The 283,516-nt window shown below is 58.4% G+C and overlaps 1 protein-coding gene across 4 annotated transcripts; it reads right to left on the bottom strand.

The window, feature by feature from the left end:
* Positions 1-529: 529 nt before the first annotated feature.
* Positions 530-225,440, bottom strand: CNTN4 (contactin 4; the record flags this gene model as incomplete). 4 transcript variants are annotated; one of them, XM_084246781.1, is made up of 22 exons in its annotated part: positions 530-630; positions 3,064-3,232; positions 7,208-7,320; positions 7,667-7,853; positions 8,263-8,375; positions 9,837-10,071; positions 10,868-10,938; positions 12,093-12,242; positions 12,635-12,793; positions 15,771-15,888; positions 18,670-18,845; positions 48,469-48,596; positions 80,167-80,317; positions 86,897-87,026; positions 88,875-89,011; positions 95,625-95,809; positions 97,789-97,891; positions 103,474-103,671; positions 121,731-121,826; positions 153,390-153,565; positions 159,942-160,068; positions 225,386-225,440. In XM_084246781.1, 22 exons carry the CDS (start codon positions 225,438-225,440, stop codon positions 530-532), a joined length of 3,078 nt encoding a protein of 1,025 aa, XP_084102907.1. The 4 variants fall into 4 exon arrangements, with proteins under 4 accessions (XP_084102907.1, XP_084102906.1, XP_084102909.1 ...); XM_084246780.1 differs by having other exon boundaries at positions 15,771-15,891; XM_084246783.1 differs by lacking the exons at positions 9,837-10,071; positions 10,868-10,938.
* Positions 225,441-283,516: the final 58,076 nt, after the last annotated feature.

Below are 283,516 nucleotides of genomic sequence, written 5' to 3' on the forward strand. Positions count from 1 at the left end.
CACGGCTCACAGGCGCTGGGCCAGCGCCCGCTCCGTCCAGAGCGTCCCGCACCGGCCATGTCTTCCGCTGCCCGCCCCAGTAACTCAGCACGCTGCCCGCCTCGGCCTGGTGCCCGTCCACCTCTGTCCTTACAGGAGACATCTCCAGCAGCGATTGTGGGGTGGCTGCCCATAGCATTGTACAGCAGAGGAGAAAATGAATATCTACATTTCATGTTAACTTTAAAAAATTCTATAAAACACTAAATATATAATAAAAAATATGCATATAAGGACATATGTAAACTGCTTTGGTAACATCGTGTTCCAGATGTCTTCAGTGCATCGCAGAGTCTCCGAAGGGACACCAGACAAAGCTAGGTCTGCTCTGAGGAAGTACTGTGTAGCGCCATTCCTAAAGAAACGAAAAACATTTTTTCCCCAGTAATAAGACGTACCCGAGTGACAGCATCGCTTAGGACTGGGCGTCTCCGAAACCGCCAGCTCGCGTGGCTTACATGACAACAGCAAGTCCTCCCGACGGCGATCGTCACAAGCTGGACCTGGCTGTGAGGGAGATCATGATGGTGCTGATGGCCGACAGCGTGCAGGCGTGGGGGGCGGACGGCCCGGCCCCCCGCGCGTAGGCGTCTGCAAGAGAGCACAGGCCTCAGCAGCCCCCCGGGAACCCGCCCGGCGGGCACCTGGGAGACACCCCCCCCCCAGCACGGAACACCCCCGGGCTCCTGGCGGCCTGAGGACAGACGCTCTGCCAGCGACGCAGAAGCAGAAGTCTCTCCTCCCTGGGAACCCCCTGGCACTGCGTGGGGCCCAGGGCGACGGGACTCGGCATCTTAGGAACACCCAGGGGTCTCGGGCACGGCTGTGACACCATGGGAAGGGGGGCCCTGGGGCCCAGGCGAGGAGGGGAGCTGAGGTCACCCCGCGGCGCACGGCTGAGTTGGCGCCCCAGGTCTAGGTGGGCCCTTTCCTTCCCGATGGACACGCTCCGCCTTGCCCGACGTTTTCCCGCGGGCCTGTGTGTTCACAGCGAGCGGCCACCAGCTGTCGCTTGGGGCTCCTTCCAGACTGGATGATCTTTGATAACAAAATGGAGACTCGCGAGGGGCCTCTCGCCGACGTACACCGCTATCGCCGCCGGGGTGAGGTTTTGAGTGAATGAAGCCGAAGTAGTATGAGGTCAGACGGAACAAAGTGAGGTAAATCCACCCCAAATCAAGCCCCTCCCGCTGGGTGCTGTGGTCTAGGGATTATTTCCACCTCTGCCCGTAAATCGGCTTCCCTTTCAGCAAGAGTTAGAGCCTTTACTCCGGCAAGGCGCGGATCCCGAGCACCAGCACGCCTCCAGCGCGCCCACGCGAGCCCGTCTGGGGCGCGTCACTCCTGAGTTGGGAGCCTGCGGGGCCTGGGCCCCCGGCGCGGTCCTGTCTGCCTGCCTCCCCCGCCAAGGCTGCTGGGGGCGAGGGGCAAGGTGAGGGGCCCAAGGGTGGGCGGACACTCCCCCGGTGTTTTTACAGACACCACGCCCATCCCATGCCGAGGCCTCAGGCGCCAAGAGCTGAGCTTCCGGCTCGCCCTGAGCCTGACTCCTGCGGGGGGCTGCTGAGAACCGGGAAGGAGCTTAGCGGCCACGCTCAGCTGACAACTGGGCCCGCGCGTTCCGGCTCTCTCTGGCTTCCCCAGCTCTGACTGGCACCCGGCACGTGGAGACCTGGAGAGACTCGCCGCGACACTGGGAAGAGATGCCAGTGACAGACACGTGCGTGGGGTGGCTGCTCCTGGCCTGGGCAGGGACGGTGGCAGCCACTCTCCTGGCCCCGTGTTGGATTGCGGGGCACATTCTGACTCTCTCCTTCTGTCCCGGCTTTCTGGGACCTGCCTACCCTTTCTTGTGGCTCCCGGCAGAAGGAAACTGAGACTGGCGGCAAGCTTTCGGGCCTCAGCGGTCTGCTTCAGGCCAAACCTGTTTGGCTGGACGTTTGCCCACGAAGGGCTGGGTAATTTTTGGTGTCCTTGGCCAGCCTCCCTCTCTCTCTCTCAACATGCCAGTTCTGTTTAGTGTCTTTCACACTGAGCGTTGGCTTCCTTTGCCCTTATACGTGCGGGTGGCCACACCTGGTTCAGAACGTGTGCCCCCTTAACAGAATGTTCTCTCTGTTACTACTTGAAAAGTCCCATCTCCACCTTCACTGGAACAGCCAGTTAAATTCAGAGGCCAGATGAGCTCTCACTGGACATCGAATGACCATCTTTTCTTTTTATTGTGGCAAAACACACACAAAGCTCACACCTGAACTGTATCAGGTGTACAAGCCAGCGTTTAAATTGCACCTCGCTCCTGTGCCACCAGCACTGCTGTCTAGTTCCAGACTTTCCCATCACCCTAAATGAAAGCCAGGGCCCAGTAAGCCACAAATCATGCCTCTGGCGAGTCCTGGCCAGTGACTAACCTGATTTCTGCTTCCCCGGGTCTGCCTATCCTGTTTTTTTCCTTCAAGTAAATGACAACTCACAGCCACAAAAAATAACATGCTGTGGAGATGCTTGCAAACAGGACCAGAAAAGCAGGACTGGATGCATGTGCTGAAAAACTAACACTTGCATGCTCTCCGCCCTCTTTGGAAAGAAAGAAGCCGGGGACTGTCAAAGCGCTCTGCGCAGGCGCTGCACACACTCGGAGTAAGCAGCTGGGCCGGCATCCCCAGGCGGACGCTGAGAGGCGCAGCTTCCCGGGCCGCTGTACCCCCGTTTGCAAGAACCCCGCCTGCTCCTCCTGCTGCTCACGCTCTGGCTTTCTCAGCTATCATTCTGGGTTGTCTGCAGTCCCCAGGGGTCTGGGGGGCGGCATATGAGCTTAGTTGATTTTTGAGTGGCAACCCACCGAATCAGTCAAAACCAGCCAAGGTGCGTTTTGCCTAGAGCCCCCGTGAGCAGCTGGGGCTCTGAGGACAGCTGCCTGCCGCCGCCCCGGGCCTTCTTCTGGGCTTCTGCCTGTCCTGCCCTGAGATGGGGCGTGCGGCGAGGTGGCACAGTGAGGGGAGAGGGAGGGGCGGGCATTCTTACTTGATATCTTTGGAATTCGAATTTGCTGGCTGCTGCTTCCATCCCCTCCGTCGCTGAATGGCTTGATCTCGATGATATAGTCCTCATCAAAAGGCAAAGACAGCTCCACCGACGTTCTGTTGGTCTCAATGACAGACGTGCTGCTCTGCCTGCTCCACCTGTACAGGACCTGCCAAGATAGGGCCGGGTCACCTGCGTCCTTGTCAGGCCCCGCCAGGGAGCGAGCCCAGGTCCGTGGCCCTCAGGTGGGTGACATGAGGGCGAGCTGTTGGGCAGAGGGCAGGCCGCAGACGGTCCGTCTTGGCTGCTGGGCCACAGAGAGGCCAATGAGCAAGGGGTGAGGGCTGCAGGGGTCCCTATGCTGCCTGGCCTACATGACCTCTGACCAGGTTGGGAACTGGAGCCTCCCCCAGGACATGGGGAGCTGGAGGACACTCCAGGGTCCACTATGTGACCATGGTCGCCAGGCTGACCACCACACAGGCTCCTAAGTCCCCTGCATATTTTGGGGGAGCAGGGCCCAAGACGGCACAGAGCTGGGCAGCAGCAGGACAAGGGCGCTGCACAGGCAGCCCTAACCTGCAGCCACAGGCGCCTGCAGCGTCCCCCACAGCCCACTAGGCAGGGAAGGTGGGGGTGGGGCTCGGGAGCCTGGTGGGGTCTGGTCCAGGGCTCAGACCCGGGCTGGTGCGAGGGTCGCCTGGAAGGGCCCGTCCCGAGACTCTGATCAGGACGCTGCACGTTCTAACTAGCTCGCGGCCTCGCCACCGTCCAGGGACCCCGCTGTGAGCCCTGGGCGGCCCACCCTGCCCTGGAGCAACCTGGATCGAGGCTGGAGTCGGGAGTCACGCTGCCTTCACAAGCAAAGCAAAAGTCATAAAACTCCCCGAAAATGGGTTAGGCCCCCATTTGTTCCCTGGCATTCCATCACCTTAATTTATGTCTCCCTCACACTAGGCGGAAAACAATTTCCTTAAGGTGGGAAGATTCATAAGCGTCCCCGTCCGCGTCCAGGGTCTCCAGAGCTGCGGCGGTGTCAGGCCGGCCCCTCGCGAACCATCAGCTTCGAATAAATCCTGGGCGCTTGAGGGAGGCCCAGGGCCTGCCACGGCCCCGCGGAGGCCCGGCTGAGGGGAGCAGGGACACAGCTGGCTCGGAGGGATAAATTGCTTCTTGGATTTACCTCTGGTCCTCACCAGAGCTCGGGGGATCCAACACGTTTCAGACCCAAATCCGCAAGAGTCAGCTCCAGGGAGAGCAGCCCCTCCCAGCACTGCTCGCGGCGGCCGGGGCGGAGCTGGGGCTGTAGAAGCTGCACTGACGCCCACTCGGATCAGGGGGCTGACGTCAGACTTCAGGCCTCGCTTGCCTGGCGTGAGGTCCTGGGAGAGGCAGCGAGCGTGGGTGTGGGGAGAGCGGCAGCAAGAGGAACTGCTCACGGCGGGCTTGGGCGCTGGGCCGAGCACGGTGACAGACAGTTGCCGTCCTCACGTCCACCACGAGGGGCCTGAGGCTGAGACGCAGGTCACTGGCCACGGGGCCCGGGGCGCGGCGGGGGAGCCGGCGCTCCCACAGCTAGGACTGACCGGGCCTGTGTGGGCCGCCGCTTCCCTCTCTGGTCTCTGCCTTCACGAGTGCGCGCCAGGGGCTCGCCGAGCGCGTGTCACTTTGACCCCGATGGCGCCACGGCGTTAAGTCTTTGCCGTTTTCTTTCCAGGTCGACGTCAACATTAAAAACACAAGACTGTGCGTGAAAAAAAACGGGTTCTACTGAAAAACTGGAGGAAAAAATGGAGCCACACTGGGCTCCACTCCCAGCGGCAAGGAGCTGCTGCCTCTGTCACAGTTCCACGCATGGCCATGTCCACGCTCTCCACGCGCCCATCTCCCACGCTGGCACGCGCCTGGCGCGGGGCCTCTGCACATCTGCTGACGTGTGGCGCTCTCCCTCAGAGAGCTGCGCTCATGCCTGCTCCTTTCCTCACGGCCCACGCGAGAGGCCACATCCTGAAGAGGCAGCTCTGGCTTCATATCAGGAGCAAGTCTGCTGGTCTGCCCCCGTCCCTCACACGGGCTGTCGCTCCCACGCGGCGCCCCTGGGCAGAGCAGCTCGGAGGCTGCAGGGACCACCGGGGCCATGTTGCTGCCCTCTGGTGCCGGGTCTGGGGCATGCTCTGTCACATGTGCCACTGCGCAAGCAGACCTCGATGTTCTCCCCACAAGGAGAAGTGGGGTGATGGGACTGGGCGGGGGTGGGGGTGCTAGTTAACTCTGTGTTGGAGGGCTGGAGGCCATTTTGCAATGCCCCGACGTTCCCTGTGATGGCATCTCCACAAAGCTGGGACGAGGCCGGCTCTGTGGAGGACGCACGTCAGCTAGACTCTGTGCCAGCTTCTTCCTCTGGCGCGCTGCACCCGTGGCTGCCCCACTGGGGGTTACTGCGAGGCTAAGTGAGCCACCACCCGGGGCTCTTGGTGCACGCAGCCCTTGGCACACGTGCTTGGCACTTGTTGTAGGGGCCAAGTCAGCATCACCCACTTGGGTGCCCTGGGGGCGCGGGGGCCCTGCAGGGGAAGTACACTGGTGGCTGATGCCAGACGCGCTCTCCTTAGCTCGAGGGTCATAAAGTGGCTCGTGGATTTGTAGGGACAGAACATTCTGGGTCTTCGACTTTCCAAAGCCAACTTCTTTCTGACCATGAAGCTCCTTCCCCGTCTCCCCTCTGATGAGGCGCCGTCTGGCCTGGAAGGAGCCACCTGCACTCACAGGCTGAGGGGCTGCGCCTGGGGTTCTCGCTGAGCTAACCATCTTCCTGCGCCCCCCTTGGTGGCTCTCTGCCCCTGGGCTTGATTTCAGCACCAGCTGAGTTAGCCGTTCCCTCACAGACCTCGTGCCCCTTTCTCGGGGCCCCTGGGGCGGTTGGTGGCTCGATGCGCTCGCTCTGTCGACCTGAAGTCGTCATGGGGCCAAGGGGGCCGCTGCAGGGTGGACCTTGGGGCTCCCTCGAAGCCGCATGTCTGTGGTGGCCCCCACACCTGGACCGGGAGGGCCCCAAGGGCAGGCGGCTGACCGCCCACGCTGCACCCCTCAGCAGCAGCAGTCAGCCAATGCCTGCTTCCCACGATGGAGAACCCCTCATCTGCGGGGTACCCACGTTCGCAGGGCCCGGGCAGCTACAAGGCGCACCTGAGCCAGCTTCACCCCACATGGCCTTCCCTGGGGGACAGAGCACGCTCCCTCCCCTACCAGCCCCTTCAGTCCCTGCAGTGGTGCCCGCGCCTCTGGGCTTCTCCAGTTGCTTCAGCCAATGAGCCTTCGTTCCTGCCTTCGTGCCTCACACGTTTTCGGGGTCAGCTTCTCCACGCCTGCAGGGCCCCGGGGTGTGGCCGCCTCTCCCCCACGGCAGACGCGGTCTCTTCCCTCCGACTCTGAGGGGTCTGAGTGGACTGGTGCTCTGCTTGGCCCTCGTGGAGGGCGGCGCCCTGCAGGGAGCCTGCCGGCCCCCATGGCCACGCTGGGAGGAAGCCCAGACCGCCCTGTGCAGGCGTGAGCCACCTGCTAGCCACCCCGACACCCAGGGGCCTGCGGGTCACGCGACCTTGAAGGGGCGCCCCTGCCCCTGTCCAGAGTGCTGACCCAGTTTGGGGCAGGTTCTGAGGCCCCAAACACACAACAGCAGAAGGTGACAGAATACCCGCGACTCTCCAGATCAGGGGCGGCTCTGCAAAGACAGGCTGGCCTGTGGGTCAGGCAAATGGGTTTTCTGAAAAGACCCGTTTCTCATCCTGCATGAACAGCCCCTAAGCGGGGGAGGGACAGACGGGTGAACCATTGACATCAAGTGATGATTGTTGATTGAAAATGTCAAACGACCGAGACAAGCACAAAACAGAGCTGCAGGAGGAGCGTCCAGAAGGGGCTCTTCATGCCCTCTGGAGAGCCCCCTCCCCTCCCCCGGGGCCCGAGTCACTTCTGAGGGACTCAGTCTGGCGGGGAGTCGAGACGGCTCTCCAAGGCCTGGCACACTCTGGAAGGCTTGGGCCCCGGCTCCGGGCTGGGGGAGCAGGTGTGGCGGGGGGGGGGGGGGGACTCTGGCGCCCCCACCCAGCAGCGCCAGGCACCCTGGCAGAAGGGAAGGACCTACTTTGTATCCTCTCACTTGCGACTCGTTAGCCAGGGCCGTCACTTGGTCCCAGGTCAGGATGATCTTAGAGTCTGACGAATTCCACGTGATATTTCCGGGGGGCTGACTTGGCGCTATAAAAAAAAAATTAAGATATACGAAGTCACAGATTATTAAGCCTCGATGGATTCTGAGGAACATCTCCTTACTGGAAGCGGAGAGCAGAAGCAATTTAATGGGCTGCTGCACTAATATGTGTCTTCAAGGTCACTCAGATCTGACGAGATGCAGCGCTGCAAATGGAAAAGATGCAGCTGGCCGCCTAACTCTCAGCGCTAGGGGAGCGGCCCTTCCCGGGGGCAGCATTTCTCTGTCTCCTGGAGCCACGGCTTCTGCACGGGCTCTACAGGGTCACTTAAAGGGCAAGGGCGCAGGTAAATCAGAATCCCCATAATGACAGCAAGTAGTGGGGGGGCTCACGTGGCTTCCGGGTGGTCACGTTGACCGTGGCGCTGGACGGGCCGGGGCCCGCGGAGTTGTAGGCCCTCACGGCCAGGTGGTACAGCGCGCTGCCTTGCAAGTTGGTGATTTTGGTTGATGTCTGATTGCCGAACGTCCGTATCTTTCTAGCGTTTTCTTCCTTGTCCTCATGTCTCCAGTATTTAACCTGGGAAACGACAAGGAGCGCTAGGAAATCACGGCCCTCGGGGGGATTTCCAGCATCTCCAGGGGACAGATCTTCACGACGCGCTCGCTGGCCGGGCCAGTTTTGCACAGGCAGAGCCTGGGGCCGGGCCCGCTCTAGCCTGCGCGCTCTCGTCCATGTGGGGAGCGAGGAACCGCCCGGCGGCCTCCCCTTTGCTTTAAGGCCGAGCAACTGTGCACGTCGGGTGTCAGTCATCCTACAGGTGCCTTGGACCTGCACCTGTCTTTGCAAGGCCTCCCGGGGGTGCGGGGAAGGGTGGGCTCCCCGAGGAACACCAGCTCCCTCCACACGGCCGGAAGCTGGCCCGGAACACGCCCGTCCAAGTGGAATGGAGGTCCGTTCCCCACCCTGGCCTCGGAGCGGGGCTCACCTCGTAGCCCTGTATCCGGCCTCTGCTCTTCTCCATGGGGGACGCCCAGAAAACCTCGATGTCGGTGGCAGACAGGCTTCTGGCGAAGATGCTGGCTGGTGGCTTGGTGGGCTCTGCGGGCGAGAGCAGAAGAGCTGTCCCCAGGGGCTTCCCGGCACCCCTCACCAGGCGCAGGATCGCCGCAGTGACGAAGACCCAACGCCTCGTTACAGAGCAGCCCTGGGCTGGGGGATGGGGGGGCAAGACCTGCCCGCAGCCTGGTTCAAGCCGGGCAGGTGGAGGGAGCGGCCCGGACTGCCTGGGCTTAAGCACCAAGTTTGCATCACCAGTGAGGCCCCATTCTCAGGGGGAGGCGGGCCAGGAGTCAGCTGCCCCGCCAGCTCAGGAGCGCCCCCTGCAGGCCTCTCGCGCCGCGCAAGCCTGGCCGACAGCGAGGGCCCCCCCAGTGCAAACCAAGACTCTGCCCCATGGAGTGTGGCCGGAGCCGGGCAGTGTTTGTGCATCTCAACATCTTCCTCAACATCTTCCTCCCCGCAGCCTCTCTGAGGAAACGCCGGCTGTGCCAAGAGCACGGCCGCTCACGGCAAGCTGGGTTTGGTCTGATAGGTGTGTTTCCCCCCACGGCTGCAGTGGACACAAAACCACAACATTGCTTTACAGGCTGACCAGAAACACTCACACGGGGTCAGCCGGTGCACCCCCTCCGGCAGGACACCCCGCCCGGGAACCTGGACAGGGCAGCCTCGGCGGCGCCCAGCCTGCCCACCTGTGCCGCGCCGGCGGACTCATGATCTATGGAGGGTCTGTGGGTTGTCCCCACTGAGACGCTAGTGACACCAAAATGAGGAGCACAGGGCTGTCCCCCCAGAACGCGCCTCAGGGAGGATGCAAGACTGACACTCCCCAGGAGCAAGCCAGGGAGTGGGGGCCCCGCAGGGCGCCAGGGCCCAGGGCAGCGAGCTCACCACTCGGCCGGCCTGTGAGGGGACAGGAGGCCTGGGGTCCTCACATTCAGCAGGCATGTGCTGGGCGGGGGGCTGCGGAGCGGGATGGGGAGGGACAGGGTCCTGGGGTGTGGCTCTGCATTGCTCCACTGTGACAGGGAGCAGGCAGGTTTGCGGGGTCTGGGGTGCCCCTCTCCCTGCTCTGTAACACGACTCTGCACCCAGCTGGCTCAGCTGGCCACACCGTTTGCACAGCCTGAGAGGACGAGGGGTTCCAGGCTCCCAGGGAGTGGGGAGCCCTTCGCGCAAGGACACTGGGGCAGGGAGCCTTCGCATTGCTTCACGACTCTCAGCACCAGAGACTGAGTGCAAGGCTAAGCCTGGGCTACACACGCAGCGGGGCTGGGGGGATGTGACTTGCATTTTCACATCCACTGAAAGGAATGAAACGAAATAGAACTTGCTGGAAGCAGGCACAGCCTCTGCACAGGGAGGAAGGTCTTCCACGCCGCTGGAGAGCTTGGCCTCTGCGATGGGGTAGAGACCGGCTCGAGGGGTCGCTGCCCTCTCAGGAGACAGCATGCGGGTCTGGGCTCCGCCGGGGCGGACCCGGGCTCCGGGGGCGCTTACCTTCGTCTGCAGAGTAGATGACAGTGACGGGGCTGAAGGGGCCCTCCCCCTTGTTGTTGTAGACGCCCACCTTCACCTCGAAGGGGGAGAAGGGGCGCACGCTCTCGTTCCTGAACACGTATCTGCAGGCATCGGCTGAGGCCAGCACCGTCAGCATCCAGGTGGTCTGGCCGTAGGGCCGGAAGGCCACCACATAGCCGAAGCCCCTCCCGTTCTGCAGCTCCTCGGGGACCGTCTGGGGGGGGGGGGAGGGGGCTTCAGAAACCGCATCGAGCTGTGAGCGCCCTCCCAGCCCCGCCCAGCAGCCTTTCTGCTTCACTTAGCCCCCCTCTTATTCTGGGTTTTGTCAAGCCTTAAACTTGGGGCGAGCCCCCAGACATTCACGAGCAACAGGAGCAGGTGCAGGAAAACTCCCTGGCCGTGGGGGAGGGGGCTGGCTCCCTGGGGTCAGCCTCACCCAGGGCGCTGGTCCTGGCTATGAGGACATGGGACAGTGGGCCTAAGAACCAGCATTTCCGGCAAGCACCACGTGCCAGGACCTTCTCCAGGGCCAGAGAGACACAAGGTCTCGTGGAAGAAGTAAGACCGGGTCCCTCCCAGCACCTCCCGGAAGCCGGCTGGGGGAGGGGCTGCCGGCCCCGCCGGGGGAGAATCCCGCCATCTAGAATCCTTCAGAAACACCCGGAGCCCTTGCTAACATGCCCCCCTCCTCTCAAAATCAATTTAAAAAAAAAATGGCCAGCGGCCTTCCTCCAGGTTGTTTAAAAGGTATCTCATATCAGACTCCAGCGGCAAGTCAGTTGCCAGGGAATCGAGCTGGGCCACAGGACCTACTGCTGGCCATGCTGGATTGGACTAGAGCGCCATCGTGGTGGGCAGCCTCACCCTCCCCTGCCAGCCACGCGCCGAGAGAGGGGTCCCTGCAGGCCTGGGGATTTAGCTGCTTAAAACCAAGAGGAAGCTTCCAGGCCTGCTTGATATGGAGGACGTGGCCTAGAAGGACACCAGCCCTTTCGTCCTGTGACCATTACCTCCCAGGTGATGACCAGCTCGGACTTGCTGCCTCCCCCACCGCTGACGTTGGCGGGCGTGACCTCAGGCACTGCGCAGGAGACAACACAGGCGCGTTGGGGGGTGAAGTCGACCAGCCCGGGAGGGCTGCCTGGACGAGGGGCTGCACATCTTAATTGTCTGAGATCAGAGCCGTGTGGTCGGGGCCCAAGGCTCGGCTCTGGGAAGTGAGCCCCACCGAGAACTGGCAGCTGGCGCCCCGTCCCCCGCCCCGGGGTCCCCCGCCCCGTGGCTCAGTTTCGTCCCTGGAGGCCTGTCTGGGCCGGACCAGGAAAGGACAAGAGGGCCCTGATCTGGGAGGCCTCCATCAGCCATGCGTGGGACCCGCAGAGGCAGGGACCAGCTGGAAGGAGGCATGGGGGGGGGGGCAGCACGTGGCAGACAGGCGGGCATGGAGCAGTGCAGAGGCTGCCCTGGGGGCGAGCGTGCCGAGGCAGGGTGGCCCCGGGGAGCCCTGGCTCATGGTCCTTAGCCGCTTGCATGCCCAGTTTTCTCTGTGGAAGGAGGGGCAGTGAGCCGGCTTCCCACCTGCGGCCCCTGGGAGGGCCCCTGAGCTTACAGCTGGGGACAGCGTGGGACGGGCCGCCATCACGTCTATGAGCAGCGCCTCCCGCCGTGTGTGGCTGGGCGAGACGTGTGTCTGGGTTGGATGCGGGGAAATAGGTGAGGGCGGGTTTTGTCTAAGAGGAGAGTCGGGGTCCCCATGTGCTCCGGGACCTGCTCTTCCTCCCACAGCTGCACGGCTCCTTGCAGCTGGTCTGTGCCCCCCGCTTCCCACGGGAGAGGCCCTGGCTCGTCAGGTGCGCCCACGGATGGGCCCGAGCGAATGGCAGGACCCAGGAGCTCAGTTTCTGGGGAGGGAGGAGCCCGAGAGCTCTCGCTAGGGGTTCTGAGGAGCTGTTTCCAATTTGCATGAGTGATTTCCGTGCCATTCCCGGAAACGGGGCGTGAGCGTTTTCTTTTGCGTCACCCTGATGGGGAAGCGTGGCGACAGCCGGCCACGAGGGAGGGGGCGGCGCTGGGAGGACACGGACTCTCGCTGGACACAGGGCCCGGGAGACCAAGGGCCTCCATGAAGCTGCTGCCGTGGGCTGGCAGCTCCCAGCTGGGTTTCTCAGGCATCGTAACCAAGGGGAGGGAGACGCGGCCGGGCCGGGGGGCGGGGCGCAGGCCGTGGGCACTCACGGGCCTCCTCTGTCCTGCGCTTCTCGGAGGGCCGGCTGGGCTCCCCGATCCCGATCGCGTTGGCGGCCACGACGCGGAACTCGTACTCCACCCAGGGGTTCAGGCCCACCACGGCGGCGGTGAGTGTCCTCCCATCGACGAGCTCCGGGACTGGGAGACACGAGGGGGCCGTTGGCTGGGGTGCGGGGACCCCGCGGAGCGGGTTGCGGGGGGGACATGGTCATCTTCCCGAGAGCCCGGCCAGCCGCCCGCTGGCGACTGAGGTGCCACACCCTGGTGCGTCTGTCTACAACCGAAGCACTTGTGGCCGTGCGCGAAGACAGACATGGCACCGGCACGGCAGACCCATCATTTCCCCGATGTCCCTGCCTGGGCGAGGCAAGAAACAAGCCCACGGAGCTGACCCGCAGGACACTAACATTCACCGTCTGCGGCCGAGACGGGAAGCGGGGCCATGGGGCTGCGCGGAGGAGAACCCCAATGCGGGGCTCGTGACCGGGTCCCTGCCCAGGAGCAGAGCCCGTGAGCCCCCAGCCCTTTACCTGTGCTAACCGCCTGCCAGCCCACGGAGAACGGGGTGCGGGCCTGGATGACGTACAGGGTGACGGGGCTGTGGTTGTCCAGCCCGGGCCTCCAGGACAGCTGGGCGGTGGTGTCTGTGATCTCATCGATGGTCACGGCCTCGGGGGGGCCTGGGGGGCCTGGGTAGATCAGGAGCTTCAGAGGAGGAGCGATGGGCCCAGAGGCGCAGCAGACCACCCCACCACCCCGCCACCCCCGCCCGCACCCCTGCCCAGAGCCCGGTCTTTCCCGGGCCCCCAAATTATGGAGGCGTATGGGACAGGTGCCTTCCCTCTAGGGCTCACGGGAAAACGGAAAAACGAACAGGGAAACAGAATCACAGCAGAGGGTCTGCTAAGGGAGAGTACCCGGCACCATGGGCCCAAATTCATGAACCCAGACATCCCCTGGGTTCCCCGACGGGTCCAGCCCCATGAACTGGGGCTATAGTGAAGACACACGAAGATGAGAATCTTCTGGAAAGTCACTTCTATCACTGATGCTGTGGGTTTTAGCAGAACGGCCTCCAGAACCTCGAGGGGGGAGGCAGCCTGCCGGAGGTGCTGGGCCGGCCCACCCGAGCTCTCCTGGACACTGCGTGTTCTCGGGCTGCCCCGAGAACGGGCCCACAGGGCCAACAAGCTGCAGCCATTTCTTGACTAAGCTGGAGCCAAAGCCACCGTCTGCATTCCCTCGAGTCACAGAGGTATTTTTCTTCTTGTCCTGAAGGTCACTGTCCCTGACCACACACTTCCACCTTGCCATGGACGACACTGCAGGCCATCGGGGGCCTGGGCATCACCATGCAGGAGCAGGGCGGCGGCTGGTGGGGAGCGAGGCACCTGCAGCACCTGCAGCACCTGCAGCACCGCAGGGAGACCAGCCCAGCCCGGGGAGCCAGCACGTCCACAGGAGCTGACGCCCGGGGCAGCTGGGGAGACAAAATGACCCCCATCCTGCCGCTCCACAGCACAGGACAGTCCTGGGGGCTGAGCCTGGATGCCGGGATCTGCCAGCACCAAACTGGGTCAGCTGGGGGCAGTGAGAAAGGCCTGGTGGGGCACCACAAAGGCTCCTGCTGTTCCTGAAGACCATCCGGAGACCCCAGCCAGAGCCCTTTGGGGAGGCCTCAGCCTCTCACTCACAGACGCTGGGTGGGACTGTCACGGCCCCTCCCGCTGGGGGACGGAGTGCCCGGAGGCCTGTGTGCTGGGCTGGCTCATGTCCCTGGCAGTGTCTCGGCCTGCGGCGGAGGTCCCCATGGGGCCAGGCCGCCTCTGGTCTCCAGCCCGGGTGATCTGGAAGATGCCTGTTCTCCCCGGCATTGCCTTTGGGATGGACGCGCCTTCCAGGCCTAACATGTAGCATCGTGAGGAGAAGGCTCCCTCCACACCCCTGGGGCACCGCTGCTGAGATGAGTCTGCGCCCAGTACAGGCAGTGGACAGAGGGAGCTGTGTGGGCCCAGACCACGGTGTCTAGGCTCGATGGGCTGCGCTGGACCAGCGTTTCCTGTCTCTGGGGCAAGTTGGGTTGCCCTTTCAAAATGACCGGACACTGGTCTGTCCCTCAGCACTGCATGCTGCGCTCAGGGGTCCCCAGGGGAGCCTGCCCTGGGCAGCGGAGGGGACGGAGCTTTGATGCTGGTGTGTGGCCTGGGCCGGGCAGCAGCCCCAGCACCACCAGAGGGCTTTCAAGTAAACCGGCAGGCCCCATGGAACCAAGGAGGCCGCGAGCCCGGAGGCTGGCCAGAGGCCAGCACAGCCGCTGCCTGCGTGTCCTCTGTGGACGCCAGCAAGGGCACAGCCGGGTGAGAGAGTGGAGGCTGCTGGCTTAAAATGGCACATTAATTTATTGGCCTTATTAACTGATGAGACTAGATTTTCTTTTAGACTGCGTTTGCAAATTCCTCTTGGTATTTAATGTTATTTTCCGTGAAATGAAGTATACAATATCATTTAAGAACTTCAAGTATTACTGATTTAAATATTTATTAGTCTAATTTATTGGTGTTTAAACTGCTGATCTGAACATTATCCTAATTAAATAGAGGATAAATTTTCAGCAAAAGAATTCTTTTGTCCCCAAGGGGAGCACAGACCAGTGTCGGTGTGTTTTTAAATGGAGATAAACACGCTTCCAGGAGCTGTTCTGTGCAGCTGCACCCGCGGTGAAGGCTGATTTTGGGGGGAAGGGCAGTTCCAGGCCTTCTCCGTGCCATCCCTGACAGGGCTTGGAGGCACTTCAGAAGCAGGGGGCACGAGAGCTGCTTTCCTGTAAGCTCTCAACATCGGCCAAGTCCAACATCCCCCTCCCGAGACACCCCCTCCTACACCCGCCGTCCAGGACCGCCCTGCGCTCCTGGATTGCCCGGGGTCTTATTTTCCTGCCTTCAAAGATCTGCTGGTCACAGCCCCCTAAGCACTGGCCACTCGGGGTCCCGATGAGGGAGACGCAGCCACAGGCGCCTCCGCCGCTTGGCTTTGGCCTCCCTGGGAGGCCGCGTGTGCCGGGCCTGTGCGTGCACGGACACGCTGCTCTAGGCTCTCGTGCAAAAACACCCTCGGCAGCCTGTGCTTTCCGCCTGGGCTGGGGGCCCATGGCCCCAGACTGAGGCCGGCCACGCGGGGTCATTTCTACCCCGACTCTCCATTCTTCACTCCATCCCTGGACTCGGGCGTGTTTCCCTCGAGAGCCGCCCGTCAGGAGCTGAGCAGAGGTGTGAGCTTTATAGCAAAGGGAGCCTGGGGAAAGCGGAGGTTTCACTGGAGCCCCTGCCACCCTCGCCCACGACGGCGCGTCAGGCCGGAGGACACACATGGTGACCCTCAAATCCCGCCGGGTCATTTGCTTTTGTGAACCTGAAGTTATTCGAGAAAGTCCTATCAGCTCCCCCAGCAGCATCGGGGTGCTCGGCCCCCGCAGCCTTTCCAGGATGAGGGGAGGGACCGGGTGGCCCTCGCTGACCAGGAGGAACGTGGGACACCCGCGTGGACTCCCCACCGGGCCAGGGCACAGGGTCCGGCTTCTGCCGGCCTCCCCCATTACTCTGACGCCCTGAGGCCTCGAGAGCCCCGTGGGAGCAGGTGGGACACGCCGCAGGGACGAGCCGGCCGTACCTCGCACGATCAGGGCCGCGGCTGCGGACAGCTGGTCCACGCTGGTCTGCACCGAGCACACGTACTTGCCGGCGTGCTTCAGCTGGATGTTGCGGATCATCAGGTCGCCTGCCGAGTCCTGCTGAGAGGGGACAGGGCGGCTACGGTCACTTCCCAATGAGCCCCGAAATCCACACCCATGGGAGGGGCGCCGTGCCACGGGGTGTCAGGGCCGGGAGGAGATGGCGCCGCCCCCGGGGGAGACGGAGCCCGGTGCGGGCCCAGCGTGGCGGCTGCCGGGCTGCTTTGCGGCATCCGGGGCCTGCTGACCACCCCGGCCTGTGAGGAGACAGGGCCCCCAGGCTCGGGCGCGCTGCACCGGGACCCTCCTGAGCACGGCGAAGCTGCCCATCTCACCGGCACTGGCGACATTACCAGCTTTCTTTGGGCAGCACCCATGTCACAGGCGCTATCTGTAACTCAAGAGGATTTTTTTTTTTTTAACCTGAAAGCGCCTTATGTAACAGGGGGGTTCTCCTCCAGACCGACTCTGCACAGGCGAGCCTGCAGGTGCTCAGTACTAGCACGACAATTGTTGACCTATTTCTCAGAGTTTCTGTGAGGATCATGGAGCTGATACATATGAAAATGTTTGCTAAATGATTACACACTTTACAGACACAAGGACTCACCACCACCACCACCCAAGGCTTCTTTACCCCGGAATTTCGTTGGCAAGGACTCTGCACATAGGTTCAAACAAACACAAAATGTGCCTCACGGGGTATGCAGGGAGAGTGGGAAGCAGCACTGGTTGTAAGGACGTGCCTGCTCTATCTCAGTAATGCATCTTACTCATCACGGGCCTGAAGGCCCACAAAGCTCGCTGCAGCCTGGAGCTCTCAGGGCACAGCAACCTGCTCACGGACCCTGGCGACAGCAGGGTTTCGAGGGCGCTCTCTTTACGTACATATTATGTTCAGACTTGTGTTTTTAAAGTAAAGTGAAACAGGGCCTCCCTGGTGGTGTAAGGGGTTAAGCACCACACTAGGAAGCAATCCACAGCCACCGCAGCACGAGTTTGATCCCTGGCCAGGGAGCTGCCCACATGGCACAGCAGACTCTCCTGTCTCCCCGCTGCTCCCCTCAGCAGTGGGTTTCAGTGGATCTGCCTGTTCTGCTCCCCACTCTGTCTCTTGGGAATCCTCTCACCCCCCATCTCTGGCCTGCCCCCCCAGCTCTTGTATGCATAAATAAATAAATCTTAAGAAAAAATAAAGTGAAACAAAGAAAAACTTCAATCAGGGGTGAGGTCAGGGTCTCACGGGAGACTGCAAGGACCCGCTCTCGCCCCAACAGCATGAACACCTGCATTTACGCTTCTACTGAGGAGCACACACGGCCCTGCTCACCCCACCCCCGCCACGTCCCCGGCTCCCTGTGGTCTGGTCTGTCCCTGCAGTGCACCTGGAGGCCATCGGAGGACCACGGAATCACGACGACAGATCTAGCCAGGCCACTGCCCCAGTCCGCCAGGGGACAGGAGCCGGGCAATGGCCGGACTGCAGAGCAGCACCTGTCACCTCTCCTGTCAAGTCCTGGGTCTACAGAGGCTTCCAGAAAACGTGCCAGCGCCACTAGGGGGTCTGCCCGCACAACGGCACTGACTGGCGGGCACCTGTCATGATGGGTCCCACCTGTCCCGGCCGGCTGGTGCCCGCGCCGCACGGGGCGAGAATGCAGGAGCCAGAGCCGGCGGCTTCAGCGCACAGCAAATGTTCTGCCTTTGCAGACTTAATTGATGAAGTGCCTTATGAAGTTTTTCTCAATTTATATGTTCCTTTATAAAAATCAGCACTGCCCTTCCTTCAACAATGCAACCTTCAAGTTGATCGTCCTCTCGCGGGGGGCATCTGGCTGTGGTCCTTTCTAGATGCCAAGGCGTTTAGTGCCTTCAGGGAGCTCGGGAGGAGATAATCTCCTTACTTGGCCAAGGTGAAGAGGCTCAGCCCCATCAAAGGGCTCCAAAGTGGTTAATATCGGCAGTTCCGTCCACCCTCCCTCGACCAGGGTCTCAAGAGAGAATGGCGAATGGCCCGAGGCAGCCGCTGGGGTCCTGGGCCAGCGCCTCTCCCACGCTCGGGTACGGTCTCCATCACGCACGTCCGGGGGGACAGAGAACACGGTCTGACTCGTGAGAGGCTGAGAAAGGCGTGGGGGGTGCAAGGGCAGCGCTGGCACGGAGCGGTGGCGAGCCGGCCCGCGGACAGCCTCGGGGACGCGAGCCCTTTCCTCACATGGGGGAGATGCGGCGGGGAGCTGGGCCCGGGCAGGGGTGTCCTCTGCCCTGGCTCTGGTCCCAGCCCCCACGGGCAGGGCAGCCAGACTGCGCCAGTGCTGGCGGCGGCGGGGCTGGTGAGGGCGGAGCAAGTTTTTGAAAACGATCACGACAGACTCAAACCGTTTCCAGGTCCACGTGCTCTTCCTCTTCCTGGCGCGCGCTCGCCGAGGGCGTGGGGTCATGGAGAGCGGAGCACCCGGGCTCAAGGAAGAGCCGGCATGGCAGGGGCGCGGGCGTCTAAGAGGAGCACCGGGGCTCCGGCTGCAGCCCTGGCCCCCGGCCTCACGCTCTTCCCTGGGGCCCGTGGAGCTGCGTCCCGGGCAGCTGGGAGGCCAGGGCAGGCCTGGGCTGGGGCGCTGACCTGGAGGGAGGGCGGGGTGAAGGAGGTTGCTCCTGGGGTTTGTTGGTCTGGGGTATGCGCTGCATTAGCTGGTCAGGGTCTCAGCCGTGTCATCACCCGACGACGGCAGGCCCCCCCCCCCCCCGCGTCTCCGGAACTGGGCCCTGGAGGTAGCGCTGGCGTCCCTCCGGGCAGCTCAGCCGCCGCGCCCTCCCGGACGGCTGGGCAGAGACACTTACCCCCCCGACTCTCTCGAAGTGGTCTCCGTCCCTGTCGAAGTCTATGAGGTGGCCGTTGAAGAGCCACGTGAACACGATGTCCAGCGAGTGGTCGTGGGTCACCTGGCAGGGCAGCACGATGCTCTCCCCGACGGTCACGTCCATGCTGGCCGGGGGCACCATCACCCTGGTGGGATCTGGGGAGGAACCGGAAGGCAACCCGTGAGCTTTCCTGACACAAACCCAGAATGCCCGACCCGGCGGAACGAGCGCCCTGCGCCCGCTGACTTCCGCTCGGCAGCTGCCGTCCTCCGGGGTCCTCGGGGAACCGGCTCAGGCCAGAGGGCATTTTAACGAGAGCAGATGAGGCAGCCCTCATGCGAACCGGGGAGGTAGGAACCGTGGGGGCGCCCCGCGGAGGACAGGGGAGGTTCTGGGCCTTCTCTCTAAACTGCGCTCCGCCAGCTCCTCCTCACCCCTTTTCAAGCCGACGCGCCACTGCACCCGAGGGCGAGCCCCCGGAACACCCACGTAACGGGGGCTTCTCGGGCTTTGCTTTTCCCTCGGGAATGCGGTGAATATTAAGTACAGGGAATTTAGAAAATTCAGGCAATTTAATAAACCAAACCAACCAACACGAGCCCTGCTCACTCCTGCCAAGCAGACCAACCCCCACCTTCACGTGGGACGTGTCGCTCCCCAGTCTTTGTGGTTCATGGGTTCTGTTTCGTGTTTTGCATCGTGTAAGTGCGCAGGACTGTCTCCTCCCACTTAACGCTGGGTCAGTGTACACTCTCAGCTGCATGCCTGCAAGCTGCACAGAGTGCTACAATGCTTATACTCTGAACCATTTTGAAACAAGCAGGTATTTTAACAGAACTAATGTATGAATAGAATCACAAATCACCCTGTAAGACACATCTTGTCACAATGACACACGTTTGTTATTAACATCTTGAAAGTCAGGCCTGCTCAGTTGTACTAAGCTCACCCTTACACTACAGTGCCAGCTGGAGGACGGGCGCGCTTAGCTGAGGCAGCATGAGCTCCGCCACTATCTCCACACCCTGCGGTCTCTCAGTTTTCACTGCGTCACAATTTCATACATGGTGTCAGAAAGCACCACGGTGAAAAGCATTTGACTTACATACATATAAAGCTCCTCTAAATGCTTAAAGAATGCAAGTCAACGACGTTCCCGAAGTTTCTCTGTGCTAAACCAAGCCAACCCAAGCAAATGAACCATAACAAAGAAGATAAATCAAGAGCACAGAACCTAATAAAAGGCCACGGATTAATTCCCCCCTCACCCCAGGACGTTTCCGGCTGCGGGCTCTGTCAGCGTTCATTAAGCGAACCCCTGAGATTAAGGCCTCGGCTGGGAAGTCTGAAGCATCTTGTAGGAGTCGTTTGATGGGTCTTGCTTTTGGCAGTTGGCACTAAAACCGCCCCTTAATAGAACACGGGCGACGGTTTTCCACCCTCCATCCCAACCACGGAACACAAACTGCTCAGCCCTTAGTGTCCACCAGTGGACCCCAGCGTCCACCTCGGATTAAGCCCCAGTGCTGGGGTACACTGGGTTGTTCCCCAGAGTAAGAAAAGATGGTGAAAGTGGACAGGCGTGCCATAGCCCTTGCTGGACAAGGGGTGTCCACGACAGGAGCGGACACAGCTGGGGCACACCAGGGTGTTGTGAGTTACAGGGTCCCGTCAGCCCTGCGACGCCCGCTCCGTGGGGTAGACGCCAATGAGTTGAGAGCAAACCTCCTTGGAGTTATCCATAGCAAACCTGTAGCAACAGCCCCGATCTGACTTGGGCTGTCGCTGATCACTTCTGAGTTTCAACTTTCCTCATTTATAAAACAAGAGGAGAAAGGCGCATTCCTGGCTGGAGTCACAGGCCTCTGCGTCCTCTTGCTTGGCGAGATGCTGCCAAATGCTGCCACTGCACAGGGCTGTCCCCGGGTGCCCGCGAGTTACATTCCATTTCTATGGGGCCTCACTAGCTCGCTGGCTTATCCACCAGCAGGCTCTGGTGCCGGGGCCACCCCGGGGGCTGCGGGGCACGGTGGAGCCTGTGCTTCTCCGCTGCGCCAGCCACTCATGCGATTTCAGGTTCTTACCAAGCAGGCCCCACTGTCGCCCCACTCGGGAGCTGGGGGGCTGACGACCAGCATGTGGAAAACACCACACGGTCCACAAGCCCCCCGGGGACAAGGCCAAGGGCCCCGCGCTGGGCGAAGACGGCTCAGTGGGAACTTTCTGCCTGCGATGCTGTGCTGGCCCCGCGCTCACTCACTGACGGGGGCAGCGTGCAGAGCCCGGCTCACGCATCTCCGCTGCCCTCCTCCCGGCGAGTCTGCGTGAGCAGCACACGGGGCGGGTGGCTGGCGACCCCGGGGCCATTCACCAAGGACCAGGGCAGCTCCCCGCATGGAGCCTGTGCCGGGCCAGTGCTGCGCCGGCGGCTGCCGGTTCATTAAGTAAGCGCTCGTCTCCCAGCGCGCTGCGCACCCTGACGCCCAAGAGTCCATGCAAAGCCAGCCATGAGGACACAGGCACACGCATGCACACATGTGTGCACCTGAGCAAGCACACCCACGACACACGCTCGTGCACACACGGCACAGTCTCCCGGGGCTGCAGAGCATTTCACTGGACCCGGAGCTGCTGGGTTTCTCCAGGGTCTGCTTGTGCGGGAATCTGGCTTCTGCACTGAGTTCTCATGCTTGTTCCTTGATTAATTTCCTTAAATTTGAATACAAACACTGTACACAAATAGACAGATGGCTTCCTCCAAACAAAACTGTCTCCCCTCCTTAGGTTTTAATTCATCAAGATCGAGAAGCGCCTATATTTACGACTTCTGTTCTGAAGGCTCGCGCTGCTATTGTTCTGTGCACGGAACTCTCCGGGGCAATTAGAACTCAAGATGTGAAGTGATGTCTGGATTTGGATGTAATTAAATAGTAGCAATAAGCAGGACCAGCAACACCTCTCCCTCCGCTTTCCTGCCTGTGGTGGGTTCACGCGGAGAGAATGATAAATTCAGAACGTCCGAGGATGGAGGCTGCGGAGCTACCTATCAGGCGCTGAACCTCCCAGAGCCAAATCGAGCCATGATTTTACTTCCTGTGCTGTTCCCATCATGTGTGCAGGGGAACCAAGTGCTTTGCTCTAAGGACCGTAACTACCTGTGCGAGTTAGTTACCAAACACGCCACTAATAATCTGGTCAACAATTAGAGGCGTAAACACCACCGCCGATTAATCCCAGTCATTTTAAGTTCTGACTTTCACGGCTCGTGCAAAGACGTCCCGACGTGGGCTTTCGTCTCGCGTAAACCCGAGCGCTGGCTGCACGGGCCGAGGCTGCGTTCTGAGCGGCCGCCGCGGGGCCCACCCCTCCCCTGCAGTCAGGGCTGTCCGGCCTCTGCGCCCAGCATATCTGGTCGTCTCCCGTGAGGCCGGGATCCAGAGCGCCCGCCCTTTATTCCGGTGCGTGCCCTTTCATCAGCCAGTTTCTCAATGGTGACGGTTTGGATGCCGCCTTTTAGCTTTCTGTTTCGTATTATTTCTGCTACGGGGAAACGTCTGTGGGCTTCCTTACAGATTGAGGCTGCTGGAGCTGGCAGGCAGCTGACCTCCAACGACACAGGGGACTGGCCAGAGATGTCTCTGGCCCAAGTGAGATGCCTCCACAAAGACGGCTCCTAAGGGTCACGACAGACATGGTTGGGCACCCGGGGTGAATGCCAGCACTCGCCAGTGAGCCCACATTTCTGTAAAAATGAGCCCAGTGGCGTCTAAGTTATCTTCAGCTGTTGTGCATGAAGCAGCCATCTGAACGGGGTGCCCGCGGCTCGGGAACCACCCTGATCTGATGCCGATGGCTTCGTCTGGGTGCAGAGACAGGACAAAGGCGGAGATCTGCAGAGAGAGTCAGTGGCACTGCCCTGCCGCCCTGTGGGGAGGGGCTGTCCTGAAATCACACGAGTCCCCTCGCCAGCCTCAGGATGCGCTGGGGGTCCCTGCGGACCCCCCATGGGGAAACACTGCTGCAAAGGTCAGCACCCGCTCGCTCCCTCCTCCCGACCTCCTCCTTCCCACGCCCTCGGCTTCCCATCCCCCTCAGCGGGCAGGCACGTCACTGTCATTACTGACTTCACCGTCCGAACCATCCCCATCTCGAGCAGCAGATGAAGCCCCTTCAGGCCCCACGGCTTTGTGACACCTTGTTGTTATTTATTCCGCTTCTTCACTCTCTGGCCCGGGCTGCTCCCGGCTCTCTGACACAGGCGCTGCTGCAGCCCCACGCGCGGCGGCGGCGGCGTGCAGGGAGACCCGGCTCCTGAGCAGAGGAGATGCCTGCCTGCCCGCTGACTCGCTCGTCCCGGTGCTGGGCGTGCCCGTGCAAGCATCACACGCGCCTCACACACGTCAGCACCTGCTCCTGCTTCTCTGTCTTGTCCTCGGAACACTCACTTGCTTAATCAACATTTAGGCTCAGTATGACGCGCTCCCTAACCAAGTCAGCTGTGTCCCCTGCCCACACTCTGCTCACCCTCAGTGACCCCTGGGCCTCTGGGCCCCCAGACCCTGCGCTCTCAGCTCTCTACCCCTCCACGCCCCCTGTGCAGAGGCGGCCAGGGAGGGGGCGGGACGGATGGCGGGACCTAGATTGTTTTAGCATTTTGGGGTGAAGATACTAAAGAACACACCAAAATAATCTCAAAGTGGCTAATTCTGATTCTAGAGCATGCCCCATTTCAAAGGCAAAGTTTTAGGTCACTTCTTAGAAGATGAATACAGGGCAGATGTGACTTTACAGAAATTAAAACACTGAGTTCCCGCATTTCACGTAGGGGTGAAGGGCTGAGTCAGGGCTTTCATGCAGTCTGTGCCCTGTCAGGAAGCAGGCGTTACACACCATCTTGTTACACTTTCGGGGACTCGCTCGTCACTCAGTGGTGGAGCAACAGGTTCCCATCTCTGTTCTCTCTGTGGGGTCCCCACGGTCTGCTCTTACAGCAACGATGACCAGAAACAACACCGCCGTCCCCAGTGTTCTCGCTCCCAGAGTGACTCTTCAGAGGAAACCCGCCCGCCCAGGTGGGGGTGTGGGGCGGGGCGGGGATGGGCCACCACCCGAGCTGGGTCCCGGGGCCTCCGCTGGCCGCCCTTCCCGGCTGTGGCTTCTTCTCCCGGGGGGGGGGGGCGGCTTCCTCCTTGTGTCTGGAAGTTCATCTCATAAAGGGTTTATTCCTCCTCGGGAGGACGCTTTCCTAGAGTGTCTGCAGAGCCCTAAATCAGGTCATGGAGGTGGTCTGGGGTCTGCGGCCCACGGAGCAGCAGGTGGCCAGGTCTGGCCCTTGTCTCCTGGGGCGGCTGTGCTGCGCTCTCTGGCCAGGGGTAAGTTCCTCTGCAGGCTCTGAGTCCGGGCAGAGACTCCCCCGGCTTCTTGACAGGGGGCTGAGGTCAGGGCCCTGACTTCACGCCGCACTGGCGGCTAAAATACCCTGATTGAACAGCACCTTCGAGGCAGCATCTCCGGACACCATCAGGCCCCGGTGGTCTCCCTCTTCGCTCCCGAGTCCCCATCTGGGGTACAATACGATGCCTTCGGATCTCCTTTAGACCCCCACTTCCCCATGTCCTTTCCGGTGGCCAGCTATGCTTGCGCACTGAGAAATTTTTAAAATTTGAAACAATGGTAGGTGGTTTTCTCTCGTGGCTTAGCTTACCTCTCTTTCTGTTAACACAACTAAATTAGGGGGAAAAAATATCACATTGTGCATGAACCCAGGAAGGGAACTGGTTGGAAAAAAAAAATTGTCTTGGCTCCAGATGAGGAAATCCATCCTGTGGAGGTGGCGGGAGGCCACAGCCCTGGCGCAGGGCGTACGCAGGGGCCGCGGACTTGCATCAATTCTCCCCAGGATGCTCGCCGCGCGCGGTGACCCGGCGCTCCGAACAACGCGCATGATGTGACAAATGACCTCGGGGGGAGGCAGAAGGCATGTTCTGACCCCACTCGGCCCGAGAGCAAACTGGAAGCTTCTATAAGGCAATTCACAAAGCAGCCCTGAGCAGAATGCTTACCGCTCTATTTTCAAGGACTGGGGGAGCGCAAAGCCGAGCTGTTTAATAAGCCTGACGGCCACAAATGGAAACTGCCACCGCCAGCCAATCGAGGGTGGCCGGCGGGCGCTTCGGAAGCATGCAGCCGGATGATCATCCAGATGATGAGCCTCGCCTCGCCAAGATGAGCCGCGTGAAGCACCTATTTAATTATGAACTCTGCTCGGCAGCACCGGGGGGCTCCTGGTTGCCTTTCAGGTCTTCAAATTGGCTACAGCTATCAATGTGGAGTTTCTGTTTTGTTCTAAATGAGGAAATTATAATTTGTCTTCAAATCACGGTCACATCGCTTGCTCGCATTTTCACCTGCCCCGAGGGAAAGCAGCCTCCCGGGCTGGGACTTGTGCCACGTTGCAGGAGCAGCTTTCTCGGCCGGGATGTCTTTCCAAATGGAGGGGCTCTTCTGCAGGTGCCGGCACTTCCGCTATGAGTGAGAACACTCCTCAGGCAAAGCAGCCCGCAACCACACAGGTGGCGGGGCTGTGCTCAATCTACCTGCTCACATCTCTGTGTGATGCTTTCTTTATGATTAAAAAAAAAAAAATGACCCAGACAGACTATTGGAAACAACTATTCTCATTGACAAATTAAATAAATTGTATCCTCAAGTCAAGGTATAATGAAGATTACTCTGACTTTTTTTTTCCTATGGTGGAAGGGAAAAAAGGCATGGCAAAGGAGAGAACCACGGCTGTCTTTTAACCATGCAAAAACATGTCCGTCAATTATTAATTAGAATTCTTTCTGTTCGAGAAGAAGGGACTGTAGGCTTGTGTGCTTCAGCTACCATCCATAACTCTCCCTATGAGTCACTGGGCAAAAGAGTCCCAAAGAAATCCCATTAGTGTCAGTGAAATAAAGTAAATTCCATCACAGACAATGCATGAGACTGGCATAATGAGGTCTGTGCTGATGAACGGGATGTATTATGGAGCGCATGGGCATCTGGCTGCATGTACTGATCCAGGAAAGAGAACATTTACCTAAACTACAAAAGGAGTGACATGTGCACCTTGAGACGAGGCCAATGGAGCGCACAGATGACACCCTCCATTGTCAGCACCTCAAAGCAGCCAGCAGTGCCCGGCCAGGGCCGCCCAGGAGCGAGGGTTGCTGCCCGCCGGCAGGTGGTGCTGAAGCCTCAGCCGAGGGAGCGCGCAGCTCCTTTCTATTTATCAGGCTCCTGTCAGCAATTTTCTACATGTTTTCAAATTCCTCAGTGGAAGGACAGCACGTCTTGGGAAAGCAGCAATAATTCTCATGTTCTGAAGCAGTATTTCTTGGTTTGCTTATAGATTTTGCGAAAAGGTCGCCGAGGAGCATACGAGGAAGCTGGAAACTGAGGGAATGGCTGTCTTCGTGGACCTCACCTGCTCCCTCCCACCCTGGCTGCAGGAAGACGGGTGCATAAAGCTTTCTGCAGAGTAAAGCGAAACAAGCCAGCCTGCCCGGCGCCTGGGCGAGCACAGACTGGCCAGTGTGGGGCTGGTCTATATTCGAAGAGAACTTCTTCCTGAATCCCTCTGGGATGGGCAGCGCCCAGCAGCCCTGAGGTCCCTGCTGCTGCTGCCCTCTCCTGTGGGTGCCCAGTGGGGACGAGATCATGAGCTCAGCCGCCCAAGGAGGGTCCTTTTCCAGCAGCATCGTGTGCCCCCGTGAGCCCTCACGCACATCCCCGCCGCTTAATCATCGGTTTCCAAAGCAGAGTTTGTTATTGCTCTTCATCCTGAGGGAAAGTGGCAAAGAGCTGACAAACACACTCTCACAAAGAAGACCCACTTTCTGGGGTAGGTTCGAGGGTCACTGCACATGTGGTCCAATCTTCTCCTCTAGAGTTAGGGAAATTTTACTCTCTATTGAGAGTTGTCGATCCAAAGAGAAAAAAATCAATTGAGGGTCAGAGATGACTAAAACAACTTAATTTAGTTTATTTTCAGGGAGATATTTAAATTTCTCATGCCTTTTAAATTGGGTGCAGGGCACACAAAAATCTAAAGGTACCTCAAGTGACTTAAAGCTCAGCACTAGCCTGGGAAAAGGACTGTGAGGGGCCAGAGAGTGGGAAGCAGGAGACAGAGAAAAGGATGAGAAAAGGACAAGAGACACAAACAGGGAAGGCTGAGATGGGGAGCAGCAGGGTCAGACCGCACAGACCTGCACACTGGGGCCGTCCCTTCCCATCAGAGGCGGCCGCGGCCGGCAGAGCATTTTCAGAAGGTGAAAGGCAATCCTCTGGGGGGCAGCATTTCTTTGAGAGGTTTTTAGGGTTTAAAATAGAAATCCCGTACTGGGCACATTGCACCTTTGTAAATATAGTTAATTAGAGGTCTCCCGCCTCTTGTGGCTTTCACCTGAAGGGGCTTGGGTCTTGACAGTGTGCTACTCTGACCCGTGGGCCTCATTTTCTACATCTTCTCTGACAAACATAAATCAATGCAACTCACCAAATCAACACAAGGAAAGGCAAAAGTTACACGATCATATCAGTGCATGCCAAGAAGGCATTTGACAAGATTCAATATCCATTTATGCTAACAATTCTTAATAAAATGGGGATAGAAGGGACATACCTCAACATAATAAGGTTCATATATAATAAACCCACAGCTAGCGAGGATCCTTCTCAATGCTGTGAGACTGAGAGCTTTTTCTCTATGATCAGGTACACAGCAAGGATTGCTACTGTTGCTACAGTCTTGTTGCTACTGTTCCACATAAAATTGGAAGTCCTAGTTAGAGAAATTAGGTAAGAGAAAGAAATAAAAAGAATCCAAATTGGATTGGAAAAGAAATAGTAAAACTATCACTATTTGCGGATGATGTAATAATACATACAGAGAACCCTGAGACTTCACTAAAAATCTTTTAAAAATCATAAATCAGTATAGCAAAATGGCAGACTACAAAATCAACATACAGAAATGTGTTCCATTCCTATATGCAATTAATGAACTGGAAGGGAAAGAAATCAAGAAAACAAGCCCATTTACAGAAGCATCAAAAAAGTTTTGAATACCTCACAGGGGAGGTACAAGTCCTATTCAATGAAAACTATGACATTGCCAGAAGAAATAGAAAAAGACACATGGAAATGGAAAGAAATTCCATGTTCATGGATTGGAAATGTTAACATTGTTAAAATAGCCATCTTACTCAATGCAATATACTTAGATTCAATAGTTCCTATTCTTCAAAGAAGCAGGGAAAATACCATTGACATTTATATGGAACCCCAAGTTAGCCAAAACAATCTTGACAAAAAGAAGAGGAATTAGCTTATCATGCTCCCAGGCTTTAAACTATGCTATAAGGTTACGGACATCAAAACAGTGTGGTATTGAAATTGAAATAGACATACAGCCCAACGGAATGCAACTGAGAGGCCAGAAATAAACTCACACTGTCATGGGCACTTACTCTATGACAAAGGAGTCAACAATACTGCACACCCCATGGAGATGGATGAGGTCACTTTCGTCTTCGACTTCTGAACATCTGTCCTAGAAGTTTTAATGTGTATGATCTAACAGAAATCGCCAAAATGCATGCCTTGGTGACACTGGCAAAGTCAGAGCTGTAGAATATCTATCAAAGTGCTCAGTAAGGTGTTCACTCAACGTTTCCTCTTGTTGAACAGACCTGGTGCTTCCTTCATATGGGTAAAAGAGAACAAGCAGATTCCCTGTCGGGGCCGTGATCACTGCAGGTACTTGGCACACCTTGGTGCTGGGGCTGACCCTCGAAGGCCACTGTCACCATCACAGAGCATCATCATGGCAACCAGTGTGCCCCGAGGTGGGATCTGTGCTGACACTGCGTCCGCGACCTCGCCAAAGCACAAGCATCCTGGCGGGGAACACACGTCTTCCGTGTGCAGCAGAGATACCGGTACACAGCACAGTCGCTGACACGCAGGTGCTCGACAGCAGTGGAGGAATAAATCACTCTGGGTCTAACTTCACCATTACCACCATTTAATAGACCATGTACCTGACACACCCTAATGGGGCCAGGAATAACCCCTAAGGGCACAGACCTAATGAGGGGGGAGGAGAGGGGTTCTCCAGCCTGGGCGTGGTGGGCTGGGATTTCCACTCCAGCATGACTTCAGCTCACTGCTGGCTTTAAATCTCCGTGGAAGAGGCAAGGCGCTGGGTGGCTGCCAATGCTTAGTTATCAATGAGCTTTGTCCAATTCTCTTTTTATTCTGATCGACTGTGACATGAGCTAGAGCTACTTGGGAGTCAACACATAAGAAGGGGAGGAAAACGGGCATCCAAGGGAGCCCAGCAAGGGGAGATGAGAACAGGAGGAAGGGCCCGGAGCAGCTCCAGGAAGCCCTAGGGACTGTACCGTCAAAGGCCTCTCCAGTAGCAGGGTCTGGGTAACCCGCGGAACGCAGCTCCCTCTGCTGAGGGGAAGGCGAGAGAGTGGATTTACAACACTTGCAGTGTTAAAACCACTCACAAGTGCCCCATACTGGAAACCTGGACCCCTAGATCGGCAGGCAGTTCTGTTTGGAGCTTAACAGTGTGGACATCTGCACCAGGTAAGTTTTAAGTCTAGTTTTACCACTTACTATGTCGTTTCTAGAAAAGCTACTTCATTTCCCAATGCCTCCATTTTCCCAGAGTTAGTGGGAACGACATCGCCCCGTACTCTGAGGATTAAGTGAGTGTGCAGCTCTGAGCATAGGAACTAAAGTCAGCCAGGTAACAGGCGCCCCAGGCCTTCAGCAGCACGACAACCAGCAGGACGCCACCTCTGCATTTCCCTGGAAGCAGTGCCCAGGCCCTGCCAACAGCCAGCAATGCTCTGCCTGGTGCCCGGTTGATATCGGGTAGAAATTCCAAATAAAAGACGCTCTTTGAGATATAAAATAGTCGGGCCATGCAGACTGCACGGAGCACCGCCGCACGCAGCCCACGAGCACCGGGGCAGGGCCCGTGTAGAGCAGCCCCCGACAGATGAGACACGATCAAGACACTGAGCTTCAGAGTCAGAAATGCCCGGAAGCATATTTGTCTCCAGTCTGGTGCTCAAGGCAAGCAGCCCTGGTCATCTGTGCCCTGGCTTCTGGCCCACTCGTTTACTAGCTGGCCGGTCATGGGTAGGCGACTGGAAGTAGAAGTCAGTTAACTTGTTTTTAACTTGTAATAGTTCTGTAGCGGCATATGATCTGATTAGCACACCTAAGTGTTCTGCACGAATTAGTTATCCCATCACCACTCTCATCATTAGTGCCATTATCATCATCACCGTCGGCACAATCCCTGGCATGATAATCACCTTCATTGTCACCCTCAACTGCCATCACTACGGCCACGACCAGCACCATCCCCACCGCCATCAGCACCATCCCCACCACCATCCTCACCGCCATCCCCACCATCAGCACCACCATCCCCATCAGCACCATCCCCACCACCATCCTCACCGCCATCCCCACCATCAGCACCACCATCCCCATCAGCACCATCCCCACCACCATCCTCACCGCCATCCCCACCATCAGCACCACCATCCCCATCAGCACCATCCCCGCTAAAACCACTGTCATAATAATCACCTTCATTTTAGCCCTCATTACCACAACTACTACCACCATCCCCACCACTACCACAGTCCCCACCAGGAACATTAGGCTTCATCTGTGCTTGGTCCATGTGTTGTCACTGCAAGAAATTTACAGAAAAAACAGTTTTCCCTAAACATGCAGAGATCAGGGAGTCAGAGAAAAATGTCTATATACACACACTTCCAGAGAAATCCTGTGGGATTCAACGTCATGACGAAATCTGCCTCAACCTCACAAGGACGCCACAGAGGAAGTAAAATTGACAGCTCCTAAAAGTGATAACCGATGCTCAAAACAATTTGCTGCGAGCGGAGGTATCATCAGGACATTATCTGGTACACGGAGAGCTCTTCGCCAGAGCCGCGTGCACACACCCGGATGAACGGCCAGGTGCTGTCTGCTCACTTGCCAGGGCAACGCACCCAGCGCCCCAGAGAGTCACCCAGTCAGGAGATGATCATCTTGTTTCCACATCCCAGGACCTCCATTAACTCTCTGGCCATCACCAGACACTGTGAAAAATGCTGAAGACAGGACAATATGACCCTGAGCTGAGAAGATTAATAACCGGTGAATAACCAAACCCGCTCCCTGATAGTCGCTATGCTGATTTCTACAGCTATCTTAATGGATTATTTGAGTAGTTTATGGGGCGCAGCCAAAGTGATACTTTACGGAGGGTCGTGGAAGGTCTGAGCTAAGCTTCGCTGGATGCTATCTTTGCCTTTAAAGCACAGAATCTTTTTAAATTTTGTTTTCTCCTCGTCTTCCATTTTTTAATACTTTGGAGACCATGAGGCCTAGAGCTGTTTTGGGGCCGATCAGCACAAATTCCCACAGATGCTGCGAGGTGCTCACGGAGCCTGCCGCCTGGCGCTGTGCGGGTGAGATGGGGCCGGGGGGCACCGAGCTGGCGGCACGCTGCACAGGGAGCGGGTGCTGTCACTTCGCATTAACGGAGCGCCCTCACGCCGTCACGCCGTCACGCCGGGCCTGGCGCTGGACGCAGATCCGGAGTCTCCGCACGTCCGTGGCTGCATGACCCGCACACTCAACCCCGTCTCTCTCAGGAAGGCTGGGTCTCCAGGGCCGGCGGGCAGGAGGCAGCGGCAGGCGGGGCAGGCATGGGTCTGGGGCCCACAGCCCTTTCGGCATCTGGCCGTGTGGAGCTGACCGCAACTTCACACTCCGGGATGATTTCATGAAAACAGAAAGATTAAAAAGCGACACAAATAATCACTCTGATTATGTGTCAGACATAATGGCAGCCCCTTTCCATGAATTATCTCATTTCCTCTTCATAATCGCTGAGTAGGATTCTGGGGACTCGGAAGCGTCTTGAAGCAGCAGTACAGGGATTCACAAACGGCGTCAGCCATGAGGATGGAGAGGATGTAGGGCGGCGGCGAGCAGATGGGCTTGTCTGGAACACCCCACGCGCAGGAGCCTGTGCAGCAGGGCGCTGCGGGGCAGGGAGGCGGCGGCGGCCTTGCTGAGAGTTGGTCACGACCCCAGGTACGCCCTCGTCCGTGCAGCAGGGCGCCAGCCTCCTCACCCAGAGGGCGCTGGGACTTCACTCGCTAGCAGAAGGCACGGGGCCCTCTGGGCCCGCGGGTGCAGGCGCAGTCTCGCGTCTTAGCAGGGGGATGCTGAGATCCCCTGCACCACCTCACGTGCTTTCCCCGACCCCTGCAGCTCTCTGACCCTCCGGGAAGGCGGCGAAATCCCCTCTCTAGGGATTGTGATCAACCCAAAGGGAAAGCCCACAAAATTACAGGGGTGAGGGTTCCCCAAGGAAATGGCTGAGTCACACTGATCTCACGGTCAGTAACCTTCACCCACTGCTCCGTGGCTTCCAGGAGGCCTTTAGTGCCTTGTGCAGAGGTGGGCGGCCGCCAAGGGGCACCATCACCCCAGGAGCTGTTCACAGGAAAGACCGGGCCCCGTGCAAGGACTCGTGTTTTCAGGGAAATGAGAGATGCTGAGCTCACGTGCTGACCAGAAACGACACCACGGTAAGAGCCCTCAGCTCCCACGAGCGCGTTCCAGAAACCGGCACAGGGAGACTGGGAGCAAGAGGTGAACACCTGATGCTCGGGGAGACCCTCTGCCCAGTGTTTGGGGGGCTCTGGGCCCAAGGGTGCCTAGGAGGGGCCACTCCCCCCTGTGCTCGCACACCTGCAGCCCGGCCCCCACCTAAGGGCCCCCGTGCCGCACGGCTGTGGCCAGGATGCCCAGGGCGGGCAGCACAAGCCTTGCTTGTGCCCCCCGACCTTCTCCTGGACGCAGCGGCCCTGACGTGTGCCTGGCAGGGTCAGGCGATGGAAGTTAGCTGGATGGGGCCCGTGGGCATTTCTGGGGGGAATGAGCAGGGACGCAGGCGCTGAGACCCCCAGGGCGGGAGACGCCCAGCAGGACCAGTCCAGCCCCGGGGGAGGAGAGCTCAGGCGCGACAGACCGGCGCCCGCCGTTCCCTAGACGTATGTCTGCAGGAGAAACAGCCACGAACAGCAGCCAGAGGAGAGCAGATCCGGGCCCGGAACACGCGGCCGCGGGAGCAGCGGAGGTGGGAGCACGGCGGCCGAGGCTGCACACGGAGCTGGGGGCGGGGGCCGCACCCGCGCTGTCTCCCTGTAGGGGGCGGGGGGGGCCTCCAGGGAGGCGGGCTTGTCCCCACATCCCGGGAAGCCTCTGCACGACACGCTTCGAGGAAGAACACGGACCCGCCAGGACAGGGAGGCGGGCGGCGCCGGCAGGGGCGGGGGGCGCGGGGGGCGGGGGTGGGCCCTCTGCGCTGGGCCGCGGGTCACATGAACGTCTCTTTTTGTGAAAACCGGCTGAGCTTGGACTTCGACTGCGTGACATGTATCAAATCTAAGCAAACAGAGAGACGGGACACCAAAAAGCCGCGCCGATGAAGAACAGAAGCCGCGCTTGGTTCAATGCTGGGGGCGGCGCCGGCGCAGGCCGTGTGCCCGGGTCCGTCTGGCCTCCGTGCTGACGTCCACGTGCCAGGACGGTGGGCAGCCGCGGGGCACGGTGTGGGTAGCGGCGTGTGAAAGAGCATAACAGTCATTTTCTATAATAAGAAGCCAGAAGCCAGCCCCTAAAATGGAAGAATTGAGAGCGAGCAATTTAAGCATGTTATTTAAAGATACGAAATCAATACAAAACCAGACCAAAAAAAAATCAAGCTGCAAAGCTGAGAGCAGCTGACTTTGGGGAGGAGAAGAGGGGCGGGGGGGGGGCTCTGTTGCCCCCTTGGTCCTCTTGCGCCCTCTCTCTCGTCCTTCACTGCGCCCCCAGGGGTCTGGTACCAGGCAGAGCGTCTCCCTAGCCCGGTGAGGAGGGGCCTCAGCTGCGGGAGCCGAAGGCAGGGTGTCGCGCCCCAACCCCCGCCCAGGTCCCTCCTCTCAAGCCTGGAAGCCGCAGCCTGGCTGGGTGAGGAACGAGGCTTGGTTCAGATCCTGAAGAATGCGCCCCGAGAACCCAGAGGGGGAGCCTGCAGAAACCTCATCTACCTGAATGCCCAGGTCCTCGGTGCCAGGGCCTGCTGGCCAGGCCGGTCGCCGACAGCCCTGGCTCACTCCAGCTTGGATGGCAAACCACGCGACCCGTCACGGCCCACCCCCTGGTGGGCGGCACGGAGTCCACAGTGCCCCCCGCCTCCCATGCCAGCGTGTGTCCCAGCAGGTGCATAAGGGAGACCATCAGGGTGCCCGCCCCCGGCTCCAGCGGGGCGTCTCCCGGCCACCTATGCTGCACGCTGCTCTAACACAAAGGCAATCCCTCCCTGGCGCTTTAGACCTGGTACTGGCAAAAGACAGCTCCTTCGGGTCAGACACAGACAACCGCGGGCACAGCCAGGTGACGCCTTTCGCAGGCTAGTGATTAAAGGGAGCTGATCTCCATCTTTGCGAGCACAGAATGATCCGTGGCGTTACAGGAATGATGGCGATCTGGCGGAGGTTAATCAGATACACGAGAAATCGCATCTGCCCCTTGATAAAGTACAAGTCGTCAGAGATGAGCCGCGGAGCCCAGCTGCCCAGCCCGCACCCCCCAGCAACCAGCCCAGGCAGGCGCATCCGGGCTCGGCAGAGCCAGCGCAGACCAGGACACCCGCAGGCCGGAGCACTGCCTGCCGAGCCCTGATGCGTGGGCTCTGTGATGCGTGCGCCCGGCTAACGGCACAGACGCAGAAGTGGGTCTTCGTGACGGCTGGTGCTGTCCCAGAGGGAAGGGCCTACCCCCTCCGACTTCAGAGCAGCTACAAACATGCGGGGTCCTGGTGCATCTTTAGGGGGCCACAGCAGGGTACTGAGCCAAGCGTTCTGACGCCTCCCCCAGGGAAAAAGGGGGTAGCGCTTTGGGGGGTGAGCAGGGGGAGCAACACAGCACATGACACAGGCTGTCCTTGACTCACCCACTGAACTCGGCGGGGCTGTGAAGCCTTCTGGGGGAATTCTACTTGCCAGGCAGGCAGGGCTCCCCACATGCCAGGGGAGCAGGAGCTCTGGAGGCCAGGCTGGCCCAGGGTCAGGGCTGGCAGCAGGTCTGGGCCTGTCCCTGAAGCCAGCCTGCCACACCCACGCCCAGAAGCCTTCCCTGTGCCCCATCGGTGGCCTCTGTGCTCCCCTGGCCGGTGACTTCTGGATTGCTCGGCTGGCTGTCCCTTTGGGAGACCACCTAGTGAGGTGAGGGCAGAGGCCACAGGGCCTTGGCTGGGGGGTGGAGTCTCCCCTTCTCTCGTTTCCTTTCCAAAAAAGGGGCTGGACCTGAAGGAGCGCTCACGTGGGTGGGCTCATGAATCCACAGCAAGAACAGGGTGAGCCTGAGATCCTGCAAAAGGAGCCGTGTTCCCTGCAGGCACCTACTATGTGCAAGGCATGTGGTCACACAGCCACTCCTGCCCCAGAGAAGCTGGCCGTCTGCGGGGGTGACGTGACGACGGACGCATAAGGACATGGAGCCAAGATGACGTTCGGATGAGGAGCGGGAGCTGGGACTGGGCGGGCGCTGTGACAGCAGCCGGGAGGCGCTGCCTCTGCGGGACAGTGGGGGAAGGTCCTGTGCGCTGAACTCGGAGCCGGCGACAGTGTCCAAGGGTCAGGGCGTGGGGTGGGCGGGAGGAGGAGTGTCGACAGTTGAAGAGGAATGAACCGAGTTCACGATCTCACAAGAGCCAGAGTCCCGTGACCCAAACTCACACCCTCTGTCGTCCACGGCCCCTGGCGAAAACCAAAACGGAATGAAAGAAAAGACGCACATAGATCCTCGGGGAAGGGGTGTGCTCCGCCCGCCAGATGAGAAGCTGGGGCCCAGGCCCCGACGCGGTCAAGGCCGTGAGGGGCCACGCACCCCCGTGCTGAGCTCGAAGGGGTCCACGCAGCTGCCACGTCAGGCCTCCAGAGCAGCATCTGTCCACAGGGCAGGAACAACAGCCCCGGCACGCCCGCCTGGCTCACGAGCGCCGTGAGCATCATCCATCTGACCTCAGCGTCCACATGAGGTGCCGCCGCCTGTGTTCTCGCTGGTACCCGACAGCGTCGGGGCGCAGAGCGCGGTGGGAAGAGCCGGCCTGAGCTCGCTGGGGGAGCAGGTGCACAGGGCGCTGGTTCAGTCACACGACAGGCCACGTGACGCCGTTCCCACTGGCTCTGTCCACCCACATGGCTCCTCTCACGGGGTTATTTTCCTGGCCTTGGTTTGAACAAAATGCTACTTTCTCTGCTCGCTCCTTGTATTTGGATAAAACAGGAGTGGCAGATGGCGCAGAAAGCAGCCCAAGTGGGCACGTCGGAGCGAGCCGACCGCCGCGGTGGTCTGCAAGGCTCGCCGGCACGGAGGAGGCCGAGCAGGGGAGCAGGGGACGGCGGCTGAGAAGCAAAGGCGGGACAGGAGCCGGAGCAGGCGTGAACTCCCGGCACTGCTCTAGCCTCTCTCGATCGCGGGCCTGCAGACTGTCATTGTTTTACTAGACTCCTGCTCAAAAAATCAAAGAGTTACAGACATCCAGGGGAAATGAGGCCTGATCACCGCCGGCTTCCAATTAGCTGGGTGTTAACTCTTCACCAGGAAAACGAACCTGCCTCATCCCTCGCTGACTGGCCCGGATGCGAGTTGCAGGTGGAAACACGCTGGCAATCGGCTGCCGTCCCAAACAGATGATGGCACGGCCCCTGGGGTCCCCCAGCAGCAGGGCGCAGGCCCGCTCCAGAGCGGGGTGGCTCGGGCACCCTCCCCCGGCTTGACGGGTGCTGACTGTGCACCCTCGAGAAGGGGGTCATCGCCTCGGGGGTGGTTTGTGTTGACTCTACATCAAGTGGCCGCAGACACAGGCCAGAGAGAAGCTGAGCAGAAGTGGGGTCCCCCACTCAGCACGGGGCCCCCCGGGGGGAAGACTGCCCCAGGGCCTGCCCTTCCAGCTCCCAGCCCAGTGCACCCGTGGGCTGTCCACACCCCAGAAACCATAAGTATCCTCTGTGCTTCAGGGGTCCCGGCCTGACTCATGCACACAAACACAAAGCGAGTCTCCTGCCCACGGAGGACGTCACACCCGCTCCTTCGTGAGCCCGAGTGCCAGTGCTCACCGGAGACTTCGTGGGTGAAAAACCAGAAACTGGAGGCCTTCGAGCTTCTTTACCGATCACAGACCTTTCCACCTGGAGGAGGCCTTTGCTCTCTCTATGCAGACTCTCCACAGGTGGACTGGAGTCGGGTGAGGGAGACGGCTGAGCACCTCGACCAGTGCCCGGGAGGGGCGGACCCCCAGCCGCCCGCCGTCACGACCGGTAGGAAGGGCGGGCCGCACCTCCTCCGGCCTCCACCACTCACCACCTTCAGGCCCGGCCTCCCGCCCGCTGCTTCACTCTCTTTGTGCTGGAGCTGAACCATAGTCCCCCAGCCTGGCGGGGATCCGTGAGGATGAGTTAGTCGGGGAAAGAGCTATTTCATCTATAATTTATGGCTTTTCCTTTGTGCACAGCGCTTTCCCCAACAGAGCGGCCCACGGATGACTGCAGCTGGAAGCCGGCACCCCAATTTTCTGGAGCTTAAGACCAGCACACAGTTTGTCATTCAAACCCACTAGCCAAATCAGTTAGAGACACTCATGAAAACGAGGACGTGAGTTTACAGCATTTCACGGGATTCTGTGTCACTAACGCACGGCCTCCCAGCGAGCGTGGCGGCTGTCAGGACCCCCGGTCGGTGGCGGCAGAGAGCGGAGTCTTCTTAAAGACAGGACTAATTTGCTTCCTGGCGAGAGGTGACAGCCCACCCCAGTCTGCCTCAGATTTTCGGAGATAATAACTTGTGTTTTCTTGTCCCAATTAACCACTGGCCACCCCCGAGACGCCCACGTCCGTTCCGATAACAGTTTCTACTCCCCCCATAACCGCCGCTGCAGATATGGCGGTGGCAGCAGCCACGGAGCTGCAGAGAGAGGCTGGACCCACCCGGCTCCCAGGCCTCTCCTCAGTGCCCCACCGTGGTCAACGCGCACCCACTTAGTGATTTAAAAACTGGAAATAATTGCCAGCCGGGCCTTTTCCGGGACCCATTGGAGCTTCCCAGGGCCAGTGTGCGGGGAGAGCGGGGTCGCGGGAAGGAAGGAGGCTGCAGAGGATGCGCGGCCTCATCTAAAGCACTCCCGGCCCAGCCGCTCAAGCGTGAGGGTCGCGCCCTCGGTGTGCGCACATCCCCATGCCTGACTCTCCTGCCGCCCAGCCCTCATCCGACGCAAGTCCGGGGAGAGCAGTGAAGCGCCCGGCCCGGCTCTCCTCCTGGACGGAGCCTCCTCACCAGGCCCGTGACGAGGGCCCAAGGGGGAGTGCCCAGGCGGCCGGGCCAGCGTCAGGCAGCCAGAGCCTCCTCATGCGCTCACCCCCAGCCGCGGGCTCGCTCACCTGGCTGACGCTCTGGCAGCGGCTGGAGGGCGTCGAGGTCCATCTTAGGATTGACTAGAATGTAGTCGCTGTTACCGGGCGCTGTGTTAAGAATCTATGCTCATAAGTAGCAGGCAACCTCGCCAACCCCGGGGCGCTGCGGCCGGGAGAAGGGGAAGGACACTCGGGAATGAGAGGGCACAACCTCCGTGCAGGAGGGTGGCGTCCGCCTGGCGTCCTACGGGTCAGCTCACCCCGCCCGGGTCCCTGAGAGCTCAGACGACCGGACGACTGCCGCTGGGGTTGTGCAAGTCTCCTGAGTGGTCGGTCACAGGCAAGTGCTGGGGCGTCTTCCGGGGGCGACATGAAGCCCTCTGGTCCCGAAGCCCCCGGCTCTCAGCACCTGCGGTGTCGCCAAGGCACACCCGCCTGCAGGCCTGCGAAAGGCTGCCCACCTTCCTCAACCACCGGTGACGCCTCCTCTTTGCCCGAACAGCCTCGGTCTCCCCAGCTGCACCTCCTCGCGCTTCCCGCTGGTCTTCTTCAAGCTGATGTCCAATTTTTATGTCCCTCTGAGCAGAAAACCACGGCGCTCCCCGGCTGCATGGGCATCGGTGCTTCCGCAGACCTAGGCCCTGTACGCTGCAGCTCAAGGCTCTCTCTTCTCTTGAAGCAGGGAATGCTGCTGATTCGGGAACGACCCCACAGGAGGTCAAGGCCTGGGGTCACAGCCTGCTCCAACATGACTGTCGTCCGATGTCGGGGCCGAGGGCAGGATTTCATATTTGCTGCTGTTAAAATGAATCTTGTCACAGGGGGTTTGTATAAATGCCTTTTCGCGGTCACTTTGGACACTGAGTCTGTCATTTTAACTCTTCCTGACTGACTGTGGGATCAGAAAATCTACTCAGCAAGTTAATGGTAACATCATGTGTCACTGGCTGGCGAGAAATTTCAGTAAGAAAAGGCTAAGGAAGTGGCAGAGGGAGGGCCAGGTCCCCAGGGTGGTTTTCAGTCCTGGCCAGCCCTGCGGGGCTGCAATGTCTTATCCAAGTTGCCCCTCGGCCCCCCTTGATCTTGCCCACCTGGAGGTCACACGAGACCCTGTGAAAGGGCGAGCAGGAGAAACACGTCTCTACGGACAAAGGCTGCTCTTCACTTCTCGTTAAACACGCCACGCTGGCGGAAAGATCATGAAAAAAAATTACCAAAAAATGTGCACAGCATGATGTTTTGTGATGAGGGTATGTTTTCAGATTTGAAAACGTGAAGAGTTAAACACACACATATCATGCACGTTTAGGTAGAATTCTGGAAGAAAACACTAACTATGTTTCTACGGATCTTTCCGAATTACCTTTTTTCTAGTATTTCTACAAATAACCTGGATTATTACAAACTTTACGAACAGCCCCCACGCCGACGCCAGTGATGCCGCTCGGCTCTCTAAGCTCTTCCCTCGAAGCTGGTGTCATTTGCCCACAGGTGATCGAATCCGCTTTCCTCCCATGGAAGGGAAAACCGCCAAGCCCGGCTCTCAGCGCCCGGCTCCGACTTGCGCCAGGCGTCTCAGTGGCTCCCGGAGCTGCCTGTGCGCCGCGTGGCCGGAGCTTCCCTGCCGTGGCGGCAACCCGAGTGGGGAGGGTCACCGTGACGCTTCCTCGCCTGGCGAACTTAGCCCTCCCCTCCTAAGTGCAGCCCAGGGACCGCCTCCTGCCTTGTCTCCCACTCAGCCCTTCTCACTCCACCCTCCCAGCCCTTCCACCCAGCTCTCGCGTGTAGCTCCATTTCGCCGTCCACCGCACACAACCCCCGCACCCCCCCCCCCCCCCCCCGCAGCCTGAGTCGCCGACATGCCGCCCGCGCTCTGTGCAGGCCCGGCCCGGGCACAGCTCATTCCAGGTCCGGCCTGGAGGTCAGGCTCCCAGACCGGGGAGGCCCAGGGGTGGGCACACGTTAAGAAGCCTGCGGTGAGTCTGAAGCTGGTGGCCCACGGGCCCTGGTGTCCTCGAGGGAGGGAGACGACGGTGGCATCTTCAGAGTCATCCTGGCAACACTGCTGGGCTCAAGACTGAAGTCCCTTTGCCATCCCCGCGCAGACAGCAAGGTGGCCAGACGCTTCACTTACGCTGTGGCAAAGCCCATGGCCGGACGCGCTGGGTCAGGAGGCTGTGGGCCGGGCTGAGCAGTAACTGCGAAGCAAGAAGCAGGTGGCTCTGTGGACTGCCCCCCAGGCAGACGCCCCGTCCTCTGGACTGCTCAGCAGCACCCCTACTTCTGGACGGAGGGTGGGGTGGGTAGCGGATGGTTCATATGGTGCTAGGTGACATTTCTTGCAGCTGGGGAATTTTTCAAAGCAGGTGTTGCTAATCTTCACTTCATAACACCTCTTGCACTTTTGCACACCGATTATAGAATTGCTAGAAGGCCATGCGAAAAAGCCAGGGCGTCGCTACACGTTCTGCTCAAGTTTCCTCTCCCATACGGCCACCTACTCACAGCTCTTCAAAGGGCTGCGGGAGAGACAAGCATTTTCACCTTTTAGAAAGGCACCCAGAGCGCGCAAATCAGAGAGAGATGATGGAAATGTTAATTAACTCTCTTTCATCCTGGTCAGATTCTGCATTTAACCTAAAGGCCTACCGTCTTTTGGGTGTTTTCCTTGCATCTGATTGCCGGTGACAGCCGCAGGAATTCAATTGTGGCCGGTGGGGGGGACTCCTTTGGGAGAGCCACCCCTCCTGCCTCTGTCACAGAAAACAAATGCCAAGAAAGGAAGGTGAGGCGCTCTTGGTTTATTCTGATGCATTTCTTTTCTGGCTCAAGATTTAGAACAGACCAAGCCTCTCTTTTCAGAGCTGGGACCAAGTGCGTCCCCCATGGAAACACCTCGGAAGTACAAGCGGACCAGACTTAAAACACCTCCACACCCCACGCACCCCCCGAGAAGCCCTGTCTGCAAGAACCCTGTCTGCACGACAAGCCATCATTCTCAAGCCACAGGAAGTTCTGACATTTAGGAACCGAAGATAAAAGTACTTCATTTTACTCTCCCCTTTATTTATTACGCCATTAGCCGTTTAAAACCCACTTTGGCTCTGGAAACAATAAAAAAGAAGTCCTACCAGAGCTGAAAACAAACCACGCTGCTCCGCGTGCAGAGCCCGACAGAAACCGCCCCTTCCCTTCGGAGGGGAGAGCTGGATGCAAGATGTGCTGGCGGGGGCTTCCGCGAGCAGCCGCACGCGCACGAGACGGATGTGTGTTTACGCACTCGAAAAATATATAACTTTAATAACGCCGGGGATGTGTGCACAAGTGGTAGCAGAGGTAAGTCAGAGATCTATGCTTTTTAATATCAACTTCCTCCCGAGTAAGGGCTTTATCACATTAATAGCTAAATCATCCTGATTGTGAAACAGCTGAAATGAGACAATTAGTATGGCCAGTGACAGCCTTGAAGAATGAAACATGTAAGGTTTCAGCGCCAGCCAGATGGATATCTTCAATATTCTTCTTATTATCTGCACGTGGTAATAAGTTCAATTAAACAGAGTCAGTACAACATGAGTCTCTGCGAATTGCCGGAAAAGAAATTAATTAGTGCTTCACATTTAATGAAGCCAAAGAGTTATATTCTGTTTGCCCTTTTTGTTTGTTTGTTTGTGTTGTTTATTTTGATTGTGAAGTGCTCATTAGGAAGTAAATCATTTACCTCATTCTACACTAGAGCTTTTTCTTAAAAGGAAGGCATTTGGATTAAACAGGATCACGTATCACTAATGATCAGGTTTGATCTACAGAATCTGAAGGCAAAGTATGAAATCAGATACTGTCTGCGTTTGACTGCCATGTCTGACCGTGTATGAGAATTCTTTTTAAATCGAGATATTATACATATAAAACCGCAAAGAACTTTTCCTAACCAATACTTGTATTCCCACTTCTAGAATGGTCTTTAAAAGTTTTCCATAGATCTGTTTTCCCCTCTGAATAGACATTAAAATTTTATGCGAATGAACGATTACCAAAACAATTAATGTCCTTTCACATGATCTCATCCAAGCTTCCCCCCCCTCATAAATATCTCCAGGTTTACTTGGAGTATGTATTTTTCCGTTTAAACCTCACATGGTATTAGCATCTATTGCTAATTTGATATCATGTTACATGCATCATAGGAAATAATACCACGTGTATTATTCTAGCCTTTGCCTGTGTATTTTCTTGTCATCACCAACAATGACATCGTAAACATCTTTCCAGGTCTACCTCGGAACACATGTAACTTCCTCTCGAGGACATGCCAGGAACGGAGCTGCTGGGCCCCGGAGAGGGCCCTTTTTCTCATCGACTTGCTCTCCAGAGTCTCTTCCCATTTGCATTTCTACTCCTAACGTGTGCACTCCACCTTCCTCACGTTCTCACCCACAGGTTTGTTCGCTGTTTCTCTTCTGCCGTCTTACATGGAAAAAAATCGCGTGGCCTTGTGTTTATATTTGCACTTCCCTGATTGCTGGTGAGGCCAATGCTCATTCACAAGCCTGCTGGGCCGAGCGTCCCCCACCAGGCAGGAATGTGCAGCCCATCTTCAGCCGAGGCCTGCGAGACAAGGCAGAGCGAGCAAGGGAGGCAGCTGCCGGGCCCATCTTCCTCTGGCCAGGGATGGAGAAGGCTGGGCATGGGGCTGGTAGATGGCCGGGCAGGCGATGCTGGCACACAGAGGCTCAGCACCAGCAAAGGCGAGCAGCTTTTTTACAGAGAGACTCGGACAAGTGGGGGTGATCCTGTCCACGCTCAAGCACTGAAGATGCTGTTTGCTCACTCTCCCTGGCCGTCAGCAGGGCTCAAAGCAAAGCCAGGGGAAATAATGGCTCCGCTTCAGCTGGGCCTGGCTGGCACAGCCCCTGCCCTCTTCGGGCCCCACCCAGCCAGCTGCTGCCATGCGCAGTGGGCGGGTCTCTGCCGACCAAACAGGACCCGCTGTTGAAACGTCCCGGTCGCTGTCCTTCCTGCAGGGACTTAGCACAACGAGCACTTAGTGCTTCCAACAGCAAAGTTTCCTTCTTCTAGATGCCTTGGGTCAGATTTTGCACTAATCCTATTAGAAATACCCTTAATTATTGCCTAGAAATAATTGGTTCCAGTGGAAGGCATCCAATTAGGCTGAAATGTATGCTAAGGGCCCTGTGTTAAAAGCTCTGGCCGTGAGTTAGCAGCCACACGTCACTGCTGGTTACTGATACCTGATTTATCCCCAGTCAGCTGTGGGGAAAGCCCTGAATAATTTTACACAAGCGATGCGGCCACTTCCAACTCATTTTCAAAAAAGGTTCCTGTGGAGGCCGTGCCAGCCATGCTCTGCCTGGCGAGGCGGAGTCTCAGGCCCTGCGGCCGCGGAGGACGTGATGCCCACGCTCTGCGGGCCGGTGAGGCCGCCGCCTGCCGTCTCCGTGCGTTTGACAGTCTTTCCTGCCAAGCGTCCATGTCCTCTGATGGGTGGACAGTCACCCTGTGCCTGGCTGTGGGAATCCAGTGGGTGTGGGGCAAGCAGAGGACAGCCTCACGCGCAGCCTTGGGGGACGGGACACAGACATTTTCTGAGAGCAGTAGATGCAGCCTTGGTGAAATTCTGAGAACCTTTTTCTTACCACTGAGATTTAAATCCTGGGCAATGAAAAATAAATTTAAATGAACAGCAGAACCAGAAAGAATCTTTTTAAATCTGGATGAAATCAGGGTAAAATTGCATGGAGGGCAAATTCAAAAGGAAAAAAAGAATTGTAAAAGAACAACCTGCAGCCTCCGATGTGTGCAAGCTAAGTATGGAGCAGTTTTGCAGATTCAGGCTGGTGATGGCAGAAAGTTCCAGAAGTACCAAGTGCCTTGAAAAGCGACAACGGCTGTTTTGAGCGTTAGGATTCTCCTGGGCCTAAGAGCTGGGTAAGATCTGTGGGGAGGCGGAGTCCTGGGAGAGAACCTCCCACCAATTCTGGCTCGTGACCGGACTCGGGCAAGTGTCCAACATCAGCGGGGGCGCGTGAAGCCGGGACCCCTGGCGGGCCGCCTGCCTGGGGAAGGAACAGCAGGGAGAGGGGGCGCTGTCTGTGTTCTCTGCTCTGCACCTGGGGCTTTCCTCTGCACCTTGGGGCTACTAGCAGGCGCGTGCAGGCTCTGGCCTCCAAGAGTGCTCAGCTCCGCAGGCGCCGCCGAAGCCAGCCTGCAGACACGCGGGCTCCTGAAGCTGGACCGATGGCCCTGGACATGAGTGGCAGAGACTTTCAGAAACTTACATATCCTTCTGACGCTTTTCTTTCAAGCGGTGAAGCCTGTGGAAACCAGTCTTGGTCCGTGGGCTCTGCAGAGATGGGTGCCGAGCTAGATCTGGCCCAGGGGCCATGGCTTCCAGCCCCCGGGAAGGCTGCGTGTGCCGGCTGGGTGCTTGAGCACCAAGGGGCGTGCACAAAAGATGTAGGTTTTGAGGACTCGCCCCTCCATTAGTGTGGGCCTGGACAGGCCTGCAAGGACAAGTTTTCTCGAAGTGATGCCTTCAGCTACCCGAGGTCACTCTGGATGCCCTTCTGCACGGTAACTGTGGTGACAGGAGCTGGAGGTGGTCAGAGGGGCCAGGGTGGCGATGGTCTTGCTGAACCCCAGTCAAGATAAGCACCCCAAGTCGCTCTTCCCTAGGATTGCTATTTAAAAGTATCTGTCCTAGAAGCCTGTGCAGCAAAGACACCACATCGTGCCGAACCACATGCGTCCAACCCCGCTGTAGCGATAACGGCGGTCGGTAAGGACTCCGCAGCACGTGGAAGGGCCTGCCCCCCGCCCCCCACCCCGTGCCCAGTGACGTCCACCATCGATAAAGCACATCTTTGTTTAAAGGTCAAATATTATGCCTTCTGCTGGGACTTGGGAGCCTGATTAGAACTGTCCCTGCTTCCCATTAAATCACAGCCAAATCTCAAATAGGCTGTAACTAGCTTAGAAAATAAAAGCCGTAAAATTTAGAAATTCAGATGACGGGATGATCGCCCAGAGCCCCCGGGCTCCCATCGGAGTCCTGCGTGTGGCACCTGCTGGCACGGCCTGGGGCCTTCTCGGCTTCCACGTGCCTGCCAGAGGCTGATGTCAGCCCCGCGCCTGCTGCGGTGGGTTCCCCTCCTTCGCCTCCTGCTCCTGACCCGTGCCTGCCACCATCATCCTCTCTCAGACACGAGGGGGGAGGAAGAGAGTCGGGCTGTGAACGACGCAGTGGTTACAAGAAGGTGAGGGGAGGCGTGTTCCGATGTCCCACCTTCCCGGGGCTCGAATCCCAGACACGGGAGATCAAGAGAGGATGAGAACATTGTAAGGGGGGAGAAACCCCCGACAGGCCCGTCCCTCTGTAGACCTCAAGTGGAAGCAAAACCTGGGGCTCAATCGCAACCACGGGAAGCCGCGCCCTTGCACGGACTGTGTGGGCTGGGCTGTGACGTGCCGTTCGGGCTTGGACATAGGCCACGCAAGGTCACGCCGAGATCACAGCGGCCTTCTTGGCTCCACCACGCATTTCTGGGTTCTGTAAACACGCTTCCCGGAGCCCCGGGGCCCACCTGCATGTCCCGTCAGCGCCCCCCGGCGTCAGCGCCTGCCCCGGGAGGGATGTTCTTGAAAGCACCTTCTGGCGCGGCACAAGTGGCGGGGCCGCTCACTCCCGTGACTGCTGGCACGGATGGGCTCGTACGCCCCACCTGGCTGGAAGGGGGCTGAGGCCAGCGGCCTCTGGAGAGGAGCCTGGCAGGGCGAGGACCAGCAGGCAGCAGCCTCGGGGGCCCTGGCCTTGGCCACCCACCTCGGCCCCCGCCCACCTGCCCAGCTCCGCCCTTCCCCGCCCACCAGCAATTTCAGCTGACAGAGTGCCCGGGTGTGTGGTGTCGGCGGGCACTGGATTCCCCACGAGTCCCAACGTCCTCCTGGAAGCTGCCCTCCACTGCGCCTCTCACTCGACATCTGCCCTCTGCACGCAGGCGGCACACGCAGGCGGCACAGTGCACACTTGACACTTTTTACCAACTTGCTTCCTTACGTAACTACATTTAAAAATAATTTTTATCGTTTCAGTAATGGAAAATTAGTGTTTTCCTGAAAACATGGAGAGAAATGATGACCCAAATAAAATAAAAAGCTTACAGGCTGCCCGAAACGATCTCTGATACCATGCCTGGGGAGTGGCTGCTTGTTTATTCACATTTTGAAGGGCGGGTTTACTGGGAGAAGAGGAAAGAGAAGCGGCGCCCGCAGGGCACGGGGCAGCTTGGGGGGAGCAAGCAGTGACGCCTCCAGTGTCAGGTCACAGCCTCTAGCTCAGCCGGCGCCGTCCGCACACCGCGTGAGCTGGCTGCCGCGTCCGCGTGCACCCCGTGTCTGTAAACCCTGCACGCGAGTCAGGGGAGGGGTGGCTGGAGGGTCTGTGCTGGGCACAAGGGCGCGGGTGGCTGGGAGGGCCTAGACGTGACTCTGTGATCGGAAGCTGACAGACCTCATGCTCTGAGACATTTCCCTGGGGCAGGCTCACCCCTCCCCGCTCCCCGCTAATCATCCTAATGGGTTGGAGGCGGACGCGTCGTCAGTGTTGGTTTTAATAAGGTTTCGAGGCCCGGCGGCGAGTCCATGGAAGTGGAAACAAGGGAGCCAGCACGAACATCTCCTAGGCTCAGGCACCACAGGGAGCACCGAACATGGGGTATCTCAGTCGTGAGGACAACCTCGAGGGGTCCTGCCATCCCCAAGCACAGGTGAGTCACCCCGCCAAGGTCAGGACCCCAGAGTGGGAGTGAGGAGGCTCCGGGCTGACCTCCCCGACTCGAGGCTGCCGGCTCCGACTGTCTTCCCTCTCCATGACAGGGCAAACCTGCAGGGGACCCAGCCGGCTCTCACGGTTCTGAAACCGTGGCCCCTCCTGGCTCCAGGTGGCCCTCGTTTTCCTCCTGCAGCTGAGCTAGTCCGACATTAGCAAAGCTCTCCAGCTAGAACTCGACCTCCTTGTCCTTGGCCTGTGAGACGCAGTGAGCACACGGCCACACTGTGGGCTCCTGCAGCGACCGCGCCACGGGCCGGGACAGCTGCCGTCGGTCTCATCGAAGGACAGGTTTCCTTCTGGCTGCATCTCTCAATGTTCTGTAAAAACGGGGTAGTACTTTTCCAACTTCCAATGACTCCCCAAATGTTAATCAACTTCCAATGACTCCCCAAATGTTCCTTATTTAAGTTAAAATTCAGGCATATTGTCTTCTTGGGTATTTTTATTTGCTTTAGGCTATCTCCTAGGAGGGAGCTACAGATGGCCACGGAGGGTGCTGTGCACGACTGATCTGGGCCTGTCAGGGAGCAGCAGGCCAGGTGTGTGGGAGCCTTCCCTGGCGTGGGAGGGGCTGCGGAGGCCGCGGGCCAGGTTTCCTGGTCCAGGGCCCTTTGCTGTAGCTGCTGACCTTGAGAACTCAGCAGCTGGAGCCTTTCCTAAGTCCAGATCCCTGCCAAGAACCCTTCAACCTGAAATACTACGACTCAGCAAGTGTAAAGTGAGAGAACTGGAAATAAAATGTCATTTAAAATCGCCCCCTTCACAATCCTTCCATCCAGCCCGCCCAGTGACACGCTGCCGGGGCAGACTCGATCACGGGCACGTGAAAGATGAAATGCCAGGCCCGGGTGCAGGCCTTGTATCTGTACAGCTGACAGCGCTGGCGGGCGGCCCAAGCACAGCCCCGGTCAGCGCCCTTTGTTTCGATAATCTATGCCCACATCTTCAGGAACTGGGGCGGCGCTATTAAAAATTGCTAATGTCATCGTTTCAACAGCATGTGCTAAAAATAGCAGTTGAGTGAGTCTCGGGTTTCTAATTTGTTAGCACATGAATTCCAAATCTATCGAGACTTGAAGGAAATTTAATTAAAGGATTGAAGATAACATTACTTACAATTCTCTAACAGATACAAAGGCTGTGATTCTCCACATTGTATTGGGCGATTCTGAAACGAGATAGCCTTTCCATCACACCCATTACCGACCGTTCTCGAGGAGTTATTAATCATATCATGCTTACCATGATGAATTAATCCAGCGGCGCAGTGACCGCAGCACCTGTTCCTGGCGGAACGCCACCTGCAGCTCACCTGTGGGACACAGGGGGCGCTAGAGAGCGTGCGCGTGACCAGGTGGGCCTTACCTTTCACCACCAAGTTCCCGGTGCTGCTGGCCGTTCCGAAGTGGTTGGTGGCGACGCAGGTGTAGCTGCCAGCGTCTGACTTGGTCACGTTAACGATCCTGAGGCTTCCGTCTTCAGAAATGGTGATTCTGGAATCAAAGCAAATCAGCCAAAACGGGTGAGCTTACCTCAGGCCAATCACGGGGCAGTGCTCACTTCATTATCCTCTTTCGAATTATAAACCACGCATTATCCGGCTGTGGGGTGCTGACCCTGGCCCCAGGCGCAGTCTGGGAAGAGCCCTGTGCCAGCACAGGAGCAGGGGCCGGGACTGGTGGCAGGATCTACTGGCGTGGAGGCTCTCGGGAAGGGCCCCTGCCAGGTCTGGTGACGCGGCTGGTGGGTGGTGTGAGGTGGCAGCTGCACGGAGAGGCTGGGGTCCAAGCTCCAGCTCTGCCCGCCCGGGCAGCGTGTCTGCTCACAACCGGCTTCGCGTTCTGTTCCGGCTTCCTGACGCATAAAGCAGGGTCGGGACAGCGATCGGACAGGCCAAGAGTCAGTATTCGGCAGAGAAGGCGGGGCCCTGCCCGCCCCTGTAGTGCTCTTGGGCATCGGCTCACTCTGGAAAGCTCTGTCCTCCCCAGCAGCCTCTGCACCTCCCGGGGAGCGCACACCCTCCTCTCAACGTACGTTCTTGGGGCAGAGTGAGGAAGTCAGCTCGCTCCGTGCCCTCAGCTGCACTTCCGCCGACCGCCTGGTGCCCACGTGCCCGTGACCGCCAGGGTCCCTGCCCGGCACACGGCGCCGATGGGGCCTGCTCACGCACGTCACTGACACACATAACAGGTGCTCAGTAAGGACCAGCTGATGCCCTATTAGCCACAGAGCAGACGCCACGACAAAAATAGAGGAGCAAGCAAATCCTAATTCCCTCAGTGATCGCAGAAATAGCGTTAAAGGCATTAATCACATCCCTATTTATAAAACGATTAGCTGCAAAGTGTGAAGTGTCGGCGCATGAGAACCCAGGAACTGGGTGACTCTGTGTTTCAGATTTGGGGGCCTCCAGAGGCGAGCCTCGGCACAGGCACGGGGAAAGGCTGTGAACACAGACCGAGGCCTGGCCTCAGGACGCTGGAACCGTGAGTCTGACCACCAAGAGGCTCAAGCTCCAAGGCAGGCCTCTCGCCTGGCCTTGCCCGCGCTTCGGGCCATGTAGCTCTGGCCGTGGGAGGATATTCAGGAGACCTGTCTCCTGTCAGCCGACAGCCCAGGAGCAGGACAGGCTCCAGCCAGAAGCTGTTTGCAAAGAGTTTCTCCTGCGGCCAGAATGTTGGATTTGAGGTGGGGCTAGGCTGGGCCGCCATCCTGCCTGCCGTCTAGAAGAGCTACTTAAAGAGCCAGGTCACCACGAGCTGAGCCCGAGAGCCCGCGAGGCAGGGGCCTGGGGAACGCCTGTGGGCCGGTTCCGCCAGGCCTGAAGCTCCCCGGGAGCCCCGGCTACCCAGCCCATGCTTTCATCCCGGCACCAGCTTCCAGCAACTGGAGTTCAGCTTTCGGAAGTGGAGGGGCCCGTCTCACAGAGCCCACTCTCCGGTCAAGACAGAGTGGGGTGAACGAGACACTCCAGGCCGGCTCTGTGCTCTCCTGTGATGGAGGCCCCATCTGGGGCCCAGGATGGCTGAGGGGGAGCTTCAACACGCTCTGTCACGCCTGTGACGTGCGCTTCTGCAGAGCAAGGTCTCCACAGATGTGCTGCTTTTCACACGCTGTGTGTGCATGAGTGTGTGCATGTGTGCACACGTGAGTAAGTGGCTTTACCGCCAATGCTTGGCCCTGGGGCGGGTGCTGACTTGCTCTGACTCGGGGAACATTAGAGTTGAAATGCGGCTCTGCTTCTTAAGCCTCTCAGTTCAGCTCCTACGTTGTGTTGGGAAAAGGATCTCGGCGCTGGCATTCCCACGCTCCTCTGCCTTGTATGTCATGGGCGCAGCGCCCCAGTCGGGTCTGAGGACAACCTCTGCCTTTGCTGTTTCTCCACGAGTCCAGCTGCCGTCCCACTGCAGCCTCTTTGTTTCAGATGCCGGACGGGCCTGCAGCCATTAGCGTGACCCTGAGCTCCGCGCGCTCCCTGCTGCTCGTGACCAGTGACAGCCAGAGAGAGGGGGTTGGAAATGCAACCCAGCCCTGGCTCAGAGCAGGCGAGCATGGACGCACCTGCAGGCTCTTCTTACATCTTTGACGATAGCAGAGAGAAGCGAAGAGGAAAAAGCAGCAAGCTGCAGCAGCAACGGCGTGACGCGGGGCTTCGTTGTCCCCTCGTGGGAAGAGATGGTCTCGCTCACAGCATGGCGAACCACTCGTCACCAGAGGCGCCGTGGCCCCCGCGGCGGAGGTTTAGCTCCACGGAGGACCAGGAGCACATCTGGAGTCAGGAGATAAACTGGCTCTCTCTCTCTCTCAATACGAAGCTCTGGGCCCCAGCCACCGAAGCGCTGACCTTGTCAGTCCTATAAATCAAAGCCAGTCCGGGGACACCGGACCTTTGAAAATGCTGATCTGTTCTTTTGGGGGGCTGCAGTAACAGAGGACAAAAGTTGCCAACTCCACGCTATTCACTCACCCTGTGGAGAAAGAGCTCTGCTTGGAAGGCTGCTGAGACACCCCCGCCCACCCCCCCAGGGCGAACACCTCCCTTGCAGGGGAGGGGGCCCTTTAACCTGCGTTGACAGTCCCTTCTCCCCCTGGCCTGGGGGGGGGGGGCCCTGGATGAGTGCTGTCTTTCAACCAACAAGCAACGGAAGTTTCACGTTGCTAGGTTTAATTTCAAATCCTCTGTAAGGCTGTTCATGCGGAGGTCACAGCTCACGTAATGTCAGGTGTCACTTGAGAAGCCTCGGTCCACACAGGCGTCAGCTTGCTTTCAAAGAAGAGAGTTCCAGAAAACAGGTTTGAAAGGAGGGGCTGGAACGTCGTGTCCCAGGGCCGGCCCTCCTGGGCACACGCAGCCTCGCGCTCCAGACTGGGCTACTGCAGGCGCCGGATGCTGTTGCCCAGGCAGGCCGGTGTCGGGGGAGCTCTGACCCCGAGACGGGCAGAGCCCCCGGGCCAGGCTTGGTGCAGAGCTGGGCTGACTAGTTTGCTTCATTCTGCACGGACTTTTTTTTTTTTTTAAAGATTTATTTATTTATACAAGAGCTGGGGTACAGGCCAGAGATGCAGGGGGTGAGAGAATCCACCAGAGACAGAGCGGGGAGCAGAACAGGCAGATCCACTGAAATCCACTGCTGAGGGGAGCAGCAGGGAGACAGGAGAGGCCTGCCGTGCCATATGGGTAGTTCCCTGGCCGGCTGAGGAGCAAACCTGCGCTGCAGAGGCTGCGCACAGTTTCATAGTTTGTGTCTTAACCCCTGTGCCACCAGGGAGGCTCTGCACAGAATTTTTTTGAACCCAAATAATTGGAATATTTCATGTGAAAACTTCTTCCTGGCTAATTGTGACCAAGGGGAAGACAGGTCGCTGCTCTGCAGCCCCCAGGCTTGTGGGCACAGCTGCACTGAGTGCCCCGCGAGCTCCGGGGCTCCTGCCCCAGGCCTGGACTGCTCGTTATGCCTGCATCCGCACTTCTCTGGTCTTGGGGGTCACCAGCACCCCCTATCCCAGAGCCCAGCAGCGCAGCAGGGCCTCGGGCTGCCTCTGGGCTTGAGGTCCCATTTCCTCCCGTGGGGGCCTCCCCACCCCAGACAGGCTACCCAGGAGACACAGTGTGGAGCAGGAGGGGCCGACCACCCCGGCCTCAGGCCACGGCTCGGGAAGCTGCAGCTCCCGGCTCCGGAGAGGGTGGCTGAGCCCACAGGCGCGGGGGCGTGTGGGGCGCGGCCGGGGAGGGGGGAACTTGCCGAGTTCCCTCGAGAAGTGCGGTTGCAGGCATAACGAGCAGTCCAGGCCTGGGGCAGGACCCCCGGAGCTCGTGGGGCACCCAGTGCAGTTGTGCCCACATGCCTGGGGGCTGCAGAGCAGCGACCTGTCTTCCCGTTGGTCACAATTAGTCCGAAGGCCAAGAGGACCGAAGGCAGGCCCGCGGGCGAGTCAGCTCCTCCTTCCACCAGCCGAGGCTGCTCCTGGCCGGCTACACTCCTCTCGCCTCTGCCTCTCGCCAACACTCTGGCCGATGGCTTTGTGTCTGTCTTGCTATTGACATTCAGCCAGATGCATGTATTCATTTTTACACTCGGAAAGGGCAAGTTTACTAGGAAAAGGAGGAAGAAAAGGGGAGGCCGGCGCAGATGCCGGTGGGCAGGACACAGCTGAGCCGCGTGTAAAAGCAGCGGCGCCCCGAGACAGACAGTGGCTGCAGCTCGGCGGGGGGCTGAGAGGCCGCGCTCTCTCCCCGCCTGGGGCCGCAGCCCGGCAGCATGAGGAAGCCACCCGCCCAGGAGTGCAGGGGCGAGGAGGAGGCAGAGACCCGTGTGCCCCGCCGGAGAAGCGGCCTGGGCCAAAGGCCGGGAGGCCTGCGGACCCCCAGGGCCGGCGCTGGCCTGGGCCGGCTGGAGCCACGGAGAGCGGCCCCGGCGCGCAGCACACGCAGCGTCACCCGAGGGGAGGAAGGCCTCCTTCTGGTTTGCGCTGGGGCATCGATTTGACCCAAACCAAGAAGAACGTGTGCGTGTTAGCTGTGTCGAGTGAGTGTCCTGGCGTGACTGGGCAGAGGCCTCAGGCTGCCAGGGACACGCTCCCTCGGGCATCTGGGACGTGTTCTGGAGTCAGCATTTGAGGGGCCGGCTCAGGAAGGAGCCGCCGTCCCGTGCAGACCGCAGCGCTCTGCTCGGAGTAGGGCAGGGAGCTGAAGGAACCTGCTTTTTCTTAGAGCTGGAAACCCATCTGCTCCTGCCTCTGGACACGGCACTCCTGGTTCGTGGGGCTTCACTCTGGGCTGAGACTACACCACTGGTCCCCCGGTCCTTGGGCCTTCGCAACCTGAATTCAGCATCTCCTGGTCATCCGGCTTGCGGGTGGGCGGCCTTGGGGTTTCTCAGCCTCCATAACTGGACAAGCTGATATTTTCTAATGATTTATTTATGCACACAAGAGCTGGGGTGCAGGAGGGTGAGAGGACTCACCAGACACAGAGTGGGGAGCAGAACAGGCAGAGCCGCTGAAATCCACTGCTGAGGGGAGCAGCGGGGAGACAGGAGAGGTCTGCTGTGCCCTGTGGAAGCTCCCTGGCCGGGGATGGAACTCACGCTGCAGAGGCTGCCGACAGCTTCACAGTACTGAGACTTAACCCCTTGTGCCACCAGGGAGGCCCCACAGCCGGTTTCTACAATAAATCTTCTCTTATGTATGTTAGCAGTTTCGTTTCTCTGGAGAATCCTGGCTAACACAGCTCTGATGGGTATTTGCCTAAGCGCCCACCTTCCATTTCAAGAGAGATGGAAATTCTTAGCCCGACTGGAGAGAGTGAGTCACCCTGGTTCGAAGAGTCTGCGGTCATGTGTACTTTATATAGTGTCAACTGAGGGCCCGAGAAGCTGGCTTTGCTCCCCGGCTTAAGAAAAAAGGATGTCTGGGATTAGGAATTTAAATGAAAGTCAGAGGCAAGAGGCTGACTCCAGGCCCGGCGCAGGTCAGCCCTCATCGATCCTCCCGGCAGGCTCCGTGGCAGGGACAGACGCCGCTATTGAGCTGACACCCTGGTGACAAAGTTCCCTCGGAGATAATTTACTTTCTGTCGTGAGATTCAAGTTTAATAAACCAGCGGACGACCTGTGTTTCTCGGCTACCTGGAGAGCAAGCTGCGGGGCAGGCCTGTTGCCCTTGTCTGGAGCTCTGCTCAAAAATAACGGAAGCTCAGGTTTGTTTAACTTGCTTGGATCCACGTCTCGCTTCCCGGGAACAACAGTCGTCACAGCTGCACAGACGGCCTGGAAGGAGCTACCTGGCCAGGCCAGATGAGTGAGTACCAAGGAGTTCATTTCTGCGATGCTTTGCGATGCAGGGCCTAGGAGGACGTGGGGGGCTTCCCTTCAGGAGGTAAAACTCTGTAATTCTATTTATTCACAAGGTGGACAAATAACACTGAACACACCGTGTTTTGGGAAAAAGAAATAAAAGGCATATTTTTGTCTTAAATGTGTTCCTTCAATTTAATTTATGCAGGATCTTTCTGTGTCTCCATTAATATAAGATTTAGAATCTCTTTCTTCCGGGCACTTATGACCTGGAGTTAATTTCCACATAAATCTGCGAGGCATTGTGAAGACGAACGTGGCGGGAATAGGAAGGTAAGATCATATTTTATTTTCTACGCTTCTATGTGTTTTCTTCGAGGCGTCCTAGTAAGTACCACACTCTGATCATGAGACGCGCTTGCGGGCCGCAGCGCTCAGGAAGGCTACACAACCCCTCTCAGGACACCGGCCGGGCTGGCGCAGGAGCAGCTTAATAACCAGGAACCACCAAGAACTGCCGTCTTTGGAAGCAAATGGAAAGGAAGGAGACGTGGCAGGAAGGAACCACAGACCAGGAGGAACAGCGGGCGGCACCAGGGGAATACACCAAGCCAACGCTGGGCATGGGAGGGCGGTTATGAAGCACCTACAGCACACTCCTGTGCCCGTGTGCATCTGTGCCCGTGCGCTGGGCATGTGGCGCGGGCAGTCACTGGGCCATGCGGCTCCCGACGGCGTCTCTAAGTGAGGGTTATTGTAATGGCCCCTCCATCCCAGCCGGGGCCCCCTCCATCACACCTGGGCTTCACGCCTGGGGTGGTGCCTAGCAGGCACCTAGAAACGTTCACCACAGCGATCATGTTATTTTCAGGAGCATCATCACAATGAATAGCTGCAATATTTTCCTTAAATGGCTCAAAGTTGAAAAGAAAAGCGATTTCCACTACAGACAGGCCCCAGACCAGGCGCCTGAGCAGAGGCTGACCGTGAGACGAGCGAATAAAGGTGTGCCCGAGGCGCCGCGCTCCAGCCGGTGCGGTCAGGTGCCCAGGGACCGGGCGCCGTGCCACTCCTTTGGTAAAAGCGAGTTATCAGAAGTGTGGGGACACACCAGGGCCAAGCTCACTTTCTCCTCGACGTCCTCGCAAGGGGCGCAGGGAGCTACGCGCTCCTGTGTCGTTTCCTGGCTGTTCTCCCAGCACCGCAGAAGGCCGCGGGGACTGGCAGACGAGCACACCCTACACGTGAGGAAACACTCACGTATTTCAACCAGCCCGCGTCTACAGCCTTCTGGGCCGGAGCCCCGCCACCCCGGGCCAGCGGGTCCTCTTACTGCACTCGCCACCGTCCAGGTTGCCGGGGCAGTTTCCAGTGGCTGCTCCATCCCCCATCCCCGTCGACCCAAAGAATGTCCGGCCAGCAGGACATTCTGCTGCCGGACATTCTTTGCTGCCTCTGGTCACTTCACACAGCGAAGATGCTGGTGACGGGACTCACATTCCCTCTGGCCAGAGACACTGGGACATCACCCAGGAGTGGGACCCTGGTGTCGACCTCCTCTTGGCGGGTGGGTGGCAGGCAGAGATCTCCTTAGGATCTGAAGCAAACTATTACATCCTCAGCCCCAGGGCAACCGTGCCCACTGCACCTGGAAGCTCGCATGCCTCCTAAGCCCCTGCACACCACCGACAGTGAGGACAAACCGCTGGCAGGAGAACACGCCAGATGTCACCGCCGCAGAAATCTACTCATGCAGATGCAGAAGCCACTTGGACTGTTTTCTCTCAGCTCAGCACTTGACCTCCTGAACTTCATAATTCAGGCCTTCTTTGCATGGGAAAAAATTCCACCATCAACCCGAACCCTGGCGGCACTCTGCTTCCCCCACAACAAACACTCAAACAAGTGTCATGTGAAAAATACACACAGGGACCTGGTGGCTGAACTCCACCCCCCCAACCCCTAATGGCAAAGAAAGCGATTTCTTTTCAAGAAACGGTCTTTAGTCTTTTCAGACAAACCATCTAAATAGAACCGTGAAGTCACACAGGTAATAGATCCCAATAAATAATTCCCATGAAGACAGAGCATTTAAGGGATTGATATATGGGGCCTTCCCATCTAATAGCCAAATCTGCAAGAACCTTTTCCCGATTCTAAGGGGAAGCTGATGACAGAATAAGTGAGGAGCTTGGGAAAAGCGCAGGAAGCTCTTATAAGGACGGCGTCCTGGTGGCGGGGCAGAAGTCAGTGATTTAGGTCTGCCAGTGAGCTGCGGATTGGCAGGGGGCGCGGGGAGGGTGGACAGGACACACCACTAGGAACGTGACCTACTTAGAGCAAAGCCCAGGGCGGCGCCGTGGCCTGCTGGCCGGGGTGTGCAGGCGCAGCTCTGCAGCTCTTTCTCCTGTGACGCGCACGCTGCATTTCTTGGAAAATCTTGGTAAATGAGGCTTTTGTGTAAATGTTAAACTCAGAAAAATGGTGAAAGGGATATAGTCATCCTGAGAATACTGATAACCTCAAGTGACAAACCAAACGCGCTACAATTATTTTCAAAGAATTCACAGTGGGGAGTTATTCAAATTGGATCTCTCTGCTCATTAAAAAAAGTAGATTGGCTGATATTTCCCCCAACAAAGCCTGCTTTGTTGCTTTGTCAATACGGCCAATCTCGCAGGTCAAGTGAGGCAGCTTGTTAGACGCTTGCCTTGGGGAGACAAAGGGAAGCAGGTGAGGGGCCTGTTAGACATTTTCTTGGGAGCCCGTGTGTGTGTCTGAGTCGGGTCCATGAGAAAGGGAACAGAACAACTGTTCACATTTATTATTTCCAGCGACATGCGAGAAAACCAGTGTTCACTGCAAGTTCATTTTTTTTTAAAAAAAAGATGACCCGAGTCAGAAGTGCTTGAGAGCGCGTCTCTTGGCAGCGGTCAAGCAGCAGAGGGACCAAAGTTGAAGAGCCCATAAAGCAGCAGGAGGCCTGTATAATTAATCAGCAATCCTGCAAAGTATGCCATGAATCAGGGCGACAATTACACCGCGGCGCTTAGAAAACGGGAAACGGGTTTTTATATCAGCATTCAGGGTGATTTTTTAATCTCTCTCGCGCACAATGGAAGTGCACTTTAGGAAGTGGCCAAGAGAGTTAATGCTTTCATTGCTGCTATTTACAACCTAATTTGCGAGCTTTTACAACCTCTTAATAGTCGCGCTGCAGTTAAGAAAGAAATACCCTGCCAGTTCATGTCCAGAAAGAAAACCTGAAGTTAACTGGGGGAAAAAAAGTTTCCATGGAGGCTAAAATTTGCGCGGAACCATGTTCTTGTTAATGCGATTTAGTCTGAAATTCCCTTTTAAACTTTAAGTTGCTCTTTGGCAGTTTTCCGCTGGGTGCTACAGACAGGACAATCCCAGGCACCCGCTGCTACGGAATCACTTATTCTGAAGATTCTGGAATTCCACCTGCTGTGTCTGTGTTCCGTGTAAAGACGTGCACAGCCCGGAGGACTGTTCGTGAGTGTAATGACCGCGTGCTGGCTTCCTCGCCTGGTCACGTTACGCCACAGAATTAATCCCGGGTCACTCACCAGGGTCTGCTCCTGAGCACAGGGTGCCAAGAAAGACCAGACTTATCTCTGTGCAAAACCCCCCGCCGGGAAGAATCAACTGCCCACCAGAGGGCCTGTGCGCCCCCCAGCGTGCTGACGCGGGCTCCCCCAGGCCGCAGAGTAAGCCCCAGGTCACTGTCGCGTCTGTGGCCTTCCCAGCCACGCATAAGGAAACATCATCCTGCTCGTCTGCTCTGTCCTAGGTCTCAGGTGTCCAGAAGCCCCCCTAGGGGCATTTCCCCCCAGAGGGGGACACACCGCTTTCCTGTGAAGGCCTCCTCAGAGTGGACATGCTGCCTGCTCAGGGTCCACTCCGCCTGAGTGACAGCCGCGTCCTGAGCGCCCACGGGAGGCCCTGTGCCCACGCTCAGACCCCGGGCTCTGCTGCAGCTTGTTCCCGCGCGTGGGCCGGGGCTCAGGGGAGGCAGGGGCTGCTCTCAGTCTATCCAGTCAGTGGACGTCAGCCCAAGACGTTTGCCAGAACAGCTGGGAAAGCGGCACATCTTTTCTACCGGGGTTACTAAAATGCCAGGGGTGCACCGGGGCAGCAGCCGTTCACGCTGGGGACAGTTTGCTGGAGATGGAAACCAAGAGAAACCAAGTCTTTGGGAAAGACCAAGACCTGGAATTTTCAGATCCAAGAACAGTGTCCCTCTGAAGGGGCTGAATACGCTCTAAATCTGGATGCTGGGGATAGAGGAGAAATCTAGGAAATTCACCAAAAATCATTGAGCTGTATTTGTGAAATGGGTAAACGATCCCTCCGCAAGGCTGCTTATAACGCAGCTTACGTTGCGTCTCGGTCATCAGCACCCCAAGAGTGTGGCCAGTCTAGAGGCCAACGCAGAGGACACCCCCGCCCCCGCCGCACAGCTCGGGGGAGCTGAGGAGGCGTCCACTCCCCCAGGTCCTCCTCCCAGGCCACACACTCAGGAATCCAGTCCCGTTCCTAGTCGTGGCGCCAACTGCAGCAGCGATCAGTAGACAGACTGCAAGCATGCTCCTGGGGGTGGGGGTGAGGCTGGAGGTGATGGCGGGGGAGGCCATAGCAGGGCTGAGGTGTCAGGAGAGCTGTTTTGGGGAAGGACAGTGTAAAGACAGTGAGTTTAAAATAACCTTGACTGCATGAGACGCGAGAGCAAGTGTGCGACTTCCCTTCTAGTGGCTGATCGCAGGAAGATGTTTCTGTCTTATGACAGAATTACTCAGAGTTCAAGCTTTGTCATTAGTGTTGTTTCCGCTTTTCAGAAAATTCAGGCCAAATTATTGGGGAAGAGCAAGTGTGAACTGTCAAGCTCATCAACCAGGTTGGGCCAATCCCCCCACACCTGCTGGATTCTTGCCCTGATTGTCTGAGGCCGGCTCCCGGGGTCCCGGCCCCTCGGCCTCTGGTCGGCCTCCACATGCTCCCTCAGAGCCGATGCCCTGGGCTCGCTGCCTGGAGACCCACGCCCCACCCGGCACGGCAGATTCTGACACTCCTCACACTGCTGAGGAGGGAGGGATAAGAGCATATTGTAATCAACTCCCAAGAAGCTTAAAAACGTGATTTTCTGGTGGAGAGAAATATGTCCCTGCCTGTGGATTCCGGGCGAGTTCAGCTGCTGACGAGCCATTTTTGGAGCTGTCGTTGAGATAGCGCAGAAAAACAGCAAATGCAACCTCAGCGTGTTTGTTCCAGCTGATACCATCCGAACCGGCGCCCGAGGCGAGGCCTCTGAGATAAGGCTGCCTTCCGACCCCCCCACGCGAGTGGGCCTGGTTCAAAGACACATGAACTCAGAGGGCGCGCCACTCGGGGACTTCTGTTTTGGGTTGAATCTCATCAAAACCATTATGTTTTGAAACTCCTCCGAAGGAGGTATTTGGTAAAGGAAATGTCAGTTTGAGTTCCTCAGCTGCATCAGCCACCCGGCTAGCACTCCACGCCAAGCGCCCCCTGTCCGCCTGCTGGACAGCGCAGACGGGCTGCTCCCACCCTCACGGAAGGGGCTACTGGCTGCGCTGAACTGGATACGAGAGGAGAGCATGACCTGGGTGGTGGTGGCCGATGGGACCCTGAACGGCACGGGGGGAGAGTCAGGTCTGGTTGGATGGATGGGGGCTGGTGGATGAAGAGTCAGACACTCGCTGCGGCGAGACAAGGCAGGCGGGGAGAAGCTTTGCGCTGGGCTGGACCTGCTGAATCTGAGCCTGCAGGCAGTGGTGCTGCCTAAGGGGGTGCCTGAGCCCCAGCACTCCATTTTGGGACACGAAACAAGTCAGCAGAACCAGAACACTGGGGCGGGGAGGGCCATCATCAACCTGCAGCTCTGGAAACCCAGGAGGACTTCCTGGAGGCTGCTGTCTCTGCAGCCCAGGTGGCACCTGAAGAGGGGAGCAGGAATCCACTGTGAGCCAGCGAGCGAGTCCCAGCGATGGGGGGACGCCATGTGTCGGGTGGAACAGTCGCTGCTCCTGGCGTGAGAAACGCGACGAAACCTCCACTTGTCGTCAATTGGATGCGTAACTAAAGGGAAGTGCTGAGCTCTCTGGACTCTGGTTTCCCCGTGCTGAAGTGAAGCCTGGGACATGTGGGGATTTAAAGAGCTTACAAGCGAGAGTGTTGGAAACCACGGAGTCCAACTTGCATTCGGAAGGTGTTTTTTTAATTTTGGGGCGGACTTATCCGGCGCCTCCCTCAGACTTTGCCTGTTGGGTCAGCCATACCGTCCTAGCCGAGAGCCTGGAAGCAACGCGGACTTGCAGGTGCCAGCACCGAGCTTCGGAATCAGAATCTGCCTTTTAATAAGGTTCCTGGATACTTACTTGCTCCTTAAGTTGAAGGGAACTCCTCACTACACAACAGACTCAGAATTTCAGCTCAAGTCTCTCAAGTCTTAGAGGACAATGAATGGAAGAATCAACACAATTACTCAGCCAATTTGCGGGGAAAACAGAGTTGGAAGTCTGATTTATTCACATGGGATGTTCATGACTAATTGGCGGCCCTATAAATTTGCTAGATCCCAGTCTAATTTTCTCAAGTTTAATCAATCTTGGTGGTGGACGAATTTCTCCAAAGAGGTTGCTGATTATTTGGACGGGGGAAGATGGGAGGCGAACTGCGTTTTCAGACGACACTGAGTCAGGAGGGATGACTGACTCTCCCTCAGCCCAGTGAGGAGGCTCGTTTTGCAGGGCGGAATTAAACTGATGACCACCACCTTCTGGAATGTTGGGATGAGCATTCTACACAGGAGAGCGTCTGAAGGTTCCATCCCACGAATACCGCAAACATGCCTTTATTTCCTGCATTCACAGACGTGTCACAAGAAGCGCGTGTGTCGGGCAACAATCTGGAACGGCGAGGGTGAGCACGGCCGGTGAGGTCTCTGCCTGCGCGGACCAGCCTGCTGTGGAAAAGGGCATTTCTCTGGGGATGGCCGTCCTTGGGTCCACTGACCAGGAAATCTCTGCTCCGGGCCCTCCACTCTTCACGGCACTAGGGGTCAGCAGTAAATCAAACAAAGAACGCCACTGCTCTCCCGGGGTTTGGTTTTTTGGAGGGACACGAAGAAATTAAGCAAATGTGAACCATTTAGTTGAGTAACACGTGCTAAGTATCAGACAGATTTGAACAGGACAGCGGGTGGCTTTTGGTGGGGGGAAGGAGGGAGCTGATGACCAGTTTTCTGTAACTAGTTACAGAGCGCCTCTCTCTCAGGGGTTGACACCTGAGCTAAGATTAATTGGTGACTAGCAGACATCAAAAAAAGAGAAGGGAACAAGTTCTTTGTAGATAGAACATCAAGTGCAAAGGGCCTGAGGGAGTGGCAAGATTTATTTGTTCCACAAGAACAGACACACAGACCGACGGAACCGAATAGAAAACCCAGAAATAAACCCACGGATGTATGGCCCGGACTAATCTTGGACAAAGGAGCAGAGACTACACAATGAAACAAGGACAGTCTGTTCAATAAATGGTGCTGGGAAAACTGTACTGCTACATGCAAAAAATGAAGCTAGATCACTACCTCACACCATGCACAGAAACCAACTCAAAATGGATTAAAGAACTAGACATGAGACCTGAAGCCGTAAAATATACCGAAGGAAAAAAAAGGCGAAACACTTCACGACATGCACCTCAACGACATCTTTACAGACACATCCCCCAAAGCAAAGACAGTGAAGGAAAGGATAAACAGCTGCGACAATATCAAATTAAAGAGCTTCTGCACAGCAAAGAGGCAGTAACCAAAACAAAGAGACACCCCACTGGCTGGGAGAAAATTTTTGCACACAACACGAATGATAAAGGACTGGTCACAAAGAGCTACAAAATGCTGACATGACTCAACAAAAAGAGTAAACAACCCAGACAAAAAATGGGCAGAAGAGCTAAAAAGACACTTCTTCGAGAGGAAATGCAAATGGCCAACAGGTATATGAAAATATGTTCAACATCGGGCCTCCCCGGTGGCGCAGCGGTTGAGCGCCGGGTTGCGAAGCTGCCAGCAGCCTCTGCAGCACCGGTTTGATTCCCGGCTGCTCCCCGGCCACGGGAGGAGGGTCCCGCATGGCGCGCAGACCTCTCCTGCCGCCCGCTGCTCCCCTCAGCAGTGTACTTCGCCCGTCTGCCTGTTCTGCTCCCTGCTCTGGCTCTGGTGAATCCTCTCACCCTCCTGCGCTTCTGACTGTACCCAGTGCTTGTATAAATAAATAAATAATCTTAAAAAAAAAATATGTTCAACATCACTTGTAATCAGGGAAATGCAAATCAAAACCATAATAAGATACCATCTTACACCAGGGAGAACGACACTTATCAAAAAACTAGCAACAACAAATGTTGGCGAGGGTGTGGAGAAAAAGGAACTCTCCTGCACTGTTGGCGGGAGTGCAAACTGGCCCAACCACTATGGAGAGCTGTGTGGAGATTTCTTGACCCACTAAACATAGAGCTTCCATAGGATCCAGCAATTCCACTCCTAGGTATTTACCCAAAGGACACAGAAACATCAGTTCCAAAGAGCACCTGCACCCCTATGTTTATAGCAGCACTGTTTACAATAGCTAAGCTTTGGAAACAGCCCAAATGCCCCAAAATAGATGACTGGATCAAGAAGATGTGGTTCATACACACCATGGAATATTACTCAGCCATCAAAAAAGATACACTCATGCCATTTGCAGCAACATGGATGGCGCTGGAAGGGATCATGCTCAGCGAAATAAGCCAGAAAGAAAAAGAAAAATACCGGACGGTCTCACTTAGAGCAGAAATACAGAGGATCCTTGGATCAGGGTGGGGAGAAAATAATTATAATAAAGTGAAAATCAAAATCAACAGGTAACTATAAACCAGAGACATTCTGGGGGCGAGGGGGGTGAGTAGGATCAAAACGGGTCGGGAGAGCGCAAGGGACTATGGTGGTGGTACACGGGTGAATGAATGGGCGCTGGGGATTTCACAGGGACTATACACTGAGATGAGAAAGCATACATTGTACAAAAATGAAGAATAATGTAAAAAATATATAAAATAAAAAATATAATAATAAAATTTATCTGTTCCAGAAACAGAGGCCAGAGGGAGGGTGGGTGAGTGGGGAGAGAGGAGTCTGGTTTATGTTAAAGTTTGGGCTATAGTGAGAAATTTGGATTTTATTTCTAGACCAATTTGGAGTTAAATAATCATACACATAAATGTAAAATTACATCATAATGGCTGCTATAAAGGAGAATACAGTATTCTGAGAGATTAAACTAAGTGAATTGTGTCTAAGTAAGTGATGTCACAACCGTGATCTGGAGCAAAAGTAGGAGTTAGCCAGGCCCAGCCAGAAAGCAGGACGTACAGGGTCGCGTCCAGTGGGCAGACACACAGACTAGAGGGGCCGTGAGAGACGGATACGAAATTCCAGGTGACAAATTCAGTCTGACTTGGTGCAATGTGACCTTGCTCGTGGGCTACAGGAACAGAGGTATGGCTGCCAGAATGGGGGGGGGGGGGCGGGGATAGCCCTGTCTACGAGGAACCACCAGTGATGTCGTCACCCAGCTGAGTGGTGTCTGGGAGAGGGCCGGAGGCTGGCCGACACGCTGAGCACCGACTAGGGCTCCAAAGCCTCGTCACATGGAAATAGAGATGGGCTTGCGACCCTGGCCTTTGCCTGTGTCCTTTTACTTATTTTTTTATGCACAAGAACTGGGGTACAGGCCAGAAGTGCAGGGGGTGAGAGGAGTCACCAGAGACAGAGTGGGGAGCAGAACAGGTGTAATGACTGAAACACACTGCTGAGGGGGGCAGCGGGCGAGGCAGGAGAGGTCTGCTGCGCCATGTGGGTCAGTTCCCTGGGTGGGCATCGAACTCAGGTCACAGGGATAACAGCCTGACACTAACCCCTTGGCCACCAGGGAGGCCCCCATTGTTCTTCTTGACCACCCAGTATCTGTCCTCCCCTCTGAGTAGCACCCACATTTTCTTTCAGAGATGCCTTTTCCCCACTGATTTGTCCTGGGGGGGGCTGAAGCCAAAGGCTGCTCTTCCTGTGGTCTAGGGCCAGTGCCACGTGGCCACACATGGCCACTCTCAAACAGCAGGACCCCGAACCTGAGCGAGCCTGGAACAACCACTCTCCTTTCACACCCACGGCTTGCAAGGATTTTCTAAGGCCTACGTCGTCTCCTTCCAGCACATTCCTTCTTCACGTGTCAGCACAGCCCAATGACCCACGGCGCCAGATGCGAGCGCTGCTTCCCAACACCACCTCTGTCTGCGGGGGTTACCTGGAGTTGTGTCTGTTAATTGAGCCAAGGAAAGCCGCCACGTTCAGCCTGGGAGCAGAGGGCTGCAGGGCTGTGACGGAGCTGCTGTCTGCAAGCACTCGGAAGATCGTTAAGAGTGTGGGTTTCTCCTGCGCCACACCAGGGAGCCGCTGCAAACTCGGTGATAAAAACTCAGCACGTGAACACACACTTTAATAAATAAGGAGTCCCTCTGGGCACGGCCCTCCACGAGAGGCCGAGTTTCTGTGACTGGAGGTATTTTTAGCAGGAGACAGCCAGACAAGGGAGCTTCACTTAGAAGGAATTCAAGATCAGAGGGGACTGGCGTGAATGATTTTTAAGGCCTAGGGATGCAATGACTTTGGGGGATCAAATGACTCCTTCCTACAACTGCAATGCTCAGATGTTAACTGCTGAGGGCATATTCCCGAAGCTTAAGTGGACTTTGATGAGGAAGGAAGAAGCAATGGGCTTTTCTGGGAAGTGCCACCAAGCGCAGGAACACAAATTCTAAGTGTCAGATGCATGAAGACATCTGGGGCAGGCTTTCTGGACCCACCTCCCTTGTGAGAACGTTCTGCAGGTGACTCTCTGCAGATGGGCGGTGTGACGCCGGGGCCACACCGCAGTCTGGCAAGTTCCCTCTCTGCAGGCCTCATCGGGCATTTAAGGACAGACAGCCTCCGCACCCCAGCCACCACACAGGGCCCCCGGGCAAGACCGGAAGGGGGGCTGCTTCCTAAGAACAGGTGGTGGGTCCTGAGGGGCCTGACCTCCAGCAAGAATTCCAGCCCTTTCACGTCCCTGGCTCCGAGGCCAAGCAAAGCCTCCCCGTGCTGCAGGCTCACAGGTGCGTCATCTGTCACGAGGCTGTCGTCACAGCTGCCGAAAAGCTCCTGTAGAAAACACTGTCCATTGCAGCACAAAACGCCCTCAGAGAGAGTCTGCATGAGCCAGCTGTCCCTGCGCAACAAACACCCCCAACTTCATGCTTCAAACAATCAGCATCTCGGGGGCTCACGAGTCTGGGGGGCGCTCAGCGGTGAAGGGACAGGGCTAACCACGTGAGGCTCGTCCCCCCCAGGGACTTCCCTTTGCCTGTCTGAAGCGCAGCCGGGGAGTTTCAAACACGAGCACCTCACAGCACCGGCACGCGGCCCCGCCCAGCGTCAAAGGGGAGCGTCGGCCCTGCTGCAGGCCTGGGCAAAGGCAGGTGGGAACTTGGGGTGCCCCAGGACTCAGTCCACGCAACCAGCTCATTGACAATGTAAGATGGCGGAGCGCGGCCTTTCTCCAGGAACATTTCTCAGACACCGCCCTGCGGCAGCTCACTCGTGTCCCTCTTGGCCCCAGACACTAGCAAGTTCAAAGTATTACTACGTGTTAAGCTAAATCATTATTATTTTATATTTATTTAATCATTTGTTTGTCTCAGTGTGAATTCTGGGGTATTTATGTGATCCTCTGGCTTATTTTATTCTGCTGGTAACTGAGGAGAGAGCTGACTTTGCATCGCTATGGTTGATCTACGGGTGTTGGTCCGTAGCTCCCTAAAGAAACTGGCCACCCACACCCAGCACCCCAAGGACCCGCCACCGCAGCCCTCGGGGCCCCTCCCCTTGGCCCCCACCCCTCTTCCCCGCTCCGCCAGCCTCCATTCTGCAGCCAGATCCCTGGGGCTCTTTGTGGCCGGCTCCTGTTTTGTCTCTTTGTACCTCACCGGGGTGAAACCATCCGGTATTTGTCTTTCTCTTTCTGACTGGTTTGGCTTCAGCTAAATCATTATTAAGGGAAGCTTTTCTCCTCCTCCCCACGGCCCGCACGCACTGCCTCAATAACGGGGCTCTGGACAGAGACCTCAACGCGCTCGTTGCACGCAGCATCGTAAGCTGCCTCGAGCTCTCCTTCTGCTCTGGAGACTGACAGTGGATCAGCGGAAAATGAATCCTCACATTTATTCATGGCGCGGCCCCCGTCCATGAAGAAACTGCCGACATTGCTAAGGTCTGAAGCGGGACGGGTCGCCCGTCCCCGCCCCCTTCTCTGTGAGCCGGGGGCAGCCGCCCCCCGCCCCCCGCCCCCCGCACCTTTCTCCGGGAATTATCTCCAGCCAATTTCCGCCAGGGAGGCAGCCTTTCTCCACAGGCTCAAAAGGGAAATATTTTAAAATTCAGAACCCACACCTAGGAAGGTGACAGATGTAAAGAAAATTCAGCTGAAAATGAAGTTCTTCATTTCATTTTGGAATATTTGCTTCTAAAGATACCATGAGGCAGATTTCAAAGGGCTTTGAAGACGGAGGGAGTGTTTCACGCCCGTCGGATGGAGCCGGGACACATTACCTCAGCCTCGGCGACGGAATTTGAAATGCTGACTTGAAATATTCCCACTGAAGTTGGACCAAAGTTAAATAGAACTAGAAAGTTATTTAAGCTGCTCTTAACATTTCCTTCTACATTTCCTCTCCACGGACAGCCAACTCTCAGAGGCAGGGAGACAAAGGACGGACAGGTGTTAAAGGTCTTTCGGGGAACTGACCTCTGGAAGGAAGCAAAGCCTTTGGACTGAGCCCAAATTATTTCTGATGAGCTGAAGCTCTCCTTTTGATAACTCAGTCACTCACAATTTGCAGTGGATCTGAAAATAAAGGCTGAGTCCTCCGGGGGAAATGTGGGGCCGCTGGGCATTCTGTCTAACGGCCGAGGAGCGGCTGACGTTCGAGGGGAGGCGGGACGCTCACCCCACACCCTAATCCCAGGGACTGGCCCTCGGGGACTGCCCACAACACACCGAGAGACGGGAGTGTGAAAAGCACCACCAAAAAGCCACACCAACCTGCAGAAAATCCACACCCCACGTGGAGGCCAGAGGACCCCGGTGCCATCGGACTGAAAGACGATCAGGAATGTAATCGTAATTAGATGCAAAGGCTTTTCGCAGGCACGCTGCAGCGATCACGGCCCTCACGGCAAACCACTGCCTTCTGAAAACTTGCTCGGAAATATCACCCAACTCCTTGTTTTTAATATACTTCCCCCCAGAAGCTAATTTCCTTGACCTAGCGGAACGTCAAAGGATTATGTTATTTTCTTAATGTCATGACACTGCTGTAGTTTCCTGTAATGGCATTTAGTCCTGTGCACAAAGGAGCAGCTCACAGAGGACCCACGCGCCCAGACACCGTTCCCCACGGCATGGTCTGGGGAGAGGCGCTGGCAGAGACACTGGGCCCTGACTTCAGGTGACGGCCAGCCGGTCACTCTGATTAGCTGAGTGTCTCTGTCCGCAGGGATGCGGATGCCCAAAGGAGGCTGACCCCTGCTCCCCAGGGGAACACCGTCTCCCTGCTGGATGAGTGGCGTGACCCCGGCTGCGCTGCTCACAGCGCTTCATTGCTTCTGCCAGTGACAGACCTAGGACGGTCACATGAGCCAGTCTGAGTTCCGTGACCTTCTATAGGGCTTCGCTAGGACTTTTTGGAAAACATTTCTCACCCTTTCCTGCGGGAACAGAATACCTGAAGGCTTAAGCTCTGGAGCTGCTGCAGCCCTTTTGGGGCCACGAGGAGGATACTGGCCTGAGAACAGGGTCCCCAGGGTAGAGCAGGGGCGGCAGGTGGTGTCTGTCCCCGTGTGAGGAGGCTGGCGTGCCCTACACCTCGACGGCAGGTGCAAATACCCGCACTCACCTGCTGGCTGCGTCACGCTTGTAAGGAAGATTTACATGTGTTTTAGCCTCCAGTCCTGGGGAACAGACTATCTTTAAGGCTGATTTTTGCTTCTAATCTTGCTCATTATGTGTGACTTTTAAAGTTCAACTCCTAGCTTTGGTGAGCACCTGGCTGTCTCCTCTGCCTACTATATTTAAATGGTCCATTTAACTTTGGAATGTTCGATGAGACTTTCCACGGCAGATCTGCCTTCTTGATTAGTTCTGCTTTAGCCAATATTAAAATGAGGCTGTGCTGCTGGAGAATCAGCCTGCTGTTACCTGCCACATGTACCCTCCAAGTATTCCAGGTGACGCGAGCGGGCCTGGGGTTTAACGCGGCGGTAGGAATGCTTATGGCGGAAAAAAAAAGACTCAGGAACAGAAGCCAAGATTTTTAGATCGAAAGGAAATTGCCCAGAGACAGAAGCTCAGAATTAGTACCAGGGAGAGGATGGAGGCGCTGGGCCGTTCACATGGTACAGCCGCGACTCCGAGCCAGTCCTACGTGCCTGGGGGTGGGAGGCCGGCGCTGTGGGGCCCAGCACTGAGCGGGGGACTTTGCTCCTGTCCCGACACCACCAGGGCTACCCACCAGGGCAGTGGGGGAGGCGGCCAGCCGGCCTGATGACTCGGAGGGCTCCTGTTCTCTGCAGCGCCAACAGGGACCCTCTGAGAACCGAATGAAACCCAAAGGTCGGAGAAAACCTGGTAAATATAGTTGCAGTTTCCTTGCAGCTCCGTATTTGGTGGCAAGACACCTGACACGGTGACAATTTAATAAGTGGACGGGAGAGAGACCAGACACTGTCCCCCTGTAGGAACTGATCTGCAGCCCCGAGGGCTCCAGGGACGATTCTCATCCACAGCGCGGACACGCCCCGCGGGGGAAGGCAGAGACCTGCTCACCCCGGCCGGGTCCTCCTCCTCCTCTCTGGGGACGAGCCAACGCGAGGGCATCAGGCAGCGGGGGGGGGGGGGGGGGCACGCCGGGTGGCGGGGGGGGGGGCATCCAGGTCAGCTCTCTGCATGCAAACCCATCTCCCTGCGGTCAGGCCGGCAGAGCTGGGACTACCTCCCATGCCATCCAGACGGCCCCCATCTTGGGAAGGGTCGTCATACCGCCATGAAGTCACCTTGGGAACGAGGGACTCCCAGGCCCGGCTCACTGTGTTAGGACGCTGAGGGCCCCTCGAAAAGCGCCCATTTCACTTGAAATTACTCGTTGCTCAGGTAATTGGCTCTGATTGGTTTTGATCTGGCGTCTCTGCAGAGTGCTTGGCGCCTGATGCTGCTGATCAATAATATTTGAACAAAGGAGCTGATGAAGTAATGACGCTGCTCATCAAGACATTTCTCCTGGGGCTTCTGAGCTCACACGTCGTCCACCAACAGGCCTGACAGAGCCTGGCCGCCCCTCCTGCCCTGAGGGAACGGTGAGTGGGGGTCGGTGCGCTTACGCCCGGATGTAAGTGGGTGGCGGTGCAGACCTGGGGGTGCTGCAGGGCCACTCAACCAGCGCGTGATGGGGCGACGTCTGGGCAAGGCACTTGGAGTCCACGGCTTGTGTGCCCTGGACAAGATGGACAGGACGCCGGAGGAGGGCCTGGGCAGAAGAGACCCCAGCGCTGGGCGGGGGTGGCGCGGAGGCTGTGGAGAGGAGGGCCCCTCAGACGGCAGTGAGAAAGACTCGCAGGAGCCCACGGTGGGGAGGTCCTCCGTGCGCGTGGGGGCCGCTGGGAGGAGGCCTGGGGATGGACAAAGCCCTGCCCCAAATAAACTGCTGGTAAGAGGTGGAAACAGCTCCCACCTCGGAGCAGGTTGGCGGGACGGGGGCTGGAGGACGTGGAGGCTGCACCTTCCCAGCCGCGTCACCCGCCCCTGCCCTCCTGCCCCTTCTCACCTGAGCCCCGGGGAGGGGAGCGCCCCACCGGGTCTCCTGCGGCCCGGGCAGTCCCATGGGCTGCCTCCCCACGTCGCGGGTCTTCAGCTCCCAGGCTTGTCCCGTCTACAATCAAGGGGCTGGCTGGGACCCCACCGGGACGGCAGCCCCCGGAGCGTCGGGTCAGGCCTGCTCTGACGCAGGCTTGTTTAATGAAGATAACAGATGTCGCCAGCAGCCGGCCGGGAGGGCGGCTTAATTGGACACGTGTTCACAGGCTGTGACCGCGAGGGACCTGCCGACGAGCGCGTCCCCCTAAGAGGCCTTCTCCTTGCCATGACGCCCGGTGACTACGCGCCCCGCGCCCGTCCATGTCAGGGACAGCGGCAATGGCCGGGCTTTCCGTGTGAGCAGCGGTGTCCGGACAGATATTTCCTCGTGAGAGGCGCGCGCCCTCCTCCGCTCCCCCCATCAGGCACCAGGCCGGGCTGGCGGCCAGCTGCGGGGAGAGCGGGGAGAGCAGGGAGCCCGCCGGCAGCGGGGGCGCCTGGCAGCTCGGTGGGGCGGGGTCTGGCCGCAGCGCTCACGCGCACATCTCACGTCACCGGGACGGGGGCAAACTGCCGCCCTCCACGCACGCCCGAGGCAGTCACAGAGGTCGGCGGGTCTCAGGGAAGAGGCGTCCCAGCTGCCACTGCTGAGCCGCTCACGCGCCAGAGTCCAGGGTCCTGGGCCAGACCCCAGGGCTCACCTGAGACACCCCAGGCCGCCCCGTCCTTCAAAGACCGGTGACGTCGGGGACCACGTGAGGTCCAGACCCGCAGAGGTCGCAGCCACAGGGGCGAGCGGGCAGTGGGGGAGGACGGATGAGAGACGGTCTGGCGACACCGCTGCTTTTTTGTTTTCATGGTGACATGGATATGGAGGTACGTCCCATGGCTGGGAAGGCAGCAAAGTGAGAGCAGCGGTGAGTGGGGTCTGGCGCCCACACGGTGGGGTACAGGGGGGAGCTGCCGCGAGAGGGCACAGCGGTCCTCAGCGCTCCTCTAAGGCAGATGTTGCCTTAGAGACGCAGCCTGACTCTGGGAGATAACCCATTTTTTAAAAAGATGACAGAAATTTTGGGCCTCCCCAGTGGTGCAGGGGTTGAGTCTCAGCTCTGTGAAGCTGTCCGCAGCCCCTGCAGCACGAGTTCAATCCCCGGCTGGGAGCACCCACAGGGCGCAGCAGACCCCTCCTGTCTCCCCGCGGCTCCCCTCAGCAGTGTGTTTCAGTCCATCTGCCTGTTCTGCTCCCCGCTCTGTCTCTGGGGAACCCTCTCATCCCCCACACCTCTGGCCCGCACCCCAGCTCATGTATGTATAAATAAATCTTCAAAAAAATAAAAAGATGTCAGAAATCTGGATTAAACAGCAAATTCCAAATTTTAATGGCCGGAAGAAAAAAAATAAGTTAATTAATTAATTAATAAACAAACGAGCATGATGCTGTCTAGATACTGTGCCGACCTGCTGCTGTCCTAAGAGCCCGGCCAGGGTGCTCCTGGCCAGAGGGCGTCGGCCCCTGCGGGAGCCTCTCTGGGTGCTACCTGCACGCCTGCCGCAAGCTCTCCTGCCAGGCAGGGCTGGAGGGTGTGGTCCTGACTCAGGAGACAGGGGTGTGGACACTACGTCTGAGCTGCTACATGTCATCTTACCCGTTTTCCCAAAACCGTGCAATAGAAGAGCGGGATTGGCGAGTCCCACAGGTGGAAAACCAGCTATAGCAGAAGATTCCAGACCATTCCGTGCCCCCCCCCACCCCCCATGGGTTCCCAGGTCCCGGCATGCAGTATGTGAAGACGTGCTTTGAGCAATAGGGAGTGTGGAGGCCCTCGGGGGCCCTGGGGATGGCAACAGGGACTGTCAGCCTCCTGGTCCCAGTGGCCGAGCCGCGCCCAGACCAGGCTCCTACTTCAATCCAGGTGCCTCAGACACTTGCTACAGAAGGTGGACTTCGTCCCTGGGCATCAGAAATGTCCCCTTCTGCTTTACACAGTTTCCTTATGTTTTGCTTTGCTGTGTTTGGATAAGCGGTGAGTGGAGTTCTGTGTTCAAGGAAAACAAAATGCTTGTGAATTTGGGACTAAAGGCCAAATGGTTTCATGGAGAAGCGCAAACGATGAAGTTCTGCCTCCAGCATCCGGGGACGGGACGACGGGTGTGCAGCAGAGGAGCAGGCGCCGCCGGGGCGCCAGGCTGCACGAGGAGTGGGTCTCGTCTCCGAGATTCCACCCCCTGGGTTCGCTCTCCGTTTACTCTGTGCTCCCAGTAATAAAATGGAGACGTCCCCTTTCTCCTCTGATTACTTCAAAATGTTGCTGTTAATATGACATTTAATAAAATTTAATATTTAATAGAATTTAATAAAGCGCAATTTTTGTTGGTGTTTGAGTGTGTGGGGTGGAAACAAAACCAACGAGAAAACAAGCGAGAAACAAAGCAAAGCAAAACAAACGAGATCCGCTGTTGCTGAGGCCATGGTCTTGGCCCTGACTCGGCTCGTCCGCGTGGTGAAGGGGAAGGAAGGTCACTGGAGTGAAATCCAGGATCTCCTGAGCTGTCATTCACTGACCGGATTTTTTCTAACAATGGAAACAATCCCATTATTCTGCAATCACAGTACAGATCTCCTGCTTGCACGCGCACCTATACGGATCATATGCACAAACACAATCGCCAGGCGGTGCGTGGAACTGTCTGTGGCCACTCTAAATGCTACCCGGGATTCTACAAACGTACAATGTAACGCTGGGGATAACATCTGCGCTTTACTAATCAACGTAACTGCAGGATGCCAAGTTAACAAGGACAATACAGAGACAGCTGGCGCGTCCAGCCTCTCCACACCTGAGGGGCCCGGGGACGCCTTCACACCTGGGCGACCCAGATGTGGGTCATTTGCGCTCTTGTTCTACGTGAAGAGGGCTGGTCGCGTTGATTCAGCTGCTCGGCGAGGACGCCTGGCAGGGAGCCCTGGCCCGACGTGCAGCTGACAGTTCGGGCTGTGCGCACGCGATTCGGTCACGGCCCACGCCGCTCGTGGGCTCTCCACGGACCCGCACCTTTGGGCCACACCGAGGTGACATGCTGCCTGCCCTGTCAAAGATTCTCTGTAGCTTGTTTTATGGGGTAAACCTGGGTCTAAATTGGAAACACAAAACTGGTCACAGAAGAGCTGCATCTCGTTTTCCTCTCGAAATTTCTTATAACCAACCTTTGTAACAACTTCGACCACGAGCATCCCTCAAGGACAGGGATCCACACACTGGTTTCGAACAAAGTTCCTCTCCTCCCTCCCCCACACGCAATCCTGGCCCCATCGGGTGTTCTCTGTAATAAGATTCATGTCTAAGCAAAGTTGGGAGACTTAATTCTTGGCGATTCCCAATGCAAACAGCACAGTAAGAGCTCCAAGGTGTGGAGTAACTTACTAGATCGCAGAACACGGCAATGCCAGAGTGCACCCCCGCCCCATGTAAAATACTGTCTCTGCCGTGTGCAGCTTCACTCTGGGGTCAAGTCTCTCCATTAAAAAGACACGACATACCCGGCCTCCCCGCAGCACTGGTTTCTCCAGCTTGCCCTTGACCTCTACATAACCGGTGGGACGTCTGAACAGCCTGAGGCACGTCTGTGAGATCACGTATCTGCTGGAGCAACGGCATCTCGGGCAAGATTTTTCTGAATTCTACTATCCAGCAAAATGACTGTTTTCAATGTTATAAACACGGTGTCCCTGGTTCTCTCCGTCCAGGTAGTGGCACAGGGTGTCCGAGTCTGCTCCGGGCAGGTGCTGCTGCGGTGCGGCCCGGGGAGGGCCTTGTGCTGGGCGGGACACGAGTCGCCCGCAGACCGCGCTTCCTGGGCTGAGCGCGCCAGCCCGCGTTTGCGTAACCACCTCCGCCCCTTTGGAGCAAACCGCTGCCTTTCACCTAGAACCCTTCAGAGCAGATCGCTGCGGGCTCAGCACGCGTGGGAACACCTCGACGCCCATCTCACCTAATTTCCACTACGTCCGCAGCGATGACGGTCCGTAACAGCCCCCGAGCCCACCCTCTGCAGCGCCAACCTTGACTCTATGGAGGTCAAGGTCACGCCAGGAACTTTCTCAGCTCCCTCTCTCGGCAGGTCCATCCTCGCCATCCCCGCGGCCCACGCCGGGAGCACAGGCCCACCCTCCTGTCCCGGCACAGCTCCGCTGGGCCAGCGCCCGCCCCTCCTCCACGTCCTCACCCCTTCCTGGCCAGCCAGTGTCACGTTCCTCCGCCTGCAAGTAAGCCCACGCCCTCCATCCTGGCCACGGATCCGTCCCTCCCGCCGCACAGCGAGCGCCCTCTTGTTACCTGCACCACAGGGTAATGCGGTCCACTCCACAGACCCTCACCCACCCTCATCGCCTCAGTCAGAGGCCTAGGGCCCAAGGTCCAGGCCTTCATCCCTCCGGGAGCTGACTCTGGCCCGCCTGGGAGCCACACCCGCCCTCCAGCGACCGAGAGCTATGACGTCCCCGGCGCCCCCCGCATGGTGCAAACACACCTGTTGGGGTCAACTGCACGCAGCACCCAGTGTCACCGAGTGGACCGGGAGGAGATGCCTATGGGCCCCAGAGCCCCGCAGGCAGCATCGGGTGATGGACATGGCGCTCTCGGTGCACTGGCCACGGGAAGCCAGCACCAACACCCAGAGACTCTGCCTCAGAGACCACAGGCGGTGAGCAAAGTGCCCGGTCAGGGCCCGGCCTGTGGTCTGCTACATTTCCAGCACCGCTCAGGCGGGTGGGGCTCCTGGGGGCTTGTCCCATGAGGATGCATCTTACAGCAGCCTGCGGCGTCGCTGACCGGCTGCGCAGGATGACCCAGAGGCGTGGGGGGCTGAACGGTTTTTGCTGACGAGAGGGATTGAGTCTTTGCTTTGTTTCACATTAGAAGGCTTCCATGATATCATCACGTTGTCTGATGTGGGCAGGATGACAGGAGCACAAGATACTCCTCATCCTGGCGAGAGCAGGAGGCGGCGTCGTGTCCACTGAACACATGCTCATCTCTGATCCTGCGCCCTCACTGGGGCCTCACCAGCCCGCCCCCGCCCCGCCGGTGCCACACGCTGGGTACACAGAGCCCCAACGTGCTCTTGCAGATCATCTGGCAAAGGCGATCAGCGACACCAGGATGGGTATCTACTGGGAGGGACCTAACCAGTCCAGCCAGTGGTGACCGAGACACGAGGACAGAACGACGCGCGGGAGACTACAGAGGAGCGGGCCTGGGCTCCTGCCCGCTGGCACTGCCCGCCGCGCCTGGCAGGCTTCTTCCCGAGAGAGCGGCGTGAGGAGCCCAGGCTGCCGGTGGTCCCCGCCCGCAGGCACAGGCGCCGGCTCCTGTGAGCACGCGGCCACATCACTCAGGGCTAACTGCTCTTAATTACATGCCACTCTGCTGCCAGCACCCCCGTGACCGCTTACCCCGGCTGATGACACAGCTATTGTCTCTGAACAAAGGCACCATGAGGTGGTTCAAGGACTTAATCCGCCTCTTCACCTAGTGGCTCCCAGAGTGCGCAGCCAGCCCCGGAGTCAGCCCCAGCTCCTCCCTGGCAGCCCCGAAGCCACTGCCACAGCCACCATCTAGTCCTGAATGCAGGACCTCCCGGGTCCCCCGGCTGGCCGCATCTGCTTCAGGAGGATGGTCTGGGAGCAGAGCTCTGTTCACTGGTGCTTTCCGGGGTCACAAGGCCCGCGTGCTGCAGCAGTGGAGGCCAAGCTCGTTCTGCTTCCAGCCAGGCTGGAGAGATGCGGCCTGTGGGCCCCAGTCCCGGTGCTGAGGATGGGGCCCGGCAGCCTCGGGTGGGGGTGTGCCCGGTGGTTCTGGGCCTCCCACCTGCCAGGCCTGGGTGACATCCCCTCACGCCCTCTGAGGCCTCCAGGAGGTCGAGACAAAACACAACTGGGCGGAGCCACTAACATTAACATCAACAAATGGGGTAAAAATGGAGCCACAGGCCCCGGGACGCAGATGACAGGAGCCGGAGTAGGAAGCACCCGAGGCCTCTGGAGCCCTGAAGTCCAAGGTTTCCACGAGTGCGTGAGGCACGGGATGTGGGCGCCCGTCACTCGGGCCTGAGGCTCCTGATGGCCCTGAGCCAGGCCACCCCTCCCGCTCACCCTGCGTCGTAGTGCCCGCCTGTGGGGGAACCCCAGGCTCTTCCCAGCTCTGCCTTTTCTGCTCCTGGCCTCCCTGCCCGGCCTCCGGCCCTGCGGCTCGGGTCTAAGCCCTTGGCCCTGCGCTGCCGTCCCTCCCTGGCTGTCCACGGGGGCCGCTGCCCATCACAGGGGCAGCATCCCCTCTATCACACGCCTCATACCTCGGGCGAGGGCTGGCCAGCAGGTGGGCGCTGCCCGTGCGGGGCGGCTCAGGCTCCCTGAGGCCCTGCCCTGGGCGGGGGAGCCGGGGCAGTGCTGCCCTGCCCGGGAGTCCCGGGCTGATGTGAGAACAGCTCGCACTCGGTTTCCAGGACCAGCCAGGTGACGAGGGCCTGGGCGCCAGGAAGCAGCCAGCAGAGGCGTGTAGCCACATCATTATGGAGATGAACGGCCTCCAATTACTGCGAATCCGTAATGGCTCCCCCGGGCAGAGTTCCTAGCAAGGCGCTGTGTGGCTCTGCAGTGGGGGAGCACCCGGGAGCACAGGCCGAAGACAAGGTGGGGGGTGTCACCCCCACCCCCTGCCCCAGCCTCGTGGGCACACACCTGGCTGTGGTGTCCGGTGCCCCCCATGACACGGCAGCTGTGGGGTGCCGGGACGGGGCGTCCCTCTGTGCAGATGCCTCTGGGAGGAGGTGGCTGAGGGCAGGGCCAGGTCCTTCGAGCAGCCGACAGAGCCCTGCCTGACACCCCATCGCGGCCGGTCACCCGCGTCCACCTCTGCCTGGCCCGCGTCCGTCCAACAGCTCCGGGACCCAGGCCTTTATCAGAGATTCTGCTATTTCTGTATTTTGATGTTTTTCTAACAGATCAAGTTCAAGCTCATCTGCCTCAAGTGCCTTCTGCCTAGAAACTAAAAGTAAACAAAATTATCAGCCGCATTCACCGAGGAGGTTTAATTGCTCAATTAGTCCAAATGAGATCCATGCTGGGAAGAGAAGGTGGGGACAGGCCTCCCCTGCGGCCCACGTCCTGGTGTGCGCCAGGCTCCGCTCCGTGGCTACCCTGCCCCGCCCGAGCCGGACCAGCGGCGAGAACCAGCGGCCGCCGAGTGCCCGGGCCCGCCCCCGGCGCAGCACGAAATAAGATGCCGGGAGGTCTCCAGGTGTCCGCACGCTGACACCAGACCAGGGACTCGGGCACTAGCCTTCCTGAGATGAGGTCACCACACGATGCGGCAAGACGGGACCCGTGCCCCGGCTAACGCTAGCCACCGGGAGGCAGCCCAGGAGAGCAGAGTTAGGGCGCGCCGCGTAAGTAAGGCATGGTTCCGTAGCCGGCGTCTCCCCGGCCGCCGCGTCGTCATCTGTGGCTGAAACCCGCAGCGGTGACCGGGCCATGGGCTGGTGTCTCTATGTCCGAGGAGCCTCAGAGATGTTGGTCCCTCCGAGGAGTGGCCGCGGCGACTGTCGGTCTCTCGGTCACAAGCCGGGGCCGTCTCCCCACTTCTCTGTCGCGTCTGCCCTCTCTCCTGCACTTCCGTGGGCGGGTGTGGAGGCGCTGCGTGAACCCCGTTAATCCAGCCAGCGCAGAGAACGGAAGCTGGAGGAGACAGCTGGGCAGAAAGCAGCCGCCGAGGGGCTAGAGATGGACTCTCCACACCGGGGTGCGGCTCCCAGGCGCCCGCAGCGCAGCTGGGAAGCAGCGGCCAGTTGCCGCCACCGCTCAGGACGCGGGGGGCCCTGTCTCTAGGCCCCAGTGCCGAGGAAACGGGGAGCGTGAGCCCCGCCCGGGCAGAGCTTCTCCCACGGCAGCACCACCCTGCCAGGGGTGCCCCCGCTGCTGCGGCTTTCCAGGGTGGGGTGGCCCCAGCAGACCCCGCGCCTCCGGGGATGAGGAGCAGCCCTGCGCAGCCCAGGCCCCGGCCTGTGCTCATCTGCCCCATGCCCAGGCCCCGACCCCTTTGACACGCGTCTCTTCAACTATCGTTTAGACGATATGTTTTCTTTAGATCATTGTGAAGCTGGAACTTTTATTTTTTTTTTTTTTTTTTTTTTTTTTTTTTTTTTTTTTTATATATTTTTTTTTTTAATAGAGGCATGCTTTATTTATTTGTTTGCTGGTTTGTTTGTTTGTTTTGTTTATACATGCACTGGGTACAGTCAGAAGCGCGGGAGGGTGAGAGAATTCACCAGAGCCAGAGCGGGGAGCAGAGCAGGCAGAAGGACCGAAATACACTGCTGAGGGGAGCAGCGGGCGGCAGGAGAGGTCTGCACGCCATGTGGGACCCTCCTCTGGTGGCCGGGGAGCAGCCGGGGATCGAACCGGCGCCGCAGAGGCCGCGCGCAGTTTCACAACCCAGCGCTCAACCGCTGCGCCACCGGGGAGGCCCATAGATCATTGTGAAGCTGGAACTTTTAAAGTGTAGCCTCCCTCTAAGTGACGCAGGTGCCGCGGTCCAGCGACGTCTCCGTGCGCACCGAAAGCACGGCTCGCCCAGGGATTCGGGGGAACGTTACAGTGCAGAAGGAGAGTCTGCACGGGGAGAACCAGGCTCGCGAGCACAGGCCGTCCCCAGCATGAATACACGCCAACCTTGAGAGCACTACACAGAATTTAAAAATTTATGATACGACAGAACCTGGGCGGGGACGTGTATTGTGAATTTAGTATGTGTGTGGCTCCACCGTCTAGAAACCACAGCAGGTTTGTTTGTGAAAACGAGGCAGGACAACATCATCAGCGCAATGGCCTAATTTGCATATGCAAATCCAAAGGTGTACAGGTGTAATGTCAGAGACAAACACATTTTTACAGGCTTCCTCCTTGCATCCTGAGTACTTGACCTTTAGCATCAATTAAAATCAATATGTGTGCAGCTGGTAAATGCTACCTTATTTATGGGTGACAAACAGAGACTGAGGCATCACCACAGTTCTCTAATGATCCCACAGACCACAGAGGGCTGAGGCACACTTATAGGGGTGACAGCCGAGAATAGGTCTCAGAGGCACCTGCCATCTGGTGCCCCAGGACCTGGAGGCCCCAGACCACCTCTGTCTACACCATCAGCAGTGTGCAGTGTGCGTGTGATCGCTGTGCTGGAGAAAATATACAGCAAAGAGTTCAGATGTGGGGGGATCACACGGTTTTGTTTCAAAAAGACATGATTAGAATAGTCAAAGCCATGTTATGTGTAACAGGAGACTTGGAATTAACAGATACTTAGCTTCAAAAAGGGAGAGACTAGCAGGAGACTTAACTGCCAAGGATTTGGCAAAGACATGAAGTGTCACAGCAAAGACTGGGATGTATCTGTTTGTGCAAAGAGCCAGTAGGATAGGGAGAAGCAGGCAGGACTGCAAACACGCTCTCGGCTAAAATGAAGCAACTCTTCCCGCCCTCGCCGGGCAGCTGCCCCCACAGCGCTGCGCCTCAGGCTCTGGAGGCAGGATGACAGAGACCGAGCCTCTGCCCGCTCTTCAAGGCGTCCGTTCCAGGATTAACATTTAGCCCATGAAGAGCGGACCGACGAGCCCCCTCCAGAGCCAGGAGTAACTCACCAACAATCGCTGCCGCTAAGCACAGGCCGGAGCCTCGCCCGACGTACCTTTCATTTTCTCGCAGGACGTCCCTTCCCTTCTTCCAGGTGTAGGCCGGTCGGGGGGACGCTCTGGGCTTACACTCGATGACCACTTCGCCTCCCACTTTGACGAGAGTGACCCTTTTTAAGAGGGTTCTCGAAAAATCTGGGCCTGCAGCTGCAAGAGAATAGAGGAAATAAAACAATCAATTACTCTGGAAGGAAAAAAAAAAATCCCTCCAGATCTTCCTTTCACCTAATTCTTTCTACAGTGTGCTTATTAGTGCCTTAGGCATGGAAGGGAGGAAGTTAATTTTTCTCTGAAGTAAAGGGAGCAGCACCGACAGCCTTGATTTGTTAAAATCTGCGGTGTGATTTGTGAGCGGGTCAGCACGGCGTGTGAGAGCCCAGCGTGGTGAGCCTGTGGCGAGGGGACAGACCCTCATCGCCCGATGGAGACTTTTCTTGTTAACAAAAAGATTCCACGTTCAAATGCACAAACATTTTTAAAATTCAGGGAGACACACGGGGAAGACCCAACAAGGGGATCAGCAGCGGCTCTCTCCGTCCCAAGCCTCTCCCCCACATCCCTGAGCCCCACCTTAAAGAGGGGTCTGCTCAGCAGCCTGCTCCCCGCCCCGTGCCCCTGCCTCTGAGAAAACCGCTCACGAGCTCTACTGATGTGCTGAAAGCTTCACCCAGCTTGACAGCAAAGACGCAGTGGCGTGGAATGTTAAGGGCCTGATTTCTTTCCTGACACAAAAGATCTGTATCCTCAAGGAAAAAGTACTAAAAAACAAACATACAAAAAAAACCTCTCGGGGGAAAAAAAATCTCCATTTCTTATGAGTTAACTTAATTGGCTTAACGTAGTCTAGGCCTCTTGGTGAGGAGGGATTTGGCTCCCGGATTCTGAACGTTACCATATTTAAAGCCCCAAATCCCCAGACTTGGGCCTAATGGAATTTACGACCTCAGACCATGCTGCATGTGGACTTTAAATACCAGCCACAAATTGCCTGAAGGCAGACAGGGAGAGGGAGAGGGAGAGGGAGGGAGAGAGAGAGAGAGCGCGCGTGCATGGCAAGGGTTAATTTCTTGACTGTACCAGAGCCCACATGGGAATGACTGCAAAAAATAAAACCAAGCGTCAGTGGAAGCGAGTTAATTTTTATTAAGTGCTTTTTGGTGGAATACTTCCAGTAATTGCCTAGAACGAAATAAAAACGGGAAGCTCACTTTTTAATGGAGTGATGCAGGCACACAGGCGGCGGGGCTGATGATGTGAAGGTGAAATCAAATAAATGAATCGAGTACACAAGTGATATCTCAATCTGTGTACCTCCGTTCACGAGGGGCCCTCAATCAGACAGTAATTCTATCCTAAGTGCAATTAATAAGCTGAGTGCATGGACAGATGTTTCTGCTGGAATGAGATAAATGCATTCCCAGCGTGATCTGCACAGTCGCATAATAAAATCGCAGCGTTCCACGAGGGAGGAGGCCAGGACAGACCCACTCGGGTTTTGTGTGATGAGAACACTAACAGAACCGACTGTCTGGGTAAACGCGTCAGCAAGATGAAGGGACAAGCTAAATCCCTAACACTAACACTGCACACCACACAACCCTTGTGTGCGTGCATGTGAGAAGACAGCGTGGTGGAAAAGGCTGCGTGGAAACGGCTCAACTATGAAATGAGTGAAAACCACAGGGCCGGGAGAACCATCCAGAAGCACTGCCCAAGGAGAGAGCTGGCGCCAGATGAGGGAAGAGGGAGACCGTGGGGTGCGTGGGGAGCGTGGGTGGGGAGTGCGGTTTTGCTTGGGGCGGGTGCTGAGCTGAGCTAGCGGGTTCTGGGTGTGGTTCCTGCAATTAGTTCCTGCAATTTGGCATAAACCAAGCCGGCTGTTCTGCTGACACCATCCCCAGAGCCCGCCCCGCCTGTGCTTATTTGCAGTGCAAAGAACGTTCACTCTCATCCTAGGGAAACACCTGAATGGACATGTTTGTGTAAGGAAAACCAAGGCTCTGGGAGCTTTTTTAGACAGGGTATTTTGTGAGACAGAGTTACAAATCTGTAGCGCATAAGAAACCCCTCTAAAAACCAGAGCTTTCGACACACATGTATTTTTATCACTTTAGGAAGACATTTTTCATCTGTTCAGGAGGAATCCTGCAGTTGCATCTGAAATGAGTTTACATAAATCAAACTCTGTCCAACATATGGGCGGATCTGTCAAGAAACTATGCCGCTTGTACAGGGCCTGGAACCCACGAGGTGGGCCACACAGGAGCAGACGCTGCCGTCTCGAGCCACCCGCGCGGGGCCTGTGCCTGCGCTCCCGGGGCTGTCCCGGAGGGAGGCGGCTCCTCCTGGATTCCACACCCAGACGCCTCTGCTGACTCCGCTGAGAGTCGCGACCCGCCGCGTCCACCCGCTGTCCTAGCCCTGAGAAGCCTCCCGGCCTCCCTTGCCGCACTTCTAGGGCAGAACCGCCAGCCTGCAGCCATTTCTGAGCCTGGCCCCGAGAGTGGTTTTCCTGACATTCCCCCATTTTGTGACCACCGCTGGAGCCTGTGTCCTCTGCGTCCATGCTGCTTGGAGCACCAGCCTGGGGGCTTGCTGTGCGTGGGACTCCCAGCCAATGAGCCTGTAATAGCTGCCACAGAGTGGCCGGCGCCATCCCCAGGCCGGTGGCAGCAGGACCACTTCAGGGGGCACTCAGTGTGCACTGACGTGGGGCTCCCGGGGTCCTCCACACAGGAGCAATGCTGCAGTCCCAACCACCTGCGCTGGGTGCCTGCGCCTGCACTACCTGGGCTGTCCGGGAGGCAGGCGGCGCCTCCTGGATCATACTCCCAGGGAGACCAGAGAGAGTCCCCCTGGCTAAACCGACGCGCTCCCCACGCCCGCAGCTAGAGGGCGCTGCTCTCTCAGCGTTAGACTGCGGCCACCGTGGGCCTCCGGGGGTGGAAAGGCGGCTTTTTATTATTCATCCATGATCTCTAACACACTAACCTCCCATTAGCCGCAGACGTGCGGGGCTGAGAGCCTCTCTGCGACTTTCAAGGGTTTGTTTTTACTTAACTAGATGACTCTTGGTCACATGTCAAGGGTATTTTAAGTGGCCACAGAAGCCTGGGAAACAAATCTGTGCCCTGGTGTCACTTCTCAGGAGACGGCGAGACGCTGAGTCCTTCCTGGATGCGCAGCGCCAGGCCTCCCTGGGAAGGGCACCTGCTGCAGGACTGGTGAGGAGAGCACCTTCTCTGCCTGCCCAGGCCTTCTCGGCCAGTCTGCAGGAACCGCGCTGGGTCAGCCCGTGGACGGAGGCCAGGAGGTGGGTATTTCAGAAGTTCAGGATGGCAGATTATGTTAACGTTTACCTAGTGTCTTTAGTAAGCCCTAATTCCATAAAACTATGCCTACAGTGCATTGATTCGGGGGGTTCTGCTTCGAAGGAGGTCTTGCTGGCGTCAGATTTGAAAAACCCCAAACTCCCTGGCATGCCGAGCAGAACACTTGGAGGCTGGAGAGGGTGGGCAGGCTCCTCTTTGCAGGCCCATCTTTCCAGGCCGGCTGACTGACGTCAGCCCCTGCCCAGGGAGCCAGGAGCAGGAGCCCTCCACGAAGCCCCGAAGCCCGGGCTCTTTCCCAGCCCAGCCGCGGGCGCCCACGCCTGCTGGGTGCCGTCCAGTTCCCGAGGCTGCTCCCCAGACCCGCCTCCTGCTCCTCCAGGAAGTGAGTGGGCGGTGGAGGTTGTACTTGCAGTCCCAGGCGACCTGCTGAGCTGGAGGGGGCCGCGCTGTGCACAGGTGCTGGGCCCGGGAGCCCGCCTGCCGCCTGCCCCGCCCATGGCTGCTCCCCACGTCACCGGGGACCGGGTGCGGGGAAACACCTTACAGCAGGGGCGCACACAACCTCTCGTGGGAAACACAAACTCTTGATTCTGAAACAGTAACAAGACTCCCCAAGGCTGCCAAACTAGCAGGGAGGGTCCTTCGCCTGCCCCCGGGGCTTCCCAGGTGGGGTTCTGCGCTGTCTCAGGTCTCAGCATCATGGCCTGCGGGGCAGGGGCACTGGCCGCTGGCACAGTGGGGATGTCCGGGTCTGTTAGCGCCGACAGAGCCTGCGGTGCCCACGCTGAATTCGGGACATAGAACTCGCCCTCACCGGCCAGCATCCGGGGCTGACGGGCAGCAGGACGGAGGATCTCCGGTTGTAAAACGGGGCGCCTGCCCTGACAGCGAGTGAGTGTCCTTGCAGTGGGGTGTGGACACTGGCTTGACCATGCCCAACCCAGAAGCAGCTTTTCCTGGGACTGCTGCTGGGCTCCGTGTCAGTCTGGGGGGTCCTGCCAGTCTGGGGGGTCCTCTGGCCCTGGCACGACCCTCAAACACCATTCAGGACCTGAGGGCCCAGTGAGAGAGAGGTGCAGGCGTCAGCCACGACCTGGCTAACTGGGCATGTCTTCAGATGATTGGCTCGCAAATTAGAGGGACATTCAGGCCCATGACAGCTGCCTCTTGGGGCGTCTCGAGTTCCCCTCTGCTGTGGGGTATGACCCCAGCTCCTTGCTGAGCCAAGGACACGCGCCAGGCGTGCTGTGCGGCCAGGCTGGTGAGAGGGCAGGGCCGCCAGCCTTGAGGCGGGCACCCTGGTCTCGGGAATGGGGGGGTCATGCTCCCGACCGCAGATTCAGATCTGGCATCTTCACAAGTCGTCGCCCCTTCTTCCACTGTCGGGGCGGGGGGGGGGGGTTGCCCCGTCTCACCGCTGGTGCAGACACCAGGTCCCTGTCCGGCCGCGTGCGCTGACCCAGGGGAGGCCACGGCCAAGGGCTTCCGTGCCTCGGTGTCACTTTAACTTCGTTTCTCCGCTCAGGTCAGCGCCGGCGGAGTCTACCACGGGTAACACCGCGTCCGCTCTGTGGCCGGGAGTCCAACGGTCCCTGCTTCTTGTCCTACAAACACCGCGACCTGCAGCGCCGGGGTCACGGCGTGGCCGGACGAGCCCCCAGGGCCTCTGCGCCCTCAGAGTCAACTGTCTTCACCCTCATTCTGGCGAGAGGGACGCTGGGGTCACCCGGTGATGTAACCGCTCTGCGTGGCCCCGGCGGCATGAAGCCTCTTCTCCAGGATCCCCTGAAACTGGCCCCGAGTTGGTGTTTCACACCAGGGCGCACTCGCCCGACCCGCTGCTGGTGCTCGACTCAGGAGTGTGGAGACGCATCCAGGCTTCCGCATGTGAGAGCCGCGGACATCCCCTGTGGCCGAGCCTTGTTCAGGCTCCTTCCCGCTGGTCTGGAATATCCCTGGGCCTATTTTGTGTCCAAATAAAAACTATTTCTCAGGGCCCGCTGACCACTGGCCATCAGTGGCCACTCCCACAGTCCCGGAGCCCGGGGACCCCGTCCTGCCTGCACGCTGGATGGTGGTGGGACGACTCGGCCTCCCCCCTGCCCCAGCTCTCGGCTGGCACCCGGGGGCAGCATCGAGAACTGCCCTGGACGGCACAGCTCTGACCGGAAATGAGTCTTGGGCCTTGAGCCCAGAAAGGGTGGGGCAGCTCAGGGGGCTGCGCGAGGAGTCATCACCGGGGAACAACACCCACGACCCCAAAGGGTACCTTAGAGGTGAAATGTTGGCTTCAGGGATGCGGCTCTGAGCCGAGCAGACGATGTTTCTGAAAATGACACTGACTGTTCCTCTGAAAGGGCCGCTCCTGGACGACCGGCCGCATCTCCTTTCCATGGAGAAGGACACACTGTCTCGTGGGCCGTCCCGGGTCCCCCACAGTCCTGGTCTCTCACAAAGCACCTCGTGAAGGCCTGGCGGGCACCCCGCACGCTGGCCCTCTCCGGGTGCACGGGGGCTGTCCGTGCTGTCACCTGATTTCTTTTTGAAATTTTCTTGCTTTCTCCAAGAAATGCCAAAGTCAGACGAAGGTTTCTCCGTGAGCTACACACAAGCTCGTGGCCCAGATTATTTTGTTTTTAATGCCCAAAAGTTTCATCAATCCACTCAGGCGATGTTTTCACTTACTCACTTATCAATTTCCTTTTAAAAACACTCAGCGCCATCACTCAGCACACGCGTGTTCTTGCATTTGCTCGGTGTTTGCAGGGCGTCCGCCATGTCCCGAGACGGGCACCAGGACGTCACAGGGGCTTCCAGTGCAGCGGAGAAAAGGGAATGTGAGGTTGGGAGGGAGGGGACACGTCTCCAGCAGGAGGCGCTCGCTTGGCCAGGGCGCAGCGGGGAGCTGGCCTGGAGAAGGGGAGGAGCGGAGCGGGGGACATGCCGCGGGGCGCTCTCCATGGCCTTTGGAGGGAGAACAGGGGCGCGGAGCTCCGCCCCGGAGGGGCAGGCAGGAAGGGCCCGGCTGAGGACGCTGGCTGAGGACGCTGGTCCTGGCCAGAGTCTGGAAAGCCCAGGGTGCAGGGACGCGCCCCTCTCTGCCAGCTGTTCCCACAGCCTCTCCCGACCCGTGCTGCTCCTCCTTCCATGCTGAAGTCTGCACCAAATCAAAGCCTTTCTTCTGCTTGGCTCGGTTTAGAGGCGTGGTCGGTGCAGGAATACAGATGAGGCGGGCGGCCCCCCGGCAGCCTCACAGGCTCCTCTGGAAAGCCCCCCGCCGCGATGGGTGGAAAGCAGCCTGTCTCTGCCGCAGGGCTCGGGCAGACCGTGCGTGGCAAAGCTCGAGTCAGTGAGCGACCCGAGTGCGCGTCTCCCCCTCCAGCCGCAGACTCACCTATCACGCTGAGCTCCGCGCTGGCCAGGACGACGCCGTGCTGGTTCTCGGCCACGCACTGGTACATGCCGGCGTCCGACAGGTTCACGCTGCTGATGTTGAGGGTCCCGGGCTCCATGCGAACCCTGTCCTGTGACAGAGAAGGGGGCCGGACCCGTGACCTCCCGCCGCCGGGCCCTCCGGGCAGTGCGGCGGTGAGTTAGATCCCCGGGACTTCGCGGGAGGCACATCGCCACCCGATCAGCAATTTACATAACATGATCTATTTATCTGTCAGCCACATTGGTGGCAGGTCAGATGCGAAACTCGAACATCGGCTGGTAAATGGAATTTAAATTGTAGGACTCTCTTGAGTTCTCATTGATTTCAGAGCGAAACCTTTCAGCGGCATGTCCCCGCTGAATAGATGAACTTGAAATTTAAAATGCCTTTTCACTCTGAGTTTGTGCTAACTGCGGGGCAGGGTGGGTGGAGACCTAGCGGATTCACCACTTAGAGCATTGAGCCGCTGGAACTCTGGGCAGGCCGCACTTTGAAGGTTAACAGGCCTGCGGTCTTCTCGGAGGAAACAGAGGCAAATATTTTAATATTCGTTGTGGTTTATAAAAAAGGAACAAATAAGTACCAATAATTAAGGTTCCCTTCCTCCTGTGGTGCACGCGGACCCCCACGCAGACCCTTCTGGTGGGACCATCTGGACAAGCCCCGCTCCCCGTTTGGTCAGCCTGAGGGTGCGGGAGGAGCCTCAGCAATTCTCTTGAGCACCGGGGGGAGCCACTGAAACAGGCGAGCTAAAGGCAAGCAGGTGCTCTGTCTGCCTGGGGGTGAGGGTTAGCGGGCAGCCCCTCAGAAGCTTCATCAGCCCCAGAACTCCAGGCCCTGCAGCCAGCCAGGCGCGGAGGCACCCTTCCTGCCGCTGCCCCGGCCTGCAAGATGGACACGGGATAGCAGGCTCCCGGGACGGACCGGGGCTGGGGGGCCCGCAGGTGGGCACCTGAGTGTCCGGGGCCCTCACCCTCCAGGCCTTTGAGCAGCAGCCTGCTCCGAGCTTTTATTTCAGTAGTTGCATAAGCTAAGATTTGTATGATGTTTCTTTTCAAAAATCCATTTCTGCATCTCTCCAAAGTGCCTGATCACTGCTCTGACGAAGCTCCTTCATTCGCCTCTTGGGCCCCCCAAGCCAGGCTCAGCCCCGTGTCCTTCCTAGAATGGCCTACAGTTGCTCGTCTTCCTCCTGTTGTTGGAACCTTAGTGAAGGCCGCCTCCTCCTCCTGCCCTGGGTCTCGTCCAGAAACACATCTGCTCAGGACCTGGGGCCTGATCCCGGGAGTGCGATACACTAAGCTCTGTCTCAGGGCCGGGGGTCACGGCCCGGGCCTTCCTGCCTCCCCCAGCCGCAGCACCCTGGTCAGCCAGGCATCGTTGGGGCTGCTTTTCCCATGGGGTACCAATAGGTGGGGGGGGGTGGCCTACACCCGAAGACACAGCACCCTGTTTCCAGAGAGGAAACAGGCTCTCTGGAGCCCGGCCAGCCACCACCTGGCATCTGCTCTTCCTGTTTCATCGGCGTGATGAGCCCGCGTGTGAGTGTGTGGCCACGGCGTGTGCGGGGGGCGGGGGGGGGGTGGCTGTGGGGTGGCACCCTTGCTGCGCCGTGAGGGCAGACGTCTCCCGGGAGAGGAGTGTGGGCCAGCCTGCCCCCCATGGGTCTCAGCGCCGACCTGTGTTGCAGACCTTCCACCACATCCCCTGCAAAGCCCAGGTGACCCGGCGGGGAGGCTCCCGCGCAGCCCTGGGCGGGACCAGGCGAGCCCTGGCCTTACACACACCCCGCACTGACCAACGGCCTCGGCCGCCCCTTCCACGGCATTTGGTTGCGTGTTATTTTGGAAACAGCTCACCATCCCATCTCCATGGCAACGAGGCCACATGAAGCGTCACCGTCACCCCGAGCCACAGTGATGGTCGGTCGGCTTACCCGAGCCAGCAGCGGCTCCCCGTTCTTCAGCCAGCGGTACGTGGGCCGCGGCCTCCCGCTCGCTCTGCACTCCCAGAAGACGTCCTCCTCCATGGCCACGCGGACATCGTTTATCACCTGGATCCAATTAGGTGGAGCTGCAGCGGGCCAAGAGCAGAGAGAGGCCACTGTTGGCGTGTGTCAGGCCAGCCGGTCCCCCACGATCTTGGCAGGGGACTTCGGCCAGGCCTGCTCGGGGCTGGGGAGGACGCTGCGGCCTATGGGCGGTGAAGGGCCTGGGTGGGGGCCTGGGGGATTGGCGTCCTCGTCACTGAGGGCAGGATGGATAGGGTGGGCCCTGTGGGACCACCCCGCCTTTGTGTGGCCCCCCTCCCCCTGCAGGGGCTGACCCTGCGCCCGCCACTCCTCCTGGGCCGGGCTTGGTTTCCTGCCGACACAGTCCACTCCCTGATCCCTGCACAGCTTGAGGGGCCATGGGGCACGTTCACAGCCATGGGGCAGGGCGAGGGCAGCTCCCACAGGTGCCTGGGATGCCCATAGGCCCCCCTGGTGGAAGAAGCCCCTGCCGAGCCCCAGCGCAGACAGCAAACGGCCCTGCAGCCTGGCCCCGCCTGCCCGGAGAAGCTGTGGGAGCAGGACACGTCCCCGGTGGACGGCTGAGGCTGCCCAGCCTCGCCCACTGTAGGGCCCCCCACGTGCCGAGGACAGTCCTGGGGCTCCTCTCCCCGCCAAGACGCTCATTACCCTTTTATTTTAAACTGCTGACTTACTCTAAATAGACAGTTACCCACAGAACGTGGCCCTAGAACCTCAAATCCCCGCATAAATGCTACGTTTTTACTAGAACCTTCTCCCTGCCCACCACCCATGGCAGGAGCTGCAGGCCCAAGTCCCATGCGGCCCGCACGGCCCCACCGCCCAGGCCAGGCCACAGCTCCCTGCTCCGGGGAGGCCGTGCTGCCTTGCTTTGTTCTTAATGGAGACAAAGACACTGTCCAGTCTGCGTCCCCAGGAAGTCCCCACACGTATCCGTCCCGGCTGGAGCCCATCTCAGGCTTGGTAGCGGGTGTGAGTGTCGTCTGGAGGAGCTGTCCCTGGGGCCCGGGAGGCCGTCTCCTGTTGGAGCCCCCCAAGGCATGCGGTGCTGAGACAAGGAGACCACGAAGGTCATGGCTAAAAAACGGATCAGCCTGGGCGGGAGGACCGGCGCGTGGACAGATGGGGCTGTTCTTTCTTGAGTCTGCAAAGCTATGTCTGGGGGACAGACTAGATCAGAAAAAGAAACAGACCTGACGGCGCAGAACCTTGGTGGGGAATGTGTGCCCGGACGAGGCCAAAGGCTGAGAGCATCCTCCCTGTCTGGTAACTGCCCGGGGGGGGGGGGGGGGGCGCTGCTTGAAGCAGTGAGCACGAGGTGCACCGGGCACTCGGGACGCTTGAGCACGAACGCGAGGCCTTGCGCCCCTGGCTCCCGCTTAAACTCTATCTTGTGTCTGTCATTTCTTGGTAATTTCCACGGCTCAATCGGATTCCTCTCTCAGCCCTGCTCACCGGAGCTGGTCTCTGGCCGCCTCCCGCGGCGTCGCTGCACAATGGTGCCCGCCACGCGGCCTCCAGGGCAGAGCTGGCAGCGCCGTTTAATTAAAAGATGCTGCTCAATATTCCTCCCTTGCCTCTCGGTGGGCTGATCCGGGAGTCGTCATTCCGAGAGGCGCCGGCGCATCCGTCATGTCATTTAAAAGGAGATGACGTGTGGCGCCGGCCGGGTCGCCCCTCCTCGCTGACCCGTGGCCGGGAACACACCCCACAGGTGGGCAGCCGGCGGAGCCCTCGAGGGTCCCGGCTTCTCCCTTTGCTGCCGGTGAGCGATTTCACGCTTTTCAAAGAGCAAAACCCAGTCTCGCCAGCGCGGGCTGCTGGGCTGACGCATCGCTGCCCGGGGAGGCCGGAGCGGACCTTGGCAAAACGAGGCCCTGCCCCATCCTCCCGCCGCTGAGGCCAGGGAGCTCAGAGGCCCCTTCCACCCTCTGCCCAGGACGGGCGCGGCCGGTGGGGCCGATGGTGGCCATCATGGCACGTTCAACCTGGGGCACAGCGGCCCCCCACAGCATCCACGCAACGAAAGGCAACAAGCCGAGCTGCAGGAATCCGTATGGAATATTAACAGCTCAGCCGACTTTTCAAAGACAGCGAGGGGGGAAATGCAAGGGCAAGTGTGACTTACGAAGCAATGTCAAGTTGAAGTTAAAAAGGAAACATCAAAACCGCGTGCAGAGACAGATTTCAATGCCATGGATTTCCTGTAACACTTGGGTTTTCTTTCAAAACCAGAGGAAGCAGGAAGCGAGACCTTGTGTTCTGAAAAAAAAAAAAAATCCGAAGAAACAAAAAGAAGCTGGTGCAGGAAGGAGGCCTGAGAGGGCCTGGCCTGGCCAGCCCTGGCGAGGTGCTCACTGACCAAACGCTTCCAGAGGCTGCGCTTCCTCTCCCGGCAGGCGAGGCGGTGGCGGCCGAGGGGCGCCCGGCAGCTCCTGAGCAGCCAGGTGCGATCGGCAACGCATGGGTCTTTGCGGGCACCGGCAGGGCCTGTCTTTGCTGTTAAAGTCAAGCCAGTCCAGAGAAGCCTGATTCAAAGCGATGACGCACGTCCCACCAGAAGCGCTGTCTGGTCAGTGGCCCCCAGGAAGGGGGTCCGGATCCACAGCACAGGGGGCCGTGGCGCCACGGAACACGCACGCAGACGGGCGGCTCGGAAGGGAGAGGGCAGCCCTGAGCGGGGCCCGTGCTCCCGGGAATGCACATCACTCCTCGCTTCTTTGGCCGCCTAGTTCCACCCCCTGGATGACACCAGCCCGTCTCCCGCAGCGTGTCGCAGGCCGTGGTGTCTACCTCGTGCCCAGGTTCCCCTGCACCGGCACCCTCCTGTCTCAGCACGGCCCTGGGCAGGCGAGCAGCGGGATCGCTCTGGAAGGGGCTGCATCTCCATTCTCTCCCGTGGACACACGTGGAGCCACTGGCTGCATGGAGCGAAGCACACTCCCGTGCTGGGACACCCGCCCGGCCATTCCTGTTCTTTCAAGGTCTGAAGCAGAAGAACCCCTCACCCAAGGCCACCTCAGTCTTGTCCTCACCCCACTCAGCAGGAGGCTGCATGGCCACGTGGGGACTTGACCCCCGCCGCTGCGAGTCTCCGGGCTCAGGAGCAATCTCCTCGTTGCCGTCTTGTCTTCGGTAAAGGGCCTCGGGGGCCTGGGTTTCCGCCGGCTCTCAGCTGCTCCGGGGGTCCCAGCTCAGGGAGCCGGGAGGCGCAGTCACCAATTTCTCTCTCTCCCCAGAGTCATTCTTTTCTTCATTCCCCCTTTCTGTAAATAAGCCCTTTGCTAACCTTTCTGCGTGTGCCTGCGGCTGAGTCTCAGGTAAGTCCCTTTGTCGTGCACGCTGAGGCCCACGGTCAGGCCACCCGCGCACATCAGGCTGCCGGACACTGTCATCGCACAGCAAGGCCATGGCTGGCCGTAGCTCCCGTCCCCCAAGTTACAGTTTGGGGTGATTATCTCTCTGGGTCTTATTTTCTTATAAAAAGTAAAGGGCTGTCCCCGGCAGGCCCCTGCACCTCACCGTTGCCTAACGGGAGACGCCCTCACGCCTGCTAGCAAGGGCCGCCGACCCCCGGCTTGGGGCAGGCTCTCCTCACGCACCCGCCCAGAGGCCGGTGGGGGCCCGTCTGCGGGGGAGGAGGTGACTGCGCCGGCAGGATGGGGTGGGAAGGCAAGCAACTATCCTGTGAATTAAATCCGTTCGCTCCTTCCCCTCCTTTCTTCAGGATGATGACTTCTCGTCTGCTTTGTGTCGCTGTCTGCAGTGCGGACGCCACGGCACGCAGCCCTGCCCAGAGAGGCAGGAGGGCCTGGGCCTGCTGTGGCTCACCTCAGCTCCCTCTGCCCCTGGAAGCAGCTCCACAGCTGCCCGGGGACCCTGCCCGGCTGCATCAGCCCCCCAAGCCCTCGGCCCACCCTGGCCCCACAGCACAGCCCCCCAGGCCACGCCCCACCAGTGTTTGGCATTTTAATACAACTGCAGGCTGTTTCACCGCCCTCGAGCCGCAGGACCTGCCTGCCCTGGCACCTGCAGTCCAGCTCTGCTCTTACCACGCAGACTTAAATCAGCACAATCTCTGCAGGGATCAGCTTCCTGATCTAGAATGTGGGTCACATCAGGGAGGACATGAGAAGTCTTTTGAATCTAACTCCAAAATACACCCCGAGTCTCTCATTTCCTCTCCTTCCGAGAGTCCCAGCCACCGCCCAGGCCCAGCTGACGCCCTGAGCCGCTCCCTGCGCCACTCTGGCTACCTCCTCACCACAAAGCACCGAGGAATCTTTGAAAAGGAATCAGATGGAGTCACCCCCAGGCTTAACATTCTCCCACGGTGTCCCAATGCACTCAGACAGATTTCCAAACTTGGCTTGTAGGGAAAGCAGAATGCGCAGCCTCCTGCTTTCTCACTGGGCCTGAGGCACCCGCTTCCCAGCCCCAAGTCACACCAATGGAGTCGTCTCTCTGCCCCAGGACCCCCTGGAGGGCCGGCTCCTTTCATGCTTTGGCTTCAGCTCAGAAGTCAATTCCCTGAGCACCAATCTGATGAGCCCTCCCCCAGCTCCTAGATGTTTTCTATCCTAACTTATATTCCTAATTATCTTCTTCATAATTCTGATCACAACATGCAATTTTCTAGCTCATGTGTTTGTGCAGTCGTGTATCTCCTGTCAGCGCCTCGGGAAACACAAGCTCCTTCAGGGCAGGGATTTGTCTTACTGCCCGGGTGCCTGCCGCGTGGTCGGCAAGAAAAAAAAAAATTGTTGAACAAATGAATAATATATTTAAGTCATTTTGGAAAAACTCGCACTTCATACCCTTAAAAATAAACAGACCCAATTTTAGGAAATGTTTTAGGCTAAAAAATGTCCAAAAGGCAGACTGAAACTAGGCCACGCTGGGCAGGGAGGCTTGCGGAGCGCTGGAAGCGGCTCGTCCCAGCCCTGCCGGTCTGGATGCCGCAGCCACGAGCAGCTCACAGGAACCCTCAGAAAGTGGCGGGGCGCAGCACCAAGCAGGGCTCCCCAGCCTGCCGGAGCATGCCCCAAGCCTCTGAAGGGGGCCAGGTGGCCTCAGCGCCAGAAGGACAGTGGCGTGGTGTCCAGGCAGCGCTGGGCACACAGCTGTGGCCGCCGAGGGGCACGCGGGGGTGGGAAGCGTCACACCCACTCCTGGTTACGAAATTCCCAGGCCTTCCCAGCACGCTGAAAACAGGTATTTCCCTTACAAGAAAATCATGAAAGGGCAGATGGCATCATTCATTCGGTCGCGCATCTCAAACAACAGGACCCACTGGCGCGGGATGGGCAAGTGCAGGCAACCAATGAAGAGGGAAGGAAGGTGGCCTGACCCGGCCACTCCCAGGCGGCGCCTCCCTGACTCACGGGACTAACTTAACACTGGTGAGAGAGACGCAGCCCAAGTGCTTGAAAAGGGCGACAGCACCTCACAGGCCAAATCTGCAGCCTTGCGGCTTTCAAACGTGGGGGCTTTTGAATGTGTGCCCCCTCAGATAAGGGGGCAGCTGCCAGAGCGAAGGAGGAAGCAGGGCACGCTGTCTCCCATGGTGGGGCTCGTCCTGTTGCTGTCGAAGGACAGGAGCGTTAAGGGGGTGCAGATGACTCAGACAAGGGCTGCCAGGTCACCATGTGGAGTCCTTTCTAGAACCTTCTGTGCTCTCCCACCAGGCCAGCTCAGATGTGGGGAGTCCGCAGGCTGGGCGTCGCGTGGGGGAGGCCGCTAAGGGCTGGCTGGCGCCGGAAACCTCCACCCGCTTCCAATCGCTCTTCCTAAGTCCCTCTCATGACGATTCAACAAAATCCTTTGGTCGGATCTTAGAACCAAACTGCCCCGCAGAACTGCCGAGAGAAACGACTCTCGTGGCACCGGTTACCCGAGTGACGGGCGTGGAGAGCAGGGCCTGGCTGGCCCCAGAGAAGCGCTCGTGGCACCCACACACGCTACCGTGTGCTTGAACCGCTCGGGGTAACATCAGTCCACGACGCCTCTCTGCAGTGCCCAAGGCTGGTGGGGTTCAGACCAGCTCCAATTCGCGGCACTCAACCTGCTTTCTAAACGCCTGCCCAAGGCAACCTTTCCCAGACTCCCCTTCGCTGCCCTAACGGGGTGTCCGAGGCCGGCGCCACCCTCCCGTGTGCTTGCCGTGTCCGTCGGGTTGGGTGGGGAGGAGTGGCTGCAGCGGGGAGTCTCGGGGTGAGGGGGCTCGTCGAGCTCCACTCTGGCGAGAGCTAAATTCGAACCCCACGCACTTGGAAGCGCCGGCTGCACATCAAATTGCCCCAGAGAGGAGCGTCCCAGCGGAGGACACAGCCCGAGTCAGAGCCCCAACGGGGACGAGCGGACGCCCTGCCCGGCAGGGAAACGGCTCCTGCGTCAGGCTCACAACCGGACAGCGGCCGGGAAACAGCTCCCGCGCGAGCCCGCACCGGGCCACCCCAAACACACGGTCTCATTGCTGCCCTCTGCCTGTCCGCACCCCCGGCCCCCACCCTCGCGCTGCACCCCAGGGGATGCTCTTTCGGCGCAGACCCAGGCCCGACACAGGCTGCGCCCTCCCCAGCCGGGGCGAGCCTCCGGCCTGCGGTTTCACCGCGCAGAAAGGCGCAGGCGGCGGGAAACCGAGGCATGACTCACCGTAAAAGGTCAGCTGGCCCCTCGCCACGTTCCTCCCGCGCAGGTTCTCCGCGACGCACTCGTACAGGCCGGCGTCCTCCTGCTGGAAGTTGGGGATTTCCAGAATCCCGCCGGTCTCCCGAATCCGCGCCTTCCTCGCCATGGCCTTCCCGTCGGCTCTTCTCCAGAGGATAGCCGGCACCGGGCTGACGGCAGCGAGAGCAGGGGGCGCCGATGAGACGGCGGCGCGCCCGAGAACCTTCGCATCCGCCCCCCTCTTGGATCCCAACTCATGCTGCCCGGGCAGGGCGGCCAGGCCTCACCCGCCCGCGCCGTCCCTCACCTCCCTCAGCCCTAAGTGAGGAGACCAGCTTCCGCGTGAGGTGCCGCTGAGACTTTGGGGATTGTTCTGTTTACCTGTTTTTGTATTTAAATACTGTATTTTTTCCCCTAGAGCATTTGTTCTTTCTAAGCCGTAAATGTGAAGGCTGCAATGCCAGCACACAGGCGGCGGGTGAGGACGGCGTCCTGCCGCTCTCCTCCCAAGGAGGTGAAGTGGGCTCGCCCCCCGAGTCTGGGGCGTGGGGGTTCTCTGGTGACTTTGACCCTGGAACCAGGCAGACGTGGTTCTGGTCTGGCTCAGAAGTAAGCAATGGGCAGCTGCTACTTTCTGCCTCTTGGCACATCCCCTCTGTACCCTCATTTGGGGAGCAGTTTGGGGGGAATTGTTACTGAAATAGTGAGGTAAGGGAAGACGCAAACTGGGGGTTCCGATGTGCTCGGAGCCACCCTGCAGCTCGGGGGCCTCTGTCTAGGCTGGCGGGAGCAGCGCGGGGCAGGCTTGAAGACCGCAGCTTCCCAGCAGGGGACACACCTAGTTCCTTACTTGTTTTTCACAAAAACACAGAGAGAAGCAGCTAGACTGAAGACTTGCTCATCTCTGGAAAACCTGACTGGCATTTAAAAAATCAAAGGCATCAACTCGACTCTCCCTGCATTAGGAGAATTTCGGGTCACTAGCCAGACACTAAGGGGAGTGGGGGGGCTCTGTTCCACCCCCCAGGGACCCCTTCCCGGGGGTGTCCGCTGCTAAGGGCGCAGAGATGCGCATCTCCGCAGTTGGCTGTGGCGCTGCAGGCTGGAGGGGCTCAAGCGGGATCTCCTGTGTTCACCCCAAGCTCTTCAAGCGGCCTGAATGGGGTTTAGACCATCTCGCCCCTCCCAAGAGCACACGGCAAGGACTCTGCTCTTTCACCGCAGATTTTTCAAGGCGTCACTTGCAGAGCTCACCAGACAGATCCAGTCTCCTGCCTTCACCTCTCCCCTGGTCGGGCTCCCTACTAGATACACGGTTAAGGGTAACATGGGGCCCCGCCCCAGGCCGGGCAGGGTGTCCGGCCCTTCCGGGCGTCCAAGCTGCCCGACAGCCGGCCTTGAAGGCGCATCAGCTCTGTTGGCACCTGGGGTGCTACGCCCTCTGGGCCCAGCGAGGCCTCTGCAGAGTGTCCAGCGGGGCAGACGCCGCCGCAGGATGAGTCCGACCCGAGACACGGACGCCCGAGAGGCCTCCTGCTAGAGCAGAGAATGTCACGAACGGAAGGGGCATCCTCCCCCCATGGCTGCTGGAAAGCACAAAAGCCGAGGACAGTCAAGGCAGAGGGTGGGAAGGTCAGTCATGGCCTCGGCGACTCTGGGCGGGGTGTGGGGCGGGCAGAGACACACACTTGCCCCGAGCGCCCGTGCCGTGGGTCACGGCGGCCCCAGTGCCGCCTCTGTGCTCGCTGCCCTGGGTGCACCTGCTCCTGAGCGCGAGAGCCAGGGTGGCTCACGGCGGCCGCCCCCGAGGGTCTTCGGGGCCGTCTCACGGCGCTGGCGGGGAGCAAGCGGAGAGGAGAGGCTGGCAATTTAGAGGGCCATTCAGGAAAGGTCTGAAACGCCTCTTGGAGCCAGAACCAGCCCCGGGTTTTCACCCTGCTTGTCCTCTCGGAACGGAGCCGCGTCTCAGGTCACTCGGGTGCGGCCGCACCTGGCGGGCCGCAGCAGTGGACGAGGCACTTTGCCAGCATCGCCCATTCTCCCTTCCCTGTGGCCACAGCAGACGGCCTTGCCCTCCCCCCAACCGGGGGGACCAGGGAGGAGGCCCGGCCCGCGGCTGCCCCCACCGCGAGGCGCGGCCTGAACTTACTTTCCCAGGGCGAAGCACTCCAGCCTGGCCGTGGCGCCCTTGGCCATGGGGACCGTCTCTGGGAAGTGCACTTCTATTTTGGGCTCGTACTCGCCCATCACCCCTGTGGGGAAACAAAGGTCTTTAGTCTCCAGCGTCTTCACGCCCCCGGAACAGGGGGCCCCCTGGAAGCCGCTGTCGGCAGACAGACGCTCCCAGCCTGCCGCGGCCCGTGGGGCCCCACGCCGACCTCGCGCCCCCCCGCTGTCTTCAGGTGGACACGGCGCGGATGAAAATAGAAAGGGCAGAAGTGACTCAGGTGCTGGTTACCCGGAACCCCAACATGCTGTGGAAACATTTACATCCTCAGAGCAGAATCGCCTGCCTTTCTGGGCCTCCTAAGCAAAGGCATTTCTGGGTAACCCGTCCCTGGCCACACTTGAGTTTCCCTCTCGCGGCAACCAGGCCGAGCCCTGAGCTAGAAGGGGCGTCAGCAGGCGGCCGGCCGCTGCATGGAGAGTCCGGGAGCCAGCGGGGGCGACCCCAGAAACTGCGTGCAGGGGGGCCTGAAGGTCGTGGCTCCCACCTTCCCGGCTCCTGGACCTGCCCGTGTGAGATGTCAGGGTAACCCTCAGCCCAGTCCCTGCTCTTAGGACTAAAAGCCAATCCCACAACTGATCCCGATCAATCGACACCTTCTCGGCCCGCCCCCACGGCTCTAGGCGCTTTGATCCGTTGATTCTTACTCAATTTCTGGGTATTTCTTGTGGTCGCTGATTCAACTGTGCCAAGAGGCTGCTTGGAACCATCTAGCTATTAAAAACTAATAACCCCCCATTTGCTCCCTGCTGAGGCTTCCGTAGCAAAGAGGGAAGAGATGGAAGGATTCAGGAGAGAAGGTTCCTAGACCCCAAGGAATGAGGGGGTCGCTCTGCAGGGGGCCCTGCTCGCCTGCAGCTTCAGGGGACCTGAGGGGGGCGAGAGCCCGGCCAGGTGTGCCGGGAGGCGGGTCCCACGGGCAGGCTGGGCCCCTGCTCGCTTCTCCCCTTCCTGCATGGCAGGGATGCTGGATCGGGGTCCCGTGATGGACCCCTCTGGGCCACATGGACACTGGGGGTGGTCTCCACGGCCCTGACGTGGCGGGCTCTTTTCTGCTTCGTGGCTCAGTTCCCGCGCTGCCCGGGGCCTGCCGGCCGCGCAGCTGACACAGGCCTCGCTCCCCGCCACAGCTCGGCCCTGCCACCCGCCACAGTCGGGATCCTCCTGCACGCCCACGGGGCCCTGCTTGCGCCTGACTGCGCCGTGACTCAGCACGCGGGTGTCTTCCTCTCTCCCTCCCTCCAGCCTTGGCACTTGCTGGACGCCAGCCTGGCACGGCGGAGCCCTTGCCCCTGCACCGCGCTGGCCATCCCCCGCCTCCTGCCGCCCTGTGCAGCCACGGACTCCGGCTCGGTTTCAGGCATGTGGGACAAAGTCTCGGGGTGAGGAGCGGGTGGCTGCGAGGACAGGTGTGGCTCATGGCAGGGCCCGCTTCTCCCAGGACAGCCTCACGGCTCCTGCACGGGAAGACCCCGTTCTCGGGCGGGGCTGGTCCTGGGGACACACGGGGCCCTTGCTGGCTTCAGGGCTCAGTGGCGGAGGCAGCAGTGGGACAGACCAAGCTCTGCGTGGGCAGTGGCAGGGGGCACGGCCTGGTGGGTGCCGTCTGAGACCCCTCGCTGTGTGTCCGAGGGCAGCGGCCATTACCCTGGCCCACGCGCCGAGCTGCGCCATTTAATCGGGCTATAGCCGGCAGCGGCTGCAATTTTATGTGACTCTTTCATTTTAACTATTTTGGCTTTATTTTCTACATTGAATTTCAAAAGCTGCTGCCTTGTAAATTTTTTTCGTTGTTGAGAAACAGAAGGCCCATAAAGTAGGAGCGAGGTTTCGAGCCCGTCCTCCAGCCACCTGTGCCCTCGGTGCAGCTGCCCGGGCTCCGGAGCCGAGGGGTCGCGCCAGAACCTTCCCCACTGTCAAACAATTTCAAAAGAAGGGGCGACATAAAGACCTGACTGTGTCCAGCAGGTAGGGGAGAGCCAGGCAGTTGCCACCTGCCGGGACAGCACCACAGCCGCGCTCCCTGCCGCCTGCGACTCCCCACAGAGACGGACCTCGCTCTCGCCCCAGAGACTCCCCAAACCTGGGCTTTAACTGTAGCGGGAGACAACATGGCTCCCGGCTCTGGCCTGAACCCCTGGCCATGTGCTCCGTGGCAGGGTCCTCAGGACAGGGGCAGCGGCACGACACCTCCCCACGAGCTGACCGAGAGACAGCGCTTGAACCAGCCAGCGACGGGGCACGGCGTGGGCAACTCAGACTGAGGGCGTCTGAGGCTTCCTGTAGTAAAGAGGGAAGAGGCCGGAGGCGGCTCCTGCACCGTGTCGCACAGTAGGCGGCTTGCAGGCTGTGACTGCTTATTGCTGAAGGAGTCTATTTCCCAAGGAAAACACGGCTAGCAATTTCCAGGTCGTTTTTTCAAAGTCAGAACCTCTCAAACTTTAAATTCCCCAAAGGGCTTGATTGTTGACTTGGGAAGGGACAGCCGGGCGTCTGCACCTCCAGCAGGCCCTCAGGGACGCGGCGCCGCTGGCCCGGGAAGATGCTGACAGTGGCAGGAGGCGCTGACGCTGCAGCGCGAAGCTGCACCTCCCATCTCCAGGCCTCTCCTGGGGGTGGCCAGCGGGAGCACCCTGGGGATGCCGCCCCACCCTGACATCCCCGACATCTCCGTGCCCCTGAGACGACGTCCCAGTCCTTGTCCTGTTCCAGACGGCGGCGAACAGCGATGCTGTGGTCTGCTGAGAACACGGAACTCACACAGAGCAGCGCGAGGCACGGCTGTGAGGGAGGGACGGCCGCGGTGGCCGAGGAGCCAGGCCCGAGAGCTGTGCCGGGGCAGCCCGCGCCGCAAATGAGCGCTCAGCAGGGACTCGCCACCACAAAATGCAAAACCGTCTTATGTGAAGTTCCCGCGCGTTTCTCAGGAGCAAGTCATTCGATGTCTACCCCACCCATGGGAAACCATTTGGAGAGATCTGACTCACCACACGAATTCCCTGGGCCGAGCAGACCGGCTTGCCCGTTTGAAAAAGGTTTGCTGTGACTGGCCGGAGGGGCCGCTGGAGTCTGTCCAAGCAGCAGGAGCCGGGTCCCCACGGATCCGAGCAGGCGTGGTCCAGGCAGGGACCTTGCGGCGCGGCAGAGGGCGGGAGCCTGTAGGCCGCACATCCTCCCGACGGGCCGAATCACCCCAACACTTCTCCCCGTAGACCCTAAGTGGAGCAGCCTGAGGCTGCCCGCAGAGTCCCCCAGCTGCGGCCTCCCCCGCCCCCACCCCAGAGCCGGCGAGATGCTACCAAATCCTAAGGGGGGCGGCAGCGGAGCGAAAGAGCCGCCTTCCCGGCCATCACACGTCCTGCAAGGAGAGCGTCAGGCCCACGGGCCGCGACGCCCACGGCGTCAGAGAACCAAACACACGTGACTGTGACGGGCCGCACGGAGCTGTGGGGAGAGGCTGGAGTGAGCAGAGCACAGTTTGGGCCTCGACTCCAGGGCTGGGGCGATGCCAGAGAGGGCGAGGGGAGGGCGCCGGTGTCACGCAAGGCTCTGTCCTGCCCGTCCACAACGCGGCGTCAGGCGAAGGCTGTAGGTCCACGTCAAGAGGAGCCTTCGAAACAGTGGATGAGGCTGGTCTGTCCATGAAGGCACATCACGGCGGCAGGCCCTGCGGGGACCTCGCCCGGTGGGGCAGCAGAAGGAAGGGCTCAGAGGACACCCGGCGGCCGGATATGCCACACGGCCACTGTTCTCTGTCCACCCTCGGGTTTCCTGGGGCCCATTCTGAGGGGCATGTGGCCTCTGGAGTCGCTGAGAATCTGCCAGCAGAGGGGCAGGCTCTTGGCCGGGCTTGCGCTGGGCGGCAGTGGTTGTGTGCTGGGCAGTGCCGGCCCTGGGAAGAGCCCTCCGATGCCCAGCAGTCCCATGGCGTGGAGCCTGGTGCTGTCTGGCCGTGCGAATGCTGAGGCTAAGCAACGCTGCCAGAGTTAAGAGCGGGTCCTAGAAGGTGCTGGAAAGACCCTCCACACGGCACATTATAAATCAGCCATTCCACAGCCGAGCAAACCGAGGTCAAAGCCGCGCAGTGTTGGTCCCAGGCTGGGGACTGCAACGCGCGCAGAACCCAGGCGTCTTCCTTAGGACTTTTGGTCCAGGCCCTTGCTCCTCCCGGGTGAGGCCACAGTGAGTAAGACCAAGCTGGCCGGGTGCTCAGCTGCAGGCCCCGGGCCTGCTCCTGTCCTGCCTGGTCGCTTGGAGCCCAGTCACAGGCTCTTGCCCGGGCGAGGGCTGTGCCAGGGGACCTCATGCCCCCAAGTGACAAGTGGGCACGAGCCCAGGGCACAGAGCTGGCCACATCCACCCTCGAGTTTCAGCCTGCCCTGCGGCTCCGGGGCTTGTCCCGAGTGTCTGACCCCCACTCACACACCCAAAACGAGATCGGGGGCATGTTCACCTCCCCGTGGCTGGAGTGAGTGGCCCCACCGGAACTCGGAGGCCTGGCCGACACCAGGGCCCTGGCGCACCCGCCGGACAGGCCTCGTTGTTCCCTCAGCTGCAGGACAGGCCCAGCGACCCTGTCCCGGTGAGTGCTGGACAGGCAGGGTGGCCAAGGGGAGCCACGCACACGTGTGCACGGCGTCGCTCGTGTGGCTGTTGGCCTCCCAGTGGCCGTCCCCATGCCCCCGCTTCGTTCCCTCTGCAGGCACTCAAGGAGGATCCCGTGGGAGCCAGGGCTGAGCCAGGTGCCAGGGACAGCAGCGAGCAGGGCGCGGGCTTCGCAGAGGACGAGTGGACAGAGGAGCCCGGGGCTGTGGTCAGGCCGACTGCAGGGCTCAGGGAGGTCAAATGCACTGCAGGTGGCAGAGGAGCTTGCGCCTTATATGCACCTGTGGGCGTGTCCATGGGGTTTGAGCAGGGACAGGTTCCCAGAGATGGCGACAGCCCGGAAGAGCTGGAAGGACCCGTGAGCTCAGCCAAGCGGAAGCCGGGACAGGGCAAGGACGAGCATTTCAGAAGAGGGAACAAAGCAGAGTCAGGGGCAGGCTCGGGGTCTGGGCAAAGAGGCTTGAGAAAGCCTGCGGGGCTCCCCACACTGCGCGCCACGTCTCGGGTGAAGGTCAAGTTCATATATTTTCTTGAAATAGTCTCAGGAAAGAAAGGGAAATTAAGACTTCTGTCAAGCAAGCCTTGATACTCTGCATTTCACCGAGAGGAACGGTGTCCGGGGTCATAAATACAGAAGTTATTTGGATAATTTAAAAGCTCTCTGGACACTGAACACTAAATTACACGGGGCTGATGAATGAGCTAATTGCCTGACCTTGCTCTCCACTCTGCCTGTGCACACAATCGAAGTGGCAAGGAAACAAGAAATAGAGGCTTTTGTTATTTATGTCCAACTAAACCCACGTTCCACTCACCCACGTCGAGGTTAGCAATTAGATTTCTAATGAGTTTTCCAAAGTGGAGTCATGGGTTTGCTCCTTACACACGTGGAGAAAACAGGGCACCAAACGTACAAAGCATTGAACTTGCCCCGAATTTAATTCAGACGCGACCGCTCCGGCCTGCGCTGACCCAGCACCCCCGGCCCAGCCGAGCACTCACCGTCGGTCCTCAGGACCAGGGGCGTGGGGGGGCCCAGGACCTTGTGGTTGGTCACCGTGTTGGTGACCACACAGGTGTAGTTGCCGACGTCGGACCGCTCCACCTTGGCGATGTACAGGTTCCCGGTCTCCTGCGAGACGAAGCGGCGGTTGTCCTGGGCGCAGGGGTACTCGTTGAAGATCCAGGCGTAGCTCAGCTCTGAAAGCACAAGGGACCGTGGTCACAGGCCCGTCTTGGGCACGGGCCGCACCCACAAGAGAGCTGATCAGAAATCCTCCCTGGGCCCAGGGCCCCACGCCGGCCCGCGGGCACAAGGAGGCCAGGCCAGGCCACACGGTTCTTCCGCCCCAGCCGTCAGCCCGTCTCCAGCCTGGAGGGCCCACTGGTGGCGGGGGCGGGAAGGCCGAGCCCGGAGTGAGGGGACGGGACCCAGCATGTGCCAGCTGTCCCGCAGCGGAGGGTAGCCCAGCGGTGCCCAGTCCTTTAGCTGAGCCAGCCTGGCTCAGAGCATCAGCCGCGCACACGCCCCGGGCCCAGCCCCGCCTCTCCCGCCCCGGCAAGCTCCCGCTCTTGCTCCACGATTTCAGTGACTGGACACTGGAGCCAGTACTCGCTCGGCCTCATGAAGGCAAAGCTGTATTTGCAGAGACTGGCTGAGGAATGCCCCACCCGAGGGAGCGAGGAGGAGGCGAGGCCACAGCCCGGCCACAGCCCAGCCTCTTCAGAACATGGGGATGCCAGGGTGGGGGAGGGGGTAAGTGGCCCCAACTCCAGGCTTCTCGGGAAGCTCTGGCTTTTCTTAAGAGCCAGGTGGACATTTTGTGGACGGACACGTGAGCCCGTGCTTCCCGTTCCGGGGAAGGAACCGGACGCAGAGCGCCGGGATGCTTTGCCGTCTGGACCTCCAGCGGCGAGGACTTGGTGAGCCTGCTTTTAGCCTGTGCAGAGCTGCCCACCAGCCATGGCCCACCAGCCCACCAGCCCACACACCCCGTTGTATCTCGGGAAATTGCTCTGGTGGGGGGCACCCAGCTGCACGGCGCCCAGGGCTGCAGCACGTCGGGGTGAGCAGGCCCCTCTGGCTGTCATCGGGAAGGATCAAGGCCTGGCAGGTCATCGGAGGTGACAGAGAAGTCACCCCCACCTTGGTGAGAGAACACGCATCGCTGTCGGACACCTCAGTGAGGACCCCCCCCACACACGTGCAGGCTCGTCATGGAGGTGGCCCCAGAACCGTCCCGCCTCACAAACCCACGGTTTACGAGGCAAGCAGGGCGGGAGGCGGCGCCCTTCACAGCCTATCGCGTTTCCACAGGCTCACGGCAGAGACGCGATTGTGTTTACATGAGAACAGCTACGCAGTGGCTGCGCCGTAATTACACGCCACCCCACGCTGACGCCAAGAGGGTGCGCGGTGCAAATAAGCGCCAGAGTCCCAGTTACTTCCTCAAGAAACTGAAATGTGGGGAGGGGGAGCCCCCCTTAAGAGCTTGTGAAGCACGACCCCGGATGGCACGTCCCGGAAAGCACAGGGGGTCTAAGGAACGGCACAGCCAGCGGCGACGCGCCCCCACTCGACCCTCCTGTGCGCTCCCGGGAGCCGCGTGGCCTGGGAGCGAGCGCCTAGTGTTCCCCCAGGCGCAGGCGGAACGCCGACTCCGCACGCCCCACCAGCTGCGGGGCTTCCATCCACGTGAGCGTCTCCAGCCACCGCGGAAAGCTAGAGAGCGAGGGGCCAGCGCAGCGCCCCCCACCCGCCACCTCCAAGGAGCGCTGCAGCCAGTGCCACGGCGCCCTCGCGGCTTTCCCAAGGGGCTTTCCACACCAGATGCTCGGCCCTCGAGGCCGGCCCGCCCGGGGGGAGGAAGCTGGCTGGGGCCCAGGGCACCAGGCAGAGAGCGCGAGCCTTGTTCCTGTTCTCGCTGGAGTGAAAGAAAAGGCCAGAACGGAGGAGCCCGGGAGACAATCCACTCTCACGCAGTGTCGTGCTCCAGGAAGGGGCCGGCAGGACAAGGGGGGGGGCAGGCCGGGGCCCAGGCGCCTCTCAGCCATCAAGCTCACGCGTCTTCAAAGCAAGAACAAAACACACTCGGGTAACAGGTGCTGAGCTACGTCACGCTCAGTGAGGGGATTTCGGGTTTTGTGACTCACGTCACTTGTTGCCCGAGGGAGCGGTGTGAGCATCCTGGGGGCGGGCCCCGCCTTTCCCGGACGTGGCCCTCGGAATAGCGACTCCCGTCAGAGACCTTCTCTGCCCCCAGCTGCGCCAAAGTTACAAGGGCGACCCGGGCAGAGACCCGAGCACGGCCTCCGGCCACGGCAGGCGGCGCTGCAGCGTCTCCCGCAGTGGACGTCCACGGCGCAACAGTGACTGCCGAGGCCTCGCCTCCTCGGCATTCCTGCAGCAGATCTGGCCGCGCCACGGCCCCTCCCCACAACACTCGCCACTTTTCTGAAATATGCACAAAACCAAGGGGGGGGTGCCCTGACCTGAGCAGTGACCTCACTCCAAGAACAATCAGCGGGGCAGAGAAGTGGGCAGCTGGATTGGGGTGGGAGGGAGTCACCCTAAACAGCAAACCATCGACATAACGTGGTGGCGAGTTTCCCCAGCTGCATCCACAGGGATCCTTAACTACTGTTCAGACAGTCGAGGCACAAATCTCCCGCCAGCACCCTCCACGGAGGGGCCAAGGGTGGGGACCACGTCGTCCTGCTCGGACCGGGGTGCCCTGGCAGAAACCGCTGGGCTCCGGGGACACCGAGTGGAGCTGCAGCCGAGATGCCACACTGGGGGAAACCTCTAGAAAAGAGACTAATTTCTCTTCACAGCAATGGTCACGGCCTGGATACTGCATGTCCACGTGTCCAGGGCCAGGAGGCAGGGGCACGAGGACGAGGTGCTCACGCAGAGGCCAGCACAGGCCGCACGTGCAGCCGACCCCAGAGCTCCCCAGCAGGTCACTGTCCTCCACCTTCATTTTACAGATGTGGACATGCTGAGCCCAGGCGGGCGAGGGGGACAGGTCAGCCCAGCCCCTTGACGTCCACCCTGCCGGCCAGCAGGCTACTCACCGGGCAGACGACTTCCCGAGAACCGGTGTCTATTTTTATCAGGGTGAAGCATTAATCTGTGGGGTTACATGAAATTCTATCAACAGTGTGAAAAATAAAGCCAAGTAAATAAAACAAAATAGGTTCTCCCGTGCAGCCAGGCGGGGCGACCGGGCCCCACCGTGACATTTCCTCGGGGACGTCCTTGCACTATTTATACGGGTTCGGACTTGACAGGTTTCTTTTGATAAGTTTTCACACACTAATTGCTCTGGAAGTGACAGGCAGCTCCTGTCCCATTGGCAATTTGTAACCACCGAGTAAACAGACACTGGGAAGGCAAGACTTAATGGATTGTGAGGCTCTGAGCCTCCGCTGGGGACACAGAGCAGTCACAGCGGCCAGGCGGAGGGGCTGGCCGTGGGCTCTGACCCGCAGCCCCCAAATCCACAGGAAATGAACAATCAATGTCACCCTCTTCCCGGCCCCTTCCCCAGCGGGCTCCACCTGACAGCAGGGCTTTGTGGCTGTCACTAGCAGAGACGTCGCTGGAGCAATCTCCACGCTTGGGGACATGTTGGACAAGTTCATCCTCTGATCGAAGCCTCTGGAAGGAGGCTCGGAACCTGGCCCCCGTGCTAATTTCTTCCTAGAGTTACATTATCTTTATTACGTTCCCGATGCAATCCCAGGGGTGGCAAAGATGTTGGATTTCAAAGAGACCGCTTTAATCCTCAAAGTCTTCAGTGTGAAAGGAACCTCAGCCCAACCCCTTCCATTTTACAGATCAAGGAACTGAAGTCTAGAAAACAGCATTCGGAGCCGTGTCACACCGGGTGCGCTGCCCGGCGGTCTCCGCGCTGGGGGCTGGCGGCAGCAGGAAGCCCTGTGTCACCCCTGGAACCCGTCTGGAGACAGGACTCTCCACTTTCCTTCCCTGCAGATGGACAGAGAGAACCGGATGGCGGCGAGGGCTCTTCCGGTACTAGAGTCCCGTGATTCTGTACGTGTCACCGAGCCCAGCATCCTAATTTGACAAACGGGGAATGTGGGACGCAGAAAGTTCCAGCAACTGGCTAAGGATCACACAGCATTTTAGTGGCCTGGTCAAGAATGCTAACTTGCGCACATACACACACCTGCTTTCTCTGGAGATGTTTAGATCACCCACAATTTAGAACCTTTCCCTTTCATTAAGATCACAGAAGGACAGGGCCTCCCTGGTGGTGCAAGGCGTTAAGACACAACCGATGAAGCTGTCCGCAGCCTCTGTAGCACGAGCTTGATCCCTGGCCAGGGAGCTACCCACATGGCGCGGCAGACCTCTCCTGTCTCCCCGCTGCTCCCCTCAGCAGTACTTTCGGTCCGTCTGCCTGTTCTGCTTCCCACTCTGGTGAATCCTCTCACTCCCCCACACCTCTGGTCTGTGTCCCAGCTCTTGTATGCATAAATAAATCAATCTTAAAAAAAATTGTGGGTGGAAGTTCAGAATTTTTTTTTTATACGAGAGCCAGGGTTCAGTCCAGAGGCGCAAGAGGGTGAGAGGATTCACGAGACAGAGTGGGGAGCAGAACAGGCAGACTGACGAAATACACTGCTGAGGGGAGCAGCGGGCGCGGCAGGAGAGGTCTGCTCGCCATGTGGGTTGCTCTGAGGCTGGTGGGGATCGAATCAGCACTGCAGAGGCTGCGGACAGCTTCACAGCACCGCGCTCAACCCACTGCGCCATCAGGGAGGCCCAGAAGTTCAGGAATTTAACTAGAAGGCAGTTTGGCACATTTTTGGCCAGTCATCCAGCCACGGCCTCTGGCAGCCACAGAGGACACGGGGAGGCTCGTAGGGGGTCTTGTCCATCCATGCCTGGCCAAGGCAGGCCTGCGCGCTCCTGGGCACTGAGGATGGGGCCTGAACTCCTTTGAGGAGCCATGCCCGACGGCCCGCGCCAGCCCCCACACGTGCGGGAACAGGACAGTTTTTACCCAGAAACGCCTTCCTTTCATTGGCACGTTCGTCCCTCCAGGAGGGGGAGGCGGGCAGAGATTTGGCTTTCAGCGGCATCCCCGCCAGGCAGTCAGGGAGGGAGAGGAATCTGGAACGGCGGGGACCAGGTGCTTCCACAAGCACCCGAGGCCTTTCCCTGAAAAACTTCCCCGCGGTTCTTCTCACGCCCTCATGCAGTTTTGCCGCGTTACAAAATGGAAGGAGCAGCGACTGATTCAAGTTTGCCCGAAGAGCCAAGCGAGAGGCAGACTCCGGGAAGCAGAGGCCAGAGCATGCGGGGAGAGAGGGCCCTTCTGGGAGGCGCTGAGTGGCCAGCTGACCCTCTGGGGGCACCACCCTCTCAGCGCCCACGGGGCAGGGAGCCCCGGCCTTTGCGAGGCCGCCTTTCCCGCTCAGGCAGTGCCGGGAGGGGGCGCCTGTGTCCCGAGCCCCTCAGCCACCACCAGCTTCGCTCTTGCCCTGCCCCAAACGTTTTGGGGTCCCTCATCTCATTTGTTGCCTCTGCCACTTTGGAAACAGCAGAATGGAGGTCAGTTCCGGAGGAGGGTCAGGGAGCGTGAGGCCCAGGGCAGCCCAGGGCAGCCCTCCGGGCTCCACTCGGACCTCGCGAGATTCCTCTCCCCAAGCAGGAACCGCTGCGGCGGCCATGGCGGGCGGCCGGCCGGGGTGGGGATGCGCAGCACCGGGAGCAGCCGAGCCCCAGGCATCGGGACACGCGGGTCACCTGCCCCGCCGCGCGCAAAGGCACTTCCTGGGAACAGGCTGCGGAGTCGCCCCCGACGGCAGCCGCGCGTCTTTCTCACAGCATCACCCAACCTGCCGGGCGGCTCCGAGCAGTTTCTGGGGAGGCAGAGAAAATCGGTATTCACGGTGGGCACGGAAACGCCGTCACGGGATGACGAGGACTTCCGAATAAATGCTAGGAGATGCCAAATAAACGATAATGACTTACATTGCTAGAAGGTTTCGAGCAGGAACAGGCCGGAGTGCGATTTCAGCGGCGTCACCCCGCACCCCCCAGACGCAGCCTCGGCGCCGATGCTGCAGCACCCCAGCAGCCCACCCCGGCCGCCAGCAACACTCGGACAGCGGCTGGAAGGAAACTGCTAGTTAAGATTTTCTCCTTGCCGGGGACTTTCCTTTTCAAGGCCCCGCTCTTTACCCTGTTGTTATGCCCACAGCCGCGCAAGTTTCAGACTAAACCACGACCTTCTAAAGCTAGTTTTGATCAGCCAGCTCGCGGCTCCCGGCCAGCTCACACCCCATCGATCTGAATTAGTTTCAGTGGCACCATTCGGGGGTCAAACAGCGAGGCCCACAGGGAAACACCGCAGCGGCCAGAGGCAGGCGGGCGTCTTAGTTTTAAAATTAATTTTCTTTTAACTTCTGAGCATAAATTCATCTTCAATCAAAGGTGCCAAGAAAATCCTACTCTCGGCCGTTTCCAGGACGCTTTTCCCATCTTTCCTGCATCAGGCCCACACGTCTGGCTGGTGGCCTGTTAAGCACCGGCCTGTCCTCCCCAGAGCAGCTCCTCCTTCCCCGGCCGGTGAAGACAGTGGACACTCGACTGCGCGGGCGGGTCTGCCTCAGGGCAGGGCCTGGCGGGGGCCGACCCCGAGGTTGGCCCCCTCGCCTGCCAGCCTGGCATGCAAGGGCACTTTCCGGTCTCCCCCAGAGCTGCTTCCTCGACCCACGGCGCCCACCCAGGATTCCTCCACCGCTCACCCCCACCAGGGCGTGCGTGAACCCAGCCCGTGTCCTCCTCACGGCCAGTGCAGGTCAGAAGACAACGACTGGATACTCAGAGTTTTTTGGACACCAACTTGAGCCAAGAGTGCCTTTCCTGGGGGTTCAGGGCTGGAGTGCCCCAGCCGCCCCCTCCAAAAGTGAGATCAGGGGGAAGAGGGCAAGAGAGGATCAAGCAGAGCTCGCTGGGACATGGACTCTGCCTCAGTGCCGCCCGGGCACCCAGGTGGGCTCTCTGAAGAGGCAACTCGGAGCGCGGAGCTCTCAGCCCCTCACGTTCCAGAAACGGAGGCCGTGCGGGGGGAGCAGAGGCAGCGCTCACGACGGGTGCGGGGGTGCATCAGGCTGCCCTTGGGGGCTCGGCACAGCACCCCTGGGCTCGCAGGCAGCAGGGAGGGGGACGCTGGCACCTGTGTTGGGGTGCTCTGCTTGGGTGTCCGTGGAGGGCAGGGCTCGACCGGGGCCGGGGCCCTCAGTGTTTCACTAAAGGGGCGGGGAAGGCCTGACTTTGCGTCTCGCCGGATCACTTGTCTCCACGAGAGGGGCAGCCCCGCGGTGAGGCTCGTGCCCTGAGGACGCCCCGATAAGTGGATGCCTTGTGGACAAGAAGCCTTCTCAGCGGGGCTGCGGGGGTTCCCACCCGGCTGCGGCCTCCTGGTGGCACCAGCGACTGTCCAGGGCACTGCCCAGTGCCACACAGTGCCGGGGATACAGTGCCGGGGGTACAGTGCTGGGGGGGCTGGGCACCCACGGGACCCTCCTCTGGGGGCTGCCCCTGCCCGGTGAGCAGGGAGAGGGTGGCTGAGCAGCAGCCTGGGAGGCGTGGTTTTCCAGCTATCTCCATAGACAGTAACATTCTGCAGAATGGATGTTCCTTTGCCCGGGTCAGCGTGTAGCCGTGAAGACTAAGCGTGATAATATATGCCCGAGAAGTCGGGGGACGGCAGAGCCCCTCCAGGCCTCTTAGTGCGACGTGAAACTTGCACACGGGCCAGCTCTCCCCACAGAAAACCCTCCTTTGTGCGGATGGAAATGAAGGTTAATTACCCTCCGCAACGGTGGCAGATAATGCAGAGCGGGTGCCCCTAAGTGAATGTTTGTGAGCATACATCTTGCCCACCTTCGATTTCTGCTTCCCGCCTGTCACGTTAAATTGGCTAAATGTTTGACAGATGCTCAAGAGTTGACACGGCTTATCTTCCTCTCCCAGGCTCCCCTCGACTGGATTGCCAGCATTTCCAGTTGCTATGGCAACTGTAAACATTAAAGATTATTCCAGCACACCAAGGGGATTGAAACACATTCTTAAGTTAAAAGTTCCCTCAGGGGGGGAAAATCGATCTCTGGCAAGACGGAAAACATTATATGATTTAAGTTCCCCCGTTATTGCATTTATTAGAGCTAAATACACAAACCTCTCTCTCAGTTCTGTGTACGTAATGACTTTCCCTCCCCTCTGACTGCCCCCGGGGCTGCGGGGAGTGGGGAAACTCAGCGCTCCCCTGTGGCAGGGGGCAGGGCGGGCAGCGAGGAGACGCCTCAGCCTGGTGTCCCCCCGCGGCGCGGTCCCGCGCGGGTCACCGCGGCCACCAGGGAGCCGGCGCCACGGGTGGCTCAGGAGGACACGAGGACAGGTGGGGGGGCAGTCAGCTGGCGGGCGGCCGGGGCTGCGGGCCAGCTGTGCGCCAGGCCCTGGCGTGCGCTGCGGACTTTCACTGACGGCGAACACCGGAAAACGGGAAGATTTCACCGAGATCCCAGTCATGGCTTCCCAGGAAGACCCCGAGAACAGAGCAGGCCGCACCTGCATTTCTGCAAGACACCCCCAGCCTGGAGGAGGGGGCTGCTGCCTGGAGGGCAGGCGGGTCTTGCCTGACCCCCCTCACTTCAGCCATTTCCATTCAGTCATTCTATTCCAAGGCGACGCAGCCTTCCGCCGGCGGGGCCCCTTCACGCGCTGCATCAAATGTATATTACCCGCCCAGCAAACCCGCCCGCTCGGCACCCCGCGGTCTTCGTGTGCCGCTGGGCACGGCTGACCCGTGTGCCCAGCGGGGCAACCGCCCGCCTCCCACCAGAGACAGCAGAGCTCCAGGCTGCCAGCCACTGGCCTGGTGCGTTGAATTGCCACAAGAGGCCCGAAGCCGCCAACATCGTGCCCTTGCAGTGTCTCTGGTTTTTCCCGCTAAAAAGCAACTGCTGCGACATGTGCCTGCACTGATCGTTGTAACTGCCCTGGGCACAGCTCACCCGGGCTGCTCGCCCCCACCACATCTTCTGAGAACTTGACCATCATTCCAAAATCACGCTCCATGCCCACCGGGGCTAGTTTCCATTCACCCATTCATCAAGCACTCGGAGAGCCCACCGCGCCAGACCCCCACCCCCCCAGGCACTAGGACAGAGCACGAGGCACACAGCAGGGGTGATCCCGGGTGCCCGGGACTCGTGGAATACACCTTGGGGGGGGGTGCCCGGGCTGCACCTGGGCATGGCCATTCTTAGGGTGTAGCTCCCTACCTGGTAATCTCACCCCAATTTCTCACCAGGTATCACCTTCTCCCATTCTCGGGTGTTGCCACAGAGGGAGCCTGACCTCCACGCTGGCCTCAGAACGGACTGTCCTGTGTGCACATGGGTATAATCTCCCAGTCACCCTCCTCCCCAAGCCCCATACCTGGCTTGGGGGTGACGCGGGAAAGGCATTTTGAAGCTTCTGCTAAATTTATCAGAACAAGGTGTCCTCGGTCTCTGGGGATGCCACATGGTGAGGTCGGCCCATGGAAGCAGGCAGGAAACAGACAGGTGCCCCCCACAGCTGGGCGTGAGCACTGCTCGTGTCTAATGGCAATAAATTCTTTTTTTAAGATTTATTTATTTATATAAGCACTGGGTAGTCAGAAGCGCGGGAGGGTGAGAGAATTCACCAGAGCCAGAGCGGGGAGCAGAACAGGCAGAGTGACGAAGTACACTGCTGAGGGGAGCAGCGGGGGGCAGGAGAGGTCTGTGTGCCATGTGGGACCCTCGCCAGTGGCCGGGGATCGAAGCGGCGCTGCAGAGGCTGCAGTCTGCTCATTTTTTGATTGAGCTATGTGGTTAGATCACATAATCAGCTTTGTGTATTTTGGGTATTAGCCCTTTTCAGATGTGTGATGTACAAATAGCTTTTCCCAGTCTGTGGCCTGTCCTTTTGTTTTGTGATTTTTTTTTTTGAGGTACAAAAAGTTTTTAGTTTGATACAGCCCCATTTGTTTTTTTCCCTTGCCAATGGAGTTGGCAAATTCATCTCTGTGGTACATATCCTGTAGTGTATTGCCTATGCTTCCTTGAAGTATTATGGTTTCTGCTCTTATATCCAAACCTTTAATCCTTTTTGAATTAATTTTTGTGTGTGCAGTTAAGGACAGATCTTGTTTCACTTTTTTTTTTTTGCAGGAAGCTGTCCATTTTTCCCAACACCATTTATTTATTTTAAAATATTTATTTGTTTATACATGCAAGAAGTGGGGTATAGGGCAGAGGTATGGAGGGGTGAGAGGACGCCCCAGAGACAGAGCGGGGAGCAGAACAGGCAGACTGGCTGAAATACACTGCTGAGGGGAGCAGTGGGGAGACAGGAGAGGTCTGCCGCGCCATGTGGGTATCTCCCTGGCCAACCGGGGATCAAACCCGCGCTGCAGAGGCTGCGGACAGCTTCACAGGTTGTGTCTTAATCCCTTGCGCCACCAGGGAGGCCCACCCAACACCATTTATTAAAGAGACTTTACTTTCTCCATGGACAAAGGTCATGGTCACGGATCCTCTGTCAAAGATTAACTGTTCATATTTATATGGGTTTACCTCTGAGCTTTCTATTCTATTCCATTGTCCTGTGTTTCTGTTTTGCACAACATCATGCTGTTTTGATTGATGTTGCTTTACAGTATAGTTTACAGACAAGGAGTGTGATATCTCCTTTTTTCTTAGTTTCAGTATTTTTTTTTGCTATTTGGGACCATTTGTGTTCCATACGAATGTTTTAATTGTTCTATTTCCTCGTAAGAAGTCATTGGGATTTTGACAGGTATTGAGCGTATAAATTACTTTAGGTAACATGGCCCTTTTAATTATGTTTATTCTTTCAATCCATGATCATGGGGCATCGTCCCCTTTCTGTGTGTCTTCTTTTAGTTCTTTTAGCAGAATCTCATAATTTTCAGTGTACAGTTCTTCCCCCTCCTTCATTAAGTTTACTCCCAGGTATTTCATTCTTTAGGGTGAGATCATAAATGGGATTAAAAAAATTCTCTTTCTTCTGATACATTGTTTGCAATAGACATTTAACTGAGTTTTGTGTATTCATTTTTTACTCTACTACCACACTGTAGTCATTTCTCACTCACAGCAGTGTTTTGGATTTCCTATGTATCTCACCATGTCGTCTGTGACAGTGACCGTTTCACTTGTCCTTTTCCAATTTTAATTCCTTTTATGTCTTTTTCTTGCTTAACTGCTTTGGGTAGAACCCCCAGAACTATGCTAACAGGAATAGTGACGCTGGACATCTGGTCTTATTCCTCATCTCTACAGAAATGCCTCCAGTTTTTCACCACCGAGCACACTGCTGGTGATGTCAGATATGACCTTTGTTACGTTAAGTTCTATTTATTCCCATGTTGAGAGTTTTTAATCATAAATAGATTTGGATTTTATCAAATGCTTTTAGGCTCCTATTGAGATGATCACGTGGTTTTTGTCTTCCTTTTGGTTGAGCTGGTGGGTGGCGCTGATTGATTTGCATGTGTTGAACCAGCTGTGCATCCCGGGAAGAAGCCTGCTTGATTGTGGGGCATGGTTCTCTTAATATGTTGCTGTGCTTGGTTTGTTGGCATTTTGGCGAGAGTATTTGCATCTATATCCATCAGGGATATTGGTCTATACCTTTTTTTTGGTACTGCTTGTTCAGTTTTGGGATCAGGATGTTACATGGGCCTCATAGAATGTGTTGGGGAGTTTTCCACCCTTTTTGACTTTTTGGGAAGAATCTGAGTCACACAGTTATTAAGTACTCGTTGAAGGCTTAGGAGGATTCTCTGGAGAAGCCATCTGGTCCTGGGCTTTGGTTCTTAGGGAGACTTTTTATTACTGTTCAATTTTACTGTTCAATTGGACTGTTTAAGCTATTTTATCCTGGCTCAGTCTTGGAAGGTTGTATAAATCTAAAAATACGCCCATTTCTTCTAGGTTGCCCCTTCTGTTTGCACAGAAACATTTATATTAGGTTCTTATGATCTTTGTATTTCTGCAGCATCTGCTACAATTTCATCTCTTTCATTTCTGATTGTATTTATTTGGGTTTTCTCTCTTCTCAGTAAGTCTAGCAAAGGGCTTTTGATTCTGTTTAATTTTCCAAAGAACCATCTCTTGGCTTCACTGATCTTTGGACTTTGTTTTCTGTTTATTTATTTCTGCTCTAATTTTTATTATTGCCTTCCTTAAACTGATTTTTAATTTATTTTGCTGTTCTTTTTCTAGATCCTTCAGTTGCACAGTTTGACGGTCTACCTGAGGCCTCTCCTGACGTTTGATGCAGCCTGTATTGCTACTCACGTCCCCAGCAGCCCTGCTCCAGAGCCCACAGCATCTGCAAGCTCGTCTCTTTGTTGTCTTCAGTCTCCAGATATTTTTTAAATTCTTCCATTTCTTCACTGACCAGAGTTAATGGTCAATGAAGCATCTTGTTAATCGCCACAAATTTTGGTTTATCCCAGAATTCTTTTTTTGTGGTTAATTTCAGCTTTTCCCACTGTGTTCTGAGAAGATGCACGCGATGCGGGGGCACCGGGGAACACGAGTGACTGCTGCCCACATGAAGCTGTGCCTTTCAAGCCTTCCCACTAATGCACACGATGCTGAAGAGGGGGTGGACATGCTTTTGAAGGGTCAAGAGGCAGAGTGGCCCACTTCAAACAGACTCATATCACATACTTATTCTGCTTCAGAGTCCCGCTGGGTGATGTATCTGTGATGGCTTTAGCATCAAACATCTAAAACAGCCTCAACTCTGTTAATACATACAATTCTCAGAAAGGAGCGTCAGGTCACGTGGTGGTAAAAGAGCTGAGACAGATGGCGGCAGCCTGGGGGGGTGTGGCTGGGAGACGGACATCGAGGCGTGGCTGGGCCGCGCCAGAGGGCCTCTGGGGCTTGGAGAACCAGCTTGGCCACAGCAGGGTGAGGGGAGAGGGTGAGGAGTGGATGTTAGGGGTGAGCCTCTGGAGGCTACTGGCCAACAAACAGGATTTAGGTCTTTTTCTGAGTGGGACCAGAAGCTTTGGAGAGCTTCAAGCAAGGAAGAAAGATGACCTGATTTATGTCTCAGCTGCACGTCTCATGATGAGAAACAGCTGGAGGGAGGTGGGGGCAGAGGCAGGGGAAGGTGAGGAGACTGTCAGAAAACCCGAGGCGGACCCGGAAGAGGGGCAGAGGAGGTGTAGCAAGGACAGAGCAGCCCGGCCGCGGGGTCACTAGGAGGTCTGGGTGTTGAGCCTGGGGCACTCGGCGCTGTCACCGAGAGGAGGCGACACGGCAAATCAGGAGCCCGGGGTGGGAGGGACGCGGCAGAGGCAGGAAAGGGGTGGAAGACCGTGGCTCAAGCAAAGTCCTTGAGTGAGGTGGGGTCGGGGCAGGACCCCACAGCGGGGCCCAGAGGGGTCCCGTATTTGAGTGGGGCGGCGCACATGCCCGTCCCGCGGACGCCACCTCGCCTGGGCCCCTGTAGGGCCACCAGGCTCCCCTGGCTTCTCTTCGCACGTCCCTGCCCGGCGCCAGCGGCCCCGCCTCCACAGGAACGATGTTCTCCAGCCATAGAGGTGCCTGCGAGCACCTCCCGGCTTTCCCCTGTCCTACGGGAAGAACTAGGTCCGCAGGAGGCCTGACCGCCAGCAGGGGGATGTGGGTGTGGATGCAGCCTCGGGGGCTCCTGTCCCACAGCGGCCCTCACTGGCCTCCATGGCGCCCCGAGGCCACACAACGTCCCTTCGGTAGGAAAAGGTCAGACTCAAAAAAATGAGCCTCCTGTCCTTGTTAAGAGCCAGGGTGGGGTCTGGCTTCTGTGGTTTTTTCTTGTTGTTTGAAGGGAACTGAAATGTTCCCTCTGCGTTCATGTCACACGCTTCTCTGTGAGCCCGTTAATGCCTCAACCTCAATGAGCTTTCGCCACCTCCGAGCAGCCTCTCACTGCAGGGGGAAGGTCGGCCCCTCCTGGAGACTGAGCCTCCTGCGGAGCATGTCCTGGGGCACGGGATGGGCCTCCCCGCGGGGGTGTGGTCAGCGGCCACGCCAGGGGGTGCAGCCGCCTCAGCCCACTCCCTTCCATTCCTATTGTTCGACATTTTCCAGGAGAACCAGCCTCCAAACACGAAGATGAAAACTCTCCTTGGAAAGGACGGGGCAAGTTCCCCAGTCCCAGGCAGCTGCGGGCGCCGAGCCCCTTTCCGGGCTGCGGCTGCGGGACCTGCCATGTGTCCACAGACTGTGGTGAGCAGAGGCTCCTGCGAGGGGGGCCACGCGTGGCGGCTGAGCCGGAGGGATGAAGAACCAGAGCGACCCAAGGCCACAGGCCGGGAGACCCGCCTCACAGCCAGGGGAGGGCTTGCCGCCCCGCGACCCCGTCGCGCTGGACGTGACCCCGCTCCCGAAGCTGGATGCAAACCGAGACCCGCGGCTGTCACCTGGGCCGGCTCCTCTGAGTAAATTGGACGGCGCCCACAGAGTGGCCAGCCTAGGGAGCCCCCTGTGCCGCGCGCGGCCCCTGGCTGGGAGCATGGCTTGCCCCCATTCACGTCACCTTCGCATTCCAAGGCCTTGGAAGTCTGTGCGTCTCCAGGGACGTCTGAGGGACGAGGAGTGGTCCCAGCCCCGCACAGGGTGGAAGGGCCTGGTCTCTGCAGCCGGGATGCCGGCGAGGGCCGCAAGCGAGCCTTTTCCCGCAACCTAGCTCGGCCTCCCCCTCCAGGCGCGGCCCTTGCGTCAACACAGCCCCCCACGGCCCTACCTGCTGGGCAGGACGCCGACTCCAGCATCTCCCCTAACTTCGGGAGAGCTGACCCTTCCAAACCCAGGTCCCAGGACGCAGGGAGGGGTGGAGGGGGAGGGCGCCCAAGGAAAGAAAAAAAAGGTCTGAGGGACGCACCACGCCCTGGCCTCCTGGCCCCGTGAGCGTCCACCTCCCTCCTCCCGGCCCAGGGCCATGGGGGTCCTGCCTGCGGCCCACATGGTGGATTCACAGCAGGTTCCGGGCTCTGTAGCCAGGAGCCCCATGGAGGTGAAATGTCAGCACTGTTGGGGTTCCCTGCACCAGCGGGACGGCGAAGGAGCCGCAAAGCTGCAGAGGTCACCTCGCAGGCGTCGAAGTGGCTGCTTCACCTGGCTCCTGCCCCTGGGGGATTGGGAGGTCTGGCCAGAGCAGCACTGGATCCTGTTCAAGCCCTGGACCTGCGCAGGCAGGTGACCCCACAGTTAGCTAAGTGCACCTGGGCTTTAAAACATCCCTGGGGAAATAGAAGGTTGTCAAAAAGAGCCTGGAACCCCCAAGCGCAGGGCCCGCGTCCCCGGCAGCAGGCACCCGGGAGAGCCGGCTCCCTGCGAGCGCCGCCGACCTCAGGTGAGGCAGTGCCCGCGGTGCCGGGCAGTGAGCGCCTGCTTTGTGCCGCCCGGGAGCCTGCCAGGCTCCCGGGCTGCTCCGGCTCAGGGACAGGCTCTCACGCATTGCCATGCGCCCTGAAAGCGCGGGTCCCACTCTCCACTCAGGGTGAGCGATTTATTCCAGCAGGCAGGGCCATTTATTCCTGCAGTAAGTTGACAAGTGCCCTGTCAAGGGACATGCTGAACCTCAGTATATATGGGCTTTAGAAAAATAAAAATCACTCACCTACAGGCATCTAACATATCTCTGCTCTGACCACCTCTTTGTTCTTGCGTTTTCTGCGCGGGAGCAAGAGCTGCCCTCCCGGCCCCGCGCCCTGCCCTGCACCTGAGACACACCCACAAACATTCAGCTCTGGAAGGCAATGGCGACAGTCTGCAGCAACTAATTAGCAATATGTCTTGACAACACATTTAGCTCCCGCTTCTCAAGACAGTTTCTCCCCAGGCACGGGAAGGAGTAACCTTTCCAAATAACGGGGCTCTCTGCAGGACACCACTCAGGGCCAGGGACACACGTCTTAAATGGAAGTGCAGCCGCAGGTCCCCCCACGGGGCTGGGGTCTTCTTAATGCGATCCGGGGGTCAGCGCGATCTCAGGGTCAGTTTGCTTTTACAGAGAGTGTGGGCAACGGTATGGTTTAAGCGCTTAAGTGCCACTTGGGCCCGACACCTTGTGAATCCATTTGGGGAGCTGCTGGGTTGGTCAGCGTGGCCCTTGGAAGCAGCGCCCTGGTAGTCACCCCTGCCAGGGGCTCTCCCGCTGCCCACGGGCCTTTCTCATTAATAACAGACTGTCCTGCCCCCACAGCGGTGACTCCCAGACCAACTGCTGTTTCTTCTAGGGCGCCGGCCTATTGCCTCGGAGCTGGAAGATGGGGCTGCGGGCACCACGGTCGGAATCGCCGTCCCAGGAAGCTCACCCGCCAGAGCAATCCAGCGCAAGCAGCGGACGGAGGGTCTCTTCCCGGCTCCTCTCGGGTCCAGAACGGTCGGCCAGCTTCCTATGTGTGCCCTAAGAGCCGGGGATCCAGGGCCCTGGCAGTGGAGACTATGCTGACCCAGTTTCAGATCAGGTCGGGTTCCCAGGCCTCGGACAGCACGTCCTCACCGGACTGGACATGGGCCTGGGAGGGCCCGTCCTGACACCCGTTGGGTCCCTGCTGGAAGGACCCCAGAGCCGCCCCTTCCTTCCTGCTGAAAGGCGAGATGCAGAGGGGCGACGTCCAGCGGGTGTCTCTGAGGACAGGGCCAGTCCGGCCGCACAGGCAGCCCCGCCCTGGGACCTCGGCCTCCAGCGCCAATCGCCGTCACGTCCTAGACGCCGGCCCCTTGCCTCAAGCAGAGGAGGACACTGACCCGGCGGACACGGGCGTCCTGGGACTCGCGCTCCACGTGGACAGTGGAAGAGCGGGCGCCACGCCGGGGCCAGAGGAGGGGCGCCGCGCCCGGCAGCACATGCAGCCGCCTCTCAGTCCAAGTGGCAAGGGCCCCGCCTCACCTCAGGGCCCGAACTCTGCTGAGCCGCCGACTCCCAGCCAGGCCCGTCCCAGCCCCACGCACTGCACTGAAGCCGTTATTTGCAGAGGCCGATGAGGCCGAGCTCGGCCTGGCAGGCAGGGACATGGGGTGGACGTCCAGGGCGGCCGCGGCAGGCCTCGGGGAGACCAGGCCACACTGAGGGGTGCCTGCCGCTCTGCCCAGGCGAGGGGAGGGAGCGGGGCCGGGCCTCACGGGGCCAGCTGCACCCGGCTCCCACACGCCCTGGGGGTGGGGCGGCGACGGCACATGGGGCCTCTGCAGCTCCATGAGGGGCTGCCACATCCCGTGTTTCCAACATCTCTGCGGAAGATAACGTAACACAAGGAGCAGGTCACATAATACTTCACTCTCTTAAACCCAAACTCAGCAAGATTTTAAAAATTCTCGGCCCCCTGAGGTCTACACCACACCCCAGTCCTTCCAGAGAGAGAAACACACTGCAGCTGAGAAGGTGCCTGCAGCCGGGAGGGGCTGCCTCTCCTGAATCCTGGGTCTGCGCGGGGAGCCTTCAATGCCACAGCCTGGTCCCTCAGCACGTCCAGCCGCACGGCCGGGGCACGGCCAGTTAATAACAGATGCAGACTCCACGGGGCCTCTTGGGAGGCACATCTGAGGAACATTTGCCCGTTTAAAACTTGTCACATGAATGGAAAGCAAGACGCGTGCTCCAAAGACAAGCAATTTCCTGATTGAACTTGAATTTCAAGCCCAGGCAAATAAAAAGCATTATGGGAAGCCTGATAATAAAATCAGAGGTGTCTGGACGTTTTAATTGTGTCAGTAGCTGCCACGTGTATTAGGTTTCCCACCCCCAGGGCTTGTGAAGACAGAGATACATTCTATTTGGCCGGGACAACGCTGTAAAGATCTGGGGGTCACACTGGGAGCCGAGCGACGGGGAGGGGAGCCGTGGAGACCTCGGTGGGGGTGGGGAGGGGATCTGGGCGTGGCCGCTGGCCCAAATCACAGGGTGGCCGAGCTGGCCCCGGCCAGAGGGAGCCCAGCCCCACGGGCACGACGTGAGGGCTCCGGAAGGTGCCTGGAGTCTGAGGGTCGGCGCCTCCCCGTGCCCAGCCGGCGCAGGTGGGCGGGCGGAAGCTGCTGCCCTGGCCCTCCCCAGACAGCCCCGCCCATGCTGCTCCTGGACACGGTGAGGGGGACTCGGGGAACCCTCCCCAAGATGCCGTCCCCTCAGCTGGAGCCCAGAGGGCGGCGGCGGGTGTTACCTCCGGAGTGGGCCGGCGGGCCGCACAGCAGCACCATCCCCTGGCCTTGGCGGACGGACACGGTGCTCCTCGTCCTCGTCTGGAAGTTTTCAAGATCTAACGAGAGAAACAGAGAAGGGTTGACGATGCGCAGCCCCGCGGTCTGGGAGAGCGCCCGTTCACAGGGCCACCAGCTCAGTCCTGGCGGAGCCATGGCCGTCAGGGGCGCTGAGCCTTCCTGCCCACGTGGCTGCCTGCTCGCTGGTCCTGTGTCTACACTGTCCACTGAGGAGTCGCCTGTCCGGCTGGGAGTCCAGCATCATCACACTAGATGCTGGACCCGACCCTCGGCCACACGGCCTCATTCTTACTGCCCGAGGGCTGATGCAGCTCCTGGCATGCACTGGACAGCAGAGACAGGCCAGTCCCGGAAATAAGGTCCTGCTCGCAGGACGGGTGCAGAGACTGAGGCTGGACGATGGTCAGTGGCCTCCCCGGCCCCATGTTCACATCTCACCTGACGTGACTTGTGTCTGCCGACACGCAAGTCCACCTGCTGGACAGCCCCTCTCTGTCCCCGGTCCTGTTGGGAACAGGTTCCCTTCTCTTGAGGTGTCAGGTCTGCTTAGGGTTAAGATGTTACACCCTCAGGCCACCCCCAGTCCCTATGCAGCCACCCAGGACAGTGAATGAGGTTAGAAATGTGTCCCCCAAGGTGACATGCTGTTACATCCGCTCCCCACGAGGAGGCTTGCCATGTCCCCTCGTTCTTCATCGTGTGAGACATTCAACAGGCTGGCTGCAATCAGATTTGGGGTATTTGGGGCAGGTGTGCGCTGCAGCCAGCACAACCTCTTCTGGAAGCCTGGGACCACGACCTCCTCGCTGGCTGTCTCAGGTGGCCCCAGCACAAAGCTGCGGGTCAAGTGCCAGGACTGCCCCCGTTTTGCAGTCCAGTAAAGAGGCCCATGAGGGTTAAAGGTGACGCATTCCCCACAGCCACAAACGGGTTTCTCAACTCAGGCTTGGTTTGGGGAATAGTTCAGGGTATGAGAAAATATATACATTCCTATCTTGGCATCTTCTTCTGCAACTAGAGTAACTTAAAGCTCCTACATTATTATTTATTTTTTAAAACTTTATTTATGCATACAAGAACTGGGGTACAGTCCAGAGGTGCAGGGGTGATTCACCAGAGACAGAGCAGGGAGCAGAACAGGTGGACCCACTGAAATCCACTGCTGAGGGGAGCAGCGGGGCGACAGGACAGGTCTGCCGCGCCATGTGGGCAGCTCCCTGGCCGGCTGGGGATCAAACTCATGCTGCAGAGGTTGTTGATAGCTTCATTGTGCTGTGCTTAACCCCTTGTGCCACCAGGGAGGCCCCCCACTTTTATTTTAACTCACTAAGTACAAGTGACATTGCACGAGGCAGCAGCTGGCTCAGGACAGATGCACCGAGCCCGAGAGCTCAGAGGCAGGGTCCCAGAGGAGCCGCGGGCGGCTCAGCTCTAGGGATGTGAGTGCTCAGCACAGAGACCTGAGCCACAGTCTGCTGAGATGGACTGGTCACTCAACGAACAGCAGGGAGGCCAGCCGTGATGTTTTCTTCTTTAGGGAAAGGCCCGAGAGGCCTTCAAAGGGATGACACCAGAGAGTTCCAAACTCAGTCTGGCTTGAGTACAGGTCAGCATCACCCCAGAGCAGGGCCGAGGCGGGCTGGGGTGTCATGTCCACACCTCACAGCAGCCGGCCCAGCCGGTGCTCTCTGGACCATCGCGGCCACGGCGGCAGTGGGGAGGGGAGGAAACCAGCGACCCGCAGTCCTTGCTGTCCTCCCTGAGCTCACAGGACTGGTGCCGGTTTCTCCCTTTTTAGTTCGTAAGTCCGTGTGGTTCTGCGAGGTTCGGGTGCTCAGAAAACATCGCATGAAACTGGTATGTGATCAGATATTCAGACTCATTTCTTAGCAGGTAATTAAAACAGGCCCGGGACAGGGGACACGACCCGCAGAGCGACCAAGGGGCAGACGGAGCGGGGCCGAGGTGTCCCCCGGGTGTCTTCACTTCCTCACAGGCCGGTATGGTGCCAATGCCCGGCTTCAAGGAAGGCCTGACGGGCAGCGGCTGGACGAGATGGCAGCGGTGGAGCATGGGCCTTTCCAGGGTGCTGGAGCGCGATGCATGTCCACCGAGGAAGGCTGTCACCTGGGCGCACTGCACCCCACCTTTCCTCTCATTAAAGGCTCCACCAGCCCTGGCAGCACAGAACAAGCCGCAGAGGCTGGGAGAGGACCCTGTCCAGCTGTGGCTGCTCCTCCTGACCCTGACACCAGCCGGGGCGGTTTTCTGATGAAGGGCTACGTGTGGGTGGGTTTGGAGGCCTGTGTGCTCACGGCCAGCCCTCCCAGCAACGTCCCCACGTTAGCTCGTGTGGGGTCATTTGATGGGGTCCTGGGCCTGCAAGAACGCACACGGGCGCTCCCAGCACCTTGGCCTTCCCACCGAAGCCCAAGAGCAGCCGGCTGTGGAGCATACGGGGCGTGCTCCGAGCCAGACAAACCCTGCAGACCTCACCCCTCCCGCTCCAGGCTCAGTGCTCGACTGGCAGACGTTATCGCAGGGCCGAGGCTTCCACCTTGCCAGGGAGCGGCGAGGAGCAAGCTGCCTCTCCCTGCCCACCGCCCTGCAGGGCCTCGGGCTTGCTCGCTGGTCACTGAGGTGGGGAAGAGCATCCAGACTAGCTGTTCACCCCTGCGCGAGAGCAGGTGCTGGCCAGCTCCCCGCCCACTGGAGGGTGTACAGGAACACTCACATCTCGGCGCCGTGGTGTCCCGACCTACTGCCCCTTTGCTGTTCCATGGGGTGGGGAGTTTAAGAAGCAGGTGCGGAGGGTGAAGCTGAACCAGAAGATAATCAGAACCATCTCCAGTGAGAAGCGGGGCTGTGGCATGGAGGGGAAGGAGGCAGGCCGGGGTCGCCCCTGCGGATGTGGCAGGTGGTCACCAGGAGACGGTGGGGACAGTGATATCAGTACCCCCCCCTCCGCGCCCAGGATAACACGCCTCTGCCGTGCTCCTCAGAACAGCTTGTTTTTCTAACTTTGTATATTGTTCATGGACACGTGTTCTGTAGACTAAAAAAAAAAAAATGGTTGTACTTGTTGGTGTTGATTTCATCCATCATCATTAACATCAACTTTTCCCGAAAGCCAGGTGCTCAGGAGCACAGCGCGTGAGGGCAGACGTGTTTTCCTATCATATTGCAAACAACGGTCCTGCATTCTCCCACGGGATGTAATACCAGCATTTTATTTTTAAAGGAGATCAGAAAGTATGCGTCTCTCCTGGAATGGGGTGCTTACGGAGAGCAGAAGTGATTTAGCAGTGAAATTTCTGGGGGCGTGAGTGCGCAAAGGTCTTAAAGCTGCAATCTGTGATAAATAATAAAGAAGTCGAAATATGAGAAAACAATTGGAATGCAGACTGCAGAGTCCACACGGGGAAGAAAACCGCACACGCCCCGCTGGACAGGCCCTCGGAGCGGGGGGAGCCGCTCGCAAAGGCTACTGGGCGTGCTGGCGAGGCCGTCGGAGAAGAGCAGTCAGCAAGACATGGGCTCCTCACGCAGGCGTCGGCGCGCGGGCGAGGGCGGCCCGCGGGGAGCCGTGGAGGAGGGAGATGGCACTTCGGCTTCTCAGGCCAGGGAAGGCTGGCGACAGCCCCGCGTCAGCACTGGCAGAGACCCGGAGAGGGAAGTGGACACGGCGATCCGGGCACGGAACACGGCGCTGCTCACGGCCCGGGGGAGGGCGCGGGGAGCCTGGATCTGCCCATCTGCACGGGGGCTCAGAACACGCCGGGGCCGGCGCCAGTCCCCCGTGTTACTGCTTCCCCCGATTTTGGAAAAAAGCAATCAAAAGACATCAACCCCGGCTTGGGGAAACAGTCAAGCGCCGCCTCTGCTGGGGCTGCGATGTCCACGGCGGTGACGGGGCGCTTTACAAAGAGGAGGTGCCTGCCGACCACAGCTCACTCACCACAATGCCCACACGCCGCCCCTCGGCTCCCCCAGAGTGCGCGGGCCTGGGGGTCACATCTGCCGTTTCTTAGATTGAGACACCCCCTCCCCGAAAATAAATTTACAAGCCGGACGAGAGGCAAGCCGCGTCCCGGACAGCCTCTGCGCGGAGCAAGCAGCAGCACCCGTTAGCAAGACGGGGTGCTGGCTCCGCGCTCGGGACACAGGGGCTGCCCACGCGGGCTGACGGCTCGGTCACGTTCCCACCCGACAGCGCCGTGAGTCACTTACTCTCCTTCGACTCCTGCCACTTCACATCCGTTATCAAGGCAGTAGTTCCTAACTTAGAAGGTTTAAGATCACACACGCCAAGTGCGTCGCGTACCGCCTGGCCCCAGCTCAGTGTACTGGACTGTGAACACCATCACTGTCACTCCTGGACACTGAAGCAAAGTCTCCAAAAATGAGACGGGGCAGAGTGAGAGAGGCCAAGCCCCCAGCCCGCCCCCCCTGGAGGGAGAAGTCCATCTGGGCTGGCAGGACATGCCGCAGGACCCGGGATGTGCCTGATTTTCAAGTCCAGACAGGAGCTGACATGAGCCAGATAACTTATTCTCCGCAGAGCATGTAAAGCCACTTTCCTATGACTCACAGCGAAAACACGCTCACGTGTCCTGGGCTCAGAAACGCTGACGACACCCTCGGAGACAGCCGTGTGCTCCTTCATGTAATGGTGGACAACACCGTCAGCAGCCAGGGAAACCGGTGCTTATCTTTACAAAGCATGCACAAAAACAGTATTTTAACTAGAAATAAAGGGTAAGATATATGACTACTGATTATACACAGGTATGTATTAAGGCTAAAGTTTTAGGGGTTCGCACCACACGGAAACAGGAGCGAGACGATGACATCTAGACGTGCATCAAAGCACAAAGTCCCGACAGATGCGCGTGCCATGCCTTGCTTTCCTTACATCTTATTTTTGTATTGATTTTTTTGGCAAGTAATTTGTGAGTTCCTCTTTTGCCCCAAGTGTGGTGTCTGCCATTTTATCTCCCAACAACTAAGATGAAACAAAGCGAAACCTCTGACTACGCTAAGGACCGCACCCACGATCACGACCCCGCCTGCTGGGAGGCGAACGGAAGGGATGGGCATCTGACTCTCCGTGTGGCGTGGCACGGAAAAGGGAAGCAGATCTCTCTCCTGGAGCCCTCTAGACAGAGGAGGAGGGTCTTGCTGATACGCAGCTGACAAAGGCCTCATTTTCAGAGCTGGCTTGTGACCTGGACGTCCGGAGCCCCTGGCGCGGGCCTGTGGGCACCTGGGGCAGGAAGGAAGAACCGGGGGCTCGCCCAGGCGCTGACACCAACCTGGCACTCTCCCTCCCGAGCCTGCCTCCCCCACAGCCCCCTGCCCCATCTGCCCTTCTCTCCCCGTCTCTGCTCGTGCCAGATGAAACTCTGTAAATGCAGCACTGCTGCGAAATTTTAAAACTGCCAGCGGCTGCAAGCACATGACCCTGCTGCCTGTCATTTACAGGGAGGAGTGGATTAGCTCAGACGGCTTCCTCTTGACAACCACGCAAGCATGGAGTCTCTGAACGCGAGTTTTAATTAGCCAGAAAAGATACAAAGGGAAATGTAATCTGTGAAGTAAGAGGGAACACAAGCAAGGCCGAGAGCTCAAGCAGGGATTCGCGGCTTAACAGCCGGATGAGGAGAGACACGTCTGGGCTGGAGCCTGCACCGGCCCAAGAGGCGGGGCCCCCTCTGGCCCCACCCCTGCACCCCTTAGGGTTTCCCACAAGGGCCTGGAGACAGAGACTTAAAGCTTGCTCTTTGCAGAGCACCATCAAGGGGATGCACTGAGGAGGCTGCTGTGGAAATTTAACTGCTTTGTACATATTAACTCCCTGCGAGCGCCGTAAGGTCAGCTTCAGTTCACTTACACAAAAACCACAACCCCCCACTTTCTGCGCATTCATTCATTTAATCCTCCCAGCAACGCTATGAGCTAGTTTAGTACGAATCCCATTTTCTAGGAAGAACAATCCGTGTCCCAGGTCAGGGGCCGTGTACACAGCACATGTGGGTGGGGTCCAGGTCACTGACCCCACACCCCCTGCGCAGCCTCCCTTCCGCCTCCATGATCTCCTCGGGGTGACGCCCACCCCTGCGCCTGGGAGGCGCCCGCACGACCCACCCCTGCTATTATGCTCTTGACCTTCCAGGAGGAGGATGCTGGCTCTGCTGCCCCGCTCTCGGCCACGGGAGAGCTCCCCCGACGGCTGGTTTCCTTCCCATTTGGGTTCTTTTCTCTTTCTTCATTTCTTGGGCATTTTATTTCATCGAGACCTTTGTGCTCTCTAAAGCGGCCAAAGAACAAGCCAGTTTAAAATGCCTGAGTTTCCCTGTGTGTTCCGGGAAGCGTGCGCGCAGCTCGCGGGTTACTGGGATCCTGTGACGCGGCCCCCTGAATAACGCTGCTCCCCTTTGGAGACAGGTGCCCTGAAACACGCGGTGTGACGACCGGCAAGGCGCGATCCCCCGCGTCTCGCCCTCACGCCGAGGGTCGGCAGGCAGCCGAATTCTCTTTGGTTTCTCACTTGCAGACACAAACGGACACAAAGGCTTCAGGAAAGCATCTGGCACATTCTGGAATGAAAGGTGGACCCTGCATTTACCTCCAGGGGAAGAGCCGCCCTGCGCTCTTCTGCTCTTCTTCAGACGCCTCCAGGCCAGCCCTGCCCCGTGCTCGGTCCCCTGGCTCGGAAAGCGCCTGAGCCGAGTCTGGCTTATTGTGCGTTCTCCAGGCTCCTCACATGTGCCCCTGCACACGGGGCTCTCTGAGTGCCCGGCCACACCGGTGTCCCGACCCCGTCCATCCCTCCGCTCGCAGCTGTGATCTGACTCGGTGAGGCATGGAGGAGCCTGGTGGGCGACGGACCCCCCCGTTTCTCACATGTGTCGGGGCCCAGGGAGACCCGTCGGACTTGAGGGACGCCCTCGTATTGCTCCAGCCATGGGGGACTTCTGTGCGCCCGATGGGGGCACCTGGCAGAGACCCCAGTGTGGAAATGCCGGCTCAGACGCCACTTCCCCGGGGAGGGCCCGAGGCTGGGAGCCAGGCCCCCCCATGCAGACTGCAGGGCTGCTGTCAGCCACCCGCGTTCACCAATCATCTGCTTTCACCCAGTGAGCGGTTTCTGTGACTCGACAGACTGCGGATTGCTCCAGCTTTGGCAGAAAGAACAGGAGTCTTCACTTGGAACTCTGCTCCAGAGCCTTCTCTTCTGAAAATTAAACATCAGCAGTTTGCGATGCCGGGGCCGGCCTCCCTGCAGACAGGCCGCGGCGCCCATGCCAGACACGTTCAGGAACCCGAGGACACGCGTTCTCCGGTGCTGGCAGGTGCTGGTCTTGACCTGCGAGGGATCCCACGTGGAGAGCGTCCAACCCCAGGCCCCCAGCACCAGCCACGCGACTGGCCACGAGAGTCCCGGTCCTGTGCAAGGAGTCACCGTGTCAAACACGTCCCAGGCAGGGCCACGTCCTAACCCTGCGCTCAGCAACAGGCACGCCCGCCCCTCCTCGCTCCTGCTCATCAGTGGAAGGAGGGGAGTGAGCTTCGGGTCAAGGGCCTGAGAGGACAGGCTTCCCCAGCAGCGTGGGGAGACGGCGCTGGCTGCCGACTTAGAGGTTGCGCAGACACTGCCAGACCCGACACCTGTGGCCCGCAGAAGGTTCCTTCCAAAGCCAATACAAGACTCTTCACTCCCTCCTCGGCTCAGGAATTCTGAAGGATAAAGCAAGGCCGGGGGACTCACAAGGGCAGTGCCGTCGGCCAGGACTCTGCTCCCATGAAGAGGCACCTGCCTCGCAGGGTGACGGCTCTGGGGATTCGGAGCTGAGGAAGCATCGGCTGGGCAGACCCGGCTGGAAGGGGGTGCTCCCCTCCCCGCCTGCCCTGTCTTCCAGTCTAGAGCTTTCTGGGCTACTGGGTGGCAAATTAGCTGTACCCTGCTTTAAAAGAAATTAAGGGCATAAAAAATGTTCTGTGTATAAATGAAATTCCCAGATGAAGAGCAGCTGTTATTTATGTTGAATTTAAGTTGCTTCGGCAACTTCAACCATATATTTTTATCTCATTTAATTACAGTTTTGCAAATAAAACCATCATCAAATAGGCGTGCAAGCTATGTGCTCCCTCACCATCTACTGAGACGGTACACGGGGAGAAGCAGGAGAGAAGGCTGCCGGCTGGCACATGCACCGATTTTTGGAAATGCTTTCACTTGAGCCACATGCTTTAAAATGCACCACAATGGGGACAGGGACTAAGACAGACTCGGGCCCGCCCTGTAACATGCCCGCCGTGAGCACCTGCTCTGCACCAGCTACCGGTTTAGATCAGACAGAACAAAATGAAACCTCTTTCTTTCCAAAGAGCTTCAAACGGGTAAAATGACCACAAACAAGTAAGTCCACACAGTGTCTCTGCGGTGGGAAGCCAGCACTGCAGAGCGGTAAGTGAGGGGAGCAGGCAGGGAACACTGATACTGCAGACGGGGAAGCCAGCACGAAGGCAGGCCCTTCCCTGCCCACCATTCTTCCAGTGAGGCCCATGCCCCAGCAGGCAGCCCTGGGCCCCTCGGGCTGCCACGCCACACGCCTGTCGTCCTTCAAACAAATTGCCGCGACCTCCGTTCAAGTAGCACCTGAAGAAACTCAAAAAAGTATTTTCTTCTCGCGTCTAAAAGTTTTAAACAGTGCCCTCAGGAAAAACAAACCCCAAATAAGTGAGGAAATGGAAGGCCCAGCAGAGCAGGGGAACAGGCAGCCGTTCCCTGCGGCGGGCGGCAGACAATCTCCCAACTGCTGCTGTGCCGTCGCATCTGATCCTCTGTTTCATCCACTCAGCTGCTCTTGGGATCCGAGAGGCCCAAGGTTCGGGAGCCCGGGGTCAGCGTCTGGGAGTGCTGGCTCCCTGGTTTGGAGAGAGCCTCTCGCCTTCTGCCTGCTTGGTGAGGTGTGAGGGGGAGGTCAGGAAGCCTCCCGTGTATTCTCACACGGGCACCCATCTGTTCCTGGGCTCCTCCGCCAGGACGAATCACCCTCCTGAGGTCCCACCTCTGACACCATCACGCTGGGCGTTAGGATTTCAACTGACCAATTTGGGGCGGGGGGCAGTCCGGCGCTGGTACCAGCCTCTCAGGACTGAGCTCAGGACGTGCTGGTGGTGCTCAACGTCAGCCCTTTGTAGGGGTCCGCCCCAGTCCACGTGTCCTACCCACTTCCCACGCCCAGTCCCTTCTGCTCCACTTACCATCACGCAAACCACACTGCTGTCAAGGCACGTGGCTTGGAGCACAGGCCCACGAGCATGTAAAAACGTTCCCATCGAATAGCTCGCAGGAGTGTTTACGCTACCTGTTATGCTACCTGTGATCGGGACAACTTTAATCTTCCTCGCCAACACTCGGCACTCCACATGCGGGCCATCTGCTGCGGGAAGCGGCGTTTACCGTATCCTGCGTTTCTCTGGTGACTGATACAGCTTTTTTCCATGGTTATGGGTCCCTCATACTTCTCATCCTTCAAATGCCGCTTTCTGTCCCTTACCTCCCTCTACTGGGCTTGTCTTTTTCTTACTGACTCACGGGAGTTCTTTATATATTTGGGAGCCTCTGTCAGTTACATGTTTGTAAATATCTCCTAGAACACGTCTGCTTTGTTTGCACCCTCTTCCTGGCACTTTTTGATGACTGGAAGCCCGATGCACACATCAACCTTTCCTTTGCAGTTAATACTCTTAGTCTCTTCATTTCAGAGACTCTTCCTGACCCCAGAATCATAAGGAAATCCGCCCATGTCTTCTTCTGAAAGCACTGAAGGTTTGTATTCTGATTCCAGTCTCGAGCTCGGCTCTAGCTCACAGGCACACGCTCCACACGCTCACACCCAGATGCACCGAGTCTTTCCAGACGGACAGCTTGGGTGTGCACATATCCCCCCACATTATTCATCGTGATGCAGGACACACAGCCACATTCCCACCCTAAATAACTGTAGGTTACTTGTACAATTATTAAATTCTATTTGCACAGTGAGTTTCTTACATTGGAACCGTGTGAAATACATCCATAATGGGTCACCATGGCCACCAGGGAGCCACCTCCAACCTCTGTACTCTGTAAAGCGAAACTCTACATTCATTAAACACTCACTACCCCACCTCTGCCCCCCATTCTGCTTGCTACCTCAATAAATTTGTACAGCTCCAACAAGTAAAACATCTCAACTTGTTTACTCATGGTAACTCATCGGATGATCAAAACGCCCCTGCGCAGTGGGCAGGGAGGAGGTACTAAGGGCGCTGTGCAGAGGATGCTGGGAGCTCAGAGAAGTTAAAAAACCTGCTCAGAGGTATTTACTCTAATGAGTCAACAGCTGCTCGTGTCTCCACCGGGGTCCTAGTGAGAGATGCCGCTACGAGCACGGGGTGCAGATGCCCCTTCAAGACCCTGCTCTCATCCCGCGTGTCTGTCAACAGATGAAGGTTATGTAGACACACATGTCTATCTGCAAAGTATGTATGTCACCTACATGTAGGCATTTTCCAGCAGGAGGTAGACAGGCAGGTGCCATTTACACAGCACGGATGAACGCTGCAGCTCTGGGCTAAGTCAGACCGAGAAGGCTGACATGCAGCACTGTCACTCACACACTCGGCCGAGGGAAGCCAAACTCACGGCACCAGGCAGCAGAGGGTGAGTGACCAAAGGCAGGGGGTGGGGACATGGGAAGACGCTGGCCAACTCCGTTATGACAGGAATGGGGTCCGAGGGCGGACGCAGCACGGCGGCCAGCTGACTGTACACTTGGTAAGGGAAGAGGCCTGGAATGTCCTCGCCACCACAAAGACATGGTGATGCTGCATGGGGTGAGCTAACCTAGGAGGGCACGGTCTGTGATTTGCAGGTGTGCTGAGTCAGCCCCAGCCACCCTAGCGGACGTGATGCTCTCGGCCTGTTCTGTCGGGAGGTGGGCCGGCGGGGACCGCGGGCGCCGAAGCGAGGGGAGCGGTTCTGGAAGGGAGATGCTGGGAACTCAGAGAAGGGAAGCCATCTGCTCCAAGCCACACCTCTCAGGAGTAAATCTCTGCCTGCGTCTCCATCAGCCTGTGCTGCCAAGGAGGGACGGTGTTTTGGAAGCCTCCATTTTCCCCCCTTGAAGAAGGGCTTCATTATTTATCAAAGCTCAAGCGAGGCGCAAAGATGACGGAACGGAACTGACGCGCTGAGCCTGCGGCGGTGTGAGGCTCGGGTGAGCCGCTGGCCTGTTATTAATATTGCTCTTCCTGATTAATGTTAATTGGAATATTTTAATTGAGGCAATGTTTTACTGCTTTCACAGCACGAGTGCGCTGACGCGCAGAGGACAATTCCCCAGTAACGGAAGGCGAACAAAAGCCACCTTCATCTTCCTAAGCTCTGTAGGGACATGTAGCGACAAAGCGACGCCACCAGTTTGCCAGGGTAGAGAGTGGGGTGAAAACCACACTCAGTTCATTCTTTCAACCTCGATACAGGCAGGCCCTATTGTAGGGCGTGGGACACAGCCACGCAGAGACCTGACAGAAACCAGGGGCGGCAGGTGATATGCTTTAAATGTCATCGTACGTGACAGGTAAAAGACAAGAACAGAAGAGGTAAGAGGGGCTGGAGGCTGGGCGGAGGACTGTGGCTTGAGTTAATGTGGGGGTCGGGCTGAGCCAGTGGGTGACCTCGGAGGGGGCCTCTCCACGCAGACGCGAAGCTCTGACCAGGACCCTGGACACGGGTGGGGACACCGGGAGGCAGCCGGGCAGGAGGGGTGAGTGAGAGCACAGCACTGAGACAGGGTGTCGGGGAGTACTGGGCAGGAGAGTGGGTGCCCGTGGGGCTGGGACGCCTCTTGGGCTTCTGGGGGAACAAGCGGGAGCCACGGCAGGTTTCTGAACAGAAGCGTCACGTGGCTTGACTCGGGCCTTGAGGTCACTCGACTCAGTGCCTCTCAGCAGCGGTAGCCTGTGACCTGCCTGGCAGAGGCCCGGGAGGAAAGATGTAAAGGCCAGTCCCGATGAAGTCCCTGCCCCGAGACTCCCAGGGAAGGGGGCGCAAAGACCACAGTGTGATTCGGGACAGACCTGCGGGGGCCCTGTAGGCGCGAGGACCGAGAACGCGGGGTACTTGTCGCACAGGAGAGGAAGTTCATTCTGCAGCCGTGAGAAAGTCAGGAGGAGAGAAGGGAGACGAGGAGCAGGGCCGCGCGGCGGTGGGCGGATGGCGGCGCGGGCCCAGGGCTGGGGGTCGAGGCCAGGAGGGCGCAGGGCACCAGCCCCGATCCACAAGCTTTCCATGGAGCAGTCTCGCCACAGGCCAGCCTTAAAAATGTTCTGTGATTAAGCTGCAAAAGGTTAAAAAGTCCATGACCTCTGAGAGCACAGTTGACGCCCCAGGCGAACCCCAGCACGGGAAGGTGGAGACATTAACCCCGGTTCCGACACCTGTGGGCTCCGTGCACTTCAGAGGCGCCTCCACCCACGCCCATGGGGAGCCTCCTCAAGCAGCCTCCTCAAGCTCTGGAGGGACCTGTGTGCGCGCGGGGTGAGGGGGTCAGCACCCCCCGGCCCCTGGTTCTGGACATTTCACTCTCCACGTGACGGATGGCATGGAACCTGGACAGGCACCATCTGTCCCCAAACAAAGGCAGCGTCACCTGCTCCCTCGTCCAATCTTTCTTCTAGACGACTTTAGAGAACGCGTGACGTTACGCAAGGACCCGGGCGATCACCATCTCTCCTGATGAGTCTTAAAGAAAGAAGCCGAAACACAACGCGAGCTGGTGACACGCGCTGGTGATTCGCAGCGGCGGGGCCAGCCCAAATTAGGGCTCCTTGAATTAATGCGGCAACGAGAAAACGTGGGGTATATTTAGCTGCCGTATTAAGTATGGATTTTATTTTTGGATTCCAGCTTTCCATTTTCCCTCTCTTCTTGGGGAAACAAGGCCGCGTTAAATCCACAGTATGGTATGGAGGGGGGCACTGAAGAGTCTTTTTGATCGGGTGGCATTTTTAGATTCAGGTATGCCGGGCGGCTGTGCCCGACTGGACTGGAAAAAACTTAAGTGTCGCCGGCCACAGCGACAACCTCTTCACCTCTGCACATTTTGGTGTCTAGAAACCCTTGAGACGAGACCCTCTGGCGACCTCTCCCACTAGGTCCATTAGTCACTGCAGCGACGATGCGGGAAGGTGGAGCGACCGCGTCCCGTCTGTTCAAGGTGCCGCCAAAGTCCCCAAGCCCTCGCCCGCACCAAGCCCCTCAGCGAACTGAGCGGACCCAGGTTGATTCAAAGGGAAACAACACAAACTCGACGCCCACATCTCCAGCGTCAGGAAAGCACGAACCAACGATTCCACGACGACAACCAAACACCTTGCTCTTGCTCCAGCTGCTGCTGCGACGAGTGGAAGGGTAAGGAAAGTAATCGTGCACAGTCTGGGCAAGAGCTGCCTGCACTTTCTGCAGCAGTGAGCACATGGACATCAGGTGCAATAAAAAGGTGACTCTACCCACAGACATTGGATTAGTTTTCGCATTGATCATACATTCCTTTTTTGGATACAAAACGCATTTGAGTCAAAAGACTCCCTTCTGCTTCTCTAAAAAAAGACCGCTTGGAATGCAACGAGATGCTGCTTGCCAACCCAGCAGAATACATCACAGACGCCCCTCCCGGGAGGTCACCCACGCCATGGGAGCATGGGAGGGAAGCTGCTGGGGTGCTCCCACTCCGCAGGAGAGAAGCAGCACAAGGGGGGATGGGGTGGAGGGCAGGGACACGCAGATGCCACCTGTGCCACACCCTGGCGAGCGGGGACGGGCGATCACAAGAGCACCACAGGCCCGGAAGGCCTGGCCTTGGCTGTCGGCTGCTCGCAGCCTGACCGCACTGTGTGCAGGTCCATTCTAGCTCTGGAGCTGGTTCAAGACCGACCCCCGGCCAGCCCCACGCTGCCTTGACCTGCCTGCTAGGGGGTGGGGGCGGCAGGGGAGAAGTGTGAGAAGAGTCTCCAGGTGATGTGGACCCTGCACCCCAGGGGTCCCGGGCTCTCACTGAAATTTGGGGACACAGTGGGGCTCGCAGAAGGGGGCGTGGACGATGCACGGGGCTTTCTGACCAGGGGCAGAGCTGGTGGCATCCCCGGCTCTCACAGCACATGAGGGTCATGTGCCTGCACGCCCAGTGGGGCCAGCAGCCCAGGGCGCCCAGCGCTGTGCTTCCACACCCGCGGGCGGTCTCTGCCAGGAGATCACACGCAGCCCCCCACCGAGTCATGGGGAGGAGCCTCTCCCTTGATCCCGGCAGGGCAGACTTCCACATCAGAGCGGGGTCCCGTGAGGGGTCAGCTCCAGCAGCCTCAGAAGGTACATCCACCTCTGAAGGGCCGCGGCTGCCAGTCGGTGCACGCAGGCGCAGTTAAGGCCTCCAGGACAGGGTGACACTGGGCTCCCGGGGTGGGTGCAGGGGCGAGGGGACAGACACACACAGAGGCCAGGTGAAGACGGACGGACGGGCTGGGCTGCGGCAGACAGAGCCGGGAGAGTGGGGCCGGGGCTCCGGGAGCGCGGGGTGGGCTCTGCTTTCCTCCCGGCTCTGGACTCCCGGCCTCCGCCGCGAAGGGAGAAACCTCTTGTTTTCAGACATCGGGTCTGTGATCCTTTGTTGCCGCCAACTTAGGGGGCTGACGCAACAGGTGTCCGTCCGCCACGTGTGGGGGGACACTCCACGGGTGTGGGCTTCCTTCTCTTCTGAACAGTGTTTCTGCATTAGGCAGCAAGAAATAACGGCAGCCCCTGCCCCCGGCCCCGGCCGCGCGCCTCCTTACAGCAGCTGTGCCCGCTGCCCCGCAGGACTCGTTCTAGTGCCAATCTCGGCCAAGCCGCCCCGTGGGGACAGGGTCTGGAGGACTCAGCTCTGCCGGCCTCCCTCCCCGCTGTCCAGCCCTGACACAGGCCACGTGCAGCTCCGGGGCGCGAGCCCACGGCCGGCAGGGAAGACAGACGCCCAAGAAGCGGGTGAGCTGGATCTCCAGCGTGAAGACGCCATTCCTGCTGCAGACCCGGTGCTAAGCGGTCGCGTTTATGGATCTCAAGTGCGGAACGTGCATCCAAGAGCAGATCGCCGGCCTCGCCACAAGCCAAGTCCAGAAACAGCACAGGGCCGGGGCTGGCAGGCGCTGGCCAGCCTGGTGCACGAGGCGCAGCAGCGGCCAGCATCCGCCCCAGGCGGCGTCGGGAGGGCAGGGGCCTCGGCTGGGCCTGGGCCGGCTCGCCTGCGCAGTAAGCAGGGAGTGCTCAGGCGGGACCCGCAGGGGACTGTCCGCTGGGCGGGCGGCGCGGAGCCCATCTGCCACCAGGCCCGCCGGGGCCCACACCGCCGCAACGGCCACCCTGCCCCCCCGCAGCGGGAGGCAGCCACCCCTGAAGGGCTTTCAGAACAGGAACATCTGTCGGGCGCGGGCGGCTCCCTCCTGACACGGAGCGGGCGGGCCTCCCGGCCTCTCCGGCAGCTGGCTCTTCCAGCTCACTGAGCCACAACCAACCCACTAGGTGACCCCATGCTGCAACGGGCACCTGGCCCAGGTGGGGCCACCCGCAGAGGCCAGCTTCTGCAGCACCGGCCCACCTCTGTGCCCTCCAGGAACTTCACTCCCTGGGCGTAGCTCTGCGGTCTCCGCTTCAAAAGAGGCTGATTCTTCTCCCCGTGTATGAAGCGAGGCTCTGCGTGCAAACTGGGGCGCCCGGCAGATCTAAGCACTGATGTCACCACGGCTCCGACTGGCACCATCAGCATCATTCATTCCACCGACTCCAGAAGGGCTCCCTCGTGGGCACCCCAGCCAAAGAGACAGGGGCGCAGCCACACACCCTGAGCCACGGGTCAGAATTCAGGTGAAAAGTCACTCCTTATCTTGCAACCAGCAAAGCTGGCCCCAGTCTCCCCAGTCTAGTTACTCTCCCCTCCACCTCGCCACGCTGTTCTTCAGGCTCCATGTTTTCGATCAGAAGGCGACTGGTGGGCTGCATCCACCTGGCCAACAAGGACAGGGCGATGGCCCTCAGGTACGGCCACTTAATGATGAGCCATAATAACTAGCCCTTCTGGGGCTGGAGTAACTAACTCCGGGTGCAACAGCTAACCGTGACCCGCCCTCCGTCCCCAGCCGCCAGGGTTAGGCATGCCCACCATCAGCGTCGCCACCATCAGGCCTCTGCTGAGGAGGCAGGTCCGGAACACAGGACTGCCCACGAGCCCACGGCTAGCACGAGCAGCCAGGAGGAGGCCACGCCATCTGGTTCTAGAGCCCAGGACCCAGTCCCCCCATGGTCAGGCCAGTCCCCAGCTGTCCTGGGCCAGTGTCATGTGCCCTGGCCAGAGGCGACCTCACTCCCTATCGTGTGCAGGGGACAGACCTTCTGGAAGGTAAAATAGAAAACACCACTTGGCGACCACACTTGCCTCGTCCCCAGAAGACTGATCTCTAGGCTCTGGAGACCGACGTTTCCGAGTGTCTGACTGTTGACACCGAAACGCTTCCTGCCCTTCCTTAAGCAATGGGAGGCCAGGATGGCGCGGCCGGGTGGCCCGTGGAGGCAGGCCTGGGCGGAGCCATGACGCCCCAGAGGGGCCGGCTTCCCCGGGCGCGCCTCAGAGACCGTCAGGCGAGCGCGTCCTGTGCTGACCTGCAGTGTGGACGTGTGCAGGGTTACAATTTAATTGGGGAGAAGGTATAAAAGGTAACGTGCCTTCTCCAGGAGACGGAGCAGGGCAACAAGCCCATCACAAGACCCTCCCGCTCACGGCGTCTGTGTTGGGAGAGGATGGGAACTCTGGGGTGCCTGCTCCACTGGAGGGTCAGCCACCACCCCGCCCAGCGCCTGCCACCCTCAGGTTAGGTCAGGAGGAGAGGGTGGCCTATGGGCGTGTATCTGTGTGGTTAAATAGCCCCAATGACGCCGCATGGTGAGGTGAGTGGGGTCTGGCACCCCATGGCACAGAGGACCCCTGGCCTCAGGGCTGTCCGCCAGCACTGCATCAGTTGATCCCCAGCATCCCCCAACACCGCGGACAGTCTGCACAGTGTTGGGCTGTGCGTTGCCGAAGAGATAACGGGGCCTCTCCCAGCGGTGCGCCGGCCGCGGCGGACCCCTCAGGGCACGGCTGGCTGGGGTCTGGGAAGGAAGCTCTGCGCCAGCCTCCCTGCGGTGGGAGGCCCGAGGGAACCAGGATGCTGACCCTCAGAAGAGGCCGAAGGAGAACTGTGGCACCAGGCGCCGGGAGCAGCAGCCCAGGAGGGTGGGGCACGAACCGGGGAGCCCTAGCACCCGGGGGGCCAGGAGCACTGGGGCCTCCCTGCACATGCAGCGTCTTTGGGGCCTCCCTTCTTCTGCCTTAAGCGCTTGGAGACCCCGGACACAGCTCGTTTATCCAGGCACCAGCCAGGGAACGGCAGGAGTACAGAGCTGCGTCCTGCCACACGCAGGCGGGCCCGGCCGCGGCTCCCCTGGGAAGCGTCTCCCGCACAGGCCGTGCCCTCCGGGGGACGGGGCTGTCCGGCACGCCCGGCCTCTCTTTCCTTTATGAAGCTCTCGGGAGTCACGGGAGTAAGGAAAGCGCCCCCGGTGCCGGAAGTCACAGGCACGAGCAAGGCTCCGGGCACCCGGCCTGCGCGGAACTGAGCCGGGACACCCGGCGTCCAGGCCCCGCGGCGTCGCCACCTCTCAGAGAAGCAGCGGATTTTCTGGGATTTAGGTTTCCTTTCGGGAAGGCAGACGGAGGGCGTTCCGTCCCACGAAACTGTTGTAAGGATAAAACAATGTAAACAAAACGCCTCTCCGTGACGGGAGGGGAGGCGGGCGCCAGGGAGCCCTGCACGCCAGCCGGGGCCCTCGGGGGCCGCGCCCAGGACAGACCCGAGGGGCGGAGGCGGCCTTGCCGGGCGTCCCCGGCTCGCACCGTCTTCAGACACGCTTGGCTCTGCTCTGCGGGCCCGTATTATTGCTGCTTCTCCCCCCATTTTTAATAATTTGTCAAGTGTTCCATAGTCAACCCCTTAACGATGATAAACGCAGGAGACGGGAGTGTGTCCCCACTCTTTTAAAAGGAGGAACGGCGCCGGGCAAGGATAAAGAGTATCAATGGCGTTTCCTGACTGCGGCGCGGGCTTCCGGACGGAGGGAAAAGCCCCCGACTCCAGGCGAGGGCTCTGCCCGCCGGCTGCCCCCACAGCTCTCCCGGCGTCGGGCTTCTCCCCTTTTCCGCCGAAGCCAGGACCTGCGTCTACTTCCTCCGGTTCTCCCCTCCCGCTCACTGCGCCTCGGCTGCCTCACGTCTGCCCGACGCCGAGGCCCCTGTGCACGGCCGTGTGCCCCGTCTGTGTTTACACGCAGCTCAAAATACCTGACTCGCCCGGGTGGGGAACAGTGAGCCGCGATCAGAGCCACCCAAGAGCTCACGCCGGGGGAAACCAACAACGCAAGAGCCCGAAAGAAGATCTGATGCTGGTGATGAGCAGCCGCAGCCGCCCCCCAAGACATGAACATGGTTATTGCGGACGCGAAGTAACCCCCCCAGCCCCCACGCCAGCAGGCCCTTCCTGGGCGCCAGGATGTGTGGGCACAGAGCCAGGCCACACGCTCACTCGCCCACTGGGTGGAGGATGGACGTGCCAGTGTGAGGGCGCTGGCTCCCCGCACAGCTAAGGTCAGGGCGGGGAGAAGGTGCGAGAGGAGCCGGGCTGGGCTTCTAGGACAAGAGAAGCCGCGTCATCACACAGCAGCCTTTAGTTCTCAGGCGGAAACCCCAGCAGAAAACCTGCTGCAGGGGACAAACCACGCGGTACAGTGAGGGCGGAGACCAGGACCTGGAGGCCCCAGCATGACTGTGAGGCCTGAGGCAGCAGCAAGGGCAGCCTCCGGCTGCCTGACCTCAGCAGGGCCTTGGGGACACCCCGGCGTGGAACCCAAGATGAGGCCTGAGGCCTGAGTTCTGGGCTCTGGGGCTGCCGTGGCTTGACCAGGTGATATTTAGGGCCATTCTGGGAGGACACTGGGGTTTGCCAGCACGGCCCACAGGCACCTCGTTAGAGCCCACTATGCTCACGTCAGGCACACCCAAGGGTTCCCCCTGGGTGACGTGACACCTCTCTAGTGACTTAATCTCGAAGCCGGAAGACAATCCAGAGCCCAGCAGCTTCCACATCCCCACCTGACGCTGGTGTGGTCGGTCAGGGCCGACGCTGCGCCCACCGAGGTGCTTCACTGCTAAGCTTCCCCGCGGCATTCCCCTTCATGCAGGCTTTTCACAAATATCCTAAGGCTTCCCCCAGCTCCCAACTTAAGGGCTTAACAACAAAAAACGACCATAACTTATTGCGAGGCTGGCAGGTTCTTCGAGCACATCATCCGGTCACCCCTGGCTGCCCGGCTGGACCATCGCGCCCTGTCCCTCTCCCCGAGGGCGGCTGAAGCTCTGAACACATTCGCAACTCCCCCAAGCCAGCCATACCCGCCAGGGGAAGGGGAAGGAGCCGCGGCAGGAGCCCAGAAGGGCCCAGACCCGGCCTCTACCTCGGACGGCCCCTTCCTGGGCGGAGCTGCCCAGAGGACGGCTCAGTGGGGTCTCGTGGCTACCAGCCGCCAGGAGGGGACGTCACTCCGCGCCCAAGTCATCTCAACCAGCCGGTGCTGCCAGGATCGTGATTGCAACCCCTGCCCCCGCCCCGCCACGGCCTCTACATGCTGCAGGGATGAAGAAAGAGGGGCGGGCAGTGCAGCTGCTCCATCTCAGGAATTAGGAGCGTCTCAGGCCCAAAGCCGCCTTCCAGAGATCGCGCTGCTGGCTCCCATCCGGGCTCACATGGGCCTTGGTCGGGCCCCCGGGAATACTACTCCTTGGGCTAAATTTAAAATTTTTCAAGTCCTGCCGTGGTCGTCTCCTGTGCTGGGGAGCTGAGGTGCTTCGACACATTTCTGGGGTGGTTTTCTCTCCGAGCTAGGAGACCGGCACCACCGGGGAAACGAGCACAGCCGAATCCAAGGGCAGTCGCGGCCTGATGGCCGAGCGGGACGCGCAGGGTTTAGGGTCTTGCGTGGCCTGGGCCGGCTACCTCCCCGCGCCCGCGTCGTACAGACACAGCTCGGGCCAAAGCCAACCCACGCGCGACACACACAACCCTGAGCCGCCGGCCGCTCCCGCCCTGCTGGCGGTCCTCACCGACGCCGGGGGAAGCGTCCGTGATCACTCATGCAAGGTTTTCTGCTTAACCTTCACACGCACCATCTGAGCACACGGCTGAGGGGCAGGGGAGGGCGGCCCCAGGGGACTCTGATGTGCAGCCTTGACCCGCCAGCCCGACCCTGTGCAGGAACCTCGGGGTCATGGGCAAGTGACACTAGCAAGTCGGACAAGGCCACTGTCCAGGTACATGGACTGTCCAGAAAGGCCGAGGCGTGGGCCAGCAGGGGGCTGTCGGGACAGGCAGGAAGGAGGAGCAGCTGCTGGTGGGTCAGGGTCATTCGAGGAGACGCCGCGAGGGAGGGGGAGGGGGCGCGTGGGGAGCAGCACGGCGGCGTCTCCGCAGCCGAGTCACACAGCACCTGGCGTCTCCTCACAGTGGCGCCCAGAAAGACGATGCTACGGGAAGGAAAAAGCAGCGCTTCATGACTTTCTAGACAGAGCAACGCTCTGCTGGGTAGATGTCTTTACGAGAAGGGGCCTCCCCATTTTTGAAATGTAAAATGTTACTTGTCAGTCCAAAGAAAAAGAATATTTAAGAGAAAATATCACCTCCTGGGCTGGCAAAGGTCAAGGCATTTCTGTTTCTCTTATATTCTCTCATTGGTTGATCCATATATTGATTCAGCCTGATTTATTCCACAAACATTGATTTCCTACCTATTCAAAAAACCCTGCAAGTTGGAGAGAGTAGCCACTGAGCCGAAGGTAAGAGGCTCTATCTGCTGAGTCCGTCACCCCCTCCTTGTGAAAGAAACGCGGGTGACTCGAAAGGCGGGTCTTTGAGGTGTCACTGACCGAAACGTCATGAGACCGAGCTAAGCGACGGCTCCCGGGCAGGACGGCACCACTGCGCTCAGCTGGGGGAGGATGCTGTGAAAACACCCACGCGGCTGAAACACGATGATGGATGACAACGCCAGCGCGTGGCACAAAATCATGGCTCTGCTCATAACTAGTGTGTGCTCCAGACACAGGCATCAGGGCGGAGCACTGACCCGCCGTGAATCCAGCGAGGGCTTCGTGCCTAGCACAGAATTTATCTCCAGCAAAATGTCTAGCAGAGTAATTTAGCTCATGGAAAGTGCGCGTGCACGCGTGCGCACACACACACACACACACACACACAGACAGACACAGACACACACCCCTTTTCATGATGCCCCCAGGTTGGGCTTAGCAGCTGAAGCCCCCGCATGCTTTGTCCCCGCAGGGCTGACAGTGGTGTCCCGCTGGACCGCGCAGCGCCGGCTCGCCAGCCGGGGCCCCCTGGACGAGGTGTCCACGGAGAACAGAGGCCATGGACCTCGCAGCAGCTAGAAACGTCGGGCCAAGCGCCCGACAGGGATGAGAGACCAGAGGGGCACACTGCAGCCATGGAGGGCTGGACGCTCTCGGAGGGAACAAAGCTCCTCTTGAGGGCAGATAAAAGGGGCAGCTTCTGGGAGCAGGACCTGGAACAAAGAAGTCCAGAGAAATAGGGACTGGGGCCTTCTGAGACCTCACCCCCTGCGGCAGGGGACGGGGCAGGAGGCCCCCGCCCGGAAGGAGAGATGACGGGATGCAGCTCTCTGTTCTCATTATTTCGCGAAATCAAACCCGATGAAGTTCAAAACCCGTTGCACCCCCAGAGAGAACAAGGCCCAGGGAGAGCGCAGGCAGCCCAGAGGATCGGGGGTCACCAGCCGCCCTCTGGGCGCTGGCTCTCAAAATCAGAGAGTTACACAAGCCCCGACCTCAGACCCCAAACTTTACAGAGTGAAGAGAAAAGGCCAAACACCCCGGGACACTGGCTGCTGGAACATGTCTGGGGGTTGTCTCCAGGGGCAAGAGAAGCAAAAGCCAACAGACCATCGGGCTCCACCAAGCTAAGAGGCTTCTACGCAGCAAGAGACACTCAGGCAAACAAGGACACCTGCTGAGGGGACGTATTCGCACAGGACGCGCCTGACAAGGGCTGAGATCCAAGTGTGTGAAGAACTCGTGCAAGTCAACAAAAAGCAAGCAGAGAGCCCATCCAAACACGGGCAGAAACTGAACAGACACTTCTCCGAAGATGACGCACAGAAGCCGACGGGCCCGCGGACATGCTGGTCGTCAGGAAACGCAGACCAGACCCCCAGAGCCGAGGCCAGAGCCGCGAGTGCAGGCGAGGGAGGCTGTGGTGGGATGGCGACGGCCTGGCCGAGGGGACAGCATGGCGGCGTCTCAGGACGCTCAGCGTGGGGCTCCCCTGGGGTCCAGCGACACACAACAGGTGTCGAGCCATGCGTTTGGGGGTCCAGGCCCCTGCTCACACAGCACACTTCCCGTCTCAGCCTGGAACCAGCCTCAGCGCCGGGCAGAGGGGCGGGCGGCGAGGCGAGGTCTGCACACGCCGGAACAGCACTGCGCTACCAGACGGGGACACCTGCTGTCGGGACAACCCAGAGTGACCCAGAGTGGACGATGCTGAGTGAACCGTGCCAGAGGAGACAGACATGAACGGTCCCACTTGCACATGGAACACAGATGCAACCACAGGCCAAAGCCAAACCAATAATAGTCCCGAGTCTGACGGCAGACAGAGGCCCCAGAGCGGAGGGGCTGGTGGGGAGGGAGGCCCCAGGGGACACCGGGACGGGTGGGTAGGATGTGAGGCGCGTGGCAGAGGCTGAGCCTACACCCCTGGAGGACGCGCAGCGAGGTGAACCTGCTTTACCTCAAGCAACGTGATTTGAAGGGGGCGGGAGGCCGACCTCAGCCTTGTCCTGCGCCTGCAGTTTCCCTGACAGTAGGTGCCAGGCGGGAGGAAGAGGGAGCGGCACACAGGTGGCTGCCCCCTGCTCCTCCTGGCTGTCTCCTTCCCGTCCCTTACAGGGACCCTGCGACAGGCCGGGGTCCGCCTGTGTGAGCCTGGAGACCTCCCCTCCAGCGCCTTCATGCCACCTGACAGCACCCTCCCCCGCGTAAGGGTCACCTGCAGGCTCCGGGTGGACGTCCCTTAGGTAAGTCTCTGCGCAGCCGGCGCGGCAGGGCCGACTTGGACACGGGCATTGTCCATTCTGGACCCCACCGGAGAGCGGCTGCGGCGTCTCGCAATAAAGGATCTTGGAAGGGCGGCTGGGGCGGTGCCCGTCGACTGCGCGGAATACCTGCCCCCTTCATCCGGGGCAGCACCCCAGAGGCGGGTGACCCCAACTCCAGTCCTGCTTAGAGCTCGGTGGTGGGGAGGCTGAGGATCACTCTTCAAGTTCCATGATTTGAAAATTACTATAAATTTAACACCTTATTGACTGAATTATTCACAACACTGTAATAAAAGGGCCACTTCAGTGACTTGTTTCAATTAAAATACCAAGTGTTTGTTTTTAACTTCAGTGAATTTCTGAAAGCCCTGCCTCATCAAGCTGGCCGGTTTCACACGCGGTGTATTCTTAGAATGCCCCGAAATTGGCGGGGGGAACCCCTCTGCGTCACTGACTTAAGCCGCAGATTACTCTCCGGCGGTCTCATAGGTTCAAATTTGGAGTGTGGAGTCACTAAATAAGCTGCAGCTACACGAATGGGTATTTGCAGGTTGGTGGGTTTTGTGCAAGAAAAAGTCCCCGCAAGGGCGAGGCTGGAGGCCTGTGAATTCCATCACTCGCCTCCCCACGAGCGCCGCGTCACCAAGGAACCACCAAGGAACTGACCGAGACGTCCTTGCCAAGACCTTCAACAGGCGCCGCGGATGTCCTCCCAGGGCCGCACGCCGCAGGCAGCAGCTACTAAAAGCCATTTCCAGAAGCGCAGCAAGTTTTGGTTTGAGTTCCTGTAACTACTAAATTGAGAAAAATTGACTCTTTTATAGAAGTTCAAAGCCTCCCTGACACGTGGTCAGCTCGGCCATCCGAACGGTCCTCGGTTGATTAGGTTTTAATTGATCTAAATATTCACGAATTATTTACCCAAACAGTCATCTATCAGCAGCTGATGGCTCAGAGCAGAAGCTGCGCTCCGGGGCCGTCCTCGCTGGAACCCGGCGGCGCCAGCCCTGGCTCTGGCCGTCGACCGACGCAGACCCTGCAGGTGGTTGCGCACTTCATGGCGGCGCCGACAGGTGAACGGTCAGCGAGGGTTAAACACGGCGGGTACGTGAGGCCCACCGCGGACGGGCGCGAGGCCGGGCTCTCAGGCTGCCTGCCAGAGTGTGGCGTGGCCGCCGCGTGTCCTCCCCTCTCTGGGCGCTGCCGCGCCTCACGGGCACCCAGGCGCGGGGGCTCGGGCGAGGAGCTGAGTGGCCGCGCGCAGACCTTGCCCAAGGCGGGCCCCTGTGCTGCCTTCACGTAAGAAGCTCTGACTCCCGTCACTGGTAATGAGCCCCGGGAAGGACGGGGCCACTTTATCTTCACCAGGCCAAGGGGCTTTGCCCCCGGGCCCCTCTGTCTGCATCCTGTACTCCTCCTACTGCCCCTGCGGGCCCCGCCCCTAACACAAGCTCAGGAGGTGGGAGCAGGGGGCCCGTCCAGGTTCTCCCCCTGCTCTCTCCCCCAGCGGAGCTCAGCACAGACGTCACCCCACTGTCCCATCAGCTCCTGGCCGTGTTCTAGGTCACCTTCCTGGCGGCAGGCAGGCTGCTGGGGTCGGGTTAAAACCTCTAGTTTTACTGCGAGCAGCTTGGGGTTCTTGTGAGTGAACCGCAGTCCTCGACCTGAGGTGACAGATGAGCCGTGGCTCGCGCTCTGCAGGTCTGAGCTGCTGTAAGACAGCGAAGTCCAGGAAGATGGTCTGGACGACGTCAGGGAAGTGATCCGTTTGACAGGTTAAAATCTGGAGTTACTGGATTGTTCTCCGGGAAGCTCTTCATAATGATCTGCATTTAAAGTGCAACTTTGCACTTGGGGAAGAACTTACAATAACGCGTCACCTGCTGCTTGGGAGATGCAGCTCACGGCCCCAGTGCTTACCACAAACCATCAATATTGGGGAAGTCTTACAAGCTCCTTGCAATAAATTGCAAATGTGCATATTAACTTTTAGAGCAGAAATATTGTTATTAATTACTCTCATTATGGAACCTGAAACCAATTATGTTAAAATTAGAGTCACGATACTCGCAGAAACGTGGCGCATGGTATTATGCTTCTGGAAGCAAACGTCAATCAACAGGAACACAGCACCCAGCCTCTAACTTAAAAACTTGGGGACAAGAAAGTCAGTGATAGACGTGGGGGTGTATTTTTTAAATCCAAGTTTGTGTTGACAAAGGAAATTTTTTTTTCATTTATTTTATATATTTTTTTACATCGTTTTTCATTTTTGCACAATGTATGCATTTTCCTCTTGGTTACAGTCCCCACACAATTCCCACCCTCCCTTGTTTTGATCCTAAGCCCACCTGCCCCCCCGGAGTGTGTCTTTGGTTTATAGTTGCTTGTTGATTTTGATTTTTACTTTATTATAATTAGTCTTTTTCCCGGTCCCTTATTTAGGTTTTTCTAAATTCCTGCTATGAGTGAGACCATCCGGTATTTTTCTTTTTCTTTCTGGCTTATTTCGCTGAGCATGATCCCTTCCAGCGCCATCCATGTTGCTGCAAATGGCATGTGTTTATCTTTTTTGATTGCTGAGTAATATTCCATGGTGTATATGGACCACATCTTCTTGATCCAGTCATCTATTTTTGGGCATTTGGGCTGTTTCCAAAGCTTAGCTATTGTCAACAGTGCTGCTGTAAACATAGGGGTGCAGGTGCTCTTTGGAATTGATGTTTCTGTGTCCTTTGGGTAAATACCTAGGAGTGGAATTGCTGGATCCTATGGAAGCTCTATGTTTAGTAGGTCCAGAAATCTCCACACAGCTCTCCACAGTGGTTGGACCAGTTTGCACTCCCACCAACAGTGCAGGAGAGTTCCTTTCTCTCCACACCCTCGCCAACATTTGTTGTTGCTAGTTTTTTTAATATGTGCCATTCTCACTGGTGTGAGATGGTATCTCATGGTAGTTTTGATTTGCATTTCCCTGATGACAAGTGATGCTGAACATTTTTTTCATATCCCTGTTGGCCACCTGCATTTGACAAAGGAAATGTTTTATCCACCACCCTAGTCTTGGCTTTGAACGTGAATTTTATCAGGAAAGGGTCATTTTACGTGTCCCAGGGAGAAACGGGCGTCTCTGAGGAGCTGGGGTGGCCGCGGGGAACTCCTCAGCCAGGGCCCCCCCAAGAGCCGGCTGCTTACTGGTGGAATGAGGTCACCCGCTCTCCTTGGGATGAGCTCAGAACTAAATGGGGTGACTCACTTAGAGCTCAGCCGAGCCTCTGTCCGAGTAATAAAGCTGTAATAAAATCATAATCACAGCAAACCTCATTAAGCCCTCAGTGTGTGCCAGGCAAGGGCGCGGGAGTTTTGCCAGTATTCTTGCTTAACCCTCACAACAAAGGGGCCATTCACCCCATCTTGCGGGTGAAGAATCCCAGGCAGGGAGAAGTCCCTGTGCCAGGCACAGCGTTACGGGAGGGCCCAGGCGCCCAGAAGCCAGCGCTGCCCACTTCACCTAGAAGCACGGTCTCGGTTTTTATTCTCATTTTAAGAAGACGGAGCGGGGAGGGGAACAGAGGGAGAGACAAGGAGAGAAAGCGGGTGGAGAGCAGTTCTGGCCTCACTTCCTCACGCCAGCGGCTCTGGTTCTGCACAGGTCAGGAGCTGACCTTGCAGCCACCCAGGGGCTGCCAGTCTCTGCTGCGCTGGGGAGAGACCTGGGATTTAGCGGAGGCGGGCAAGGTGGGAGGCGAGCCTCGGTCTGTCCCGTCTGCGCAGACGGCCTAGCAGCTCAACCTCTCACTTCCCGACTTTTTAAGAGGGAGAGTCACTGGGTGCTGGGGCGGTGTACTGGGCGGGGGGTGGTGCAGCTCACTTGCAGAGACCCGGGCGTCGGGGAGCACAGCGGCCTCTGAGCTAGGCGATGGGTCTCAGGCAGGTTCAGGCGGGTCTGCTGGCTGAGGGTGTGGATGGCCAGGGTGGTGGGGCTGCACTTCCTTCTGTGCGGATGCAGCTTCCAGACCCTTCCCCACTAAGCTGTGGGGGAAGGCGCTGAGGACCCCCTCCTTCTGCCTTTATCTTCTGCTCTCCCGGGGAGGGAGGCTGGGGGCACACCCAGGCGGCAGCAGGTGCATAAGGCCGGATCAGGACGCAGGAGACTTGGCAGAATGAAGGCGTGCTGGGCACAGAACCTCTCTCACTGGGCTGCTGGGCCCCCGATGCCGACAGTCTCCCCAGGCGCACAGGGGCAGCACCTGTACCCCCTTCCCCGGATGGGCCCCTAACTCCTGGCAACTCACACCGGTGCTGATGACCGCTGCGCTTGCATCGGTGGGTTAAAATGGCGAGTTTTGCATATATGAATTAATTTATTTTTTAAATAACAAATACAGGCACTACCAAATTCTGTCACTAGAGTGGCATGAACCAGTTTTCTAAAATGCTCCACACAACAGGAGCAGGAGCGGCTGTGGGTGAGGCCAGGTACTGGCACAGTGGGGCTGAGCCTCGTGACGGGAGACAGAGACGTCGGGATGTTTCCTTGTAAGTCAGGAGGTAGGAGGAGCAGAGGAGGGGGCCCCTGGGGGCTCTGACTGGGGGGCTCTGACTGGTGGGTTCTGTTTGGGGGGTCCTGGGAGCCCTGCCTGGGTTCAGGCGGCCTTGCCACCCATTCCCTGTGTGAACAGCAGTGAGCAACTGTCACTCCAATCTCCAATCTTATCTTTAAGAAGACCCAGATCAGGAGACATTTAAGGTCCATTTCAGCCCAAAAGTCTTATGTTTAAAAATGAGGAAACAGTCCATAATACCACAGAGAGTGCGGTCACAGGCAGCCCTTTTTCTTCAGTGATGATGAAAACGCTCGGGGGTGACATCCAGAAGATGTCACTGTCCTGCTTCATCTGACATCACTGACAAGTGATTTATTCTAACAGCGGAAAAGCGGCTTGAGTAGAGGCAGCAGCTTATGATTTCTGTAGCAAAAAAGGACAGAAAAAGTCTAGAAACTATAGATGGATGATCAAGAGGCTGAACTCCAGAAAATGGCCTGAACAGCAGGGCGGCGGGTTTTAAAGCTGGTCAGTCCCCCACAACCTCATCGGTGCGTGGCCTTAGTTGTGCTGCTGATGGATAATTAATAAAGGGATTCCTCTAGTCACACGTCTGACGTGTTCCGGACTCTGGAGACAAAGGATGGCAAGACAGGCAGTCTCAGCTCTCTGAGAACGCAGATTTGATCACAGGAGTCAAATGGGGAGAAGGAAACACCCACACAGAGCCCTTCCCGCTCGCGCCGTGTCCCGGTGGACGGAGCAGGCAGTGCCTCAGGCGGAGGTCGAGGCCTGGGGGCCGGATGGCGAGAGCCATGGGAAAGTCCGGGGAGAGGCAGGCCTGGGGCCGGGGTGTCAGGCCTGGGGCAAAACACGCGTGTCGGGCCTCCCCGGTGGCGCAGCGGTTGAGTGCTGGGTTGCGAAGCTGCCCGCGGCCTCTGCAGCGCCGGTTCGATCCCCGGCTGCTCCCCGGCCACCGGAGGAGGGTCCCACATGGCGCGCAGACCTCTCCTGCCGCCCGCTGCTCCCCTCAGCAGTGTCCTTCGGTCCTTCTGCCTGCTCTGCTCCCCGCTCTGGCTCTGGTGAATTCTCTCACCCTCCCGCGCTTCTGACTGTACCCAGTGCATGTATAAACAAAAACAAACAACAAACCAGCAAACAAATAAATAAAGCATGCCTCTATTAAAAAAAAAAAAAAAAAACAAGCGTGTCGTTGTGGAACAATTAAAATGAGAAGATGGTGACGCGCCTGAGGTTGCTTCTGAGTCAGTGGCGGCACGAGAGCGGAGGGGGCTGATCGCACGTTTCCGAGGCGAGGGGCTGCCGCACGAGCAGCGGCTCACCGGGTTCTGGGAAGCCCCGGGGCACCCTGCAGGGCGCGGGGCGGGCGCGTGATGCAGCTAGCAGCTGCAAGGGTTATTGCTTGAAGCAAAGTAGGAGGAAGTGGGGTTCAGTGATCCCATGTGCGGGCAAGTTCCCGGCTAAACACTCAAGCGCACGCAGACTGCGGGGCTGCGTCCAGCCTCTCCTCAGGGAGTTCTCCGCTGGCCGCTCCATGCTGGTCAAGGCGCACCGGCCACTTGGATGGAGACGGGCTTATCAGATTTTCACCGCACACCAAAGGACGAGGACAAGCACTGCTCACACTAAACATTTCCAACCATTTCGGCTGTGGGGGAACAGCGGGTCGCTATTCAGAAGGGGGATTTAAAAGGGGCAAATACAATCTTTTTAATTCAGTTGAATGAACAAATGCACTAGGGTCACTCTGGATTAATAGGAATTCATCAGTCGGTTCTCGAGTTTACATCACCGCAGTTTCAAGGAAGGTGATGCGAGCCGGGTTTGGGAGAAAGTGTGTGTCATTGTCAGCCGGCCCGTCCTGGAAACCTGCTGCTGCAGGGCGCGCCCGGAGGTCAAGCGCTCACTCAGCGGCCGGGGCACCCTACACCCTACACAGCCACCAACAGTGGCCAGTGCCAGCACTGAGCGCCTTGCAGAAGGCCCGGGTCCAGTGCCGGAGAAGAAACGGACTGCGGGACAGGGGAGCGGGTCACAGGCTCGCACACATGACGCCCCACCAGGCGCGCACGGGGAGGGTGGCCGGGAAGGGTAGCCACATGGTTAGCTCAACCCCGAGGAGAGGTTCTGGGTTTGCCTACGTACTTTTCAAAAACCAGAGTGTCCAGGCTGCTCTGGGACACACAGGTGGGCTCGCCCTGCTTTCAGGGTGCCCCATCGCCCGAGAGGCGGGGTGAGCAGGCATGTTCCGAACACGGGTCCTCAGACCCGCTGGGAGCAGAGCAACGGGGGGCTTCCCCGCGGGGCCTGCTCCATCTAAATGTCTGGCCTTGCACCTGCGTCTGGCTTTCAGATGTCTCGGCAGTAGAAAGCCTGGGCACGAGGACGGTCTTAAGAGTTGGCAAGTGAACGTCTAGATGCCCTAAGTTAGAAACATGCAAGGTTGGTAATCCTGTGCCGGACTCCCTTTGCTCCTGCTCTAGTTCCTCCTGCTGGTTTCCAACATTTCCAACACCGTGAGCCCCAAAAGCTGAACAAGGAAAAGAGTAACTAACGACACATCTTCCCTACTCTGAGAGTCCGCGATCTGATTGTTTTCTGAAATGAATCCAACAAGACTCACTTGCTGTCATACAAGAAAGTCGAGACACTAGACTTTCTTACAACCAGAGGAAGCAGCACAGCTCTGCAGCGCTGACACATGTTATCCTGCTATTATTCTGAATACCTAAGAATATTTAGAAGACGACCTCAGGAGACATTCACAAACAAAATAACCCTGAATCCCATCTATAGCTAATACTTAGGAAATTCATATCTCAAGTAATGAAAATGCCACCAAACAGCAATCACAGATTAAGCACTCGATATTAGCTGTATCTGATGGGGAGTTTCCGCAGAGGATTTTGTTAATGAGAATGTTCTACAGTGTTAGAGCCAACCGACTTTGTAATTATGAAATCTTTGACATTAATGCACTCTATATGAGTTGGGATTTTACATGAGGAAATATATAATCATATGCAAATACATAAACCCTTAAAAATGCAGCTGAACGTTAATCCTCGAAGGCGCCCACACTCAAATGTCTTTCTGCTCTTGCCAGCTACTTGATTTTATTTTCAACTTGCTATTTCTAAATTCAGCTTTTCAAACATGCTCATGGACTTTTACTAGAGATGGTGATTTGCTTTTAAACGTTCTAAACTCGAAATCTAAAAGGTAGAACATGAAAGGAAACACTCTGTTCTCCCTTTGTTATTGTAGTTGTTTTTAAAGTTTGCCTACTCTGTGAAGTAAGAGAATTGGAGAATTACAGGATTCACTGACTGGCAAGGTTTACTTCAACTCTGAGCTTCATGGTTAAATACTGCTCGACTGACTGAGATGAGAGGCAGTTCCACTGCCTGCTAAGACATTCTCCGAGCTGTGTGTGTGCTGCTGCACAGCGACGATCGTATGTGTGGCTTTCTGCATGCGGACACCATCATATAACCAGACTGTCTGTAATCAAACCATGTCCCTCCTGGTAAGAGCAGAGAGCACATCTTCCCACCCAGATTGACAAAAGCGTCCTACACACATCATTCCCGTCTGTGAACAAAAGGGTAAAGAAGATCACATAACAAATTAAAATGTGTTTGGTTTTTTAAAAGCGACTATTTCAGAGGCTTATGGTATAACAGTACAAAAACTCAGAGTGACATTTGCGGCGTGATAGAATTGCTACTTACAAGCAAACTGAAGCCTTGCTTCTCTGCTAACAATTGTTCCAAACGAGTTTGTTGCTACGCACTGGTACGTCCCAGCATCTTGGGTTTTATTGGGGTTACTGATCAACAAGCTGCCTTCAACGACACTGTGGCGGAAATCCAGGCCAGTGTCAACATCTGTTCCATTTAACTTCCACCTATAGCATAAAAATGCCAGTAGATAAAGCCTTGTAATATTAATCAACATTTCTGAATTGTCTAAAATACATAAAAACAATAAATAGCATGAAACATCATCGGCCACTTTCTTTAACCCGGGGAGGGGGCGGTGAGGTGCACTCGGGTCAGCCCCGGTGACCACTCACGTGCTGAGGGACAGAGCACGTTCTTTCCTGCACACGATGGTGTTCAAATGGAAACACCTTTTTTGCCACTACTTGTGATGCTGCAGACACGTCTCCTTGCTTCTGGAATCCCACGGCACCCCTGCAACGGTCTTCAAACAGGGCAGCGTGATACAAGTTCCCAGTGGACTCTGCGGTCACTCTTTGGTTGGCCTGAGGGATGACCGGACACGAGCTTCCAAGGGTCTTGCTGAGCACCTGACGGAATCGCAGGACTTGCTGTGACTCGGCCCTTAGTGTGACGGGAGGCGGACTGCGAAGCAGAGGACCGCGGCCAGCCCAGAGCGTCTTCCGGCCAAGCCAGCCTGACCCACGTCCTCCCCGGCCCCCGGCGTGCACGGGCCGTGGGCGAGCTGTGCAGCGGGCACGGGCAGCAGAGGCAGGCTCTGTGTTCCTTCCTCTGCTGGCCTGGCTCGTCAGCGCATCTCTCCACGGCGTTTGGTCCAATCAATCCCTTGCAGCGGGGCTCACACATTCAAACAGCAAAGCTTTCGTAACAAGATCCACTTTTTTTACACAGTCAAGAACATCCCCAAGAGAGCTTGTCTCAACCCAACCACCTTCCAGGAAGTCCTTGGAATACGTATGAACTTGGAGCTAACACAATCTGCCCCCCACCAGCCCGAATCCCACTCAGAGGAGCTCACGGCCATCAACAGCCCCCTCGGTGGCATTGATGGGGGGAGGAGCAGCAAGGCAATGCGGGGTACAGGAGCGTCCTCAGGAGCAGGGGCGGGGGGAAGGATGCAGACACCACCCCATCTCAGATGCTGAGACAGCCCGGCTCGCACTGGGCCCCGTGGCCGGGGGCACCTCAAGAGGGGATTTAAATGAAAACATGCCAGCCAGCTAGAGCCCAGACTCTACCTCTGGCACCCACAAGGCAACTGGGAGCAGAGCGACTCCTTCTTTCTCCCTCACGCTTCGACGTCAGCATGAACCAGGCCCTCCCCAGGGAAGCGCGGCTCCTGGTCCTAGCCAGAAGAAACCAGAGTCCCCTCCCAGACGTCTCCCTGCTCCTTAACACGGGCGCCTTCCCAGGGGGAGGGGCTGCCCATAACTCCCGTAACCCTCTGCCGGCCAGCGTGGAGCTTGCCACACGTGCCCCACTCACGCCCCGGAACGTGCGTGGGGTGCTCCCCGCGTCTCTGCCAGGTGTCTGTGTCTGGAGCAGACACGCGGCGTGTGTTGTGCCAGCGCAGCACAGAGCTGAGCCCCACAACCCTGTCTTTGAAACGTAAAAGCTGATGCCCAAGAGGAGCAGGAAAGGTGGGCCTGGCGGCAGATGGGACGAGGCTCTCGGCGTGTTTGTTTACGGGAAGATGGGCATTAGACCTGACACCGCGGCTGTGCCCGACAGTGATTCTCTCTGTTCTGACACGCAGGAGAAAGTAATAAGCAATAAAAAGCGAACAGCCGGGCTCCACGCCGGAGGTGCACACGCACATGAATCTTGAGCGCCGACGCTCTGCGCGAGACATCTTTTGAGTCAGCTGATCATGTCTGGGCCATAACTCTCACTTCAAATGATAGTGGAGCAATTTAATATGACAAATCTAAGAACTCAAAGAGGAAATTGCAATATAATGTGAGCTGCAAGCAGAGGGTGGGGTTTAGGAATGGGACACTGTGAGTCTTTTTCGAGAAGTGGCGGTGGGTGATGAGAGCCCCTCTGGAGGGGTGCCGTGCGGCCCCCTGAGCCGCAGCGCTCTGCAGAAGGCCCATTCATCTACTTTATTGCCTGCTTTTGCATACAGAGAGCAAGGGAGAGGGGGTTATTTAGGAAACAGCGCTCGCTGCGAGAGGCAGTCGCGTCGCCATCACAAAGCACTGCCGGATTTTACTGCAATGCAGTCACTGTTCATTCCAACTGAATGTGGATTGTGCTGAATGTCTTCTATTATCCCACCCTGAAACAGCCTGGAAAAATTCACCGTCTATTTTCAATGGTTTTTTTTTTTTTTTTTTTTAAGATTTTATTTATTTTTGTGTAGAAGAACTGGGTGGGGTGCAGGCCAAAGGTGCAGGGGGGTGAGAGAATCCACCAGAGACAGAGCAGGGAGCAGAACAGGCAGATCCACTGAAACCCACTGCTGCGGGGAGCAGCGGGGAGACGGGAGAGGTCTGCTGCGCCCTGTGCGACAGCTCCCCGGCCGGGGATCGGACTCAGGAGGTAGCGGTGATGGTGCTGAGACTTAACCCCTGGGCCACCTGGGAGGACCTATTTTCAATGCTTGAGAAAAGTTTTAAGTGCCGGGCATAGAGAGAACATCCTCATTTGGAGCAGAGAGATGTTCCCAAGAGCCACGACATGTTGGTGAGTCCCATAAGCTGCCTTCGGAACCACTGGCACCCCAGCTCTCTTCACTGCCAGCAGCAGTGAAGCTTCCAGAAGGTCAAGTCTCGGGGCAAAGCTACCTATGGGGTTTGCTGAACCCCCCATTTCAACCTGGCTCACAAAAGGGGCGGGGCCTTTCTGGCTTGGGAGTTGTCGTCTGCAAACAAGTTGAAGTCAGATGACGAGGGACTGACCTCCCCTCCTGTCAGGAAGGGACGCCGGGCGCTCGGCAGGCCGCATCCTCAGGAAATGCAGGCACATGGGAAGCTGGCACAAGTCTAAACTCAGGTTTTTCTGGATCTGAGTCAAGCATTTCAAAATTGAGGGGTAACGAAAGGAGAAGGCTCCGTGGAGGGAATCAACTCCAAGAAGGAGCCTGGCTGGGTGTCTGTGGGAAAGACTGAGCCGCAGCCCAGGAGCCCTGGCCTTGCATCCCTCCTGCGTGCTCTCGCCTCAAAGTCGGGCTGGAGACTGAAAAAGTTCAGCCAAGAGGCCTGAACGCAGCTGATGGCTCCCTCTCTCACTGGCTCTCTCCCTCTTCGAGAGGGCATTCTGAGAGCCCGGGTACCCAGCAGCTATTATATTACAGAGGAACTGCCAAAGGTATAAAGGCAAATAAAATATACTGCCACCAACTGCTAATGCATTTGATTAAAAGTTTTCTCTGCGGCTTCTCTGGCAATCTTTAAAAACATAATAGGTTTCTGTTCTACTGCTTGTTTTAAATAACAAAGCAAGGCCCTCTATCTGGGAACATGATGTTACGGAGGCAATGTTAATTAAAGGTCACAGTTTGGGGAAAAGCAAAGCAGCCACCTGCCAAATTCTGCTGCAAGATTTGTTTTCATTCATGGCTAACATCCGAACCTCCACGCGGCTACGCGCTGGACACCGGGGCCGCTGAACTCATCACTTATGCACGCGGGAACCTCTGCCTCCTGCGTTCACTTCGCGCTGCAGAAAGCATTTCAAAGCGACCGGCCACGGTCTTGAATTCCACACGCTCCTGGGAGAGGGGCTGGGACACTGGCTTGCCCAGGACAGGCTGGCTCACACCTGCCGCCCACGAGGACTAGGAGAGCCCACCCGTGCTCGGGGCCAGGCTTCGATGGTAAGTGACAAATGTGCCCCAATTACACGGCCCATTAGAGAGCTGGTTCTCGTTTCTGGAATGCAGTTCTTCTCCTCAGCCGCCAGACGCCGTCTATCTCCCGCCCTGTGAGACCCCCTGACACCTCCGTCTCCGGGTGCCCGGCACCCTCCTGACTGCCCCCCATGGAGAGGGCCCGCACACCCCGCCCCCGCAGGCCGCAGCGCGCAGCCCTTCATCTCCAAGAGCCTCAAACTGGCTCCTCGACGCTACGTACCAGGCATCACTCCCTACAGTTTTCTCAGAATCCCAAAAAACACCCCGGTGCAGCGCCGCCATGTTGGAATCTTGGGTGGAAACTGGAATTCTTCACCGAACTCACTGTTGACTCAAACCCCCAAATTCAGTTTGAGAAACTGACGTGGCCTGAAAAATGACACGTTACGAAGGAATGAACGACGGGGACCAAGTTCAGTTCCGACTTCCTCTACGAGGACAGCGCCGACCTCCGAGCCGCTCTCTGCACGTCAGCGTCCCCGGGAGCCTCCGGCCGCGCTGGCCGGCCCGGCCCGCGCTGGGGGTTTCCGTCGCCTTACCCGGGGGCCCGGGCAGCGTTCCCAGGAGGACACTTGCAAAGGGCGCGTCTAAGGCAGGCGCAGTCGCGCATCTGGACTCCAGCCTGCGGGGTGCCGCCCCTCCCTCTGGAGGGCTCAGGGGGACTTTAATTCTCACCGTCACCCCCTGGCCTTCCTGTCCGGCGCCAGCGCACACGCTCCCTCGGTGCACATGGAATCATCCGCTCTGTGCTCTCCGGGGACCGGCATGTTTCGCTCAAGACCCGTCCCTGCCCTCACGCAGGCCGCACCCACCCTCTCAGGCGGCCTCACACGGGCCCACCACGTCGAGTTTCTCCCTAACAAGTTACATGAGTCCTCCAGCGCCTGCCCTCTGGGTCGCTGAGGAGGCGGGGTATTCTCTGCGCCCCGGGGGCTGCGCCTAACAGCCACCCCGTGCTCCTGCTCCTGGCTGTGCCCGCTGCGGCCTCCCTGAGGGTCTCGACCGGGCCCCGCGGCTTTCACCTTCTGGATCTGTGGGGATTCTGTTAACGCTCCGGCTACGACTCCTTCGCCACGACGCGTGCTGAAAGCTCCGTCTCCAGGCCGGAGTCCGCCTTCTTCTCGGCGCTCACGTCCCGCAGAACAGAAGTGCTTCCCACTGAGGGGGTCAGTGTTTCCCTTCACGATTCCGTGCCTTTTCCTGCCCCGTCTGTGGACTCTCTTCTTCCCTCCGAAGTCACGAATCTGCCCACCTGCTTCTCTTTGAAGTCACGTCCCTTTGTGAGGTTACCCAGGCTCAGTGGATGGTGGTGGGGAACGTGGGGGGGCTGTGCGCCCCCTGGGGGGGACTCGACCTGGGGACGCTGGAGGCAGCAGCCAAATTCCATGTCCTTTCTCAAACCACACGGATTCTGCCCCAGACAGTACATGGACTTTCGGCGTACTTGTATTATTTTCGATTTTATCTTCCCAGGATACTGCTCCTTTCACCATTCTTACCGAGTGCCCCCATTTTTATGTAGAAATACTAATCTTTACCACTCACCTGACTTATTATTAATCGTTCTTGCACCTCAGATATCCCACCGAGGGGCATTGCTATTCCGGGCAAACCTGATCTTTCAGAATTTCTGACCCCAGTTTGCTGTCAGCCCGAGAACAGATTTGCTGCGCTCTGCTCTTAAACAAGATCTCTGCTCACAGAAGCTTGACAGTTAATTTCTCGCAGCACGCTGGAAACTCTATCTCCATCTCTCACTTTCCCGGCCGCTGCCGGGAAGCCGCGGCGGTGCGGGTTATCTGTGAGGACTCTGTCTGTGTTTACGATGGTGTCTTTGACTTGATATTCTGCTCTCTCCTCGGATCAGCCTCGCTGAAGCTTTCTTTCTCTCTTTCCTGCTTGAAATTGGCTGGGCTTCCTCAATCCAAAGCTTGAAAGTTTTAATTAGTTCTGGAAATTCTGAACCTTCTCTAAATACTGCCACTGCCTCCTTTTCTCTCTCCTTATGGGGTTCTGGTTAGACAAACGCAGACATTTTCTCTCTGTATTTCTCTCGCATTTTCTGCTTCTCTACAGCCCTTCCTGTTGCCTTCAGAGGATTTCTCCAGCCCCGGCTTGCGTGGACTCGTTCTTCGCTCAGTTGTGTCTCATCTGTTATTAAATCCACTCAGCGACAAGGACTGAGATGGGCGGTGGCTTCTGTTTACAGCCCCTTGGGGAGGCCAGTGATTTCTCCCTACGCGCTCTGAGGGCGCGGCGCTGGGCTGACTCTCAGGCTGAGCCAAAGCTCTGTCTTGTGACCCCAGGCCCCGCGAAGCCGCGAGCACCGGGCTCCTGTCCACATAGTTCATCTAGGTGAGAATTGCTTTTGGGGTCCGGATCCCAACCCACTTATTTCTGGCTTCCGAGTATCTCCTACTTCCCGGCCGGCCAGCGTGTCGAGGCTTCTGAAATGGCGTTTTAACAATATGTCGCTAAGTGAGGTTCAAACTGTGAGCGAAGGGGTCAATCAGGATACTCAGGTCACAGCCGGGGGCCTGCCTGTGCCCGAAAGCAATTCTCTCCTCGGCTTCCCGGGGCCCTGTGGCGCCTGGACAGGCCCTCCCTGTGACCGCTCTCCCCTCAGCGTCGGTCTTTCAACAAAGACCCCGAGCCTGGACACACGCACCCTCGCGCCAACACACCTGATAAGAGGCTCGGGGTTCCCTTTAGCTTCACAACTGAGCTTCACTTTCTTCTCCTCGGAGCCCAAAGGGAACATGATGGGACTTGGCTCTTGAAGGAAGACCGGGCCGCGCGGCGAGTGGTCATCTGCAACGAGAACAAAGGGATTGAAGAGCCGCTGCCTAACGGGGAACAACGCACCACGAGGAAGACATGTGAACTCGCATGGACCCAGGACACGCCAGGCCTCCGTCCCGCCCTGCGGGGACCCCCCAGGCTGGCCACGCGGGTCACGGTGAGGCGGGGCATGGACGCCTGATTGTGTGTCCACGAATGAGCTTTACCCAACCTCCCAAACGTCGGACATGGGCGGCTGGACTCCCCTGTCCTCTTCTCCAAGTGGGGTCACTCCTTCTGTCCCCCTTGCCCCAGGAGCTGCCGTCACCAGCAGTGCCAGCCTCTGGCTCTGTCTCTGCCCCATGAAGGGCCAGCACAGTGGACGGCGTAGCTCAGCGATGCCACAGCAAGGCTGCCCTGAGGCAGCAGAGCGCCGGAGGGCCTGAGCAGGTGACAAAGCGCCACGTCGAGTCACGCGTCTCAGCTCAGCCAGGGAGAGGCCCCGCTGCCCCCCCGCCTGGACACTCCCCACTCCACCCACCCATGAGTCCAGCGGCAGCTGCAGGCCCCACGTTCAGCGCAGCCCAGCCACCACCGCGGAGGGGCAGCCGTGCCAAACCACCGAGCCCCGACACTCTTGCCCCGACAAGAGGAACCGGATGCTGTCGAGGGGCCACCTGCCCGCGCCCGTGACGTGGCCTCCCCTCGGGGCTGAGTCTGCGTCTCCTGCTGCCCAGCCAGCCCTGTCACCATCTTCCCCCAACACACGCCGTGAGTCGTGTCTCCCGGGACACCTCGCTTCCTATCAAGTGAGTGTCCCCCTTTCTTTCCCGCCCTCACCCCGGGTGTGGGCAGCAATGGACGTCCTCACCCCGGGCGTGGGCAGCAAAAGACATCCCTCTCTGCGTGTCCAGCAGACCATGTGCGTCAGCTGACACACGGGAGGCGACGGATACGTGTGCAATTTAGAGTCATTTTCTTCTCTTTTTAGTGCTGTCCATCAGCTGACTTACATGTAAATAAATTCCCGGACGGAGGGCCCGTGGCTGTCCACGGTCTCCGAGACGGGCTCCGTTTGGAAGGTGTGACGTGGACGCGCGCCCAGAGAGCCTTTGGAGAAAGGCCCTTATGGACGGTGGTAGGAAGAGGCTGCCTTCGCTCAGGCCACTCAGCGGGGCAAGAATGAAGCTGATTCGGGGGACGAGGCCATGCCTGGGTCAAGGGATTTTAACCTAAATACCTTAAAATAGCCACACGGTGGCGTGAGGGAGGGAAGAGGGGGCAGACGGGGTGAGCGAGCTGCTGTGTTTCACTCCAGAGGCAGGCGGCTGGCCCCTGCGCGAGGCAGGACGACCAGGAGCTGGCGTCCCTGCCCAGGCCAGCCGCGGACCCCAGCACCTGGGACGAGCCCCGTGGCCCCTGGGGCCAGCTTGTCACCCCACAGTGCCAGGACGGGGCGGGGTCGGGGGTGCTCGGGCAGCTGAGATGGGAGAGCAGCCGAGCATCCCACCGCCCTGCACAAGTGTGCACGGACACGGGGCCGCACGGACTCTCTTACCCCCTCCTCACTCGTGTCGAAGGCCACGCCCGGGAATGGGAATTAGAGAGACGAAGGATTTCTCAAAGGGCACAAAAGAAAAGCAAGGAACGCGAGAGAGAAACAAGAGCTACCGGACACGTGTGGTCCAAGCCAAATAGGTCCAAATGCAGGTGCTGCACTCCAGATGCACGACAGTCGTGGACGTATTTTCAAAACATGCTTTTATTCTGGTCAAGGGTTCGGGCAACTTGGCTGTGGGGAGTCACGTGGGTTTTTGACACCTCTAGTGACGCGACAAATGTCACGCATCAAATTCTCTAACAGAGCAGCAAGCTTGGTAGAGTTTTCTCTGAGTGAGAAAGTTCTACCGTAGTTCCACATCCAAAATTGTGTGTGCGTGTGCGTGTGTGCGTGTGTGTGTAATATCAATCATTTCAATTCACTGGTGTTCCCTGATTTGAATTTCATACAGAAATACACGCTCTATTACTAGTAATTCCAAATAAGAATAAAACATAATAATGATTACCCAGAATGCAGCTGAGAGGCTTGGATTAACATCTGTACCATTTCTCGGTGTAACCGTGCCGTATTTAAATGACAAAAAGGATGTCTTTTCTGTGTATTTTGTAACAAGAATTGATAATAATGATGCTTTGCATTTGCTATAAATAACGCCTTTCATCTGAAATTTTTATTTTCCCTGGGCAGGCCGAGCTCGCTGCCTGGGAGTGAACATGAGCTGGAGGGGCGGCGCTGAGCCCCACCAACGGTCCCCACAGCTCCCCGTGAAGGAGCTTGTGGCACCCGGGCCGAGGGCAGAGGCTGGCCAGGTGTCCAGCAGGTACGGCCGGCGCCCTGGAGACAGTCACTGATGCTTTTGAGAGAAACCTTGCTTGTTTCCTGAAACCCTAATGCGCCTGGGGGAACATAAACAGAGTGGGGACCCCGGTCTTTGTGTGGAAGGCAAAGGGATGGCCCTGGCTCTTGGGGGCCCCCCAAGGTGCTCACTTGCCATCTGCGCAGCCTTGAAAACAAAGAAGGCCCGGTGGCCCGGCCGCCCTTCCGTGTCAGGGGAGCTGTTCTCTGAAACCAGCAGGCCAAGAGGCCCCCTGGAGAGGGATCCCTGACCCCCGAGGACTAGGGCTCATGTGTGTCTCTGGCCAGGCTACGGGTCACCCTGCTGGGTCCTGAACCCCGTCCACACTGACTGCCCCAGGAACCTGGCCCCAGGCTCTGTCCTTGCACCCAGTGGTCTGCAAGGCTTCTTGGCAAACTAAAATATGCAAAATCGGAGAACTGTGTTTCCCAGGGCAGCGCCGACAGCCTTGTTGGACGCCCTGCGGGATACTCTCTGGACATCCTGCCGGGTGACGGGTGATGAGCCGCGTCCAGACTGCCCGTTGAGAGTGAAGAGGGAGCAGCCGCCAGCAAGCCACCTCCGTGCACAAAGTGGACGCCTGTGGGGGCGTCATGTTGGACTGAAGCCCTCCCAGGAGCGGGGGGTCCGGAGGAGACCCAGAGGCACTAGCCCCGATCGCATCCACCCCCGCCCTGAAGGTCCGAGCCCCAGCGCCTGGCCGGGCCGCCTCCCCAGTGAACTCACGCTTCTAAAGAGGAAACGCAGCTAAGAAAAGCCTCTGTCCAGGCTCAGGGTCACGCTGCTTTTGACACTCCCCCACCGTGTCCACCACTCGCTGAGGGTCCCTGGGAAACACTCACCCGTGAGACGCTCTCCTTTTAAAACCTGTATTTGGGGGAGAGGGACCCCGCGTTTGCCCGCTGCCGCCGTCCTGCCAGCCTCCCAGAGACAAGCACAGGCCCCTCGGCCCGGGGCGCTGAGAGGATGCCAGCGTCAGGGCATTCGGTTCGAGGAGCGGCTTTGATCCTGCGCGTTTCCCCGGTCACAGACTAACCCGGACTACAGCTGCGAGGCACAGAGAAGTGATTTTCACCTAAAAATAACCTGCAGGACAAACAGTGGTCGGCACTTCGCCACGAATGGCTTCATTTATTTCATCTGCCACTTGCGGACACACACTGCCCCACTCCCTGCGATTTAGTTTGGTCCGTTCCTGCAAGACCCCTGACTTCTCCCCCAGGCAGGTGCTGCTCAGCTGGACACACGCTGGACTGAGGGACTGGGCTGGACGGGGCGGCCGGAGGTGGCTCTTCTGGGGCGGAGCCGGGAAACTGGAAGGCGGAAGGGGGGGGGCAGCCTGAGCTGGGAGCACAGACGCCGGCTCCAGGGAAAGGCCAGCCGGAGGCGGCTCGGGCCAGGGGCCGGCCAGCAGGCAGGGCTCGGGAATCCACCGGGCGTCCACCAGCAATCCTGAAAGCTGCCCGGGGGCCCAGAGAGGGGGTGACGTGGGAGGCAGAAGGGTCAGGCTCTGCTGCCATCACCGCTGGGCGTGCAGGGAGCCTCCCCCCCCACCTCTGCCCGGGGCGCTTGTCCAGGGCAGATTCCTTCTGGGGGTGACAGCCTCGGCCCCGCCACCGCGTGATCACCGTGTGCGTGGGCTTGCCTGAGGGGCCACGCTTCTTTCCTAAATGAGAAACGCTCCTAATCCCTGGCCCGGCTGCTGTCGGCCTGCGACTGGGCCTCTGCCGCAGCCGCCCGGTGCTCCCTGTGCGCCCACTCTGGCCCCAGCTCCCGGCCCTGCCCCCTTAGCAGCCCGAGGACACCCTACCAGTCGGGGAGTGTCCTCAGCGTGCAGGCGCCCCTTCTCCGCGCAGCGAGCACGAGCCTCATGGAGGGGGAGCAGCTCCGCTGAGCTCAGTCCCGCTCTCACACTTTCTTGGAGACCATCTGCTCCTTCTGGGGAGCCTGCGGGTGTCACTGGCCCCCTCAAACCTTCCCCCTTCTGCCTTCCCTGATACGAATGACCGGAGTGCAGCCCGCCTGTAGGTGGTGGCCGTCAGGCGGGCGGTGCTGCGGGCGGAGTCACCTGGATTTCAGGTGGGAGAGATCCCCAAACGCGGTGGGTCTCTCATTGTGTGTCTATATTTAGTTTAAAAACACAAAGTAAAATTACTGGGCTCTTATCAGGAGTGTCACAGTGAGCAATTAACTGGAGCTGAGTCTCTGGAGCTTTATGAAATGTTGTAAAACTGAAGTGGTATTTTTAAAGGCAAAAGGAGAAAATAATTAGGGAGAATTTGTTCTCTTTCAGTAGCAAAGTGATGAGAGAATGTATTTCCAGGAGCACAACTGTCCTGAACTCCTCAAGATCTCCAGGAGCTCCACAGAAACCACTGGGTATAGCCCACGCCCAGACGGGTCACGCTGCCTCCGTGGTAGCTCCCTCAGCTAACAGGAGCCTTTCCTTACCAAACGTTTGGAATCTTGACCCAACCTCCACCCTGAGGTTGGATTCGAGCAACTACTGGAATTTTCTCAAAGGGAATTCAGGCAGCTGACAGTCGATACGCTGCAGCGTAGAGGAAATTTACAGCATGGAACAGGCATTTAGAACTTTCCCGAAGACAGTGACCGAAATGTGTGACGCAGGGGCCAGCGTGGCAAACGCGGCCTGTTCCCGTCGGCACAGCGGGCGAGGCGGGTCAGCAGAGCCAGGGAAACACGCATATGGGGTGTCACAGGGAGGCTATTTCTGTGAACTGAGAAAAGGCCAGTCACGACGTGGGAACTGCTCAGTAGAGCGTGTCTCACCCACCTTTATGACGCGCTTAGCAACGCCAGGGCCGCAGGATGGAAGAGAGCGTGTGCAAATGGCGCGTCTGACAGGGGCTCGTGCCCAGAGCATGCCAGCGCCCAGAGCCGGCAACGGTAAGACAATCTGGTTTTAAAACTACGTAAAGGACTTGAGCAGATGCCGCCTCATGGAGACACACAAGTGGCAGAAGCTCCAGCAACAGGGTGAGGCGGCCCCGGGCCCCAGGCAATACAAGCCTGAGCCAGCGCTGCACACCCGGGAGGTGGCCGGGTGGAGGAGAGAGAGGACACGCGCTGGCTGGGGCATGGGGCGCTGGGCTTCTGCGCTGCTGCCAGGGGCTGAGGGGGTGCCGCTGCCTTGGGGGTAGCGGCTGCTGGAGGGGGGATGTCCACGTGCTGGTGGCCCTGGGTGGGCCTGCGGGGCTCGCGGGCTCGGCCTCATGGACGGGCTCGGCACGTCGTGACTGGGGGACACGGAGCAAAATCAGCAACGGAGGAGACACGTGGAGACGGAAGCAGAGGCGGGGCGGGGTGCAGACAGCGGCCCCAGGGGACTCACCACCTGTGAAACGCTGAGGCCGCCAGGCTCCGGCCCCGGGGGCGATGGCAGGCCACGTCTGCTTGGCCAAACCAAACCCGATTTCCAGGCAGGGCGGGCATTCCACACACGCCCTTGTCCGCACACACCGGTCCCACGCGAGCCGTCGAGGCCGGCGGGCGTCCGCGGCAGCGCGGGTCCGGAGCTGGGCGAGCGCTGCCGAAGCAGGTCCCCCGGCTGGGCTCCCCCAGGCCCACAGGACCCAGAGGCCCGTGCACTGGCTACTGAGGCGTCATTAAAACGGTCCATTTTATTGCATGTGAACGCCCCCGTAGGGATGCGGAGGTGAACCATCGAGTCAAACGACGACGAGTCCATACCTGGGGGTTCAGGCGTGGCGTGGCGGGGTGCTGCGGGCCGGAGCCCAGCCCAAGGCGGGCAGTGAAGGCCTGAGTGAGGGGGGCCTGGGGCCGGGCACGAGTCCCCGTCAGCTCGGGGCCTGCAGCTAGAGGGGTGCCCCGGGGCCCGGTCAGCCCCTTTCGCTTTGGGCGCCCCTGCCTGCGGAGGGGAGGGACACGCGTGTGCTGTTTCCGCGCTCGCGCCGGGGTGCACTCACGGCCGCCCCGCTCGCCAGGCGCTCGGCATGAAGTGTCCCACTGGGCCCCGAGACCAGCCTGAGCGCGAAACGCCACCTGCCCACGCCCCCTTTACAGACAGGCTAGCGGAACCAGCTGCCGAGGGAGCAGGGCAGACATCCTGCCGCGAGGCCTGAGAGCCCGCACCAGCCACGCGCCCCGGAACGACACTGAAGACATTTCCAAATCACAGTGACACGCATGTTCCTGCCTTTCACGGAGTTCTCGGGAGGAGGGACGCCCGCGCGTTACGGAAGCAGCACCCTTGGGCGCGGCTGTCATTGAGAACAGCGGACGCCAGGGACGACCGTCCCCGCCTGATTCTCTTCTCCACGCCCTCCGCGCCCGGCCAGGAGCAGCGCCTGAGAGGCTCTGGGCAGCCCGGACGGGGCGGGCAGCACAGCAGGCGGGGGGCGCTCCCCGGGTCTGCGCACTAGCACTGAAGGGCCTGAACGAAATCACCCGTGTCAGTGCCCGGGAACCCCGAGGCCCCGTTTGTGAAATGCAGGACCGGGACGCGCTGAAACCCCACAGGCGCGGTGCCCACGGGGCTCTGGCTACTGCTCGGCAAAGGGACCCCCGTGTCCCTGGTGTCCCCAGAGACGGGGCGGTGCTGCCCTTCAAGCATGCGCACGCGGAGAGGAGGCGCCCTGGGGCTGACCCCCCGCTCTCCCGGGCAGCAGGGCTCGCAGGTCCACGCTGAGCAGCCCGGCGCCCTGCCCACGGCGCTGACCCCTCCATCGTGAGCTGCCGGGGGCCACCCAGGCGATGCCGCGTGCGCCCGGCTGAGACTCGCACGACCCTCAGTCACCACGCGCGCCCTTTCCCGGGCAGGTGCACACGATGACGGCCTTTCACCGGACACCGCTTTCTCTTCTCAAAACGCCATCGCAGAGCCAGAAACTCCTCTTCCCCGTCCCTGCTGGCTGGCAGGTGGGTAATGCAGACCAGAATTACCCATTTCACCCCCGTGATCACCTGCTTGCCTTTGTAAGCCAAAGGTCATCTCAGATGAACCCACCGCGACCCCATGGCATAAGCTGCTACGGGACATCTCCACGCGCCTGGTGCGCCGACCAGCAGCCAGGTCGCTGGATTCTCATGTGTCCATGAACCGGAGGAGCAGGGGAGAAGGGCCGGCGCCCTAGGAAACAGCCACCTTCTCCTTCCCACACCTCTCCAGGCGGCTGCGTGAGAGGCCCAGTGTGACGCTGAGTCACCCCAGCCCGTGGCTGAGCTCCAGCCAGGGGCCCGTGGCAGCGTCAGTGCCGCGAGGACGCCGGCACGTCTCAGCTCACCGCAGCGCGCCCAACAACGCCAGCTGCAGCCGCACACAGAGGGACAGCAATAGTCACTGTCCTCCCGCCTCTGCCCCCGAGCGGCCCTGGCGTGGCGGCGGCTCCGGGACTCTGAGCGGGACACGGGCCTGGGACGCCGCTCCTGACCGCCGGGCGCGCGGCCGTGGGCGCCTGTGGAGTGAAGAGGCTGGACTGGACCAGCCCTGAAGACACGCTGAGCTTTATCTTCCATAACTTCCATGAAAGCAAAAGACAGCAACGCTAGGTCGAGTTTCCTCTAACTTCATAGCTCAGTGCGGCCCTGGAGGCTTCCCCCGCTCTCCCCCGCTCTCCCCCGCTCTTCCCCGCTCTCCCCCGCGGCGCGCCGGTCACCCCCCGTGTCCCTGTTTGACTCTGCCAGTGCAGGAGCCGCCAGGTCATACCCAGAGGGTGTCACAGCGGGGGAGACTGAGGCGCAGTGCAGGGAGGCCTTCGGGACACGGCCGCAGTCACGCATGAGAGAAGGGATCTGAGGTGGCGCCGTGGCTCTGGGAAATAAAGCCCCTTCCTTTCTTCTACTGTCATGTGAACAGGCCCCGACAGGCAGGGACGCTGCCCACTTACCACTCCAGGGACGCGCCCGCCGACCTTCTCAGGGTCTCCACACGTGTTGCCACGGTAGGTAGAACCAACCGAGTGGTTCACTGGGGTCCACACCCCAGTCCCACCCACGTGGAGAGGGGCGGGGGGGGGTCCCGAGATGGCACAGGCCTGCCCAGCAGCTGGGACACCACTCCAGGGCGCAGGGACCGCAATACGGGCATCCACATGGCCCGGCCACGTGTGGGCAGAGAGCACCTTGCAGGACCTTTCTCAGAAATGATCATGGAGTCGGGGGAGAGCACCACGCCCAGGCCCCAGCACCAGGGGGTGCAAACCGGAGGGCCCGGCAGCAGAGGTGGCCCCCACACATGCATCCCCCCTCTGGTGCCACGCTCCACGTCGCCCGGCGTCCTCCGGTGTAAAACCTACTTCTCAGTGGTCTTCACCAGGCACCTGGACCCCTGCCCCTCCACTGGGCCCCTAGACACCTCCACCAAGGGTACGGGATGTGACACTTGACGCCCCTCGGAGTCCGGCCACCTGGCTGAAATGCAGGCGCTCTTGTTACACCCCAGTGTGCAACCCCGAGCCTGCGTCGCTCAGCCTCTAGGACTCAACTGAAGGGCCCCCTTCCATCCGACACCTGTGTCCCCTCTCTTTTAAGCTGGTACAGATCAGTTTTGTTGTATTTTTAAAATGGTTTTACTCCCAAGCGTTCTCCTATTTTCAATCTCTTAGTTTATCTTTAAAGCATCTTTTACCGTCGGGGGTCTCACGGCGTGTGTGTGAGGAGCCGTGCGATCGATCGGCTCCCGCTGGGAGAGAATCGCCAGCTCACCCTTCGCATCTCGCTCCCTCTCCCCAGTAATTACAAATCCAAGAGTCTTTCCTGCTTTCTTTACATTTATGTGACCAGTGTTTTACAATATTTGCGTGGAATACCGAGTTGTTCCATTTTTAACTTTCAGGTTGTGATGCACACCTATGGTGTTTTGCTCCCGGGATGCCTCTTGCACTTTCTGTGAATTTACAGCTGCTGCTGCCATCTTCACTGGTTTGCAAGTGACTGTAATTATGCTTCCTTTGGATCCAATGTTTACGTTTAATAATAGCTTCGTGATTATTTATAACGTGGAGCTCTGTGATGCTGCACTAACATAATGCGGTTTGTACCACTTCTAGAAACTAGAATTTACTAAAGATTCCTTGCCTGCATAGGATGCCAGTCAGCATTAAGAACTAGCTGTTACTGTTGTGCCAATGTGGGCAAGCTATGTCTTCTTTGAGATTTCATTCAGTGGGGAAGAAAGGAGCAGCAATGATACCCATTAACTAACACAATCCTCACAGAAATCAAACGAGTTAATGGGTGTGAAAACTGTAATCAAATTACAGAACGCCAGGGCTTCTCTCCCTTCCACGAGCCCTCACAGTCAGAGACGCATCAAACCAGCTACGTCACCTCTGCATTGTGCCCCACCACCTCTGACCTCCCATCGCTCCCGGGACCGCGGCCCTGAACTGACACTACACTAGGGAGACGGTGCCGGCATGGACAAGAGACTACTGTCCTCGAGGCCCCTGGGTTGAGTGACATGTGTACATGCGTGTGCGTGTTGGGTGGCCTCAGGCAACTTATTAAACCTCCCCACCTTGGTGTCCTCATCCGTAGGACTATGACGAGAACAACCATTTCGTGGGGCTGTGGCAACTGGGTGAGACTCGCTACCCGGCTGTTCTGGGAACACGGAACGAGGTAGGGAACATCGACTGTAAGAACAAAGCTCCTACCAAAGACCAACCAAACCAGCAGTGAAAACACTGCTGTAATTCTAATTGTAAACGATTCCACCGGATCCCACCCTCCAGCCATTACACCAAACGCAGGTAGAAAACACGGACAGAATCAAAGAAACAAGCAGAACAGAACGAAGAATCAGAGCAAAGATTTTCATTCAGGTGCACAGGTGAAAATCATTCTTATTGCATCCCATTATTAGATTCCTTGACAGAAATTGTTTGCTAAATGGAACTACTTTCATTTTCATCGAAATTTATGGCCAATTTGAGGGAAGGTTTAATTGAATATCTCATACTGTAGGGAAAACTAATAACTAAACTGAAGTGAATTCTTGGAGTTGATCCATACAGATGATAAAATCCCTTCTCCCTGGTTTTTTTGCCAAGGGAATTTATTTTAACTCTATCTCGGCAAATCAGATGACAAGGTAATTTCAAAACAACTTACAAACAAATATTTCTATAGGGCAGCAATCTATCACGAGAACCTCCTTCCAAAAGTGTACAAAGGGAAGTAGCAAAAATCCAGGATGAGGTCAAACACCTCTAAGAATCAATTCTTTTACATTCCTGAAAATGATGAAAACTCTGGATTTCACACTTGCTTGCAGTCCAATTTCTGCGCTCACTGGCCACTGTCACAGGATGATCCTGGGCTCCCCAGGACCAGAATTCTGCCCCACCTCTGCCACTACATAACCTCGGTAAGGGGCTGACCCTTCTGGATCTCAGCTTTAGTATTTCTAGGATGAGAATGTTGGAAATGATCTTACAGCGTTATTTCATCTCTAGTTTTCTCTTTGCAACTAATAATCTCATAGGGCTTTGTACGTGGGCATCAAATGTCCCGTTCAAGAGTTGCCACTGGCTTCAGACGCCAAGTCTCGCCCCCACTGTGTGAGGTCGCTGTGGCTTGGTGGCAGGAATGTGGGGTGGGCAGACCTCAGCCAGCTCGCCTTTCCATCTGCTCGGTGAGCTCTAGGAGAGGAGACATCACTTGCTTCGTCAGCTCACCCAGTGGCAGAAGCCCATGTGGAGGCTCCATATTTGAGCCAAGATTCAACTGTGTTACCAACCGCATCTAAGCACCTAACAGTTCCCATGTGACTGCTGAAGACTCAGGTCCACGAGGCCAAGCCTCATGATCTTAACATCATCAGATAACAAAGGTGATGAGTATCCATCTCTGGCCCAAGAAGTCCCATCGGTGAAAGTTCTGAATTTCACACTGCTGACTTCCCGTCCAGACTGGCCCGGGCAGTGCAGAGGAAGAGGAGAGCCAGGAATCCAGCTAGCTGCCTTACACCAGCTCCCTTCTCCCAATCCCGAGTGAGCCGGGCACCGATCCCAAGGGCAACTGAGTTATTCTTCAAATGTCAGTTCCAAATAAATACCGAAATCAACCAAAAAGGCTTAGGTGTAAATCCATTCCCAACTTACACCTGACTTTTTCAAGTTCAAGTGAGGTACACTTGAAAATGTCAGGTAGATTCCTTTATGAAGTTGCACATGACTTTCTGGGGCACAAATCTAGTCTGAAGTGGTGTCTGACAATCCAGGTGCATCGTTCAGGGAGAGCTGCGTGAGAACCGCCAAGTGCCCGGGGAGAGAGCCAGGTGTGAAGCCACTGCAAAAACAGCCAAAAAAATCTTCCCGCAAATTACCAGGGATGTGAGTCTCTGCTTCAGAGCACTCCCCGAAACTGCGGACCTTGGTAAGGTGAAGTGAAAACGCAGAGGGTATATTTTATGGCTCAGTGATTAGATTTGGCAAGTGTTTTTTTTTGTTTTTTTTTTTTTTTTTTTTGTTTTTTTTTTTTTTTGTGGGACCCTCGCCAGTGGCCAGGGATTGAACTGGCGCTGCAGAGGCTGCCGGCAGCCTTGCAACCCAACACTCAACCGCTGCGCCACCAGGGGAGGCCCAGATTAGGCAAGATTTTAAAAGAGTATCATCAGATTCTCTCAAGCATCAAACGAGCCGCCAGCTAGGAATTCAGCACCGTGGACAGGTCTGCCGACAAGCCCAGTCTCCCAAACCGCTGCCCAAGTGCCCGCCTTTCCACATCTATTTTTGCTTTCGATATTTTAACGGACTGCTCAAATGGCATATGAAACCACGAGTGATGAATGTCAACTCTTTGAATGTTATTTGAAACACATCCTGGCTGTGCTGATCTGGACACGCATGTAGACAGGGCTGCACACAGCAGTCACACCCCGACGGACAGCAGCTTCCTATCTGCAGCTGCGCGGAGGGCTCCGTCCTCCTTCTGCCACCTCCTCTGCTTCGAGCCACTTGAAATGCTGCCTGGCCACGGGGAAAACATTTAGTCTGTAAAACAGAACACCTCGACACAAATCACTTTGCAAACTCTTATACTCAGCACAGCTGAAGCTCCCGATACAGACACGGGATGGACGAGGAGAGAGAAACCGGGACATTCAGGTTCTCCCGGGCACTGGTCGCCCCGCGTGTGCCTACTCACTTCTCTTAAAGCCATGCCAGGTATCCCCGTGTTACAATATAGGGGCCTTCTAATTCACCCCGTGATGCCGCTCTGCTCCCGTCTGTCCCTGCTCACATGGTACCCACTGCCTAGAGGCATCCATGCCGGCTACTGCAGGGGGAGCCACGACCTCCTCACTCACGAGTGCAATGCTCCCTTCTGTATTAACTGCATGGCTACGGAGCCCAGTTGTTGGGTCCAGCACCCCCTAGATCAACCCCCCAGATCAGACGTGACTATTCACATGAGTAGACGCTGTGTGAAGCAGATGGCCTCTGTAAGCTGGCTGGGCCTCCCATTCTCTGGAGGCTTTCACAGGGAAGACATGGCTGCCCCAGGAAGGAAGGGCGTCTCCCTCTGGACGGCTTTCACACTCAAGGCTGCAACCTCACCTCTGCCCTAGGCGCTGGCCCACAGCCCCACCCTGCAGAATTCAGACCTGCCTGCCCCCATCTGGCATCTGCCAGCTATTCCTAGTAAGCACCTTTCGCCCTGGGCACATGCATCCTATCTGCTCCGGGGAGGAGCACTTTCGATTACCTTCTTCTCTCTGGCTACCATTTGTTCATTCTGTCAGAACTCTGCTAACTCCTCTCCTAAGACCTCAGCTGATTTGCAGCTCCCAGGTGCCTGCACCATCCAGAACCTGTGATTATTTTTTAACTTTTATTTATACAATAGCTGGGGTACAGGCCAGAGGTGCGGGAAGGTGAGAGGATTCACCAGAGACAGAGTGGGGAGCAGAACAGGCAGACTGATGAAATACACTGCTGAGGGGAGCAGCAGGGAGTCAGGAGAGGTCTGCTGCGCCATGTGGGTAGCTCCCTGGCCAGGGATCGAACTCGTGCTGCAGAGGCTGTTGCTAGCTTCATAGGTTGCATCTTAACCCCTTGCACCACCACAGAGGCCCCAAAGAACACTTTTCGAAGAAGCTTTATCCAAGTGCTGGAAAAGGACAAGGCAGTCCCTGGAAGACTTGCCTTCCGGGTTTGGCTACGACTCTGCCCAGGCGTCCGGGGAGGCCAGCGCCTGTGTGGGGCTTCTGGCTCCTCATGTCGGAACCCAGAGGATGGACCAGAGACATACTACGAACAGCCTATCTCCAACGACTTAGGCTGAAGGCTCAGTGAGCATTTAGAGACTCCCAGACAAGACTCAGGAAACTATAAAGGTGTGGGATGTCTAGACAGGCCCATTTGATGGCCACGAGAACAGAGAGAATGACCCGCTGGAGTGCCCTGAGAACAAAGATGACGATCCCCTCACAGTGAAGCTGGCTCCACTTCATGCCACTGAAATATTCAAGAGAGAGACGGAGACAAGGACATTGACATGCACGCTGTCGGCAAATCTACCCTGGATTAATCTGTGTGTGCAACTGACGCTTTTTCCTGGCTCTAAAGAGTTTTATAGAAAACAATCTTTTGATAGTTGCTTTCAAAATCCACTCAGACTTGCACAGAGTGCTCTGGGCAAAGTTGCATAGCTTGACGGGCGTGGCCGACACAGGCGCACACATCCCCTGCACCTTAAGAAGTGGTCATTTAATACCGGATGGTCTCCCTCCCGGCAGGAATCTAGAAAACTTAAACAAGAGACCAGGGAAATGAATAACTGTAAGAAAGTGAAAATCAAAATCAACAACCAACTATGAACCAGAGACACTCTATGGGGGGTGGGGGAGGGGAGAGGAGGGATTGGGGTCAAAATCAGGGGGTTGCAATTGTATGGGGAACATAAAAATAAAATTTATTAAAAAAAAAAAAAAGAAGGGGTCATTTAAGACCCGTGCGTTTTGTTGCAGGTAGATTTTTGCTCGAAGGGAAAACCCATCAACAATCACTCGGCATCAATCAACGACACGCGAGCTGAGCGCTGAGGACGGGCGCGGGAGTGCTCCTCGCAGTGACCGGAGACGCATCCGAAGACGGGATGAGACGACGCGGCTTGGTGGGGGGGGTGGTGGCTGGAGGGACAGAGAGACAGAGCGGGAGGTTATGGGCAGACTCCAGCCGGTGGCGGATGCAGAGATCACCATGACACTATTGGCAGTTTAATGTAGGAGAATTCTCGTAAGAAGATGATGGAAAGGTTTTTAATTAAAAAAAAAAAAGCAGAAAAAGACATTGCCAGCGGCGTCAGTCCCTGGCGATGACCATGGTGACCAGCCCGAGGAGCAGGTGTGCCAGAGGCCATGGGGAGTGTCCGTCCACGGTCTTTAGCCAGTTAAACTCAGAGGCTCCCTACCAGAGACGCCCTTTGTTTGGAAGTGTCGGCACAAGGGGAGCAGAATGTGCCTGTACACAGGACTCCTGGAAAACGGAGTCACTAAGGGGCAGTAAGGGCGAGGGCCTGAGGGCAACGTGGTCACTGGGTTTTAGTCAGTGACACCGACGGCCACAGCCTCCAGGAGACACTCGCCTTAAATGCTCAGTCAGGCTTCAAAAGGGAGGAGAAAATGCAAATCCCCAAATGGTGCAAAAAACAAGTGATGGAGCCAGGTCTGCCCTCCAGCCCCCCTTGCAGATGGCGCCCTCACCGGCTCCGGCAGAGAAAGTGGGGTGCCCGCTGTTCAGAAGGGAGCAAGCACACTCTCCTATAGGCTGTTTCTGGTCCTCTGGCCCCTGCGCCCCACCCTGTGCAGAGATGCACAGGGGCATCTGAGAGGACACAGAGCTGCCGGCGCCTACTGGGTGACCAGCACTTCTCTGGGCCTCGTGGGCACCTCAACCGAATTTCAGGATCTGGGAGTAAGTTCATGCCACAGACTGAATGAAAACCACCTGGATCTGTTCTGGGGAGACAGCAACGAGGGGGTGCAGACGTGGGCTGAGCACCCCGGGTCCATGTCTGCTGCTGAGCCTGCCAGAGCCCTCAGCCCGCCCGGTGCGGCCTGGAGCGCTGCTCAGACAGGGGCCAACACTGATGAGTCCAACCCGCACGTTTTTGCAGCAGCACGAAAGCACATCTGACCTCCTTGTGTTAGCGAGACAATTTGTTAGTCAGGATGCACTTAGGACCAGCGTGGCCCAGGGAGTTGCTAATCAGCGCATCGCCCCTCCAGGCCCCGCGCGGACGAAGCCGTGCAGAGCGGTCACCACCGTGCCTCTGACCTTCCCAGCTGCGCAGGCACCCCCCAGGAAACCCCCGGACTCCCCGCTGCCGAGGCCCATGTGCCGGGGGCGCCTGGAGCAGAAAGCCACCTCCCGTGCCCTCCCCGCCCGGCACAGCCGTGCTTTCCCAGCAGCCCCCCCCCGCGCCGCGCGCAGGAAGGTCCACGCGAGAGCCTGCGGCACCCGCCAGGAGGGGCAGAGAGCACATCGCGGGACTGCAGATCAAAAGGCCTGGCGCCCCCTCCCAGGCCCAGCCCCCCGTCCCTTGGAGGCCCCGCGCTCCTCCCTGGACTTGTCTCTCCCCACCCTGCTGACCCCACGTCCTCACCCGCGCCTGGGGTTGGGGTTCTCACGTGTTGTTTGGGACGACCGAGCAGGTCATTTCTGGAGGGTGGCGCCGCGCGTGCGTTTCCGTGCCGGCCTCTCATTTCCTTGTTTTCTACAGTTTCCTCTGCTGGAAGGTCCCGGGCATGCTCTGCCCTGTCACCCCACAAGGGCAGCTGGCTGGCGTCTTCAGCACTCTGGGCACACGACGGGCACCTCACACACAGTCGGGGGAAGGTGAGGCGTGACTCGTAGACGCTCCCGGGGAATGTCTCCAGGGAAGCCTCAGTTCTCCCCAAGCGCTGGCGCTGAGCTAGCAGGGCGCGGCGCCTGGGGCGTGGCACTGTGCTGACAACAGGGCCCCGACGCAGGGCCCGCACCAGCACCGGCGGCCCGGCTCCCCTGCGCGGCTGTCCCTCTCGACAAGGACCGGGTCACCCATGTTTTTAATTTTTGCGTGACAAGTTTTTTATTACAACCCCAGCTAGAGGTAGGAAGCAGGGAGGGGGGTGCGCAGGAGACACAGCCTGGCTGTCTTCCGCCAGAACTCCATGGGCTGACACTCAGGTTTTAAGTTCTTAAATTGTCAAGAGTTATGAAAAATTTCATATTCTTTCTTTCTTTTTCCCCCAACTACTTAAATTTTGAGTTTGCAGAGCCAGGGGCCGCATATTAACAGGCCTCCTTGGCCCCAGGGGGCTCGGCTGGCTGCCAGCTGCTCTTGTGAGCGGCGGGGGTTATGGCTAACGATGGAGAATACCCTTCCCTGCAAATAAGGTGCCTTGTTAAGGATGGTGAGAGTAACAGCCCTTCTCACAGACGGAATGTTGATTATCACTGAGTATTTGCTAAACTGTGTTGCCGTGTTATTATTCGACGTGTGGCGTGGGACGTCGAGCCTGCAGAGTTACGTGCCGCCCAGACGGCTTGGCTGGCGAGGAGCACACGGCTGCCCTGTCAGAGGTCGCGCTCACCGCCATGTGCTCAATGGCTTCTCAGAAGAGCAGGTGACGCGCCTGCCTCGGCCCACAGCCTCGTCCCGGGGAGCGAGTTTCCGGGAGATGAAGCCCCAAAGCGGAGCCACTCCAGTCCTCACCACCGTCAGAGGATGCAGCTGGACTGAAATGGTCACAGCAGCAAAAGAGTCACAAGCTACGGGATACAAACTGGGGACTTCTGGGGACCCTCTGCTCTACCTGTTCAGGGAATGGAGACGGTGAAGCAAAGAGGGGAGAACCACGAGCTCGTCAGGATGCCTGGCTGGTGTGACGGGCTCTATAAGTGCAGGTTTCCAGGGCGGGCCTCTGCAGGAGTGTCCCCTCGGTGTGGGGCCTCAGGTCTTGGGGCGGGTGGGGGGAGCCCCACGACTAGAGGATGGACTGTCCCAGAGGAGGCCTGAGGCCAAGAAGCTCTCTGTCCTCTCTCCCAACCAAAGGAGCCAGGCTGCGCCCCCTTGACGGCCCGGGAGAGTGTGGCCTGGCTCTCCAGTGCCGCGGGGTCGTTAGCGAGCGTGTCCTCCCTGAGGGTCGTCTTTGTCCTCTCGGAGCAGCACGATGAGCTTGCCCTCTCCTTGTCCTGCCTCTCCTGTACTGCCCGGCCTGGCCTGAGACGAGATAAATGCCCTCCCCTGCGCCTCCATCCACCTGCGAAGTTACCCTGTGAACTCTCCACGCAGAGGCTGGTAAAACCCCGGTCTTTCCTCCTGCTGGCTTGTCTGATGCTGACGTGTCTGTCGGTCCAGCTCCTAAGAACCCCAATGGGCTGTGGGGAGTGTCGTCTGGGCTCAAACTACTCTTACATGGTTTCCTACTTTTAATGACTTGATACAACCGAGTCCCAGAGCCTGGACTTACACTCCCTCGCAGGTGTCAACAAGGGTGTCCAGCGGAAGAGGCGTAAAGTCAGTCTCAGCTACTCTCATCACGACTGTCTGGAGAACCTGCAAACACGGGTATCTGGGCTGGGACAGAAGCTCAGAGGCTGAGCAGGAGCAGCCTTGGGGGTACAAGAGGCGCCTGTTGGGCTCCGGGAAGGCCCCCATCTGTCCTCCAGGGCAGCCTGCAGGGGCACCTGGGGCAGAGCCCATGTTGAAATGACCGACACTCTGCAGGGGAGACAGTGGCAGGCTCAGGGAAAGAAGGTTCCCTCCTCAGGGCCTGTCGTCTCCCAGCCGGGCCCCCGTGCGGTCACTCTCTCAGCCAGGAGGAGCCCCTAACCCAGTCTCCACCTGGCTCTGCATCTTCCACTCGCCTGTATCTGCCCCTTTGGGCATCTCCGTTTGATGCCAGGATATTTTTGTGGCACCAAGGTGTGCTGCTGGTTTCCCCCCACAACATTTAAGAGCTGGGGGGGGGGGTGCGGTGGGCACACCGCTCAGATCTCCACAGAGGAGAGCTAAGCGCTAAGCGCTGCTGGAGAGCCAGCTCATCTTCTGGACGCGCAGCCTGCAGCCGGCGGGCTCCCTGCAGCGTCCTCTGCTGCTTGAGTAAGTGCCCTGTCAGGCCAGGGCCTTGTGAATAACAGGAATCATGCCCCGCGGGACAGCAAATGTCCCTGCCTTCCCCAGGGCCCGAATGCAGTTTCCGCACAGGCTCGAGCTGTCTTGGATTCTCCCCCTATTTGCAGTTATTTTAATGCCATGACGTTTGAGATTAAAACACAGCTTGGGTAACCAGGAGCTGGCTGGGACATTTTGTCCAAACAAAAAGCAGTTGAGACTGAGGTTCGGGGTTTCAACTGCTGGACCCACAGAGGGGATATACTTCGGCTCCCAGAGCCGGGGAGGGGCAGCAGCAGATGGGAGCGCCCCACTGATTAAGCTCAGGCCTGGGCCCTCCATGCTAAGGCTCTTTAATTCCTTTTTAGTATGATTTAAATAACAAAGGCGCCAACAAAGGGGAACAAGGCTCTAATCTAGCAAGGAAAAGACAGATCAATGTCGCACTTCAGTCATCCAAACAACGCGCAGGAGCAGCCAGGGTTCTCCCTCAAGTCAGGAGGGAGAGCATCAGCCGCCTGGACTTCACAGTGATGGAGGGAAGGACAGGAAACTTGAAAAGGAGGCATCGGAGGAGGTGGGGTAGGAGGGATCAGCACAACCACTGAGCAGCTCTGGGAACTAAGCTCCTTGGCGCCAGCCCCTAGTTCACAGAGCACAGGCCCGGGCAGGACAGTCAAGGTGCCGCGTTCTTAGGTGAGAGACCAGTGGGTGGCAATGCCCAGGCCAGCAGGGACAGAAGGTAAAGCCGGGCGCCGCGGCTCTGGGGTGAGCAGAGCCGACTGCAGCATCCACAGCGCCACCCCCTCCCTCCCTAGGCTGGACGCTCTGTGCCTGCGAGTCCAGTCACCACGGTCCTCACGCTGACCCTGAGCGAGGCCCCGGCCCTGCCAGCTGCACCCTGAGTCTCCTCTGCCCCCTCTCTCATCACTCTGATGTGTGCAGCCACCCTACAGGCAGCGAGAGAGCCATGCACCCGCGAGCGCGTGCTCGGTCCTTCCACTCATGGCCGTTGGACAGAAAGAAATGTTGGAAAGTCTGTAAAAGAAAAGTTTTTAAAAAATAGTTAACTAGTAATCTTAACTGAGGAGAAACCATAGTCCCCAAAGCGAGCTGGCGCCACCGCTGGGAAGAGCTCGGTGTGGCTCTGCCGACCTGTTCGGGCCATGGTTTGGGCTGAGAGGCCGCACACGTTCCTCTCTCTAGGTCGCACTGGGGAAACAGGAATTGGTCTTGGGGGCTCCTCCCAGCACAGACTTAGCTTAAATCCATCAAAGCAACTTGCTGCAAAGTTTTGCCTCCTGCAAGCTGGCACCGCACCCACTCACCCCCAGCCTCCCCGGCCTGGGCCTCCGGCTTCTCAGGTGGTGGGTGACACTCGGCCTCCACTCTGCTTTGTCCTCAGAGGGACGCATCATCTTCCTTTCCCCAGAAACCTCCCAAATGATGGACCTCCCAAAGGCCCACATCACAGACTGCTAATGGATGTTAATGGCTTCCCCAGTATTTAAATTTTCAATGGGATCTCCTCCAGGTGCCCAGGCAGCCAAGGAATTAATATTTCATAGTGTGAACTGCACGAAAAGTGGCGAAAGAGACTCTGGAGCCAGAGCTCCTGCAGCCTCCTGGAGAGCCCGCCAGCCCGAGGGCAGCCCTGGGCAGGCTGCGGGTGCGGGGAGCAGCAGGATGTGCTCAGAGCAGGCTGGGGTTCCCTACCCGGCATCCTCAGGACGTGTCTAAGGTAGAGGCCAGGGGTCTGGGTTCCAACAGACAGCACAGCCCCTCTAGAATGTCGCCCAGAAAGCACTCCAGGGAGCACCCGTCACCCAGCAGGTGACAGGGACGCGCCCTGGTCAGCAGCTGGGGCTGCCACTGCCATGGCTCTCTGCCACCCTGAGCTCCCGCTTCCCAGAGCCCTCCGGTCTGGGTGTTGCGAGGAGCAGGTCTGCATGCTGCGGCCTCCACAACGCTGTCACTGACATTGGTGACCACCATGACCCCAGAAGCATGCCCACAGCTGTGACTGCCGTGACCCCGGAAGCGTGCCCACAGGTGCGAGCTCACCACACGTCACACGTCCCAAGTGTGTGCACGTCGGTTCAGAGGGCCCGATCTTCATTCCAGATTAATAAGCAGGCAAGTGTCTCCCCATCCTCCAGCATCAGCAGCAGCAAGGTCACGTCATCCACAGGACTCCTTGTCAAAGCCGCTGACGGGACCGTGTGCGTGTGCGCATGTGGGCGCGAGATGCATTTGCACTGGTCTATCAATCTTGGCTGTTTTTTCAAGTCAGCATCTTATCTCCACTTTCTCTCCACTCAATCTCTTCCTGTCATTTTCCCTTTCTGCTGGAAACTCACCGCAGCTGGGCCTGCGAAGCCTCATCTTTCCGCTCCTTCTTGCCGTGGAGTCTGACCCCGGGAAGTGGACACGCTGCGACAATAACCGGGTGGATTGTTTTGACTCACAGGGACTCTGCGGCGAGAGGATGTCCCACACGGGAGAGCGACAGTCAGACCTCCATTGTCAGAAATGATGGGCGAGCGACTGGCACGTCTGCTGCTGCCGGCCCTGCGGCTTCGTGGGACCAGACGCGTACCTGGATGCTGGCGGCGAGGGAAAGGCGCTTGTGAAGGGAAAGAGCAAAATGCGTTCATGCTGCAGGCCTCACTGAGTGACACTGGGCGACTGCGCGCCTTTGTTGGTGAGGTGAAGACCCACGGCGGCCGGAAGGCAGGCCCCAGCCCCCAGGATGCAGCGCGGGTCTCGGGAGGGTCTCAGGAAGGTCTGGGCCCAGGGTAGCTCTGACCTGACGCCGGCCACTCCTCTCCATCCTAGACACACGCCGGCCTTTCCTCTGGGGGCTTCTGGTCACCCAAGGCCGCTCTGCTGGCTCGCAGCCCAGCCTGCGTCCCAATTCTCACCACCTGGAGTTGGCGTTTGTGGGCTCAGTGCACAGGGCTGACTGGGAACAACCCACACGTGGATGGCGAAGATGAGAAACAATCATTTCCATGAAGTGGGAAAAAGCGATTCTGACCTGGCCACCAAGAAAAGGGGCGCTCAGGGCCTCCCCTGGTGGCACAGCGGTTGAACGCAGGGCTGTGAAGCTGCCCGCAGCCTCTGCAGCGTCGGTTCGATCCCCGGCTGCTCCCTGGTCACCGGAGGAGGGTCCCACATGGCACACAGACCTCTCCTGCCACGCCCACTGCTCCCCTCAGCAGTGTCCTGTTCTGTTCCCCGCTCTGGCTCTGGTGAATCTTCTCACCCCCCGCATCTCTGGCCTGTACCCAGTGCTTGTATAAAAATAAATAAATCTTAAAGAAAAAAGAAAAGGGTGCTCAAAAGTGACCTGGAGCCTCACCACGCCCACCTTCCCAGGGAGAGGTCCTGGGCCTCCCCCGTCCGTAGGTCACGTCGCAGCAGACTTGCCTTGAGGGTGAGACCAATGCCGACCGCATGCCCCCCCCAGTGGTTCACGGTGAAGGGGACACTCAGACGGGCTCGTGTTCTTCACCTTGCGTTTTATCTTCTTGCCTCTCTTAGCAAATACATGGGAGTTGATGAAATGCACGCAAAAGCGTCCCACGTCTAAGAAATAGCCCATTCCGCTAATGTTTTGCGCTTTCTATGATATTCTCAGAGCAGAGTTCTGTGTTCTCACAGATAGCTGGAAAACAGTTGTTGTTGCTGTTTTCCAAAGTAGAAGACATTTCTCAACGATAACAACGCACATGTTTCTTGACCATTCCAGTCAGTCAACAGTAATTTCGAATGGAGAAAATCAGCGGGAAGGAGGAATGAACTGGTAATTTCACTTAGGGGCGTTTATACAATCACCTGCCGCGGAAACAGAGTGGAGGAGGCACTGCCTGCAGATTCCAGCCGTGGCCCCGGGCAGGTAAGACGTGTGAGTGGAGCCTGACAGCGGGTGTGCAGCTGCGGGTCTCGGATGCCTCGTCCTGGAAGCTGTGGCTCCTTCCTCCCTATTCCTCTTAGTCAGCCCACACCTCTGGTTCAGCCTCTGACGTGCCAGTGCCTGCTGAGCCCAGGTGTCCCAGCAGATGGTGAGAAACACACCCCCAAGGGGGCACGGCTGGGACTTGACAAAAGGCGTTTAGACACGCAACGTGTTTGCTCGACACGATAATCTCTGCTCTGAACTTGTAAGTCATAATGTTTCTTCCATGCTTTGGGCAATTATGGCGTTCCGTGCCGTGGCCCAGTGGAACCGTTGGCTGCCACTGCCACTAGCCCACACGCAGCCCTCCCAGCCAGATGACACGGGGCTGGAGGGGGTACCGACCTGGGACTGTCCCCACTGCCTTCAGCACTTATACAAGGGTCTACTCACTGGGGTGTTTTCAGACCTTTAAAACACTGGTTTCATTTTCTAAAACTCTTCTCTGCACGTGGTAGTTCGGCCATAAGATAGCCTACCAGGTTTCCTCTCTAACAGGCATACAAGCAATACAGCCACTGTCGGAATTCCGGGCCGCAGAACATATGTAGGAGAAAATGAAAAATCCCTGCAAGCCTCCCACCCAAAGCAGTCAGTCAGCACAGAGCACTACCCCTTGCAAGCCCCCCCCCCACCCCAGTAGTTTTACTTTTATAAAACTGGAGCCTGGTCTTCTGTCCAGATTGTCATTATAGCACACACATCCTACCTTCCTGCACATTCTGAGTCACTAGTCTTTAAAAAGGACATCTTTTTTATCGATGCAGGGTGCTTCACCCTATAGAAATCCTGTAGTTCATTTAATAGGCGCCTTACAATTATTTGCTTTGGTTGTTAATAGTTTTTCATCATGTGCTTATAAAAACTCTGAACACAAAGACGCGCACAGATGTCCGGTCACCACATACAATCCTGTGCTCCGGAGGCCCGGCCGGGGGTAGAACTGTGGCTGGCCCCTCCACACCAGGTCTTCGGCTCGGGTCACAGATTTAGCGTGTGAGTTTCTGCCTCCCGTGTTGTGAATCCTTAAAGGTAGGGAGAGCTTTTACTCCCCGACCCTGGCTCCAAAAATCGAGTACTATAGTGGCCCCAAATATAATGGACACTTGCTACTTTCCAAAAAGGCCAAACCACTTGCAGTTTTCTAGAAAAAAAATAATTGATTCATTAAAAATGCATTTAGTGTCTACTCTGTGTCAATTACCAGTTCAACAAATGACAAATAAACAATAAGCAAAATCAGAAATTATCTCTGCCCTTCAGGAGACCTCGCTCACGGGGGGAGACAGACAAGTCATCAACCAAATAAATAGAAATTATAATGAGGATGAGCAGCGTCAAGGAAAGGTATAAAACTGAATGATGGAAGATGTCTTCGAGGAAGTGGTGCCGGTGATAAAATCTGACAGCGCGGGAGGCCGGGATGGCGGCGGCAGCGAGGCCAGATGTGTCCTTCTCCTCCGCTCCCTGCCTCCCGCCTCCCCAGTGACCTGCTCACTGGCCTCGGCGTCCTCCCGCACCCACGAGCCCTGGCCGAGCCCTTCTAACAAGTATCCAAGGACCCTGCACAATAGCTGCGCTCCGGTTATTTTTCCTCGGATCGAATTTTTATCCATAATCATCACACTTCCCTGCCCCTCCGAGACCACATAATGCACTGGGCGTTCGGAGTGCATTTGCTCCCGATCCTTTATCAGCCGAAAAGAAAGCTGCCGACCCCTTTGTCTGGCTGGTGGCTGACTCGGTCCTGCTCAGTATGAGCGGCCGCGCGCCAGACGCAGGCAGATCGATGCTCTCCCTCCCTCTCCGTGAAGGTCTTCCAATAATTAAGCAACGACGTGTGTGCAGAAAAGGCAATATCCCCAACGATTAGTGTTAAATTTAATTAATTACCTTGAAAATAAAATGACACATAAACTTCGTAATTAAGAATAATTCTTAATCAGGAAACATGTGACCCAGAGGCAGGAAGGAGGAAGCGGATGGAAAATGGCCGATCGGGACAGGCATGGAGCCTCCCCCCCGGCGGCGTCAGCAAGCCCCGGTGTGCGTGTGTCTCCTTCCCCGGGCGCGCCGTCAGCCGGAATCCAGAACAGCGGGCGTCTCCATATATGCACTTTTCCCGCGGAATGTGGAATTGTATGTACCCTGGGAGCTCAGACACAGCCTCCTCTGGCCCCGTGATCGCCGATGCAGGGAAGGGACCTCGTTGCGCCCCTTGACTTCCCAAGGCCTGAGAAGAGCCGCCTCGTCCTTGAGGCTTACTGGGGCCTCTTCCCGCGATGTGCAGTTCGCCCCCCTGACGGACACCTGATAGCCCTTCCCAGCTGCCTCAGGCGCCAGGACCTGGGGGCCAGGCTGCAGCTTGAGCTGGTCCATTCTGTGCTGACGAACGCAACACACAGGAATGGCCTGGGGATCACGGATGACAGACGCCACGGCAGGACAAAGCAGAAAGCATCTGCAGCCTGGCCTCTGTGCCCGGTATCTTTTGTGGTTCTGGTCACTTGGAATATTGCACCTCCCTGCCCACTTCCACGGCCACAGAGCTCAGACCAGCGCAGCAGACACGGGTGTCAACTAAAGGGGAAAACGCGATACAAGTGATCTCGTGTTGGCTTCTAGGGAGCCCTGTCTACTAAGATGAGGCTGAACAATCTATGCCTTCCCTGCGAAAAGAGAGTCACGTAGGGCTTTTCAGGACAAGGGGCACATTGGCACGAGCCAGGGCGATGCCTTTAATAAGATGTCCTTCTAGCGCAGAGCCGGGCATGGAGTTCCCCACAAAGTCTCGGGGTCGAGACTCTAAATTGGCGTAAACAGACAAGCCAACTCCGAGGTTTAGGGAGGGAGTCAAAGTGGCAGGCTGTGCAGATAGGGGGGTAAGGCAGACAAATGCAAACACAAATCCAGTGCCATCAGGTGAAATAAATAAGCACAAATAAATACACACACACACACACACACACACGCAAATTGGGCCCCAAACAGTCTCCAGAGTACAAGCAACAGGAAGCAGAGCAGGACGGCCCTTGGCACACTTCACGATGGACCGGAGAGAAACGTGCCTGTTTCCCCGCAACTGCGAGTCACTAGCCGAGACGCGCCATCGAGCAAACACCCTGGCGGTGCTGGGTGGAGACACCGGCTCGCCTCCCTCCCTCAGGTGCCACAAACCCAGGAGGCTTGGCGCCACTAATGCCCACGTCCCGCTAACAGGCTGCTGCAGGCTCTGCGTTTCCATCCCGGAAAACGACGTTCTTGCGCTCGCTGCAAATCCGACCGTTTCTCAGATTTGTGATTTGCACGTAATAAGATGCATCGCAGGGGACCTGTTACCCTACCGCGCGTTCGCTCCTTTTGGTTCCAAGTTTACAGATCAGCTATTTTCAAGGCTCGCTTTGGCGTCTCCCTGACGAGCACGCCTGCCTGCTGCCACCACCATCTGCTGGGAATTCGAAGTCAACTGCTTAAAATGCCTGAAACAAAACTCCCCGTGAAACGGGTTGCTCGCTGCCGCCCAGCCTCTTGGGCGAGTCTCCACCGCTCCCCGCAGCCCCAGGGCCGGCGTCGGGAGCTCGCGCCGCTCCGTCGCGCGGACAGCACGGGCTGACACCGCCGCTTGCTTTTCTCACCAATTTCTGCTCCAGCAACATGGTGTTTAAACCTCTCGGCTGAATCCGGTGTGTTAGTCCCTGGCCAGTTATCACCTGCTCTGGACCGAAGCCATCGGGATGCAGGGTCCTCCCCGGACAGACTCCAACGGCCCAGAAGCCACGAAGCACCCCTGCTGGGGGCGGGCGGGCTCGGCCGGTCACACGCGCCTCTCAGCACCTCTCAGCGAAGAGCAAACCAGCGCGGCCGCGGCCGCCCCCTTGGCCCTGGGATACGCAATGTTCCTGCCGCGTTTTTGTTTTTGGTGTGTGTGAGTCTTTTTAATACATTTCTCAGGTTTCCAAGGAGGAGGTTTTCTCACTAAAATACATTCTTCCAAATTCTGTGAGCCTCAAACCCACACGATCAAAAACCACTCACGTGCGGTTTCCTTAGAGTCGCTGCGTCTGGCCAGCACTGCCCGTCCACCCACGCAGCCCCTCCCACACCCTCTTTCTCGACATTACCGCTCAGGAGGTAAACACAAGAGCCAGCCTCGCTGGGAGGGAAAGACAACATGGGTACTGGCGTCATACCTTGGCCCATCCCGGTCCGGCTCCCACTCAAGGCCGGGACTCGAGAGGCAAACCCGTGAGTCCCATCTGGGTATTTTACCTGCAGGAGATGCAAGGCTGCCTGTACCCTAAGATGCTGTGCAAATAGAGGGCTCACATGGGAATGAGGTGCAGCCCTACTGTGCTGTCCTTAGAGTGCTGGCACATCACGGACCGACGCTGGCCAACAGGTAGCGCAGTGGGTGGGGCTGGTTCTCAGCCTACGCAGCCTCGCTAGGTGCTCTGGTCTGTTATGTGACACCTCATCTTTATGTGACACCTCATCTCATCTACTGTTCCCCATGAGACCAGGAAACCAGAAGCACTGATGCGCGACAGAGCGCGGCTGGCTGCAGAGATGCCACGCTCGGTCTCTCAGGTCGGTTCCCGGATGTGTTGACCCTAAGTTCCTCCCGTGGCTATGGGCCTATAGGATCACACTGGAAATGCAGAGGGCTGTGCGTATTCTACTCCCTGTCCTGACTTATTCCATCACGAGGCTGAAAATGAATTTAAATGCTTAAAACACACCAGCAGAAACGACACCATTCCCCGGACGACTTCAGCTCGCGAAAACATCGGAACAATCAACACAATCAGCGTCAGCCTGAGTGCCATGCTAATGACAGAGCAGGGCTGTGCCCGGCCGGGCTGAGGACAGGCAGTCCCCGGGAACGAGGCGAGGCCCCCGGGTTGGTCTCTGCAACACTCAGGCCTTCTGTGGACCCATGGAGGCCTGCACAAAGGGAGTCGCACGTCACCAGTCCCTTGAGGAACTCTGGAAAAACACAAAATAATTATGTCCTTGGAGATGAAATGCAAGCAGGTGCCCTCGAGAGAGCCCTTGTTTTGATGGGAGGGTGAAGAATGGGTGTTCTTGGTATTTCAAAGGAAAACGTCCCCAGGAGCAGGCTGCAGTGAAATCTGACATGCAGATTAAAAAGACGATTAAATATTAACGAGGCCAAACCCACTGACAAGTCACGTGCTGAGGGGAAAGAGGCGTCTTTCCTGCAGAGGAAGCTGGTCTCACGCATCACGCTCTAGTCCCGTAACAACAGATCTGTGTGTGTTGTTGCATGCTAAGTGCCCAGTTCTGGATCCACAAACTCGACCTTTGCAGAGCGAGCTGGCTACTAAATAATGCATCACTGTGATATTTGTGCCGTTCCAGGAAAACCTGGAGCATCTCTCGGATGAGATTTTAAATGTGAAACAACAAATGTCTTCCCGGGACATGTGTTGGGCCGACAGTGTGGCAGGCGTCGCCGAGGGGTGAGCTGCGGAACACCGGCCACGCGGCTGCACAGACACAGCTCACGCACGGCGGGGCTGCCCGGAACACGGCGCTGCCAGCTTTGCAATTAAAAGTCTCTTATTATGAATAACACTTCCCCAAGTTTTTATAAATCTCAATGCCAACTGACAGGAAACCCAGGCTACTTCAAGAGGGGACAGAGGCACAGAAGGCGGCCTCCGTGCCGAGCTGCAGGCCGGCTCACGCGGAAACGGGGCTCTATTTCTGGGTGAGCAAGGCAAGACTCACCGGTTTAGAAATCAGAGAATGTTGCCCCAGAAGTCTGCTCAGAGCTGCCGGGGCCTGACGACCCGGCGTGACGGTCACTGCAGCCAGGACTCGGCAGCCCCGGGGCACACGAGACATTCGTGAGAAGCGACTCACGGGAGCACACGCTCCGCCCGGGTCGAGAATCCAGGCCCAGGGCCGCTGTGCCCGAGCTGAGAGCGCGCTCAGCACCCCCATTTCTCTCTCCACCCGCCTGCCCCGCAAACGCCCCCAGAAAAGGGAGCCAGCAGCGGGTGGCCTTTCGGGAGGGGGGGCTTCATTTCACGCCCCACCCACCTGGGTCAGGTCCCCTCTGCCCGACGCCAGGTGGCAGCACCCTGAAAGGCAGCCCATGCCCACGGGCACATCAGCTGGTGGGCACGCAGCTTGCTTTCCCGTTTAAGCGCGAGGGTCTGTCTCCTCTGGGTCTCTGTTACTGTGCGGCCTCCTCCAGGGTGAGTTCTGCGGGCCTTCTCGCACGTGCCCGCCACGGGCTTTGTCCCCTTTCTCCTTGGGCTGAGTTTCTTCTAGATGCTGCCAGGAGCGTCCCACCTGGAAGCTTCACGTCCCTACTTGCCTGGCCTCCTTCCTGCACTCCAGATCCACCTGCTGAAGGATTTTTCTCTCCTGAGGTTATTCTCTCTCCAAATCTTCTTTTGTTCTTAGTAAGTCAGACCAGCACATAACTACAGCAGCCGACGTCCTCCAGGAGAGAATGTTGAGTCCTCGTCACTCCTCGTATTCAGCGGGCGCCCAGGTCTTGTAATGTCACCCGCTGACACTTCTTGCCCCAATCCCAAGCCACTACTTCCTTGTTAGTTCATTATCTATCCCTTTTCTTTCTTTTTCTTTAAGGATTTATTTACTTATGCATACAAGAACTGGGGTACAGGCCAGAGGTGCTGGGGGTGAGAGGACTCACCAGAGACAGTATGGGGAGCAGAACAGGCAGACTGACTGAAGTACACTGCTGAGGGGAGCAGCGGGCGAGGCAGGAGAGGTCTGCCCTGCCATGTGGGTAGCTCCCTGGCTGGGGATGGAACTCATGCTGCAGAGGCTGCAGACAGCTTCACAGGTTGCGTCTTAACCCCTTGCGCCAGCAGGGAGGCCCTATTTATCCCTTTGCTATAGCACCAACTTCTTAATTCTTTTTTGCTATTTTACTGCAACAACTTTTTAGAATCTCTAATAACTGTCATAAGTGAAGAAACATAAACAAACCATGCGGAGCACCACAGGCCTGTGCTCCTGCTCTGTCCAAGCTTCTGCCCTGCCTCACACTGTTCCGCCCCATCGACTGTGCCTCGACGGCCCCGCGTGTTCCTTTCTCCTTCTTTCATCAGCTTATGCCGCACCGCTCGTGGACACAGAGACAGGTTGTCTGCTTGCCAACGCTGTCTCCTTCCAGGCCCTGCGTGAGGCCACCTCTCTTGCGACTGTGCCACAGGGACGGATGACGTCCAAGCCTGGCCATGGCGGGAGGGCCGTGGCCGTCAGACTCAGGGCAGGGATGGACACAGAAGTTCTGAACTACATTCTGATCTCTTTCCCCGTTTGCTGCCACCTGGCCTGATGTCCTTGCACAGGGAGGTCTGGGAAGTCCCAGGTGGCAGATGGGCTGCGTTGCGTCCCTTCCTCCTGAGTCCCCTTCCAACCTTACACGAGGGAGAATGAGATTTCTCGCACAGCCAGTCTCAGATTTTAGTGCTAAGCCGGCGTTGCCGCAGGCTCGACTCTTCAACCCCCAGCTGCCTAGGAAGGGCCTCATTTCTGGCTCCACGTGCTCCCTCCTGCGCGTGACACAACGCACAGCCTCTGTAGCTGTGCTGTATGGCTGTCCCCTCCCAGCCGTGCGTGCCACGAGGCAAGGGCTGGCCGGACCCCATGGCCCGCGTCACCCCAACAGTGCTGTATACGAGCTCACTGAAGTGGGGTTCCTACACACAGCTCCCAGGCCTGTGCTGCAAGGTTAATAGGATGGTTGTAACAGAAAGTACTAGGTGGGGGTGGGGAGGGGGTTCTGGGGGGGATTTCTGCGTCTATCTAAATTTAGGCAATCCTAGGCTAAACCAAAAACCTGTTTCTTCATTAAAGACATTCTCAAACTTTCCATCTATGAATGAGCATCATCAGGATACATTTATTTTTCCCCAAAATTAACCTGATTACAGGCTTCCCTGGGCCCTCGGGAAGCCATCTCGAGTGGTGAGTGATTCACGGGGCATAGTGTGGAAAAGCTGACCTTGACAAATGTAAATATTGCAAAATCTGTCTGGAAACTCTGCAGTGTTTCATCTTGGTCCTCCGTGCATAACTCACACGGCCCAGTTGCATCCCAGCCTGATGAGCTTCTGGAATGCCCTGCCAGAGGCTGCCGGCACTCGGGGCCGCCTGGGAGGCTCACCTCCCCGCCACGAGACCACATTCAGAGCAGGGGGAGGCGCGTGGCGATGCGGTAAGCCACGCTGAGTGTATCTCCTTTGTTGGCTTAGGCTGGCGAGACGGAGCTAGAAGGATTCAGCTCTTGGCTCCGCTTAGGAGAAACCGTTTGGTGGCGCGATGTAATGAACTGATTTAACTGGCCCCGGGCCTCGGCACCCACACCCATGAAATCAAAACACAGATGAGCTTGGAACGGTGCTTGGACGGCTGGGAGCCCACATGCGGGCTGCAGTGAGCACCGCCAGGCTGGGGCAGCCCCTCTGGAGGCCTGGCCTTCTGGGCTGCCTGTCCCTTGTCTTCAAAGGCACAGGGTGGGATGAGATGCCTGTGATGCTCACTTTGCTCTGACAGGGCCTGATCGTGCACCTGCCATGGTGGCCTTGAGAAAACCATGCCCTGGTTCTCCCACCTGAGGATGCAAGAGTCGCTGCTGAGTCCTATACCCACCAGCGGCGTCTCCGGAGGCAGGACCCGGCCCCGAGACAGCGGCTCAGCGTCATTCCACCTTGACCTCGGGATTTCCAGTGACTGGGGTTTTGCATCCACCTTCCTGATCCGCTACATGCAATGGTTGTGACCGCCCAGGCAGGCACCGCTGGCTGGCAGGGTTAAGACAGGCCTGAAGCAACTCAGTAAAGAACACGTCTGCCAGAGGACAGGGCCCGGCACCCCTCAAGGCGGCGAGCTAGCTATAGGACGTGAGTATATCACAGCGGAAACGCCCTCCTCCCTGTGGGGAGCGCGAGCAAAACTCTCACCCGCTGCCGCCTCGTCTCCCTGAACAGGAAACACCTGCTGGAGGGAAGCGCGTGGCCGCATCCCATGCCCCCGACCTCCGTCCGTCCTCCCGAAGCCCTGCAGACTCGTGACTTCCTTTTTTTAAAAAAATGTGTTCAGTAACTACTGCAGTTTTGTCTTTCATAAGCCACGTCTTCTACCTTGGAGAGGCAGCAAGTGCTGGATGTGAGATGCTGCCCATGGGGGGGGGGTCACTCTTCACAGAGACCGTCACAGGAGGGGCGCTGGGGAAGAAATGTAACCTCTGTGCACACGAGTGAATAGAGGATTACAAAGTCCAGAGACTCTGCATCAAGTTGTCATGTTATCCTAAGAGCCAACAAGGGGCAGACAGAAGCACGAGCTCACGCCCGAAGGAGCAGAAAATGGGGTCTTTCAGCCATGCTGGGCGACCTCAGGGGTCCCATCTATCGGGACAAGAGCCGCAGCCCGAGACATGCGTTTCTGCGCTGGATGCCGAGTGTTCACGCAGCCTGGGGCCGCCTCGGCGCGTCACTGTGTCGGAGGAGAAGGACCAGCAGAGGCGGCGCAGGGACAGGGGCTGTGAGAAGCCTTACGGGGTAAGGGAACGGACGTGCCCTTTGCTTGGCCACCGGGGACTGTCCGGGCACAGCTGGGACTTGAGTATGGACGCTGCAAGCCCCTCATGGGGAGGGGAGCCCAAGACCCCGCAGGCTCGCCCCGCCCTGCCCTCCGGGAAGGCGCCGATGGCGCTCGCTCTCCTAGGGGCTGAGGAGCACCTCCCCCCGGCACAGCCTGTGGCTTCCCAGCAGGCCGCACTCTCGACAGCGCAGCGTCTCAGACACCAGCACTGCCGTGAGCCCCGACGCCGGCTCTGTGCACGCGCGGTGTCCGCAGAAAACACACTTTTTTTTTCCAACAAGTGATTTAAACCCAGGGGTCACCACTCGAGGCTGACCTTCCTTGGGGTTCCAGTCCGAGAAACCTGCCTGCGCTCCAGCAGGCGAAGCGCAGGATTCGTTATAAAATGAGGTCCCAAGCGGCCAGCTGCTGCCCTGTCTGGGCTCAGCACAGGTGAGACCTGAGAGCTGCACCCACACTCGGGTCGCCTGGCGGCATGAAATGAAATGAAGCAGGTAATTTACTGGAAATGTCTATAACGAAATAAAGGACGGTGCCAAGGCCCCTGGGCCTGGGGCTTGGGGCACAGGTCGGCTGGGACTCGCAGAAGGGACAGCAGGACGTGGTGGCGGGGCAGGCCTCGGCGCTGTGACCCTGAGATAGACCGCAGCCCTTCCTGGCCTCCCTGTAGGGTGGGGGCATCAGCGCGCCCCCCTGAGCCCATCTGGGCTTACACTGGCGGGCACAGACCAGCCTCAGTGCCACCTGCTCTTGCCAGCACGAGCCTCTCGCCGTTAGCAGGTCGGCCTCTCCGACTCTGTCCAGCCTCAGCACAAGCGGCTGACTCTAACGGTCACTCGCGTGGAAGATGCAGTGTCACCGGGACAACTTAGAAGGTCTTCCCGACTCACACAACCCCCCTGAAACCAGCCACATGAAAGTCGCTGGTCAAAAAGAGGCAACGGCACTTCCCCTCTGAAATTCTCTTTCCTGGCCCTCGAACCTTTGCACTGGAAAGCAGGGACGGCACGTGCCCTCAGGAATGTCTTCCTGCCAGCTCTCAGGCCCCCCCCACACCCCGCGTCTGGGCGCCCCTCGGGACGGCTGCACCCTCGCACCTGCCCCTAAACACACAGGTCGGCAGAGGCACGCGTAGGAAAACTTATCTCCTCCCTGTGCGCCCTGGTCCCACCGTGTTTCCGTGCAGTTGATCCAACTTCCAATTCACAAAAGCAAAACCTCCTTAGAACCAAAATAAACACTAATCTTAAATTCAATGTACCCTGACAGCAAATAAGTGTGCCGTGCTTACTTCAGCATGAACGCAGAGCCCGCGAGGAGACTCCGGGGCAGCGCGTACTCACCAGCGCCCTTACCCGCCGGAGAGACTGACGTAAGAAACCCGTAACGGAGAGCCTCATGCTACAGACTGCACGGACGTTCCTTATCAAACAGCCTGCGCTACCTTGGCCCGCGCAGTCAACTGCAAACAGGTTTTCAGTAAGCGCCTCCCCGCCAGAGGTCACGGTCACTTGTTCTCTGACAAGCGGGATGTGCACACGCTTCCTGCCCCCAGAGCTGGAAAAATGTGCCGTCAATCACGTCGGTCACAGCACCAGCGCGCCCGCTCACTCTGCAGAAATGTGTGTGCACGGGTGTGTGCACGTGAGTGTGTATGCACGAGTCTGCAGTCAGAAACAGGCGTGCAAAAAAATGGATTTACCTCCTGTGCCTCCTATACATCTACACACCCCCACATCCACGTACACACAACACCCGTGTGTACTGCGCATGCACATGTGTGCATTTCTGATCCTGACCAGCTGTCCAAGCTGCAGGGGGCTCCCATCATACCATTTCCTTTTGTTGCCAAGTAGGAGTCGTGAGCTGTTCTAGACCCCGTCAGGCCACTGGACCTACGGTTCTTCTGCGATACGTGTCCACTTCCCCAAGCACCTGCTCACTGGAACGTGAAATCATCTGACCTGCCCCAAGGCCTCCGTGTCCTGAGCCGGGGAGCAGCCCACCCCAGGAAGCCGCAACCCCTACGTGGGAAGAAGTGCCCAGAAAGGCAGTGGGGGCTTCCCAATTCCGCGCACAGTGTGTTCACAGGCCGCCGACCCAGTTGCTCCCCACCCGCCTGCAGAGCGAGGTGCTGCGGGCCACGCCCCTTTCACGATAAACCCCGCCGTTGGTGAGGCAGGACTCGCTGCGTGACTGGCTCTCCCAGTGACCGACCGTCCCCTCAATATTATCAGTGTGGACCGTCCAGTCAGTCGTTCAAATCCGCTAGGTGCTTGTCACCCCAGGCACGGTGCTCAGGTCTGGGTTTCCGGTGGACACAGTCGCAGCCGCTGTGTTCATGGGATATGGAGAGCACGGGCGGGGACGAGACACCCACAATGACATGGGCTCTGAGCGGGACCCGGATCTGAAGGGGCCTCCGGGTCAGGCCTGGTGGGCACGACCATTCTCCTCTGTCCGGACCCACCTCTGGGTCTTGGGGTGATCGAATCTGTGGGTTGGGATATTACACGTTTCCTCTCCAGTATCACCCAGTGGGCTGAGACTCTGCCTTCCCTGCTGACCTAAGTTATGAGCCATCTTTCTTAATCACTCTTCAGGTTCCATCCAACACAAGAGCAGCTTTGCTGCCGACAGACACCGCCCAGGTGACCAGCAGCGGGAGAAGGGAAGAGTGAATCCAGGAAGGCCGCGGACACCGTTCCTGGGCCGCGGCCTCCGCCACATCCTCTGCCACACGATCTCACTGTTCTGCCCACAGCGCCGTGGCAGGAGACGCCACACCCTTGGGGAAAGCTCACTCTTTCCCAGAGGTCTCGGAGGACAAGCGGCAAGCCCTAACACCGAGGCGCCACCCACTGCGGCCAGAACATCCCCCACCCCGTGTCAGGCCCCTCCGCGGCACCCATCATCTAGCTCCTCGGCCTTCCCATCTGGGGGGACACTGGGCGCCCCAGCATGGAGGTGACTTGCAGCAGACCAACGAGCACTGGCCATCAGAATAATGGGGAGCAGGACACAGACAGGAGGGGCGGCGTGGATGGGGAGGTCCGAGCCAGACCCTCGGACCAACCACGAGACCCCGAAAGGCCTTCACACCAGCCCGTCCACAGAAGGCGGCGGGCGGGCAGCAAAGGGACAGCCTGTCACTGATGGTGACCAGAAAGCCTGGCGTGGTGGCCTGGAGCACAGCCCTTTTCAGGGACGGGGTGTCTCTGCACACCAGGGCTGACAACCCTCAACTCTCCCCAGGACAATTGCTGGGAACCAGCAATCCCCAGGGCACCGGGGCGTGTCCCCGGCCCCCCATCCACTGGAGGACGGGGGTCAACAGACTCGCTCAGCCCCCTGCAAGGCCAGGATCTAAACCACCGCTGGAGAAGTGTGGCCGTGTGACCCAGCGTCAGGGCAAGACTGAGAGTTTTCTCGACGTGCTCGGGGAGAGCACCTCAAGTCACCTGGTCGTCAGGTGAGTCCGTCTCTCCCAGACCGCAGCACGCCTGCTCGGGAGGAGGCTGCAGACCAGAGGCCGGTGGTGAAACTCCCGCGTGGCAGGGCAGGGCACAGCGGCCAGCAGACAACAGCGGAGGCCAGGCCTTCCGGGGGACGGTGGTCGTGGGCGTCCATGCAAAGTCAAGTCCAGGTCTCCTTGCTTCATTTACGGGGTGAGCCGGGACGGGGGAGGACAGAGGAGGTGGCTGTGGACGCCCCGACTCTGTCTCTACACGGTGCTGCTCTTTCCCGCGCAGAAAGTGATTCCTCCAGCGCAGGCCGAGGCCGGGCCGGGGTCGGCTCCGAGTCTGCCTCTGCCTGACCCCACGTCTGGCTTCTCTGTCCCTCCCGTGACGCCCTCCGGCCACGAAGGGCAGTCGCCGGCTCCCACCAGCCTAAACAGCAGCTGCACGCCCCCGTCCTTGAAGCATCATTTAATAATGAGATTTTCGAAAGAAGGCCTTTCGCAGAGGGACTTACAATTTTTAAAAGAGCTTCCGCTGTCACCTGCATCACCTCATGGCTTTTAAAACTTCTCTCTGACTCTGTATGCAGAGCGGGTTTATAAGTCACCCGAGAAAATTAGCTTCATTAATTTGTAGTCACAATTCATCTTTCCGCCCAAAATGGTGTGACCCCGCACGCTCACCAGCGCTGGCGGTGACTTGGCTCTGAACCCGCTTCTAAAAATAGAAAGTTAGCTCTCGCCAGAAATAAAACCCAGCATCAAAGAGCAGGAAGTTACCAGCACTTTTAACACGCAGAGGCGGCAAGCAAGCCGTACAGAAAGTTCCCAAGGGAAGGTCCGGGATGAATGTGTAGACACAAGCCGCGGGGTGACCACAGTGTGTGGTTTGGGGTGTGTGTTCCATGGAGAACACGTCTACACGGGGGAACTCTGTCTACACGGGCGCTCCGCCCCCTCCCGGGCGGGCTCTCTGGGCCCGGGGCCGCGTGCCCGTGACAGGCCAGTCCCTCACGTCCCCCTTGGGCCCTCTCGGCTTCCCTGCTGATCTAGAAGCTCCAGCCCAGCCTGGCGTCCTCTCTGGGCCTCCCTCTCTCCTGCTCTCAGACTTCGGGCACCAAGGCGGTGGAGAGCGGGTCCGGGCCTGGACAGCCTGGCGCGCGCGGCGGGGGGAGGCGCTCCAGAGGGGAGGTGAGAGCATCAGGAGACCCAGGGTTCGAGGGACGCGGCAGTGGCAGGAGGCAGGGGCGTGTGGTTGCTCCCGAGGAGGCCTGCGCGGCAGTGGACGCGGAGGGCAGGGAGGCTGGCGTGGGCGCGGCCGTTCCGAGCGCGCTCCCCAATGTTAAGGCCGGGCAGGTGGCGACTCCAGAGGCAAAATGGTATTTTTGACAGAAAAAAAAAAAAAAAAATCCCGAGCGCGTTTGCTTTGCCGAGGTGAAATTCAGGGAAGCCTGGGAGAGATCTGGATTTTCAAATGGGTTTGCAGCTGAACACAGCAATTTGCTGACGTGTCAACTGCAAATTACAGTTTTCTCGACTCCAGCAAGAAGCCCGCATCTAACTGCAAACTCCCCGCATTAGCCACGGAGTCAGCGCCTCCCCCGAGGTGACCCCGAAGCCAGCCGCCGCCAGTGACGGGCAGTGTGGCCTCAAGGGCAGACAGAATCGGGCGCCTGGGCTGCGGCAGGAGTGACCCCGCCCTGCCTCAGCGTCCACCTGCAGGGAGGACGCGCGTCCCCGTCACAGGGAAGCAAAGCGGGTCTTGCCGCGGTGGGCGGGCCCCGGGCTTGCGAATCGCAAGGGAGGGTAAGGCCACCGAGCAGGGCCGGCCTGGTGACAGCGCCGTGGCCCTGGGCGCCCAGGCAGGGCCTCCCTGCAGGGCAGGGGACACTGACTGAGCACCCCCCGCCCCCTGTCCCGGGGGGCACTCCCTGCTCTCCCACTCCACAGAGCGGGCCCGACTCACAGAAGGCCGCGGCCCAGCGTCACAGTGGGTGTGAGAGTGGGCGTCGGCGGGACAAAGCCCAGTGGGTGTGGACCCCGGGCCACCTCTGCGCTGACGCCACACTACAGGAGCAGCAGGGAATGGCGGAGGGGTCCTGTGGGCCAGCCCGCGGATCCGGGCCTGCGTTTCTGTGCGCGTGAGGGGTCGGGAGGCGGAGCCGGGGAGGCCCCACCGCCGGGCCCTGCTCCCGGCAGACACGGCGACCGCTGCGCTCCCACGAAAGGCACTTTTCAGCAAAGTCCCAGAGTCCCAGCCGGTTCTGACAAGGATGCTGGGGACCACTTTCTAAATGGAACATCTTGAACAAATTACAGCAAAGGAAAATCTGAGTCCTTGATAATTTAAGTGTTATTTTTACTACTAATGTGAATTCAACCCTAGCAAATTAAAACAGGAAGAATTAATTGGATATGCAAATGAGATTATTCAGTATATAAATCTAATTACATACCAATTTGCTTTAACAGCATGAAAAAAGAATAAATTGTTCTACGGAAATTGATTGTCTTAAATAACCACCTGTAGCCCGACAGAAGCGGGCCCGGGGAAGCAGCACTGCGCGCGGGCGCCGACACCGGCGCCAGGGCCTGCTCCCGGCCCGCGACAACAGCCCCTTTCCAGAGACCTCTGGTGCGCCTGGGACACAAGCCGGTGCGATCAGGCTTCTAGCACGTGAGGACACAGTGTCCCAGGTTGGCCGTTCTGCCCCGAGCACGAGGGATGGCTAAGGCGTGTTGATCTGAAACACTTAATGCGTTCACACAACGAGACTTGAAGTCTCAGCAATTTTCACATCTGAAAAATAAGACAAATGGGGAAAGCGTGCCAGTCTTTGTTAATTGAGCTGTGCTCGCCAATCATTTAATCAGATGCTTTCCATACAATCAAGCGCTCCCCCATCACCCGGCTTTAAAATTATTTCCCTGCCCCTGGGTTTAGGGAACGCGCCTGGACTGTTGAGCTGAGAGGTGGGGCTTGGCCCCCGGGCCGCGACGCCTGAGCCAGCCCAGCCGCGGCACTGACGCCCAGAGACACAGGTGGAGGCCGCTGCTCCTCCCACCACGCAGAGAGGGGGCCCTTTGTGCCAACACTGGGCCGGCGGGTCCCAGTGTCCTCGGAACGCCGAGAACTTCCCCACAGGCAAGCCCTGGAGTCTGCGGCGGAGGGCAGACCTCGACTGCCCCAGGGGTCTAATCCCACCTTCACCCTGACGTCTCAGGTCAGACACAGGTATGTTCTACAACACAGGAGGGCCAGAGGGCCTATCTGAATGGACCGACGACAGATGGATGGAAGAATGGACAGATGGATGGAATGATGGACAGACGGCCACCAGACAGAGGGACAGACAGAATGATGCCCTTTTCCAGCCTTCTTTCGGCTCCGGGACTCCCGAGGGGTTCTGGAAGAGCTCGCGTGATGTGAGCACCAAGAAACCAGACTCTGGCAGCGTGTGGTCAGGAAGACGGCGGGGCCGTTAGCCCCAAGGGGCCTTTCCTTCTGCCTTGTCCCCTGGACAGGTGAGCCGGGCCCCTCGTGTCACGGAGATAAACCCAGCGATGGCAGCTGGTCCTACTGTCAAGTCTCTGCGCCGAGTTCTGTTCTTTGGGGACACCGTCAGGACTTACCCTCGGGGGATCCCCATCTCGGCTCGCCCCCTGGAGGCAGCTATCTAGCAGGGTTCCACTCAGGGGCCTGCTCCGGCTGCTGTACGGGGGTCTCACAGGGCGTTAAGCTAGTGCTGGTGCCTGGGGGTTTCTGGGGATGAACCTGAAATCTGGACTGTGCCCTCGGATGCGCAGGACAGAAGGCACAGGGGGTCACACTGCGTGAGGGGCCCGGCCAAGCCCGAGGGGAGCCAGTGCATGTGGGCGAGGCAGCCCCGGGGGCTCTGAGGGAGAAGGTCTGTGATGCCCGAGGCTGTGACAGGCCGCCCGCAGCCTTTGGAGCAGAGCTGGGTCCAGGGCAGCCCCCTCTGCTCCGTGTCACAGGCCTGTGCCGCAGACCGCGGAGGTGGCGCTTACATAGGCTTTTCTGTTCATGCCCACGCTGGTTGCTGTCGGGCCCACGCCATCTCCACACTAGCCTGCCCACCACCTGTCCTCTCCAGAAGGAGGGGGCTGGGGACCGAGGACCGGGTTCTGGTGGGTGGGCAGATAATCACGCCTGCGTCAGACAGATGGACAAGAGACAAGCCAGGGAGTTGAATAAGGACGCGTGTCGGCGGAGACCGAGAGGACCACCCCCTCCGTGCCCACACGCCCTCTAAGCAGCTCAGCTAGGACAGCGGCCTGGGGGAGAGGGCGGGTCAGCTCGGGTGCCGCAGGGAAGGCTCAGGCCGGGGGAGGGGGGGGCCCACTGGAAAGGGGGGCTTGCACAGGCCTGGGTGCTTACAGGAAAGTATCTTTTTTTTTTTAAATAAAGATTTATTTATTTTTTTATGCAAGAACCAGGGTACAGGCCAGATGTGTGTGTGTGAGAGGATTCACCAGAGACAGAGTGGGGAACGGAACAGGCAGACGGACGAAATCCACTGCTGAGGGGAGCAGCGGGCGAGTCAGGAGAGGGCTGCTGCACCATGTGGGACCCTCCCCGGCCGGCCGGGATCTAACCGGCACTGCAGAGGCCGTGGACAGCTTCACAGCGCACGCTCAACTTCACAGCGCACGCCACCGGGGGAGGCCCAAGAAAGTACCTTTGTCCAAAGCCAACTCCACCCAGATTTGGCAACTCAATCTTGTGCCAGAAAGACACATTCTGGGGTGGACAGTTTTCTCTCCATGCGGGTGAGCGGGATACCTGCTGTATTTTCACCACCACGTCCCGGCGTCCTTTGCACGCAAGCACTCCTGCACATGTGTCGCCGCCCTGGGGAGCAGCCCGGGGACTCTGACAGCACAGCGGTCCCTGGGGGCATGAGGTGAGCACCGGGACGAGAGGGCTGCGCGGACACTGGATGGGCCGCCTCCCGCTGCAGCAGTCCCTGGGCGCCTGCAAGGGGGCCTCTGAGGGAGCCCACCGGCCAGGAGGCGCATGCGCTGCACCCCTCACCCCAAGGAGCACAGGCGTCCCGTGGGGAGGTCACTTGCCCCTAGCCTCCCCGCCTCCGGCCTCCCCCCCCCCCCCCCCCAGCTGGGGCTGCAAAGAGCCAAGCTCAGTGGCGAGGGGATGGCAGGGGCAGGGGCAGGGGCAGGGGCAGAGGCAGGGTGGAAAGCAAAGCGCAGGGTTCTATCGCCCAAGGCAGAAACGAATATATGCGGGCCCAGGGGCAGGGGGAGAGACGGGGAGCAGACCGGTGCAAAACAGGCAAGTCGAAGACAACAGAAGCACACGGGGACACAGACACGCAGGCACACACGCACCCCCCCCCCCCCCCCCCCCGCACAGACAGGCCCCTGCAGGACGAGCCCCGCCCCCACATCCTTAATGAGGTCATCTGAGAGCGAGAAGGTCGTCCCTGCCCCCGTTCTCGCGACCTCTCTTGGGCTCCACCTCTTGGGCTCCACCGAGATGAAGGTGTGACAGCCTTGCCGGCAGAATGGAGGGGATGAGGGGATGAGGCCACGTGACCAGCTCTGAAGGGCCATCTGTCGGTGCAGGCGGCCGGAATCCCGGCTCCTCGCGAGGCCTGGCCGACAGCTCACAGCACCGGCAGAGCCGTGCAGAACAACGGTTTAAAAAACGCACGTCCAGGGGAGCAAAGCGCACAGTGGTCACGGGCCGCAGCCGGCCACAGCGGGTGTTTGGACGAAGCACGGGATCAGGGATGGTGGCCAGGGGGACACCACGTGTCTCCATGGAAACAAAAAAGGGGAGCAGCGTCCCCAGAGGGACGGGAGTGATGGCCCAGGGAAGCGGAGCCGTCGGACACCCCCCACGGGAGGGCTGATCCGCGTTCACGCGTGAGATTTACGTCGCGGCGCTCGCCAGAGGTTCCCGGCCGTCGGGAGGAATAACATGGACCGGGACTTCTAGTGCAAAGGCTGATTCTGGACCCAGTGTCTCCTCGCCTGTCTCTGTGCAATGTGAATGATGCCGGCAGAGAGCACACACATCCCTTCGAATCAGCGTGGAGATAAACTGAATGCTCTCGCCACAGTGGAAGCGCCCGGCACAATTAGTGCAGTGACCACGGGACAGCGTTTAATTTCATCCATCATTAAAATCTGATGCATGTGCCGCATTCAGAAAACAGAACGCAGTCTCCGAGCTGTGCATCGCACTCGTTAATTCCGGGATATCAGTGATCACACTGCGCGGGAAGAACAACCTGGTCGCGTTCTCAGGTTTGTGGCCGGGCAGAATTGAGACGTCTGGAGTCCGCCCGGCTGCCTTTCTTCTTGCCAACCACCTGGTTCTCCCCCTGTGAGCTCCCGCCCAGGCGCTGCTGCTTCCAGGAGCGCAGGAAATGACAGGACGTCGGGTCCCTTTAAAGGGTCTGACGGGTCCCGTGTTAGAAAGACCTTTCCGCGTCCCTCGCAATAGGGCAATTGCTCGTCCCGACCGCAAGCTGCCACCGAGGACGGGCGGGTGTGAGCATGTGGTCCAGGCTCCTCACACACACGCACCCGTGTATCCCCCACCCACCCGCGTGTCACGGGCGTCTCTATCTACCGCACGCCTGCTGTGCACCTGCTGGCCTGGACACGGAGGGCTGCGGGTGGCCACCCCAGGCAGGCCCTGCAGCTCTGTCCATGCCCCGTCACAGCCGGCGCCGGTCGCCCTGCTTTCCCTGAAGAACGGAGTCAGGCCATCCGCACACATTCCAGCGGTTTCCGCGCTGGAAGAGATCTCCCCACATCACCCCCGAGCGGCCATGGGACCTCTGGAAGCAGAGGCCGCTGAGTGTGTCCCGGAGGGCGCGGCGCTTCCTGGCCCCCCTCCCGGGGGGCGTGTCAGCGTCCTCATGTCCTCCCGATGTAAACTCCTCAACCCGCCACGCGCTGCCGCCGGGGTGAACGTGCAAACACTGTCACCGCAGAGTTCAGTGAGCACGTCGGGAGGGAACAGCAGTGTCAGATCATTCTCCTACTCACTTGTCATCTTTAGCCCCCAGCTATGGCCCCTGGAAGTCAGACAAACACAGATTTTGTTTTACATATAAATGTTGATGATTTTCACTGTGAGTATTTTTGGTTCATTGAATTCAATTAACTAAGTTCTTTAAAAACCAAGTGTGTGTTCGGTGCCGTCGTGGCGGCGCTAGCTGCAGCAAGGAGCGGGGACGGGGAAAGTAGCTTACTTTTCCCTTAAGCCGTTGTTTCCTTTTTAAAAAGCCCAAACAGGCGGCCGGCTCGGAGGGGCGTTCGGTGACGTGGCTCTATCTGCGCGAGACCAGATAACACGGGGAGGCGGACCCCTCTGGACGCCCAGGCGCAGCCGGCGGCAGGCAAAAGCCTCCCACCCAACACGCACGGACACTAACTTCTTCCAGACGAGTGACCTTGGAGGGGTCCAGGTCCTTCCCCCAGACACTCCCTCCGCACCTTCCCAGGGGCTCCTGCTCCGGGGACTCTGCTTGGGGTGCCTGGGGCCCTCGCCGGGGGCCCGGGCCTGCCTGCCCGCCCGTCCTGATCCCAGGCGAGAGCTTTAGGGTCTCTCCCGTCGAGCATGGTGTCAGCTGTGGGTCTGTCACATGCGACCCTCTCCAGGGCCATCTGCTCTGTTCAGGTGCACCGAGCGCGTGTGCACTGACGGGCTCTCCCCACGCGTAGCTCAGCGTCCCTGCAGCAGGCACGGCGGGGTGCCTACCTGGGACGTCTGTACTCCAGCGGGAGGGAGACACACGCAAGCCAGCACACTCGCAGGCAGGATACAGACCACGCAAGCAATTAGAAATGGTCTAGAGGGCCTCCCCTGGTGGCACAGGCAGTTGAGTGCTGCGCCGTGCACCTGTCCGCGGCCTCTGCAGCGCCAGTTCAATCCCGGCCGGCCAGCGAGGATCCCACATCCTGTCGCGCCCGCTGCTCCCCTCAGCAGTGTACTTCGGTCAATCTACCTGTTCTGCTCCCCGCTCTGTCTCTGGTGAATCCTCTCACCCTCCCGCGCATCTGGCCTGTGCCCTGGTTCTTGTATAAATAAATAAATAAATCTTTAAAAGAAAACAAAAATGATCTAGAAAAAAGAAGGTGCTGGCCCAGGACCCAGGGTCCCGGGAGTGTGTGACGTGCTGAGTTCTTATGAAAACACCAGCCGGGCCCCCGCCGGAGAAGCGGGTCCAGTACAGCCAAGGGCTCCTCGGAGGGAGCGGGGAGCGGGTCCAGGACTGGGCTGCATTTCCTGGTCCGCGGTCAGCACAGCAGGTGTGACACGCCACTCTTACCAGACAGCAAAAATCCCAGGAACATGAAAAGGCAACTCTTATTCATTGACAGGTACAACGGTCACGTGCGGAGAGTCTCCAGAAATTTTCCTGACGTATTTACTGAGACAAACTGCAGTCAGCAGATCCAAGCAGCTCACGCCCTGCCAGTCAAGGTGGCACGGCGGGGCCTCCTGACCTGCGCCGAGGCCCTGGGCCAGAAGTGTCTTCTGAGGAGGGAGGCCTATTTGCTCTAACAAACAAGCACCGCCGTCGACACAAATATTTTTTGCTACTTAAGAGAATTTCCTAAAAAGTGTAATTCTCCAGCATTGAGACTTTAAGCTGTGTTTGCAAAACAGACCAGTTTAAGTGGAATAACGTCTAAGGGAAGACGCAGCCGAGAGAATGTTAATACTGTATATACATGGAAGCTAATACATTTTTCATCTAACTACGGGGCGGAAGCTAATACATCGGCGTAGTGAAACTAATACATTTTTCATTACTTAAATGTAGAGTAGTGGTTCCAGAGTTACTAATGAATTTACATGAAACCCTCCAAAGAATTCAGAAACAACTTAAATGGCTTCCCAGCACTGTGGCCTGTTCTTTAGAAGCCCGTGTGAGGTGGGTCACCTGGCAGCAGGTGCGCACCTGACGGACAGTGCCCCGGACCCCGGGGGGCGCTCCTGTGTCCCTGCATACGTATGGGAGGCGCATCCTCTCATGCCAGACAAGACCTCTCCTCCTTTTACAGGGTGACCCCTGACGGCGCCCTAGGCCAGTGACTGCATGACGCACGGGTGCTGTGGAGCAGGCCCCGAGGCTCTGCAGGAGAGATCACCACGGGGGCCCCGAGCTGCCCAGGTGCTGGCCCTGCCACGGCAGGGAGACCCTCTCAAGACACTGTGCTGTGAGTTTAAGGAAATGCTCACTTGTGTCCAGGTCCAGGTGATGACGATGCAGAAAAGGGACCTCGTGACTTCCTATGCATAACCTTCGGGGCTGTCCGGTCCCTGTAGGGGGGATCGGGTTCCTCCAGAGAGCATAGCCAGAACCCGGGAGCCGTAGGGCGAGCCACTGGCCTCCTACTCTGGGGCTGGTTCTCTGGAGCCCATTCTCACGTCCCTACACCGAAAAAGGCAACTCGGGGGACATCCCATCTCACTGCAACATTGACGGCCATCGGGTTTTGGGGGTCTCCTCTGAGTGGCCACGCAGGCGGGCCCTGGGCGAGGGCCAGGCCCGCTGGGGACTCCAGGTGCCCGGTGACCGGCCATCCACATTCTCTCTTCGTGCAAACTCATAAACGCGTTTTTGGTAAAGGGACGCTGGTCCAGGGGCAGGGGCGGGGGGCCTGGTGCGCGTCCCGGGGCAGGGGCCGGCTGAGCGGCTCGAGAGCCTCACACAGTCCTGGTGGGTCCCGGTCACCAGTGACCCTTGGAGTAAACGCCTCAAGGCAGATGTGGCCTGTGGCTCATGCACAGGGCAGAGCAGACATGAGGCTCAAAACAAGTCCCTGATTTTCTGAAATTTACTGAAAGCTCTTCCTCCAGGGAAGCATGTCCCTTCTCTGCGTCTACATGCGAGGCGGCTGCCGGGAAGGCCAGCGGATGGGCACCGTCACTGACCAAGGCGTGATGCTGCGTCTGGTAAAACTGACAATAAAGCCGAAATCCTCAAAACAGCCGGCCTTGCTCCCCCTTAAAAGTGGCGTCTGTAACGTGCTCAGGGTATCCCATGCCGTGGCCTCTGGTGACAAGAGAGGCCTCCGATGCCCGGCCAGGGACACCCTGAAGGCGTCCAGTGAGCCAGAGGGAACGGCAGAGGCGGCCGTGGGTATTAACATCTGACCACGGAAGCGCCTCAAACCTCTGAAATAGAGGGGCGTTTCCAGAGAGGACGCAGTAACTACTGAGCTGTCCCGGCAGCGCACATCGCCGGCTCTGAGGCATCCGCAACAGCGTTTCCAGGACGTGGCCGACCCGCCGTTTCCACAGCACGGCCGTGACCTCACCCCACTCCTAACCGGTTCTCTGAAATCCTGTTTCTGATCTGGGCGTGAGGGGGCTGGTGTGAATATTTTAGGACTCAGAGAAGGCAAAGCGGCCCTTCCCAGGTAATTGCTAGGGCTGGACCCCCCACCCAGCTGGTCTGTAAGCAGCAACCCCCCCCCCCAGCTGTTCCTGTGTTTTAATTCCATCAGGTGTTGATTGTTGAGCCCTGGACAGTTACCATAAATTATTCAACTTTACACTTAAGTGAACTGTTTGGTATGTACATTTTGCTGCAGTCAAGGTGTTTTAAAATTCACTATTCTTTCAGCAGGTTTAATTATTTCTTTGGTAGAGAAGGATTTAGCACTGGAGTTCAATATTTTTGTACTGAAATAGTTCATGAACTTCATTCTGTGGTCTTGATCCAAGAAAAATCTCAATGATGTAGTGGAGAATGGGGATCTTAAAAATGCAAAGTTTTTTAAGATACTGAAATCCCTTAATCTATCTCAAAATAGATAGGGTCTTTAAACCTGTACAGATGTGAAAATGATCTGGGGAATTTAGACACAAACAGATTAAAGATTCTTTCATATTATCACTGACACCTGCAAAGTGTAATTAAGCTGAAATTCACCAACTTCTGCTCAAAATGCTGACTGGTGGCTTGTTAATTAGTTGCTTTTCTCATTGATTAGCAACTTATGCAATACCCCGCTATAAATGGCATGTAACGCTTGCCTTGTTTCAGAGCTTAATTAATATGATATAGACTATTAAACAATTGTGTCCTTGTTTGATTCACGAAGCCATAGCGGAGAATTTGTATTGCTGATCCCGAACAGTAACGTATAAAAACAAGGTCTCAAAGCGACCCAAAGCTGATCCCACAAAACTTCCTTTGTCTTTTTGGGAACTTGGGAAGCTCGTCACGAGCCATCCATTTCTCAACAATTTCTCAACAATCAATTTCTCAACAATTTCTTAACAAATATCCAAGGCCAATGTTTCAGTACATAAGCCCCGTCAATTTAAAGTTATCTAAATCATACTTCAGAAGGTTCCTTGCAATTTATTAAAGCAACAGTTTGGCTGCTTCTCTGCTTCTCCCAACACCGCACCCCGGGACGCCCAGTTTCCCCAGGGCTCTGCTGGGCGTCTCCACGGGTACGGCGGGCAGGCACCTGAGCCGGGAGACCCAAAGCTTGGAATTCTGCCGGCCGCCTTCCCCGAGAAAGGCCACCCCCCACCCAGCGAGCAGTCCCTCCACCTGCCCCGGAGCTTCAGCTAAGGCCCCACGCCCCCCACACCCCCCACGCCCAGCACAGCTGACAACGGCCCGCCCTGCCCGCCTTGCCCAGGGCGCTGCTTCAGGGCTGCCCTCGCCCTGGTGTGCAGGACACTCGCCCACGGCCGGCAGGGGCGGGTGCGGGGTGAACAGTGGGGGAACTGCTCCTTCTCCCATCCTTAGTGCTCAGTGTGAACCTGCACAGCTGGTCCCGACAATCGGAAATGCTTCTCTCTCGCACACGCCCCTATTTTTATTCGCAATAAAGACACCGTGTAGCACATGGCAATTTCTTTAAGAGTAAGAAATAAGAAATACAGCTTATCATGTGAAACTCCTAATTCAAAATAGCTGGAAAATAGTTTTTATCTGCATCGCTCTACCTGGATGACAGCGGCATCGCCCCCCCGCCCCAGAACCCCCTCAGCCATAACAGCCCCCTCTTTGGTGACTCCAGTTTTAGTATGTGGCATGCGGCTCCTTCAAAGCGGCCAGGAAAGCAGCCCTGTGAGCTGGTCCGAGAACCAGTATTTCTGGTTACAGTAGGTCAGAAAGCAGATTCCCAGGCCCACGACAAGGTCACCCACTGGGCACACTGAATATGAATCTCCGTGGACAAGGCTTTAGAGGACTCTGGCCCTGTGGAGACCAAATATAACTGGGCCCCGGCAGCTCCTGTCACTCCGGGTTTGATAGCCTCGAAAGTGCGCGTCTGATGTTAGAAACCATTACAAATGGTGCAGATATCAGGTGCCCGGGGTGGGGTGGTGCGGGGGACAGGGCAGGTCAGTTGCGAGAGCGGCGTCCTGCTCAGTCTCTGTGGTCAGAACTACTGAACTACTTAAAAACATTACATTCTGTTGAGGGGACACTGGCTTGCATCACTGTACATGATTTGGGGGTTCAAGCTCACCCCGTCCTGCTGGACACAGGAAGGGGATCCAGAATGGCCTCATGGGAAATACTCAACATGCTCAGTGTCAAGTTAACCCCGGGTCAGGGCACAGCGGGCTTTCTGGCCTCTGCCTTCCCACAACAGCAGCTTCGGAGGCTGCGGCCGGCGTCTACACGGACTCAGCACAATAAAAGTGGTGCCAGGCAGTGCCCAGGGTGGATGAAGCCTGCAGACGACAAACCCTGTGTCCCTGGCAGGTGTGTGTTAGGAAGGAGACAGACAGACAGACAGACAGAGGAAAGGAGCAGGCGCAGCGTGGCACAGCAGCGGGTGGCTGGGGAGGGGCGTAGAAAGCCTGGCCCCCGAGTCCGACTCGTCAACATGCGTCTTTAGCCAGAGACACAGGCGCCCGCCTGGGGACAGCCCGGAGCCAGGTCTAGGGACAGAAATCAGGGCGACATTGTCTCAAGTACAAGGAGCAGCAGAAATCTTTGGGTGAAGATATTCAAAATTAGGATAAAAAGCAAGCGTGGTCGGAAATCAGTGCCCTTTCTGGACGGAACAGAGTGCCCTGAGCAGACAGGCGACCGGCTCTGAGGTAGCAGGCGGCCAAGCGAGCCAGGGAGGGAATTTATTTTAAAACTGAAAAAGTGAAGGTTTTTTTTTTTTTTTTTGTGGGACCCTCGCCGGTGACCGGGGAACGAACCAGCGCTGCAGACGCTGCGGGCAGCCTCACAGCCCAGCGCTCAACCGCTGCGCCACCAGGGGAGGCCCAAAAAAAATCAAAGATTTTTAAAGGCGAAATACTTGCTTCCAATACAGACCCACGTGCCACACGGCACGGCTGCGGCACAGGGGCGCGCGCGACGCATCTGCAGCCCACCACCCTGCCTGCGTGTTCTCTCCAGGAGGCGCGAGGTGCGGAACAGCCCTCGCCTGCAATCTCCTTTCTAATATATTCAGAGATACGCCGAGGTCTGGCCCTGGCGTCCTGCGTGCTGCCCCGAGCTCTAAAGGCACCCGAGCTGGCTTGCTGTGCGTGTGGACGCCCTTCGCCGCGCGCGCTCGTGATCTTCCCTACCGGGCGCAGAGACACCCCAGCAAGGGCCGCGTCTGACGCGGAGTCTTGGCTCCTGGCGAGGACTCTGAAGCCTCAGACAGCGGACAGAGAGCAGGACCGGAGATTCCTGCAGCCCCAGCCCCTCCCACCCCGAGGGGCCAAGGTGGGGGACAGGCGGGGGTGCTTCCCGCCGCCCTCTCCCCACGCTCAGGGTGCAGGGCTGGGATGACCGGCGCTACCTGCGCCCAGAGTGACAGCTCGCGTGCCCGGGCCAAGACAGAGGGTCCCGCCGTCCTCCGCTCGGCGCCTCGGGCCCACGCACCGCGCAGGTGCGCGTCTGACGTCGTCCTCCAGGGCCATCCAGGCGTCCGGACAACACCCAGGCCCCGCAGCTGCAGGGATCGGGCCCGCGGCTGGATTTCACAGTCACGCCCGTGACGGGGGCAGCCGCCACCTTAGGCACTGAACAGCTCCCCCCGCCTCTGCCACGCACGTCCCGGAGGCTCAGGGAGCCGAGAGCACAGCTGGGCTGAGGAGCCGGGGTGTTGGCACGACAGCTGCGGAAAGACTTAAGGTTTTCTATCACTGAAGACTTTCCATTACGAAATGCTTCTATCCCTCAGAAGGGGCCTACATTTCCAGGACGCCCATGACCCAAAGCCAGACTTAACAGACAACCCTCTACCATCTACCTCTCGTCTGAAAAAAATAAGCATTTAAAAATGAGATTCAGCTAAGGCTGCCGCTCTCCCTGCTTGCTGTTGTTTCCACAGGGCTTCAGGGACCGTGCACATCATGGCATCATGGCCACGTGTGTTTTACGCCCCCGTGAGCCATGTTTTAGTGTTTGTGTATTTTTTTTTTTATTTTAAAGATTTATTTATTTATTTATACAAGCACTGGGTACAGTCAGAAGTGTGGGAGGGTGAGAGAATCCACCAGAGCCAGAGCGGGGAGCAGAGCAGGCAGAAGGACCGAAGGACACTGCTGAGGGGAGCAGCGGGCGGCAGGAGAGGTCTGCGCGCCATGTGGGACTCTCATCTGGTGGCCGGGGATCGAACCGGCACTGCGGAGGCTGCGGGCAGCTTTGCAGCCCAGCGCTCGATCACTGTGCCACCAGGGAGGCCCTGAGTGTTTGTATTTCTAAAGTGCACGTCGATAGCGTCACGTTTCTGGATTATTGGGGAATGTTCTAGTTCCACTTGACGCCACGTTGTGGCAGGTGGCTAGCGGGTGCCTGCAGCTCCTGCTCCCTGTCCCGGGAGCAGCGGACGTGGCCCTTTGTGCTGGGAGCCGGCTGCTCTGTCTCTGCGTGGACAGGTGCTTCGTGGACAGGTGGGACTGTGGGTCCGTGCCCGCACTCACACACCCGCCCGCCCATGCACGGCGAAGTCGGAGCCCTGCGCCCAGGGCCAGGGAGGACAGGTGGCCACAGGCTCGCCCGGTGCCGGAGCAGCCCCGCCCAGCGTGGCGGCAGGGCCTGGAGAGGCCTGCGAGGGCAGCTGTGGGCGACGGCAGTGCCCGGGGGAACGGAGCCACCTCTGGGATCGCGTGGCCTGAGGCCCCCGTCGTGGCTCTAGTGAGCGTGGGCCTGGGGGGTCGGCGGTCAGAAGGCGAGCTCCCGAAAGAGGGTCTGCGCAGCTGTGTGGAGTCCCCCGTGCCCGCCCCCACCAAGGACGCAGAGCGCAGGGCAGTGGGGGGCGAACATCTGTCTCCTCGCAAGAACAGCAACAGCAGCCGGCGGTGCGGAGAGGGAAGGTTGGGGGCCCAGAGACGAGGGAAGAGCAGCCCCGCGCAGGCTTCCTACCCCGTCCGCCGGGCGCTGTGGGGGGCGGGGGCTTCCAGGCGGGCAGGCATCACCCTTCTCTCTGGAACCCGCAGGAGCCGCGGCACAGGGATGCACGTGGCCCGGGCACAGACGGCCAGCTGGGCATGGACTGTGGGGACCTCAGGGGCTCTGACCCCCAGAACTCTCCAAGGCACCCCCTTTCGTTTCAAAAACAGGAATGGAAAATGCCTTTAAGCTGTATGACATGAAGTGTGAGTCGCTAATCAGAAGTTTCTAGGCTCAGTTTCTAGAAGCTACCACGCCTACGATTTCCATGTTCATCCTATCTACCTAATCGTTTTATTCAGATGCTCGCTGGGATCAGCCGCGCGTCAGAATTACTTTCCAGAGGGCTGCGTCGGTGCAGCCTTGGTCACCTGCCACCGACCCCGGGGAGGGCTCACAAAGCGGCCTGGCGTGATGTCACCAGAGACTGACAACTGGGGATGGCTTTTCTACGCTGGAGATCCCGCAGCACCGGCAAGGAGTTCATGGGGCTTGTTTTCAGTGTTAAGAAACACAGTCAGGGGCCTCCTGGTGGCGCAGGGGTTAAGCACAGCACTATGAAGCTATCAGCAGCCACTGCAGCCTGAGTTTGATCCCCAGCCAGGGAGCTACCCACAGGGCGCAGCAGACCTCTCCTGTCTCCCCGCTGTGCCCCTCAGCAGTGGATCTCAGTGGATCTACCTGTTCTGCTCCCCACTCTGCTTCTGGGGAGTCCACTCACCCCCCGCACCTCTGGTCTGCACCCCAGCTCTTATAGGCATAAATAAATCTTTAAAAAAATAAAATAGAGGTGGGGAGAGCCCCAATCAAGGATCCTCCTCTGCGGCACTGAAGGAGCAGAGATCTCCGCAGCTCAGCAAAGAAGGCTGCCTAAGCCTGGCCGCTGCCTCCTGGGGATTCTGCCAGCAACGCTGCCTCCCCACCGAGCCCCTCAGGAACCAGGCTCTACTGGAGACTTGACAAAAATACACTCTCTAATGCAACAGTGAATAATGCTGATGTAACTCCCTCCGAGGGATGGTTTTCTTTGACTGACTAGCTGGGGAGTCTCTTTGCAAACTTTGAGCCAAGAGAACTTCGACAAACAGCACAAACCCGCCCATGAGAGAAGGCCTGGCCCAGGTGCGGCTGTGGAAGTCGGGGCCCCTGGGGACCCCAACCTGTGCGGGAACACCGCACACGGGCTAGGCACACACCAGCCTCTTGGCCCCTCCAAAGAGGGCTTAGTCTAAACAAACCGAAAGCATGGAGAAGACGCAGCAGAATAAAGGTGGCGCACCTGGTGTGAGGGGGTCCAAGATGGCGGGGCTGTGGGGCCAACAGCCCAGATTCCAGAGTCGGGCAGACCAGCTTTTAGCGCCTCCTGCCTTTGCCAGCTGCGAGACCCTGAGAAGTCATTTCGACTCGACACCTTCTTCGTCATGGCTAACGGGCTCCTCAGCTGTAGGGCGGCAAGGGCGGCTGACCAGGGCTCAGCTGAGCCTCCGGCCTCTGAGAGGGACAGAGGGGGCTGCCAGCCTGATGAACAAATCCTCCAGGGAGACCCGAGGAGATGCTGCTCCTGGGCGGCCTGTGCTGAAGGCCCAGGCGTGAACTGGGGTGCTGGGGGGTCAGCCAGGCTCAGTCGGCTCGCAATCCAGATCTCCAGGCCTGGTGCCTTCAGGTCCGCGGAATTTCTGGAACGGCCACCGGCTGACCCATTTTGAAGTTGAAGACGGACTACTGCCTGCCGAACACTTAGCCCCCCGCTGGGCCCACAGAAATTACTTGATAAATGCTGCTGAGTACTATGAATAATGTATCTGTTGCAGAGATGGGAGGTCCCTCAGCTTAGAAATTGCTTTTAGTCAGAAGAAAGTGTCTCCTTGTGAAAACACCCTTACACAGGGAGGGCTGTGCCCACTAGTCACAGTTTGAGGGAACCTGTTGAGCCACAAATCCCAGAGAATGGACCCTTGTCTCCCTCCGTGTGCCCGCGTGGGGACAGCGCCCACACCAGGGCCTGCTCTGCCACCTCAGGGAGCACCCCAGCGAGGACCCCAGCTGAGTGAGTTGGTGCGAGGCCGCGCTGCTGGGGTCATGTGCGGTTTGTGCCTTCAGAGCCTGACTTGCCCGGGTTCTACCAGAGCTCGGGCTGCGTGGGGGACTCAGAATGTCCTGGGGTCGCCGCGGCAGCACCCCCGGGAAGAGCCCACCTGTGGCTGGGGCCTGCCGACCTTCAAGGACAGAGTGGAAGCTTGCGTGGAGGGCTCTGTGCGGGGCACAGCCCAGCTGTGGGCTCTCACATCTCTCGGGGGCGGTGGGGGGCCGGGACGCCCTCTTCTCCCTACTAACTCTCAACCACATAAGTTTCCGATGAAACCCTCCTCCCAGCCCCTCGCGTACGGCGCTGCAGACCTGTTCTGAAGTCTACAAGATAAAGGAAGACTTAGCCTGCGTCTGCCGTCACGCCTGGATAACGCCGTCCTGAAAATGCTCAACTCGTTTCAGCATAAGCTGTTTGGTAACTGGTACAAGCAGAAAGAACACTTAGCACATCGTGCAAGGGCCGGCGCCGAGCTGAAGGAGCTGGTAAAACCCACCGATGCACTCGGAAGACACGCCCAGAGGGCTGGCTCAGCCCCCCACCCGGGCCCCTCCCACGCTGCCCGCCACGGGGATTGCTGGCCAGCCGCCCACGCCAGCGGGCATGCAAGGAAGGGGAGGGGCAGTCCTTCTGCAACGTGTGCTCTTCTAAGCGTGGCCAGATCTCAATGGTTCCCGTGGGCAGGTATGAGCACAGGTGCGAAGGGCACACAGTTTACTGCATTTATATAGAAATGATGAAGGGAAAAAAAGGCATAAGTCAGCGGCACAGAAATATGCACGTGCGTACACACGTGTGCACATGTGTGCACATACACATACGCACATGTGCACGCGCGCACACACACACACACACGCACACAAACTTCTGATCTGTTGATCCTGAGCTCTCCAAACGCCATCCAGTTATATCCTGGCCAGCCCAGCACTCCTGGCAGACAATCCTCTACCAGAACAGCCACTTACGAGGAGCACGACCTTGCACGAAGTGAGAGCTAAGTGGGCCCCTCGAGCGCAGAACGGGCCTGAGGGCTCTTGATCAGCCATGCTTCACATTGTCAGAAGAAACAATTCCTCAGGAACCCTGTTCAACATTCCGCCAATAAAATGTAGCTCTCCGATGAAACACCAGATGAAGAACTGTTGACTGTGTAAGCAAAATGATACATCATGCTCCCCAAATAATCTCCTGCTTGTGAAAATTTATCTTGAATATGTGCCAGTAGATTTTCAGGCAGCCCAATTTACATGCCCTCTGTTCCAAAATCAGTCCAGGTCTTCCAGGGACTATATTGAAATACACAAATAATGAGACTGTCTGAAAACATCTATTTATATAAAAATAATGCAATTCTTGCCAGGCCGCAATATTTACTGGAATACATGACTTTATATAAATACAAGTGCAACTTGCTTAGAACTGACTGGGGCATCCCAGGAAACCAGCACGTGTGGCGGCTGCAGATGGTGCTAATAACGGTGGCTCCATTTTCAGGGGATACCTGCTGACGGGCTCCCGCCTTTCAGTCTAGTAGCGGGTGGATGGACTCCAACAACCCTGTGCTTCCCTTGCTGAAACAGTTACAGCAAGTAGAGGTCTGGTGTGGGGCAGAACGTTCTTCAGGAAGTTTCATCTGGCCTACCTCTTTTTATAAAAAACACCCCCAAAAGTCTCTGAGGCCAAATAAAAATTTGTCGCCACCTAAACTTAAAATCAATAACCAACATCTAATCGTTTCAGGCGCCACAGACTCGAGCTTCTATTCAGCTGTGCTGGTTGCCAGCGGCCCTACTGCGGGCGAGCTCTACGGAGCCTCGGTTTTCTCATCTGTCGGAAGGGCCGTCTCCAGGTAGCTCAGGCGACTGGCGGCGACTGTGAGGGCAGCTCAGGAAGGGCTGTGGGAGCTCCATGCACAGGTGGCGGGCAGCACTGAGTTTCCGCTGCCAGGGACTCCCGACTGCACGGGCAGCCGCGGTCAGGCCACTCACTGGACGCCAGTCTCCGTGGACCGGTCGCTCAACCGCCACTAGAAATATGAGAGAAGTCAGAGCGGGGTCCCCCGCCGGGGGTTCAGCCAATGGATGTTTCCCCACATCCAGCAAGCGTGTCGCCCAAGCAGCTGTTACTCCTCTTCTCTGTGTATATGACCAACATGGAGGCGCAGCCGACACTGAGTGAGGAGCGAGCTGAGTGGAAGCGCATACGTTCAGATGAGGACCTGCAAAGCCAAGGAATCTGCTAGAAGAGACCACACTCCACCCAGGCCGCAGCCTCCGCACGCGGCTACCTCATCCCAGCTGCGCAGCAGAGCGCGGCAAACACCACAGCCGAGGCGGACGAGCCCGTTTTGTTGTCCAACTGTGTTTCCTGACACCCGCGCGAGTGTCTCAGAGACGATGCAAACCGTGCAGACAAGGGACTGGCCCGGCGCGTGGACGCCGCTCTTGAGAATGGCGAGCCCATCCCTCCTCAGGGACCCAGAGGCTCACCCCAGGAAGGCCATTTGCAGTTTCCTGGTTTTTCTATTTCTTCTTTGTTAGGAATCACGTAAGTCACGCAGGAGGAAAAGCCACGGTGGCTAAGAGGATCACGCATCTCTGCTCCCGGCCCGGTGTCCTATCAATCACGTGGAAGTAGAGCCAGGACGGCTGGGAGCCGGTGCCTCTCCTTCCTATGAAGTAAGGACCCTCTCCCCACCCCCGCCACACCTGGCCTCAGAGCCCCCCGCCCCGGCCCGCGCAGGCTGGCCTGGGCATCTTGCTGGGCTGCGGGGTCAGAGGCACCAACCTCCTTGTTCTCAAAGGGCAGCAAGGTGGCACCAACCCCACACACGTGTGCCCGTCTGTCCAACTCTCCAGGCCAGGGCCCCCACCTGTGTCTCTTCAGGTCCCTCGTCAGCTGGTTACACGCTTTGTTGCTTGTTTACCCACCACGTGGCTGGCCACGTGCAAGGGCACAGTGTGCGAAACACACAAGCACGTCATGCTAACCGCAGCAAGAGTCTGGGGTCACGCTCACGCGCTGCGATGGACAAATCAAGAGTTTTCAGAATTAAAAAGGCGGTTCTTCACGCAGGGTTGGGAGGAGACCTGGGCTGCGGCTCCTGATCCTTCCCCCTGGTGAGGGGGTCACGGCTGCTCCCGCGGCCGCGCCTCGCCCTACGGACGGGCAGTTACACCTTTATACAGGCACAGGCGCCTTGGCTTTTTAGAGGAGACAGAAGGCAGCGGTGGACGCCCCGTCCCGGCGGGGATGCCTCTCTGAGGGAGCGGGACAGTAGACGAGGGGAGACAAGGTGGGTGGAACGAACAAGGAGCATGGAGTCTGTCAGGACCCTGCGTGCCCCGAGCACCCCAGCCACACATCCCAGCCGCTGGCCCAGGACCAGGCCCTGCAGGGCTGCGGCCCCTTCATGCCCCCCGGGGGGCTTCTGCCCCGGGAGGTCCACATGAGGATGTGCCGGGCCCGCGGCCCACAGAGCCTGGCCAGCCTCCCGCTGGGCCCTGGAGGCGCGGCCCAGACGCTGCTGAGGCCACATAGCTGTGCACTGCTAAGCCCACGCAGCTGTGCACTGGAAGTTGCCCTACTGTGTGCGGCAGCCATGGAAGTCACATGCCCGCAGGGCAGGCATTTCTACCCACGAAAAATCCCATAGGAAGAAAGAGCAGCCACACGTGGGAGGTGACCCCTCTGCACCAGAGCCTCTGGGCGCACCCAACACACCAGCTGGGATGGCCCCCCGCCTCCAGCCAGTCCCCGAGGCAGCCCTGGTGCCTGCTCGTGGTGATGCTCAGCCCCTCGGCGACCGCCGGGCGCTGAGGCCAGCAGCTCAGGAGGAGAGCCACGCTCTTCCAGAGAATTCTCTTTGAGTTCTTTGATTAAATTAGACGAGACCGGCGGCTGCCAGCACGTCTTGAAAACGTGCCTAACCCTGCCGGCCGCACCTGGGGGGTCTCAGGGCTGAGCACCGCGCTGGGAGATGAGCCAGGCTTTCATGCTTGTTCCTACGCTACTGGCCGCCCCGGCTACTCTCCCCCAATAAGCAAGCCCGCTGCAGCGCGGCCCCTTGAAGCAAGGAGCTGAGTTCATAGACACTGACGCCGGGCCTGAGCCGGGGAGCGCAAGTCAGAGAAGACGGAGGATGATCAAGTCTTGGGCAGGGGAGCTAGGACGCCCCTTAGGGCTCCACCCTTTCTTTTGCACAGGTGCGGCCTCAGGCCTGAGAGGCGCAGCAGCAGGTTACTCAGAGCTGGGACGCGAGGGAGCCGCACGCATGGCTTCTGGCTCCGCCAGTTTTTATCACATTAACACACATAAAGGTGATGATCAAAAGACACAGGCGATTTCCTCAATTTAAGATTTATTTATTTATGCATACAAGAGCTGGGGTGCAGGCCAGAGGTGCGAGGACTCGCCAGAGACAGAGCGGGGAGCAGAACAGGCAGACTGACTGAAACACACTGCTGAGGGGAGCAGCGGGGAGACAGGAGAGGTCTGCGCGCCATGCGGAAATCTCCCTGGCCGGCCGGGATTGAACCTGCGCTGCAGAGGCCGAGGACAGCTTCACAGGGCGGTGCTCAGCCCGCTGCACCGCTGGGGAGGCCCGGTTGTAAGTGATTTCTAACCACTGACCAGAACGCAGGTTTTCTGACTTTTTAATTGATGTGCCTGACTGAGGGCCACACAATTATGAGCTGTCACCGCTCACCCCTCTCCCTCCCCGGCCCCCGCCCTGGTGCAGCCACACGGCACAGGACGGCATCGCAAGGGGAGCCGCATAATCTCGGGCACCCGCTTCCACTGAGGCTGCCTTTCCAGCCAGACAAATACTCCATTAAAGCCAAGTTTTTGATCAAATAACACGCCACCGGGGAAAAAGGCATTCCCAAAGAGAGAGCCCAGGAACTCCGCTAAAGCGAAAAACAGAGGAGAGGGGAGAATTCATTTCCACCAGACAATTTTCATTTTGCAGCGATCGCCTGAGAGCCACTTGTATTCGCCAGTCTTATCAGGGGTTCATCACTTCTCGGGAAAATTCTGTAGAGAACAGCACATCCAATTCTGGCCCCAAACTGTTGATCTGGACAAATATTGCTGCATTTTTTATGATTTATTCTTTGCTCAGACACATGAATTTATTTCGGTTTGGCTATGTTCTTTGACTTGTCACATTCCCACGGGGCAGGGTTTTAGCCCTTGGACAAGACGCTGCAGGAGAATTTCTCTGTCTCCTGGAAAAGCAGCCCAGAAGTGAGGGGCACGGAGTGGGTCCCTGCCTTGAATATGCAAATACATTAGTCTAGTGAGTTTTAAACAAATAAATTAAAACTTTACTCATTTCGACTCAGAGGGAGGTGAACAGTTGGAGTTTGAAGGAGTTGTTTAAAGACAATTTCATTAACTTTACAACTGTATTCTAAGCTGAGATATAATTAGACCGAGAAAGCACAGGAAGGAGGGAGGCGGGGCAGGAGCACGCCCAGGCAGGGCAGAGGGAGAGAATATTACCGCAGGGGGTGGAGAGCCCTGATGCTGGCAGCTCTCCCTCAGAGGGGAGTCCTGGGGGCCACACTGGAGATCTGCCCCAGCTCAGCGTGGTCTCCCCAGGAATACCACAGGCCAGTCGTGGGGGAGGCTGTGCCTAGCATGAGCTGGAAGGTGCTGAGGGGTGCAGGCAGCCAACATGGTGGTGGTGGAAGAGGCCGGGCTGCGGCCAGCTGGTCACATGCAGCCCTGTGGCTCGTGGAAAAGCTTGTGCCTCAAACCTGGGCCCGCGAGGGTCGCCTAGGCATTGACACCATCTCCCCGCAGGCGGAGGGCCCTCCCCTGGGGGGCTGGGGTGCAGAGGGACGAGGCACGATCATCCAGGGAGGCGTGGTGGGTGCAGCCTGCCATGAGTGGGGTTGCACCCCGCTCCTCCATCCCACTGCGTGTTTGGGAACACACTCTAAAGCCATGCCTCCGCTCTTGAGAACCCCCACCTCTTTGTGACGTGACACCTATCCAGGAGCCCCAGACCCAGGTGTCCCCAGCTCTTCCCAGGGCCAGGTCCCCAGACTGACGACCCCCCAGCAGTGGGCCTGGGGCCGGTGCCAGGGCAGAGAGGAGCCTGTGGCTGCCGCATGTCACAGACGCCCCCGACGCCGCCAGCAGCAATGGCGCCAGAACCCCCCGCCAGAGCCCCCACCGCGCGGGAGCTGCATCAGCGCAGGTTTTCACACGGTCATTGGACAGATGAAGTCACATGGCCAGAACAAAGCAGGGGAAGGCGAGGATGTGCTGCAGACAAGCTCTGCTGCCGTCGTCAGCCCCAGGCCACAGGCGCAGCGCGCAGGACACCGCCACCGGGGCCATCCGCACCGCCGCCACCATCCCCTGCCCCGTCCTCACCGTCCTCACCACCCATCCCTGTCCACGCTCCACGGCTCCGTCACCTCCACCATCCCCACCTCCTCCAGCAGCGTCACCTCCTCCTCGTCATCCACGCCAAGGGCAAGGAACTAGACTTCCTTGGCACTGACCGCAGGGCCCGAGGTGGGGGCCGTGACTGGCTCAGGCTGACAAGGCCCGCTGGCGCCAGATGCTGAGCACTAAGTGCAGAGAACACAGCCGTGTCGTCCGTGCTCACCACACCCCGCGAAGAAAAGACCCCTGCGCCGGCCGTTCTACAGATGCACATGGCAAAAAGTCGCCCGAGACGCAGGGAGAGTAGCGGGGTCACGGCTGGGGGGGGCAGACCACCCTCCTCATCAGAGCCCACATCTGACCACGGCTCACTGGGCATTCTCAGCAGGGGCTGCCGCTGCCCGCCCTGGCCCTGCCCGCTGGCTGGGAGGGCCCCGCGTGGGGTCCCAGCAGAGGCGCCCCCACAGCTCGCAGGAAGTGCGCCCGGCGCCGCGCTGCCCCCCACTCCCTGACTTGTTTCACTCAACAGAGGTCAATCTTTTTTTTTTGGTATTCTAGATACAACACGCCCTTGAGTGTTATTTATAGGTAAGACATTCAGCCTGGACGAGCAGATCTAATGAAGCCATTAATGATTTGCTGCAGGAAGCGTCCTCGACTGAATATCCCCAACAATGGCGGGCTGGCCCGGCTGCTGCTGTATGCCCACGCCGGGAAGCTGCCAGACAGCGGCTGACTTCTCCATCTGCCTCAACATCTTCATTGCTGATTAATATTTTCCCACCGTGAAATAGATTTAAACACCTTAATTGCTATTCAAAAGGAGTTTCCCACTCGCTGTTTGTTATTTTCCGGTCACGCTTCTCCCTGTTCTTCTGAATTTTCATCATCAGAGACACTCCACTTCCATCAAGCGATTAGCCCCTTTCTTGCTCACTCTTTCTACCACTTTGGCTACATTCCATGGCCAAGGCGGAGGGACATCGCAGCGGAAATGGGAAATCCATTCCTCGGCGTCGGTCACCGTGTCTGACACGCGCCGGCGAGCCCGCCTCCTGGACGGAGGGAGGGCCGCCCGGGGGTCCCTCCAGGACTGTGCTTTGCGGTACCTGTGTGGAAACTGACGTGTGCCCGATTCTCTCTTGATCTTACTTGAATACTTGTCACTCCTGTAAGAACAGCGGCGATACTCGGTTTAATGTGTGTCTGGAACTGTGAGCTATTTGAATGTTGCTTATTCTTCTGTTTACTCTTCTATTCATTCAGGGGAACACATGAGTGTCTTGGGAACGGAACTCCCGTCCTGGCTGTGCTCTGGAGCGGACTTCTCTGGGCTGGCCCCTCCTGGCCGGGCTGGGGGGCACTGGGAGGAAGGGAGGGTGCTTCGGGGCTGGCCCTGAGCCTTGCTAGAATGTTAAGGTGCAGTGGGAAGACTGAGCCCCCCGAGCTCCACTCCAGCATCCGGCAGCCCTGGGGCCCCAGCTGGACCTGCATTCTCCAAGGCAAGAAGCAGCCAGCGCCACGACAGCTGCTCCGTCTCTGCAGTGAGACCCCCGGAGCCGGGAACAGCCCTGACGACCCCGCGAGCGTGCGGCGGGTGCTGGCTGCCGGCGTCTGCCTCTGGGCTGCAGTTTTCACTGTCGCAGACTCGAGCTCATGCCTGTGATGTTCTGTGACCCCCCGTTCCTACCCCACGCCGGTCAGCACCACCAGCCCGGGACACCTCGCTCTCAACTTCTCTGCCACCCCCTACTCTGCTCCCCCAGATGCAGCTGGAGCCACAGCACCGATTCTGTGAACCAGTCAACAAAACGCTCTCATTTGGAGAGGATGCGCTTTTTCAAAAAGAGATAATTGCTCAAGTTGGCCAAGTAAACCATGGAGATGGGAATAAATTTAGCCTCCCTGAAACCAAGATCAGCTGAGAATACATCAGCGCGCACTCTTTCACCAAGATCATCCATTCAAGGAGGGGTTTAAATGCGTTCACGCCTCTCGCCGCACAGGAACATATGGGCCCGCCGTTCTATTCTTTCTTTTGAATTCTGCCAACGCGCCCAGAATCAGCAACACATGGGAAGATGTTGGACGTATGTGAAATTTTATATTGGTTGACTAAAATCTCAGGCTTCGCTCTCACCCTCTCAGCAGAGAGAGATGCCTCCGAAGATGTGTACAGCTAGAACTATACGTTTTTAGATTTGAAAAGGACTTGGGGGACCATCTGCTCAACCTCCCCCACTGCAGAGGTGGAAACTGAACCCAGAGAAGCGAGATGTCTCGCCCAGCCTCTGGCTAACAATCAGAGAGTGAACAGCGGGGCTGGCCGCAGCTCTAGGCAGTGCCCATGGTCGCAGCCACCACGGCAGCTGTGAGGTGCACCTGCGTGTACCTGCAGATACACCTGAGCGCTCCAGGCCACGTCACGGGCAGCCCCTTGGTGGCACCTATCAGCGCCATGTGTCCCATTGGCTGCTTTCCTGCTGCCAGCTGCCCCCGGCTACCCTGTGGGGCGTGTTTTCGGTTGGGGTCCTCGGCAGCAGAGTCTGAGAGAAGGGGGTGGACACGGCTCCTTTGGGAGACGCCCTTGGTAGTGGGTGTCAGGAAGGAACAGGTGGAAGGAGCCCTGAGCCCCCGGTCCCCGCCTCGCTGGGCCCTCCACGGAACTGTGTCCATGGGCCCGAGAACGTCCTCCTGCACGGGCAGCAACGAGGTCCCCCTGGCATCTCCCACCCCCATGACGAGGCCCGCACGAAGGAGGGCCTGCGGACGTCTCAGGGGTCTCCTGGCATGTAATTTTAGAGGAAGACTGGAGGCAGAAAGGGAGATGGGGGAGGCACCCCACTACAACTGGGCCAGAAACCGGCAGGGGCCTCGCCCAGTGTGCGTGACCGCCGGGGCCTACTGCAGACTCCATGCGTTGAAACGCCACCGAGACCCTCTGGGCTGGACTAGCCCAGAATGGCCATGGCCAGTGCAAGTCCAGCTGGACAGCAGAGGCCCGCCCGCCTGCGCATGTCCGGCCTCATGCAGCAAGAACTCGCCGCACACAGAGTCATGGCTGGCAGACGTGCGCGGCGCTCTCCATGCCTGGCACAAGGGGCTGGCGTGCTGGGCTGGCACAATAAGGTTTCATTCCAGGGGGAGCCTTTAATTTACATCAAGACAAAATATACAGTTACTCACATCTTGATAAAGACGCTGGGGGATGTAGCAAGAAGCAGGATATAAAGTGTGCGTAAAAGGAGCACGGCTAATTCATCTCATTTACTGTGGTCAGAAGTTTCCCACCAAGGTGGCACTTCAGCAGACAATAATGGACTTAGAGGGGATGGGCATCCTCAGGGCAAGAGCTGGCACAGAATTCTATGGCCCACTGGACCTGGCACCTGGCTCACAGCAATGAAAACTCACAGGCTTGAAATTAACTTTGCAAACCCTGGTCTAGGGCCTGTGCGTGGGGCAAAGGCCATTTTGATCTGCTTTATGCAGCCCTTTTTCATATGTTAAAATAATATGAACTCGTTGGTGATGTCAAAGAACTTAGCAGATTTATGAAGACAGAGGACCCTGGCACATGGAAGTAGGGGGGTACTGGCGGGGGTTAGGGGGGAAGGGTTCCTGCAGTTTTCCACAGTCATCAGCATTCCCTACTGGGCTGCAGGAGTCGCTGCTGCTTTAAGAAGGTTTCGCCTATTTGCTGATTTCCTTGCTCTTTCAAGCTGGGGGGGGGGGGTTGACCCCTGGTTTATACTGACCGAGAGGGTAAATGATAAACCAATTTTGCAGAGATGGATTTTCAGACTACAGTACCAGTAGTAAGTGGGGTTTTGTTCTGTTTTAACTATTGTCAGAGACTGAACCTCGCTTTGGCAAGAGGGAATGCGATTCCTTTGTCCTACCCAAGCCTCAAAGAACAGACTTTCAAGGTGCTTCCCTGATAGGACCCGCCTGCTCATACGCCGAGCTCTCTCTCTTCCTTGGAGAAAAAGATCGAGCAAAGGCATATTCAAGATTCATTAATTATGGTAAACAGAATAGACATAAATATTTTCCTTGCCAAAAACACACCAAGACATCTAGGACTGAGGAAGTATAGAAACAAAAAAGAATGAGCAGTTTAAGAAATCTGTTCAAAATTCCGAGTGCTGAGTGCTATGTAAATTAATGGAATCAAGACAAATAGCAAGAAAACAAAAACATTAATTAAAGCTTGACTTACCTCCACCGAAGGAGCATATGGTAAGGGAATATTAATGTCATGTAAAGCAGCTCACAGAAAAGGCTCACAAAAGCAATCAATGTTTCCTACAAAAGCCAAGTGGATAAAAGACACAGGTACACATCCCAGGTGAGAAGTCAGTTTCCAGAACACACTGGAGGAGAGCTGTGGCTTCCGTTATTTTTAACCCTTTAATTCCTTGATACCTACTCAGCACCGTGGATTAATCAATACATGGCGGTGCCCAAATGCCACTTTATGCCTTAAGGACGACGTTCACCCCAAGTCACGGGATGATGGAGCTGGGGCGTGGCCGCTGAAGCCTTTCAGGGGGACCATTGGGGTGCAGAGAAGGCAGGAGCCAAACAGCCTGGGGGTTGTGTGTGTGTGTGAGCGTGATGTGTGGTGTGTCAGTGTGTATGCTGTGTGAGGTGTGTGCATGTCTCTGGGTGTGAGGCGTGAGTGCTGGCCAGTGGAGGGAGAACAGAAACGCCTTGAAGGGAGATGGTCAGATGCCAAAAGGTCCACGGTCAGGGGATGGCGAGGATGCTGGGACCCAACTAAGGCAGACGTGCAGGACTTGAGGTTCAGGCACGGTGAGATTTATACGCAGATGTGGGTTCGCATTTAGGAAAACACAGAAAGGGTGGAAACATTTCAAGGATAAAGTTGTACCAGCAGGACAACTAAGCGCCAGCAGCCGAGTGCGCTCAGAACTCTGAGTATGGAGTTTGTCTGCTTGACCTTGAGTCTCATTAGCTCTACCGCCCAGTGACCTTGGGTGAGCCAATGAACTTCATGATGCTTCTGTAATGTTGTAACACTGGTAACACCAATGACATGACTGCAAAAGAGCCATCAGAAGAAGCTTTGGGGCCACGCCGTGGAATGCAGCCCTCAGGCTGTGAGAGGGCTGGGGCTGTCCTGCCCAGGACTGGATCCCAGGAGCTGGCTGCTCAGCAGCATTAGCTGAATGCGTGTGTGTTTCTAAGGAACACTGACCCCAGAGTCTTTATGTATGTTGTGAAAACGCAGACACACTCAAGTGTGCCCTCGGCATGGCATCCTGAATAATGCAAGTCAGCAAGACACATTTCCAGAAAACCCAGGAGCCATCTGCCCTCCTACCCTGGAGCCCACTGTGGCCCTGTGGGGCTGGGGCAGCTCCAACACCGGATTCCACCAACCAACAGGCAGCTCGCAGCTCCGGAGAACCAGGAAAGCCGTAAACAGCCCTTGGGACACTTCAAAGCCCTGGCGCAAAGGCTGCCCATGAGGAGCTGGTGAGAACTGTCCTTCCGCTTTCTGGTTCCTACGAACCACAGGTGCACACATGGGCAGGCGGGCGACACGGCAAAGACGCACGCGGCCCAGGAAGCTCCAGCCCTTGGCGCCAGAGGGCCACGCTCCAGCCTGCACCAGCGTCACTGCCGGGATCTGTGGCCCCGAGCGCCGGCCAGAGGAGGCCACAGACTCCCGGGACACAGAGCTGACACGGCTCCGAGAGGGCCGGGCGGGCAGTGGAGCACCCGCTCTGGATACCGTGCCACGGAGGGGCCACCAAAGGCAAGCGCCCGGGACATCCAAAGCAGGCGCAACGGGAGCGCCCCAAGACCGTGCTGTCCCCACCCGGGGCCGGAGCACCCCTGAGTGCGTGTGATGCGCGGCAGCATTTTTGAATGAGAAAGTTGGAAGCGGCACTGTACCTGCGAGGCAGGACACGAAAGACTGCAGGACCAGCAGTTCCCATGGCAACCGCATCTTCAGCTTCCCAGGTCGGGGAGTTTCAAGCCCAATAACCAGTGAGTGGAATCGCTGCTGCTGCTTCTACGGTTGGCTCCACCTTTAATCTGAGGGAAAGGAGAGACATTCCAATGAGACTTGGGAATACTCCCCGCGGCGGCTGCAAGTTTAGTGTCACCTGAAGACAAACTCTGGGGGCACTCGGGGGGCCCTGGAGCGGGTGGCCCATGTCCCCGAGAAGACACACAGGTCCCGAGACAGGGGCTGGACTCTTCCACACGGCCCCTGCCGGGCCCTGCTCTAGCCCGTTCTTCTGTCCTTGCCAGTCCAGGCGCCGCAGCGGCTGCGGGAGGGCTGGCCCCAGCAGAGAGCGGTTCATATGCGGCCTTGAGCGGAACCCCCAAGTCTGGGGAGGACTTGGACAATTCTAACTCCCCTAGCAGGTCAAACGTTTCTTCGTAAGCTCCACTTTTGATTTCAGAGATTTGACAGGAATGCGGGGCTCTGGAGCCCCCCAGAGAAACCCTCCAACTTGGGGGAGCGGAGAGCCCGGTTAATCTGGGCGAGTCCAGAGCTGGGGTGAGTGAGGCAAGACCACGAGCCAGGATTTCGAAACCAGGGTCCCCTGGCACAGGCGGCTGGCCCAGGACAGACAGCTGCGGGAGAAGCAGGGTGCAGACCCCCCACGCAGCACACAGGGCGGGGCTGAGGGGCAGCTGGGGTTCAGGTCCCCCGCACCCCCTGGGCACAGACCGGGAAGGCAGGAGCAACCGCCACCTCAAAGAAACATTGAAAATAGCATTGCATTTTGAAAACCTCCCAAGTTTCAACAGTGGAAATCAGCTGAACTATTTATAAAACACCGCGTGAAGCAAGCGAGCCGCTGCAGTCAGCGCGCAAGGTCTGCACTTGGCGGGGGCAGCGGGCTCTTGTGTGCGGCCCCTGGCGCAGCCACTGCCCGGGGCCCCGCAGACACGGAACTGGCACCCAGGGAGCCACTCTGACTGTCGGATGCCCGGCGAGTGAGAGAGACAGCGGCTTCCACTCAAGGCCCCCCGGGGGCATGAAAGGGTGGTCAGCACGCCCACCCCAGGAAGGGAGCGGCCTGCGGCCTGAGCCTGCACGGCCAGGGTCCCGCTGGTGGGACGAGCGGCTTGCTTCCTCTCGCTGCCTCTCCTGGCCTGTCTCACAGGGAAAAAATCCGGGGCCCGGCAGCGGCCTGCTCTCACCACCGGGGCGCACACGGCAGTCTGTCCCTTTGCCAAGGTCGCTTCAAGGGAAACCTCCGGTCTGAAGACGTGGAATCTCTCTGGAAACTGCACAGCGCCCCACTCACACCAGGTAGCTGCCTACGAGAGACCCCATTTTAAAGCCGACGAGGACCTGGAGCTTATCTCCTGGCCCCTGCTCGTGAGGACAAGCACCGGTGAGGCCCAGGGTCACGCAGCCACACGGCCGGGGCTGACCAGGGCTCTTCCGTGAGCTTGCCTGGTCACCCCCAGTCACGCAGGTGACCGTGTGGGCCAGGAGGCTCAGAGGAAGCCACGCCCTGCCAGTTGAGAACCAGCCTCTCTATCTCTGAAGCAGCTCAGCCTCTGCTAAAGGCGACTTAATATGCTGCGAAGACAAAAGGGACACTTAGCTTCTGACCCGCTGACGCGGCGGGAGCAGGCGGCGTCTGCCAGGACGTGCGCAGACAGTCTCCCGACATGCACGGGGCCAGGCCTTGCAGATAAACAGGATGTGCTGATCAATGAAAACTATTAATGTCTTAAGCAAATGATCAGGCTATATTAATAATTAATTTTGCGAGGGAAATGTCATCTTGGACTGGGGGATTGATCTACAATGTTAAGCAGTTTCTCGAAGCAATTAAAATTAGCTTCGGAAATGTATCCAATTATGCCAGGAGGATTTCATTCCTGCTAGGGGGCTGCTCCGGTGTGTGTGATCACAGAGGTGGGTTTTCCAGGAAGCAGGCACTCGGGCCCAAGCACCACTTCCCTCCAGGGGCCAGCCCCACCCTGGTCAGCAGACACGGGGAGACCACAGCACGGGTCCGGGGGCCGTGTTGGGGGCTGGCTCCCTGTGGGTGGTGTCCGGGACCCGAGCTCCACAAGTAGCTGTCATGCCCAAGGGCGCCAGGAGGGATGGTCAGCGGGTGCCCAGCAGAGCTCTGGGCTGTCTGAGGTGGCTGTGCTCAGCACACGTGGACACCCTGCCAGGGCCTGGGCCTGGACCGAGGACTGGGCTGCGTCCTCAGCTGAGCAGGAGGGAGGCGAGTGCCTGGGCATCGGCCTGGCTGTCCTCACGTGCTGCCCTGGGGGCCCCCTGCTCCAGGAAGGCAGAAACCCAAAGGTTTCTGCAGTGGCAGAGTGGATGGGGCTGCACCAGGTGCTTTGGGGATGGTGAGGGCAGGTGAGGGCAGGTGAGGGCAGCACCGTCCTGGGAGCTTGTGCTTCACCTGGTGCGAGCAGCTGGGACGGTCCAGGGAATGCGTAAGGGGTCCCTGTGCTGAGGACTCCAAGGACAGCTGCGGGGGGTAGGTGCGGGTAGTGGGGCTCCGAGCGCTCTCCAGAGGTGCCCACAGTTCCACAGTCCGCACAGAGCCTAAGGGATACGTAAGAGGAAGAACAGGGCACAGAGCTCCAGACAGTGTGGAAGGGGCAGGGGCGGGTGGGAATGTGCGCCTCCTGGACCGCAGCCCCGCTCCTGCGACCAAAAGCAGCTGCCACACCTTCTCCCGGGGACTGGGCCTGCAGCGACCGCCCGGGCAGGAGGTGCCCACAGGGCCTGGTGCCTACAGCTGCTCAAGATGATAAACAGTCCCAGGCTGTAGTCGGGCGCCCAGGAGAGGCGGCTGAGAAGGCGGCCGGGCAGTGACCGCATGCTGAGGTCTGCACTGGACCCGGCCGGCCAGGATGGCGGGAGGCGACAGAGGGCGGAGCCCAGCAGATCTGCGGCCCATGTAGGGTCCACGAGTGAGCGGGTGCAAATCTGCTGCCCCAGATGCACTGGACAGCCGTGTCCTCCTCCACTCTGTCCTCTGGCCGCAGGGTCACCGCAGCCCCAGCCGCTCGGTGCATCTCCAGGGCAAGTTTTTCAAGGCTTCATGGCAGAAGACCGGGTTGGAACACGTGGGAAACGGATTCCAGGTGTGAGTCCTCTCCCTGGCTGTCCCAAGCCCGCGTCCTGGGCAGATGCACCACCAGGCTGGGGACGGGTGACCAGGCCGCACCGCAGGGCCCAACGACTGTGCTGAGAAAGTGAGAATGACTCCTGCTGTTTACTGGAAGCAAATCCTTCCAGGGGGGTGTGAAACCCTGCTCTCCTTGAAGGAGTGACAGTCGGGGGCAGTCTCCACTCCGGTACCTTCCGTGGCCCTGCTACGTGCTTTTCCGTTCCCTTATTTAACCGCCATCACTGCCCTGGGCATCAGGGACCATGCTCCTCCTCCTCCTCCGGCGAGTGTCCTCGGGCATCAGGCCACGAGAGGCTGAGAGCCTGGCCAGGGCCGGGCCGGCATCCAAATCCACGACTTCTGCTTGAGGGCTGTGCCCTCTGCCCCTGCGCCGGCTCCCGGCAGCAGGATGGAAGGTTCCGAGACGACGCTTCTCTCACTGCCTCTGCTTCCAGGCTGTCCTTTGCCGCGCCGGCAGCCGGGTGCCCGGAGGGAGAAGCGCCAAGTCCATAGCGCCGAGCGCAGCACCCAGGTGAGTGGAGATTGTGGGGTGGCCCGGGTCCCGCCAACTCACCGTCTGGGGTACAGTAGCACCCCCAGAAGCCCCCCTCAGTGAGAGGACACACGGGCATCCATCTTCTTGCGAACTGGTGCTTGCAGCGCAGCAGACCTCAGGCAGGAGTTTTAAAAAGCATCACCACCGGCCCCAGGTCTGGATCTGAGCATTTTCCAGGCCTGCAGCGAGCCAGTGAGGGGCGCGGCCAGTCACAGCGGGAGAAGCACCGACAGCGCAGAGAGCCGGGGACAAAGCGGCTTCCGGGGAAGGTGCCCGCCAGCAGGGCAAGGGGGGACGCCAGAGGCAGGAATGTCCGTGTTCAACCTGTCAGCAGATGCTCGGGTGGCCCGGCTCACACGGCGTCCTGCGGAATGCAGAGCCCAGGCCACATCCCCGCCCCCGGGCGAGGCCCCGGTCTCCAGCGCGTCCACGCACGGGTGAGAGCTACAAACGGGGCCGCCCCTGGGTCGGGCCAGCCGACCCATTTCCTCCTGGATAATGAAGATTCATATTCCAGCAGTGACTCAAATGAGTGTCTCGGGTTTTCTCCTTGTACCGGTTTTTCCCTCGATCTACCAGAAGAGACGCGTTTCCAGGTCTGTGACCCTGATGTCGTCCCGACGTGAGCGGCGTGGGCTCGGAAGGAAGACGCGCTCCCTGGTTCTCGCCTGGGAGGCTGGTGCGAGCCCGGAGAGCAGCCCGGAGGGGAGCCTGGGTGACAGCTGGGAGACGGAGCCCTCTGTGGGGGGGGGGGGGATGGACCCTCGCGCACCGAGGCCAGCCGGGGGCACCCACCCTACAGGGGGCTTGCGGGGGGGACGGGCAAGACCACATCCCCCTCATCCCTCCATTCTCAAAGGTTTCCAGGCGGAACAGCGCCGGCCACTTGTGGCCGCTTGGCCAGAAACGCAGAGACGCCACCGGGCAGAGGGCGCCCGAGGTCAGCAGCCCCCGCCGCTGCTCCTCCCGCCCTTCTGGGAATGGCCGAGACCTGAACACACACCCGGAAAGCCCCTCGTGAAGGTTTCTCAGCGTGTCGCCCTCTGGCAACTTCTCAACACTTCCTCCTGCTCAAATAGCACCCACTCTGGTTTTCACGGAGGCCACCTCGACACAATGGAAGTAGCGCCAACCGACAATCCCGGCATGCTTTTCAAAATGCCAGGGGCCGAGCGTCCCGGGCTGGGCGCTGGCCAGGCTCTTGGGCTGCCACCAGGGAGGGGGCGGGCGGGCTGCCGGGAGGGCGTCCTACCCGCACCCCACACCCCTCAGCAGGGCCGTGCTCGGTGCCGCGGCGTACCCAACGCGGCCTCAGTCCAGAAATGCAACACAAGTCAACACGGAAGAAGTCCACCGACGGGCGCTCGTCGCCAGCTTCATGCCACCAGGGCCACGGGGCCAGCTGGCAGCGTCTCAGGTCACAACAGCTTTGATATTTCGTCCCAAGATACAAGTCCACATGCACTATTCAGTCCCCACTAAGTAATCACTTACTGTATTGCCTTTTCAAGTTTTATTTAATGTTTCTTTTATGAAAGCAACATAAATGTGTCCCTGCCCCCCCGCCCCGGGAGACGCCTCCCAGGGCCAGGGAGCCACCCGTGTGTCTGGGTGGATCACAGGGTGCCCGCATCGCCGGTCCTCGATTTGGGAGGTCGTGAGTCATGTTATTAGCTTCTTTTATGCATGACGGTAATCAGGCTCTCGTGTAACCACGGTCAAAAGAAAGGCAGGCAGGCGAGCACATACACACGCACACACGCACACACAGACTTGGTTTCCACTGTTGTCTGAATTTATTAATTGGATAATAATTTTTCGACTGACCCCAGAGTAAACCATTTAAATTTCCTTTTTTTTTTTGTGGTGCTTTGTTTTAGAGACGAGCATTTTCTCTTTGACGGCTTCGGTTTCTAAATAATCCATCACAATTTACCACACGTATCTGTCGCATCTTATGCTCTCAAAGTATTCAAACATACCTCGTAATCTGTCCGTTTTAATAAATACACTCTACAGTTCAGCTGACAAACGCGACAAGGGTCAAAGCTTCCAGGCTCACTCAGCCGAAGACAGAAAAGTCAGGTACCCAAGGATGTCATGATGGACCCCGCGACGGGGCTGCGCTCTCCCCACCCGGGACGGCTGTGGTGTCCAGCGCAGCAGCAGCGACCAGAAGCAGCCAACGCGACTAAAGCAGCCAACAACGCTGGAGACAACGTAGAATATAACACAGAGTAAGTTATTCCGCGGCATCGTCTGTGACGCTGCGTTTATGCCCCATGTTCAGGAAAGGAGATGAACAGGGTCATGTCCCGAGCACTCAGTGCGCAGCCGCCTCCTACTCAGGGGTGACCGTGTCACCTTTGTCATGATGCCTGACGGCGGACGGCAACAGTCTACTCATTTCAAAGGTTCGCTGTCCTCTGTTATATGGTCTGTAGTGACGGAAAAAACAAACTCTGAATATCCACCCCCCAAGTTGATGAAAATCGCTTCCTTAATGTGGTGGGTTTTCTTGTTTGTGTTGAATTTGATGAGACTTCAAAAATGTGCAGTCTCGTCGGTGCCACGCCCCCCGTGACGCCGACGCTTGTCCTCCAAACCAAGCTGAAAGGCGATTACACCTCTCCACGGACACTCTCCCAAGTGGTCACCCTGCAGGCTGGCTGGAACACGACGCAAGTGCTCTAGGTCCAAAATACACAGTTTGCCTCCTATTTAAAAGGATCCTGGGATACTTCACCCTTCCTTTAGATTCTCTCCCCCCAGTGTTAGTCTCATTCCAATAAAAACAGGAACAGAAGCAGAGACAGGCAAACACGAAGCCTCCCCCTCCCCGTGCCCCACCCCGGAAAGCAGTGCTGCCTTCCTGTTTTGCCCAAGGGCTGTTCCAGAACCTTCTCAACACATCTTAAGCACACATGATGAAGTCACTAAGTTTATAAGACAAATAAAAATGCCTTTGCCCTCACTGTGGGGGGTGCAGGCGGCTGGCTCTGGGCGGACACGGGGCAGGGGTCAGCCCCGCTGCCCTGTGGGGCTGCTGGCCCTGGGCAGGCCCTCCAGCCTCCGTGAGCCCACTGCTCTCTCTGGTAAAGTGACAGTGACGAAGCAAGTTGTTGAGAGAAACAGCAGAGAAAATCTTTGCGGCTGGACTGCACAGAGAGAAGAGAGGTGCTGCCGCAAGGGAGGGGTTCGGTGGGAGAACAAGCGGGCAGCAAAGAAGACAGAAGCCCGGGGAGTGACCGCCGCTGAGTCCCCACTGCTGTCCTCTCGTCAGAGGAGTGGCCGAGGGACCTGCCGCACGGCTCCCGTCTCACTCTTGGCTTCTGCTGGCTACTGTGGAGTGCACGTTGCAAACGTGCCTTTGCATTTGTTACTGCTTATTTTTATTTTTTTGCCAAGGTAACACTGGTTCACAACTCCGTGCATGACTCAGAGGCACAGGGTCACACCTTCCCCGAGCATGTCCCACACCTCACCTCCTGGCACCCACAGTCCTCCACCGCGGCCCGCCGGTCCCCCACCCCACTCCGGCGGCCTCCGTTCTACTGTCAGATGACCCAGCTGTGCTACTGGTTTTGGTCTGTCTGCCCTTTACTTTGTTTCTCTATATTCCACATGAACGAAACATCTAGAATTTGTCTTTCTCCTTCTGATATATCTCACTTAGCACCATCCCCTCTAGTACCTTTCATGTGTCCCAAATGCCAAGAGGTCCTCTTTTTCACAGCTGAGTAGTGTTCCATCGTGTACACAGACCACTACCCTGGCCCACTCCTCTCCCCTCGGGCCCGTGAGCGGCTTCCACACAGGGCTATCCTGAGTAGGGCTGCCCTAGACACAGGGAGGCGTGTTTCCCTTCCACTGCACGCACCCCTGCACCTTCAGGTAGGTGCTAGGAGGGAGCTGCTGCAAGCTTTCAGGGGCTCCAGCCAGCAGAGCAGGGAGCAGCTTTCTTAGCAACCCTCTCACTTGTGCGTCCCTGCTGCCCACCGGTGCCGACGAGGGCCACTCCTGCTGCACTCCCAAATAAATGACCGTCGATGAAGCATGTTGCACCACAGACAGCAACAGGCATTTTTTTAATCACCTAAACTAAGGAAGAGCTAGAGGTCAGCATACGACACTTGGATACCTAATACGCGAGGGGTGGGGTCTGCCGTGGAGCGCACCGTCGGCTCGGAGCTTTCATTTGGAGGCTGAGCGGGGAGGTCAGCTCTCGAGCGTATTCATCATCACGCACAACTGGTCAGCTGCCGGAGAGCCATGCCACGTATGTGGTGGCGGAAAAGAGTCTCCTCTGCTTAATCAGAGCAGAAATAAGATTCCGAACACAAATGTGCAAATTATGACAGGGCCTCACGGGGGGCGCAGAGGTTAAAGTCTCCGTGCTATCAAGTTATCACCAGCCCCTGCAGCACGAGTTCGATCTCCGGCCAGGGAGTGACCCACACGGCGCAGCAGACCTCTCCTGCCTCCCCGCTGCTCCCCTCAGCAGTGGATTTCAGTAGATCTGCCTGTTCTGCTCCCCACTCTGTCTCTGGGGAATCATCTCACTCCCCCCCACCTCTGGCCTGCACCCCAGTTCTTGTATGCATAAATAAATCTTAAGAAAAAAAAAAAAACATGACAGATAATATAAGGTAAGGGGCGTCCTTACGCAGCGTCCTTTCCTCGCAAATCATGAACTGAACTTCTCGCAAGTGGCCCAGCAGGAGGAAAGACAGAACGGGCTGCCCCGGAAGCTGAGTCAGTGGCCTGCTGGGAGACGGACCCGCAGGCACGCGCACCCGCATTTGCTCAGGGAACAGCCCTAGTTCGGGGGTGCTGCCACACACGTGCTACCCGAATCGTTGCGGAAGTTATTTCTGATCCTCTCACTTTTTGTCTTTAAAATGGCGGGCGTCCACCTACTTCAGCAGTTTACAGGGTGTGGACGCGCTGCCGCATGGAACCGGCCTCACCACAGGACACTCATCTACGGCGGGGCCCCCTGCTCCCCTCAGCAGCGTGTTTCAGTGGATCCGCCTGTTCTGCTCCCCTCTCTGCCTCCAGTGAGTCCTCTCCCCCCACCACGATGGCCTGCGCCCCACTTCTTGTATGCATAAATAAATCCCACCTATGTGGCTGGGCCTGCCCAGGGGCACATGAAGTCTCTCCTGTGACACGTGAGGAAGGGACCCCACTTCCCTGTGCCTTTAGGATCTAGATTCACAGCTGCCAGCTCACTGGTAAGCCAACCAGCCGTGGCTCACGTGCCCCCGGCCACGTCCTCTGGTAGGACGGCAGCACACACGCGTGCTCGTTTCACACATGCTTCTGCCCTCTCACCGAGCAGGGTAGTTTTCCAGAAGCCACCCCATATTAAACGGAGTGACTTCAGCCAGTCCCACCCCCCCCCCAAATCTTCTCGTTTGCACCCAAGTCTGTTTCTGGGGCACGGAAGTTGGCAGAGCGCTAAACGACAAACAGGCTCCCCTCCCCAGGACCTACTAGGTGCAAGCCGCTCCCCACGAATTCACAGAGCCCCCCGAGGAGCAGGTCGGATGAGATGCCCATTCGTCAAAGAAGAAACCGGAGCTTGGGAGGGCACCGGTCCCAGCACACTTTCAGGACTCCTCGCTCGCTTCGCCAGACCCGCGCTGGCCGCCCTCTCAGCGGGCGGCATGCGGCAGAGAGTGCTGACGTCCAAGAAGAGCGGCAGAGCCGGGAGAGCTTGCAGAGGATGCCTTTCTCTGCCCTGCTGGGCCACTTCAACATCAGACAAGGAGCCTGGGAGACAGCAGGCGGGCCCAGGATCGGCCTGCAGCGACTTTCCCACCTCACAGGCCTGCAGCGACTTCCCCACCTCGCACGAACAGCACACGCTGAATGGAGGCTCAAAAACTTCCTGCGTGACCCTCATTGTGGGTGGTTACCCGGGAGCTGGTGTGCACGGCCAGGGCAGGGAGGAGGTAGTAACTGTATTTTGTTGTTAGTTTCATCAGGCTGGCTGAGGCCAAAGTGGGCCAGTGCTAGTTCTGAGACAACCAGATTTGAGGCCTGGCCTGGTACACCCACAACAGATGTCCCTGGAGCTCTGGGTGTGAAGTGAACACATGTGCCAATCTACTTTTAACCATTCTATTTATGTTCTTATTTAAAATGTGATAGAGTGATCATTTCCAGCTATAAAGAGTCTTTTATGCGAGAATCTCCAAAGGACAGTGCATCGGTTCTTACCACACGAATTGGGGTGGGGGTGTGGTTCCAGGATAATCATTTTGAAGCAGGCAAACGGAGGCAGAAGGAATAGCGCTGTTGACATTTAATAAATTACCTAATTATTTCCTTCTGGTGAAAGGGGACTAATAATTTTACTGTGGGTGTCGCTCGTAACCAAGGGCTCAGGCCAGCATCCCAGGGGCGAAGTCTGTTGGCCTCACCCCCTGACGCTGTGCAATTGTGGGGTTTCCCCATCAACAACGCCCAACATCGGTGCGATGCTGAGAAAATGCCGGACAACAGATTATGACACAACATCGCTGACTCGGAGTCTGCAAAGTGGCGAGATCACCAAAGCCAGGACAGACAAAGGGGCTGCCAGGATTGAAGGGCAGCAGGGAAATGAGTGCCGAATCCAGGGGAGATTCTGGTTAGATTCCGGAGGAGCAGGAGGACTTCAGTGGGAACCCGGCCACTTCACAAGAGACCTGCTCACCGGCGGGCGCACCGCTGCTCCCCTGCCGTGCCCTCGCTCTCACCTCTGCACGTGTTCATGTCTGACGTTCCCAGGGGAGAAAAGAACAACAGAGTGAAGATCCTGCCGGGACTCTGCACCGCTTGGCACAGGTTTTTGCAAGTCTACGATGATTTCAAAATAGTTAATGCGGCATCAATCATTTCCTAGAGAATCAGACATTTAAAACTGTTTCTGCTTTCTGTAAAGCTTGTCACTCTTCAGTTTTGAGTGACAGACTGGCTGGATAAAGCAGCTCCCTTAGAAATTCTTTTCTTTGGGGGCCGTATTTCCTGCCTTTTCCTTTTCGCCTGCAGGGTTTCTGCTGAGAAGTCCAAGGACAGACGCAGAGCAGGTGTCCCCTTGCAGCAGCTCTTCTTTCTCGAAGGTTGTTTCCTTTCTTAGACACTAGTTTTCAGCAATTTAATTACAATGTACCTGGTATGATCTTGTTTGGAACTTTCTGGTACTCTTGGATCAGGATATCTGGCTCCTTCCTCAGATTAGGGGGATTCTTAGCTATTATGTATTTAAATAGTCTAAGCGTTTCTCTCTTTCTCATTTCCTTCTGGGATCCCCCACTATATATATTATTTCCCTTTGAATTATTCTGGAGCACTCTTACACTCTGTTATTCTTTTTTCTCTTTATCAGTCAATTTGTGTGCTTCCATCACCCCAGTCAAGCTCACTGGTTTGACCGGCTGCTTGGGTTTGTCTACTACGAAGGCCTTCAATTGTGTGGGGTTTTTTTCCGATCAATTAGAGTATGTTTTAGATTCATTAATTGTGTTTGAAGCATTCTTGTATTTTCTTTTTTTTCATGCCTTGTTTGTATTATTTCGACATCTGGTTGTAACTGTTTCCTGAAACTCCTCAAAAATCTCTCCTTTTTATGATGTTCTGCTGTCCTCCTTGAAGGAAAAAACTCACACATGATGATAGTGTAGACATACTGTTGATGGTTTGCTACATTATTTCCAGTGTAAGCTCGAAAAAATTTGCTCAAGAAGACAAGAGGAGGAACGGGTCTGTGAAAAAGCAATGTCTGCACACCCAGGGTGCAATATGTATTGTCTTACTCTGCTGCAAGGCAATTAAAATCAGATTGCTGAACAATCAAATTAAGGTATGAGAAGAACCCGAGCTTTACCCTGCTTTTCTTAATGAAGAAAAATCCAAAGCCAGACTTGTGTGCTTCACGAGTACTATCAAAACAGCATCCTGGACTTCCCTAAATTTCTCTTCTACTATCACTGTGAGCTCTTTGCAATGAAATGTGAGATTTATGTAAAAATAGGACAAAAATATGAAAATGAAATAGCTGTAATACTACATTTTTTAAAATGACATCAACTTCCTCCTTGAATTAGTAGTCTAGACTTCTTGTTGGTAATGAAAATGTAGCAACTCTAGTTACCTGTGAAAACTGAAAAAATAGTTCAACGGCCTCCAACGTTTTCAAGAATAGATTCTTTTTTTTTTTTTTTTAAGATTTACTTTTTATTTATACAAGAGCTGGGGTACAGGCCAGAGGCTCAGGAGGGTGAGAGGACTCACCAGAGACAGAGTGGGGAGCAGAACAGGCGGACTGACTGAAATTCCTGCTGAGGGGAGCAGCAGGCGAGACAGGAGAGGTCTGTGCGCCATGTGGGTTGCTCTGAGGCAGGCGGGGATCAAACTGGCTCTGCAGAGGCTGCGGACAGCTTCACAGCGCTGCTGTGAAGAATAGATTCAAGAATAGATTCTTGAGAAGGAGATAGAACCTAGTTCTTGGTGTCTACAACCTGGGGGTTTTATAGCACATTTCTGTCTGAAGGAAGTATCTGGAATACTGCGTCCTGAGGTAGATCCCCCGGGAAAGCTATGTGACAGCTTCAGTGTGCTGATACCTGACCACCCGGCCCCTCTCATCCCTTCTCCAAACTCTAGCCACAGGGAGACGCCCGGGGGCAATCTGATGAGGAGTCTCCCCCAGCTTTCCATGTGTCTCCAGTTCAAGTCCCAAGCCCTCTGCCGGTGACCTCTGCCGGTGACCTCCGCCTGTGACCTCCGCTAGGCCGCACTGGTGGGCTGGTGTGTCTGCAGTCTGGCCTCAGCCCCGCTTCTCCCCACCTCTGCTCTGTGCTGACCTGAGAACAACGCCCCCTGGAAGCTCTCTCTGACTTCCCAGTAATGGGTTTGCACTTCTCACATGTGCTCTGACAGCTTCTGGGCTGCCGGCATTACAGCATCATCATATAGTACTGTAACTCCTGTCTTTGTATAAAAAATGCTCCAGACAGAGAAAAAGGCCCGTTCTTCGGCGGGCCTGGGCAGGAATACGCGCACGCAGACCAGCTGCGGCGGCCACTCACACTCCACGGCATTTCCCTGCAGAGGGAAAAGCCAAGTCAATCAGTCCAAACTGCCCACAGGAACTAATATGATCAGAAGCCAAGAAAAGACGAATCACGCCATTACTCAGAACTAGTTACGAAGGTTAAGGCTTTGCCTGTGAACACCTCCGTGGGCAAGACTTTGTGAGCAGGGTTGGGGATCAAAAAAAACCCAATAAAGATGCGCATGGGACGGTCTAGATTCATAATCAGATTATCAGTTTGGAAACTTGCTTCTAAGCCACAGATCCCCAGGCATGTTTAATGATTAAGAGGGTAAAAGACACTCAAGCTGCCTCTGGCTGGGGACTGAGTGAACCCAAGGAGACGGATCACCTTCTTGCCAGACAGCTGGCTCCAAAACGAAGACTGAGTCTGTCTGAGAGAAGAGCTGGTCCCTGAGATGTTGAGTCCAGGTCCCCTCGGTGGGCAGTTCCTTGTCATCCACGAATGTTTCTTGGGACAACGGCTCCTGGGGACTCGTGCTGAGTCTGTCTGTGGTCTCTGCCCAGCGCTGGGCATCTTTGGCCTCCGGGCAGGTCCAGCCAGACACTGTGTTCTAGGAGTGCGGCCCTCGGCCACGCCTGCTTATGGCTGCTTCTGCCACGTCTGGCAGGTGGGGTGACTGGCCCGGGCAGGCAGAAATCTCACCATCCAGTCTTTTGCTGAAACCATCTGCAGATCTCAGATTTTGGTCAACATTTTATTCTTTTCTAAGTTCCAGTACAGGAGTCTCCTCTGGGCAGATGAGGCTGGACCGAGATCAGCGGGACCCGCTGCCGAGGTAATGGCCCAAATAGCACAAAGGAGGATGACATGATCCGTGACCCGGGGACAGCGTCGGCCCTGCCCTAACGCTGAGCTGACCAGCTGCATTTTCTAAACTGAAATGTGCGCTAAGCCATCGTCTGGGCTTTGCTGCTTTAATCCGAATTAGAAACTGACGCATATTCTGAAACGAGCAGGTTAAAGCTTGCAAGTACAGTCATGGTAACCACAAAGACGTCTAAAACTAATGTCCTAAGGATGAGACACTAAAATGTGAACATACTAGAAATTTCACTGAGGACAACTGGGCCTTCATGTGATAATCTGAAGAAGCGACACCGGCATCGCCAGTCCCTCGTGCACCCCAAGGCAAAGGTCTGATCTGCTCAACAGGACCAGTGCTGGACAGTTCGTGGCACAGACTGGACCCAAGGAAGCACCAACTCAGGCCACAGAACAGTCAGATGATCCGATTTTTTATTCCAGTTTGGTAAAGTAAACATGTAATTCCGAGGAGAAATGAGCTTTTTTATGTCTCCAATTGTTAATCCATACAATTAAACTAACTCAAATATTGGTTTGGTTCAGGACACATTCACTATTATTTTGTAAGCTGCTGGAATCAACTGGCTTGGCTTGGCCATTAGTTTAACAGAAAATAGCAAAACAGAAATCATCCGGCTCATGGGGGCACCTGGGGATGTACAGCGGCAGAACTGGAACTTTCTTCATGTCTGTGATTCAGCAGAATTCACCTGAGGTCCCGTTTCGTGTGCTTCTCCTCCTCCTCCTCCTTTCCAGCTCTGTCTCCCAAAATACACCTGACAGCCCCGCTGGCGTCTGGCTCCGCTCTCCTCCCCTGCCACCACAACCGTCGTGTTTTTTCACCTGATCCTGGAGAAGCTGCTGAATGCCTGCAGGCTCCTTCCAGAAGCCTGAGATGATGCCAGCTTACTTTTTTTCCTTGTGGTAAGAACACTCAACACAGAAGGGCTTGGGCAGCCACTACCGACACCTCTGACCAGATCTCCACATAAAGAACCTGTCCTGGGAACGCGTGGCCAAGCAGGTCAGGCCTAGCTTGAATGGATCCAACTAACCGCAACAAGAAGGAAATCAAACGAGTGCAAGCTCCACGCGCAGACAGACTGGGCTAAATGCGCGCCGGGACGAGGTGGAGGGGGTGGACCAGATGCCGGGTTCCCCGGGAGGACATCTTGGGCCTGGACGAGCCATACAGTGTCTAGGCCGGGCCCCTGTGGTCTCTCTGAGTCAGTCCATGGGCTGTGCTGCCCAGACCTGCAACTGGCTGCAGGGTCTGCAAGGGTCAGCCCAGGCCAGGCCCTCCTCACGACCCCCCTCCACTTCCCACCCGAGTCCCCGGGGCCCAGCTCTGCTGCAAGAAACGACGGGGGAGTCAGAGGCACTGACCTCCCCGGGACAGCACCTCTGGCTTATTGTTTGTCCACCAAATGCTCTTCCTTTCCTTGTATACCCTCTGGGTCTCCAGCTGTGGGGGGTGATGCCCTGCACGCGGCTGGCCTCCTCCTTATGCTGTGCTGGGCCGTCAGGTCCACAGACACCTGCCCTGAGTTTTCGAGCTAATGGCTGCCGCTGTGTCATTTATTTTCTGTAAGTGACAAAAATAGCTTCTCAGAGCAATGGGACTGGAAATAGATTGGATCTCTCCTGGCGTCCATGTGGTGCAGGTGTGCACCGCGACCCTCCAGAACTGAGCCCTGCCCAGGTGGCGGCTCCACCCAGCCCACAGGCCCTCAGGGCAGGCCCCAGGGTGCAAGGCCTTCCCTGGCCTCCGGCACCAGCCCACCCGCTGGCCTTCCTGACCCGCGAGACACAGAGACACCCCCTCCTGCTGCGTGGCCTACCTCAGCCCGAGAGCAGCCGCTCACACCCCAGGACTCTCAACAAGCATTCTGGCTTCTTCCATTTGACTCAAGAGGCAATTCTGCCACTTCATTTAGAAGAGAAGAAAAAGTGCCAGGAGCTTCTTGGGGATGGCAGAGCCCCCGCTGGGAAACGCGCTGGCCACCCTGAAACTAATCTGGAAATATTTGAACCTTAATCTCCTGCAGAAATAAACCCTCTGGGGCTCCCAGTCTGACATTCAGTGAAACTTGTCCTCCATCAGCTGTTGCCGGTGCGCGTCAGGCGGGGGCGCAAGGCGGGGCTGGTCCTGCCTCGGGCGAGGACTGCTCGCCGGCGGCCTCTGCTGCCGCGCCCCCGGCCTCTCCTGCTGCGCACTTGCTCCTTCCCTGCCCTGACCCCCACGGCACAGCCACACCTCGACACCCGGGCCCAGGGGGCCCCAACGTGCTCATCTGATTCGGAGAGCTTCTCCCACATAGCCACGGACTCCTGGCGGGGGGCTGGAGACGGGCTGGCGGGGGGGGGGGCACTGCCCAGCGCCCCCTCTGCGGTCCTCCCAGCGTGCTCCCTGGGCCTTCCGAAAGAACTGCTCCCCCATAAAGGACCTGCTGCTCCGTTCAAGCTAAAAATAAAACTGCTGCTGCTAAGTGGTGCCGGACAGCAAGGGGCACGGAGCCATGACCCAGGGCAGGCCGCTGGTGGTGGCGCGGGCCTGTCCGCCTCGGGACGCTACTATGTGGCTTGAACGGCCTCCGCTTCGTCTGCGCGTCGCTGTCCTGAGCAACCTGGCAACCCCTGCGCCCTCTGGCCTCACGGCTCAATGGTACAGAAATGTCAGCAGCCGAGTCAACGCCCGGCCTGATGCTCCCGGCTCCAGGCCACGCGCACCTGGGCTAGGCAGCGCCCACGGGCAAGGGGCACGCCAGCCCTGACCGTGCGGGCCCGGCAGCACGGAGGCGCCCGGGGCGCACCCCCCAGCCCGCAGGGCCACCCCCACCGCTGACTGCCAACTAACCACCAGCCCAACGTCCCGGAGAGCGCCGACAGGCTGGGAGCAGCACAGGACAGACGCGGGCGGAGGGGTCTGGCCGCGCTCAGCCGAGGGGTCCTGGGGAGCCCCGCTCCTCCTGCCCGCTCCCCTGCGGAAAGGCTCTGCTCTGACTTCAGTTGCGGGATGAGTCTGACGTGCTCAGCATAAAAATAATGGGGAGTAGTTACAGTGATAATATTTAGGGTATTTTACAGGCTATGGGGTGATAACTCAGAATGTTTTATAAGAGGGGTATGACGACAGTCAACAGATAGAAATTACAAGTGGGAACAACTAACTGATTAACACAAAAACTATCCAAATGGACGGCCAAGAGGTAGGGATGTTCCCCGGTGCTGGGAGGGAGGCCCAGGTTCGCTGTGTCCCTCCACTAGGGCCGCCCTGGCAAAGCGCAGGTGAGTCCTCGACAGATGAGCTGCTCAGGTAAGAGAATCTTCTGGTCTCACAGGCCCAGGTGAGAGGCCTGCGGTCAGGTGTCTGCAGGCAGCAGGCTCTGAAGAGGTGGGGAGCTGGGCTCCGGTCTCACTCCTGGCTCCGGGGGCCCCCACGGACACCCACATGTGCCTGTTGTGTCCAAACCCTGCCCTGTAAATGGGTCCATTCCACAGGGCAGGGCCCGCCATGCACCAGCACATCATCCTAACTAATCACAGAAGCAACAGCCCCTAGTTCCCAAGGGTGCCCCCTCCTGCCATGCTATGGGTGAGGATGCCAGCCCATGAGCTATGAGGGGAGACGCCACAGCAGAGTCACTGGCCTGGAGGAGGAACGGAGGCAGGAAGAGCCTTTGTGCCAGGGCAGGCGGGTGCTGCCGGGGATGCGCCGGCTCCTGCGCTGTGTCTGTGCATCCCAGGTGCAGGCCGCGTGCAACATGCAGGGTTAAGGCAGGTTCTACACCCTGATCTTTATGCGATGCGTGTGTGAGCCGAGGGAGAGCTGGGTGGAGGGGTGGCAGGCAGGATGCATTCCCTGAACACCCTAATGCCCGGGCCCCTGGCTCCAAAGCGATTCCAAACGTTGGGGGCAGCCATGGCCAGCGAGCAGCTGCCATCCCGGTGTGGGCATCCAACCCCCCAGGGACATCCTGGTGTGACGCACTGTGACAGCCCTGACCGTGACAGCCCTGACAAACATCTGGACAGAGATGCCTCTGTGCAGCTGCAAGCCGGAGCGTTACATCGAGAGATACGTGAGACAACAGGGCGCTGGAGAAGCAGCTCACGGGTCAGCAGGCACAGCGCCCTGGGCCCGGGGGGAGCCTGCAGGCGGAGATTGCCACCAGGTCCCTGGGCCGCTGCGCCCTGCACCTTGGGGTCTGTCCCGTGAGTCGTGCGTCCCGGTGCCACTGCAGACAGCCTGCGCCTTCTGTCCGGGCCCGCGGGCTCAGTGACTCAGCACCTCCGTGTCCCTGAGGCCGGACGCCTGGTGTCCTCGTGGCCTGGGTACTGGAGCGAGAGGCCACGCCCAGGCACAGCCGGCGACACGGGCCCTCTGGCAGCCGGAGGCCAACACAGCGCGGGCTCCAGCGGTGAGAGCGTGGCAGGTTAGACAACCCCCTTCGTTCGCTTTACAGAAGAGGACGGTGCCTTCCTCTTGCTCACCTGCCGCAGGGGAGCCGGACCGGGGGCCAGAGGCCCCGAGCTGACTCCCCGCGGGGTCTGTGACGTCTCCCCCACAGAGCCAGGCCGCACTCTGACACCCAGGAGAAGCTATTTTTGCCGACCTAGAAAAATTGCTAGGCTTTGAGATCTTAAAATACGTTCATTAAAAGTTCTCGGGGCTCAACTCCACGCTCACTTTGATCTGACCTCCCCTCCATGGGGCCAGCGTCTCCGAGATGCCCATCTGAGATCACTGATTTAGTATTTTCACTATAGGACATTGATTTTCAGGTCAAGCTCTTGGAAAAAAAAGTGAATTAAATAAAAATTGGTCTCAGCTTCTGAAATCAAATATCACTGGCAGTCACTGGCGAAGTCCCACAGTGATTTTCGTGCTATAAATCTGAGTCAGCCTAAAAGCAATAGGATTAGGCTCAAAACAGGGATGAAGGAAATAGCTGAGCAAACTTTCCACCCAGTTGAACTTTGCAGGTCTGAAATTTACCCAGAGATCTAGATGGTTCTGAAAGGTTCTCTTATATAGAAATGTCGCCTCTGAGTTCTGTGATGGGGATGAAGGTCTCATCTGCTCCGAGTCCCCGCCACCCAAGAGTCCTCGGGAGCGTTGCTGAAGAAAATGGAATTGCCTGTGCACACAGCTGGCGCTCAGGCCGAGGCTGTCACCTTTCCTGTGACGCAGACCATCTCCCTGCTCTTGGCGGACGCTGAGAGAAAAGCAGTAGGCTTGTTTTGGTAGGAGTCTTCAACGAGCAGCCCTGGAGGAGGAGGCCGGATGAGCAGCCCGGACGGGAGGACCACATGAGCAGGCCCTGGGGGGGGGATGCTTCAAGCTACCAGGTGCCAAACATCTCCAAAGGTGCCCTCTGGCCACTTTCGGAACTCTAACACACGGCATGGAAGGCATCTACTCCCCCACCGCGCGTCTCCTGCGCTCAGCTGGAGAGACAGCGCCTTCACGTCTCATCCAGAGGCGGAGACGCTTCACGGGGCCCATGACACAGAACAAGCAGCTCCCAGAGGAGGCCCTGCTCAGGGCCACGCCGGGAGGCGGGCGTCCTCGCAGTAACAACCCGAGGAGCGGACGGGAACCGGGCTCTGGGGGGCGAGGGCAGGAGGCCGGGGTCCGGGTCACACAGCCCGGGACAGAGCTGCTGTGGGCAGAGGGAGGCGGGACTGCGCCCCCTCACCGGGGCCGTCTGCGTCCCTGCGGCGGTGGGCAGGAAGAACGGACTTGAAAGTCTGCTCATTGTTTTAGAACGATCACAGGGAAAGCCTCTGATCAAATGAAAGATTATTCAAGACTAGGCCCTGGCAGTCAGGGAGACTCCCGGAGGGACATGGACCGGGAAGGAGGCGAAGCAGGGCCCCTTGGACAGAAAACGGGCGCTTTAGAAAGACCGCGGCGGGTGTGCCACGGGAAGCTAATGGAGCCGTCGGGCTGGCGACTCCGAGGAGGAGAGACGTCTTCCCGCACTCTCAGCAAGACGCAGCGGCAAACATCTGCTGAAATCCGAGCGGCTGTTCTATTTACAGCCGGCCTCCCGGAGACGGGGTTCGCGATCACACCCCGCTCTCGTCACACACCGGTAAGGCGTGTCACAGCGAGGCAGTGCCCCGGGGACACCCCTGGCGGAGACTCACTAAGTGCGTCTCACTCAGACACCCACGTCTTCACAGACACGTCCACACAGCTGCCCAGCCTACCCCTGCAGGTTCTAACTCTATTTCTAGGCGGAGACGGCAAGAACACAAGAGGAGGGAGAGCTGGCTCATTCCGTGCCACCCGAAGGACGACGGACACTTCTGAGTAGCAGGACAGGGAGCCGAGGGGAGGGCAGTGGGGCTGGCCAGCCCCCCAGGGCGCATCTGGTCTAGGGGAGCTGGGACGGGACAAAGCTGAAGACTCAGCCAACCCTAGCACCTCCCTTTTCTAAGAAGGAAACCGCAGGCCGGATCAGTGAATGTCACAAGGTCCAGGGTCAAGGCCACAAGGCAGATGCAGGGGATCAGGTCTCAGGTCTCAGACTCTGGGGCTGTGGACAGAGTGGCTGCCCTTGGTGAGGGCGGCACCCAGCCTGGCTCTGCCCCCGAAGCCCCGCAGGACAAGGCGGGAGGCATGAGCCCCACCCATGCAGGGACACGTGCCTTCCGTCCCCTGCCCCCCCCCCCCCACTGTGGGAACACGCAAATGTACGCAAATGCCCAGGGAATTCCAGGGAGACAAGCATTTTGTCCACCGAGATATTAAGGAACAGCTTATGACTGTGAGAGGACAATGCGCTAAGGGTACACTGGGCACTCGAGGAAGAAGCTCTTGTTTTGCAATAAATCATCACCCTGACTTCCACCGATGTTCTGTAACTAGGTCACCCGTGAGTGGGAGAGCTCTACGCCTGCCTCTCCTCTCTCCTCAGAACCTATGTGTGCCCACGAGGACTCTAAATTATTTGCTTTCACAAAACTGTATTTCCTCCACTAATTAACTTCTACTTTGACAACTTTGCTTTTAATAAACGCAGGTGCCTGGGAGGGTTACCGCTCTGGCAGCGTTCCCTACTATGAACACGTCGGCTGGAGCCTGCCACAGGCCCTGGGACACACCGTCTGACAAAATGGAGGCGATCCAGTCTCCTCTCTCTCTCTCTCCACCCTGAGCCTGCGTGTGGTCTCCGACAGGCAGGGGCTTACAGCGCGAGCGGCGAGACTGGCCACAAGGACACAGGTCGCAGGAACAGAAGGCGTGAAAAGGTCCCGTGTGAGTCTACAGGTCCGTCACGCTCAGCACACGGCCTCCGGCGCCTTTAAATACAGAGAACTGCAACATCTCCCCATTCCTTCCTCTGCCGTGCCAGTTCAGGTTCAATTCCTCAGCCCACGTAAGTGTCTCTGACGAGACCCGGAGCAGAGTAGATGCTGCACGGCCGGCCTGGTGGGTGTTGGGCCGTCACAGGGCCGTCACCAAGGGCATCAAGGCAGGCTGCTGAGTCTGAACTAGTAAAACGGCACCTGTGAGGCTCTGGGGCACTCGTGACCACTGATACGGGAAGCCAATGCCGCTGGAGGATTGCATTCCTCTCCCCGAGACAACACAGACGGGGCCAAGAGGTCAGAACGTCACTAGCGGAGGCAGGAGAGTGTCCGTATCATCTTGAAAGTGGAGGAGACAGCAGAGGCCGACACAGCAAATGCACGCCGAAGGGGGCCACAGTGTCCCCTCCGTTGGCGGGGGACAGCACAGAGGGGACGCCGGGATGGGATTAGGGGCTGACGGGACATGGCCGTGGGCAGCAGTTTGGACCCTCAGGATTTACAGCCTCCAGGCCGGAGGGAGGTGCTCAGGGAGAAGCCCCCGCTTGGCTCCTACCCTGGCCCTCAACCACCTGCTACCGGGCCTCACCTCCCTGAGCCACGCTGAGCAAAATCGGCTTCGCCCCACCCGCCTGCAGAGCAGGGCTCTTGCTCTTGGCTCTTCTCTGCTCCCAGTGGCGTTGGGTGCAGGGACGCCCCTGAGGCAACCGCTCGCCTGCTTTATTCCTCAGTGTAAGGAATAGGGGGTAAATCAGGCACTTTTTTGCCTTCCCAACAACAGACAGCCATTAACCTTGAAATGGATCAGTCAACGCTTTCCACCTTTTGGACACTCAGTAAACAACAGATGGCCCGAAAGGGCCCTGCGTGCTCATCAGTGCACCGGCGACGTGACTGTGGGCACACAGCAGTATCCAGGGGCTGGGAGGCTCAGCTCTTAGTCAGTCCTCCAGTCTCGGCCTCTCTGCCCACCTGTCTGCCTGCGTGTGTGCTGGGCCCCGGCTTCAGCGTTAAAGGCATGTCAGAGGTGCCCAAGGCTCCAAGACTCTTGCTCCGTTTGCCCGAATCAACAGTGACCTGCCTGTTCTGGGGCAGCTGCACAATTCCCAGGCTGGGCCGAGCTGGGCCCGGTGCTTACAGTTGAAAGGCGATGATTCCAGCCACTGACAGCGCTGGGTCTGCTGTCCTCCCCGACTTCTACTCTCGGGAGACGCCCTGCCCTGGACTCGGGGCCACTGCATGGCTGTCTCCACTCCTTAGTGGGAGGACCCATCGCCACACGATCACAGCTAAACAAACACCTTAAAGATGACGGCATCTCGGATGCACACTTACAAACAAGTGAACACGTCACCATGGCTTACGGACTTTTACTCCCAGATTTTAAAGAGGATGAGGTCTGCATGACCTCAGAAAGCAAAACCTGGAGTAAATCCTGGACTTCATCATCTTTCCTGGGTCACAAGACACATTCTCTTCAGACTATCTTCTCAAGGCAAAAATCCGTCTAACCAAGCATCTTAAATAACAAGAGGAAGCGCAGGTTGCGCCTGTAGGGTAAAATGCTCACATGAATTTAAGGATTAGACACTGGGGAACTGACGCCAAGCCCAGGAAGTGTGGTCTAAGAAGGAAACGGAACGTGACAGTTTGGGCGAGAGGTGCGGGCAGTGGACTGCCCTTGGCAAGCAGCGGGGGGGCAGGGCTCTACTTACTCATTCCGGATGGATTCTCGGGCGAAGCATGTTAGGATGAAAATGATGGCGAGGCAGCAAGGAACTTGGAGAGTGAAGCCCCAGCTGCTGTCAAATCAGTGGATTTAAAACACGCGCCCTGAGAATTGGTGCTGATGACCGCAGAGGGGCTGGTTCTGCTCAGGGAGAAGCCAGGCAGGGCAGCCAGAGAGCGCAGGGGCCCAAGGCACAGCATGCCCAGGACGCACTCACAATAGACAGATCAGCGCAGGCAAGGGGTCGTCTGCTGTGTCGGGGCCGGCAAGGCGGCCACCCAGAGGGGTCTGAGCTGCAGTTGCTCAAGGACCGGGAGAGCGAGACGCGCACTGGCATCGATGCCAAGGTGGTGGTGGGCCCAGGCCCAGCTGTCATGTGCGCAAAGGACACCAGGACGCCGAGGCTAACACAAAGCAGGCGTACTGTGCTGGCACAGGCTCAGCGGGTCTGCCTCCAAGGGCCGAGCGCCCCTTCAAGGACGCTACGCGCTTATATACATTTTCACTTGTGCTGGGCGGGTTAATGTCGTCACTGCTCAAGGTCGGCCATGGCATGAGTGACACTCCAAGAAAGGTAGCCGGTTGCTTACCACCGGACACAGGGCTGCCCACTCCTTTGGCCAAGCCACTGAAACAACAGTGAAGGCAACTGATGCAGCTGAACAGGAGACCGCCAGGTGGTCAGTGCCGCTGGACTTCGGTGTAAGAAGGCGGGTCCTTCAGATCCAACAGCTGCTGGTCTCGTGTGGATTTCCTGACAGACAGGTCATGTCATCCTACTAGATCTGCTGACTGCACACAGTAAGCGATGCACGCATTATAACTGCAATGGGTTTATTGACATATTTCTACTCTAAATACCAAAATCAATAAATGACTTATGATACTAAGTGTGGGAACAGATTATCATACTATAGGTTAATTATAAGAAGTTTGTTTTTTTTTTTTAACTGTATCATTTTTAATGGAGGCGGCATTGGTTTGCGACACTGTATGTGATTTAGGGGCGCTGGCCCATACCTCCTCAGATATTGGGTTGTTGGAAAATGCATGATGCATTTTTGCTTGAAAAACAGAAAAAAAACATGATGACTTTCCCGATATCCCAATATATGTTACCACTGCAAGCCCAGCAGAATCACCCACAGCCCTCCGGGACTCTGCCGGCAGGTGGCCTCAATTCTGCAGTCAGATTTCCAGGGTTTGTTTGGTTTAGTCCGGCCTGTCCCTTTGCTCCTTCTCTGTACTCCACAGACGTGGGGCCAACAACGCTCTCCTCTGGCACGTTTTCCTTCGCGCCACCCCTTCCAGCCCCACTCATGTTGTCGCAAGCGGCCAGACCTCGTGGCCAAGGGCATGGCATCGTGTACCCAGACCACGTCTTTGGAGTCCACGCCTCTCCCTGGACACTCAGGGTGTCCCCCGAGCTGGACGGACGTAAACAGCGCTGCTGTGAGCACAGGGCACGGCTGTCCCTCCATTAGGGTTTTTACATTCTTCAAACAGACACCTGTGAGTGGCTTGCAGGACCATATGGTGCATCTATTTTTTAGTATCTTGATAAGAGAATTATTTTAAGGTTAATGAAAAAATCAGCTCAAACTCTATCAGAGAGGGGCCAGAATTTGCCATGGAGCACAGTTACTTTATGGCAGAGATTCAACACCACCTGGAAGTTTACTAATTCAACATACTGTCTTCCTCATTAACATGTGCTGGGGAAATTATGTTTGAAACGAGATCAGGGAGATACTATGATTTCAGACGCGGCAGTTTTGGGATCACGTGGGTTGATCCCATTCATGGAGAGCAGGACAGCGTCAGCATCACCACTGGGCACGCGCGCTGTCTGGGGAGGGCTGGGGCCTCTGGGGCCCTACAGATGGAGGGAGCAGGTGCCTCAGTGTGACAGAGGATACCCCTGCTTGGTGGGGGGGCCTGATGTCAACACCCAACACCCTCAGAGACACACATTCAGCATCCAACCCCTATACATGGAAGCAATGACTTCAAAATGCAAACCCAGCCCCTTCCAGAAGCTTTCTTTTTGAGGCCCCATATAAAGCTGTATGCTCTTCACAAGGTTTGAGGGGATGAGAAGGCAGGCGGGTGGGGGCGGGCCGTGAGTGGGCGTGGTGTGGTATAGTTGCTACGCAGCCGCTCCCTGGCTCAACGAGGCAGCCCCCAGCGTTCTAGCAGCAGATGAGGAAGAACCGCGGCACCAAGTCGCACAGGTAACGGGCGCAGGCAACGCCTGTGAGCGCAGGAAAGAGAATGCAGCGCTGAAGCCTTCAGCGAGGACAGCTGGGGAGACTGAGCTGGCACAGAGCACACCCAGGGTTCTTGCGTCAGAGGCAACAGGGTTAGAAAACTGGGAGCACAATTAGCGGGAGGGCAGAGCCTCCACGTGTGAGGGAGACAGGATATCGGGAAGGTAGCAGAGCTGTTCGCTGGCTGAAATTCCACCAGGAGCAGGCGTCCTTGGGCAGCCAGCTCTTCAGAAGACTCTAGTGAGAGTCAACTTTATAGCATTACCAACTAGTCTGCAGACAGGACACAGGATGCACCTGTTACTCTACAGACTGGGTGTGTCCCAGCACAGCAGCTGGGTCCGGACACCCCCGGGGAGTCCCAGTAATGGCAGGTGTCTCCACCTCCCCGCCCCTCCTCCTTCAGACCCCAACTAAACAGACAGGTCCACACAAAGGCCCGCCCCGCCCCTGCAAACGCTAAGCCTGTTTCCAGAAGGAGATGGCCAGAACGCAAGTTCTCTGTACGTCCACCAGGGAGCGGCGCCGACAGGCGGCCCTTCCTCGGTCTCCCGTGACCGGTCTAAGTAAAACACGCTCCTGCAGGCGCTGTGATGACTGTGCTTCTGGAAAAGCAGATGCCAGGAGCCCCTGCGCTGTGCTCCTTTCCAGGCCTGAGCACTCAGGACGGGAGGACCTGCCCTGGAGCCAGCTGCGGCCCTCAGGGAGGCGGCGCTCGGAGAGGCGGCCTAGACCCTGCAGACATCAGCTCCTCTGACTCCAGCACATCCCCCCACCCACAAGGACAGGCGGCTGCTGCCTCGGGAGAGTCAGAGACCTGCGCAGGTGGGGAGGACCGTGGGGAGCAGGGACAGGGCGGGGGAGCCTGTGCTCCAGGAATGGGTGAAATCTGTCGGGGGCGGGGCGAGCTGATGAACAAAAATCGCGCTACAATAAATGGCTGTTTGTCCTGTGTGGGCCTCGAGCTCCCCAGGCACGCTGCCCAGCAGCGGGTGGGGCCGTGACGGCGATGTCCGGGTCCAGGCGCCGTCTCCAGGGAGCCATCAGGGCCAAGGAGAGAGGGGACGGGCTGCCGAGCCATGTGTCACCGCTCAGCTCCTCGCCATCCCCGTCTGCATCAGCGCGTGCAATCTGTTTAGCAAGCTGCTGCTCGGCGCTGCCTGGGCTCCAGATCACATATTTGTTAGTGATAATACTTATTAAACGGACATCCCTGGTCCCTCCAAAATGAAAAGCAAATAAAACATCAGCGACAAGATTCCGCACAACGTAACCTAATCTGTCCACGGCTGGCTGCTCACCGGCACTGACACTGACAGGTCGGGCTCACTTACGACGTGTCAATAACTTGCCTTTTAAGTGAAACGCTTGCCGGTTTGACCCGGGAGCTCATTAAGTGCGGCTCGCAGCTACGTCTCCTGCAGGCACCCACACTCTGTGAAACGTCTGTGCCTAAAAACGCACCGACAAAGTTCAATTTATTAAACAATATTCAGCCCGGCGCCTCCGATGCACGCCCTTCATCCCTGACGCAGAGGAGGGTGTGTTTTGTGGAAACGTCTTTATCTTTGCCTTTCAGAACAGGACCGTGTTTATATTCTCATGCCAATGTATTTTCAGCTGGAAGACGCAAAGGCAGTCCCGACGGAATACTCGCCAAGCGTCAAACACACAGCAGCGCAATCGCGCGCCATCCGGGCAGGCGGCCCCGAGGAGCACACGGCCCCCAGGGGCCGCGGCAGCTGCGTGGCTGACGGGTGCGCACAGCAGGGCCGCGCCCACCTGGTGCTCTCAGCTGCCATCAGGCTCTGCGGTGCCGGGACACGAGCTTAGCGTGCGTTGCTCCTGCGGCTTTGGGAGCTCACAGGCAGTGGACATGCTCGTTCGTGGCTCCCACTGACCATGCAAGGACTTTAAGCCTCAAAAAGGCAGAGCCAGGCCTTAGCTGGAGGCTGAGCCTGATGTGCCAACTAAGTCAGCTTGGGAGCGCCCCTGGCTTGCCAGCGCCGTCAGGCTCTGAGTGCAGGAAGGATGTCTCCGCGCCGCATGTTATGACTGAGCCCCTCTCTCGTGCCTGCGCTCCCCAGTGCCCCACCGCGGTTGGAGGAGAGGGCTCGCTCTGCGCTCGGGAGACAAGACTTCCCAGAAGACCAACACGGGGAGACACGTCACTAGTCTAGGTAAAACCAAGCTTTCGCAGAGAAGCGTTTTCATACCTAGTTCTTAACAGGTTCACTTCTGAAAGATTCGACTGGATTCCAGGCCCCGGGAGAGGCGCGCAGCAGTGATCACGGCACTTCAGCCGGGCCCCACGCTACTCCCAGGACACGCCTCAGGAAGGTGGGCCAGGCCGTGCATCCCACCAGCTGCAGGGGGAGATCGCTGGCGACTACAGAGCAGGGCGCTGAGCGGCCTTGGCAAGGGAGCTGTGCAAACAAGACCGCAAAGGCCCGGGGGGGGGGGGGGGGTGAGCCCAGCAGCAGAGCCAGATGGGCCGCATGGGAAGGCCAGGAGGGGGCGTGGCCAGCAGGCTGGGCTTCCGGAACCGAGAGAGGACCTGGCTGCCGGCTGTGGGGAGACCGAGGACGTTGAACTGTGCCTCTATAGAGCCCACAGCACGGGCCGTGAATGACTGACGGAACAGAGCCCTTGTGTGCTGTGTGCTTGGGAAGTTTTTCTTGTTTTAATTAAACCATTTTTCCAACACCACGTGCTCATGGTGGATTTTGCAACAGAAACCGTTTTAAACAGGGAGGTTGCATTTCTCCCTTCATGAAACAAGGGCTGTTGTGCTGACAAGTGGAAGGGGCCGCACCCCATGAGCAGACAGATACTCGCCTGAGCACCGCCCCCCGAGTCATGAGGACTGGGGTAGGGGACGTGCTGCGGCGCCCACGCCCCTCTGTGCTCCTGCCTCTCCTCTGCTGCTCCCGAGCTGAGAGGCTCTTCACCCTGACTCTGGGTTTATTAAAGGGGTGACCTTCTGTAAGCTCAAAGCCAAGGTCATGTCCCTTCAGCTCAAATCCAGGCGTGAGGCATCAATCTTTCAGAAAGATCCCTCCACAGGGGTCTGGCCAAGACACGTCACAGCACGGCGACGTTCACCAAGTCACAGCACGCGTGCGCCTCCGTCGTTCCCTGTTCCCACGACAGCTGTCACCTGTCACAGGGGAGAAAGTCTGAGCAAAGAAAGGCCTCTCGCGTCCCTGACTGTGTCACGGCTCACGACGACATAATTCACAGTGTCACCGAGCGGAAATGAACACGGGTGGGAAACCGCAGACACAGGATCGGAACAGCCCGTGTTCGCAGGCATGACGTGCAGGGCAGGGAGACGCAAACTGCAACGGCATCATTCAGAATATTCCAGAACATTCCAAGGAACCTCTCTGGCTTGTCTCCGGGACCCATCTCAGCCTGTGATTCTGAAGCGGGCATCTATCTTTGCTAATAAAAGTCTTTTATCCCACATGCCTCTAAATAACCGAGAGGGAGATTGGGGTGTCGGGCGATGGACCCGTTCAATTTATGGCAGAGAGCAGAGTAATAGAAAACGAGATACCCACTTCTAACTTGACAGGCTGATGGAATCGGTCACCCGGTGCATTTCCTTTTCTGATTTCAAAGAACTAAACAGTGAAAAAACAGGTGGAACGGAAGATGGCCAAGGAAGGCGGAGGCTGAGCTAGGGTGCCCTCTGGGCTTCGCGCCTACTGCTCTGCCGAGGGCACCGGGCATCGCCCGCCGGCACCTCGAGCCTCGCCCGTCCTGCCGAGCGGGAGCTGCCTTTCCCACACCGACATCGGGGGCCCCGGTGTCACCGCTCCGGCTCGGGCTCCCCGCTGCTGAAGTCACACACCTCTGCTCTGGGCAACTACCAAGCAGTATCGCCACGAGGGAAGCACTCAACACGACGCCCACTGCACCACTCAATTAATTAAGAGTGGGCAACACGAGAGTTCTCAGGGGAAGGCGATGCTAAAGCCTTAATGCTGATGTCAGCTTACGAGACAGCGGTAACCAACCGATATTTAAGACTCCATCATTTGGTAGCGTCTCTGTGGAAACCAACCCCTCTGCTGAGCCCAAGCACAGATCTTCCGTTCAGAACACGAGGTCAGTCTGATGTTGTGACGCCTGGGACCTGGCCGAGGAGCTTGGCAGGGCGGAACGGGCCGGCCGGCAAGGGGCCGGCCACCCAGGCCAGGCGGATGGAGTCCAGCGTGCAGGGGACGTGCCCGCCGGGCAGCATGCAGAAGTAAGCAGACGTCCCTTCAGGGAGCAGGAGAGTCGGAGAGCCTGAGGTGCCCACGTCCGTCCCCTCCCTGCACTTGGGTGTCGGAGGGGCCAGGCCCCGAACCCGGGCCCGAGACAACTCCGTGGACACAAGCACAAACCCGTGGCCTCTGACGGCCAGCTGCAGGTCACCCTCCCACCCGAGGGCCCTGGGGTCTGGAAGACCTGCGGCCCACCCGGCCGGAGATGCCTCTGCGCCCCAGCTCAGGAGCACATCCAGGCAGGCAGCAGGGGGTGAGGGAAGGGGAGCCGAGGGCGTCCAGAGGCCCGGAGGAGGGTCCAAGGCAGACGCACTCTCTCTCCACACCCACGTGCTCCCTACACACGGCAGGGAGACCGGCCCCCGAGAGGCTCCTGCTCTCACTGCTGTGATGTTCCCCTCAGATCACTGTCGCTAACGGCGAGGGAGCGCTGCAGGTATAAAGCATCCTGCTCAGGAAAGTTCAAAGTGTGTTCTCCACACGTGAGCTCAGCATCTCCGGCCACGTCCCGGGCAGGGAGGTTGTGCCGGCACGTGGGGCGGGGCGACGGTCCCTGGTTCCGTGGGAGGCAGATGGAGGGAGCGGAGGTGAGCTGTGCCGGCAGGGAGACACCCCGTTCACAGGCACATGGGCTCGGCCTGGAGTGTGAGGTCGGGCCACACGCTGCCTCCATCATTCCTCAGTGATTCTGGCATAATTGTGGGTTCACAGAAATTCCTGGAGACCCACATGTGGCGACCTCAGTGCCACATGGCCACGTCCAGCTGAGGAAGCCAGAGGGCAGGGAGGCAGTGGGCCGGGGAGGCTGGACCCCCACCTCCTCACCCAGACACTGGGGGGCCCGGCCTTGGGGGGCAGCTGTGCTTGCTGCCTCTCCCAGGCCCGCCTCACTGCAGGGAGAGCCAAGCAGCGGGCTCTGGCGAGTGCTGCGTCTCAAGAAGGTTCCGGGCCGGCTGCTGGGGCCACAGGAGAAGGCAAGTCCTTTTCTCCCATCAGGCACGCGCCACCTGCGAGGGCTGGAGCCAAAAGCCTCGTCCCTCCGGCAAGCCCGGGCGTCCTGTTTGGCGACCTCAGCGCCCATTAGAGTAACAGTCGAGCACGTGGCAGCGACACCAGGGAGGCCTGGGTCTGTTAACTGAGTCGTTCGGCGCTAGCAGGCCCCATTTATGTACTGAAATCTGGGGTTCACCTTCACACATGCGGCTATGAACACAAGCCCTCAAAGCCTCTGGGGACGTGTGATGCCCACGGGGGTCTCGGCCCTGTGTGTGGGCTCCCATGGCCCTCAGGCTCCTGTCCACGAGGGAAACGGACGCTGGTTTCTCCCCCGCACAGGGCTGGCCCGCAAGCAGGCCACAGGGCTGGCCCCCTGACAGGGCCGTCGGCTGGATCCGGTGAACGTGCCTGGCCCTGCGCTCACTCACCGGCGGCCAGGCGCGACCTTGACCCTGCTCAGGGCCCCCCCGCAGGGAAGGACAACTGGTTCCCACTCCACTGGGCGCTCCTGTCCCCCGACGCTGCTCTGCCCGTCTGCGGCCGGTGTTTCAGGGGCTTGGGGAGCTGAGAGGCCAAGGGGCTCTCCTGCAGGGAGCGGGCAGCTTGGGGGCTTGGTGGTTCCAGCTCCCCTTTATTCTGAGGGAGCCCCAGGCTGGCGAGGCCACGCTAGACCCGCGGGGTCCTGGGAGAGCAGACTCTGATGCCACGTGGCCCACACGCTGCATGGGCGCCCTGGACACGCGGGGGTGGCCCGGGACCCCGCTCCTGGGTCGAGACCTGTTGGGCTCCATTCGAGAGTCGCTTCTCAAACTGCTCATCGGCAGCTGTGCAGCGGCTCACTCCAGCCCGTCCTGGCACTCCACCTGCGAATCGTGTGCTTGCTTCCCGGCCCTGTGTCTCCCTTCGCCTGGCTCTGCGGGGCCTACGTGCTCCTGACGTCACTGCAGCCACCGCAGACACACCTCACCGGCTGAGAAGCCGAGGCGCCTGCAGCCTGGACACTCGCAGCTCCCACCCTCCTCCCTGGGGGCAGACGCCGCCGAGGGCCACGTAGGCGTCTCAGGCGCGCTCCTCGTCTGCCACTCCACTGCGCGCCTGGCCTCGCGGGGTGCAAAATAGATTGAGAAAGAGGCTGCCAGCCGCGTGTTGTGAAGACGCTTTGGGGGCGCCGGGACGTGCGCCCTGAGGCTGGACCTTCCTGTCCCGGGTCCGCTCCTCCGTGAGGCCCCGGCGGGGCACAGTCCCGACAGCCCAGCGCGGCCGAGGCCCGTCTCTCAGCCCTCGCCTCTGTCGCCTGGCTCCGTACTCTTCTTTTAATTTTCCATCTTGGCAGGGCACCCAGATTTCCCCCCGCTGACCCCGGCTTTCCTTCTGGCAGGTCCCAGCTCTGTCTGCTCCAGGGCATGCCAGCTGCCGACCGGCTCCCGCCCCGTCACAGCCTCGGGTCGGCCCTGCTGTCGCCCTGCGAGTGGCTTCGCCCTCTGCAGCTGCTCCTGACGCGCCGCCCTCAACAGCAAAGCGCCTGGCCCTGGAGCCAACAGAGGGGCTGGCGGGCACCTGCGAGCAGAGGCCCCGCCGGATCACGAGGGCCGCCCAGCCCGGGGCGAGAGGGGAAGCCACTGCGGGTGCGATGCACAGCCTGGCCCTTGCAGCTCCGCAGGAGACAGCCCGAGCCGCCGCTGTGAACGGAGCGCTGCCGACCGAGCGGCCCCCAGGCTGAGAGCCCTGAGCGGCGTCCCCGAAGCTGCCGGGGAGCTTTACAATCAAGGACTTGAGCGGCACAAATTATCAGGCCGATCTGTCACCATTAGATTTTCCCAAAGAAATAGTCCATGAGCACAGAATCGTTTTGGTCACGGGCGATAAAGCAGAGGGTGGCTTCACACTGCCGAGTCTCCCTGCGAGGGGCTGCCGTCCCGAAGCCGGGGGAGCGGCCCCATTTTACGAGATCTGTAAAATTAATTTTATACTCGGCATGGATCACGTCAAATACGGGCCACAGTTTCAGTACGGAAGACCACTAATGTTCACACGCCAAACAGGGAGCCACGTACGCCGAGGCCTCTTAATGGCAAACACTGAGAGAAAAATGAATATTCCAATTTACATTTGAAAGCTGTCATAACACCAGCCTGCTCTGGAAAGAGAAGTGGCGCCCATCCGAGCCATTACTGTCTCCACAGAACCACTTATCTCCCGCGCCGCGTCCCGCCACGGTAAAAATATATACAAATATTGTCAGCTGTTAAGTAGAATATTAGCCCGCAATTATTTTGTGCCATTCCCGCTCTCCGGTTAATGCGTATTTTTATTTCATTTAATAGTGAAAGAAACAGGAGTCCCTGCTATCTTTGTGCTACAATATAAATTCTGAAATTAATTTCGCATCGTGCAGTCCACGCAGTGGCCACGAAGTCCCCTCAGCCCGCTGTGAGCCCATCCGGGCCCCGCTGGGGTGACCACCCTCCCCGGGCTGGTTCCGACCACAGCTTTCAGCTGCTACGGGACTGAGCAGAAACTCCCCACGAACATCTTTTCTCCACCGGGGCCCACAAAGCTGCTCCCTCGATTACCTTGTCAGGGGTGTGTGGTAACGCGGTGACGTACGGCCTTTACATCTGTATTGTTCAACAAGGTTTTCATTTCTTGGGAGAAAATCAAATCCTTCGGTCTTTTTTTCCCTCTCTTATTTTGTTAATTTACCATCCTTCATCGCAAGGGGTATGGGTTCACCCCCTCTGGGCGCAGGCCCCCCACGGTTCCCCAGTCCCACACCTTGTCCACAGCCCCACACTCTGCTCCCCACACCCCCACAAGGCAGCCCCAGTTCTGCAGCCAGGTTCCTGGGCTTGTTGGGGTGTGGCTCTGTGGGTTCCTCTGCTTTGTTCTCTATACTCCCCACGGGAGCGATGCACCCATGTTTGTCTCCTGACATCCCTCACGCTCCCTCTCCGTGCGCCCACATGTCCCAGGCGAGGGCACCCTCCTCTCTGGCAGGTTTTTTTCTTCTTTGAAAATCAAGGCCTTGAGCATTCTGTTAAATTAAAGGGGAAACTTGTGAAACTTCCCCTTCCACCAAACGCCGTGCGCTCCCTGTGCTGGATAAACCCCGCCTCACCTGCGCCAAGTGAGAATAGAAGCTCAATTATTCTCTTTAAAAAGTAACCCGGGCAGGGCCTCCCCGGCGGCGCAGCAGTTGAGCGCTGGGCTGCGAAGCTGCCCGCGGCCTCTGCTGTGCCGGTTCGATCCCCGGCTGCTCCCCGGCCACCAGAGGAGGATCCCGCATGGTGCGCAGACCTCTCCTGCCACCCGCTGCTCCCCTCAGCAGTGTCCTTCGGTCCTTCTGCCTGCTCGGCTCCCCGCTCTGGCTCTGGTGAATCCTCTCACCCTCCCGTGCTTCTGACTGTACCCAGTGCTTGTATAAAACACAAACAAATAAATAAAACATGCCTCTATTTAAAAAAAAAAAAAGTTTAAAAAAAAAATAAAGTAACCCGGGCAGTCTACGCACGCGTGCACCCAAGACCTAGAGGCTGCCGTGCGCACCTGGATGGAGGGGGCCGCACGGAGCGGGGGTCACGCCTGGCAGGGCGCTCGGGCACCGCCCCTCTGTGCTTCTCCCTGGGGAAGTGGCTTAAAGCAGCCAGGGACAGGACAGACGCCCCTGACAAGGCAGCACCTCAGTGCAGGGCCCCGCCTCAGCAGCCCCCCAGAGAAAGGGCTACCAGTGGGTCATGCTGAAGACAGACACCCCGACCTCGCCACAGCCTCAAAAATCCCCCTGGTGAGGAAGGGGGGAGGGAGGCAGGAGGGAAAGGGAGTTGGGATCAGGTCAGGAGGGGCAGGGGAGAGCCAGGGATGGGGAGAGGCAGGGGAGTGGGGAGGGAGCGGAGGGGCAGGAGGGTGAGAGGAGGGGCAGGGAGCTGGGGGCACGGCAGGGAGGACTCCCCTGACACTCTCCCCGGTGACGATTCTCTCCTCCCACTCGGCCCCTGGGCACGCGAAGGGCCTCCCAGGAGGTCAGAGTGAGGAGCAGGAGACACAGACCTGCCAACCTATGACCCATCTCGAGTCACCCCCCTTTCCTGGGGAGGCCGAGGCACAGAGCGGCCAGCGTGCACTGCAGCTCAGGAGGGGCCAGCCCCAGTGACCCTGTGGCCGTGGGCCCCGTGGAGGGCCGGCATGGCCAGCTGGGGTCAAGGCTGGCCGGCAGTGAGAGTCACCGGCCGCTGCAGGTTATCGTGCTGTCCTCCTGAGCTCAGCCCCACCGCCTGGGGACAGGCAAACGGGGCACCGAGGGCCCCGGAGGCTGGGGGTTGCTTCTAGGCGGCTCCTGCTGTGCCAACCCAGCCCCTGCTACGTCCTGAGGCCGGGGCAGTGCAGTCTCGGGGCGCCAGGTGACCTGTACACCTGCAGCGACCTGCTGCCTGACCCAGGCTGTCCTGGACGGCGCAGGGGTTGCAGGGGGAGGCGCAGACCTGCTGTCCCCACCTGCCATGTGACGGGACCCCTAAGCAACCCTGTGGCGCGAGCCCCTTCTGCAGACTCACACGCCCGGGGGTGCACCCACCAGTGTTCGGAGAAGAGGCCACACCCCCAAGTCCCGGCACCACATGACCAAGTTCGTGGGATGGAAGCTCCAAACACGTGAAGGGGAAACAAGAATAAACCCACCCGCACAGGACAACACTCGCCAGCGGCGCGCATCCCCCGTCGCACGCACAGAACCCCCACGGCGAGCCAAGAGTCAGGACTCGGATGAGGTAAGAACCCAAGAGAAAACGGCATTTACTGAGCCAGGCGGACCTGAAACGTGGGCCTGGGCAGTGCACGGCTTCCCGTCCCTCTGTCCTGGGGTGACTCCAGACGGGACCTCACCTTCACCAGGAACCCCTTGCCCGGGGCTCAGGGCGTCCGGAGAGTCGGGATTCCCGCAGGCCAGGGCCCAGCCCCCTCCTCTGCCCCCTCCTCAGCACACGGCCAGGCCCTTCACGGTTTTATGCCTTTTCCCTCCGCGCCCAGGTCTGTCAAGGCCTGTGCTCAAGCAGACAACTGCTGTCTTCACCCCGCTCCGCCCCTGGCGAGTCTGAGGCCCAGCTCCGTGCCCCTGGAGGGCTGCGTCAGCCTCCTCGGGCCGGGGGGCTCTCTGCCTCGGGACTCCCGGCCTGTCCAGGGAGGCCCTGGGCACACGGATCCTCGGCTGGTGGTTACCTCGGGTGTGCTGCGAAGGCATCAGGGATTTCAAGCTCACTCGGGTCCCATCTGCAAGGGCCCTGGCTCAAGGGCCTCAAGCCTCAGATTCAAATTCTATTCTCGAACAGCTCGAAGGTTCTACTTCCCACCCAGGAAGAAAAATGTGGTTTATATTTAGGTTCACATGACCCAGGCAGGCCCCACCCACAGCTCCTTCCCCCGTGATAACCATCTTTAATTTCACGAAGCCATTGATCATTTTAAACGACACCCCGCAAACGTGATTAACAATATTAATCTCTAATATCACGCTGATGGCCCATTCATCTTGCCTGCATAACAAATATTCATCAGACAGATGGCGTTTGGAGGCACGGGCAAGACAGATGACCCCGAACGGGAAGTGACGCATTTTGCTTTTTAAAATTCACCTAAGTTGGCAAGAGGCGGGCATCCGAGCAGACACGGCTGCGTGCAGACTCGGGGCTCAGCGCTGCCCCTGGAAATGAGAAGGGGGCACCCCAGTCTGCCTGAAAGTGCTTCCAGCAGTTACCCCACCCTCGCCCGGCAAAGTTCCCAAAGGCACACGGATGAGAAACGAGACAAACTTTCCCATGTCTGCATTTCTTGGCGGCAGCAGATAAAGCCTCTTAACTCAGCCCGGCACGCTCTCCCACACAGACGAGCAGGGGGCACCCTCTGCATGCACTGCGCCCCCTCCGGGGCCAGGGACTCCGCGGACAGACCCACCCGGCCCTGAAGCACAGACGAGGCCAGAAGGCTCCCAGAGAGAGACAAAGCCGGTCACAGCAGCGCCCCTAAAGCGGCCGTAAGGACTCTTGTTTCCTGCACGGACCCACTGCAAGAGACCCCACGGCGCGGGGCTCAGCAGGTCCCTTCCCCAGCTGGACCCACCCCGCAGCGGGAACACAAAAGCCAAGGCCGCCTACACAGCTGCGCTCGGGGGCCCGGGGGGCGCAGGGAGCGGTACTCACGCTGGCAGGGTCTCGCTCTCCGCTCGCAGCAGCACCAGATGCAGATGCAGGCTCAGCGCCTTCCAGCGCCTGCTCCCCCAGGCAGGCGGCCTCCCGACGCAGGCGGGAGAGGATGGGGCCTGCTCTCAGCTGGGACCTGAGCCGCCTGCTCGCGCTGCCTGGCTCTGGGCCAGCGCTAATCAAGGAGGACCCAGCTCCTGGGCTGTGCTCCCCGGAGGACCGACATAATTAGCGCATGAATCAAAGCCACACTCTGGGGGAGACGTGCGCACGCTCCGGAGGCTCCTCGCCGGCTCTGCTCACCCCAAACCTGATGAGGAAATCGGGCGGGCTCCCCACCAGTTGCTGGAGCCCCACAGACCGCAGAGGCTGCTCCGGGAGGCCAGCGTGAAGCCTCCGTCCCCGGGGGTGCGGGCTGGCCGTCCTCAGCCACAGGGCCTTCCCCGGGTGGGCTGGGCAGTCAGGATGTCTCCCAGGAAGGAGGAGCAGGAGCGTGTGGGCATGAGTGCCCCCCCTCAGCCCCTGTCTTGTCTTCAGGAGACTGGCTGTCCTGGAGCTGGTCACTACGGGGCCTTTTCCGGCCTCAGGAGCAAGCCTGGTGGTCTGAGGCCTGGAAGGCTGGGAAGGGCTGGGCATGGCCCTTGTACGGAGGGAAAGAGGCCCCTCGCCGCATCTCCGAGCATCACCTGCGCTGCCGAAGGGCCGCCGTGAGCTGAAGCCAATGAAAGAGGAGCCAGTTAAGAGGCCGCAGAGAGAGTTGCAGAGTCTGCACGTGAGCAAGGGCAGCAGAACCCCGTGCTGCCCCTACCCCCGTCCAGCTCCTGAAGACGTGTTTGTGTCACAGCGGCCAGCCTGGGAGGGGTGTCCAACGCCCCATCAGGGGAGGCTTCTCTGCTGCTTGTGGTGACCAGAGCTCCAGCACCGTGCGAGCCGAGACCCGCCCCCAGGCCGCGCGCCCTGCCGCAGGCACTTCCAAAGTCAGGACAACCACATTCTTTGCCAGGCACTGAAGGGCTGCCCGGGTCCCAGCAGCAGCCAGAGCCGCGGGGAGCGAATGGGCGAGGGCTTTCCTGAAGCACCCAGCTGGGGCCTCCGGGGCACTGCACACGGCCAGTACGCAGATGCCCGGAGGATTGGAGGTGGGGGCTCTGCGGGCACCAGGCTGGTGCGCCAGCTCTGCCTTGGGGCGTCCTCAGGAAGAGGCGGGGCCCGGCCAGCCAAGCTCTGGCTCAGGAGGCGGCCTCGGGCCCTTGGGGCAGAGTCTCTCTGAGGGAGGCCTGGTCGCTCCACCTCCTCTCTCAACGCCTCCCTTCCGCAGGTAAAGGCGGCTTCTCACACGCATCCCGCGGGCCTCAGGAGCTTGACGCAGCAACCAGAAGCCGCTCCAGGACGCAGGGCTTCGTGGAGAGTGCTCAGACTCGCCCTGCGCCCCCGCCCCTCGGCCACCCCGAGCTGGCACAGCCCGAGTGCACACACAGGGTGGGAGGGAAACGCTGCCACGAGGCTTTCTGCACCTGCCACGAAAGTCGGAGCATCCTGGGCTGTTGCAAACCCTCGCCAGAGTTTCCACTGCCCCCGCCGCCGCGCCCTCGCGCCCTGGGCGCCCCTGTGGGTGGCGGGAGCCACAGCACAGACCCCATGTGTGCGCCGGACCTGGCTCCTGGCCACAGGCAGAGCCACAGCCCCGCTCACCCCGCTCGCGCCAGGGGCCGCGCCAACAGGCAGATGAAACAGCAATGGCGGCGCCGTCATAGTGGGATATGGCTGAAGCCAATGAAAGAGGAGCCGGTTAAAATGCTAATGTGCTTACTCAGTGGTACAGTTGAAATAAATAGTTTAATTGGTCTGAAGTTCTATTCAGTCCTGGTTGTCTGGTAATTGCCTCGATTCGCCTTTGATCGCCGTGCGGAGGAGCCACCTTGGCTGGCCGGCGCTGGTCCTCACGGTGGGTGCCGACCACCAACTTCAAAGGTCTCGCTGCCGTCAGGTCTTCCTGCAGCCCTCGCCGGCGACGGCCTTCACGGAATGAAGTGGTTCACAACAGGAGTCTAAATCTGGGAACTGTCTCTTTCTTTTCCCTTTCAAGGTCAAAGTCAACATTAATGTCAAAATAAATACAACGAAGGGACAGAAAGACCAAAGTGATTTGTAAATGCGAGTCAAAGAAACTGTCCTCCGAAGACAGGAGAACCGGATCCATTTCCCCAGTGGGTCCTGGAAGCCGAAGGAGACGGGATCTTGTTTGGGGCTCTCCATGGAAACCAGAAACTGCGTCTCTTCGGTGTGATGAAGAGCCTGCAATTTTGACAACGCTCCTGTCAAGGCTGATAAGAACCTGGGGAATGTGGCTCCTGAGGTCCCTTTCAAGCCGTAATACAAGATTCCGCGAGTTAAACACAGCTCTCAGCTCTGAGTTCAGCAAATCCAGGGCAAAACGACAGTCAGAGCAACCCTTGCCCGGCAGGCTGAGGCGGACCGTCGCGCCGCGCTCTGGGTCTGGGGCGGTCAGTCTGCGAGTGCACACGCTCTGCTCACTGCTCCTTCTGGAGGGCGCCCCTGTTTCTTATTCCGGGCCTCTCTCAGGGACAGCCACAGTCAAAGGCAGAGACAACTGTGACATTCCTCCAGCTGAGAACAGAATTTCAAAGGAGTGGCTGCTTCAGAACCCGCTGCCCAGGGTGCCCAGCAGAATGTCAATCGAGCAGCTTCTAGGCAGAAGCCACAGAGTCCTTTCAAGAGGCAAGTGGAGGGGGCGGCCCCACAGGAAGAGGCGGCCCTGCTCATCCACAGACGGCAGGGGGACCCGTGACGGTGGCCCCGGACGGGGGGCCACGACATCGCGTCAGTCTGTGGAGGAGAGAGCCAGCCTGGCTCATGAGCGAGCCGGGGGGCCGCCAAGGCGCTAGGCCAGCAGAGGGGTCTAGTGAAGTGAGGGCGGCCGCGCGTGCGTGGGGCGCGGGGGCGAGGGGACACATGCAGACGCGCGTTCTGTAAGGGACGTCACTCATTGGCTTTGCGGGGCAGAACTGATCTATCCTCATTGTATTGGCCAATGAGCATCTCAGCAAGTAACATCCTTTTCCTCGGGAGATTCTGATTTTCCTTCTGAAGGAGTTGGGGTGGGGGCAGCTGGCGGGCAGAGGTCAGGGATGCTCAGAACACCCCCGTGCCCAGGACCCCACCGGACACCCCAGCCTCTCCTGACTGGCAGCACATTTGAGGATCCCTGCCCGCGGGAAGCGCGACCCAGGAGCCGAGGCCCCAGGGTGACCGGGCACACCTGCAGCTGCGCCAACGCCACGCGGGGCTGGCTCCCCGGCCTCGGAACCCACTTCAGACTTCTAATTACGCTTTCGCAAAAACGACCACTTTCCAACAAGCTAGTTCAAAAGCCCAGACAACGCTGCCATTTCAGCCCCACCTAGCGGGCCAGCGCGCCGGGCCTCTGGGCCACGGCGACGCAGCGGCTCCCGCCCAAGCAGCCGCTACAGACAGCCGGGCCCACGCCTGGCCCCGCTCCTCAGCAAACCAGACACCAGACTGGGCATCCCACGCCGCCCTGCTGCCCCGGCCTCCACCTGGGCCAGGGCACAGCCTCCCGTGCCACAGGTGTTGACGTCTCCCCGGCAGACGCTGTCCCCAAATGCACTGGCGCCCCCAGACGGCTCTGGGCCTCCGCCTGCGGGACGCCAGCTCGGCAGCGAGGCCCCATGCAAAGCCAGCACGGCCCTGCCAGCCACGTTTCCTCGTTGAGAACACTACTGAGCACTTGCTGAATTCACCGTCCATTTAAATTACCGGGGAAGAGAAATGGACTCGGGACTTGCTTCCATACAGACGGCAAGCTTTTGCACCGCGTGCAGCCCGACCGGTGCAGCCCGGCTCCCAGAAGCCCACCACGGTCCCCACCCTCTCCTAAGGCCTTCCCTGGTTAAAATAATCAGCTTCAGGGCCTCCCCGGTGGTGCAGCGGTTGAGCGCTGGGCTGGGAAGCTGCCCACAGCCTCTGCAGCGCCGGTTCGATCCCCGGCCGCTGGGCGAGGGTCCCGCATGGCGCGCAGACCTCTCCTGCCACCCGCTGCTCCCCTCAGCAGAGTCCTTCGGTCCTTCTGCCTGTTCTGCTCCCCGCTCTGGCTCTGGTGGATCCTCTCACCCTCCCGCGCTTCTGGCTGTACCCAGTGCTTGTATAAATAAATAAATAAACCTTTAAAAAAAAATCAGCGTCAGCGCGAACGCAGCCGGCACCCCGGCTCTGCGCTAAACTCCCCGGCTTCGGGAGGGCAGGCAGGGGGTTCATGGCAGGACTTCCCTCTAGCGCCCAGAATCCCTTCCATGGAGGACAAGAGAGCCCTGCGCAGGCTTCCATGGGAGTGGGGGTGGGGGGGTGAGGGGAGCGAAGTGAGCCTGGCGTCTGACAGGAATAGGGGAGCCTGGCCTTGCATTTACAGAGGGAAGAGGAGGATCAGATGACTGCTGTCCCCCCACAGGCCTGGGGAACGTGGATTCGCAGAGACAGAGGAACAGGCTTGATTTCAGAACACACGCAGCAGCGACGCCGGCAGAACTGGAAATTCTCTTTAATTAGAAAATGTAAAAGCTCTTCTCAGGGAAACCTCTGTCTAACCTCAGGTCCTCCTGCCCCTTGTCCATACGCCGCGGAACCACGACAGGCAGATGACAGAGGGGGGATCGAGCTTTAATTCTAGGAATCCCAAATTTACGTAAGTTACAAGAGGTAGGAATTCAGCGCACCTTGCGAGTTCCCCTCCACCGCCCGCTAACTGCATGTCCCCGCGGGCGGCTTCAGGCTTCCTCTGGGCCGCACAGCAGGCCGCCCTGCCCGCGGACCACCTTTCCCGCCGGGCGAGCACTCCTTTGAGAGCTGCGTGTCACCAGCACAGGGACAGGGGCTCCCGGGGCTCGCTGCCCCCCAGCCCGACGGGGCGTCTCAAGAGCTTCCGTCTCGGGGAGGGGCCCTGGGCAGCGGACAGGCGGGAGCTGCACGCCGCCCATCGCGAGTAGATGCAGTCGGGCCTTACAGCTTGAAGATGCAGCACATCGACTTCTCTTTGCTGACCATTCTTCCTTTCCACCAGGTTCTCAGTCATCACAGAGGGCCCTAAATGTACTCCCCGAAAAGATTCCAAGGATGGCATTTTAAAACCTCACCCCTGGGGGCCGGGCGGATCTCAAACAACACACAGCGCCGCGCCGCTGGGCAAGGTCCGCGGCCCCGGCTTCGAGCGGAGCATCTGGAGCCCCCTCTGGGCCAAACAGCTTCCGAAAATTGTTAGACTTACAGAAAAGTTGGAGAAAGGCTGACAACGGATTCGCGGGTGTCCCTGACCCGGAAGGCAGGCGACCGCGAGGTGTCGTGCCTGTTTCTCCCCCTCCCTCCCGCTCCCCCCGCCCCGAGCCTCTCGCGCGTGCAGCCGCATGACACTCTCTCCTGAAATACTTCTCCCAAGAACTCCCCCAATGCTGCTTTCGCCCGCCGGTGTGAGGGACAGGGCTGTGGGACAGTGAGTGTCCGCCACGATGACTGGCAACACCACAGCATAACGTCTGCCCGCAGCTTGGCTTCCCGACGTCACCGCGACGCGATCAGCTCACCCGCGGAACTGGGCGTCCAGCCCCGTCCCTACCAGGACCCCACGCACAGGCGCTGCCCTCCCCGGCGCAGGGAGGGGGCTGCCAGTCTGGCCCCTTCTCCGAGAGTTCCTCACCCTGTCGTTTCAGCAGCTGTCGATGAGCCCTGACTTGACAAAATACCTGGACTCCTACACCTCACCGACCTGCCAGCTCCTCGGGATCCCCACCCACCCGCCCGGCCCTCACACAGCACCACCGGGGTGGGAGCGGAGGCTGCTCTGAAAACAAGTCTCTGTGGTTTGCTCCGCGAGAAGCTAATGGCAAGTCCTCAAGCTACTCGGGACCCTTTACTGCCCGATCTGGGGGACACAGAGGTGGGCAAAAAACACAAAAGGAACTTCTTCTTCTGGCGGGTAGACCTGCTCTCCCTCTTCGCAGTGACGCCCCAGCTGAGCTGCTGCCGGCTGGGGCCACCCACGCCCGCAGAGTGTGCCGGGGCCTGGGCCCCTCAGACACGTGGGCTCGGCCACGTGCTGGCCTCTAAATGGTGCCATTTTGTTGCAGCATTTTTCACCTGGAAATGAATAAAAAATGAAAAGCCCAGGCTGAAATCCATTCTCCACGCTGAGGTCAGTGCGCCCTTCCCAGAGCAGCTCTCTGAACGCCTCCTCCTCCATGGCGAGAACTTCCAGGGCCCCCGAGCGCCCGGGGAGTCAGGAACGCCTCAACACAGGGCCCCCCAGCCCTCCCTGGCTCCTGCTTTCTGCTTCCCATGCCATCCATCAGCGGGCTTTTCCCCATCCTCGCAAACCCCATGCCGTGTGCTCCCTCCACGCAAACCTCTCCCCTGCTCTGCCCACCGTGCTTCCCACCCCACCCCTGCAGCAGGGGCAGGTCCGGCCTTGGGGCTGCTCTGAGTTCACCAGTGGACACGCAGCGTCAGCGCTGGCGTCCTGGACACTCCGCTGCTGTGGGGGCCTGAACGAGCTGCACAGAGACAGCCTATGATCCATCACTGCCCCCACCCTCATCTACCTGTCCCTCCACCCACGTGACAGCGTCCTGGAAGCTGCTTTCTCCTCCCGCCCCAGGTCAGCTCCGCATCTCCGCTGGGCCCACACAACACCCACCAGCCTGCTGTCCGCTGACCCAGCTACTTCTAGGCGGCCATGAGCTCTCCAGGGCAGGCCGCACCCTGTCCAGCCCCGCTCACCCAGCGCCCACCCCAGCTGCAGGGACAGCTGTGGCATGTGGCCGACACTTCAAGATCTCTGCTTGGACCGAATCCTGGAAGGGCTACTCCAGGGAGAAGGACAGTGAGGAGCCCAGCCCAGAACACGCATGCCAAGGCAGCGTGGCACCTCAGGGCTCCCGGGACGGGGCGTGGCAGCCACGTGATCCCCGCCCTGCAGGGGCTGAGTTCGATCCCTGGAACCGTACGTCCTCATATGGGGAAAGGGGCTCGGCGCACCTGATGGGTTTAAAGGGCCCAGCCTGGGAGAGACCCTGGGTGACCTGGGCGGCCCAGTGGGGTGAGAAGGCCCTTCCAGCAGGGAGGAGTGCGCGGTGTGGGGGCAGAAGGCGAGGCGGTCACAGAGGTAGACGCCGGAGGGGCTCCTTTGCTGCTTTAATAAGGAGCAGGTCTTCCAGCCGCGGGGAGGCAGCCTCAGAAGTCGGAAAGAAGTAAAGAGACAATTTTCCCCCAGAAGGAACTTCCTTCCAGAAGGACCTCGTCCCTGCGGGCTGACCTCAGACTTCTGACCTTCCGTGCCTCTCCTAGCGGATTCGGGATGTCACGGGGCAGAAGGCCGCTGCTCTTAAGGGCCTGAAGTCCCCAGACAGGGTCTTCCTGGAAGATCTAAGAATGACCAACATCCAGTAAGAATGAAACAAGCTGACTCAAGGTCACTGCGTATAATTAAACGAAACTGCCGATAAGCACGTCCGATGTCATCAAATATAAATGGCTTTTTACTGGTAGAATTATGCAGTTTTGCCCAATGTATTTTTTGATGACGTGAAAAAGCATCTGATTACTTTCCTACGTTTTAGAACTACCGTAGGCCAAGAACGGCTTGGGAACAAGTGACAGCTCCTAGGGAGAAAATCGCTCTAATCTTCACACGGTCACCTTCCCGGAGCAAGCACAGGCGCAACACCCGCTGCCCACCGACGGCCGGGCAGAGAGCGGGACAGATGTGCCGCCCTCACCTGCTCCCTCCCGTGACGCTTTCCAGAGCCTGAGCCCCGCATCCAATGAGACGCTCCTCCCACTGAATCTCCTGTGTGGGTGAGGCCGGCTGCATTACAGTGACCGTCCACACCGCTAAAATAAGCATGAAGACAAGTTTTGAGGCAGGTATTCCCCCAGCAAGCAGGTCCTGGAGAAGCCGCATGGCTGGGATCAGGTGCCCACTTGATCTAAAAAGGCCTCGAGGAGGAAGGGGGATTTGAAGTGAGAACTTGACAGGAAGGTCAGGGCCAGGCCCCGCTGACGGCGGTCGCGCGCAGGCCGTCCTGTTGAGGGCCTTTCAGATATTCTTCCCTTCACTGTTTTGCAACAAAGAAGTGCTTCTCCAGCTAATTCCTGCCCATTTTGGACACCCTTTCTAATTTTGTCCAGAATTCAAACAACCTTCCCTGCAGCAATAATTGTATCCACTATTAAAATTTGTCAAAACCTCGAGGAATTCACAGGCTTTCAGTTCAGAAACTCTGCTTTGGGAGAAGCGAGTATTATTCACGGAATACACACTGGATATACGCAGGATCCTCACAGTCTACGCACTTCACCAAGCCCTTTGCTATGATCCCATACAAAGAAGACGAAAGAGTTACGGTCATTATCTCCCTTTTTCAGTGGAAATGCGAGCTACCAAGAAATGAAGCAAGTCTGCAAATATCATGGGTTTCTGAGGGAGCCACTGGGATGACGCCAGAGTGTGCTGTAGTGCGGCCTTGTCTCCTGGAGTCCACCTCTCTTAGCATCTTCTTTTTCTACTTCACTCTCTCCAAACTGTTCCCACCACATGTGAGAAGCTATTAAAATCATAGCGCAAATGAAAAAGAAGCCTGTCTTTTTTTTTTTTTTGGTGGGACCTTCGCCGGTGGCCGGGGAACAAACCGGCGCTGCCGAGGCTGCGGGCAGCCCAGAGCTCAACGGCTGCGCCACCAGGGGAGGCCCCGAAGCCTGTTTTTTACCATGGGGAAAATGAAGTCCTAACAAGCAAGTTCAGGCTGGCAGAGCAATTTCACAGCCGTCTGGAAGACAGCAGTTCTCTCGCCTTTCCTCCAGTGCTCTAGCATATTGAGATGACCGCCGGGTGCAAGGCAGCTACCAGAGATCCAGCCATCAGGTCTGCATCCCATGCGCCAGGGAGAAGCAGCGGAAGAGATGGCAGGAGCACACGCGCAGCTGAACCATCTCCTCTCGACGAGCCTCTCTGAAGTCCCCCCAATACTTCACTGGGCAGAACCTAGCTCGCGGCCACGCCACTACTGCCCGCAAACACAGTGTTGCATTTGGGCTCACAGATGCCCTAAATGATATGTCTTCTGTTAGTCAAGAAAAAAGGATGAATATGGGGGTCAACCGGCGGCTCCTCCCATAATCACTGCCGACACTAAGCATCAACAATAAAAACAACCTGGACAAGAGCCCCAAGATGGGGTTCGGGGGGAGAACAGACAGCCACAAGGTCTGCCTGTGGCTGGGTCTCTGATCTGTAGAGCCGGGGGGTCTAGAGAACCTCTTGGCTGCCCCGCAGCGTGAAGCAGCAGCTGAGACGTGTGCTCCTCCCAGGCCCGGGAGCGGCGTTCTCGGGACAGACGCCAGCAGAGGCCTGCAAAGCGTCTCTTTCGGATCCTGGGCAGAGACGAACCCAGGCACTCAATTCTCTTAGAGCAGCTCCCTGTCTTTTTATAAAACAAAGAATAAGAGAGATGGAGAACAAGCCGTTTTCCTGGGGCTGAGCGTCGAGGCCAGCTCTGTCACTTCACGCCCACAGGGCCCGGGCCGGCCGGGCACTCTCCGCCTGGGGCTCGAGGCGGCTGTGGAAAGCCGCGGCCAAGCGAAGCAGCTATGCCTGCAGCTGGAGAACTTGAAGGTACGAACAATAAAATGTGCAGCTGTTTTAAGAGTTACCACTCAGGCAACAGCTTCATGCCCCCAGGTAATCCGTTTTTATAATGTTCATAAAATTAAATCTCGGAAACTTTGCTCTGTCTCCCCGTAAGAGGCCACAGAAGGGGCTGTCTGGCTCCCAACAGTCACAGACCTGCCCGCGAGGGCACCTGCTGTGGTCCCCCCGGCCTGGGGCAGGCGCCCCCGTGGTGCCTCTCCTTTCTGCGCCGCGGTGTCTCAGACAGGACGGAGGACTAGGAAGCTAAACGGAAAATTTAATAATGCGCCAAGTTGATGAGGGCGTCTGAGGTTTTCCATGAGGGACGAGAGCGTCTCTGAAGGAAGACAAGGTCACCGGAGCATCCGGAAGACACGAGAGGGCAGAGGGGCGCTGGCGGGCGGCCGTGTCCCCGGGGCAGGCTCCGCTCTCAGCTGAACCAGGCGCTGCTCACCCCGGGCGGGGTGTCGGTCCAGCGTCTGCAGGCCGAGGCCACACCTGACGCACCACCCCAACCTCCCACTGGAGTCGGGGTGAGGTCGTGGGTGTGGGGTGATATAGAGAAGAGGAACACACCTGGAGGGCCACGAGCCCCCTGCTGCCTCGGATTCCTGCAGGCGCGGCGCCGAGCCCAGGGGCTGCCCCTCCCGCCCACGGGGCTTCCGCAGTCACTGGGTGAGACACTCAGATGGCGCCTGGCAGGCACCAAACCCAGAGCAGACAGTCTAAAGCGCCAGGCCTTCTAGCCTGCATGAGGCACGTGCAGTGTAGACGCACCAGACCAGACAACACACAGCCCAGGGGCCACCCCAGAGTCTCCCCAGCAAGACTACCCCACGCAGGGTGCCTGCCCCTGCTCAGGGAAGGCCTCTGCCGCACCCGGTCTGACCGGGACGGACACCGGCCTCGGGCAGGGCTTCTGCTGGACACACACAGCGAAACCGCCGCTGAGAGACTCTCGTGTGGGCAGACCGGGCGAGCTGCTTCCAACTAAATGACACAAATTTTACACGATTTTTATAGCCTGCGAGGGTCTGTAAACACCACATCTCTTTCAGAATCACTCCGACAGCATCTGCTTCCTCTCGATATTTTATTGTGAAAGCGAAGATACATCAACACAAGTTTCAGAAAATGGACAATTGCCAGTGAGCCTCCAGCTCCAGTCACACTGCACCGCACGTGTGTGCACGCGTGTGGGAGTGCGTGTGTACGCGAGTGTGTGAGCACCTGTGTGTGTGCGTGCATCTGAGCGAGTGAGGTGCTTTCATCGGCTGCCCCGTGTCAGGATCCTGCTTCTCTTCCCACTGTCTCCAGGGCTGAGGCCGTTTCAGTTCTGCGGATGGTGAAAGGGTGTGGTCAGGCCGTGGCCTGCAGGCCTGCCCCGGGCTGTGGTGGGTCCACAGACATCCCAGACACTGTCCTCCCTGAAATGCTCCTGGGGCTCTCCGGACGCATCCAGGGCTTGTGAGGCGCCGCCCGGCAGGCCCTTCCCTCAACACGCACTGCTGGAGCCGAGGGGTGGCTCTGGCTGAGACCAAGGCAGGGCTGACTCCCCTCGATTCACATGCCTGCGGAGCGATGCCTGCCTTCCTAGTGCCCTGTTTGTTTGTGTTGGTTGAGTTTATTTATTTTTCTTGCATCTGCACAGAGCAGACGGGGCTCAGTCACGCCTCCTTATCCCAGGCTGGAAGCTGGTTCTGTGTTTCTATCCCCGGGCGAACGGGTACTAGCTTGGCCCTGCACGGGGAGAGGCAGGCCCCATGGGACACGCACCCTCCCGAAGGCCTCACTCTCTTGAAAGTCACATGACAGAAAACCGGCTCATGGGAAATCCCCATGGTGTTGGGAGCAACCTCTGAACCCCGCCCCCAGCCGGACACAGACAAGCTGGAGCTTCCTGCAGAGTGACGGGCGCCTCACAGCCCCCTGGCCAGAGGCAGGGCAGGGAGCCGTGCCCAGGAGGAGAGCAGGTCTGGCCGGCATCCCAGGAGGGCCCGGCCACGCGGCCTCCTCCTTCTGTCTCTTAACAGACTCGGAGGGCCCTGGAGCAGCTGTGAGCACCGCGCTGCCCCTTCCTGCTGGAGACAGCGCCAGCCAGCCCGGCTGCTTCCACAGCCTCCGCCTGAGAAGGCCCCACACAGTCCCAGGCTCTCAGGCCCCCGGCCCCGCGGGCCCGCTGTGCGGTGAGGCCAGGCCCAGGCGCACAGGCCAGAGCAGAGGGCGCCGGCCCACACGCAGGAGGGCGGAGGCGAGTCCTGAGTGCCCGCGTCGCTTAGCGCGAGTCCTCAGAGCGCCCGTGTCGCTTAGCGAATACTCCCCAGGCCCTGAGACGAAAGGAAGGCAACAAACAGGGAGGGGGAAGGGAGGGCCAGGAGGGAAAGGAGATTCGGCGGAGCCATCCTCTCCTTCCCCGCCGGCGCCAGGTGTCCCAGCAGGCCCGCCGCGCCCCGAGACGCCCTCAAACTCAGCACATGTGGAAGAGCCTTCCCAGGAGAGACACGGCAGGCGCCACCTGGGGTAGGTGTGCCCGGTCACCCGCCCCTCACGCCAGGCCTAAAGGGCCACTTTTCAGAATCTGGCACTGCTCAGAACACGGCCTCAGGAAGTCCAGGAAGACTCCCCCGTTTCTCTTCGTTTCACCGCCAGGCAAGGGTGCGTGGCCCTGGAGCAGCGGTGGGCGGGGTGTTCCTGTCCAGGCCCCACGTCCACTCCCGCCAGGGAGCTGGGTGGACAGCACGTTGCCGAATCTTGCTGGGGCCTGGGAGCGGCCCTCCTCACCGCGGTGACGCCGAGAGACTCACCGGCCTGGTCCCGGGAGGCTTGAACATCCAAGTCTCTACCGAGAGGCCACAAACAATTTTCAACAAGTTTCCCGGCCCCTCGAGACCGGCCAAGCCTCCCACGTGATCCGCTAAACCGAGTTAGTTCTGTAGTTCACCAAAACTGAAATGAGTCCATATATGCTAATGTGGAAAGTATTTCAACATAAAAACTCACAGGACAAAAAAATTGCAAGAACAAGGCAAGGCTGGAAGCCAGGAAGGTGTCTGACGGAAATCGGGGCGCCCCTGTGCAGCGAGGCAAGGATGAATGACAGGGATGCCACTCTATTATTCATCACTCCTTCTTATCTGTGATTCCAGGCCATCTATTATTAAAAATGGAGCCTCCCTTCAATTAAATAACATTACGTCAGTTGCTTTCCTTACCCCCGACGTCCACTTCGGGTGAGGGGGAGCAAACACTAACGCTTCGCCCCTGGGCACCGGCATCCGAGCTCCGGAAGTCCAGATCTGCTCTGTGCGCTTTCCAGGCAGACGTGAACTTGGGCTGTTCACTGCTCAGCCTCCATGTCCAAACATCTTAGATAATTACCAACAGTTGTACTTTAAGGGTAAGTGATTGTAAAATGTGCAGTTTGGCTAATGCCCAAGGAAGTAAATCTGTATTAGGGATAATTATAAAGAGTTTAATTGCCTGGGGTGTTCGCTGCCAAGGTATCTACCAGGGGGAGAAAGGAGGAGACGAGAAGGCTCTTCTCAGCTGTGCCGACCACGGTTGGCGAAACAAACTCCGCTGTGTGCATCGTGTGTTCGCCGAGTCACAATGTAACTCCGCAAACTTGATTTCATGAACAAATAAAACCTACTGGCGATGCCATTTGTTTTTAGAAAAAATAATTTGCTGCCAAATGCTGATGCTGTTTCTAACTGCCTGCCTGTGGCAATCCTCTTAGGCTGTGAACCGAGAGGAGCGGAGCAGAGCCCGTGTGGCACCCATGCCTGGGATGAAGCCACGCCGGGGCAGAGAGAGCAGCGAGGCTCGCCCGCCGAAGGGAAAATGGCTGGCCGAGTCCGCCCCCCCAGCGGGTCCCTCTGGGTCAGGAGCTCGGAGGCACCTCCCTGGGCCCTGGCGTGGTCATCGCCCAATGTCCCCACCAGGAGCCATTTCCAGAAACCCCCTTCCTGTTGCACCAGCGTCCACTGCACACCACAAACTGACCCGAACCCCGGCCGCCCGGCGTCATGAGGCAACAGGTGCCCCACACAGCGACACCAGCGGCTTGTTGCTGGGAAGAGCCGGAAACGCTGCCCACGCGGAGGGGACCGCCCAGGGGAGCCGGCAGCCGGCGCGCAGCCCGGTCGCCCAGGGACTTCCCGCACTCGGGCGCACTGAATGAACTAGAAAAGGTCTCGGGGACTTTTCCCAACAAAAAAGAGGAAAAGGAAACCACAGGCAAGTTTATTTGAAGATTAGTTTTCACCTCTCCTAGAAGAGAAAGGAAACATTCTTTTTGGATCCATAAAGCAAGAAGCAAATAAATACTCCTGCGGTGGCTAGGGCTGCAGAGGTGGACTCGGCTGCCGCGGGGCAGGAGGCGCAGGACGGGCAGTGAAGTCTGGCCGGCAGGGAGGCCCCGGGGGGAGCACACGGAACCAGGGGAGGCAGGGACAGTGTCCTGTCTGGAGGCCGGGCGTCCCCGCAGCGTGGGCGAGCAGACAGAGCGAGAGGGAGAGGAGACACGCCAGGGAACTCACACTTCTCAGGGCTGCTCCTGAGGACTAGGTGGGAGCTCGTCACCTGGGGGAAGATGAGCCTGCAAGGAGGGCAGAGGGCTGACCTCCCCGGACGCCGCGCCTGCCCAGGCCAGGCCGCGAAACGGGGCCTCCAGCCCTGTGCTGACTGTGCGGCCCTCTCCTGCTCTCATGCGGCAGGCTCCAGCCAGGGAGCCCCCCGCCACTCCTCACAAACACGTGCTGGCTTCCCAGGGCCCTTCAGACCCGCGACGCCTCGGGTGGGCTCCAGGCCTGCCTGCACGTGAGGGCATGTCCCACAGACTGACCGCTGAGTCCTTTAGGGCAGTGCCTGAGTGACTATTTCAGAGCAATTTAAAAACAGATGATGCTTCAGCAAAACCCTGGCTTGTTTGGGGCCTGCTCCTGGCCGTCTCTCAAGCTCATCTGTACCCGAGCTGGAGTTCACCACCTTCATTCCGGAAAGGCCACGGGCGGGGGGCCGCCAGAGCTTCCGTGCAGCGCAGTGGGGGCACAGCTCAGGACAGGGGGCGGAAACGCATCCCTCCCCAGAGACGGGGGCTCAGACCCCGATCCCGGGATCAGCAGATCACCCCTGGCCGCCATGATGTAGAGACAGCTGCCTCACTGCCTTTGCAGCTCAATTTCACTGGGGCTTGAGGACGGTCCTTCTTCTTCGGAATTCTGAAAGGCGGCAGCGGCTCAGGCGTTGAGGACTGGCCCTGAGCGCCACAGCCCTCAGAAGCTGCTGGTCCCTGCTCACTGGCCGCACCCCAGGGCTGGGAGCCAGCGGGTCCTGCTCTGGGTGCGGGGTGACAAGCCGCTACAAGCGCTGGTTTTCATGTAGACAAATGTACGATTTGAGTAATGGTTACGATGGCCGTGTGAGAACACAATGCTGGGGTTTCCGCACCGGCACCGCGCCAGCGTCTACGCGGCCCCAAAGAACCGCTTGTATTTGAAGCCTCATTTCCAGCCTGAATCCCCCACACGAGTGTTGGGCTCCCCTGTGCAGCGGGCGGGCCGGCCGCGCCGCCTCCTTCCCTGCCTCGGGAAGCCAGCCGGTGCCAGACGTGACATTTATTTTTTGCTATATTTCATCTTATTGATTTCAGCCCGGCTTTTCAAGCTGTCAAAACAATTCCAAATCTAGGTTCTGGGTTCTATTCCATTAGTTATCCCTTCCAGCTGTGTCATTCACAAATTTGAAAGGATGTCTTCATCCAAAAAGTTGATAGAATGCTGAGGGAGCCCAGACTAGCACAGAGCCCCATGGAACATTCCAGAAACGCGGGCAGATGACAAAGTGTGGATAAGAAGAACAAACAGAAACAATGAGCCAGAGGAGACACTAACAGCGTTGTCCACAGTAACCATTATGTTTAGGATTTTCTTTAACAGTTTTCTGAGGTGTAATCTGCACAGTTTCTAACTGATATGTTTTCAAGACTCCATCATTTTTAGTATGGACACAGCCGTGGTCCGACCCTCGGCCACCTCCAGCCCAGGCCAGTGCTGACAACCTGCCGTCTGGCTCCCGTCCACCCTGGGGGTGGAATCACACACGTCAGGTGCTTCTGCCAAGCACGGCATCCAGACGTCACACACCCGTGGGACTTGTTCGTGGCCTGTCGCCTTTCACGGCCGAGCAGCACACCGCGGACGGACGGACGACACACACGGCCCCAAGCAACACCCCACCGTCACACCCCGGACAACGGCGGGAGTCGGGCGCGACACCGGCATCCCCTTGCAGAGACAGTCTGGCGCTCGCAGACGCTCAGAAAGGAACTCAGACGGAGGAGAACGCGCTGCACCAGACGGTCTGGCCGCGGGGCCGCGCCACCCCCGCACTCAGGGTCATCGGGCGCCCGCAGAAGCCCCCGTCACCGCCCCAGTCCGCTCAGATCTCCTCGTGCTCTGTCCTGGAGCGGCCTCCGCACGGGCGTGCTCCGTGCCACTTCCTGAGGCGAGTCCGGCTGAGCACGGTGCTTTCCGCGCGCACGCGTGCCGACGTGGCGAGCCCGCCCTCCCAAGGCGCAGTGACAAGCTAGGCTTGAAGAACGACTGTTGCGCATTTTACAGTCGGGATTCAGGACGGTGCTGGCAACGACGTCAACTATCAGAACGAGACGATCATTTCGCAGAACACGCAAGTGGCGCGCAGGGAACTGGCCCCGCGGGACCGCTCGCCGTCGAAGCGCTGCGCAACCTTGGGCGAGCGGCTCACCGCCTCCGATCCGTTTTCCCACCTGTGGCACAGGAAGGAGACCTGCACCCCGTGCTGCCGAGAGGAGTGGGCGAGTGGGCCTCACGCCAAGGAGGCACAAAGCAGGCGGCTCGGCCGTCACCGCCGTCTCTGCCGCTGCTCTCACGAGGGGGCGGCGGGGCGCGTCCTGGACCCCAAGCGGCTTCCCCCACGGCAGCCGCACAAGCAAACAAAACTGGGCAGCAATGACGCGACTGGAGAGCAATATAACAGCCCGGAGAGCAGCGAGGCGGGAGTGCACCCGGGACCCGCATCTGTCATGCTCTGGAATAAAACACTGCGGGAGATGCCTCTGGGGAGTGGGGAGCTGGGGTGGGGGGCTGCTCCCGGCGGCCCTGGGCTGGGATCGTGCTGCACCTGTTCCAGCTCACCAGCTCCGTCCCACGCGGGCGGGGCTGGCTCACACGTCGGCCTCTCGAGAGAACACCCAGGGCTCGCGATAATAAAGGGGAGCTTAGCTTTGCTGCTCAGAGGTCAGCGACTGGGTTTAAAGAACTGAGTACAATAAATGGCATCTTTTCCCTCTTTGAACTCACTCCTTTCTCAACATGATGGTGGTTATCCAAAGGACACCACAGAGCTTCAAGAAAAAAACAGCATTTCCCACCACACACTCAGCTTTCAAACCCTCCGTGTGCACCATGCACCTGCTAAATTAACAGAAGACTCCACAACGGTGGCGGCACCCGCCTCAGGAGGCAGAACCGGCGGAAGGTTTCGGATGCCACAGACTCTACAGATTTTTATAGTGAAGCAATTTAGCCCCAGGTAAAACATCCCCCTCACTAAGAAAAGCCGCTTCCATGCAAATATGCAGCACATTGGTATTCAAACAAGGAGACTCTGAGAATGATCCAAGTGTCCAGACAGGAACAGGGGGCTTCGAAGTCAACGGCACCGCCACAGGCACAGGCTGCCGGGCCGCCATCACAGATAATGAGGCCGTCCCGTGGGGCCCCCGAGGAGCTGGTGCTGCTACAGCTGAAACACACGTCCCTGAGCTGGGGCGGCAGCTGTGCGAGTGTTCACACAGGCAGGGCTCAGAGGGCAAGAGGAAAATGAAAACCAGCAATGTGTTTTAATTGTATGAAATAATGGACTTCTCACAGGGTTGGCATGAAGCCAACTGGGGTTAAACGTGGCTCCTTCTCTTTACTTGGGGACCAGGCTATTTCCCCTTGGAGTTCCTGTGCTGGTGATCAGCACCAGCACATCACAGCCCCACCATAATCTCTCCGGGGCGTCCTCTCACCCCCTGTTCTGCACTGTCTGGCCCGCACCCCGGCTCCTGCACACCCTCGCGGCTCCACTTCCAGCCCCACGGCCATTAATGCTGGCAGGGCCGTGACCCAGCCTTGTGCAGTTTCCTCCTCACCCGTGAGTGGGAGCAACGGCAGGGCCGGCCTTATGATGTTACTGAGAACATTATCCTCGTTATGAAGCCGAGACCTTCCTTTTCATTTTGCGTGTGAACGAACAGACTTCATAACATGGTGGAGATTTTCCAGTCGCTCAGTCACTGTTCCTATGGCAGCTCAGCCTGGAGGTCAGGGGCGCGGGCGAGGGCTGACTCGGCCTCTGTGGAGGCCCCGCCGGTCCTCGATGGCGCCTCTCCTCGTGACCTGACTCAAGGTACCGGGCTCCTCGGCATGTTTCCTAGAAGCCGGGACCGATCATGGTCTTGCTCGTGACATGTCCTAGACGCCCCGGAATGTGCTCGGGAAACATTTCTTGGATGTACTGATTAAGCAGCACTTAGCAAACGCTCAACGCGCGCTGTCCGTCACTATCGGTCCCGGCGCTGTGACCACCAGGGCATCCCCCCAGCACGTGCCTGTGCTCTTCTCTCAGGTCAGCACACCCGGCGTCCCCCCCACCCCGACCCCCCAGGGCCCGCTGTGTGGACCCTCCCCAGCCCCGCCCCCCAGGCCCCCGTGCGTCGCCGTGTGAGAGACACCAGTACCGACACCAGTACCGACACCAAGGGCCAGGCCCGACCACATCCCAAAGAAGACGAGGAGATGGCACAGGCCCGCTCATACTCTGGTTTCACCCCAGCAGTTCTGTGTTCTTTCTGTGCTGTTGCCCTCAAATTAGAAGGAGGGGCTCCTACGTCCAGTGTGTTTCTGGGGAAATCTCGTGTTCCTTCCACAACAGGACCTGCTTCACTCTCCATTTCCATTTAATTTACTGCCTTTACGATCCAAGTCTTCTGTCGTCTCTGCCTTCCTTATTTTTTCAACTTTTCCTCAAATGCTGACCAAACCCTCCTCACACAAGCACGATCACCGCGCTGCGTCAACTCCAAAGCACTGTCATCTTCCCCTGGAGCACAAAGGGCCCTTCACCTCCCGGAGCGCAGAGAAGAAACGTTCAAAATCAGGATTCTTTTCTAATTTTAAATAGCAAAGCATTAGTTCAGTCCTTCTTGGTGTCAGAGGACTCAAACACGGCCCGCGCCACCGCAGAGCTTCTTGGCTGCCTGCTCCCCCGCTGCCCGCAGCCGCGGGTCCCCAAGAGGCACTCACCAGCGTCTCAGAGGGCAAGGCCGGCCTCTGCCTGGAGACGCAGGCGGCGCTGACGGCAAGTCCACGGGCAGGGGTCTCGCCCCTTGACCTCCTCACTCTCAGGACTCGGCGCCGAGGCGGCAGGTGAGCTGCCGTGGCACCTGCCGGCGCCTCTGTGGGCATCCGCGCACCTGTATCCCCGACAGACGGTGCCACTCTACCGCGCCAGACAATTCACAAGCTTGGCATCCGGGGGCAATCGCGAGATTACATGAGCACTGTCCCCGGAACTAGCTGCTTCACGGGGGGTGCTAATCTTCGCTCGTTAAAGAGAAACAGGTGCCACGCACCGACCCTGTTTCAGAGCCAGAGCGCGACCCTCCAGAAGGCCAGGATGGCCAGGCAGGCGGCCGTCTAACCTGCAGGACAGGGGGACCCCCCGTGCGGGGCACGCTCCGCTGCCGTCCCTTTATTCAGATTCGTTGCTCAGCACCTGGCTCACCGAGTAACGCGCCGGCTGTGACGCTTGGAGCCCGTTCTATTTGTTTTTTATTGTGTGATTTTTTATCATAAAGAACAAAGCTAATGAACGTTACTTTAAAAGCTGAGGCCTAATACCTTGCAAACCCAGCCAAAGTCCCCAGGGCGCCGCCGACAGGGGAGGAAGAAAGGGTGCAGCGGCGCGCGCGGGGGCCCACGGGCGGGCTCCAAGGATGGCCGCCCGGAGTCAGGCCGTGACAGGGACAGGGCCCGTCCTCGCCGCTGCAGCCCCCGCCGAGGCAGCCGCACCCCAAGGGACAGCCTCTTCCATGCAGAGGCCTCCCTGAGAGGCCCGCCTGCCTCCGCGCCCTTCAAGGCCTGACCACCTGCTCTGCCCGCTTTGCAAGGCGCCTGCCCGCCCACGGGCCAGGAAGCGGCTCCGCCCCCAGCCTCACGCCCGCCTCCTCTCAGCCTGTCCTCGGCTCTCGAACCCCCATCTCGGCTGAACGAAAGCTCACTCGCGACGGTCTTTTCTTCCTTTCACAGCCTGCAGGCGCGGTGCGGTGCGGGGCACATACAGGGAACACTTGCTGGCACGATTTTCTTCAAAAAACACAGCTGGAATACTATGCCTACGCTGGCCCTGCACCTTGGGAGGACGCGGCAGGGAGGGGTACAGCGGTCTCAGCGGGGATGGGGCGAGTGTGGTGTCGGACCCTTGGCTGCCTGGGGCTGGCTCCAGTGCCGGCATCCTGCCTTCCCAGAAGTGGGGTCCTCAGCAGTGAAGTGGGGGGACAGAGCCACCTCCCAGGGTCCGGGTCCAGCACCCTCAGCTGTGATCAGCACAAGGTAACTGCCGGGAAAGACGCAGCTGCAAAGGCCTGAAACTGCTCCTGGACAAACGGCCGAGCAGGCAGCCCAGGGCCAGCACTGCCCATGGCCCATCCACTGTGGTCCATGCACCACTCAGGCCTGGGCAGCAGGGTGTGCTGCCGGCTTGGGCAGGTGCCTCCTAAACATAGCACCCCAAGGCCCGCCTCTGGGGCCCCGGGGTTCAGGCAGTACCCGGTACCACGACTACAGAGCCAGGATAGGAAGCAGAGCCGGGGGGTGGGGCGGGACGGGAGCACCGGCTTCACGGGCACTGGCTATATTTCAAGAGGACAAAAATGTTGTGGAACTCGCCAGAGGCGGGCTGTGCGCCAGCGTGAGAGCGGGCCCGCCACTGTGTGAGCATCACGCTGACCAAATGAGCACGTCGGCGTCCAGACGACGTTCATCGTAAAGGTGAAAGCCAAGCTCTCCTGCCCCCCACCTCCTCCCCGCCTCCCAGGTGGGGGATGCCCTCGTGGGGCGCCCACGTCCTATCCAGGCTCGGGCTTAGGGAAAGGCTTAGCCGCGGGCATGTGACACCCCTCCCAGCACGTCCCTAGCCTCTCCTCCCCGAGACCGGGGCACAGTTGGGGTTTCCTGGAGCTGGGTGTCCAGAGCACCCCAGGACGGCAGAGAGGAGGGGCCGGGTCTGAGTGTCTTCTGGGGCCTCAGGCACCGCCACGACCTGCCTCGCAGCAGCGCCTACTGGCCTGACCTTGGCCTCTCCCCAAACCACCGTCTCTCTTTGTAATTAATTAACTTTTGAAAACATCACTAACATCACATCACAACACCACGTGGGCTCCAGGAGCTGGCGCTGAGTCAACGAGAACGCACCGTGTGATGCCTGCACCGAAGCTTCCCGTCCACCCGCCACCTTCACGCACAGCCTGGAGCGGCCTCAGGAGGCCAGGGGGTCCACGAGACTCTTGCCCCACTTCTGGGTATTCACCCCACAAAGACAAAAGTGCCGATCTGAGGCGAGAGCTGCCCGGTGTCTGCGGCACAGTCACACCTGTTCCCAGTTCCCTGCTGGCTCTCGGGCCGGCCCCGCCCGGACTTCCCGAGGAGACACGCAGCAGAGACCCTGCCTGAGCACCGCGGATGGAAGCGCTGACTCCATTTCCCACACTTTCCACCACGGCTGCTCCCGCTCAGCTCCTGCCACGCCGCTGTGACAGCACTTCTGGAGGGAGCTGCAGGGATGCAGACCCAGGAGGCCCAGGCCCTCCCACCTCGCCCCTGCACCACCCGCGCCCCCTGCCAGCGCCCCTTCGCCCT

The sequence above is a fragment of the Talpa europaea genome (genome assembly GCF_964194135.1).
Source record: "Talpa europaea genome assembly, chromosome: 11".
Lineage (NCBI taxonomy): Eukaryota > Metazoa > Chordata > Mammalia > Eulipotyphla > Talpidae > Talpa > Talpa europaea.